A 288,358-nucleotide genomic window follows, 5' to 3' on the forward strand; every position below is an offset into this window, starting at 1 on the left:
ACTAAACTTGAATTTTTCTTTGAGGCACTTATTCATACCTACTTAATATGTGTATAGCTTATAATGGTGTTTAATTATATTTTCTATATTTTCGAGGTTAGTTGGCTAGTTAACTAAACTAACATTAAAATCCTAGCTTTGCAAGATTCAGCAGAAAAGCTATGATTACTGCCTCTACCTGACTTGTCTGGTCAGTCATGAATCTTTTGAAAATGTCTGTGGTTTCTTAAAAGTATTAGTTAGGAGTCAGCTCCATGTCACACATCGTATTATTAATGATCTTATCACTACTCATTCTGCAGAGGAAAATTGAATCATAGAGCTGAAGGACCAAAGAGGCATGTGTATGTTGACTTGAAAGCAAATCTCAAAGAACTTAGCTGCCTTTCTTTTATGACACATCTCTTGGCCTTATTAAGAGACAACATACTGAATTTGTTTGACTATGACAGCTTTCAGCCATGTTGTCTTGGGACTTACTCAACCAGGTAAGAAATGGTGATGTTGTAATACCTGGGAGCTTGACTGTGCTGCAGTTCCAACATCTTTTGCAAATTCTCATTCTTGCTCTAAAAATGCAATATTTTTGTATTTATTTTTTATTTGTATTTATTTATTTATTATTATTTATTATTATTAAATTTATATGCTGCCCATCTCCCCCAGAGGGTGACTCTGGGCGGCTTGTATTCAATATGCTGTATTCAATATACAGTGAATATTGGACAAGTGACATTGATTTATTTTGCAGCTTAAGCAAATCAGCACCATTTGTATTCCAAGCTGAACACAAGATTATAAGGGACATCTAGTAATTCAACTAGAATTTGATAAACATGTTTTTGCTTCCTGAATAGGAAAAACAAAGGTTGCACAGTAAATGGCCATTAGCCTCCATTCAATTTGGTATGAATGTAGGCCTGTTTTTGTGCCTCTCAAATGAAGTCATTAGAAATTTTCCTCTATGTGGGGGCATCCATGGGAGGGAGGTCAACAGTCAAAATGGCAGACATTACTGTGTGATTGAGCCCTACCCCTTTATAACATGCATCACATATATATAAAAAGAGGCAGGGTTATAATCACCTTAGTCACATCTACCATTTTGACATTGTTGAACACCCCATTGTTGCCCTTGTCTTCATACCTGAAATATGAAGCCCATTATTAGCAACACTGCTGAGCAGTACATATTACTGGTTGAGAAATTTAAATAAAAAAAACGTCACAAAGCACATATTTTACTCTTTGAAACTTTATTGAACGCAGTTTATTACTAGTTTCAAGAATGCGCTTAAGTCCCTTATCTAACCTCTTCCGCATTAGATTAAAGCATGAATTCTAAACTGATTGCATTTTGCTTCTTTCAGCTTTTAAAACAGATTCTAGATACTAATTTAGAGGTGTAGGTCCATTCTTGTAGAACACAACATCAAGATGATCTCTAGACAAAACAGTTGCATCTGGTGCAAATAATATATTATGCGGCCAATAAGAGAACAGAAAGTTACTATTAAAATTTTACTGAATGCAACAGACTGAAGCATTTCATTTACAGTGCAATCCTACACTTGTCTGCTCAGAAAGGTCAATAAAAGAGCATAGAAAATTTGTCATCCAATTAGTGCTTACTTGCTATTCTTTTGAGCTGGCCAATGAACTGAGTCCTAGTCCCATCCCCTCAAATTCCATGGGTCCATGCCAAAAAAGAAACGTTAGGGAAAGCTTGCAGAACATGGCTTCTGGAATTCTTTCTAATCTTTTTACTAACAATGGCCATTGGAGGGGGTCTATACCTCCTTTTTTGCAATGAAGTACGACATTGTGCCTCTGTGTGTGCTTATTTTTACTTCATGTTGCAACTGTGTGTGGGGGGGGGGTGTTTATATGTGCCCTGGGAAATAGGCTGCAAACACTCCTTTTTGGGTCTTGTGACTAGAGGAAATAGGAGACAGGGCGTAGAATGGAGCAATGGGCAACATTTAGAATCGTTGCCCAATTGCCTCTCCCATAGGGATGCATTGGGTTTTTTTTTTCCCTGAATGCTTTTCAGAAAACATTCAGAAGCTGACAAAAGAAAGACTGAGATCAAACATGTAGCCTCAAGAAATATCTGGTCCATGTTTGAACTCAATCTTTCTTTTGTCAGCTTCTTCCAGCATAACCAATTTGGTCTTGTTCCATTCCGATTTGGAAAGTTATTCTGATGGATGTCTGAAGGCTGTCAGAATCTGGATGGAACAAAATATGCTTGAATTAAATCCTTTCAAGACTGAGTTGCCTTTTGTTATTAAACATTGAGACAATCCATTAGCAATGATCCTGGTAATTAGTTTGGATGGGGTTGTGCTCCACCTGAAGGAGGTCTGCTCTGCAACTTGGCAGTGCTTTTCAATTCAAGCTCTTGCTTAGACCACAGGTGGAAATAGTAGGCCAGGAGAGTTTTTGCCCAGTTTCAGTTGGCGCACCAGCTGCAGCTCACCCTTGACTAGGATGCCTTGGCAACTGTAATTCATGCCTTGGTCATCACATGGTTGGACTATGTACACAAGGTGGGACAGCTTTTGAAGACCATCTGGTAGCTTCAATTAATGCAGAATGTAGTGGCCAGACTGCTGGTGGCACAGTCTCTCCATTGCAGAGCAACACTGATTTCAAGGTTGCTGTTCTGCCCTCCTATTTGCTTCTGGGCCCAGTTCAGAATCCTACTTATTATTTATAAAGCCTTTTTAAGCACAGCACTAGATTATATCAGGCACTGCCTTGCCAAGTTGACTGTATCTATGTGCTATAGTTATCTCACGAAGCCTGCTGGGAGCGCCTCCTTTTGAGATTCATGGGACCTGGATGAGGTGGCACGACTTCTCTATGGTGGCCTGTATTATGGCAGATGTTCCTCTAGAGTAGCATCCTCTATTCTTATATTTAGGAAGATTGTTAAAGCTTTCCTAATCTTTGCGCTCCAATTCACTGGTTATGGGCATGCATCTGAATATTTGTTTGCAATTTGTGGTATGTTATGTTGGTTTAAATAATTTTTGTCTTTTTTTTTTTTTAACTTTGTGATATACTACCCAGAGTGATATAACTGGATCAGTTAACAAAAAAGACAAATAAATACATTAAATTAAATTAAATGGAGAGATGGCATGGGATAGACAGAGTCTCAAGCCCATTTACATATTTTTTTTCAATGTACACTTGACTTGGAAAGAATAATATTTTAAAAATCCACCTTGTTCTTCACAAATTAAAAGGAAAAAAATCTTAGTATTCCCCCTCTTCTATGTTACATTAAAACATTAGTTTGTGAACATTTTTCATTGCTTGGAGAAAAAAATTCATATACAGGTAGTCCTTGACTTACAACCACTCATTTAGCGACCATTTAAAGTTATGACAGCACTGAAAAAAGTGACCTATGACTGAGCCTCACACTTACACCCATTGCAATGTCCTCGTGGTCACATGATCACTTGGCAAGTAGCATGTATTTGCGACAGTTGCGGTGTCCTGGGGTCAAGTGATCACCATTTGCAACCTTCCCTGCAGGCTTCCGACAAGCAAAATCAATGGGGAACTGCATGATTCACTTAATGACCGCTGCAAAAAAATTCATAAAATTGGATGTGGTCACGTGATACTTTGCCTAACAATCACACCACTTAACAACAATTTTTCCGGTCCCTATTGTGGTCGTAAGTTGAGGACTATCTGTACAGTTTGTTGGAAAGCAATGCAAGAAAAAGACATCATTAAAAAGTATAAAGATATGTACTAAAGACCCACAGAAACTTCCCACTCACTGTGCTAGCAAATCTGCATTGCCTTTCAGGCCCGTGACCCATAATGCCAGCATTTCCTTGTAATGAAGCCCAGGAGCTGGGAGCTGGGATGAGGCAAGAATCCCTTAAACCTACCTTCCCACCCATGGAAGCACAAACTGCCCCTTGAAGGCCAGGGAAGCAATACTTTACCATTTCTAAAGTAACATTTGCTAGGCTGACGAAATACTTCTTCATTCAGTGATAAAACAGCTTGACACAAGAATGCAACACAACTGCAAAGGCCAGTGATGATGCTATGCAAGTAGCTGAAAGTGCCTTGTCATCTGGAAGGCCCCTTTTTTGAAGCGAAAAGCATTTTAAGACTATACTTAATTGCACTCTCATTCCAATTACTCAGTTCCATAATGTGGGCTTTCATCAAAAATAATTTAAAACACTGAACTCTGAGAAACTGATGGCAGGACTCCAGCTGACTCTGCACAGTCACATTCACATTGAACCACCACTAAATTTGCCTTCAGTTTCTTTCATATTATCCCATCTTCTCCCTGTAACTTTGAGGTCCAGTTCTTTCTTTGTTTAAATGGAACAAGTTACTAGACATCATTATTGTTTAAAGCATCACTCAGGAAATGAGACAATCTGGGAAAGTTTCCAGCTATTGACTGAGGCATTTCACTCTTCACAACTCTGTGTTCCTTCCTTTCGTCTCTATTTCCCAATATTGCTTCTTCTTGATCACCCTGTTTAGCAGTTAAGATAGATGAAACAAACTACTCTGGGTGGAATTTTCTTACCAAAGTTGTTTTCACCACCGCTAATACTGATGCTTGTTTGTGCCCCATGGCCAATGTAGCGCTACAGTAAGGACTCTTGCAGAAATATCAAGATATGAAGAATATTGTAGCGCCCTTATAGAAATCCAGCTGTAGCACCTTTGGAATACAGATTTGACATGGTTGCCCCAGATTAAATGACAGAGGTTATACGGCGAGAACAACAAAACTTTACATTATCCAAGATACATAGAAAAAGGACAGAAAAAGGTTCTCCTCCTCCTTCATAATTCCAGGGCTGTTTCTAAGCAAGATTTTTAACATAAAATTGCCTTGCTTTGTTCAAAGCATTTTACACAGAATCCAGATAATATCTCCCATTGATGAGTCTCTCATGTTTTCCTACTGCTTCTTCCATCCTTTTTTCTTACCACAGAATAATCCATTAAGGAGAAAAAAATGGAATAGCCACACAATGCCGTTTGATTGGTAGCATTAGGAATCCTCCTCTTGAAAGGGTCAATAAAATTGATTGGCAGATTCAGGATAGATAAAAGAAAGCCATTATTTGGACAATGCATGAACCAAAAGACACAGTGATTGCGACTCATTTAGATGCCTTTAAGAGAGGATTAGTATAGCTTTGGAGGACAGCTCTATTAAAGGATATTTATGGATACATGAAACCTCCCAATTTGAAAGCCAAATATCATTTGCTAGAGAAAAACGAAGATCTTACTGTCTTTGTGCTGTATTGTGACTTTCACAGAGACATCTAACTGGCCACTCTGGGAAGCTGGGTATTGGTCTGATCCAGCAAGGCTATCATCTTTTTTTTTTTTTAATCAACCTAGTGGTTATCTAATTAGGATATTTTCTCCTTCTTGTGGTAAATTGTGGCCTTCAGGCAGAGAGGAAAAGGGGAGCACGGCTAAAAACGTATAATTTGCTTTTATTTTGAATTTGAAATTCACTTTGCTTTACTAGATTGTTCCAGGTTATTTGAAATTTGTGGGAATAAACTAATGGAAGAGGAGCTAAATTGGTTCTTCAATTTTTCACCTGGACACATTTACATGGATGGATATGAGGTTACCTTCAAGTGTGCATCAGTTTTTAAAAACATTCTAATCTAATTTTCCATATCAGGTACTTAAAGATAAACATAAAATGCTAATAGTCTTTGACCAAATGATCAGTGCAATACAAAGTGTATTGCCATGAAGTGTAACACAAACTTTCTGTAAGCAGAGACATCTTTAAGATCAAATGCTTTAATTAAAACAATGAAAGTAGTGTTGCACATCTTGATGCAAGCTCTGCCCTTTTGTACCTGACTGGGACATCACAATGTACATACAAGAGGGGTGAAACTTGCATCACAAGAGTGTAATAGTCATTTGGTCATTTGCATCCCCATGCCCCCTCCTGCCCCTGAAAACACCTCTGTCTATCAGTGACCTATAGTAGTAAGGAGAGAGAAGGAAAACAGAATATCTAGGTCATTCTTATACTTATTTGTATGGTTCAGTAAGCTCTGGGGATATAGCCAATTTTATTCTGTTGAAGCTAATAAATGGTCAGTGATGAAAGTCATATAATCATTCAGTGACTGATATGCAAAATTTCCAAGAAGGCATCAGGATGGTACCATAATTTATTTTCTGAAGGTGGGAAAAGCAGACATAGCAAACAGGTGTACTGTAGTATGAGAGAGCCCATGAGCACAATCACAAGAAATACTAAATATGGCTTAATGGTACCATGATAAAAGCACTCACCCAGTGAATACACCCCCCGCCCCATAAAGCAAAACACAGCCACCTTCAATTTGCTTGCTCCCTCAGTGTTGATTCGTCTCCAGAATTTTCTGTTTTATTTTTGTTTGCAAATAACCACAAAAAGCCTTTGGTGACCCAATCAGAGATAAATCAGGGCATAAAGTCCCTGAAGGCTAATGATCTTCCCACCCCATTTTTAAAATAAATTTCCATGTATCACAAGGAATAAGAAACAAAAGCAGAGCACCAGAGAGTAACTCCACTTTGCAGCTATGCAAAGCCATGCTGTGGTTAGGGCTTGCACCTAACCTCAAAATGACCATGCTTCTATGTTTGGATGATACAGTAAGTAAAACCTCAAAATAGCGTGATCTGTCATGTGAATGTGATCTATGTCTGGGATCAAGCCCTACTTAACCATCATGCTCATTAGATAATTGGGTGACTCACATCTTCTTGTCCTAATCTTGCTCAAAGAGAGTTTTTAAGAATAAAATGGAGGGGTGGGCGGCACGGTATAAACACCAATACTCTTTAATGATGCGAAGATGCAGCAATTGCATTTTCTGCCCAACATGCAGATTTTATATGCACAGAAATGTGACTGGGGGAAAAGGACAACCTGTAACCCTAATATGGTGATATACTGTGCCAGATTCAGTGGAACTTTACAGCAGATTAAAAAGTGGCCTCTCACACTTCCAAAGTGTTCTCCAGAAAAAGGTGATTAAGGGACAGAAAAGTCTGTTTAGCAAAACATTGGAAAAAATGTAAGGTTGCATCCCATTAGGTTTCTGTTAATAAAACAAGTGTATTCTGGAAGGCCAGATTTGGATGTTACCTGTTATGTAAAAGTATGTTTTTCATCATATACTTTATTTGCCTCTATAGGGCTTTTTATGAGCCTGTGCAACTACATAACAAAAAAACAACTGTTAATTAAAAAAAAATTGCTACTCATGAGAACATCACTAAAGCTGGTTTTTATTTTAATGTCTCCATTTTACCAGCTATAGGGAGAAGGTCATTGAAGACTTCTGAGGGAACAGACCTCCTGAACCAACAGGAATTATTCTGGTTTATATTATTTGCAAGGGTCGGCCAGGATTCTCCTGCATCTCAGCGGGGCTGGTGTGTAAATAGCAACTGACAGCACTAGTGGAATAACAATTCTGCCAGCACAATCCTAACAGACGACCAGTTGAGTCTAACTTATCAAGAAGCTGGTGGTTTAAAGAACAGGTGCTTTTTTGCCTAATATCGGCAGTTACATTTTCTTTTCTCAGGATTCTGGATTCTTTTCTAAAGTTACTGGACTTTCCGGCGAGGGGAGGGGAGAGAGGATGGTCGCGTAATTCCTTGTGTAATAGGTTTTGGGCAAACGGTGATTCAGAATGACCACCGCCTAGACAAAGTATAAATATAACAGGATAAATAACCGGTGATTATGTTACTTCCCTTAGCATGCAAATACTTTAAAAAAAATACTGTACAGGCCATTTTTTTTTACAAACGTTTAAGTTGTATGTATAATTAGTTAAAAACCAGTAAATAATATTCCCCCACCCCCACCAGGAACGGGCCATTGCGGAGTGATCCATGATCATTGTTTGCAACACACCTATATTGGGCAATACCTTCGTCTGTACGCACTCAGTTCCCAGAAAAACCAGCAGCGAGACAGTAGCGTAATAACAATAGCACGTGAATAGAAGCCTGGTATCTGTAAGTGAAGGGCTGGTGCAATCTCGGGGGGAGCCAAGGAGGGATGGGTGTGCGCGCATCCGTGGATCCCTCCTATGGTCTTCCCGGCACAAGCCCCCAAAGGTCGACTTTCCATTATAATCTAAAAGGCTGGGTGTTGGAGTTTTATTTATTTTTTTAAAAGAATCAACCTGAACTGAATGAGCGGGATGGGAAAGGGGAAAAAAATCCCAGCCTAAACAAATCCAGCCTTATTCCCCCTGTGATTTTCCTCGTCTGAGCCCCTGCTTTTTAAATCTCCGCCCCCCGCCGCTGCCCAAGGCATCCCCCCTCCCGCCTCTCCCCCCGAAGCGGATCGCTGGAGGGCAGAAAAGCTTCTGCGGGCCGCCCGCTGTTGCATTGGCTCGCTTGGCCTCCTCCCCCGCTGTAGCCGCCGCCATATCTGCGGGGCAACCCAAACTTGTTACACACTGGCACCAACTCCTCCTCTTCTCGTTGCAGCTGGGTTCGTTTTTACCCCCATCCATTGACGTGCACGCGGCGAGGCCCGGCTGAGCGGTCCCTACGGATGGGGGGGGTGTTCTTCACGAAAACGTGAATAAAGAAGTTGGAGGGCAGTAGCAGGTAAGCGCCTTTCCAACGTATCCCATGCGTGCCGCTGACCGCAGCTTCCCTGTTTCAGCCTGCTGCAGCGGAGCGCGGGGGCGGGGAGGGAGGAGGAGAAAAGAGGCAGCAGGGAACAACTCTCCGTCTTTGCAAGCCTCTTCAGCCACTGGAGGATCTCGTGAGCGGCGATCCTTTGCCAGGTTCGTATTTGCAGAACGCTGGAGCTCGGGGTTCGTGGAGAGAGAAAAAAAGACGATTCTTTTGAAAGACCAGGGCGATGTTGGCATTTGAAGCGAGCTGGTGGAGAGTAATCTGTGCGCAGTCGGTTGTAGCTACGGGAGAGGCGGGGTGTCTGCATTGGAAATGTATCTCCCGCCAGGCGTGTAATAAACAGTAGAAACCTGGTTTAGCAAGAGGAACAAATCAGACCCGAGAACGCAAAAGGTTGCCAGATTACACGATCGGAAAAGATCCTTGGAAAAGGGTAGTGTTTTTTCGATCTAGTTTGCAGGGAGTGGCGGTCGCTTGGCAGTCGCGGGCGAGAACTGTATAAAGGAAATGTGGAGTTGCGGCGGCTGGCCGCCCTAGTTTTCTGCTGTGGAGCGGCTTGTAGACCGTGATACTCTGAAACACATCCCTTACCTTCCATATGCGCATCGCCTTACACGGATACCGAAACGTTTCCGCTACCTAATGGATTAGGCTTGCGGGGGAAAACAAGAGCGCGGCGCTGCATTCGCGCGTGGGGGCCGGGGGGACACTCCTTGGGGGGACTGATCGGTTTGGGGTCTGCGTTTCGTATTCAGTTTATTTCGCTCTCTTCGCTAGGATGGTTGACGCCCCCTCTCGTTGCTTTTGCCCAGAAATGTCTGGAGACGTGACCTTTGGCTACATAGGCACGTTTTCTCCTTCGGTGTTCATACGTTCACCTGCCTCCAGTAATCTTCAGCCGCCCCCTCCCCCCGCTCTTTTTACAGTCTGAATCATGCAGCCCCCTTTGTGTCTAGGGTTCAGTGGAAGAGGTGGATTTCCACTGTTGCTCTGTCATGATTTACGGGCGGCGCAACCTTACACTGTTAGGTTCCTGGCCATTTGAAAGACCTTTCTGTTGCCCCAGTGACACTTCCATAAGTAGAAGGCTGAAAGGAAAGGGCCCTTTGTAAAGATGGAGATAGTATGGGAAAAAAAGACAAATAAAGGAGGGGAGGAGAGAACAATCAATATGAAATCCTGTAGTATTAGCTTTACGTTTTAATTTGAGTTATACCAGGCTGCGGTCGTAAGTTTCTTATGTTGATATTTGTATCTTTCCATTTATGGGCTCAAGAGTGAAATCCTGCTTCTAAACAGGGTGGGGAACATCTGGTCCTCCAGATGTTTGCTGAACTAGAAGCCCCAGCAGCCATGGCAAGCATGACTAATATGAAGGATGCTGGAAGGTGCAGTTCAGCCATTTCTGGAGGGCCAGATTCCCACTGCTGTGCCCAGAGACCGGTAGCCTCAAACTTCACTAGATCTGTTGATTTTCTTGGTGGAACTAATCAATAAGGTATTGGCTGGTCTATAGATAGATTTTTTTTTTTTTTAAGAAAGAGTTCAGTCTGAGCAGTATTCCTGTCTAGAGTACAGTAGCTATTCTTCTCTTATAATGCTGCTTTACTAAAGAGAGTAAAAGGAGAACCTTCCCTGACCTGGGACTTTGGCACATTTTGTCCAGTGGGATTCGGTATTATTTGGAGTTGTAATAATATCCTCAGGAAGCTGGATGGATAAAGCAAAGAGCGCCTTCTCAGCCTGTGTTTCTTCAGGTCATGAATAGAGTGTTTTGGAATTTGCTATTTCAAACAGAGAAGGGGATGTGGAATGGAGCTGGGCTGCACCTGTTGTGAGCATATGTCTATCCTCCAGTGAGCTCTTACTTATTGGCAGAAGCAGCATGCAATACATGAGCTTGTTTTTCCCCCTCCTCATAGTCTGAAAGAACGTTACTAATTCTCATGCTCAACTACATTCTACCGGTATGTTTCTTCATAGCATTTATTCAAATAAAACTTGGCTATTATTTTTAATATAATAGCGATCTCTTGGTGTGATCGGATTTTGAACCAAACTCTCTGCAGTGATTCTGACATTCAGGCATTGAAGACATGGCATCAGATGCCATGATTGTTCTAAATGTATTTTGTTCATTGATTTTTATATGTTAGGCTTATATCCCATCTCCTGGAAAGCTTCCATGGCTGTGGCTGGACTTGAACCTTAGTCTCCCTGATTCTAATCAGCACCTTAGAAGTTGCTCCACATTGGCTCTCTATCTCAAAGTAGATATAAGTGGAAAGCTTTGCTGATAGCTATCCTTTATTTGGGAGTGATCTAATGATGCTGTGTAACTCCCACAGGGAGATTTTGCATCTTGTCAAGAAGTATGTACAACTTTTATACCACAAGGAATTAATACATAATTAAAAGGCTTTGTCACATGGGTGGTGCTGTAGTGTAAATACTCTTGTGCCCTTGTGGAAGGGATCTTTTTGGCACTGCATATGAAATTTGGTCATAAGTGCATGCATTTGTCAGAAAATGATTTTTTAAAATATCGTCATATTTGTGAACAGTCGCTAAACGAGATAGCTGTTAAACGAGGAATGGCTGGTAGTTGTAAAGCTGGCGGCGAAGATGTACTACTTTCATGATTTAGTTTTTCCACTGATACAATATGAACATATCGCTGCCTATCCATCAGATGATGTGCGGTGAGGGATTATGAAGAAATCTGTGCAAAAATTTATTGCATGACAGGGATAAATCATGCATGCAAATAATGTAACAAAGCTCTGAAAGGGGCTACAAATGGAGCAAACATGATATTTAAGGTCGAACAAAGGGAAGAAGATATAAAAGGCATTCCTTGCTTGGTTTGGCTGTAGCCTAACCTCCCTGTCTATTTCAATAAAATAATAAATTATAGTCTAATGGCCTTCGACATTTCCAAATGTAACACTAATGTTCTACCCTAACTAATACCATAATTATCTGCAGGTTTTGCCCTTTTTTGCTTTCTCTCTTTCCTTTCTTTCAAAGGTTTGGGAAACCTTTGAGGTATTGAGTTGGGAGCTACATGTACATGTTTGTACAAGTTCACACCCAGTAGAATTTAAAGTAATAAGAGGTTAAAAAAGATACAAGGAACTTGTATGAAAAAGATACTCAACTGTATCTGGTATATCTCTTTTGTTAAAAAGAAATTCTCAACAAAAACTTGGTAAAGTTTCCCCGCCCCGCCACCCCCTCCCCAGCATCACTGAGGAGGGGTCTAACTTGCTAGACAACAGTATTAAAAATAGGAGCACAGAAGTTACTAGACTGTGAAAGTTTTATTTTAGCTCTTGGAGCTGGCAAAGAAGATAGGAAGAGCTTTGTCCATCCTCTAGTATTTACTGCATACATTCATTTCTGAATGAGATTTTTTTCTCTCTCAGTGATGTCCCTTGCTGCATATGGAACAGTGAACCAGTTTTATAGACAAGGCTAGTGGACTCAAGTCTATTGGTTGAAGACCAATATATGAAGTAGCCTTCCCCAAACTGGTGCCCTCAGTATGTATTACTCCATAATTTCTAGCTTCTCCATATGGCAGAATGTAATCTGTGCAGAACATTCCTTTTTGCAAAATTCTGTTGTCTTGGGCTTTCTCACAAATTAAGTTATTCTGTTTTGGCTCCAGTTCCTTTCTTTTACTACTGAAAACATACCAGAACTGATTTTCCAGATTAAAGAATAAAATGGCTTGGGATCTCCAAGCCTGGAAGGCAGGTACTGTAACTTCCAGGATGTTCAGTTCTCTAATGAAATAATTTGCTTCTAGCAGTTTGCTTACTCATGACATTTACATGAACAAGATTAATCTAGTTCAATTTAGGACTTAGATCCCTCCACTAGTCTTCTACTACCTGGTACATGCTAGACATCTAGTCTTATAATATCCTGAGGCACCTGGTTGGGAAAGACTTGTGTACTGTTTTGCCTCCTGTTCTGTAGGGCAGCTCAGCCTGATAGCGGACTGGTGTAGATCTTTCTGTTTATGTAATTCAGTTTCAGACCACTTAAGAAATTATAGGTGGGCACATGCAGTTCTCCAGTGTGGCTTTCCCACTGTTTTCATATCTCAATTTCCCAGTAACGTTTTGTTCTGATACTTTTTTGTATTATATCCCATGAGAAAGTTTTTCTCCTTAACAAGCTAAAAGATCCAATGCATAATTGGAAACTGCATTTGATACTGAATTTTAGGGGAACAAACATTGTCGTAGAGTTTATCTGTAGAAAAACAAAGCCTATTATCTCTAAAAATTATTTTCTTGAGTTTTAGTTAGGATATCCTAAATTGGTCATGTGGGAACATTTTATTTACATTTTCATTATATTTCATTCTCTTCATCGGTTTCATTGTTGTGTTTTTACTTATTGTTTTTAGTTTTAATAATGTCATGTCAACTACCCACAGGCTGTTGAGTAGGCCAGAGTACAAATGGTATAATAAAGAAAAAGTGCATAATAGAGATGATGGATTAAAGCTGTGCTCTTAATAAAAAGGAAATTTTCTTCATTTGATTTGAATTCTGCCTCTGTTCTAAACTTTCTTCTCTGCTGCTGCCTTGTTCTTGCAATCATTGAGTGTGGGAGCTTAATCATGTGAGAAAGGCTAGCATACAACTAATTCTGTTGCTGCAGAGGTGGCCCAAATGAATGCCTTCAGATACTTTTCTAGATAAGAATAACTTTCCACTATAGGAGAAACTGAAAGACACAAACATTATACTGCATTCCATGACATTAAAAAAGAGAAAGTTTCTTTCTGATCAAGAAATAACATTTACTTGGATTCTGAAAGGGATTATTTGTCCACTATTTAATCAGAAAGAATGCCTCATGCCCTGATAATATTTTGTGAAAAACAGAAGATGTTGCAATACCATACTAAAATTTCTGTAGTTGTTAGCCCAGAACATTGTATTCCACTTTCTTTATCTGTTCTCTGTGCTTTTCAGAAATAAACCTTGACACAGCACTTTAAAAGAAGACTGTTCCACCCACTATCATGTTTAAAATAGCACTATACTCATAGGTAAATAATAAAACATTTAATCATGTTATCTAACTTTGCTGAGAAATCGTGTAATAAACCCAGTAAGTACAAACATTCTCTTTTTAAGTATGGTCCCATTTCCAAGGTTTTATATTTAACTTCTGTCTTCATTGTATATCTTAGTTGAATATATGGTTTTGAATATAGGCATTTTACATCATTGACCTGTTACACGTCAGTAATAGCTTGTACAGACAGTCCCTTACTTGCAAACTTTCATGTTGCGAACTTTCACCAATACGAACAAGATGGATCTGGAAGTCGGGTGGGAAAGGATTAGTTTGCAGTGCGGTGCAAACTAACCCTTTCCTGCCTTTTCCTGCATTCTGTCTGCATTTGAGATTTGCATTGGAGTTGGAGTTCGCAGAAAGGGTTAGTTTACATGGCGCGCTCCATTGTCAGGTGAGGCAGGAGAGAGGGTGGTGCCAGATGACTGGGGAGAGAGGCGGAGGTCATAAGTGTGAGCTGGTTGCCAAGCACCCAGATCATGATCACATGGCTGTGGGAGTGCTGGGACGGCTGGAACTCCGAGGACCAGTCATAACCACCATTCGTTCAGCGCTGTCGTAACTTTGAACAGCTGCTGAACAAATGGTTGTAAGTCGAGGAATAGCTGTAAGATTTTAGAGGTAAAATCAGCGCTTTGAAATTTACTTGGAAACATTGGGAACCATGCAACCACCACAGTTTAGATGTTACAATGCTGAAACAGTTGTTGCCTGTCATCCTGTGGGTTCCTGCATTTTGCAGCAATTGAAATGTCCAGGTAGTCTTTAAAGGCAGCCCCAAGAAGAGTACATTGCAGTAATCCAGTCTCAAGGTGGTGAGGATATGAGTGATTGTCACCAAAGGCTCCCATTTCAGAAAGGATTGCAAGTAGTGCATCAGTCAAAACTTTGCAAATGTTCCCCTGACCAAGATCTCCACCTGCTGATCAAGTAGAAGCTGTGAATCTAAGATAACCCCCAAGTCATGAACCCATTTCTTCAAGCAGAGTGCTGTCCAGAGCCAGCATAGGAGCCACTGCCACATCTCAGTTCTGTCTTGCTAGATTCAATTGCAGTTGTTTTTTCCCATCTAGTCACTAACTACCTCCAGGCATCATGTAAAATTGTTCACAGTATTTCCTGTCTGACCCAGGGTGGAGATACATAACTGATGATATACAGGTAGTCCTCGTTTAACAACCACAATTAGGAATGGCAACTCAATCATTAAGGAAAGTGGTTGCTAAATGAAACTGACTGTACTTATGATCTTACTTCAGCTTTTCTTTGCTTTACAGACCTGTGAAGGTCATAAATGCAAGGATTGGTTGTAAAGTTACTTTTTCATCACTGCGTAACTATGAATGCTTGCTAAACAAGGCAGTTGCTAAACGAGGACTACCTGTATATTGATGATACTTCATCCCAAATGAATGAATAAACTCACCAAGCAATTTCATGTAGATGTTAAAGAACAGGGGAAGAGAACTGAGACCTGTGGCATCCCATACAGGAGCGGCCAGGGGATTGATTGCTAATCTCCCATTATCACCACCTGGAGCGAATTAGTCAGTGGGTGTCAGGCCCAGTAGGTAGACCAGATCAGGAAATTAATTCCACAGGAAGGGTAAAACTACTTTTACTGATATTGGCTATAATAACAGAATCTTGCAAAACTGATTGTGCAGTAGCTCCTCCCCTTTCTTATACTCTAGTGAATCAGGGCAGCGTCTGCTTGAACCGCTTCTGAATGTTGTCTTATTTCTCTGGACTTCAATAGTTGAAGTTTCAGACAAATGTTTCAGCCTCTTTTGTCTAAGGAAAGTCCTTCCATATTTCCATCAAGGCCATCTTCCTTACTCTCTACAGCTAGGAGTGGAACCACTGGACAACAGTGCCCCCAACACCAAACCTTCTGAGGCAATCCAGAAAGATACCAGGGTAAATTATCTCAAATAGTGCTGAGAGAGCCAAGAGGAATGTATTCCCTGTATCCAGGTCTTGGCAGAGTTAATCTGCATACCAGGGTCTGAAACTATATTAAAAGGTAATCTAGATAACTTCCTTTCATCCAGGATTCTTTCCAGCTGCAGCTCTGCCATCTTCTCCAAAACTTAGTCAACTAGAGTTTGATCAAGAGATAGTCTCTTCAGAAGGAGTTACACCACCTCCTCCTTCAAGGCAAGAAGCACAATCTCTCTCTCAATGACCATTTTGGTCTAGGGCAGTGTTGTCCAAACTTGGCCGCTTTAAGATGAGTGGACTTCAACTCCCAGAATTCCCCAGCCAGCATGGCGGCTGGCTGGGGAATTCTGGGAGTTGAAGTCCACTCATCTTAAAGCGGCCAAGTTTGGACAACACTGGTCTAGGGGTTAAGGCACTAGGCTAGAAAGCAGGAGACTGTGAGTTCTAGGCCCACCTTGGGCATGAAAGCCAACTCTCTCTCAGCCCAACTCACCTCACAGAGTGGTTGTGGGGAAAATAGGAGGAGGAAGGAGTATTAGATACTCCTTTGCCACCTTGAGTTATTTATAAAAATAATAAAGATGGGATAAAAAGATCTATTTAAAAAAATCACTTTTCATACCCAATTGCACCCCTCTAACTGGCGGAACCAGGCCAGACATGGATCTAAACCCACAGGTGGATCTTGGCTCGTGCTACCAAAACTGTCTACTTCCTTGATTTCACAAGGTCAGAAGAAGCCCAGCTTCCTCACAAAACGTGATCCCATTACCTTGCTTCTTCCAGTTGTTCATATTGGTAGTCACTGGAGCATGCATTTAGGCTGTACAGCTTATATACTTTTATGAAACATCTAATATGTAAGTATTGAAAATTAAGGTTTGAATGAAAACTAAAAATCTTCCTTACATTGAGTTTAGTTTCTGGTGATTTCATGGACACATCCAGGTAATTTTCTGGGAGTAACAGTACGAAGTGGTTTGCTTTGCTGCTTTGTGGGATATTGTTTTTTACTTCCCAGCTTAGCCTAAAGTTCTGGTGGTCTCCTGTAAAAGTCCAACTGGGCCTGATCCTGCTTATATTCTGAAGTCAGATGCCAGCCATTTCCTGAGGCAATGATTCTTTGGGTGGTATTCATTTCGGAAGAGAAAATGTTACTCAGTATCCCTGCAGTTATCAAGCAACTGGTTTCAACTGCATGTGATTGCACAGATTGTCCTGCTCCCCTCCTCCCCATAGTATTTATACTCTGTTCTTGATTGCTAAATTGTTGAACAGTTTTATCTTCTTGCTCTGTGTTATTAATTGTCCAGAGTTTTTATGGATTGGGGAGGTCAATAAATATTGTAAAATGAACAAATAATAGGCAATGTGTAAATGTGGTGCTTGGACATCACACTTTATTTTAAAGTTTATCTTACTGTTTATCTTACTATTGTTTATTGAACACAGCTCAGTCTTGCAGACTTGCTAATATAAGACTTGTTAATAACAGAGACCCTTAATTTTGCCTGGCTGCAGCGTTAAAGATGTTCTTAAGAAATTATCCCATGGAACATTGTTGAATTTACTTCTGGGTAAATATGCTTAGCTGTACAGTATACTCAAAACATTTTTGTGAAGACTGATATGGAGTAAGAATGGTTAGCGTAAGCATGTATTCTGCTCTGAAGAGATATGTATCATTTCTGCTTTTTCCAGTATGCTTACTGTCTTAATGGAAACTGGCACACAGTTATTTTCTAGGACACAGGTTTTCAAACTTTTGAGGCCCCAGAGCCTATTCATTAAAAAAAAAAAAATCTGGAACCCCTGATCAAGAGAGGTGGGGCTTCTGAATGTCACCTGACAAGCCCCACCCTTTCTGTTGTACCTTAGAAAAATTGCCATGGGCATCCCTGAAACAGTGTCCAGGTGGAAGCGGATGGCTGAGTGGAGTGCGGGTTTTTTCCGCACTTACTGCCTTGTGGAGAGTTTAATACTGTCACAAGGGACTAAGGGGGAAAAGAATCTCAAATATACTCAGTCACCTGCTCTTGCCTCAACACTGCTTTTCAGGGGTGTCCATAGCAATTGTTCTAAGAGGCTAAGGGAAAAAAACTACCCTCTCTACAAGGGGCTAAAAGAAGGGATCTTTTTTCCCCTATTCCTGTGCAACTGATTCTGGGGAACCCAGTTTGAAAAAAAAAGTTCTAGAACATAATCTGATGGTATGTCATGCTTGCTACAGTTAAATGCATCTAGATTGGGTGGAAGAAAAGTGGAGAAAATGCAATCCAAATTTGGATTTTAGGGAGTGTAAAATTGAAGCTTCCTTATTCTTTTAGAATTGAACATTTTTGCTTATTTTTTCCAATAGTAATAAACAACATATAACCATATTATTAGACACTAGTGTATCTCTCCTGTGTAATTTAAGAATTATTTACCTTGGGTGTGGACAAGTGAGTGTGTCAATTTTCCTAATTGTACTGATTGCAATGATAAATATATTTTGAAAAGCTGATGGAAGTCTGGGAGTGTTTTATTATGTCTGGTGAGTATGTATGCTTATGTGAGAGAGTTACAGGTAGTCCTCACTTATCAGCCACAATTGGGACTGGCAACACTGTTGAAAAGCGACAGGGTTGTAAAATGAAATGTCACATGACCACACCCAACTTATGACATCAGTTCAGGCTGCAGTCGTGAAGCGAATCACTGGGTGGTTAAGCGCAATGTCACATGACTCTGACTTGTGACTTCCTGCCAGCTTCCATATTGACTTTGCTTGTCTGAAGCTGGCTGCGAAGGTCACAAATGGCAATCATGTGACTGAGAGACCATCATAAGTGCATGCCGATTGCCAAGTGCCAGAATCATGATCATGTGACCGCAGGGATACTGCAGTGGCTTCAACTTCAAAGACTGGTTGTAAGCCTCCTTTTTCAGCACCATTGTAACTTTGAACGATTGCCGAACAAGTAGTCAATAAAGAATTGAAAGATCTTTGACTGTTTGCATCCTTTGTATCTAGACATCTGCAATAGATCCTGAATTCTGACTGACTAAATTTTTAGGAATATTTAATACTTGTACAGATCTTCCTGGGGCTATGTGTATCAAGAATACATTTTGAACTTTTAATGGGTACAATTTAAAATCTTTGTAAGGCTCTGCTTCATCATGTTTTGTAGATAGAGAATATTCAGTATAACATTATTAGGAACAAAGAGATCACTATTTGGGGGAAACAAGCCTAGAAAGTTGGTTATGAAAGTGAGCCTGAGCTCTGTGCAACACTTGCAGCTGCTTGTAGTAGTAGTAGTGGTTGAAATTTTATTTATCCGACAGCTATAACTAACATCGAACAGACATAGACATAGAATAAAATAACAATACTAAGTCAGTGATAGCATCTTAATGTATAATAAGGACCCTCACATCTGCTCTTTTCATCCTCTTTCCCTCTTCCTTTAGTGCTGTTCACCTGCTGTCTATCTCTCTACATGAGTGTAATGTCTGCCATTACCAAATCCATATCTCAGTTGGTGTCAGTAACCTTTTTTAATGTTTTTCATCTCTCTCCCGCCCCCCCCCCCCATTATTTGGGACTTAGGAGAGGTCATTCTGTGATAAAATTAAGCTGTTGGGGACAAAAGAATGATTAAGATACTGCAGAAGTTACTGCTACAAGATTCTTCTTTCCTTCGGAGGTGTTGATTTTAACCCTTTTTAAACAACTAAACAAGGATTTATCTCCTTTTTCCCCTTCCCTGTCCAGGTACCTGGTGTGAGCAATGTGGATTTGACTGAGAGTAGGGAAGGGAATGTCAGATCATTACAGAAAAGATATTTGAGTCCTGGAAAAGTAGAAAGCATGAGAAAGAAACAAAACAACTCCCCCTTAATTGGTTTACTTGTCAGTTGAAGTAGAGAAGGGCTTTGACAGGTTTAATAAATTATTATTATGCATTAAAGTTCATTCCAAGACTCCTAATGACTCTTGCCTGTCTCCAAGGGCTGACACCTATTCTTCATACTGTTTTTCTCTCACTTGTTTTACTGTTTTTGTTTTTTATTGTTTTTCTGTTTAGTGTTCTTGCTGCAGGGTGGGGAATGTGCATAGAGTATGCTTTGGGGTGTGAGAGTGGTTTGCAGAGAGAATGCTTAATATATGCAGGTGGGGGTCAATTCATCTTGTAAATGTGGTACCTTATTTTCCAGGCAATTAATTTTAATTAGTAGTTATTAACACTGAATATTCAGGTAATATAATTTTTTGTCCTTGCCTTGGCTTCTGGCAAAGGTGTATGTGTATGTGTGTATAAATACCCTTGCATACACATTAACACACACACACAAACACATAAGTGTGTCACATTAATTGAATGGAGCAGAGGAAGTCTCTGGGATTGGCTTCAACTGGAAATGGCAACTGAGGTGTCAAAATGGGAAAGCCGGCCATTGCATATTCTTCTGTCTATTTTTTCTGAGGACTTAAATTCGGGATCATATTTCATTCAGGAAAATGATGGGGAGGATTTACAAGGAATTGATTTTTTTCATTTGCACAGAAAGCTTTCTAGAGAAGCTTGTGCACCCCTAAATGTTTCATAGAAAGTACTGGGGTAAAAGGAACTGAAAACCTTAAAAATGTAGTCCTGGGATAAGGAATTATCCAGAGCACAATTTGAATTTCAGTTTGCATTGAAAAATATTCAGTCTCTCACATAGGTTCAACCCAGTCAGCTGAAAAACATTCATTTAAGTTTAAAATTGCCAAACTCATCCAATGCAGAATAAACAGTATCCATTCCTTATTATCAATGAATGAGCATGTGAAACTGGGTTTGTGTGTGTATGTGTGTAGAAATTAACTATTGGGTTTTTTGTAGAAAAAAATTGTTCTGATTAACTTTCTACTGAAAAACTCTTAGCTCCTCAAGATAAGGTTAAAGTAGGGAAAGGCCTTATCCAATTCCTTCCTTAATGCAGCAATTCAGAAACTACAGCAGGTTTCCAGGGATTACCCATTTTTCATGTGTTGATTTTGCAAACAGATTTTACACTTTGGCTATGAGGAAGTGCTTTCCGTGTAGAAAGCACATTATAATGGTTGAAGTAATGAAGTATGCGATCATCTTCTAGTGATTTTCCAATTTTTTAAAAAAATAATTTGCTGATATTTTGAGTCATGCTGGGAAAATGCTTATACAGTTAGAGATAAGAATATAGTTACAGAGCTTTAGTGTTATTTTGGTGAGTATATTTAATGCTTTGGGACTACGTCAGACTATTTTTTAAAAGCCTTAAAAGTAAGTGGACTATGAAGAGAGTACCCCGTGTTGATGTGTGCGATCAAATCTCCTCTTGGATGACAGCAACACGGCTATTTTGGGGAAGGTTTTCTGATAGCCGTTACTCTGCCACTTCCTGTGGAGCTGAAAATGACAGGTGAGGACAGGAGTTACTGGGTTTTGGTGTCTGTTGTAGGAAAGATAGTTTCTCTTTCTGTTAGAGAATACTGGATATGAATAGCTTTAGTAATTTGTTAGATTATGTTCAAGCATGGTGAAGTTGGAGTGCATTCTAAAGCATTTATTTTCAGGGCAGAGAATGTTTTTGAAATCACTTCCACAAAACCTTCAGGTTGGGACACAGTTGTGCCACACAAGCACACATCGCTCCTGGTGATGTAATTATTGGCAGTACAGTAATGGTTAGAATTACTTCTTTGAATAATTGGAATGAATCTTTCTGGTGTTCACGTTCTCTCACAGCTCTCTTTGTCTCTGAGAAAAGAGTGATTTGTGACCTTTCAGGAATAACAAGAAATATCCAGAACTACTTCTGTTCAAAGTGTTTTGTAAATACTACAACAGGGGTTCCCAACCTGGGGGGCCCGCACCCCCAGGTGGTGTGAGATGGAATCTCAGGGGGGTGCAACAATTTTATGCACGGAGTTAAAAGCTAATTTTTTAAGTTCAATTTGTTCACCTGCATTAGAAATTAGATTTCTTCATCTTCAAATGTGATATTACTTTTGTAGGGGGTGCGAACATTAATCAGAGATTTTCCTAGAGGCATAGGGCATAGAAAAGGTTTGGAACTACTGTACTGTGGACAGTAGGACTATGGTGATACAGGCAGATGAAACATTAGGTATCTTAATGATTGTAACAACTTTTCAGGATTTATTTGTTATATGTTTTACATGAAAGTTCTTCTGCCAATTGTTGTTTAATTAAGTTTAGATGTAGTTAGTTGCAGATAGCTCACTATCACTAGATAGTCTAATAAATATATAACCTGTAGAGGTCTAAGTGCTGGCTATGAAGGTGAGAACACATGGGAAAATCCAAGACTGGTGATTTCTAAGCTATGATTTGCTGAACGGTCCCCAACTGGTTCAGTTCACAGAATATTCTAAACCATTGTTTCTCAACCTCAGCAACTTTAAGATGTATGGACTTCAGTTCCCAGAATTCCCCAGCTAGTACTGGCTAGGGAATTCTGGGAGTTGAAGTCCACACATCTTAGTTGTTAAGGTTGAGAAACATTGCTCCAAACCATAAACTATACAAATTTATACTATGAGTAGACAACCTGTGATCCATTTGGTCATCATTTCAGAGATATTTCCTTACCTAAACAGAGAAACAGAATGACCAAGGGCAAAAAAGCTGTGGGAGCAGGAGCAACTTCTGACTTCCTGCTGGCTTCCCCATTGACTTTGCTTGTGGGAAGATGGCAAAGAGTGTTGTAAATGATGTTCACGTAACTCTGGCTGACCATGGCAGCCCATTGGATCATCATTTCAGAGATATTTCCTTACCTAAACAGAGTTATCATGAAAATTAGGGGCCTTAATGCTTTTAATTATTCATTTATCATTATAAAGAGTATGCTTAAATTATTAGCATTTTTTGTACTTTGGATTTTTTTTTTTTAATGGAAAAATGGATTTGACCTTTGTAAACTAAATGACAATTTGATTTTAAACTTCATATAGTGTTACAGTTTCATTATAGCTATCTCCTCTTCTGCTTTCTTGGATTATATCCGAAATATTTCACATTCAGCTTTTGACTTGTCTTTTCTGCACATCTGATCGTCTCTTCTACTGTACATACAGAGGTACAAAGTGGTATGGGTATATGATCTGAATTCATCAAGGCCTCACAATCCAGAATATTTGATCAAGCAAAACTTTAAATATAATACTGAAGTGAGAGGAAGAGACTGAGGTAGCAGGTGTGGACCCACACATAGACATTTGTATGTTAAATTGTTTTTAAAATATTACTTGTTTTATCCACTGGCATTAAAATTAAATGTGTACATTAAAAATAAGAAACCAGGAAGCTAAAGGTAGTAATTTGTCTAATGTTTCTAATTAAATTCTATTTTAGAATTGGAACTTAAAAAAAAATAAATCCTGCTTTATTCATCCAAAAGAAAGAGTTGTTGAGTGACTTATATATAATAGCCAGTTCAATGAAGAAAAAAATATATTAAATTTGCAGATTGGAATGTAGGATTTTTGGCACAGTGTTAGTGACATATTTGAAAACTATGTTCATTATACTTACAGTTTAAATCCTGAATAGCAGAAATAAACTGCTAGAATTCATACAAACTGTTCCTACAAACACTGTATGTCTATGTGATCTAATGAACCTGTAATCACTTTTCTTTACATTCCATCAAATTCAGTGAAATCCAGTGCTGAATATTTATTTGTCTTGCTTATTTAAAACATTTTTATAATTTGTGCTAATTTTTACAGAATTCCTGGAATGGCTTAATCCACACACCCCCTTTTAAAGAAAAATATTTTGATTTCTGCCTTGTTCAGCTCTTCTGACTGAAAAAACAGTTGCTATTTACAGTAGAGCAATTTAAAAATATGAAGGCTAAAACACTAATTTTCCAGTTTTAATATTTCTGTTTTATTAATCATTGTTATAAATATGTGGTATATGCTATTAACTGCCATTCCTTTTCTCTCTGCCGTGCACACTCACTTGTGTTGTAAATCATATTTGTATTTTGCCCTTGATTTTGGCTTGGTGTGATATGCAGATACCTCTGCTGTGGGGGGTGGGAGGAGGGGGGAAGCAGCGGAAGTCCCAGATAAGAGTGCAGGGCTACTGCAGGAGGTTGGGGGAGGCCCTGGCAGGCCGCGTGCGAGTTGGCGGAGGAGAGTGCTGCAGTGCATACGGAGAAAGAGTGTGGGGTGTGTGCAAGCACAGAAAGGCCAGCAAAGAAGGTGCTTTGTGTGTGTGTGTGCGCGAGCGTGAGCATTGGAAGGCCTGGGAAGGAGGGTGCTGGTAGATGTGTGCATGTATGTGTGGGAGTGCAGGAAGGCTGGGGAAAGAGGGCACAGGGTGTGTGCGAGTGCAGAGAGGCCCGGAAAGGAGGGTGCTGATGGGTGTGTGCATGTTTGCGAGCGCAGGGAGGCCCAGGGAAGGAGGTGCACCCTTCCCTGCAGGTTTCCGCATTGACTTGTGGGAAGCTGTCAAGGAGCATTGGAAATGAGAATAACGTGGCTGTGGCAGTGTGGTACCACTGAAGCAGCAACAGCACAGCGGCGCTGAAGTGGCCACAATTTTCCCAAATTTCATTCCCATAGGAATAATGGGTCCTCACATTCTGTTAAGTTAGCTCTTTTGAGATATCTTGCTTCAAAAATTGTTGGCCTATGAGCACCCACACACCCATCATGTCACCCAGTTGAAGGTTACAGACAGACACAAGAGTTTTAGCCGGCTGTAGATTTAGAAGTAACGTTAGCTGTGACTAATTTGCTATAGAAATTCAAGTAGAGAGACTAAAGGCTGCTAACATTTTCAGTAATACAGATACAAACATGCTTTCATGTAATATCCATAATCTGGATTTGGGAAGTTTGCATATAGTATGATAATACTGATTTACCTTCAGAATGATAGAATCAGGCATATCAGACTACCTTCAAAGCCACAAGGGCAAGTGTTTGAAAGAAAAATTTTAGGTGGTGCGAATTCTGTGACATTGACCTCAAAGTTTATTTTTATGTGTCATCAGATAATACATGTTGGTGTTAAGTACTCCTTTGAGGCTTTTTGTCACACTTGCCTTCTGCCAAAACTTTTTACAGGATATGGGGGGTGGGGGAAGAAGTTTTCAGATAGCAATGCTTTCTATTCTTTAAACACTAACTTTATTTGCATCGCTTTGGCTGCATGGTTTTGTCTACTTCCTTTTCTGGCAAAGCTGATATATTTTACAGTGGAATACTAGTTGTAACAGCTGCTTGGTGAAAAAAAAAATAGAATATGAAATGAATTACTACTGTAAAGTCTTTATTTTGTACAAAACAGTTTTGCTGAATACAATTTGGGGCTGTCCTTGGTAGTTCTGGGTCAGTAAATGACTCAAGTATTTTATTGGGAACTTTACGTGCAAGTCCAGATGTATTTGTACATCGCTTTATCAAGATGAGCATAATGTCACTTCAAGGATCCAACGGTGTTTACAAAGACTTAGGAATTGCTATTTTTTTTCCTTTCTCTTGCCTATCATTTTCTCTCCTTAGACTACTGTACATAAACCACAAAGTTGTCTCCTATTGGTTATGCTGTACAGTTCATGTGTTCCATGCTGAGCCATATTGTGATTTGCTTGGTTTGGGCTTCATGTATTGAATCCCATCGCTGTTCTGTCCATTTCTGAAATGGTCTGAACTCAGAACTGCCTGTTTCAAGCTCAAAATATTAGAAGACTGGCCAGAATATCATTGGGGCACTACTGTTAGTTTGGAACAACCCATCTTGAAATTGAAACATTTGTTCTGGGCTCAAAACTTCTTGTACATCTCTACATTTTAAGCACTCAAAATCCTATTTCAGTGATGGCTTTAATATTTTGAGAGGAGGAGAAAACTTGCTGGTTTAGATCTAGATTTTCTGTTTTATTCTTAAGATTTTAAAACATTAGGATGTTGAGGAAAACAAAGACAAAAGAAAAAGATTATTAAAATTAACTTTGATTTTTCAGTGCAATTGAATGATTTTTATTACAATTTTAATTCCTAAAGGAGCTTGGGTGATTGACAGACAGACAGATCAGTTCCCACTTTTCCTTTCAACTGCTCTGTTAGTTAAGACTAGGCTAAAAATGTATATCTGTACCAAGATCGTCCAGTGAATGAGAGCTGAAACTTCATCTTCTCTCATGTCCCCTTGGTAATAATCTCTCTCAAGTAGAGATGAGTAATATCCCCTTCCTCACACTGCATTGGCTTAGAAGGGAAACCTTGTTAATTGCAAAAATATGAGATGATCACAAGTTCAATCCTTGCTATCTCCTGTTAGAAAGATCTACATCAAAGCTGGGCTAGATGGACAGATATTAAGAAGTTTCTGAAATAGCATCATAAGCAGTTAAAATTCTTGGGTTTGTTAGTATATATATATATTCCTCAGTTCTGTCTCTCATTTCTTAACTTTATTTGTGATTTGAAAGGAAACTCATTTTTAAAGCAGGACGACAGCTTTTTCTATTTTGTTGCCAAATTCATGATAAATTGTTCTTGGTCACTTGCCCAATTTTGATGTATTTAACTGCCTTGACTGAAACTTAACTTACATAAAATTCCTATGAATTCATCTTAACTTTTGGAGTAAAATGTATACCGTGTATTTTCACAGTCACTATTCTGATAGTGTTTGTACTTTCTTGTCCCTTTTCTTCACTCTATTCTGATCCATAATTTCAGTCAAATGCTGCCAAGTACTCAAGGAATACTAAGAATTAAGTAGAATGCTTTATTGGATCGAGTCAGTATTACAAATAGTTGAACAAATACTAGACATTAAAATTATCAAGGAATATTTTGAAGAGAATTAGATAGGATTGATAACTTCATAGTCATGTCAATCTCTTAACAATTCCTGGTTGAATTTTCCCCTATAATTTTTCTGGTAAGCTGGGTTCACACTTCAATATATGCCATAGTTTATTATATCCAAGGCTTGTTGAATAAGTAGCTTGGTTCACAATAAAACTAAACTAAGGATCCCTAATCTTTTTGGGCCAGTGATCATATTTGGAATTTTGGAAATATGTTATAGGCATTACTACTCAAAGACATCAGTTTATCAGCAGGTAACATGGTTAGCTTGCTCTGTGCAATTTCTTATAGCATTTCTGCAGGTGCTTTCTACAATTCAACCTTTTTTTTTTTTGCATTTTCTACACAAATGTATATATTTCCAAAAGTCCACCAGTTTGGAGTCACCTATTGTTTTTATTTTCTAAGAATATGTTTGTGGTATATGCAAAATGCAGAATTCTTACTGGAATGACTTATATCTGAGATTCCATCTTCCTATAGACAGTGATTTACAAGAACTGTTATCTAGGCAAAAGGGGCTGATTTCTGGTCTGGTCTACCAAGTGGGACTGATAACATGAGAGACTTAACCTCTTCACAGAATGGCTGCCACAGTAAGTGTGGTCCATCACAAAAGATTCATAGGATGTGAATGTGCTTTCTCTATAAGGCCTTGTCTTGGATGTGTCCACCTGCAGTATATTACCTTGTTTTTGTTAGTTGTTCAGTCACTTCTGATTCCTTGTGGCCCAATGGACATCATGTCACCAAAATTGTCTATCAGTAATTACTTCTTTGAATTCTTGTAAGTTCATGTTTGTGTCATCAGTGACAGTATCTAGTCACTTTTTCCAATGTTATCTTAAACTCCTAATTTAAGAGCCAAGGAAAAAAATACCAGTTTTGATAAAAAATTGATTGAATGAATGAATGCATGCATGCATATACTACACACTACAGTACGATAGTCCTCATTTAGTGACTGCCTTTGGCAACCATTTGCAGTTATGACGGTGATGAAAAAGTAACTTTACAACCAATCCTCGCATTTACGACCTTCTCAGGTCTGTAAAGCAAAGGAAAACTAAAGTAAGATCAGAAGCACAGTCGCGGTTTCACTTAGCAACCGCTTTGCTTAACAGCTGAGTTGCCAGTCTCAATTGTGGTTGCTAAACAAGGACTGCCTATATTGGCAGAATCCAGCCCATATTGGGATTGTGTATGAAAACAGGAAACTCAACAATAGATTGGCTGCCAAAGCTTGGGTTCATGTGTTTCCATTAATTTACAACATATTTTGTGGGAAGTTTCATGATAATGAATTAAAAGAAATTTCTCATCTGATAATATGAAACCTTGTTTATCAAGAGGACTTGATTGCCTAAAATCTGACACTGGTCCTACTATTTTGAAATGATTCCATCTAAAGGTTGATACAAGGAACTGAGCATGTTCATTATTTTTTTTCTTATAAAATAAATATATTTATATTAGAGATACCAGATCTGGACTACAAATACATAAATGACCTCTAAATGGTATCAGAGAATTGAGGTCCATATCTCTTTGCTGCCATCTGGTCATCACCCTGATTTTTGTAGCCTAGGACCAATAGTCTTTTATACACAATTATCCAGACCCTTATATATATTTCAGGTGGGAAACATATGCTGTGTTAGGCCATTTTTTTCTCTCTAATTGGACAGTCTCACTAGCTTTAAAATAGTGCTGTGAATGTGTTGATCAGCATTCATTTAAGTTCTAGATGAAAAGTGTAATATTTTGGAGCCAGTGTACTTACTGAAGAGAAAAAAAGAAATGTGCTTCTAATTGCTCCTTTTCTGGCAACTGATTAGAGACTGACATTGACTACTTCCAGTGGGAATCCTACAGAATCATTTGCAGCCAGAGAGATATAATTATGGTATGCAGCCTAAAAGAGGAGAAAATGAAGACCAATTACATTTTTGTTTCTGTCCTGATCCAAATACATTAAATCCCACAAACAGTGCATTGCTTGATGGTTAATTCCCTCTGCAAGGTTTAGATAACAATCCAACATATGCTTATTTTGTATATTAAACTTAAAGAGACGAAGCTCTTTGTTAATAGGCTTGAGCTCAGCCATTAGGTCAATGATCCAGTTATAGTCCATTAGAATTCAGTGAGGCTTTTTTTTTTTAATCATAAATGTATGATTTTTGGGTTAGCAAGCTTCAGCATACATATTTTTGTTAACTTTAACTGATTAATGTAATATAAAATGGTTCATGTGATCTCCCATCATAATTTGAACAGTATTGCCAGGTACAGTCACAATGAATGTTTGCCCTTTCTCTTCAATATTGGATTTGTTTTGCTTTAAAGAAAGTAGTATTGATGTGAAATGCAGTTTGGATTGCAAGGGATTTAAAATGCAGTAGGTTTTAGAATCTTGTCATTCTCAGGAGTTTTCTCAGGAGCTTTCCACTTGATAGCAAATCTCAGTTGCCTGGATTCAAGTAGTCTTTCTCTTCAAACTGTCCAAACAATAACATGAAACCGTACAGTTTCTTGCTGTATAAGAAACTGAAAGCATTGGTATTTGCATAATTCTGCTTGAGTAGAAAAATTACAAGGAACCAGGCTAAGAAACATGCAAATAAAGGTTATAATTAGTTGCAATCTAGTGCACAGTTACCCCAATGTGAATACTTTTCAAACATTTAATTTGCATTCTTGAATTAAATATTTTTGTTCATTTAAGCTGCATGAGAATCAGCTTTTAAAGACTACAATTCTATTAAGTTACCAAGAACTGCACTTCATTAAACACAGTGGCTTTATTGGGGAAATATATAGAGAGTTATGGTGTAGGTTTATATATCAAAAACATTACTATAAAATGGGATAGGGTAGACTAAACGTTTGGTAACATATTGATATTTAAATCTTTTCAGAGTGAATTAAAAATCTGTTTCCTTTATGCACAGATCTTTCAGTAGGGCAAATCATGATGAAATGATCTAGGCTTAGTACTAAGCTTGCAGATTTTTCCCCTGATGGGATCTGAGAAGACTGAAAACTTTTAATTCCTTTCTAAATTGACCACCATTTAGAATGAAAAAAGTAATTAATTTTAGCTATATTGACTTGATTCAAAAACTATAATAGAGATTTAGCTGAATTTCCACATTGTTCTAAGCTGTTGTTTGTTTTAATCATGTCTTGTTAAATCATGTGTAGTCTTAATAGCCTGGTTTACACATTGTGCAAAGCTGTACATGGGGCAAATAAACCACAGTGCCTAGCTCTCTCATCACATTAAGCCAAATCCAAATTACATTAGTATGGCCTCTACTACCTTGTTCTTTCACAGTTCCCAACTGGCATGGTCGTCAGTCTTGTGGGCTGGGAATTATGTGAATTAGCATGTCTAGAAAAAGTCAGGTGGAAGAAAGTAGGCTTAGAATAGTGGGTAAATCCAGGTAGTGTGTGAAGCTTAAGTTTCTCTTAAATGTATGCCATCTAGAAAATTCACCCCATGGTGGCCCTAATCATATGGAAGAAAGTTGCAAATACTTTTTCATAAGGCTGTAGACAAGATTTTACAAATGAGAATTAAAGCATTTTTAAAAGTTTTCAGATTTCAGTTCAGTTAAAGAGGGTGGAGAGAAAGATTAATATTTCTCTCTCCCTTTTTTTTTCTCATTAAGGCAAGATTGCCGTGTATTAAGCTTTGAAGGCCCACAGGTCTTGGTAAAGTAGGTCTGCATGAAGCGTTTCTATAAATTCATATGTTAGTTCATGCAGAGTATGTGGATATTACTCAGTAATGAGAATATGTCTTGTCTATTTTTAAAAGTGTTAAATTTAGGATACCTTGGTTTAAATATGTGCTGCTCACATATCTCTTAGCTTACTTAGCTATGACATGAACTGCCCAGGTGGAACTATTATAATTCATTCTCTCCTTTTGAGTGCGATAGGAGAAAGGAGTATCTTTAATATGCTTAAAAAACTATTCTAACTTTTGCATAATTACATTTCTGGGAGTGCTTGAAAGCAAATCTATAGATTATAAAGTTGGGAAAGAAAGTACTGTATATTCATTTTGCAATACAGCTTACTATTGGTTAAAGTAATTTTAATAATTGTTTTGTTTATTAAGCTCAGTACTTAAAGTTGGTATCCAGTGCATCATAAAGTGGTTCATTTCTCTTTTATTTCTCTTTTTTATTTTCTTCTTTATGGTTAATAGTTTCATACCAGGCAGAACTTTCCTTGGCTATGAGTATATAGTGATGTATTATTTTGTTGAATTCCTCCTTGTCAACTTCTGAGACATATGTTGTGAAAAGAAGGTAGAAGATGTCAGATCTTTGGTTCCTGGGTCTAGTAGAGGAGATCAAGACACTTCAGAGTATCCTAAAGATCTACAAAAGTTTACAGCAGCCTTTCCTGGTATGGTGCCCTCCTGAAGTTAAACTGGGACCAACTTCCAGGTTTCCCACCTAACAAGGACAAATGTTGGCTGGAAATTTTGGAAGGAGCAGTCCCAGCATCCCTATGGGGCACTGGATTGGCAATGCAGTGCATTAATGTATATGCCTTACCCACGTATATACTGTATATTTAATACCTAATTGGCTTGTTAAGGGGAGGGGGAAAAAAGTCATTAACTTCATGACCCTTGTTCTCTAACCTCAACATTGCAAATTTCCTGGGATATTCAGAATAAATTGGCACTTTATCTTGTAGCAACAGGGTTCTGCTTTCAGTGTTTCCAGTAAGCAGGTCAGAAATCTGTTATGAATTTTCAAGGCGTGTCTGTGAGATATATATATATATATGGATATAAATATAGATATAGATATATAAATATGATTAACTTATTGGAAGGAGGTAAAGGAAAGAACTTGAACTTAATGGCATTCTGATATTCCCAGCCTCACCCTTGCTGTTTTCCTTAGCTGGTGGAGAGAAATCTTCAAATTGCCATGGAAATCAATTAGAGTCATCCCTTTATATAACCCAAGGCTAGTGAATCATCAGCACGTACTCATTGTCACATACCACATTATTAAGAAAGCATTTCACCAATAAACAAACTCAAGCTTTATTTAAAAACTCATTGATTGATTACTTTAATTTAAAACAAGTAGATTTTTAAAAATTCTTAGTACATTACACAATTACTTCTTCACAATGAAATGTTAAATATCATTACTTCTGTCTCTTAATATTAAATATTAAATTTGTAATCCTGTCAAACACACTGAATGAAAATGTGTAAAAAAGAAAAGAATAAAGGGAGAAATATTGATCACATTTCTGGAGTTGGGCATTATAAGCAAGCTCATAAGTATTTGTTCATTTGGAAAATGATGAATATTTGATCCTGAAAGTGCATACACTGTATATTTGCTGACTTTATATTCTTTTACTTTACATATCATGAAGTAACATTATGATGCTTATTTATTATTATATCTGCGCTGCCTTGCTTATCTGTTTCCATTGTAAGGTGGTTACCTGTTTGGTATTCCTCTGTTCCCTTAGAGCAGTAGTCCGCAAACTCTTCCGCTCACTGACCTCTTCATGAAGTTTCAGATTGCTCTTTTTTTTTTTTTTTAATCTGCGCTCAGTCGTTACCGACTCTGCAGTAACTGTTTGGACGAGTCCTTTTGCAGTTTTCAAGGCAAGGTGTTTCGGAAGTGGTTTGCCACAGCCTCCTTCCTAGGGCAGAGCCCAGCTGGCGAGCGCAGGAGGCCGGGTTTTCGTTGCTTCGTGCCCGTTTCGGGCATGCGTGATTTTTCGCGCTTACCGGCAACTGCTCCCGACTCCTTTTTTGCAAGGCGCCGCCAGCATTTTTCCTCCCACCGGAGTGAGAGTCCCCATTTATCTAGTCACGTGAGTTTTCGAACTGTTGGGTTTACAGGAACTGGGGAGGAAACAGGAGCTCACCCTGCTAACGCGAAGGCTGGACTCGAACCGCTGAAGCATTGACCATTTCTGGCCGGCAACTTTCAGTGTCATTAAGCCGCTGCGCCACCACGTCCCCCTTCAGATTGCTCATCGACCCCCAAATACTTATTATATGAAAATAATTTAATAAATACTACTTTAACTAATAGTACTACAAACAATAGTAATATTAATAACAATAATAATAAATTATCCCATCAATATCGACCACTTTGGGGAACCCTGCCCTAGAGGAAGAGCTGCCTAGGTTTCAATGTGTCAAATGTATATTTCTGCATATTCAAATTCATCTGATATTCCTATATTGCTGTTCCATGGTTTGCTTTTAAGTGTGATATTATTATTATTATTATTACTACTACTACTACTACTATTATTATTACAGTATTGCATTCAAAAGTGTGGTAAGGTGAAGAGAGCACCTGTCTTCAAAATGTTAATGATGCTACATCTTTTTTGAGGCTTGCAAGACTACTTCAGAGGCTGTCCCTGGTTGTCTGTTTGTACACATGCAGATAGTACTTCTGTTTGGACCCCCAGTGAAATTTCTCTGTGTGCCCACACTGGTACAGGGAGCCTTTGCCCTGCATGAGCTTTGCCAATGAACATGACTGCTTCAGTGATGTGAAGAAGTGTTTTGTTTGTGTTACCACACTGTATGAAGCACCTTTGTAAAATGCTTTGCACAGTCCTGATGAGGACTCTCCTTACTTCAGGAAAGTTGTATATGCTTGATTCCATGATCCTATGCTTAAATAAGTGAGTTTGCTCAGTATCTTTGTAAGTGCACAAGTAGCCAGTAGCAAATCTATTATTTTAACAATTCCCCTTCTCCTGCTTTAAGAGATATATGGACTGCAGGATTGGAGTTTAGTTATATTCCTAGATGGTATGAAGTTTGTGTTTACATATAAACAGTATGTTTGAGTTATAATAGCAATCAAACAATTTGTACTCCTGCTCAGGAAGAATGTGGATTTTGGTTTTAAACAAATCCACTTTGATTGTAAACAGATTTGGATTCTTGGAGGGTGGGAGGGTATTTGATATTTCCTGTTAACAATAGGACAAAAAAGAAGATCTCGATTTTGTGACACATATTGCAAAATTATGGATTACTCTAAACAATAGGGTAAACTATACCCTAATCAAGGAACTACCAAGAAACCCCCCCCCCACCCCTACCCACATAGGCAGGGCAAGCTACTGTATATAACCAGAGAGCAAACCTCACTCCATTCTAGCACTGAAGATGTTACCTAGCTAGGTAACGAAATGTTTGCAAGAAAACAGCCAAGCTCAGAGAACCCCAAGGACTCCACATTTCAACACTGAGCTACATATATTCTCTTCTGTTGGATTACTCTAGTTATTATCAACTTACTAGGTAAACTAGAACTTTGATCTTCAGTGAATAACTTTTGGCTAAGTCAATATATAGAAAGTTATCAAAAGCTCCATTGAAATATTCATGGTCTGGACATATTGGCTGCTAGTTACACTTGGACATACAAACATAGGCTTTGTGTGAGTCAGGACCCTCTCATGTGGAGACCAACATACCCTTACTGATGCAAATATTTCTGCTGAATGTGTTAATGTTGAGTGTCAACAACGATGGGATGGAGCCAATGAGTATTTTGGATAAAATATGTCTGAATAGGACTAAGGAGCCATTAGTATGTGAACTGAATTTGTTTGATAAGTTGAGAATACTGTTAGGCCTGTTCACTCATTCAGTATGCAATTACAGTGGTACCTCTACTTACGAACGCCCCTACTTAGGAATTTTTCAAGATACGACCAGCTCCGGCCCCAAAAATTTACCTCTACTTACGAACTCGCCTCGACTTACAAACCGGATCCGTGGCCATTTTCCGCCCATTCCACGTGTTCCGTGGCCATTTTCAGCCCGTTCCACGTGGTCCGTGGCCATTTTCCATCCGTGTCACGTGGTCCGCGGCCATTTTTCCACCCGTGCCACGTGGTCCACAGCCATTTTTCTGCCCGTTCCACGTGGTCCGCGGCCATTTTCCGCCCATTCCACGTGGTCCGCGGCCATTTTCCCGCCCCTGACACGTGGTCCGCGGCCATTTTTCTGCCCTGCTGCGTGGTCAGCGGCCGTTTTTCCGCCCCTGACACGTGGCCCGCGGATGCCGGAACGGATTAACGGTAATTACATTGAACCTTATGGGAAAATTTACTTCGACTTGTGACCAACTCGACTTGCGATCAGAGTCACAGAACAGATTAAATTCATAAGTAGAGGTACCACTGTATACTGAAACTCTGGAGAAAGAAGTGAATGTACAATGATTGGGCTGTTACAACGCTGTCCCAGGTTCTGCTTATGGTCACTCACTCACACACTCACAGCCTGTTGAAGCACACGGATCTTGTCAGCCCCCCTTGCTTTTTACCTGGGTTTTCCAGATAGGTGCGGCTGGAGCAGACAGACACACAGCCCTGATCAACAGCCGGGAAATAACTGGGGATACACACAAATCACTTCCAACCGAACACTGAGGCACAAGAGGTTCTTTGTAATACACAGAGACCCAGTGAATTTAAAGTAACAGCAAAACTTTACTGGTTGCAAGGTATATTTGCTCTTCCTCATACACACACACACACACACACTTACCCACATCCTTCCCAACTAGGCTGCCAGGCACTAGCTAGAGGGCCGGAAGCCGCCAAGTCTGGATGACTCAGATGACCAAGACGACTCCCAGTGGTCAGGCTTTGGGACCCCTTTTATCCCCAAAAGGACAAGTTGATGGGATTGGGGTGAGGGCCTCCATGTGCTCAGGCCCAACTTCCTCTTTCTGGTTCAGGTCCTTTGTTTTTTCCTTAATTTTCCTTAACGACTTGCTTCCTTCTTATCTACCTCCCTGAAGGGATCTCATAGATAAGATTCCTGGCTTTTGTCCTCTCTGCTTACGTGCCTGCTTCATCTTTAGGTTATGGCAGCTTCAGCCTAGTGTCACAGGGCCACAGTTGGAAGGGGAAATTTACGCCATGAAATTCAACCATCTGCCTGCTTGGGGTAGGAATCCAAATTAAAGCAGCCTTGACAGATGGCTGTGTAGCCTCAGCTTGAACAAATCAAGCAAGACAACTCACCATCTCTCTTAAATAATTGGTTGCTCTGTTGAACTGCTTTTACCACCTTTAACCTACATCCAGTTTGTCTGAACTCTTCTTCAGGCACAATGCCCAGGACTGGACACAATATCCAGGATAGAGTCTGGGTAACACAGAATAAAGTAAAATGGTTTCTTTTTGTGATTTGGAAATTATTTCACTTGATGCATCATAAAATTGCATTTGCCTTATTTTGGAATTATATTACAGTGTTTGCTCATACTCGCCTTGTAATTGACTACTATTCTAAGACATTAGGTCAATATGTAGATGGCTGTCAAAAGCTTCAATCAAATATTCATGAACTGGAGATATTGGCTGCTAGATACACTTGGGCATACAGGTGGTCCTCGAGTTACAATGGCAATTACAATGGAATTTCCATCGCTAACCGGTGTGGTCATAAAGCACGATGTCATGTGACCGCATCGCTTAGCAGTGGTGATCCCTGCTGTACCCATCGCTGTCATTAAGCAAGGATTGTAAGTCATTAAGTGAGCAGCTCCTCACAACTTCCTGCTGGCTTCCAACAACCAAAGATAGGAAGTTGCAAGTCCTGGGTGCTTTGCAAGCAGGCCAGCAGGCAGGTAAGTGGCTGCTGCCAGGTGGGAGAGGGAGCGAGGGAGTGCGTGGGTGACTGCTGAGGCATGGCATGAGTGCAGTGAGTGAATGCAGTGGGGCTTGGGGTGGCTGCTGCTGGGAAGGGGAGGGTGGATGAGTGGCCAAGGATGTGCTGCAGAAGGACAATGAGGCTCAGGGAGGGTGTGTGGGTTGGGGAGGCTTACCCGAGTAACTTTCCCTGCTAATTTCCCTGTTGACTTTGCTTGTGGGAAGCCAGCAGGGAAGGTCGCAAATCATGACCCCATGACTGCAGGCATGGTAGTGTGGCTGGAGCTTAGGACCAGTCATAACCGCCACTCATTCAGTGCCATCATAACTTCGAATGGTCCCTGAGCAAGTGGTCGTTAACGAAGGACTACCTGTACACACGTCGGTTTAGGTACCATCCACCAAAATATTTCCTTTTGATTTGTTCCATCCAGGTGCACAACTTTCCTTTAGCCTCTGTTAAATTTATTAATAAATTTATTTTCAGGTCATCTCTCTAAACTGTCAAGTTCATTTTGAATTTTATTTTTTTTGTATAGGGTATTAACCTTCACAGTTAATTTTGTGTTAGCTGCAAATTTGCTAATCATTCATCCTACCTCTTCATCAAAATCATTAAAAAAAAGCATTGAATAGGCCAGACTGAATATTCTTCATGATCCAGTTCCCACCCCCATGTTTTCAGGTAAGCAGTCTAATGCCCTCTTAATTTTTTGGATTGCATTTCTCCCAGAATATCTTTCTGCTGGTCATTCAGGCAGACTGGAGTTGATGGAAGTTGAAGCCATTGAGACTGGAGGCACTGGGTTGCCTACCCGTGACATATTCTAATCAGAGCTACAGCCAAGCAAAATCCAGGGGACAGCATCAGACAAAACAGTAAGAAATATATTAGTCAAGTAAGAACCTTCTTTGCAGAAATTTAACAAAATGCATCATTGGAAGAAAAAAGCCCCCCCCATAAGTTCAAAAGGGCTGCTGGCTTTCATTTTGGCTTTTGTTCAAGAGCTTTACTATTTAGCATTACAAGAGGGCATGAGTAGCAGGAAATGCCATTATCTGTAGGAGATAAGTTGTTGTCTGTTCTTTGTCATGTTGCTTAGTCACACAATATTACCTGACAAGAAGGTGAAGACGTTAATTTACCCCAGAGGACTGTTGCAACAAAAAGTTTCATGCGGTAACTTGAAGGCTTACAAATTGCAAAGTATAGCTAATACAGTAATGAATTAGTCAGCCTTTAACTAAAATACCATTAGAGTCTTTCTTGTTTTGATTTAAAAAGCTGATATAGCCTGGGGACTGGCAATGCTTATAGGCATGCAGATGATTTGATAGCTCAGCCATAAGAAGTTGATTTTTATTTTAATGCCGTGCCCCCCCACAGTAATTTAAATATTCTACCTCTTCTGATGAATACATCAGAATGACCATTTATCTTTCTGCCTAAAAGGTATGGGTATGGTTGGAAAAAATGTGGGCTTCAGCATGGGATCAAATGTTTATAATCCATTTGATTTGAATTACAGGTTTGTGCTATAGTGTTGTTTATAGGTATGATAAATACTTCTTGTTACTACCTTTATGGTTACATAAAAAAAAAAGTAGATGGGTATCAAGGCTAAGAGATTGGATTAATCTGCCTACAAGAAATGCCTGTGTCCAAATCCACCCATCTGTACCCAAAGAAATGTATACATTCTCATTTGAGATAAATGTTAAGTTGCAGATTAATAACAGTATTTTAAATGTATATGCTGCCTGACTCCCAGTGATTCTGGGCAGTTTACAAATTGTTAAAAACATTTAAAAACAAGCAACAATACAAAAAACACAAAAACCCACAAAACAAAGGCTAATGCATCAGTGCCTTTCTATCTTGTTCGTTTGCAACAAAATAAGGACATGTTCTACAAATACGGTGCTTTTTCCAGTATGAAAAAGGAATGATGTTGTGACGGTGGTGCGTATAGAGGTAGAGGTAGATGATATTCCAGATTCTAGCCTAGCTGTATTTGGAGTTGTGACATGCGAGGACAAAAGGACAACTACTCTTAGTAGCACAGTCCAGTTTCCTATTTGGCAAATTGGCTGAGCAAGGAAACACCTGTGTGAACCCAGCAATAACCCATTTGTGTGTAATTTCAAATAATTAAAAAAGAAACAGCTATTTAAAGATATTAGAAACTCAAACAAGAGATTAAGCAGCAGATCAAATTAAGTTAAGCATCATTCAATTAACTGGGGGTAGGGGTGGTACTGCAGAACTTTAAATCAGTAAAATTATACAAAAGCAATACATTAGCTACAGAAGCAACATGATTGCATACCTGATAGGAGCTGGAGAGGAAAGCAGGACTCTCTTGTCAAACATCCATGGAGAAGCTACCTGCTGTTTTTTTTCCTCAACAGCAGCCACCCTTCCAATACAGTACCTGGTTTGCTTCTGTCCCTGCTACACGTGATAAGACATTTAAAACTGATAATTGACTTTGTTTTACTCTTCCTCCCTTCCCAGTTAATTATTTTGGGTTACGCCTTTTAGACTGCTCTGCATTCATAAGTTCAGGAGTTACAGGTGAGCCTCTGCTTGAAGCCTTAAAGGTACAAGGAAGGCCTTTGGTCAGGAGGAGAGCTTTGGAGACTGCTCAACCAGGGAGTGCAGCTGCAGACACAGAGACACGCAGTCCCCATTACTGGTAGCAACCTGCTTTACCTTGAGACATGGTAATGGAAATCCCTCTGTGGAAATTATTGGTTTATTGAGCCCTTATCTGAATGAATCCTGGCTGAGAATTTAATTCCAGTGTATGAAGTTTTTTTTGGTCAACTCTCTTTCTCCCCCAGGTTTATTGAAGGTGTTTTCTAGCATCAGTGGGATAAATAGCAGTGTTGTGATTATTTTCAGTTTGCTCATTAGAATTGTGTGTGTGTGTATATGTATTTATGTATGTATGTATGAAAGCCAGTTTGGTGTACTGGTTAAAGCAACAGACTAGACGCTGGGAGTCTCTGAATTCTAGTCTCGCCTGAGACATAAAGTCAGCTTGGTGACCTTGGGCCAGTCATACCCTCTCAGCCCTAGGAAGAAGGCAATGGCAAACCACTTCTGAAAAACCTTGCAAAGAAAACTGCAGGAACTTGTCCAAGCAGTCGCCAGGAGTCAACACAGACTCAGAGGCACCTCCCCTCCCCAAAAAAGTATGTATGTGTATACTTTTCTGTACAAACACACACACACACACTTTTTTGTGGGGGAGTTGTCTCTGATATATATAATGGTCACCAAGGAGGAAAATTACTATTTTCAACATGTAAATGATTTAGACAATTCGTTGTTATTTTAGACAAGGTAGCCGTTGTTCTTTCCATCATGTTTCTGTTGTCTCAGCCTACATGAAAGAATGTTCACAGAAACATTGAGAAAATAATGATTCTCCCTTAGCAAGAAGCTCAGTTGTTATGCCATCATATGGGTTTCAACAGGAGCAGATGGAGTTGTAAAGCACAGCATACAAGAGCAGGATCCAATTGTATATGCTGGCTTTAATTGTTAAATGTCTTATAAAATACTGCTTGTATTCTCATCCTGTCGTATTGGCTTCCAGAGCTGCAAAATCTTAGCAATTTATGAGGTTCATCAAAAGGGATGGGTGTATTTTATTTAGCTTTGTATATTTGGGAAGTGCTGCTTGCCAAAATAAGATTATATATCCTCCCAGAATTTATATGTGGATGTACATATACATTTTCATAAATAAATAAATGCCCTTATTTTCTGCTCTGGTGAACATTCAAAGCCACTAACAAAACTTAAAAATGAAATCAGAGTTCAAAAAGTTAAAAATAAAAATTACAAATAGTGCTAAGGTAATTATTAAAATCTTCTAATAAATGCCTGTGAAAGAAATGAATTTTTATAGATTTCCTAAACGCAGAGAAAAGGGGCCAAAGCAACCTCTGGAGAAGAGTGTTCCATGAAAATTAACACGAGTTTCCTAGAAACTGTCTTCAAATATTTTTTAATGTTTTTCATTACCTTTCTAGTTCTAGAATGCAGAAAATAAAAATAAAGGTGTGCCATTTGCCTGTTGGGGACATTGTAATCTAAACCTCAAAATGATTTTCCCAAGCAGTTTCACATGCATGTTAAATAACATGAAGTATAACAATCAGCAATCTTAATCAGATTCAAATAACTTTAAGTATAACAATCAGCAATCTTAATATCCATTGGGTGTTATTGTGCAATCTTGTGTGATCCCCCCCCCCCCCGGAAATCATGGTATGAGCACAGCAGCATAGTGCAGTTTGGCAGACTGCAAAATTCAAATGGGTTTTCCCCCTCTTAAAAATGTTTCTTAAATCTGGACTTCCAGAGGAGTATTCTGTGAAGGTTGCAGAATGAAATGGAATTCTGCAGTACCCCATTTAGGCTATGTTAATTCCTCCAGTCCTTGAATCAGCAGAGAAGTATGCTGGGATAAATTGCTCTGCCCTGTTCTACCTTAGCATTGAGGCCTGCAATTGAAGCTGTCCTTTCAGTCTTAACATAGGAAAAGTTAAGGAAAGTGGTTGGTGGATTTTCCTGTCCTTGTTTCCCTTCCCACAAGGCATCATCTGTCAATATATTTAAAAGTAAATGGTTTTAGCATAAAATCTGGTTGTATTTATGATCACACTTGGGAAGTTAATGAGAGACCTGCTGTGGTATAGTCAATCAGATTTCGGATTAGATCCACTCCAAGTCAGACCTCAGCCATGGAAATCCACTGATTTTGGACTTTACCTTTCTCCTTCTCCTCACCCTATTTTACAAGGGATGTTGTAATGGGGATAAAATGAAGGGTAATCTCAATGTAAGATGTCTTGAGTTCTTAGAGAAAAGGTGGGATATTGATATAACAAATTCATTAAATAAGCTGAAACCCCCCCCTAGTTAGGGGATTGCAAGGGATTCTGTAATTACCATTCAGTTTATGATTTTTGGTAACTTGGCACTGACTTCTTTGTTGTGATACTTATGCATTGATAGTATGCAGCTTTTTTACCATGAAAGCACTTTGCTTTGGGGATCTGTAACATTAACTGGACATCTGTCTTTCTATTATCATTGGCTGCTTTGGATTTAAAGTTCAACAATCTTCATCTAGCATTAAAAAATAAAGCTAGAGAAAAAGACTTAAGTTCTCCCATCTTCCCCTCTCTTCCTGTGGTGGAAAATTTTGGAAATTTGTCTTGGGTTGTTGTTATTTTTAATCCTAAGTATGACTTGCTATGTACAAATCCCAGCATAGTTCATCTTAAATATAGTTAATTGAAACAAGTCAGCTTCAAACAATGGTTTATTTCCATTAATAATTAAAAAGTTGGGCACATGCTGTGACAGTATTGCACCAATGATGTGATTGTAATAATGGTGTCATGACATCTAATGCAAGTATATCAGTTGCATCTTCTGATGATATCATTGCACATTTATTTATAATTTCCACCTGCCCTTGGATGACTAGGAATCAAGCAGTCTTTACTTGCAGGGCCAAGGTTTCCTTTTGGCAGGGTTTTCAAACAGAAAGGAGTTAGCTAACTGTTGAGCCTAAAATATTAAACTGGTTTTGTGATCTAGATGGGGTACATTAAGTTGTGACATCCATACATCCATTGATTTTACCCTGTCCTGCTCTACCTTTCAGCAGTTCATTTTACCCTCCTTGAGTGCTTGCTGTGCAATCTAGCAGCCTGTCCTTGATCATGTAGTCTTCCTCCAGAACTTTCTGACCTTTCTTTGGTTGAAGCAGAACCAGACCTTCAGTTGTGGCCTGGTTTGAAGCTTGGTCAAAGGTGGACATATGTATACATACCAAAATTGACATCTGAAGAGCAAGGCTCAGTCAAACAACCTAGCATTCTTTGGCTAGAGTGGTCAACCAGATTTCTATGAGAAGACCATAGTTAGCTTCTTCATAGCTGTTAATGCTTTTCTCAAAAAACTCAGCTCTTCTATTGGCTTGTATTTTTTTCAGAATCCAGAAATGATTAAATGTTTTGCATGCAAAAGGTGAATCTTTGCAAAAACACTAGAGTATCTTTTTTCTGATAAATATAGCCTTTGCCTGTTAATTTTTCTCTTTTTCTTCTGATGGTCTTTATTTAATTCTTCAAGGTGCCTTATGTTATATTCTTGGAAACCTGAAAGCTTACTATGATATAAAACTTGAGTTGGTCTAATAAATGGATTTTGTATTTCTGCTTTTTAATATAACTACTTTACAGATAAAATGAAATTAATAATTAAAACTGTTAGAAAATTAATCACAGCTTTTTTTGAATGCTGCGTGAGGGAAGGTAAAAAGCCCCCCCCCCCAATTCCATTGCCATTGCCTGCCATTTCCTAACCAGCTTTACAACATTTAAGCATTGAGATCTGAGTTTCATTTCAGCAGATTTGTTCTAGATTGTAACCCTGAAAATATACTAATTCTTGTGTTATAAAGAAAATTTGGCTTTTGGAAACAGTTTTTTTCCAAATAAAATACTGAACTTCCTAATATTTATTATTAGTAGCTATACTAATTAATTAGTACAGACTCTTTTTCATGAGTAAGATAGGTACACATTTCTGTGTTCCCAAAGTTATTATCAATAAGCTGCAAAATTAAGATGTTTCCTTTCTCATTTATTGTAAAAATGCCCTATGGTCACTTTTGTCCTAATGAAAAAAGCAACAAGCCCTCAGCACAGTGAATTTCAGTGATGAACCTCAGGAGACATTTGCATTCTAAAGCATTTCCTTTCACAGGGGTTTTGTCAAATACATTTAGATATTTCAGTTAAGTAAAATTTACCTTGACAATTGCTAGAGCAAGTAATGCATTGAAAAGGAAATTTATCCATTTTGTTGTAAGTTTCTCAAAAGAAAGGAGTTCAACTGCTCAGTAGATAGCTTATATCTATAGCTCAGTAAGACATGCTGATGTTGTCAGAGAATGACAGGAGAGATTCTTAATATATTTTCTTAGCATTAGTCTTCTCTTCTGGGAAATAATGCTGAAATGAAACATTTACCCTTATGGATAAAAAAAAATATAAAGCTGTAACCTCAGCACTCCTCAGCTGTAGTCCAGAAGGTTAAGACCTACTTTGCAAAAGTATATAACCCTGAGCAAATGATGCAGTGAAATATCAAATTTTAAAAAACCAACCAACACAGGATACTGAGGCTTTTTTAAAAATAGGTGTTCCCTCAGCATTGTGGATTATTTCTACTTACTTCCAAATATAGTGTTTTTAAAAATCAGTTGCTTTAGGTTTGTGCAATTTTGGGCTTTTCTCATTTGTACATACCTAATTTACGTAGTAGTATAACCCTTTTTGCAGATTATAATATCTTTGTAAACATCTGTATTAGTTTAAGTGAGTAGTAAATTCTTTTCCTGTGTGACTCATTTTTAGACTTTCTAACAGCTAGTCTAAGCTATCACCTGGAATTGGTGTGTCCATTCCAGATACCCTTCAGGAACATGTTTCTGCTTGTCAGATTTCCTGACAGATGAGAAATCAACATTATTCCGAGAAGTTTCCAGTGAACACATTGGAACAGTAAAGGGCATGCAGCTTTATTGAATGGGATCCTGAGATGCTGTCATTCATGCATAAAGCTGTCTGTTGGGAATTGAAGATTGCAGTTTCCATCTTTCATGCTTTCTCTTGCTGTTGTGACTACCTTGCAAACTTCCAAGTTTACAGAGAACGGAAGGATGAGAAAATGCCATGGGAACTGGTGGTGAAAGGATGTTTCAGAGAGATGGGAGTCAAGAAGGAGTTTGACATGGGGCAGGATGGGGTAGTCCTAGAAGCCCCCTCTGTTGTAGGACATTGCTTAAGGCATTGTGAAAGTCCATTTCCAAATGGTGTGGTGTCTCAACGCCTGCTCTATCTGCCGCTTGGAATTTTGAAAATTTCCATTAGCCTGGGAAGTTTGGCTTCAGTTATTTTTCTGCTCTGCTGCTTTTGTGGAGTTATTAAAGTCACATTGAGCAGAACAAAACTCATTTCTTTTGCTTTCTTTCTTGCTAGGATATTTCTACTGAAATGAGAGCCAGTTTGATGTAGAGGTTAAGGTGTTGGCTTAGAAACCAGGAGACTGAGTTCTAGGCCTCCCTTACGCATGAAAAACATATATATTGTAGAATAGGAACTGTGTTTTTGACATGCTGTGGAAATATTTGGTTACCAGTTAAGTTTTTTTTCTGTTTTTGTACAAATAGCTGAGGAGGAGAAATAAATACCCTAATCAAGGAACTACCAAGAAAAAAATTAAAGAATCCTTACAAAGCTTAGTAGTATTTCAAAATGTCTTTAGAAGCAGTAATACCATTTAGATTTAAAGAGTTTTGGGGTATGTACACAGATGCTTTGCTATCATATTTGGGTAATTTCAAAAATGAATGGGTGGTTCCACAATAGCTGTTTTATATGGATTTCTGACATACATGAGAGCAGATAAATATCTGCGGGTTAAACACTTTGCATTGCATTGCAGCACAAATGGCACTGTGCAACAGCAAGTTTTCCTCCTTATTTTGTGGTGAGAGGCTGTTGCGGACATGATGAGGCTTGACTGTACAAAGTAAGAAATGCTTAAGTGAAGAAGATGAATGCACTTGGGCTAACTATGTGACGATGCAACATTTTCAACATTTGAAGTGTTGTGACCTGTGGAATAAAAGGAGGTCTAAAAGATGAATGGTGTTTCAACTTGCAGAAAACAGATTGTCAGTTTAAAGTGTTCAAACTTGCAGTTTTGTGACAGCTGATCAGAGGCTGATAATTTAGATTTGATTCTGTGCCAAATTTTAGGGGGGCTTGGTATCCTTGCAAATCTACTCTGAATCTTCTATACTAACATTTGGACAGTGGCAAAAAGAGAATTGCTTATTAAATCAATTAAGCTTTCCAGTTTCAGCAGGAACACCTCTAAGCCAATCAGATTTGAAGCAAATATAAACAAGAATAGTAATAAAACTATCCAATAAGTCATTGGATAGGCTTGCATTTTTTTATTTGTTAGTATTCTAAGAATGTTATAAGTTCAAGAAAACAAGTATACTGGTTACACTCTTAACATGATCTGAATCAACAATTAGTATTTGTATAACACTAAAAAAGTTTTTTTTTTAAATTTTTTTACTTGCTTCATTATTTTGTTATGGTTACTATTTGTTTAACTTTAAAAATGGCTGATTTTTAATGTTCGTTTAAATCAACTTTCTCTAAACTGGTGCCCTTCAGAGGCATTGGGAACTGTAACTCCAAAATTTCTGCCTAGCTTGGAGAATTCTAGCAAATGAGTCCCAACATATCTGGGGGTGCCAGGTTTACAGAAACCAACAGGAGGAGTTTCTGTTCCCACTTTTACTTAATAATGGTACATCTAGACTGTATGGTATGAGAAGCTGTAGGTAGTATTACCTGAAATTAGTTTAAAAGCAGGAGTGTGCATGGAATGGAAAATATGCTTTGTTTCAATCTGGAACAAACTATTGTGTTTGAAAAATCCTGCTAAACAGTTTCACTACTGCCATGTTTGGCAGAACTGAAACTTAGAATGTTTTGATTGTTCTGGGTTCCAGATGAAGCAATGTTTGGCCAGAGGAATAGAATAAAGCTGGTGCATGGGACACTGCTCCTCTCCTCTCCTCAGCAGCTCCCACCCCACCTGCTCCTCCTTCTGCAGTCTTTTCAACGTGTTCCTTCCCTGCTCCCTTCAGCTACTTACAGTGTGACATGAAGGTGCTTTGTCTTCTGCAGAAGCACCTGGGTAGCCTTTGATTGCAACTCCTTCAAGCAGCTGCATCTTTTCCTCCAATCACTTGTCCACCCTTTGTAGCTTCAGCGTGATTCCAGGAGAAGATGCATTTGCAGAGGAGTTGCACTCTCTGAAGCACCTTTTTACTCTCAAATACAAAGTGATGCACAGCTCTAAAAGATACCTTGTTGCTTATAGTGCCATAACAAACCCTTCTTTGGCAAGCCTTTTGTGCAAGCATTCACAAGATGCTCTTAACATTGTAGTGTACCAGAAGTCCAAACAGTTGCCTACTTTTCATGTAACTAACATTATTTACCTTGTTAGTGAGGGTCTGAGATGTACTTCTCTTTGGCTGCCAGGAAATACAGAATCCTAACTCACACATTTTCACTTGCTCTGCAATTGACAAGAATTAATTAACACTCTTCCTTGGTGGGTTTGTTTTTAACAGGGTGTCTTTGGGTATGGGAGCTACCAAGCTGATAAAGGGGTTGGGGTGGGGAAAGCCTGCCTGCACTGTATGAAAGCAGGTGAGCCAATCCACTATCATTTCTAGCCCTGAAAGAGCAAAAGAGAGAAGGGCTCATTGTCCTTTTTCGAACCCTGTGGATCCAGAGACAGTCTAATAGCATTTCTGAACAGCGTTCTTTTATAAATGCTGTGTGCTTTATTTATATGTACAGAGAATTAGATCCTTAATCAATGTATCACGTGTTCAGTTTGAGATGTTTCTTAGGGCTCATATTGATTTGCACTGTGAAATGGCAAAGAAGGCAATTGTTGAAAGGATTAATAGTTCTTTATTATAGATGAACAGAGAAGAATTATTTGTTGAACAGCAGTTTATCAGCCAAAGTAGCAGTGACAGGACTGTAGAGTTTTTTCCTACAAAATGTAAGTTAAAGGGCCGGTTTTTAGATGAGTTACTGTATAGAATATCATTTTAGACATTTTTTAAAATGTCCCATAATGTGAAACAATTTATATGCTTTTAAACATAAATAGCATAGTTTTTCAAAGTTGGCATAATCTTTAACCTTCAAAAAAATTATTCTACTTTGGTTTATTACTTGTTAATTATAACTTGCCATCATTTCAGGTAAACCATAGTAAACAGAAAAGTAGAGTGCTGTCGAATAGGCTGTACAGATGGTAAGGGAGGTGATATTTTTGTTCTTTCTTTAGTTCAGATGTCAACAGAACATTTAAAGATTGCCCTTTACTTGAAGGTCAACACTCCCACCATAGATTGCTCTTTTTTAATCTAATGGGTCAAATTATATTACTTTCAAGTGCGCCAGAACTCTCTGTCCTTACGTAAATAGCCGTACATTACTGAACTTAATTATGATGAGCTGCAGTGTTTTGTGGAAGCATCATAAAAGATGCTTTTCATGAGAACTACAATGAAAAGGGAGTCTGAGTAAGTTTTTATCTTTGGACTTTAGGCCATAGATTTAATTGCTCATAATAAGCTCATCTGTAGAACGTAAATATCCTGGGTACCTTCAGGTACAGTAATGCAGTATTGACCTTGTCCTGGGCTTGTGGGAGGGAAGAGATGAATCTTCTATCCTGATGCAGTGCCCAGTGAGTGTTGGCCAAGGAGAGAAGAGAAAAACATCAAACTAGGAAGTACAAATACTATATACTACACAAACACAGTACTAACACAAATATGCAATGCCAGTGAATTTAGCACAATAGCCCAGTTTGTGAATTGGGGCTTCTTTTCACTGTGCCCAGATAATATGTGGGCATCAAGGGTGCCAGTTGGCTGGCTGAACTGGAAGTGATCTGTCATGCTGTCTTCAGGCTTCACACTTCAGACACAAACAACTAAGCAGCAGCCTCCGCAGGCAAGGGTATTGTGTCTCAGCCTGTCAAGTTAGTGGCAAACGCTCAAGAGATCTTTGACTTGACTTTGTCTCACAAGAAGTATATTTTACTGCCACATTTCACAGTATGGGAAGAAGACATAAAACCCCTAATCAACATGTAAGGGCGTTTGTGGTATAAACTGTAATGGTGGAACTGATTCAGTTTTTGATTACAAAGCAGGATATGAAATCAAAGTTCTGAAATGGGAGGTTTCATGAATACAACTCATTTTACACATTGCTTCCTTAGCAGTTTCTTTAAGAAAAATTCTCTTGAGAAATAGAGGAATGAACTTACAGTAGATGTAGGTGAAAGTCATAAGTGATATATTACTAGAGACTTTTGTTTTTGTGATTGTTGTTGTAGTTTTTATTAATGGTATAGGAACAGTATGCTTGGCATATCTTGAAACCAGTCTCTTTGAGAAGGCATTTTCACAACTGGAATGCCATTATTAACAAGATCTTCTCTCTGTCTCTCTTTCTCTCTCTTTCACAGAACCTGTTGTAGGATTGCTTTCTTCAACGTGGGATCTGTGGATAGCATATGGGGAGATTTCTTCAGCAGCTACAAGGCTTTTGTCACCAGTAAGTTAAATTAAAAATATATCAGAACCCATGGGAATAAAGTATATTGCTAGCATCCTCTATCATTGTTCTGCGGAGAGGGAAGGGCAATTATGATTCTGAAAAAACAAATGTGAAGGAGCAAGAAAAGTAAAAGGAAATTAATACAATAGAAGATGGATGAATAAATTCAATCTCTGTTCTTTATTTAATATAATTGAGAACAAAGGAAAAATACTAGTTTATACAAAGACTGTTTTCATTTGAATTGGAAAAACATAAAGCTTTTAAAGTGGCAATAAACTTCATTGAGGCTTGTCACCACCTATAGTTAAATAGCTTTAATTAAACAAAATGAGTATCCTTAGGCTCTTCAAGCAATCACATTTTAAGAATTTTTGTTACCTTCCTCTTCCATTATTTTATATCCTTTCTGTTTTTGGAGAAGAGCAAAAAAAAAAAAAAAAAAAGTTATCTGAATACCTTCTTTAACCAATAAACACTACCACTGCGGGTTTTCCTTTTTGCAAGATTTCTAGAGAATAAGGACAAAAATCTGAGACTGTAATATGCTTAGCTGAAATGTAACTATAAACTATAGATTTAAACTACTTTCGCATGTAAAGATTGAAATGTAATTCTCCAGGCTATCTACAGCTAGTGTGACTACACAGCAACCAAGAAGTCTTGCTTGTTGTTAATCATCTGATATTCTACATGGGCCACAACCTGAATTTATATATCTGATGGAGCACTAAGAGCAAGATGAATAGCCTTTTTGTTTTTACTCAATTCCATTATGTGGGCTGCCTGTAAATTGTTGTTATTGATCTAATACCTTGCTCAGCCATAATGTGGTTTTATTTTTAGCTTGGCATGGTGGGTAAATAAGCTATGGTTTGATTTAGGGTAATAACCACAATATTGTTGACTTTGTGATTGCAAGTGTGGCTTAGTGTGATCTGTAAAGGGGGAGCATGGTTTGTAGTTTCCTTGGTTATTCTTATTCCTGTTTTGTTTCATGTCATATTCGAATCTGATTACACTCTTACGGTAAGAGCATCTCAAAAAGAAATGAAAATAGCCAACAGTGGCCAGGAAACCACATGTAAACTGTGCAAACTATATAAACGTTGTGTTTCTGCAAGGTTCACTGTACTTTGTTCAACAAACCATGATTAAAATGTACCATAGCATGGAGTTTGATATGTTTCAAATCCTTGTTTAAGACTTTCTATTTTTGGCCTGTAGGTAATCTGTATTTTGGTTATTCCATCCTTTCTCAGAAAAGGAAGATTAATCAAACTGTGCTAAAATATAGCTTGGAAAAAAATTAAGTTATGCTGTGGAAAAATATCTTTAATCCCAGCCATCTTCCATTTGGTGTATTTAATGGCCATGCTGGCTGAGAATCCTGGGAGATGAAGTTCCGACATACATGGATGGGCAGCAATTTGGGAAAAGCACCTCCATAAATTTCATAGGCAGCCAGTGAGATGGTTTGCCAGTGACAGCTTCATGGAACTAGAAGGAGATGAGAAATGTGGGCCTTTAATTTTTGGCAGCGCTGTTGGCACTGGCCTCATTGGGCAAGCAGTCCACTCTACAGTTTTGCATTAACACAGTACTGGTTGTATGGCACCTAGCACATTTTCTTACTACCACTACCTACAACATGTTAAATGCAATACTCATGTTAAGGTGTAGCATTTCCCTAACATTAGTTTTTAGTGATAAACTCAGTTAATAATATGCACTTTGAAAAATATTTCAGAAAGTGTCTGTGTGCACATTAAATGTCATTTAGGGATACAGTTTGAAAAGTAAAGATCTGCTTTTTAAAAGGATGAATTTGCAGTGTGTACATACATTCTAGAAATCCTTTGACTCAGACATTGCATTAACTTCTGTAACTGCAGGAGTCTGTGCTTAATTAGAATCAATAAAATGGGCAATATGAGCAGGAAAAAATGTCCTTGTATTTGAAGGGTATACTGTGACCTCTATTACAAAATGATCCCTTCATCATCCAGTTGAAGTTGGCTGCCCAGACTTTGATAGCTGTCATCCTTTACTAGTGCTGAGAATTGAACAAATTTAAAATATTTCAAACTATTCACTTACATTTAATGCCTACTATTGTTGACTTGGTATTTTAGACACAATTTCTTTTCCAAATTGAATTAATCTATAATTGTTGGATTCTTGAACAAATATATTATCTTGTGATAAAAGCAACTTCATGATGTTAGGATTGTTACAGTAATTTCAATTAACCTTACTTAAGGCCAGTTTACACTTACAGACAGCCTATATGGCAACACATCCTTATGGCAGGTTATTAAGTTTTAAGCAGTTTCCTTTGTAATTTGGAGATGTAGTTGCTGCGAATAATTGGACTTTATTTGTACTGTGTGGGAAATACATCATATACAAATTGTCTGCTATATGGAGGAGAAATCTGCATGGTGAAATTTCCTGTGTCTATTCAGATATTGTTACAGATGCAGAACCTACTTGCAAGTACAGGTAGTCCTCGTTTAGCAACTGCAATTGGGAGTAGCAACTTGGTTGTTAAGCAAAGCGGTTGCTAAGTGAAAAATCATTGGAGAGGAAGGGATTACAAGAGAGTAAGCAGGCACACAATGGGGAATACACATTGAAAGATATGCGTTAGTGCTGGCTGTTTGTGAGCCACTTAGGCAAACAAAAGCCTTTAGTGTAAAACTGATTAGGGTCTTGTCAGTTTCAGGCAGCAGCTGCTAACTGGCTAAGTAAGGTCACAGAGCTGAGCTTGTTAACTTGCCTTTAGCACTTTTTAGAGGTGTGCTGTGGAGAAAAGCAGCTCAGGAAGAGATAGCCTGTTTAGACAATCTCTCTGCTCTGCAAGGTGGGGGAGAAAAAAATGGGTCAGGCACAGCTTGTGTATTAACTGACTGTAATGGCAAACACATGACTGAGAGAGAGAGGCGCTGCAAAGGTTGTAAATGCAGACATTGGTCACAAAGTTACTTTTTCATCACTGTCATAACTGCGAATGGTCACTGTCCGAGGCAGTCGCTAAACAAGGACTACCTGTATGTTCATATCTGATAGTTTGTATTAAATCTCCATTAATCATGTTTCTCATTTTAGCCAAACATTGTATCTCTTCTGCAGTAAGCAGGTAAAAATGTCAGTCTGTCTTTTTCAGACCACTATCTGAAAATTGAACATTGCCCCTACTTCCCTGAAAAACCTCAGAAGAAGACAGTCTTTCAAAACCAGTTTGAAAGGCTAGGAAGCAAAGTCTTTCCTCTCCCCTAAGTGAATGTTGAATGTGGAGCTGGAGAGTAGAGCTGAACAAAGGGAGAGTTGGCCACCACTGCCACTTGATCTTCCAGGAGCAGTGGCAGATCCAAGAGCCTCATATCATCTTTTAGAAGGAATGTTGTAGCTTCCAGAACAGATTGAAATCTCAATCCTGGGCTGGATATTTACTGGAGTGAGCTGCAGTTTACTCACACATGACCTAGTTTCTCACTACATTCATCCATAGTTTCATTAGTATCAGCTGAAAAGTAAAAATAAAGTTCTGTATTATTAGCCTGGTCATTTGATCTAACCCCTCCTTCTAAATTCAGTGATCTCCTATGGCTCATAAATATGTTGGAAGGGCATAGGGAACAAGATAGAGAACCAAATGCAAAGGCCATTTCCCAGTACAAAACAGATTCAGAACTGTATTAAGTGATGTTCCCAGCCTTTCTCTGTTTTCCTAATCTTTGGTTTTCTTTTGCCTCTCTTCATTTACCAGGTATCTTGATTTAATTTTTCAAGAAAATTTCTCACTAATAAATGAACATATTTTTGTTTATATATTGTATTCAAACATGTTTTGTTGAATAAACTACAGTAGATTGGACTCATGTATTCTGCTAATCCATAAATTGTGGTTGACGTACAATGGTTGTATTTCCACAAGATGCTGAATCAAAACTAAGTGAAGCTAAATGGCTTAATATAATGTGTGAATCCCATCCGTGTGTATTCATATGAAGATACTCTTTCTTTGAAAAAGTATGTTTCTAACAGATGGAAAATTCCATATTTGTTTCTGGCGTCCTTCTTTAGTAAAGAGTCTACTATGAGTCTAGGCAAAAGAGATTCAAGAGATAGGAAAGGTGGTATGTTTATACTCTAAACGTCTGAAAGAAGATACCTTCTTTTCCTCACAACAACTGTGGTAGATTATGATTCACACATGGCTATGTAGTGAATATGAATCTTCCTGGTCCAAAGCTAATTTTCAAGTTGTTTCAGAGCTCTAGAATCTATATACAGAAGCATTTTGTACATGTGGTATCTGCTTGCTTTGAATCTCCATCATCCTCTGTGGATCAGAGAAAGAGGACTGTTAGTGTTGGATAGAGGAATTGGAAAGATTTCAGTGCAAGGTTTAGACCACATTAGCTGTCTGGTATTTAGTTTAAACAGATAGCTTTGCCAGTGTATGTAGCTGAATTTCTTCAGTAAGCTTTGCAGGTCCTGTATGTTTTGTTTTTAAAATCGATGTCAAGTCCCATTAAGAAATGGCCTTCCTGTCCTACCAAGGACATACTAGAAATCATGAAAATGAGGTCATTTTCAGTGCAGGTGCATAATGGTTCATAATCAGTTTATCCTGGAGCTCCGAGTGGGATGCTGAGGTTTCAAGTGATGTAGCCTAAAATTAAAAGCTTTCCCTCTGTAGCAAGAAGTAGAGCATTAGCAAAGTCCATTCCAGAAAAAAACTGAATGTTAATTATAACAAATACTTGCATTGTGTACAAAGTATGCAGTGCCCAATAGCCTTCTGAAAAGAATGTTTCATCACTACAGGAACAATAATGCAAACATTTCTTAACATGCCCTGAAGGTGAACTTGTAATTAATGGTGAAAAAAAAGTATGAGTGAGTGTGTGTATGTATGTATATGCTCACTTGGTGCAAAAAACTAAATGAAGCTTGTCTTTTAAAATGATTTAAACATGTGCCTAATAAATGATAATCAACAAAATGACCCTCAGGATGAAAGGTTTCCTAGCAACAAGTGCTAGGATAAATTAAAGTCTGAATTTAGCTGCTTTTTGTTTGGCTTGGTTGGATTAGTGTCATAGCCCAGTTTATGTGGGAAGCAGACTTGTTCACAATTAGGACAGAAAAAAATATTGTTTCTTTAGGCATACCCCTCCCCCCTTATTTTTTAAAAGGGTATTTTATGTGATTACCAATTAGGTTGGTGAATTCCAGTAAATTTGAAAATTATAGAAGAAAATTTGTAAATTATAATTTATTATGGTAGTGCACATTTTCTGTTCTTGAGGCTGCCTGCATTAAAGATTTGATACTGAGGAAAATAGCATTTTCAATCTGTTTGGGAAACCTGTTTTAGTAAGGAAATAATACCTCTGAAAGATGGAATCATGAATTTTAAATTGTTGGGAATAAGTGTAGCATTTTGAAGTTAGTGAAATTAGTCAAACTATTTTGAAAGCAGTGATTTTGCCTTTACCAAAAAAATGCTTAGATAGAATTTGTAAAAAAACAAACAAACAAAAAACAAATCCTCCATATTTTGATTTTGAAGAGCATCTTGACCTTGTAGGATAGGTATGCTTTTCCAATTTTCATTCCCAGATACAGCAATTTCTCTAACAAGAAAGTGGGTTTCAGGGGCATGGCGGGGTGTCAATGCCCTGCCTCAATATTATTTATTTATTGTATTGTATTGGAATAATAATATTGTTTTCTGTTTATAATCTGCCTGTATTTTTACACCCCTTCTTCTATCTTTTCCTTCCTGCAGAAAAACTGGGTAGCATTTTGTATTAGAATCTCTAATGTCATTAATAAACTTAATTACGTGCATTTTATCTGATGCCCAAGGCTAGTTAATTATACAGTTCCCAGCACAATTTCCATTGCCAGTGCTTGCCTATAAAGCTATTTGTTCAACTTGAGACCAGGTTACTCAACGGAAAGTCTGCTTCCAGATCAGCCTTTTTGTGTATTGGATCATCACCAGAGTCCCTCCTCAGTAGTGTAGTAGGCCTCTCCCAGTAGTGCCCTCACTTCCTATTTTTTAGATTTCTTGCTCCAGGAAGGCTCATCTAGTGCTTGCTTTGCTGTTGTTTCAGTGCCAGGCCAAGACCTTATTTTCCTAGGTTTTCAAAGTTTAAAACCAAGATAAAATACGAAGTTTCTAATCTATGCCAGAAATATGTAACATGCCCTTAAGATTTGACTCTGTGCCAGAGTGTATGGAGGAAAGAGGAATCTGAATCATTTCCTATGAAAAAAGATTGTAGTATTTGGGATTTTTTTTTTAGTTGAAAGAAAAGGTGAATGGTATGGCAATGATGATGGGGAGAAAATGACCAGGGGGAATCTCTCTCCTAAAACTGGAAGCCAGAGTCATCCAGTCAAGCTAAATTATGGGGTATTCATTGCAGACCAAAGACAGCATTTTTTTTTCATACATTGTATAGTTAAACAATGTAATAAGGGAATGACACACATTCATATAAGATAAAGCTGTCTGTGGCTACTTGTTATGATGACTATATATTATTACTAGTATCAGAGGTAATCACTCTTTCCTGGTAGTTGTTGAGACTCACAAAAAGGGTATGAGCGTGTTCCTGTGGACTTCTGGTAAACATCTGATTGATCATGGCAGAAACAGAATGCTGGACTGCAGGGCTGTTCTCTTGTACTCAAATAATTGAGACTTTTATTTAGTGCCAGGTGTTTTTCCCTTTATATATCTTTAAGATTAGATACGTGTGACCCATTGCTCCACAGTATAGTCCTGTACTGCTCATACACTTCGGTGGTCCTCTTTATAGTTACTTTCTTGAATGCTAAATCCATCTTCTTTGCTTAAAAGCTTTGTGAAATAATATTGAGCAAAAGCGCAAGTTCTATGAATTTCAGTCTGTTTGCTTGCAGTGTGTATCTCACAAGTCTACTCACCTTTTATAGTGTTAGAACAGTCTTTTGTGCCTTATCAACCTCCCCCCCCTTCTGTTCTGTGGCATTAAGATGGATTTTTCCAGGCACTTTGCACTGTTGGCTTGGTGCAAAGAACTGAACAGCCAGGCATTTAACTTTCCAACCATATTGTCAGGCCCTGCCCAAGAAACAATGGTGAAAGTGTCCAGTTGAATTAAGTTCCTTTATTTGCTTACACCATATGGACAGAATCTTGCCAGGTTAAATCTATACTACTACAACTAGTGGATATACCCTGGGAGATTCTAGGGAGCAGCTACCCTGAACCTCTTATGCTTCCCACGCTCCCCCTGCGGACTCTTGTCTTTTGCCTCCTTTCCCTTCCTTGCTCTCTTTGCTATCCCCCACATCCTCCTCTTCTTCATAGACACTTTCCATCACACATACAGTCCAAACTATTTTTAAAAAATCTTCCTGCAAGGTCTTGTTAATTAAACACACACACACACACACACACACAGTAAATTAAACACCAGAGAATCATAGAGTTTGTAGGGACCTTTGAGGTTATTTAGCCCAACACCCTTGTTCAGTCCAGGATTCACTAGAGCATCTCTGACAGACAATCATCCAACCTATGTTTGGAAAGTTCCAGTGAAGGAGAACTCAGCTCATTGTAAGGTAGCCTCTTCCACTAGCTGATAGCTTATACAGTCAGGAAGTTCCTCCTGATGTCTAGTCCAAACTTGTTTCCTTCTAGTGTTAACTCATTGGCTCTGATCATGCCCTCAGTCATTTTATTGTGGTCTCAGACCAGTATAAGAAATGATCATATAGGTGAACTGTAAGCATCTATAAAACAGTCTAGCTTAAGAAACCAGTAAATAAAAATTTAAGACAGAATTAAAGTATGCCTATAAAACAGCCTGACTGGGACCCATGAGTGAAATCCAAAACAATCTATGTTTAGGCTACAAATGAGATAATATAATATCTAAAATTAGAATGGACAATAGAGAGCAAGTCCATTGTCTCTTCTGTGTGACAACCCTTAGATATTTGAAGACTGCTATCATGTTTTGCCTCAGTTGTCTTTTCTGAACACTAAACATACTCAGATCCTTTAACTGTTTCTCATAGGGCTTCATTTCCAGACCCTAAGTAGCCCATCTCTTAACTTGTTCCAGTTTGTCTTTTTTTTACTGTGATACCGAGACCTGGACACAATATTCAAAATGGAGTCTGAGCAGAGTAGAATAGAAAGTAGCAGTTTGTTGCCATGATCTGACTCTGTGCTCCTGTTAGTGCTGCTCAAGATAGCATTTGACTTTTGAGCAGCTGAATTACACCACTGATCATGTTTAACTTGTGATCAACATGGATGCCCAGATCCTTTTCCCATGTATAACTGCCAAGTCAGGTCTCCCCCATCCTATACTTGTGTGTTATATTTTACTTGCCTAGATGCAGGACTTTGCATTTCTTCTTGTTAAATTCCATCTTGTTTGTTTCAGCCTGCTGCTCAAGCCTCACTAGATCTTTCTGAAACTTCTCTGTTTCATCTAATGTTAGCCACTCCTCCCAGTTTTGTATCCTCTGCAAACTTTATATGTGTCCCCTCAACTCCCTTGGCCAAGCTATTGATAAAGATATTGAGCAGCATAGTTCCTAGGACAGAATCCACTCAATACTTCCATCCAAGCTGCTTGTCAGTATTTTCATCCAAGATGAGATGGAACCATTAATTAGTACTCTTTAGATGCAGTTGTTCAGCCCATTATGAGTCTATCTAACAGTACTGTTATCTCATCCATATTTTAACATTTTAAGGATAATATTACATGGCATTCTGTAGAAGGCTTTGTTGCAGTCCAGTCTACAGTATTCCCCTGATCTTCTAAGCTAGTAACTCAATCAAAGATGGAGATAAGGTTAGCCTGGCATGATATGCTTGCGACTGGCCTATTCTAGCTCCTGTTAATTGTTGCATGCCAATCCAAGTTCTCACAGAGAGATGCTTGATAATCTGTTCAAAGTACTTGCTCGGTTGAGACATCAAGCTGACAGGCCTGTGGCTTCCTGAATCCTCCTCCTCCTTTTTGAAAATCAGTTCATGAAGAGGCAATATCTAGTTCTGTGTGGGTGGATTTTGCACTAATATAAGATGAAGCGGGGGGGGGGTAAACTAGCAGACTTTAGCTAATGTCACAATATATTTGTTCATGATTAACATCCCGTCAGATTTTAAAATGTGTATAAATCAGATACAGAAATGCGAAGGGGAGGGATGGAGAAAATTCAAATGAACTGTACAGCTATGCATAGCATAAGAATTCCATGCTTCAGGATCCTTAAATGTTTTAAATTCCATAACTTAAATGGCTAGATAACAAACTATACTTAAAGGTTTTTATTTTTCCATGTTTAAATCCTTTCTATAATTGCATAATCCAGCCTGGTGGTTTAGTACAGATGGAGTCTTGCCAAAAATTTTACAAGCTTCCTAGGTTTGTTGCTTGACTGAAATTTGCAAATGCATGGGAGCTGCCAAGAACCTTCCAGGTGTCAGTACATCTGTGTCAGGCATTATTCAGTATAGTGGGTAACAAGATGTACAAGACTATCCTGATTGAAAAAAAAATAGAGAATTCCACTAATGGTATATAATGGCAAAGCATTATTAAGTGGGAAGGTCAGAGTGATTGATATGGTTGAATGAGAATCACCAAGTTATTGTGGTGCTTTTTTTCCCAGGCTGGTTCTTAAGAAAATGGACTACTATACCTTGCAATGTGAGGCTGTACTAGTAACTTAATCTGTGCAGTTTCTGGTTTTGTATATTCATGTGGAATGCAGAAGTTGATGTAGGTCAGAAGAATAGACTTGGTATTTCCCCTGACTGGTAGATCCTTCAGTCCAAACGATCAATATTCTTCTGGGGTAATCCTAATTTTATTTTACTTTTTGCTTGCCATATTGGTTTACTAATTTACAAGATGACTGTTACAGTTCCGTCAGAAACAGACATGAAAATGCTTTGTATCTTTTAAAAAATGTGCTAGTTAATCATCAGCTTGTAATAATGGTTCCACTCACTCTTATTCAACATTGCTGGGTGATGGTGGAGGAGAGGTCATTTTATGCTTGGCAGAACTTGAACGTAATGCCACTGGGAAATTTCTGCAGGGAGAGTTCTATTACTGTAATTCTCACACAGAGATGTCCCATAATTTGATATGAAATCTGAAGTGCATGTTATGAAAGATCTGCACCTGGATTTCTGAATGGCAGAGAGAAAGAAATGGAAGTAGCATGGCATAAAAAGCAATAGATTTCTTATACCCACTTATTAACATAAAGGCCAAAGTGATCTGTATTTAATCCCTGTACAATGGTTTGTATAAAGGAGCAAATAGTTTGTTTCTGAAGTATTATGATTAATATCACTTCTTAGTTTGAATAGGTGACATTAATTCATGAAGGAACACTGGTCCTATGAATAGCTAGCTTGTACAGCTATAAAGAATTCTAGATTGTTGCTTAGGCACGTTATCCCCTGCTCAACTACATCTACTTTATATTCTGCAAGATAACTTGTTATTTCTGTACTACATGATTCTGCATCTGAACTTCTCATAACTAAACCACCAGTATTTTCTGAGAATAGAACCTTGGCGTATTTTTTTGCAGAACATTTGAAGAGCTTAAGCCAATGTACCTGACTGCTTGCTTGCTGTTTCAATATTAAGAAATTGGTCCCAAATGCGTAAAAATAATTTGCAGCTCAGTGGTGAGAAAGACCAAGTTTGTGCGTGATGTGTGTGCATGTACGTATTCAAATGCTAAGATATTAGTTGAAGAACAGTTAGTAAGGACAAAAATTTCTCACCCTTAGTTCTGCTCAAGGCTCTCTTTTAAAGCTTAAGTGAAGTCTCAACAACATTTTGCATCTTGGGTGAGTGACTTCAACCAATGCAAATGGATGAATATTTGTAAAAGGGTTTCACATCAATAAAATGTTTTATTTTCTCTTCCTTAATATTAACTACCAACAAAACCCACACTTGTACATTTACACACTTGCTCTGTTGTATTATTGTTTAATATGCTTAATACTATATGGCAAATATGGAATGAAAAAATGAACAACAGAAACTAATTAGGATGAGTAGTGAAGAAAAGGCAATGATTCAGAAGTAATGTTGTCTTAGTCTAGTAGTAAAAGGATATCAGAATGACAGTAGTAAATTAGTTTAGTTTAGTTTATTATTACTGATTAGCCATTAAGCTATATCAAGATACAGAGTATAAAACATATGAAACATAAGACATTATTAAGACCATATATTAAAAATAGGATAAGAAGACAGTAGTAAATAGGAAGTGAAAATGTGGAGCCCTCTTCCATCTGATGTTTATTTTACACACGCAGGTGCTTAAAAGTTTGTGAACACTTTTGAATTTTCAATGTTTATGCATAAATATGACCTAAAATGCAATCTGTTCTCCACACAAGTCCTAAAACTAGATGAAGAGAACCCAGTTAAACAAATGAGTCAAAACATTATACTTGTTCATTGATTTATTGAGGAAAATGATCCAAAGCTACATATTTGTGTGTGGCAAAGTATGTGAACCTCTAGGATTATCAGCTCATTTGAAGGGGAAATTAGAGTCAGGTGTTTCAATCAACAGGATAATAAGTGTGAATGTGGGGGTCCTGTCTTATTTAAAGAACAGAATTCTGGGTATTCACTGTCTTCACAACACATGTGTGAGAGTGTATCAAGGGTTGAATAGAGGAGATTTCTGAGGACCTCTGAAAAACAGTTGATGCTAAGTGGGCTGGAAAAGGTTACAAAAGTATTTCCAAAGTGTTTGGACTCTACCACTCCACTGTCAGGCAGATAGTGTACAAATAGAAACAATTCATCATGATTGTTACCCTTCCCAAGAGTGGTCAATCAACCAAGATCCCACCAAGAGCAAGGCATGTAATACTCTGGGAAGTCTCAAAGAATGCCAGGGTGATGTCTAAGGAACTAAAGGCCTCTTGCGCATTGGCAAATGTCAGTGTTCATGAGACTACCATCAGGAGAACACTGAATAACAACAGTGTCTATGGCAGGGTTGCAAGCCACTATTCTCCAAAAAGAACATTGCTGCCTGTCTACAGTTTATGAAAGACTATGTGGATAAGCCAGAAGGTTATTGGAAGAATGTTTTGTGGACAGATGAGACCAAACTAGAACTTTTGGGCTTGAATGAAAAGTGTTGTTTGGCAAAAGGCAACCACTGCATTCCAGCATAAGAACCTTATCCCATCTGTGAACCATGGTGTTGGCAATATCATGGTTTGGACCTTCTTTGCTACCTCTTGACCAGGATGGCTTGCCACCATTGTTGGAACAATAAATTCTGAATTGTACCAGCAATTCTACAGGAAAATGTCAGGGTATTTGTCCATGAACTGAAGCTCAAGAGAAAATGGGTTATGCAGCAAGACAACAACCCAAAACACACAAGTTGTACAACCAAAGAATGGTTAAAGCAGAAGAAAGTTAATGTTTTGGGATGACCAAGTCAAAGTCCTGACCTTAATCCTATAGAAATGTTGTGGAAGGACCTGAAATGAGCAGTTCATCTGAAGAAGCCCACCAACCTCTCTAAATTGAAGCTGTTCTGTAAGGATGAATGGGCTAAAATTCCTCAAGCCGATGTGCAGGACTGATCGACGGTTATCAGAAACATTTAGTTGCAGTTATGGCTACCCAAGTGGGACACACCAGTTACTGAAAGTCAAGGTTCATGTACTTTGTCACACACAAATATGTAGCTTTGGGCCATTTTCCTCAGTAAATCAATGAGGAATTCATTGGGTTCTGTTTATCTAGTGTTAGGACTTGTGTGAAGAACAGATAATATTTTAGGTCATATTTATGCAGAAATATTGAAAATTCAAAAGGGTTTACAAACATTTAAACTTTGTATGCATATGTATAAAATTTCTTGCTAAGTTGCACTATCAAACACTGAACGTTTCCCAGAACTTTTAATTTGGCAGTGATTTCAAATTCAAAAGCAGTGCATTGAATAGGATTTAGCTTTTGGGTGTATGCCTGTGCCATTCCAGTGAAGAGGCATCAACAGGAAGCAAAGTGTGCGCGAGAGGTTTATAAATGCTTTAATTGTCACTTGGAATTGAATTTACTTGGATGTTTTTAGACTTACTGAACATTGCACAGTAAAGGTGTAATAATTCCTGCCTTTATAATGATCCTAGAGCTTTTGTTTTAATCCTTGTAATGGAACCTTGAGAAAACAAAGTTTCTTTTGAAGACAGTCACTATGCTATTCCATTTAAGTAGTTCCAGGCTTTCAGTCATTCATATTCAAATGGATTTTCCCTTGAATCCTTGTGGGTATGCAGTTGCCAAAATAATTAGCAGTTTTTCTTTCTTCATCAGTGGTAATATGCAGATTATTTATGTGACTGTGTAAATGTGTGAATAAATAAGATACTGATAACAACTATAAGTATTTGATTCTTTTGGTCTTCTACATTCCTAGCTCCTGATCAACAATATCACAGGTTGTTGTGATGTTGGTTTTATGCAGTGCATAGCTGTATGCATAAATAGTCTTGTCCATCATGGGGATCCACCACCATTAGGGGGCGGTCCTTACATTCCCAGAGAATATGCCCAATTTGGCTGAAAATTCTGGAAGTTCTAGTCCAGATTTCTGTAAAGCAGCAGGTTAGAAACAAATTCATTATTTTGAAAACAGCGCAGAGTAGGACAAGAATGCATAAAAAAATTCCTGCACCTCTTGTTTGGCACTTACCATATATACTTGCCAATAAGCCAACTCTCAATTTTTTAATTAAAATACCATGAAAATGTGCCACCCTTGGATAAGCCAACCCTTTAAATTTTTGTATGTTTTAATTTTCATAGTTGGCTTATCCGAATCTATGGATTATCTATTTTTCGTGGTATTTTGGTTAAAAATTCGAGGGTCAGTTTATCTGCAGATGGGCTTTTCTGCAAATATATATGGGATATATGGGTACTTTTAAAAAGTATTACTCTATATACTCCCGGATAAGCCGAACACAATTTTTGGATGTATTTTGGCACATAAAATTCTCAGTTTATTCATGAGTATATATGTTATATCAAGTTTACTATGGGTAAAACTCTACTCAGTTGAAATACAAATTAAGCCACTGGGATTTATCCTGTTGTGAAAAAGATTGCATTCCATTTGAAAACTCAACCTCAGAGTTTGGATGTACTCCTGGGTTGGCCCCTGAAATACCCGGGAAATTTTGTCCCTCTCCTTCAGAGTTGAACTACTCTCAACCCTGTTTGGTCTGTGATTCCTTCAATATAGTTGTATCTGTAGGTTAGTGGGTATAGTAGCTGAATGCAAATGGCTTTTTTGTACATTTTAAAAGCAGCTCCTAATTACTTCATATATATGATAGGGCTGTGCAAAACATTTGGAAAAGGTGCTTCACAAAGTGTTTTAACACTAACAAGGCACCTGTCTTTGAAGTGTTAAAGCAGCCACATCCTTTGGAAGCCTTACGTGGCTGCTTTGAATGAAAAGTTAGTTCATAGTTGTATTAAGGTCTGACAAATTGAGGTTACATTATATAACAGTATTAATAATATTCCCACTAATTACTTTTAGGTATAATTTTATTTCCTAAGCTGGTGCCTTGTTGAATATATTAGGTTAACAACAACTAGAATTCCCTATCTGCTCCACCCCACATGGCTGCTACTCAAAAAGCACTTCTGTTTTGTGGAGGATTCATTTTGTTCAAGACTACATACCCCTGAAGGAGCACACACACGCACAGACAAAATAGCATAAGCATAGGGTAAACTGCCATTGCAGTTAATTAATTATGACTAAAAATAACTTGTTTGTCTATATAAGATTTTTTCCCCTTGAAACCTGTTAAAAAATCAGTTGCATTCTATGCATTAAAATAGCTTCTTCCCTCCCTCTAGAATAAACTCCCCTCAAAGGCTTACTTGGCACTATCTTTATTACCTTTTTGGCAGTAGGCAGTCATTTTTATCTTCTCGGGCCTCTTAATCGTTTGTCTATTTATGATTTTAATTTTATTTCTGCTGTCTATCAACTGCTTTAAAGGTTTAATTGCTTTAAATTATTCTTTCTCCATGAATATAGTGCTTTTGCGGTTTACATTTTTAGTTATTGGCTTTAATGTGTACTCAGCTGCTTTAGGTAATTTTGTATTTTGAATGGATAAATATAATTAAAAATAATGATCCATGAACAAATGCATCAAATGGGAAGGACTTCAGATGAAAATACATAGCCTGCTCACGTAGAAAACTAAGTTGCCTCTGCAGTTTTTTAAGTTAGTTATACCATACTTAAAATATGAAATTTGAAATTTGTGCAGTTCCCAACTAAGTATTTATGCAAGTAAGCACAGTGGCTACCAGAGTAGTAGTTTTGTGGATGATCACTGCATTGCATTATAGTGGGAAATGCTTGTTTCATGTCCATACTAGCTATAGAGAAGAATACTGTGAGGTTTTTCTGTTCTGTCAGTGCAGACATACAGGTATTTCAAATCTATGATAGTAGGAACTAACAAATGATAAATATCCTATTATTACGGCAGAGGGTTAGAATGTGATCTTGTGTAAGCTATTCATTTCACAACGAAAGAATTGCCAAGTTTAGGTCATGTTGACTCTTGCCTTTTTTTATTGTTCACATTTCATTAGTGCAGCAGTTTGGTCAGTGTAGGAAGAAAAAAGAAAAATAGCCTGATCTAGGAGAAAAAGCACATGTATACATGTACACACAAAGACTTCTCCAGCTTATGTTCATTAATTGAAAGTGAAGCATCTTCTCTTACTTTTTAACTTAATGATGGTATCCAAAATTATAGGTTGTAAAATAAATCAGAACAAAATCTCTTAGCAAGTACATTTATCTTCTGAAAAGCAATAGCTTGCTTTAATTTAGTCATCTCCTATATAGTCATGCTGTAAAGTTCAGTTCTCTTTCAACAGCTGTTTCATGCCATTTATGATCAATCCTGTCACGAATTACTGCAATCTGATATTGTTGTAGATATTCAGTAGGCCTTAAAATACTTAATGGTGCAATTATTTAAAAAGCTCTATTACCTGTGTAATACCCATAAAAATGCTTTGATTTAAAAAAAAATATGAACCACCTTGGATGGGGAACATTAACTGCAGACATAATTGCAAATTAAACAGCTACTAACTTGAAAGTAGTGAACAATAACTGCTTTTACTTCATTCTGAAAATGGGCTTTGCTGTTTAGTTCATAGTGGCAGCTGATGTTTCAGCTTTGCTTGGCTTCTAGAATTGAAGGCATAGCAAAGTATGAACAGAGTTAAGTGGAAACTTGTCCCGCTGAATGGAACTTCCTATTAAAATGAATTTAACTCCGGATGCATCTGGTTTATGAAAATTTTTCTTGCCCTGTCTATTCAGTAGATACATGTATATATGCTATGAGACACTAAACCTGTGGGCAAGAATCCATCCAATCTTACCAACAGTAGTTAGAGATTAAAGAGGAAGAGCATTTCTATGCAACAAGTATATTACAGCTTCATTTATATCTGCAAGTGGAAAGAAGTTAGGGAAATATGGCATCTGTGTGACATCATGGCATAGGGCCTCGTTATTGAGTGACTGCCTGCCTCCCATAGTATCTGCCTGGGCAGTTCAGTCTTGCAAGATTGGCGCTCTGGGTTCCATCAATTAAACAATGCCATTTGTCTGGTCCCCAGAACTGTGTCTTCTCTGTAGCAGTGCCTGGAATGAGGTTCCCCCTGAACGTCGAACTGCTGCCACCCTACTAGTATTTCAAAGAGTCCTAAAGACCAGGCATTTGGCAAGGATGACTGATGTCCCTTTTTTCCTTTTGTTCCCATTTTGTCAGGTTTAGCCCAAAGAACTCCAAGAGACAATGCAAATTCAGTTCTACTGTGTTTATTAGCTACAACCTCTAGACAGAAAATCTCCCCAGACTGAAACCTATCTCCCAAGCCAGCCAGCCACAACACCGTGAATTCCTCAGGGAGGTGCCAGCCTCATCCTCTTGAACTTCCCACGCTCCTCCGGTGAACTAAGAACACGCTTATCTCCCTGAGCCTGGCCTCCATAATTCCATTCCATCACACATCTGGGCTTGTTTTCTTTGCCATCATTGTTCTTTTCTCTTGTGCTGTTTTTGTGTTTTTTGTATTGTTCTTTGTTTTTAGATGTTTTTAACAATTGTAAACCACTCAGAATCATTGGGAGTTGGCAGCAGCATATACATTTAATAAGCCAAATGTTTAGACTAGATTTGGCATTTTTATCCATCTATCAAGTCCTTCCCAAGGATCTGGGATAGGCAGATGTTGTCGTTTGATGATGTTAAAGGTATCATCGCAGGATATAAGTTGATCCAAGTAAAGCTGCCTTTTGCAATTGTCTGATGGTGATTTTGTCAATGCTGATGGTCTTCAAGTGCTGCTTCAGATGTTTTGGGATTGCTTATAGGTGCTTATAACTATTGGTATAATAGTTGTTTTCTTTTGCCATAGTCGTTCTACTTCTATTTGCAGGTCTTTATATTTTGTGATTTTCTCCAGTTCTTTCTCTTCTCTTCTCTTCTGCTGTCTCCAGGTATTGCAATGTCCACTATCCAGACTTCTTTGTCTTTCTTATCAACAGTTGTTAAGTTTGGGGTGTTATGTGGCAGGTGCTTGTCTGTTTGAATTCTAAAGTCCCAGAGCACTTTAGCTTCTTCATTTTCTGTTACTTTATCTGTTTTGTGGTCCCACCAGTTCTTGCTTGCAGGCAAATTATATTTTTTGTAGATATTCCAGTGCACCATTGTTGCTACTTTGTCATGCCGTTGTTTGTAGTCAGTCTGTGCGATCTTCTTACAGCAGCTAACTAGGTGGTCCACTGTTTCTTCAGCTTCTTTGCAGAAGCGGCATTTGCTGTCTGTTGCTGTCTTCTCAATTCAGGCTTTGTATGCATTTGTTCTTAAGGTTTGGTCTTATGCAGCCAGGATTAGCCCCTCTGTCTCTTCAACTTTCCTACTGTTACCCATTGCCAGGTCTTGTTGTTATCTGCTTTGCCTGCTAGATGTGTGTGTGAGTGTGTGTACACTGTTCATGTAATATTTTGCCTTGCCATGTCTCTTTTCTATTCTTCATTTGGTCTTCTTATAGGCCAGTTTGGATTCTTTGGTATTCAGTAAGCCTTCATGGTATACTAGCTTCAGTGCATCTTCTTCACTGTCCTTCAGATATTCTTCCAATACCCTTTTTTCTTCTACAGCTACAGTCTGCATGTGATTCATTGTCATTTTTCTGGTTTTCCTATCTAGGGCTCTTAGTTCAGCTTGAGTCCAGTCCACTATTCCAGCTGTATATCTACTGACTGGAATTGCCCAGCTGTTAATCACCTTAATGGTATTTCTGTCACTGAGTTTGGACTTTCAGATCTTCTTCACTCTTCTGATACATTCACTACTAACCTTCTTCTTGACTTCAGTGTGCTTAATGTTGTCAGCCTGAAGGATGCTCAGGTATTTGTAGTGATCCTCTTCGTCCAGACTCTTGATGTTATTTCCATTGGGCATCTTGGTTCCTTCAGTTTTCACTATTTTTCCCTTGTTAATTATAAGGGTGGCACATTTATCCAATCCAAACTCCATTGCAATATCATGGCTGTATATTTGGACAGTGATGAGCAGCAATTCCATTTCAGATGGTGTTTTCCCATACAGCTTCAGATTGCACATTTAAGGAAGTGGGATAACCTAGCTGATGTTTTTGATGTTTGATAACCATGTCTTGACTTGCTCAGTAATTGTTGACAGAGGAATCAATGCAATGACAAATAGTAGTGATGATAGTGAGTCCCCTTGAAAGATTCCTCTCTTGATGTTAACTCTTCTAGTCTATCACCAGTGACCAGCAACTGTGTCTTCCATTGTACCATTGATCTTTGCACAAAGCTTGTGATTTTTCTACTGACTCCTGTTATTTCTAGGCACTTGATTATCCAGTCATGTGGCAGGGAGTCGAATGCCTTCTTGTAATCAATACAAGCTACATTTAAGTTGGTTTTCCTTCTCTTACAGTTTTCCAAAATCGTTTTGTCAGTTAGAAGCTGATCTTTTGTCCCTCTGCTGTTTGGGCAGTTTCCTTTCTGCTCAGATGGAAAGAACTTGTTTTCAACTAGGTGCTGTTGGACAGCATCAGAATATATTGTTGTTGTTGTTGTTGTTGTTGTTGTTCCTCAAATGCTATGGCTATGTACTTGCATCAGATGTCAGGACTTAGGTACGTAAAGTTGCATTTGCGTGATAACATCACTTTATAGGTGTCATCATTTTGGTTGGCATCGTTACAGATTGCTGCCCAGCTTCTTGATTTCACATGTTTAGAATCAACCAATCACAAATCAAACAACATAGGGGTTGGTATTGTCAGACTAAATCTTGAAATTTGCTTATTTTTAGGGCCAAGTTAATTGCTTTGGCACACATCAAGAAACTTCTATAGTGATTTACCATTGGAAGTATGTTCAGGACTTTATTCTGTTGACCATCTCAAATAAAAAGGATGGAGATTGGAAATGGCAAACTGAAGCAGAGCCTACAACCGTGGCAAAAGGAAGAGCTGGCGAGTAGATCGCTCTTCCCATTTCCTCTCTGGACAAGGAGAGGACTTGAGATAACCCACAAGTGCTTCAGACAGTTGCTCCTCATGAGGAGACCTCAAGACAGCCGTTTTCAGCAGGTTTAGAGCTCTGGGAGATGAGGGAATAGCTATCTTTGCTCAAATTGTGGTCGGTGCCTTTGTGGTCCCTGGGTTCTCATACTTCCTTTTCTAATCACTTTCGGAAATTGCTTATTAATTGTTTTTTAGCTATTAGGAACCTTTGAAACAACAAGTTTTACAGCACCAGGTGACTTTACTTCAATCCTTAGCGAAATAAGTTTTAAATACAAGTTTAAGGACTTAAAAAAAATTGGGAGGGGGGAATAAATAGCAAAAGGATGATTAGAACATTGATTTTGGAAAGTTACAAATGGATTAAGGGTCCATATGGATTTGAAATGAAAGTTTGGAATTAATTATAAGAATCCTTCCCATAGGAAAATGCTTTTGTTTAGAACACTTTAGGAAAATTTTTTTTTAATATGATAGGATGGACTTTGAAGGTTGGACACTAGAGGGAACCAGAAGGAACTAAATAATACAATTAAAGGAGAACATTTAAATTTGACTTACAATTATAGAATGGAGTAAAATACTTTAACATTGGACTTATTGAAGGAACAATGTACAATTGTGAACAGTGGACCCAGAAGTTAATTTTAAGAGTGTCTGCCATTATAGCTAGACTGTGTTTAAAAGATGTTATGGAAGAGGAACAAGTTATACCAGAGAAGACTGAGACTGATCTGAAAGTGGATTTAAAATGACAGGCTACAAGAATGATATGGCAAAAGATGCTACACTGGATATACAGATGAAACCAGCTGATGTCTTAATAATTAAAAGGGTTATATAAATAACAAACCAAAAGAGTGACCTAGATAACTTTCCTGTATTGGATTTACAAAAGAGACTTGTTAAAGCTTGGAAGAATTTTGTGAGAAGGGACAAAGACAAAATAAAGAGAAATCAAGTTCTATGACATTATTTGAAAGGACTAAAGATCAAGATAGTTAAAAGTAAAAGGAAGGACTATAAAGTTGGTTTATTTGATCAAGGTTAAAATAGATATGTTGTTATCTCCATTAACCCTTAATGGACTTTTGCTGACTAGGACTGAATGATGAGGCTTTAAGGATTTGTTTATAGATTAGAGATGAGATATGGGAAGAAGAGATAATTTGTTGTATTTTAAGAGAAGGTGATTAGTTAATAAAATTGTTTATATTTGTCGTGATGAATGGGGAAGTCATTTCTTTATATATTTCTTTTCTTTTTCTTTGCTATATTCTTATTTTTTTTCTATTTTTCTTTTCTTTTTTGCACTTTCTATTTTTCTATTTTATTTTTTTTAGTTTGTATTAGTTTTTATATTTTTAATTATACTGTTTAATAAAATTACTATTAGAAAAAAAAGGAAACACCAAATGAGGCACAGGTTATTTGGGAGTATTATGGCACTAAGCAGTGCAACTGCATCCGTATAATTTTAGGTGAATTTTCCTGCCTTGAGCTTCCATAAAACAAGGATGTGATCTATCCAGATATTTATTAAACCCTACAAGATTGATTTTGCTTCTGCAGATATAGAAGAGAAGGTTCTGGCCCATTAGGTTGCTGGTCCATACCTTAGAGAAGAGTTTCTCAAACTCGGCCCATAGGCGTACACATTTTTGGGCGAATGTGTTGATGAGTATGATTATATTTATGTATTACTTCCCATCTCCATTTTTTGGTATATAATTTTTATTAAGGATTTTTATTGCAATAGTAAAAACTAATACAAACTAAGCTTAAAGAAGGAAAAAGAATTGTAAGAAAGAATCAAAAGTGCAATAAAAAAGAAAGAAAAGAAAAGAATATGATAAAGAAAAAGAAATATATAAAGAAGTGACTTTCAACCTTCATCACAACAAATATAGACACATTTAGTAACTCTTTACCCCATATAAGGTTACAAACACATATCTCTTCATCCCATATCCCATCCCTTATCTACAAACAAATCTATAAAATGTCGATTTTATTTTCGATCCTGGTGTCAGCAAAAAGTCTGTAAAGGGTTGTCAGAACTTTGCAAATAAATGCCTTATTTTAATGTTGATCAAATAAACTAACTTTATATTCCTTCCTTTTACTTCTAGCAGTCTTAATCTTTAGTTTATTCAAATATTGTCATAGGATTTGATTTCTCTTTCATTCTTCTTTATCCCATGACACAGACTTCTTCAGACAAGCTTCTTTTGTAGATCCAATAAGAAAACATTTTCTAAGTTATTCTCTCGGTTTGTCATTTGTATTTTCCCCTTGTAATTTTTAAAACTTCAGCCAATTTCTTTTGTATATCCACTAATACATTCTTTTCCAAATCATTCTCTTGGCCTGTCATTTGTAGTTCTGCTTTCAGTACTTTCTCTGTCGTGTCAGATAAAATTATCTCCACATCTGTCATTCCCTCATTAGCATCTTTGAACATAATCTATTCATAGAATCAGACATTATTACTGATACTGTTGATACTGTAGCTATCAATTTCTGGCTCCATTCTTAAAGATCTCCTTTAATATTTCCAATGTTATGATGTTTTGTGTCATTTTGTAAGTCCCATTTAACGAGCACCAAAAGTTGGCTTGCATTTTTTTCCCTTCTACTTAGAATCTTTAGTACCCTCTAATGTCTAGTTTCTAAAATCATGAAGTTGCTTATCTTTGTTATGAACCAAGATAGCCAAAATAATTCTGATTCCCACAAGAAGCTATTTATTTTTTATAGTTAATTCCAAAATCTTACAATAAAAGTCAGTGTTCCAAATTTAACTGGACCCTTAATCCATTAGTTAACTTTCTTAGATCAAAATCTGTTTGCTGTTTATTTTAAATATTTTAAGTTCTTAAGCTTGCAATTATTTTTCTCTCATTCAGAGTTGAAGTTAAACTCACCCGGAGGCTTTTCAGACTTGTCCAAAGTTCTCTAATAGCTATAGAATGGCTAATAGGCAATTTCCAAAAGTGATTAGAAAGTGAGGCTTGCGAATTTAGTGCCCTTTAAAAGGCTCCACCATGGTTGCAAGCAAAATGGCTAATCCCTTCATCTCCCAGTGCTCAAATCCAAGGAAGACCACTGTCCTGTGGTCTCCTCACGAGGAGCCGCTGTCCGGAGCACATGCTGGCAATCTCCCATCCTCTCTTTATCTGGAGAGTTTACAAAGAACTGGTCTACTCTACTTCTTTAGTCTTTGCCACAGTCATTGGCTCCGCTTTTGCAAAAATGTCTTCAGTTCTCTGTGCCTCCCCTGGAAGTCACCATCTCCATTTTTAATGGCTGTTTAAAACTAAATTCTGTACCCAGACTATCCAAAATTAAGTATTTTGTTACTTGAATTATTGTACGTTCGCTCATACCATAATAATAGCAATTCTTAAGAACAAATTGGCTGGTGAAGAATGCTCTTCAATAAAAACCTAACAGTGCTAGAAGGTGAGGAATGAATGGATCTGCAGCCCAAATTTAGTTTATAGATACTGATCACACATTTCTTTTTGGCTTGCTTGTCTAAAGTCACAGTTCTACTTAGCACAGCTCATGTGGACTCATAGTTGGTAACCATACTTGAAACCTGTTCACTGTTGTGAAGTTTTAGTACTGTAGTCACATTGCTACTTGTGTTATTACTTGTGTGCTTCAATAAACCAGGCTTCATTCTTGCAAACCAGTGACTGTTGAGACAGATGGTTAGGTAGGAACTAATGTGATAAGGGTATTCTTGCCAGCTGACCATCATTACATGCAGAGAGGCAGCAAGTTGACTCTGGCCTGTGAAAGTGGGGAAACTTTAGTGGACCATCTGGTAGGTCTTGTAGCTCAGTTTGAGAATCACTGTCCTTGAGGCACTGTTAAGTCATATCCCAGTGTTGAGAAATGCCCTCAAGGAAGGTCATCAGAAACTGGATACTTCTTGTCCGTGAATTTTAGTTCTTTATTTTTCTGGAAAGAATTCCACTCGCCTCATCCATGTGCAGTTTGTTCAAATGGGAACTTTTCAGCTTGTAACCATAAATGTACAGGAGGTAGATTTAAAAAACCCCCACAACAAAAGGATAAGGAAAAACTGAAATGGTTTACGCAATGGGTAGGGAAGGAAAATGAATCATGACTCATTTTCCTTCCCTACCCAAGGCATGCAGCATTTCAGTTTTTCCTTATCCTTTTGTTGTGGGTTTTTTTTGGGGGGGGGGGATTAGCACTGGATTAGAGTAAGTAATTGTGGGTTCCCTGAGAATTTCAGTTCATGAGGAGAGAAGGGTGGCTTATTATTAGAAAATAATTGGCTATGGCAGTGCTGGCAAATTCCAGAGGCAGACCATTTCTAGTACTAAGGCTCACAGAAAATAGAAATTCACATAAAATCCTGTTTTCCTTCACACTGTGGTGCTTATGGCAGAAATGCCTTGTATGTGTTGTCAAGGAGAAAACAATCCAATTACTGACATGATTATATCATAATAGATGTTTGGTGTCATTGAATCTTGCCTCTTCCAGAACTGGAACCTTGCAAATCCTATATTAAGTGGGATTATCATATGGGAGTTTCGTAGGAGATAAGGCATACATTGAGCATTGAACTCATGCTAGCTTCTGACAGTTCATAGTAGAGGGAGAATATAATGGAGGCAATTCTGCTTGATGAATTTTCCTATGAATCCTTTATTACTCAGGATTCATTTTCAGTATAGGCTCTCAAATATAGAAAGTAGAGATTTTGCAATTTTATAGTACTCAACTTTTTAAATAGATAGTGGCAAACCAGTTTTTCCTTTATTGCATATCCTTTCCATCTCTTAAGTTATCATGTAGCTCTCGGGATTTGAAAGCAAGGCTTTTGTGTCAGGAGGGTGAGGCTTCCAGGCTTGTTTGAACTTTGGAATGTTTCACTTTAATGTTAAAGTACTGCAGTAAAAGAAGCCCCCCAAACCAAAACACGCGATGAGTCGCTCTGCAGTGAGATAGGGGGTGATAAATTTGAAATAAAAATAAATAAATAAAAATAACTAAATAAATAAATAATTAAAACTGAGTAATAAAATAGCGCCTACTTTCTATCAAGGGAAGTGACTAGGAGATTTGTTTAGTTCTAAACTGAAATTCCATCACTTTTCTTCTCATATTTTACCAAAAGTGCAATAATAACTTTATTTAGAAAAATAAAAATAAAATATATAATACAACTTTTCTCTTTTAATTTCATTTTAATTTAATTTAATACCCATTTTACTTTTAATAACAGCACTGAAGAATTCTGGGCTATAGTGTTGGACTTCATTTACTATATTATACAGAAAACAGATGCTTAAAGTCGTTAATTCATGAGGGAGAAACTGACAAGTTCCAAATGGTGACAGGTACTGTATTTCCTTCCTTCCTTCCTTCCTTCCTTCCTTCCTTCCTTCCTTCCTTCCTTCCTTCCTTCCTTCCTTCCTTCCTTCCTTCCTTCCTTCTGCATTTTCAGTCTTTAAATCCATTTTGTCACTTTTAATATTACATGTGATGTAATATTTAAAGTGATGGTGTTTTTGATGGGCCTTTATATTAGAATATCTAAGTATACAACATATAAGTCTTGCATCCTATAATAGCATTGCATTATAACCTGGATAAAATAATCATAAAGTTATTTTTTCATGTAATGATTTTTGCCCAGTATTGTAGAAAGAAACTTTAATTCAGATTCTCCCAAGAGCTTGACTCTTAGACTTGAAGAATCCGTGAGGCTAATTTGCTGCTAGCTCTACTAATATAGAGAGTAGTTTCTTCTTTATCCTTAATCTTTCACCTGGTGATTTTTCTCCTTTACCTTTCTGATCTTATTTCCCCCTTTTCCTTACCTATGTTAAAATAATTTTTAAAAAGATGTGACACATGATTGCATGTTGTTGTAAAAATACAGTATTAAAACATGTCTGTCATGAACTTATATTTATAAAAAATCTTTATCTAGTTAGAATTTTTAACATGATTTTATCCTAGCTGTATAGGCTGATACTACCGTAAGTATCTTCCTGGCATCTGTAGTGCCACAAAGATCAACCACATAAATTGTCAAGTGGCTTTCTGATAAACCTTTTCCTGCTTTAAAAAAAATAGTTTTATGTGCTTGTCCAGTTTAGCATGGAAAACTACAAAGGCCTTTTGGAGGAGAAAATGGAAATATTTGGACAAAAGGCAGTTTTATCCTTAATCTATTTTTTTAATAGGAAATCTTGAGAAAAGGTTGGGGTAAGGAAAAGGAGTGGGGTCATTTTTCAAACTGAACAGTGGACTTTGTGTTATTGACATTATAATACAATATTTTTTCAGGCATTTCTGAAATTATATTCTTAAGCAGAGATAATAGAATCTGCTTTCCTTATTTCTTTATGTTGGAGTGCTCTATTTTGGCTTTTATTTATTTTCTTCCTATGTCTCTGCTGGTTAAAAAACTGGCATTTAAGAGATTGCTCCAACAATGAAAGTGGCAATTGTGCAACCTTGCTAAAATTTGTGAGTCCTGGCCCACCCGTTAGTTACAATTTGTTTGGATCTTCCAAGCAGTAGGGAGTCTCATCACATATTTGTTTATGCATGTCATTTCTTTCTTTTCCCATGTTGTTCAAATCCACTCAGGCTCTTATGCTTGCCCCTTTGCCGTCGCACTGTGAAAAGTTGTGAGTGTATTTAAAATAGTCTAGCAAGTCCAGTAAAAAGCTTACTAGAATCTATAGTAACCTAATATACTTATTTAACTAAAACTAACTAAAACAAAAACTAAAACAAAAGTAGCTAAAATATATTATTTAAAAATATAAAATTGAAAAGGGCAGGAGCATGGAAAAATGTGTGTTGCTGGCTGCTGTGTTGGCTCTGAATTAAGAAAAATCTTGTATATGCATACATCCAGGCTCCATACTGTTCAGCCTTTTATTTATTGTTTGGCCAAGGTTTGAGAATCATTATCTGACAGATTTGCAGGCACTTTGGCCAACATGCTGAGTTTATCAAAAATAAGGGAGGGAAAGGAGGGGAGATAGAAGTTTCCCAAACAAATCAGCAGTAATTTCATCTGACTGTTGAAAAATACAGCTTCAATCTCTGCCATTAGAAGTCGTTCCACTGAAACCATCATGAAAACCTGTCTGCCTGTGTGTGTTGAACTTGTGGTTTTGACAACCATATAATTAAACAATTACCGGTTCTTGAATTGTATTTGGTGAAATAGCTTGCTGTATTCGCTTGTCTGAAAAGACTGCCATTCTTGCATGGGAATGAAGGATGACAAGTATTTCATGGCAACTAATGTCTGACAGATAGTTAACTTTAAGCCCCTTAACTGATCTTGACAGACAAAAACACCGAAGGCCTTGTGGCCAAACATTCAACAGTGTAAATCAGTTGCATTTTGCTTTCTCCACAAACTTCTCCTCCTCCAGCCGCATGTAAGAATCCTGCTGCCTGAGGAATCCTTGTTGAAATATTCTGTTAACTCTTAGGAAGGCAAAGGACTTCAGGCTTTGTTTTCATGACTGGCTGCTTTTGAATTCAAACTGCCAATCCCCTACCCCCCACTCCAGCCTGGCTCTCAACTACTGCTGGATAATCCCACAGTATTGCGTGGAGTACAGATTTCAGAGTCTGTTCCCTTAAAGCCCAACAATAAAATGCATCCTTTTTATAGTATTCAGATAGTCTAGGGTATTGGTGAGCATCCTCTTTTCTCTTGGAAGTATGCACTAAGGGGAGGTAGATTTTTCTAAAAGAAAATGATGGGCGGGGAGAAAAATTAAGCTTCTTTCCCAATCACCCCAACCGAAATCAGTTCCCTTCAAAATTATAACTATAAATAAATAAATAAAAACCAAAATGGAGTAGGCTTCCATGCATTGCAGATGGTGACTGATTGTCCCCAAGAGGCAAGAATAACACATCTTGCACAGGAATGCTTCCTTCTAACATAGGAAGTCTGTGTCTGACCTGTGTTCAGCCTGTAGAGGAAGGTTTATTTTTTTATATATTTGTATGATTTATATAGGTTCATATAAGAGGGTGTTCCTCCATATACTAATAAAGCAGCAGTGCTTGTTTATGAAGAGAAGCTTTAGCTATTCAGTATTATCAGTCAGCTATCTGAAGCAGTCTGGCCCAGATAGTGAGAACTAACCTATATACACATATCTGTTCCTGAAGAAAAATAATGTTGCTTTTGAAACATACATTCTTGCTGAGTTACCTAGTTTTCATAATCGTCAGTCAGGATCAGTCCTTTTTGTCTGGAGAAAATTATACTGTAGTGTAAAAACTTATATTAAATTATAGTATCTGCCAGGAGTAATATATCTGTTTTAGAGGATAATTAAAAGTCCTGGGTTTGGTCTCTAAACTCTTCAGTGGTCACAGACCAGGATATTGGAAAGACCACCTCCTCCTGGATTATAGTAATGTGCTTGTCTTTTAAGAGGTAAAATGGGTTCCTACCAGAAGGAAAGACTGGAGAACTTCCTTTGTGAAAGTTCCTTTCTACAGCCATGTGGTCTGATCATTTTAGAAATTTTTATAATTGGAGCTTATTTATTTGTAAGACAGGGTTTATAGACAGTGACATAGTTACAACTTATATATTCAGGAAAAAAAGAAATAACTTAGAGTGATAACTGTCATCATTTCAAGAGTAATTGTCAATCAGTTATGGGTGGAAGAAGAATAGATTTATATGGAATTCAGCATGCGATGTCCTTCAGAATTATCAGTTGTATTGAAGCAGGTCACAGTTTTATACATTTAAACATTCAGATATGATGTAATTTTAAAATATGTTTATGTATTCTGCATACCTAGATTTTTAAATATTTTGGTTATACATATTTATTTAACACTTTCTAAACAGTAGCTTTTAATAGTGTAATGGATTGTCTCTTACAATTTTTCATACAAATCAAGTATGCTTTGTTTTGTACTTGAATATAAGGCATTCAGTATGTTGCTACTTAATTGGAAAGCACTACAAATGGGTTACATATCAAGATTCTCCCATTTTTACAAAAGATCCTTTCAACAAAATTATTACCATGTGTTTAAGATGTGATGGAAGCATTCCAAAGTGTAACTGTCGCAATCTTAAGCTTTTTCTTTCGTAGCCAAGATTATGGATACAAAGCCCATTATTTTGCCTTTCTGCCCTAGATCACTTTAGCAGCGCTTGATATGCATACTTGAGAAAAGGTATTGTACACCCAAGGGGCACATTAAACAAGCTCTTGGCTGGGAGAAGATTTGTCAGACAGATTTTACTAAGCAGCAGCCAATTGGCAGATAGTTCACCAATAACATGGTATGGCTATACTGTAGATGTGCAGCTGCTTTACAAGCAAAGGATAGGCTTGCTATAACGATGTATTGTTCATCGATTGACAAGCTACAAATGCTGCATAAACATATTTCTCATAGCCACACTACATCTTCATCAAAAACATATGTTGGGCCACAGCAGTTAAAACAACACATGGTAAAAGCATTTTCTTTGTTAATGCTACTTATGTCTAGTATTTGCTATACATGTGGAGAAGAAGACAAGAAGATCTCCTTCTTTCAGTTTGCTTGGACCAAGAATTCTTACCATATGAGAAACATTGGAGCATATCACTTGCAAGCCCCAAGAAGACTGCAGTGTAGGACATTCTATCTATTAGCAAACTTACTGTTTCCATCAAGGAAATGCGTTATCTCTTCTTGTTGGAGGGTCATTGTTGGAGACTGTACTGTTTTGGGTACTGCTAAGGGCACTACTGCAGCCATAAGAAATTAGAACTTCAACACAGAGATATCTTTATCAGCTGGTGGATCATGGATGAATATTCTTTTGTGCTGATGTTATCTCTCCCCTCATCTTTGAGGTTATTAACTCTGGTTGGCATTTGAATTCAAAGGCATCAAAAAACCATTGCTGATGATACCATTTGTTTGCAAACTTCCCAGAACCACTTCTTCTACCCTTATATAAACAGGTAGTATTTTACTTTAATCAGGCTGGACATTCCCATTCCCAACATTTGTTTGTCTGCATACTTGGTCTGTGCTAGCCTGAAACAGATACAAGCACCCCCAGTTTATGGTTATTTGGATCACTACCACGTATTTGAAATCTTTATTATTTAATTCAAGTTATAGGATGGTATATGTTGACTACATATGTAATAAAATTATTGTCTCAAACCAGCACCTTGAAATAATTTTGTTTTAGGGGGATTTATGGAGGCTTTGAAAATGAATAGATCATTTGCAGTGCATAACGCTGCTTAGCTGTACCAGCTGTTTCCCTGGGTGACACATACTAATTTATCCCGACACAAAGATTATTACTTCTGCCATTAAACTACTTCACAATAAAAAAAGATAAACATATTTTAAAGGAAGAGGCAGCAGATTCTATATCCATTTGCCTGGCTTCCAATTATGTGTGGCACAAGATTATATAGTAACACAGATCTCCTGTCATAAAACTGGGAGACAGTTGGATTTCATTCTAAATGTTTCTCTGTTATTTAAATGTCTTTGCTTGTTGCATGTAGAACTTTGGATAATGCAACTCTTTTGTTCTTTCTGGTTTCATTTCTCATTTTTATTACCCAGTATTAGGCAGGCTTAACCACATGCATGCTTTCTTTATGTTGAGATTCTCAAAACTTTGGGCCTGTGAGACTTCAGTGGTCCAAGGCAGTCTAGCAGGTGACATGCCACAGTCCCCCACATTCATCAGTCAGACTTGGTTTATCCCCTCAGCCCCAGTGTTCAGTGCTACTGAGCTGGCCAATCTTTCTGAGAGGAAAGTCTTAGTGTTCAGAGATTTCTATTGAATATTCTTGTTGAGCAGATTCATGCTAGAGTTATTTATAAGATATGGTGTACATAAACTAATTTAAGAAGTAAAAATACTTAATTTTGGATTAATATTTTGATCCAGAGTTTAGTTGTAAAAGCCCTTAAAAATGGGAGGGGAGATGGGAAGTTATTCAGTAATCATTACCTTATTCACCAAAAATTGTGAACTTCTCTGCTCTTAAAGACAGAAACATAGGCATGGGGGGTTTGTTTAATTGGATAGTACTCACATTTTCTGAACATTTATTAGTGGTCACTAAGAAAGTTTGACAGTCAATGTTTTATATGTTATTTTATGTATTTGTCTAACACCAGCAGTTCCTTTTAGAACTTACTGATATAAATCAATGCAAGTGACCAAAATATTTTTATCATTTTATCCCAGTTTTCAACATAAAGCATTAATATGGTTGCCAGTGATCATGAAAATAAACAAAACAGCAGAAAAGGAAGTAAAATAGTAGATCAGAATTTTTAGTCATTTCAAAGAAGAGTTAGAACTAAAACATATTATTCAAAGCTTATAAACTACTTCAGAGGAAGTCCTAATTCCAGCAAATCATCAGGTTCTTCAGAGATTTAAAAAAAAAAAAAAAAACCTAGATGATTGAGGTGGTAACAGTAACATTTGATTTCTGTCGTCTTCCTTGTATCCCAAGATTTTGTTCCACGTTCACCCAGAGGCTTATTCTAGAAATAAAACACAAAGACATTTGTTTGTAAGCTGTTTCATAACTGAATTTGCCACTGAGTTGCTTGTTAGTTTACCTTGGTTTTGTGGATGAGGTAAATAGGACTTCTCTCCTCGTTCCCCTCATGATTTTGAGGAATTGTAAACTTTTCTAGGTTATTGCATAAGAAATTGGTTATCTGTGAAATCCTATCTATGTAACAAAAATATATAATAATTATCTGAGAGAAGCATCAAAATATATTGTCTTCATTGTTAGGAGTAAAGGGATAGCACTGAAAGCCATAGGCTGTTATACTGTATTAAAATTTATTTCAAAATAATTTCTTGTCTCCACCAACAAAAAACTCTAAACAACCCTCCCAGAATTCTGTGAAGCAGGGAAGTAGGACAGGGGTTTTCAAACAATTTCAGACCACAAAACCTGTTAGTTTTTTTGCTTTTTTTTTTTAATCTTGCAACCCCTGATCAAGAGGCAAAGCTCTAGAGATAGAAAACTGGCAATAAAATGAAAAGTAAAGTCTTTATGGTAAATATGAAATTAACATTTCCAATGTACCAGAAAGCAAAAAGAAAACTTGAATTTCACAGTTATTTGATGGGTTACTGTTTTAGCAAACAAACCAGGGTTCAGTGTCTGGGATATGATTGTATTCTTTGGATAAAAGTTCAGTATTTGGAGCAATTGATGTTAGCTGTAAATAGATATTATTTTCTGTATTTAGCCTATTTCTTTTTTTTTTTTTTTGTTGCTGCATATAAAGAGGAGTTTCTCTGACAAAGAACATTTCAGTAGTTGACTGGCAATTTCAGAATATTCTTTTAAAAACTTTATCCAGATATCCGTAAGCTCAACATGAGGAAATGTTTGTGGTGTGAAATTAGATGAATTTAATTTTAGTTTCTCAAAACTTGTGTCATAGCAGCATTGAAATTAATTTTGCTTGTTTGGTATCATCTGCAATTATACCAGTTTGTAGCCAGTGATCCATATCTGGAAAATGTTCACATTACATAAATATTTAGGAGGCCTAATCAAAAAACAAAACAGAAATAATACAGGTAGTCCCTAGTTTAAGAATGAGTTCTGTTCCCAAGGACTGTCCTTAAGTCGAATTTGTATATAAGCTGGAACAGTATTATTGTATAATACTGTATAAGTAGTATTATGTAATGAACTTGAACCATTGTGTATTTAACTCGAATCATTGTGTATTTAACTTGAATCATTGTGTATTTAACTTGAATTTAGCTACAGTAGGCTCCATTCTTAACTGTGGGTCATCCATAACCCCAGGGTAACCCAGGGACTACCCTGTATGTATATGTAGAGGGGTATATATCTTGAATGAATGTTGATGGCATGGATTGTTTTCCCTTGTAAATGCCAGGCTGAAGCGACTTAAGCACCCTTCTTCCTCCTGTCTGCCTGCTTTTGTTAACGTGATCCTCATGTATGTTTATTTCCAGGGAAGTCCCACTTCAAAAGGGGGAACTGCAGCTGAGTGGTGCAATCCTATGTTTCTTTATTAATTTCCACACAACTCAGTAGAGCTTACTCCTAATATGAGTGCACAGTTTGATGATTAAGTAGATCTTTTGGGGACACATATATGCATGCATACAAATACTGTTTGCAACATGGAAAATGAAGAGGGAGGTAGTCTGGTTTTGCACATTGCATGTGGCAAGGGAAAGGAACCAGCTGTCTTCTGTGTGGACCACAGCTGTTGTTGATGACAAATACTGGTGATGTACAGTCAGCGAGCGGGGAAGAACAGCGCCAAGGAGGGGGCAGATGGCCAAACGTGCATCTGAGATCAGTGCATTTGTGGTTTCCGCCTCCAAGTATTAAATTTAAATATTTAATAAAATATTCCAATATGGTTTTTCAGTTTTATTAATTGTACTTAATCTCCTTATTCATGCACTGCAAATTATTCTTTCGTTAGCTGTTATTTTTTACTATGTTAAATTGTAAATAATGAAGTGTCAGTGTCTCTGTCTTGTTCCTTTCTTTTCTCCTTACTTCTCCTGCAGTATCATTCAGTCCACTATTGGCCTTAGTGAGAGATTAGAAGGTGGGGTGTAGTTAAATTGTTCTGGCAAAGGATTATTTGGACCTTCCAGTGGTCTGAGCACATTGTTATTAAAGTTGAAGTGCAATATACCTTGAAATCTCTGTACCAATTTCTATAAAGCTTGGGTCACCTCCTCAAGAGTTTAACTTTCCTGCAGATTTTGTTCCCTTTATGATGGGAAGTAGAGCTCTGGATTTTTTTTTTCCAGTTGATGTTCCAGAATTGGCAACAAGTCACGCTGGGCATCCATAAGGCAGATTGTGTTATTTGCTAATGGAAAGCTAGATTGGGCGGTTTTTGTATTACCTTAGTACATATAATAGTGGTGATAATAACAATAATAGTAATAATAATATATTAAAGTTGTATACCACCTGACTCTCAGTGACTCATCATATCCATTGTATGCCAAAATACAGTAGTGCTTTTTAGTTACTATGGTTACTTCTGGTACGCCTTTTATAGAAGTATAAAAAGAAAAATGAACAGAATACCCAAAACAAGGAAGAATATGCTTTTGCCTACACACATAATTATAATTGAGTAACTTATTAAGGCAATGATTCTGTACTTGTTTAGTTGAGATCTCATTAAATTTCCTGAGATTATTTCTGAATATGACATGCATGATGTTGAAATGGATAGAAAACACTTTTGTGTAGAAAATAGATTGGTCACACAAATATTAAAACCCATTGTTGTAAGTTCTTTTGGGGGATGATGGTTAGGTCTTTCAGTACAGATTATATCATGTTTATTTTAACACTTACATATATATCTTATGAACTGCAACATTGACCCTTGTGAAAAGAGGAATAACTTCACGTGGCTTTCTTGTTTAATAGACTTATCTCCCATAGAAGCAATTACTGCTTTTACCTCATTTAATCCCAGTCTGCCCAGTCATTTGATGAAGTTGGAATCTTAATACTATATGTCCTTGATTCAGTTTAAATGGTCACAAAAGTAGCCCTTAATATGCATGTGGCAGACAGAGGTTTAATTTTAAACTTTGTGTCCCCTGCATGGAGCCCAGGGATGATAAATTGTCCACCATCATATTCCCTAGTGCCCACCATGTTTTCTACTCTTGGTTGTTTGTTTGTTTGTTTATTTATTTATAATGGAAACTAGCATGTTGTAACACAAAGCACCAGCTTCAGGCAAAATTTGTATTTCCCACAATACCCCTGGATCCCAGAGAAGTGGCATTATTAGATTAAAAGTTGGGCCCTTGCAACCCAGTGGATTTTTTATGGATATTGTATGGTACACTCACAAACACCCCATGGCAATCATTTTGTGAGAATGCCCATAACATGGCCATGTTCAAACTTTAGTAGTTTAGAAGCCATTTCATGACACATTTTCACAGACTTCGAAAAAATACCTCAAGCTTCCTGTACCTCAGACATCTGTGTGAGTATTTATGATTTATTCTATTTTGGTATTTTGCTAAAATATTAAACCACATCTTTTTCCTCTGTGCAGATGTGTCTCTAAATATATTGCACTTCTAACCAGATATAAATTACAAGACCACATGGAAAATATTAATGTCAGTTTCTTCCTCTGAGTATTTTTAAAAATGAACTAGTCTTTCCTTTTGTAAGATCAGAGTCTTCTGCTATACTACAAAGAACGGAGTAGTTTGGAAATCATTTGTGAAAACCTTTGCCCACTTCATTCCTTCCTTTCTTTTCTTCTCTTTCTGCAGTTTTATATTCCAGCCCAACTAATCAGAAGCATGTGCTTAAGAAGCGGAAGAGTTACTGAGGCTCATTCTGGAGGATTCTTCTGTTCACCACTGTGGCAAATATATGTTTGTTCGAAGAAGTGATCCAATAATAGATATTTGCAAACACCTTGGCAAGAAATCAGCAGCACATTTAACTGGATTTCTATATTTGCACAAGCTTTCTGAGTTAAAAGGCATTTTTCTGCCAAATGAACTTTTTGTTGCTGCATTTACCCATCTACAGCTGTAAAACAAAAACCTTTGCCATGGCTCTTGTCCTATATGGGATTGTGAGCTTGTGTCTTGGAGTGTCAGTGGCATTAGGTCCGGTGCCCCGAATCACCTGGGAACACAAAGGTAAGAAATCGCTTTAGGTTATGATAATGATATATAAGATAACTGCATTCTAATTATGTTGCTTGCCTTTACAATTTATGGAAATAATCAAAAACTCTAGGTAAATTTTATTTGCAAGTACTGTGTAATACATTGAACTGATACCATTAAACTGTTGTAATATGACAGTTGCATAAATAAGTGGGAATTTAATTTAGGCCATTTGTGTATCTTGTTTTACCCTCTTCTCTTTGTTATAAGAGACAATACTGGAAATAACGTTCTTCTTTCAGGAAAGAATGCAAACTTGGCTGGGCAAGAAGCTTAATGACTGATGTTTCATTCTTAAACTCACTACTTGGAGCTTATTTTCATATAATTGTTTTGACAGAGAGAAGTAATGTATGTATAGAAGTAAGCAGATATAAAGCATGCTGCTTGTGAGTTCTCATAATGTAATGAGAAGAGTTAAATGCTTCAGAAAAGCAAACAATTTCCACTTAATAAGACCTAGAATTTAGTTTATTCTTCTTCCCTCCCCAAAATATTCAATATGAATAGGAAAAATAGACCAGTCCATTCATTGGTTAAAGAGAAATCATCAAGTGATAAGTTATATTGACTGATAAACTTAACCCAATTGGTAGATATCCATTTGAGGGATGATAAAAGTTCAACCCATTGCCTGGTTCTTAAGGAAATGTTTCATTATTTAGTTGTCCACTTGAAGGATTGGCTTCATAAGCCATTGTAAAGGAATAGAAAATTCAGAACTTGATAGACTATTCAACCCACTGCAGTTCTATTAAGAAATAGAAAAGAAAGCCAAAGAGTGTCACATTTTGTACATTACGTCCATTGACAAACAGCTGCTCTTAAATAGTTGTTATTCAAAAGACCTTGTAAGCTGAAGGATTCGGTAATGTAGTCCTCAGCTGGCTTTCTTACTACTTGTCTAATTGGTCATTCATTGTTTCTGCAAGGAAAGCTGTTCCAACAATTTCTGTCATGGTCCCTCAGAGCTACATTCTCAACCCTTTGCTCTTCCTTTCTATATGCTGTACCTGGGTGGCCTCATTAAACTGCATGGCTGTCAGCACCATGTTCATGGTGCCCAGCTGTACTTCTCTGTCCTAGAGTCTCCCTCTCAGTATATCTGTATCTCAAAATGTCAATGCAGGTTTTATTTCTTTGAAATTCATTACATCCAAGATTGAATGTCTTACACTGTCTGCAAAGGAAGCCATTCCCTATGCCCTGGTTTGGGCTAACATACCCTTAAATCTATATGCTGGGTCAGTTTTTTGTAAAGCCCTCTCAAATTACTTGCTTTCAAATCAAATTGATAAATAACTTTCTTTAAAAAAAAAACTGAAATGCAGCTGGTTTGAACAAATCAAGGTTTTTTAAATTATTTTCATCCATACTTTCATTCATTGTGGAAGAGGGGAGTTAAATGTGCTGAGACAAGGCAGTACTGTATTTATATATCCATAGAACTTGGCACAAAACCAAAGTGAAATCAATGGGAATGTGAGTTCCATTCAGAAGTTTCTAACAAGACTTGGAACTGTGACAGTGTATAGAAAGCAACATTATATTGCTGCCATTTTATCTTTGCCTTTGGTTATTCCTCAGTGTTTTCAGAGGCAACCTTGAAAGGCAACTCATTGTTACTTATGACTTTTCATTTCCCCTATTCTTTCTCAATACTCCCTACAGTTAATATTGCTATTCAGGAACATGATGAAATGACAAAATATGAAGAGAGTTTCAAAAATGAGAGGATAATTAAAGTTCTTGATTATTCAAATCAACTATTTGTATAGAAGATCTAAGAAAAGAGTAAGAAAATTGGTTAAAGCAAACTAAATCTGATTAATTCCTCTCCCTAACAAAAATCAGACTTATTTAAAAGAGTGGCTGCACCATTTAAAGTAAATTAGAATTTATTTATTTAGATTAGTCTTCCACCTAATGTAGGTGGCCCTTGTTATCCCATGGGGGTTTTATTCCAGCCTTGAAGCTGCATATCATAAAACTGTCATTAAGTCCTTGAAAATATATTTTATGGTGAGGTAAAGGGTTGTTCTCCATTTTGCTTCTGTGTTAAGTAACAAAAAACAATCTAAAAAATGTGGGTGTATGAAAACCTACACTGCAGGTTACAAGATCTGGTCTCTTTAGCAAGTGCAGAATGTGAAAAATGGCTGGTAATGGAACTGTAGATGGTGATGACTATTTGAATAAAATCTAATTCTCTTTACGTTTGCTCTTTGACTTGTGAAGAATAAGTACGGTCAGAGAACCAGATAACTGTTGTATGTTATACTTTAACGAAACAATTGCTGCTTTGTCCCAGTGGCATTCGAAAGTCTGTTTCAAATGATTTTGACCTTTAGATTGATCCTAATATACGTGCTAATATTTGCACTTCAGTATTTCTAGTTCATTCTTCAGTATTGGACCCCCATTTTCCTCATGCTTGCTTTTCAGTAAGAGCCCCAATCTCAAACATCATGTCTCTTCATATAGTTCTGAGCTACAAATTTCACTTAAACATTTGGATTACTTTTTGCCTCTTAGTTTTCCCTAAATCCTGGATAGTAGGTTGCACTGTTGTAATAGAACATTGCATGACCCAAAATGAAGAGTCTAACAAATCTTTGTTTTGAATAATGTTTGCCTTAAGATTGCTACGTTTTGAATTAAAATTTCCTCTGAAATCATTGTTTATTAACAGAAGTTCATCTGGTACATTTTCAAGAGCCAGAAATATCTAACTACTCAACCTTGCTACTAGATGAAGACAGAGATATTTTGTATGTGGGGGCTAGAGAAGTTATATTTGCCTTGAACTCATTCAACATTGCAGAAAAAAAGAAAGAGGTAGGTGTGCAGATTTGTGTTTCTCAGATTCTTCTGCCCATGACTAATGATGCAGTCATATGTATGCTTACTCAGAGATGATACGCACTGAATTTAATAGCATTTGCTTCCTAGTACCATGTTTAGAGCTACATTAAGATTTCTGTGGTTATAAAGATGTTCTGAATAGAAGCACACTGCCGGTGATATTCTACTAGCACAATAATTCTGGCATGGGAATACGAAAAGCTTAAAACGTAATCTGGTTGCTTTTATTGGATGGAACTGGTCAGCTATTTTCCAGCTGCACAGTCTTTAATTCACAATAGCCTTTTATATTATTGTTTTCCTGCTGCTTATATTGCCCGTTCACTTTAGGAAGTTCTCCAAGCAGGGAGAAGGACCTTTTAGTCTTCAGGGTATAGTGACTCCTCACAGAAATTCATTCAATATAGAATAGAATACATAATATATAATAATGTTGCCTTTTTGTGTTATTGCTTAAGCTTAGTTTGTGCTGATATAGCTCCAGAATGGCAGGTGTATTTGAGAAAGTCTTTCCCAAGAAAGTGCCTAGTGTCTTGAATTGTCACTTACGTTTGTCTTGGAACACTGTCCCCCCACACTCACACCCCCGGCTTTAGTATTAATTGTTCTGAGCAATAGCACCAGGAAAGCCTTTTGATTTGTTCGGCTTTCCCCCAGGTGTTTTGGAAGGTAACGGAAGACAAGAAAACTAAATGTGCGGAAAAGGGCAAATCAAAACAGGTGAGTGAATGTCATCGTTTGTCACATATCCATTTGACTTTGAAGAAAGGGTTACTAGTCATATTGAGAAATCATTATTTTGTGTGGTCCTTTAATGAAAGCTGCAATAGAGTTACTTAGTTTTCCACAGTAAGTCACGTTGCTAAAGGTGCCATATTTTTGTGTGTGTATATGACAGTAGTTAATCATTTTTTTACCACAAAGCACTGATTAAAAAAAGCATACTCCTGTATGTTCTTACTTTTTCTTTAAATGTGGCAGAAGCAGTATGAACCCAGGACAGCCCCTCCCTAAACCAGCTGCTGCTTCAGTCTCTTGTCTTCACCCTCCAATATGCATACAGGCTTGGCTTTGTGCTGCAATACTTTGGAAAGACTGGTGTTGAAGGAGTGGTATCCTATTGAAAAAAATAAGTTATTTGCTTTGCACCTTCTTTGCTGCTGTCTTGGAAGCAAGGAGGTGTGAATTTTTTCCCCCCTACTGGGGCAATAAAATTATCTCCTTTGCCTGTTAACATCAGTTTTGATTAACAGCACAAATATGGAATCCATCATTTGGCAAGTCTCCTTCCTTCCTTTGCTTTTGTTGAAATGAATGTTTCCAACTGCATGCTGCGAGGCTGTGTTTCATGTTGAGAGTGTGGATGCCTGAGGAAATAGCCTCAAAACTAGAGAAGGAACAAATAATCATTTTTTTCACATATAATCTCTTTCATAGGCTCATGCAGAGTATATTTAGATGTAGGATAAAAAAAAAAATTGCCAAATGTTTATGGTCTGAGCTGTGAAAAAGTTGCTGGATATCAGTGTTACTTTGATAATCTTTTACTATTTTCCAAAAGTTTTTTTAAAGATGGAAAGAAGGCAACTGAATTCTGAACTTTTGTAGCATCCTGCCATTGTTAGAAATAATATTTAGATCAGAGTGCTCACTAAAAAAATACAAGTAAACCATATTAAAGTAAAATAATGAAACAATAGGTTTCTGTCCTATACTTATAGTGATAAACTGCTGAAATCAGTAGTGCACACTTACACGTCAACATGCATAAGATTATTTGGAAAATACTCAAGCTAGGAGAATTATTAGAGAAAGGGTTTTAGATACTGAATAGCAGACAGAGATTAGCTGTATTTCAGCCTACTTTAGAGCTCATATAGTGTATCCCAAATGGGAATTTGGCAGATACTAACTGTGCTAGTTTCTCTTGCCCAATAAAGAACCTTATTTAGGGCTAAATTTGATGTCTTGTCTTCCACAGTCCTCAGTGGGAGACTACTAAAGCCCCATGTTTAACAAATCTTGCCTTGCATTGAGACTTTCCAACATCTGCTACAGAGAGTCCTTGCTTAACGTCCACAGGGGTTAGCAACCATTAGCAACCATTTGAAGTTACGATGGCGCTGAACAAGGGGTACTTAGAACAGGTCCTCGTAGTTGTGGCTGTCACAGTGTCTCCACAGTCATGTGATCGTGATTTAGGTGTTTGGCAACCAGCTCACAATTACAACGTTGGCAGCATCCTGCAGTCACATGATCTCTGTTTGTGACCTTCACTGCTAGATTCTAACAGGCAAAGTCAATGGGGAAGCCGGCAGGAGGTCACAAATGGCATCATGTGACCACAGTATGCTGCAACTGCATGAGATTTGCCTAATGACAGCAACTGGGACTGCCGAACTGCTGTCATAAATCAGTGCAGTCATGTGACATCATGCTTCAGGACCGCATCACTTAGCAATGGAGTTCCCGGTCCCAATTACCGTTGGTACTCTAATGGCCCTGTTACCAGTTTTTTTTTTTTAATTACCAGGTTTTTCTTTTAGCCAGTGTATTTGATTGGCTATTGTTTTAACCCCTGGTCAACCCTTTTAAACTTACGTTTAATATTGGCTATTTGGCCCAGTTATTGATGAAACATATTTTCTGCCCTTTTTAATTGGATTTTTACTGACTTTATGAAATCCTAATAGTCCATTACAAAATTCTCTGAGAGAGCATTGTTTATTGAATAGGTCACTGGCTTAGTGATCTAGCATCTAAGTAACTGTACTTCCTAGCAGCAGTTTATTACTAATACAGTATTTTAGCTCTTGTATTTTTCTTAGTATCCTGTTGATTGCATACATATTCTTCTTTAGTCCATTTTATTTGTAATTTTTTGAACTGATCTAGCACTTTTTTTCTTTCTGTTCTTCATTCTTTTATGCATTTTTAATCCTTGATACAAATTGTACAGAATAATGGTCAGTGATCATAATAAAGGTTCTTATTCAGAATCTATCAAAAAAAAAAACATGTATAAGATTGCACAGTTGGTGTTTTATAATTCAGGATGGATATGTTAACTGTGGTATCTACCAGTTATGCTGTCTATTGGTAGCATAATCTGGTTTATTTAAAAATGTGTACTCTCTTTCATCGTGAAAAGCTCCCAGAGCCACAAAATAATAAAAAGACTGTTTGTGTTTTTAGACTTGCAGTCTAAAAAGTCAATACACAAAAGGAAAGGAGGATAGAAAGGGAAAGGAGGAAATAGGGTTGCTAATGCTTTTAGTAGCCAGCTGAAATAGCAGTAGGATGCTCAGAATGGTTCAGATGAAGTGTGCACAAGGTTGAAGCCATTTGTGTTATTAATTTGGGTTTTTTTCAAAACATTGTGGTATCTTCTGTCATTTTTTTTTTCCATTTACAGACAGAGTGCCTTAACTATGTTCGTGTCTTACAACATTTGAATGATACTTTGCTCTATGTGTGTGGAACAAATGCATTTCAGCCTATCTGTGATCACCTGGTAAGTGTGAGAATAAAGTTTATTTAGGGACAACTGGAAAAGTATGTCCAGCTCTGTTGCTCAGCTAGTGCAGTGGAGAGAGCAAAACACATATGTTGTATGGTATTTTTTTTTCCCATACATCAGTTGTCTTTTGGAGTTAAGTTAAAATTTCTTAGCAATTGTGTGTCATAAAGACATTATTTCTATCCTAAATTATGAATATTGTTTTCATTTTTAAAAAACATTTAAAGTTTTAAAAAGCAAAAAGATAAAAACTGACAAGAACTAATAATCAAGAAGAGAAGCAAGCTAGCAAGCAAAAGTGGTTGAAAATAGAGAAGAAAAAGAGGAATGAATATTGTTTTCATACTGGACACAAAGTGTTCAAATATGTAAACATCCTGCATGCCTGATACTCCTTTTGTTTCTTTACCTTAATACTTCTTGCCTCTTCGTTGATCCCTGTCAGCTCCTGACTCAATCATTATTTTTAAGTTCTGAATCCTTCAGAATGACATCCTTCCTTTTAGCAAAAACACCCCTGCCTGCCTTCCATACATCTGATTCTATATTATTATTCTCCTTTACTTGGATCTTACTTTGTTCCCAAGGACAGAATTCTTGTGAACTTTCTTCTCTGTAGGTTTATCTATCATCACATCAAAACAATGCCAAGATTTTATCTTTTTTAAGCTATATCTTTCCCACTTCTAAATTACATTGCTGCAATTTCTTCACTTTAATGGATTTCTTTATTATTAGAAGTATTCTTTAACATTCTGGATCATGTATGACATTCTGGCTTCTTCTCACTTCTACTCTTTTGTCTCTTAAATTTCTTCATAATTTTATCCATCTAGCTCATAAGAGTTAGAATGCTAATTTCTTGTACTGCATATTAAAAATTGAATTTGCGTAGTTATTTTTTCCCATATGTGCTGTCATTCGTTTCTCAACGTGATTTACACTTAATCCAGGAGGTCTCTAAACACTTCTTACTTTATCGAAATTGAGAAAGTGTTGCTATACCTTTAGAACAAGCCAGGATGTTAAAATACCTTTAAACTATATTTTAATGGCCAAGTTTGTTTCAAACTACTGATCAGTTTTCTCATTTGGATGACAACAAAGCTATGGTAATGAAAGGCTTCCTACATGTGCAGGCAAAAGATTTGTACATATTTCCATCTGATAAACTTGAGACATGATTGCCCAAATATAGCCAACAGTCTCCATAGCATATCTACGTTATTTCTGTTGCATACCTCAGTTGTCCATGTCATTCTTTCCTGGATGTTTGCTCACATCCTGTCTTATTGCTCTTAATTTTGTTCTAACTGCAACCTTTCTTTTTCATTCATTTGGCTTCTAAATGAGAGCTCAACCCCTCTTTGGTTATTGCAAATAAATGTAGACTCTGACACAATGGGGAAGCAAGGCAGATGCAAGCACCATCATTTGCAACACCCTCCACAAATAGAGGACAACTGTCTACAGAAAAGATTGTCCACAGACAGTGGAGTTTCTCTATAGTTTTATGGGTCCAAAATTCAGCATGGTGTAGAATACGTTCACAGAGAATAGTCTGTCTGCAGCAGCATTCCCTATCTTTATAGGGGAGAAGTAGAATGCGAATGAAGGAGGGGCAGAGGTGTCATGCAATTCCAGGTCTTTGCTGGGAGACTGAGCTGGAGCCTAGTGGTTTGTTTATTTGTTTTTCCACAGGCTTTCAGTAGCATGATATCCCCATGTGTTGTTTCCAGAGACAACCTCCTTACGCACATGCCTGTATATGTAGTGAAAAGTAACAGAGCTAATTTATTTTAAAGGCAAGCACTTTACAATTCAGAGCACACTCCTAACTTTGTTTTTGATTCATTTGCTCATTAATACAGAAGTGTTGTGGGGCTGATAAGATTCACTGATTTCATACAGTATTAAAATATTGTGTATAGTCCTGCTAAAGTTAAACAATTCTGCATTTTGTTCATTTTTAAGTACATGGCTTTTACTTTCATTGAAATAATTACAGGTATTCTGAAATTTTGAAACTGCTTATTTAAGACAAAGTGATTTTCTTAATAAATGTAAAATTATTTCTTACATTGTTGAGATAATAGATGGGGAAAGAGCCGTATTATTTTAGCATTTAAGGTAGCATCTCATTGGTTGCTTAAGTTAGGTTTTGGGATACTTACGAGGATATAGTAAACTGAAATCCCTTAATTAGTTGAAACAGTTATGAATATTTCAATGGATTGATTTCACCATATCAAAAATTAAGTATAAATGATTGCATGAGTTTGGTCTCTGTATATCTCCAGTCCCACTTTTATTTATTTTATTGTGGTTGTTTGCCACTTTTAGTTACCTTTAGCAGGAATTAAAACAGGAATAAAAATATTTAAATAAATTGAATAATAATCATGAAAGCATGCTTCTAGGTAGTGTCTGACCCCAAAATTAAATTTTTATGACTCTGTATGTGTGTCTATGTGCATTCCAAATGATGATGTCTTCCATTTTTAAATTCCACGCGCCCCCCACTCCCCCCAAATGGTCCCTACTATATCTTTTTTTCTTATTATAGAGATGGAATAGAAATATGCCCCAATGTGATATAGTAGTTAAGGTATTGGACTAGGATTGTGCCCTCAGACACAGAAACTCACTGGTGACTTGGAACCAGTCATCCTCTCTCAACCCAATCCTATCTCATAAGATTATTGGAGGGAAAAGTGGAAGGAGGAAGCACTACTTATACTACTTTGAAGGAAATCTAACAATTACATTAAAAGAATGCCCTTTTAATTGGTAGAACTGAGAAATACTCCACATGTTCACAACTGTAAGGTGGAATGTAGTTATTTGTATGTCGGATAGAAAATTTAAAAAATAAGATTAAACTGTTTTGTAGAATCTGGCAACATTTAAACTTATGGGGAGAAATGAAGATGGTAAAGGAAGATGCCCATTTGATCCTGCACAAAGTTATACTTCAGTCATGGTTGGTAAGTATATAATTCAAGTAATGTTATTCTTTAAACAAAATCCAGAAGATATACATGTTCGTTTAGCACTAGTACTCAAGTATCATTTGAGCAATTTTTTTAGGAGGTGAACATAGAAACTCAAAAACTGAACTTCTCTGAGTTAAAAAAGTAATTTGGTGCAAATTATTCTTGCTAAATTTTGTTTTCCTCATAATTTTTTTAAAAGTCTCTCTCTCCTCATGTTAGCCTTTATGTTTGCATGAGATTTGAAATGGCAACTATTAAATCATCTCTAAATCCCTTTGCAGAAATTAAACAGCTGCCACCTAAATTAAATTTAAGGTAACACTTTAGATTAGCGTTCAATAATTAAAACACAGAATTTAGTAGGGGACTATTAAATATTGTCTAGAATAGAGAAGTGACTGGACGTGTACACCAAAGAACTGAACCAACCACTGCAAAGCTTATATAGAAATAGAGAAGAGGTGAATAGGAGTTTGGCAGGTGAAAAGAAAGCAGTTTAAGCTTTGTACAGTTTTACTCAATAGGGTGAAAAAGCATAATAGAAATATAGCGTATGATATAATGTTTCAAGGAAATACTGCTGGAATACATCGTGTTTTTATTGTTTTTTGTTGTTGTTGTACAGATGGGGATCTTTACTCTGGAACATCTTACAACTTCTTAGGAAGTGAACCTATTATTTCTAGGAACTCACTGCAAAATCCACTAAGGACAGAATATGCAATTCCTTGGCTTAATGGTAAGGAAATTTAGAGGGGGATTGATCCTAGATAAATAAAAAAAATCTACAGTAAAATGTTCCTCAACAAACTGTCAAGTGATTTTATCCCATGTAGATTTTTTTCTATTTTCTAAAAAAAATAAGTGTCTCTTTCTAACCCACATCCTCAGAAAATCACAATATTTTTCAGTCTTTCATTTGTGTTTGAAAGAGATGCCAAAATTCTGAGTATTGATTTCATGAATGAAATCTGTTAAGGCAGTATTTAGACCCTTTGGCTAAATGCTGGATTTGGGTTAGCCAGTTTGGTTTTGATTACGAATGACCAGGAGACATTTGAACCAGCCTTCAAACAGCAGGGGAACTAACCTGCTCAACTTGTTATTTACAATCTGTTTCTGCAAGTCTGTGCCCCATGGAACATTTCATTGGGTTGCATCAAATGTTATTTAATCAAAACAGTCTTCATGTTTTGGGAACTATGTATAGATTTACAGCTTACTTTAAGGAACACAAGGAATTGCAGATTGGAATCACTAATTCAATCCTGCACTTAAATCTTGATCTCTTTGAGTTTAGTCCATGAAAAGAGTTTGCAGTGTCTCAAAGCTTTTCCTGTTAGATTTGTAAAATGTGGAAATGATAAAAAGTGTCCAATTAATCATTAACAGAAAAGGTTGGAAGTCACAGGAGGATAATTAAAATGGTAAAGTCAATTATGTTGTCTATGTTTTATTTATATAGAACCAAATTTTATTTTTGCTGATGTGATAAGAGCTGATCCAGAAAGCCTTCATGAGGATGACGACAAAGTGTACTTCTTTTTCACTGAGGTGTCGGTGGAATACGAATTCTTTAACAAACTGATGATTCCAAGGATAGCTAGAGTTTGTAAGGTGGGTCACAGTAGAACCATTTTCAATTCCTTTCTGGGGTGGAGAAAGGAGCCAGTTGAAACAAGAATTTGTTTTGTCAGTCCAGACATGCCTCTTCCAGCCTATCCCCAAGGGCAGCACTGTTAGTCTATTTGTCCTTTCTGCTTAGGAGCCAAACTTGCCATTCTTTAAACTAGATCTGCCGTGCTTCTAACAGAGCACTATAACACTAAATTGGACTATTCCTAGATAGCCATAATTTTCATGGCTCTCCAAATGTTGCTGTAGGTTAACTCCTGGCAGCCCCAGCCATCATGGCCTATAGTGAGGGATTTTAGGAGCGATAGTTCATCAGCCTCTTGAAGGCATCTGGTACAGTTCTCCATAAGAAGGAAACATTAAAAGCATTCCAAATTACTTTCAGCAATTAATAATCGGTAGGTCTTTTTGCTGAGAGAACAGGATTACTCACTATGCTAAATGTCTATGAAAATCAGAAAAGAAAAAAGACCAAGGGTTTGGTATGGTGCCCTATAAAACCAAGGACTTTTATGGGACTGTCACACGTCTCTCTCCTTATATATGCTTATAAGTTGTAGTAACCCCAAGGGAATCAGGAAATAGTGGACACTTGGCGTCAAAAATATCAAACTTGTTTGGCTGGAATATGTCCTTCTGTGCCAAGAGAAAACTGCACAGTTTTGAAAAATGAATCTGCTTCTGCCACTCTTTATGCGAGTATAGCAAAAAAGTTCCTTTTATTGGGGACCTGTTTACCATGAAAGAATGTGATTTTTTTCCCCATGAACAGTTAATGGTCCTGTTGCCTTGTACTCTTTCTTGTGGGTGGAAGAGTGGGGGAGTTCCTAAAATCTTAGGCTCTGTTTTTAATTTGCAACATATAATTAAGCAATACAAACTGATGAAGTCGACAAGATCTGTGATATCCCAGCAGTTCTAAGCAATGCACTTTGGCGTGGCAGTGATGCTCCTCTGCCCACTGACAGCTTGTCATTGCTTTGAAGTGGTAGCACAGCAAATACAGTATATGATCTGGATTCCCATTCTTTTGCATAGAACTATAGAGGTAGGGATAAGGAAATATGAGAGCCAGTTTGCTGTCGTGGTTAAGGTACCAGGCTAGAAACTGGGAGACCAGGAGTTCTAGTCCCACCTTAGGCATGGAGTCAGCTGGGTGGTCTTGGGGCAGTCACTCTCTCTCAACCCTACGAAGGAGGCAATGGCAAACCTCTTCTGAAATCTTGCCAAGAAAACTGCAGTCTTGTCCAGGCAGTTGCCAGGATTCAACAATAACTCAAAAGAAGGAAGGAAGGGAAGGGAAGGGAAGGGAAGGGAAGGGAAGGGAAGGGAAGGGAAGGGAGGAAATATACACATACTTTTGCATTGCTGCTGGTTCTTAGGAAAAGATGTTTTCTTAAAAAGTGTAGCCACAGCAAAAGCTGGAGAGCAGGGATATTTAAAATTTTAGTTCTTTCAATAGTACAGATTTCTCCTTCAGAAGCTCTGGCTTAAAATTCATTATTTGCAGGCTGAGACACTCCTGTTATTTTGCAGCCCAGGAGCTTTTAAGCACTATTCTTCCTGTGTCACAAAGGCAGAGGGAAATGGAATTATAAAATTATATCTTCAACTGCTCCCAATTTGATGTCAATTAAGTTTCACAGGGAGAAGTTAGTTGCAGTTCTTCTTAATGTCAACGTTTTTTGTGGTGTGGGAAAGAGTTGTATTTACCACAGCAGCCCTCAACCACTAACATTATAGAGACCTTGAGTGGCCTTTATTAGTATATAATAATGTGAAAGCAGAGGCTGCGTACAGAGTCTTATTCATTTACTTGAAAAGTTTTGTTGTGGTGGTTGTGTGTGTCTTTGTCTGTGTACATATAGAAGTACCCAATATGTTCTGAAGTCAAAACATTCCAATTCTGAAATATCCTATACTGACTATTATATCATGCTGAAGCTTTCTCAAAGATATATTCCAGAATTGTTCCAACCTCAAAACAGACCATTCAGACCTCCATGTTGCAGCTGAAATGTCCATATCATAATCAGAACATTTCTAGTAAGGTTGGAAGTGGTTGTTTTAAGACTGGAACTTTTCCTCCTCAGTGTTTGGCACTTTTTAAATATATGCCTAAAATGTAAAAATGGCCTGGCAGAATTCTGTATTTTAATATGTTGTGATGCTTTAACTTAGTGCAAAACTGTTTCAAACAAATACTGATTTGAATGGAGAAAATGCTTACTTTTCTTTCTTTTCTTTCAAGGGGGACCAAGGGGGACATCGAACTTTACAAAAAAAATGGACTTCCTACCTCAAAGCCCGGTTGTTTTGCTCAGTCCCAGATAAAAACTTATTTTTCAACATTGTCAACGATATTTTCATTCTAAAGACTCCAAATTTAAAAGAACCAGTGATTTATGGGGTTTTTACCCCTCAGTTGTAAGTAATAGCTTTTTGTTTTAGAAACCCATTTGTTACCACAGGAGGGTAAAAAGGTGAATAAGTTTCCATCTTCTTCTTTTTTTCCTTTAAGGAACAATGTTGGCCTATCAGCAGTGTGTGCCTACAATATCTCTACAGTAGAAGATGTTTTTGCCAAAGGAAAGTACATGCAAAGCACCACAGTTGAACAATCCCACACAAAATGGTTGCGATACAATGGAGAGATTCCTAAACCACGGCCTGGAGCAGTAAGTCTGCATAACCTGCAAACTGGTTACTGTTCCTTCACCTCGATTTCTAAAAAACAATTGTATGGACATTTTTTATTCAAATTTCAGATGCACTTGTACTTGGTCTCTGACTTTAATAGTGATAATCCCCTAACAATGGTAGCACCAGTCTCGATAGTGAGTTGTTTCTTACCATACCACTTCCCCCACCTCTGACAAAGTGAATAAAACTACTTGGCCTGCTGCTAGTGTCACCTTTATTTAAACAGCAGGAACAGCATCACTAATATGTGCCAAATTGTATCTCTGGAGAGCACAAGGGAAATTTTTAAGAGAACCACAGTCTTGGTCTTAACATTGGAATCTCACTAACAGATTGCTCTAAGCATTTATTAGGTTAGTCTTAAATGAAAGGGACATCCTTTTCCCCCTTTGGCTTAATTTAGGAGAATTTAGCTAGTTTAAGATTATTATAATGGTATACTTTGGGTTTGCTTGTCCAGTATTAAGAGCTTGCCATATATGGAAAATAAGAAAATTGAGGAGGGAAAATGCTTATCAATTTGATAAGAACATTTATATAACTGCCCAGCTCACACAATGTAACTCTAGCTGGGATAGAAGGAATCAGCAAACAAAAAATACAAAAGAAAATGGCACATATTAAAACCGTGATAGATTCATTTTTATTGTTGATCATACCTTATAATAATTTTTCTATCTTTGAGATTCCTAATGTGCTATTCCATTTCCAAAGAATCTCTTTTAAGAGAAATTAAAAGGCATGTGAGATGATGCCCCCATAGTTTAACTTAATTTCATCCAGTCTGGAAAAGTTATACCTCTACCATTACTTCATACAGCTAGGTAATGTTTGAAACACAGAGACTTTATTTTAAAGCTTTGATTACTCCTTTTTAAGTGTTACTAATCATGTTGCATGTGTTTTGTTTGTTCTTCATGGAACAGTGTATAAACAAGGGGGCCAAAGCAGAAAATTTCAAGAGTACACTCAACTTACCTGATAAAACCTTACAGTTTGTCAAAGACCATCCTTTGATGGATGATTCTGTGACCCCAATTGGACATAGACCGAGACTGATCAAGCGTGATGTGAAATATACCCAGATTGTGGTGGACCAAGTCCGTGCATTGAATGGCACGTTATATGATGTCATGTTCATCAGTACAGGTGAGTTTTCCATGGTTTCACAATCACATTGTATTGGTCAATCCAGTCTTGTGAATTTCAGTGAATTGAAACTGGGAGTAAAATGGGCCCAGGATTAATTAGTTTAAGAACTGCCTCCTTGTATATATGCATCTTCAGAAGTTCTCCTTCATGTCCTTGAACTCCTTATCTGAAATTCAGCAATTAGGTAAAAGAGAGACGATCTTTTCAGTTGGGGAATTCTTGCGCATTATCCTGGGCATGTCATTGCCAGCTTTTATCATAGGGTAAAGTTTTAGCTTTTTCTTTTTGGGGATGACAGTTGCTGCTGATACTGTATTATTGCATGTTTGTTTGATAGAGGTAGTAGAGTTGTTTTGTATAATTAATTCTGCCTTTCAAGTGCTGCATATATAAGTCACTGCAGTTTATGTAAAACAAAGATTAACAGAATAGAGATGAATAGCTAAGGATGAGATAAAAGTTGGATCAGAGGTGCAACTGCAGTTATATAGCAAAAAGCACCATGTAAAATATTGGAAAAGGAGAGGAAGCTAGAAGGTTTTGAAACCTTGTGAAGAAGGAATCTGTTAGATTTCAAGCATGGGCAGTGTGTGTTTATTTTAACACAGGTGTCAAAAAGGTTGCCTTCTGTCGTTTCAGATCAAGGTGCTCTTCACAAAGCAATCAGCTATGAAAATGGAATGCATATTATTGAAGAAACGCAGCTCTTCCCAAAATTTGATTCTATTCAGACTCTCTTGCTTTCTTCAAAAAAGGTAAGGCTAAATGAGTTTAAGGAGATTGTAGTAATCCTGTATTCATTCAGTCTTTTGGAGATTTCAAGTAGTCCTCAGTTAACAACCACTCATTCAGTGACCATTCAAAGTTATGACAGTGTTGAATGAGTGGTGGTTACGAACAAAGTTCCAACCATCCCAGCACCTCTGCGGTCACGTGATCATAATCTGGGTACTTGGCAACTGGCTCGCACTTATGACAATTGTAGTGTCTCGTGGTCACATGATTGCGATTTGGAACCTTCCCTGCCAACTTCCCCAAGTCAATGGGGAAGCTGGCAGGGACAATCACAAGTTGCTCAGGTAAGTCTTCCCCATCTGCACACCCTCCCCCAGTTCCTTTGCACTGGCACAGTGCCCTGCCAGCCACCCACACACCCTTGTGCACGTTCCCTGAGTCTTGCTGCACTTGCACCATACCTCCCCGCCACTCTTGCACCTCCCCAGCCATTAGTGCACCCTTCCCCACCAGGCAGCAGCCATCCCAAGCCCTACTGAGCTTGTACCATGCCTCTCTGCCACTCATGCACCCTCCTCCACCACTTGCACACCCTCTCCCATCACTTGCGCACCCCCACACACCCTCCCCCACCCAGCAGCAGTCACTGCAAACCCTGATGTGCTCGCACTGCACCTCCCTTGCCATTTGCACACCCTCCCCACCTGGCAGCAGCCACTTACCTGCCTGCCAGCCTGCTTGCATGTCACCTGGGACTTACAACTTCCTGCTGGCTTCCCCACTGACTTTGGTTGTTAGGAGCTGGCGGGAGGTTGTAAGGAGGTACTCGCTTAATGACCCACAATCCTTGCTTAATGATGGCAAGGGGGACTGCAGGGATTGGCATCAGTAAGCAATGCAGTCACATGACATTGCGCTCTATGACCGCATCACTTAGCGACAGAAACTCTGGTCCCAATTGCCATCATAAATCAAGGACTACCAGTATAGCTTTCTGAATTGGGACTGTAGGTAGGAGGGAATATGATGTCTCAGAGATAAGCATATATTTGCATGAAGATTGAAAAGTCTACAATACCTTAATCTTCTTGGCTAATAGCCTGGAGAGCTAGTGTCAGGGTGAAGATTTACTGGGCTAGATGGACAAATAATTTGACATAACTCAGCTTCCTGTGACCAGGTTCACACTTAGTACTATGCCACAATTTGTTTAACATGCTTTGCTTTGTTGAATAAACCATGGTTGGCAACCTGAAATTCAGCAGCAAATTTCAGCAACATGAATTTTTCTTATTTTGTTTTTCAAAAATGATGCTAGGAATGGGAGTAGACAGCTTCTGGAACACAAGCCATTCCCATTTCCATCCACACCTCCAAATCTTCCCAAAACAATTTGAAATCAAGCCACCTTAGTGTGACAATTTTGCTACTGCACTTAAACAGCAAATTGATTGGGACTGGGCTTAAGAGTGGGCCTCCCAGAGACTTCCTGACACGTAAAAACAATTGGTCCCCATCTGTGACCACTGTGTTCCTACAGTTTGTTGGGAGAGCAGGTTGCATTCAGAGCTCAGAAAAAGATTGCCCATCCCTGCCATTACCTATGACTTACAAACCACAATGGCTGAGATCACACAACAAGCCAGGCTATAAACAAGCAAACCACATTATGGCTTAGCAGGCATGATGGATGAGTCCTGCTTATGGAAGATGTTACAGGCTCATTCCCATTGCTTATCTGCCTGCTTCTTTTAAACCAAGTGGTGCATATCTTAAAATAATGATGAGCTATTTTAGCTCTCTCTTCTAAAAAGACTAGGACTGGGGGCTTGTTTTAACATTACAGTCATCTCTTTAATGGAGTAAAGAATGTTGTAGCATCACCAGCTGGAGGAATAATAGTAAAGTCTACAATTGTCTTCTTAATACTCCTTCCAGAAGACACCACAGATGCTGGGTGCTTCTATTGCTTTTCCAGTTTATAGTAAAAAAAAAATCCACAGTTAAGTCCTTGGAGTCATTATAGATTGGAAGTTTGAAGTCCTGTTCATCAGTTCAGCTTCATAGCAGCCCAATATTGTTAGTTTTGACAGTGGTTTTGTTTCTTGGCTTACACAGGCTGATAGTTCTCAACAGTGCTGTTTTCTTTTGAGAAGTAGCCCAATTTTTTTTATGAAGCTTCCTGCTTGCTTGAGGCGGGAAGGGAAATATGGCCTCTTCTACTAATTACCCTTGTACTTTCTGCAGGGAAAGCAGTATCTCTATGCAGGATCCAATACAGGAGTAGTCCAGTCACCTGTTGCGTTTTGTGAGAAGTATGGTACCTGTGTAGACTGTGTCCTGGCAAGAGATCCATATTGTGCTTGGAATCCCCATAAATCCCTTTGTATTGGTATCTTCAAGGAAAGTGAGACTAGCAGGTAAAAGTACTGAGATGCATCTACATTATACATTACAAGGAAGATCAGATATTCTTATGTGGGTCAACTAATGAAGGAAATGTCATTCAATAAGCAATTCCAAATACACACATTGCACAAGATGCAACATCCTGAGCGTCCTATATTTTTTTATTCTTTTGAAACTGTATTTCTCGTTCTAATGCCTATTGCCCCTTCTTTCTCACCTGGAAAAAATCTTTGAGCATGTGGGCAGTTAGTGAAATCTGAAAAATAACAAGGATGGGATGGAAGAGAAAAGATTTGTGAAAAACTCTTCTTTTTTTTTTTTTAGTGTTTTTGTAAAGTGTTTTTGTAAAAATACTTTAGAAAAGAGAAAAAACGTACAGCCTTCCAGTGAACAATGGGATGCACAACACTTTACCCCTTAATACATAGTTCTGTGTATATTTACTTGGAACTAGGGCCAACTGAATTCACTCATAAGAAAAAAAATAATATAAATTGCACTCAGCATGTTTGGTAGAAGCAGAGAAAATAATATGAATTGAAGACCATAACTTAACAGGAACTTCATTCTAAACCAAATGTTATAAAACATAGTGCAGAATATATAAAACACAAAGTAAAAGATACCTTGAATATTTTGCTTTTACAAATTCAGGTCATCATGAGAATTCCAGTTATGTTCCCCAGGGCTCACATGCTTGTCTTCTTGCGTATATGTGAACTTCTGATTTTAGTAATGTTTTAGTATTGCATCTAAATTCTAATATGCGATTAAACTAGACTATATTTTATGGAAATAAGCCAGCTTCATAAACCATGCTTTTGAGTAAGCCCTATTTCAGATTAATCATAGTTTGCCAGACTTGGATGATATGGCAAACTGTCATAAATGAAAAACACAATTTCTAATTGTACCAAAGAGGAAAGGGGAAGCCCAGAAAAAGCAAGCTAGGATTGTTTTTTTCTAAATATTGTAATTATTATTTTGTCATCCAAATGCAGCTGATTGTTCTGCCGTTTTTACATATTTACTTCCATGTATAAGCAAGTTAGGCTGTAAGAGAACAAGTTGCTTGAATCAGCACTGAGATCTGTCTTAGATCTCTTCAACTTCAGACCACACTAACCTGCCTTACTGTTCTTTCCAAATCAACTGGAACTTTTATATTCATTTGCATTTCATAGCAGTATTGCAAGATATATTATCTACATAATTATTGTTTACCATATATTTTCTAGAGGAAAAAGGCAGATTTTCTTATTTTAGATTGGGATCACCCATTTGTGCCTGCTGACAGTGGTAGGAGAATAGGGAATTGATGAAAATGGCAGGGTTTCTGTCTGTCCTGGACACTCATGGCCTATTTTGCCTTGGCCACTTGCTGCCTCTCCCTACTCCCCCCACCCCAAGAAAAGGGATTTGCTGTTTTTGTTTACTATGGGTTGTGCTGACTTGCTGGCTGATAGAACCAGGAAAGAATTCTTCCAAGCCCTCCAGGTTGACATACCAAGCGACTGTACACAGACACACAAACACTCACGTTGGCTTCAAATGTTACATTTTTTCCTGTATGCTTTTCTGTACTTAATGTCACCCTAGTGCATGAAGAGTCTTCTGTTTGTTGGAAGGCAGCCTACAGATCTCCCCTTGCTATGGAGATGGATAATAGATCCCAAGATTAAGTGACAACAGAGTTTTGGCAGAAATGCTAAGATAGCCAAAAGCTGGTGGTTGAAAACAGTGAGCAGAGCACACCATCTTCTCTTATTGAGAAATCAGAGAGAAAGAGTAGCTGATCTAGCCAGTTATGTCAGCTTCCCATGATAGACAAGATATCAGTAGCATCACATGCTATTTTTTTTCTACATGAATTTGTTTGCTGCAGGGAGCAGCTGTTTATTAAAAAGTAGTATTACCTTCTGCAAATATGTCTCCCCCCCCCCCAATATTTGTTTGGATATTATTAACTATTATTAGTGGTACGTTTATGTGATTTTTAAAAGGATGATTTTGTAGTAGGGCAAAACATATAGAATATGACAAATTTATTGTATCTCATGCTATCTATTTACTGTTTGTAGGGACTGGATTCAGAATATAGGTGGAGATGCCTCTTCTTGCTCAGGTAAGCATTTGTTTTCATAAGTGATTGAAAAACAACACAGAATAAATGTTTGATACCTATGTTTGGTTCATTATAATTACTGTAGACAGTACTTTATATCTGCATGTAATATACAGGCTATGGTCACATTGCTTATATTTTTAACATGCTCCATTTCCCATTCTGCAACCATCCTTAAAAATCTTAGAAGCAAAGGGGGCTGTGGTCATCATAACCAAGTATTAACTCCATCATCGAATTGCCAAATTGCACAAACCACGAATAGCCCTCACATGAAGTCATGGGGTCTTATAAACGGAAACTCTTGAGAAGTACCAAAGAACAGCCTCACACAAGGGGATTATGTGAACCTGCCTACATATGGACCCATAAGTAGACTATTTTTGTCTAGCATGGCTTCAGTGTTCTTATTTAGTTATCCTTAATTATGAGATACGTTACAGCCTTTAGATTCCTGTTCCTCATCCACTGAGAAAGAGTTTCCAAAGCTGACAAAAAATAAAGCTAATTACTTGAGAGAGCTTGCCTTCCAAAATCAAATTTTGTATGTCCAGGGATGATGCACTAAATGAGTAAAAAACAGCAGAGATTATTTATTGGTCATAACAGCTGTTCCGTGGTACTTCTGTAACTGTAATCTATATTGAAATTCTGGTCAAACTTCCAAGCAATTTTTTTGCAGTGTGGGCTTTTTCCAAAATCCCATCAACTCCAGTTCGTGCTCAAGCCTGCTTTGTAGTCAAAGATAGGTGTTAGCATCAGTAAAAGCTCTCTGCATGCCATATGGATTCTGTTTGGAAAATCTACATTTGACATATTATCTGGCTTTCAGAACAAAGGACATTCCTTAATTAGACCGGGCTCTGAACACTGAAAGCCTGTCTATATGTTGATGCTGTTTCTGGTTTAGTTTGCATATTTACTAATCTGTCAAAGGACCAAGAATCATAAGAGCTGTTTTAGAAGCATTAGCTGTTTTAAAATGCAAGTTTTTCTGTGCAAGAGTATTTAATCACAAAGGTGCATTTCAAAGATTATATTCAAATATTTCTTAGGGATGTTTCTATCTTTTGAGATCATTATCTTTCCACATTTGTGTTATTGTTGTTTGTTTGTTTGTTTTTAGGATAAGCCTGTATACCATATTTGTTCCTGTGATAACAGTGCTCATTATAAAACTTATATTTGTTAGTCTTTTTTCTCTGATCTGATATGATCATTCACACATTTTTCTCCATGCTTCCTTCCACTTCCAAATATAACAGCGGAGAAGTTCTACGCCTATATGTTTAGCTGAACTTAGGTATAATTTATGACACCTTTGTAAGTTGTACCTTATGTCACACTAATAATGGTCATATCCATTTTGAAGTCTTCTGATGGAGGCATTCATCAACAGAATAAACAGGGTGATTTTTCAGTGAGACCATATCACTCTGCAGGCCCTGTGCCATCTTCCAAACTTGTCTACGAATGCCTGCCATTTGAAGGGCACCATTGCATCACCCTGATTGATGCTTTCTGTCAGCAGAAGGACGCCAATTGGATACTACCATAAGTGTGGTGTGATAGGCTAACTGCACTCACATTATGAGCATTTGATTTTCCAACATGGGCTGACTTGGTCTCCCCTTCTCTTCAAAAAATCCTTTCTGATGTCGTTCACATTTATTTTGCTATTTCAGATAAAGTCAGAGAGCATTCTCTGCAGCACACTTTCAAGCACGGGAGCACTGCAGAGTTAAAATGTTCTCAGAAATCCAACCTTGCACAGGTGGTTTGGAAATTCAAGGATGATGTGCTAAAGGTGGAAAGCCCTAAGTACCGTCTTCTGGAGAAAGCATTGCTCATCTTCAATTTATCGGAGGGTGACAGTGGTGTTTATCAGTGCCTGTCAGAAGAAAAAGTGAAGAATCAGAAGTTTTCACAGGTGTTGGCTAAACATGTTTTGGAACTGAAAAAAATCCAGCATACCACTCTGAGCCCAAACCAGCCTGTTCCACAAACAGAAGGTAATAAAGAGGCATCCAGAGTGGCCTCTTTTCCTACCGAAGGGTCAGCTGCTCACATTTCAACTATTCCAGTTGTACCTATCACGACAGCCAGGATAGAAACAAATCCTGTTGTCCCAGTGCTAGTGAGCACTGCCTCCCACATTGAACGCTCCAAGTCGCTTCTTGAGGTCCCCGAAAAGACCATGTTTCTGAAGTCAAATGATAGTTCCCTTTTGATGTTTCTCTTTTTGTTCTTTTTTGTGCTGTTTCTGAGTCTGTTTGTCTACAATTGTTACAAAGGATATTTACCAGACCAGTGTCTGAAGTTCCGCTCTGCTATGTTACTTGGGAAGAAGAAGCCCAAGGCGGATTTTTCTGATTGTGAGCAAAGTGTGAAAGAGACATTGGTGGAGCCAGGCAGTCTCCTGACCCAAAGTGGAGAACATCCAAAGCCGGCACATGACACAGGCTATGAAACCGAAGCAGACTATGGAAATGGCCACATTCAGCATGATGAAGACCATTCACAGTCTTACAAAGATGTCAAGGACAAACCTTTTGATGTTAAGTGTGAACTGAAATTTGCTGACTCAGATGCTGAGGCTGATTAAAGGCAACAGGTCCCGGTTTTTCTGATGAAAGTTTGATTGTTCTAAGTTGTTTCTTTTTGAATACACTGCATTTTAAATGTGATAACTGGGCCACAAAGGGCTATCTATATGTCAGATTTATCCATGATGCTTCGTCATTTCATATCTGGATTGAACAAAGAACCATCTGGTGTTTTCTAAAAACCATTTTGTTCCATGTTAATTTCTCATGTGTTTGTTGAATTTTTACTTTAAATGGCCAGTTGTAAATTTCAACTTTTTTTCTTTAAGGATGATTTAACATTTGCACATACTATTTTATTTCCTGTTTTCATAGAAAGTAAAATTAACTCTTTTTGCAGATCCATGCCAAAAAGGATTTAAGTAGCTACCGTTTGCATATATTTAACTGCCATTAAAATCTAATTTCATTTTAATTCCAAATTGGAAATAATATTTAGTTTATCAGATTGGTAAATTATAGGCTTTTTGTCCAGTTTGGGACATTTCTTTGCAACTAGTGATTTATAATGCTTAATGAACTGCAGTCATCGTATTTTGTCTGTTAACTATAGTTGATGAAAGAAGCATTTAAGTTTTCCCAAATAGTTTGTGTACCTTTTGTAGAATATGATGTATATTGGGACAGGTCTGGATAGATTTGCATAAGGTTCTCAGGGATAAGTTTTGGTTAAATGATTTTGTTTTATTATTTTTAGAGATACTACTATGGTAATCACTATAAGTGCTCAATTTTGGATTCTGGGGAAATGTAGCTTTAGAAAAGAGATATTTTTAAAAAGGTGTCAGACATTGCCACATTAACTGCATTTTGTGGATTTTTTTTTAAGTGGATGATGGGAGGCACTGTCACTAAACTACACAAGTTCTGAGAGCCTTGTGTATTGTGTACACAATGCAGAATTTGACAAATATTTGATGGATGTCCCTCAAGAGATGGTAGAGGATACTTGTTTATCAACTTTTTTCACAGTTGGAAAGCAATCAGATTACACGTCCCATAGCCAATTTTGCCAAATAATTTCACACTTTTGTCACATCATCCATCAACATTTGAAAAAGCAACTGAAGAAAAAAACCAGACAAAAACTGCCCAAAATTTCAACCGTTTATCTCTCCATGGACTAAAATAAATGTGGTTCACAGTGGCACTATTTGTATGTAAAATTCTTTTGTGCTGTACAGTTTTAATACCAGTATCTTGTTGTCTTTTGTGTGTCTCCTTTGTGTTACGTAAGAAACAGGGAGGTTAGGAATAGCAAGAAATCTCCTTACTCTGTAGGCCAAGTTGTCTCCAAACTTTTTTTGTTAACTGTGGAAACCCTCCCCAACCTCTCTTAGATGGTATTACTGTGAATAGTTTTATATTTTGTATGATTCATTTTGCTTTTATTTTTCTATTTTAACTATGTATATGTGAAAGGTCATGGAATAAATATTGAAATTAATTGTATTCCATCTTTATTATTCAGCCTTAAATTGATTTTGTCACAGTAAAATACACAAAGATTTGGTTCCATATTTGGTTGACACAGAATGGAAAGAAGAGGGAACACACGTCTTTCCTTTGTATTTCTGCTTGCTATTTTTTCTCTTTTTTTTCCTTTCCTATGCACATTCTTTCTTCGGCATGTGAAGTGTTTCTTGCAAACTTTTTTCCTTAGTGCCCTTTTCTTCTTCTTTTTTTTTCCTTTTCTGCCCTCTTCTGCCACAGCTTCAGCTTCTGTAGCTTTTCTTCCTACTGCTACCTCTTTGTCCTGTGTTGGAGGTGATTTCCCTTCACCCAGCAATCCCCAGCCCGAAGTTTGGTCTATCACGGATCTTGCTCCAGTTACACTGCTACCACCTTTCTTAAGTGACCAGATCCTGCATGTTAATGCCCATAGCACCTTCCTTCTCTTCTGTCAAGCCACTGGTAAGTCAGAATATCCTTTCAGCTTAGTTGTCAGTTTGATCACCAGAGTGCCTTTGTTTACATTTTTGTAGCATGCCATCTTAAGGGCTTCAGTGAGACAGGAAAGTTGGGGCATTAACCAAGGTTTTTAAATGAGCTACCCTATTAATATCTTACAGGTGAGTCAGTATTGCTCAGCACTTGGTTGTAAGTCTCTCTGAACATATAAATGTAACTTAAGGGATATTTTAAAAACATTTTCCTGAGCAGTATGTATTCTGTAATCTTGATTGCTTGTGTTCATGTTCTCTTTCTCTCTCTCTCTCTCCCCCTCCCCCTCCCTCCTTCCCTCTCTCACATGCACATTTACACATACACATCTGGATGTACAGATGTGATCCTTATTGCTGCTTTAATAAAATACTTTTATGTCAGTTTCGGTATTTTAATTGTATTGAGGTTCAATTGGTTTTCATGACTGAAAATTATTTTCAGTTGATGTTTAATCAGTAAGAACCCTGATCTGAATTAAAGATACTTGATTATATCTGATAGAATTACTAAATTAGCTTTTAGTGGGGTGTTAATCCTATGTTTTATTATGAGATAAATCACACATTTCAGAATATGTATAGAGCTATTTTTATTAATGGATTGAGGATTTCATAGAATCATAGAACGTAAGGGCTGGAAGGGACCTTGGAGATCATCTAGGACAGTGTTTCTCAACCTTGGCAATTTTAAGGTGAGTGGGCTTCAATTTCCAGAATTTCCCAGCCACCATGCTTTGGGGGGTTGAAGTCCACCCATCTTAAAGCAGCCAAGGTTGAGAAACACTGATCTAGGCCAGTGCTTTCCAATATAGGCAACTTCCAGATGTATAGAGTTCAACTCCCAGAATTCTCAAAAATGGCCACTGTAACTGGGTAATTCTGGACTGGAGAAATCCAGCCCCCTGCTCAGTGCAAGAATCCACTACTACAGCATCCCCAGCAGATAATTATCCAGCGTCTGCTAATCTTCTGCAAAGGAGAGTCTACCATATCCCAAGAGATTCTATTCCATTGTTTAGGGAATTCTTCCTGATGCTCAGCTGAAATTTGCTTCCTGGTCATGTAAATTGATAGTTTCTTCTCTTGTCTTCTGGAACAACATACAGTCAGGTCCAGAAATATTGGGACATCGACACAATTCTAACATCTTTGGCTCTGTACACCACCACAATGGATTTGGAATGAAACAAACACAATGTGCTTTAACTGCAGACTGTCAGCTTTAATTTGAGGGTATGTACATCCAACTCAGGTGAACGGTATAGGAAGTACAACAGTTTGCATATGTGCCTCCCACTTGTTAAGGGACCAAAAGTAATGGGACAGAATAATAATCATAAATCAAACTCTCCCTTTTTAATACTTGGTTGCACATCCATTGCAGTCATTCACAGCCTGAAGCCTGGAACGCATAGACGTCACCAGACGCTGGGTTTCATCCCTGGTGATGCTCTGCCAGGCCTCTACTGCAACTGTCTTCAGTTCCTGCTTGTTCTTGGGGCATTTTCCCTTCAGTTTTGTCTTCAGCAAGTGAAATGCATGCTCAATGGGATTCAGGTCAGGTGATTGACTTGGCCATTGCATAACATTCCACTTCTGTCCCTTCAAAAACTCTTTGGTTGCTTTTGCAGTATGCTTTGGGTCATTGTCCATCTATCCTGTGAAGCGCCGTCCAATGAGTTCTGCAGCATTTGGCTGAATGTGAGCAGATAATATTGCCCGAAACACTGCAGAATTCATCCTGCTGCTTTGGTCAGCAGTCACATCATCAATAAATACAAGAGAACCAGTGCCATTGGCAGCCATACATGCCCACGCCATGACACTACCACCACCATGCTTCACTGATGAGGTGGTATGCTTAGGATCATGAGCAGTTCCTTTCCTTCTCCATACTCTTCTCTTCCCATCACTCTGGTACAAGTTGATCTTGGTCTCATCTGTCCATAGGATGTTGTTCCAGAACTGTGAAGGCTTTTTTAGATGTCGTTTGGCAAACTCTAATCTGGCCTTCCTGTTTTTGAGGCTCACCAATGGTTTACATCTTGTGGTGAACCCTCTGTATTCACTCTGGTGACGTCGTCTTTTGATTGTTGACTTTGACACACATACACCTACCTCCTGGAGAGTGTTCTTGATCTGGCCAACTGTTGTGAAGGGTGTTTTCTTCACCAGGGAAAGGATTCTTCGGTCATCCACCACAGTTGTTTTCCGTTGTCTCCCGGGTCTTTTGGTGTTGCTGAGCTCACCGGTGCGTTCCTTCTTTTTGAGAATGTTCCAAACAATTGTTTTGGCCACGCCTAATGTTCTTGCTATCTCTCTGATGGGTTTGTTTTGTTTCTTCAGCCTAATGATGGCTTGCTTCACTGATAGTGACAGCTCTTTGGATCTCATCTTGAGAGTTGACAGCAACAGATTCCAAATGCACATAGCACACTTGAAATGAACTCTGGGCCTTTTATCTGCACATTGTAATTGGGGTACTCAGGGAATATCACACACCTGGCCATGGAACAGCTGAGAAGCCAATTGTCCCATTACTTTTGGTCCCTTCACAAGTGGGAGGCACATATGCAAACTGTTGTCATTGCTACACCGTTCACCTGAGTTGGATGTACATACCCTCAAATTAAAGCTGACAGTCTGCAGTTAAGGCACATTGTGTTTGTTTCATTCCAAATCCATTGTGGTGGTGTATAGAGCCAAAGATATTAGAATTGTGTTGATGTCCCAATATTTCTGGACCTGACTGTATGTTCCTATAGTCTTCTCTCAGGCTAAACGTACCCAATGTCTACAAATGTTCCTCTGCTTGCTGTACTCTGTATACTCCAGTTTGTCAATGTCCTTCCTAAAATATGTATCCAGAACTGGGCACACTTTTATCTAGATATTGTGTGATCAACACCAAATACAAGAAAAATATGACTTCATCTTGACAGTATACTTCTGTTGATGCAATCTATGATTGCATTTGTTTTTTCTGCAAATGCATCACACTGTTGGGTCTTACTTAACTTGTAATCCACCAAGACACCCAGATCTCTTTCTCATGCACTGCTGGCCAGTATAGTCTCCCACATCCCATACTCATGCCTTTGATTTTTTCTATTCGAATGAAGGGCTTTGCACTTTCACATTAATGCTTTCTGCTCATTGTTGAAGTTTGTCAAGGTTCTGAATTTTGATATGGAGGTAGGAGTTGTCAAACAGTGAGATCCTGACCCCCCCAGGAAGTCTCCAGCAACTTGAGATGGAGACTCAGAATTTCTTAAAGCTGATCAGGCTCACACAGGCAAAGCAGAGAGCAAAACTCCAAGTGAATGTTGGAGATAACCAAATCTGTGGGCAAAGCGACCTGTCAAAAACATCCACAATCACGGCAGCTTATTTGGTTTTATTCATGAACCAGATTGCACAAATTCATTTATCACATCAGGAAGTTCATGGTATCTGTTGTAGGTTCTTTTTTTCAGAAGGAATGATGACAATCAGGTAGCAATACAACTTTGAAACTTTTTCTATATTTAATTTTTTCTTTGCTAAAATACTAAACAACTCCCTTCACACCTCCTGTTCTCTCTCCTCCCTGATCATGTACCTCTGTTAATACTTCATTGACTCATCGTTTTATAAATTAACATTTAGTCTTTTCTTGATTTTTTATCTTTTGGCCTCTCCCCCCCCCCCCCGCCACCCCCATTTCCCCAGAATAATTTGTTCTGCTTCTTCCAGCTTCTGACTTCAACCATTTGTGTTGGTTAATTTAGGTTGGCAGTCATCCTTGTGTCCAGAAGGGCATTATCTACGTCTTCTACCTGGCTTGACAAACTGTAGCACATGGTCCCAATAATATCTTGGTTCTTTCCCCTTCCTTGTATTACCAAGATGCTTTTTGAACCTTTGTGTACAGATTCCTGGATCTCAATGCATGCTTGTACTTCCCTCACATATAATGCCATTCCTTCCCTTTTGTCTGGTCTGTTCCTTTTGAATAAGTTGCATCCTACAATTCTTGCATTCTGTTCATGATTTTCATCCCACCAGGTTTCCATAATGCCTACTAAAACATGTTCACCTTCCTGCATTGAGGGTTCTAGTTCTTCCTGTTCCATGTATTCTGTGTATTTCTATCAAAATAGTGGAATTTTTGGATCATGTAATGACCTATCCTTGTTTTTACATGCTCACTTTTGGGTGCCATTGCATCCTACATACTCCCAGTCCCATCCCTAGTACTTGGCATGGCACAGTTTTCTGGGCTCTTCTCTCCTCTCCCACTGGATTAAGTTTAAAGCCCTCCAGATCAGATTTGCAAAGGCTCTTCCAAAGACATTCCCAGTTCTCACGAGGTGCAGCCCATCTCTTGCTAGGGATTCCACATCTCAGAAACTTATCCCACTATTGAAGAATCCAAGCCATCCCAATCAGGGCCATCTGCATAGCCAGCTGTTCATTTCTAGACTTTGTTCCCCAACAGAAAAACAGGCTTTGCTGAAAAAGAGTCAGCATGGTTTTTGCAGGGAGAAGGCCTTCCTCATATTTTTGAGGATTTTGTAAAATAAAAAATCAGAAGGGATTATATATTTGAGCTTTTAACGACAAGGTAAAGAGTAGTGTTTCCCCTGGTTCTATGGGTGGTGGGATGCAGCCTCATCAGTTTGCCTCCTTGTAAATAGTTATTTTGGAACTGGCCACATTCCCATGGCAGGATTTTGTAAATAAGCCCCCACAGTAGCCATTTGGGAGATAACCTGTAATGTTTTTTTAAAATTGTTAATGCATCCAGCGGCCCAAAAGTTGGCGTATCCTGTCACTGGAAGATGCTGTGGCTACACATTTGTGTAGCTTATATGTTTCACAATCAACATTTGTTCGTAGCATTGCTTATGTTGATACCTTTATCTCTGTTTCTTGTTTTTAAAATTAATTACCAACTGGCAAATAAAAGCCCATTGTGCAAAATCTGTTACTTAAAAAAAAAATGTGGAACTATGTTTGCAACATAACCAGCATACAATTAGGCATCTCCTTTTGGGAAAGCTGTCAGCATTGCTGATAAAAATGTAGCTTACATTTGCATATTATGAATCATTTTAAAATTAGTCAGCTTTCCCTTAGCAGCTACCTAATCTTGCATATTTTTTTTTGCTTCCAGTGCCATAAAAGACACTTTCCCAATCTTTTGCTTATCAGCAGGTGCAGGCAACAGTATTCACATCAAACCTCACTTGGCTTTGCAGATTTTGCAGAAAGATTTTATCTACAGTTTTTATAATCATTAGTTATCCCAAATCAGAATATTTTGACATGCTTCAACCACTGGATGTCTGTTGGTTTGTATTAAGTGATTATTTTTATTTTTATGAGTGTCATGATTGGATTATTTTATGAGTGTCATGGATGTGTGATTCATTATGCAAAGAATATTATAAGCCAAGATGGCAGAATCTTGGCTCTTGGAAGCTCTCTGGGCTGCTCAGTGTTAAATAGCATAGGATTCATCCACTGCTTGTCAAATCAATACTTCTTCAGCCCTTTAGAACCATCAACTATTTCAGTATCTCCCATTTTATCTAATTTGGTACTTTCTTTCTCCAGAACCCTTTGACAATGAGTTAAGAGATATCAGTTCATCATTAGACATCCTGGTTTATAGATCAGGACATCAAAACCACTTGTAAGTCAGTTTGAATACCAGAGGTTCTGGACATGTTTCTCTTTCAATTAATTAGAAGTACAATTATGCAAGAGTTGCTTGGAGAGTGGGCAGCCATCTAAATCAAATTCATTTTTAAAAAGTACTTAATTTCTCACATTGTGCATAATAGAACAATAAACAATCAGTTTTCAGAGCTTTATTAGTCCTAGAATTGAAGTCGAGTTAAGGAAGTCTGTGCTTTCCGACACCTTGCACTGCAACCTTTTTTGTCTTGAATTCTTAAAGTGAAGCACTGAATTCTTCTCACCTGCCATAACTATTTCTGTAAATGCCTCTAGACTCTGGACCCAAAACACTTCATTCTTAAAGTAAGGAACAGATCTCTGTTGAGATACGTGTGAGATTTGCCCCGTTCGACAGAGAAACTCTCGTGACACGTGTGGTTCACAAAGAAGGTTTACTCATGCGTAACGTAGTAGTCACAAGCAAAGCCAGGACTGGCTTGGTACAATTGCATCACTTGTTATATTCCCCCCTTCCCGCACTTTTTTCCCGCCCCGCGATCACGTTGCTGCTGCGGATTATTGGCCCCCCCAATAATCCCCCTTGATTGTCCATGATGGCAGGTTCGGTCAGGGTCCATTGTCCTTGATGGGCAGTCCCCCCCGGCTTGGGTTGGTCCCTCCCCGTTACGTGCAAGCCCGCGGGTTCTGTGCTGCGCGCGATCTTGTTTCGCTGCCTGCGGCCCCGTTCATTGTTGGCTCGCGCCGTTATCAGTTTATAGTTAAAAGCTTCCGCTGCGGTTTTCCTGTTTGGCTGGGCGCAGGTGGCCCATTAATTAGCGGCACTTTCAGTTCCTCTTTCCCTCGCTAGCTGCCGCCGGTGGAGTTCGCTGGCTACGAGCTTCCCCGAAGCCCCGTGCTGACCGAACCTGACATACCGCCCCCGTTAAGACAAGTCCCCTTCTTAATTGGGCTACTAGGGTGTTGCCCCCCCCCATCTGCCATAACGGTGTGCCTTTCCTTGGCTAAGTCACTTATAGGATGGGTCCCCGAAGGTTCTCCTTCCCCTCCTTCGCCGCTGCGCACGTCGAGCAGCTGGCCACGTACTCCCTCGTATCCCTCCGGAGAGACGGCCACCAGAACTGTTCACGCAGGAGGTGGAAAGTCCTAACAAACCCACAGTGTCCCGTAGTGTCCTCGGCGTGCCCTCTCCGGAGCACATCCACCCGGCAAGCTTCTGGAACGTAGAGCCTCCCCTTGTGCTCCCAGCAGGTCCCTTGTTTCTTCAGGGAGTCCTTGTTGTTTACTAACCAGGGGTCTCCCTCGCTCGCCTCTGCACAGCGCCGCCTCAGCTCCGGCTCGGCTCCCTTCCCCTGCTTCTCCCTTGGGGGTTGGGCTCCGCCTTTCGCCTCCAGCTGGGTCGTCCTTGTTGGGTCCCTGGATTCGAGCGGCGGCTCCCTCAGTGTCCTACAACCTTCCAGGTTCCCCTGGCCGCGGCCAGGTCCCGGTCTATCGCCGGTTGCTTCACTCACGCTTGGCGCGGACCAGTCGGCTCCCGGCGCCGCTCCTGCCCCCGCTCTTGATGCCAGTGTGATCGCCGCCTGCTTTGCCACGGGGCCCTCGGGTCCCGCTGCCACCGTCTCTGCTGTAGCCGACCCCTGCGTTGCTGCGGGGCCCTTCGTCGTCGATGCCACCGCCACCTCGGCGGTCTCTGACCCCTCTCGTTTGTTGGTCGCCCTCGGCGCCGTCCTCGTATTCGCCTGACGGGCGGTTGGTCGCCCGGGCCCCGCTGCTGTCGCTGCTGCGGCTTGCCGGCCCTCGGCTCTCTGTCGCGCAGTCGCCACCTCGCCTAGCTCCGTGGGGTCCTCAGCTCCCGCGCCGCCTCCGCGGCTCAACCTGGCTTCCCCGGTGGTGCCGTCGAATCGCACCGTCTCTGCTGCCACGCTCTCTCGTGCGCTTGCCGCCTCGGCTCCTCTGCCGGTCTCCCTCGGCGCCGCCCTCGCCGCGTGTGCAGTTGGTTTCCCGGGCTCTATTGCCGCCGCTGCCGCAGCTCGCTGGCCCTCGGCTCGCCGTCGCCCAGCCGCCACCTCGCCGGGTTCTGTGGGGCCCCCTGTTCTCGTGCCACCTCCGCAGCTCGACCCCGTCTGCTCGGTGGTGCCGCCGAACCGCACCGTCTTGGCCACCCAATCGATGTGCGGGTTCTGGCGCGTAAGCCATGCCAGCCCCAGCACTAGTGCATGGCCGGCCCCCGGGGCAACTACTAAGCCTAGCTCCTCCCGGCTTGTCCCCACTGTCAAACCGACCGGCTCAGTGCGATACTGCGCCGGTTCCCCCCCTGCCGTCGATCCATCCAACTGGCTAAGTGCGAGGGGCTTCCTGAGTCTCCTCACGCTGAGCCCCAGTGCGGATGCCAGTACCGGGTGGATCAGGCAGTGGGTGCATCCCGAATCCAGCAAGGCATCGACTTTCGCCTCTGCTTCTGATCTCACCCCCTTGAGGTGGACCCTGATCCTCATGGGCGAGTAGCTTCTTCTGTCCCGCCCTTCCTCATGCTGCCACTCCGTTGGCTGCTCTGGGGTGCGCCTCAGCGTCGCCGGCCATCGCCTCCCGCTGGCTCGCTCTCCCCTCCTCGCAGAGCCGGGCTTCCTCGTGAGCCAGCCGGCTCCGCTGCACACCGCTCCACTAGCTGCTGTCTCCTCCCAGGATCGGTCGGGGTCCCTTATAGCCGGGAATCGCCGGCCCCCGTCCTTTGTGCAGCTCGCCAAGACCCCTGCCTCGAGGGGCACTGCACCATCCGATGCCCCTTGCCTCCACACCGGTAGCAGGTCCCTGCAGTCTGCCGGGCGTTTCCAACCTCGATCCTCTGCCGTCGGCTCCTGCGTCTCGCCTCCAGTGCCGCCTCACTTTGGTCCGCTGTGGCTGGTATCGGGGCTCGCGCCTCTCGCTTCCCCGGGTCTCCGGCATCCCCCGCCGTCTCCACCAGCCAGCTCCACTTCACTAGAGCCTCCAGGTCGTCCCTACTGGGTGCTCCCCCCTGGATCTCTGAGTGGAGCCTGTCCTGCACAGGGAGATAGGTTAGTGGCTTGGGGCGCCCCAAGAGCTCGCTCCTTGAGCTCCTGAATCGGGGCGCTTCTGCTGGCCGCCGACCTCCCTTCGCGCTCCCCGTCAGGCTGACCACTTCTGCTAGCCTGGTCTCCACGCCGCCCTCTGCGGCTGCCCCAGCCGGGGCCCTGGGTCCGCCACTCCATGCCTCCCGCATGCCCGGTACAGCTGTCGTCTGCTGCTGGAGGTCGCCCTCCAGCCCGTCCAGCCTCTCCTCCGGCTCCTGGCTCCTGGACCCTGCGCCGCTGCTCCCGGGAACCGCACGTCCCATCAAGCCCTCTGGCTCCGTCCCGCTGCTGAGCGCCCGCTTGGCGCCCCGCGAACTGGCCGTGGTTGTGGGTCCCCTCTTCCTCACGCTAGGGACTGGAGTCATCTGCGCAACCTCTGGTCTAGGCTCCGTGCAGTTTCTTGAGGTCGTATCCTCACTGCTGCCGGTATCGCCCGATTCCTTCTTCGCCTGCGACTCTGCCCCTGGGGCCTTGCCCCGCCGGAAGATGGCCTGCAACATCACTTGGACAGCATCCATCCGCTGCTCGATCTTGGCCTCCAGTCGGGTGAATCGTTCCTCACGCTCTCGGGCCTCGGGTTCCGAGTCACTACTCGTCGCGACCCCCCATGCTGGCGACCCGTTGGGGCTCCTGCCCCCGCCGAACGACCACCCGTCCTCTGGCGCCCTCTTGGCTGTGTCCGTGCGCCATTCGCCCCGGACTGGTCCCGCCATCACGCCTTCGGATCTGGGCTCCTGGTAGCCCAGCTGGCACGCGGTTTCCCCATCGCTTGCCATCTCCTGGTGCCGTTAATCAATTCCTCTCCGGTCTTGGCTGCAGGGAAAGAAAGGTGAGCGCTCCTCGGTGTGTACCGGGTAGCACTCAATGTGAGTCCTGGCTTTATGTGAGATTTGCCCCGTTCGACAGAGAAACTCTCGTGACACGTGTGGTTCACAAAGAAGGTTTACTCATGCGTAACGTAGTAGTCACAAGCAAAGCCAGGACTGGCTTGGTACAATTGCATCACTTGTTATATTCCCCCTTCCCGCACTTTTTCCCGCCCCGCGATCACGTTGCTGCTGCGGATTATTGGCCCCCCAATAATCCCCCTTGATTGTCCATGATGGCAGGTTCGGTCAGGGTCCATTGTCCTTGATGGGCAGTCCCCCCCGGCTTGGGTTGGTCCCTCCCCGTTACGTGCAAGCCCGCGGGTTCTGTGCTGCGCGCGATCTTGTTTCGCTGCCTGCGGCCCCGTTCATTGTTGGCTCGCGCCGTTATCAGTTTATAGTTAAAAGCTTCCGCTGCGGTTTTCCTGTTTGGCTGGGCGCAGGTGGCCCATTAATTAGCGGCACTTTCAGTTCCTCTTTCCCTCGCTAGCTGCCGCCGGTGGAGTTCGCTGGCTACGAGCTTCCCCGAAGCCCCGTGCTGACCGAACCTGACAATACGGAGGCTAGAGGAACTGGTGGATGATGAGGAGTGACCTAAAGGAAGAGAGAGGAGAAAGTGAGGAGTCTAATGTTTGGGAGTGAGGATTGGAGATTGATCAAACATGAATGGATGAAGCAGGGATGGCACAGGGACCAATAAGCAAGATTTGAAAAGCTTTGGGGAAAGCCCAGGGGAGGAAGGGGAGGAGGGATGTGTGTGTATGTGTGTGTGTGGGGGGGGGGGGGAGAGAGAGATGCAGGAGCATCTCTTAAAGCAAGAAAAAAATGGTGATATTACAGGGATGTTGAAGAATGCACTGTGGGTTCAAAAGTATGTCTTTGTGTTTCGATGCTCAATTTCCACTTTTCTATTCAAGTTCTTGTTCCTTAGCTTCATCAGTTTGGCATTTGAGGAGATAGGAGTCTTACACTTGACTGCACCCATCATTCTGTGAATGAGCGTTTCCATGCCACATTTTGTGACAGTGCCCGTGGTGTTTTTTAATATTTCAAACATGTCATTTGGCCCAGCGTGATTCTGACTCAGAATTATGATGTCAAATTGCACAACTGCAAACTGGGAATCATATTTCTAGTTAGACTTGATTCCCAGAAAATTGAACTGTTGATTGTAGCCCATCTTCTATTCCAGGATGGTGGGAGTTGACATTGCAAAGATTGCTAAATGCTTCTTGGTTATCTCAAATTAATGCTGGGCGTAGAGCCTCCTGCTATGATTAATTTTCAGATGATGCTTTGTTGTATGGGTGGCTTCCCTACAATCATCAGATGTGCTGAATCAGAGATTGCTGTTTTGCCTCCATCTGCCATTCATTTGCATCAGGGGGTTTCTAAGGCTGAGAGGCTCAGGGGTAGGACATTTGTGGGAAGTTTCCTGCCTCAACCTCATTCTCTTCTCACTCCAGCGTATGTCAGAGGATCTCAAGGAACAGGTCCTCTCTTCTGTCCCAGCCTGTGCTCTTTGATCCTCTTTAGAGCCTCACTTCCCACCAAGCAGAGTGGTAAATAATTACAAGGGAGAAAGATTCTTCATTGTGGCATCCTGCTTATGGAATGGCTTGCATGCCTGGCCCTAGGTTGAGGGCTTTACGGCCCCAGTTTAAAGCAGTCTTTTCCTCCTAGTTTGAAGACTGATTGTAAGGACTAATTCTACACTGGGTCATGGATTTTAAATTATTATCTTTCCTGTGCTGTTCATTAGTGATATTTGTTCTATTTTTTGTTTCTTTAAAACAAATATTTGAAACTAATTTTCCACCCAGATCTCTTGTTTCATAGGCATGTCAGAAAACGACAGACACGGGTTCGGTTGTCCAGTAGACAGAAGTTTTTATTGGGCACGTTTGCAAAGGTGGGTCCCTCCCGCAGCAATGGAGGAACCCCGAAGCAAGGTCTGACAGGTTTTTATACCCCCTATCTGTCCTCCCCCTCCTACGAGGGCTTGGCTCACAATCTCACCTTTTTTACCGCCCCGGAGCGCCGCTAATTAACCGCAAAACCGCAGACATTCCACTTTCCGAATCCAATCAGCGCAATACACATTCCAATCCCCACTTGACCCGACAGCCGCCCCCTGCCGTTTCTCTTCACTCTGGTGCGAACGTGCCTCTTGCCTGCAGTCTTTCCTCCCTCCTGCCGTCCCTCTCCACTCTGGTGCGAGTGTGCCTTCTGCCCATCCTCCCTCCTGCCATCCCCCCAAGGCTGCCCCATGGTGCACAGCGCTCTCCCCTAGCAAACATGGTTCGTTTGAAGCCCTCACTTCTCCCTGCCTTCTCACAATCCCCCCTTTTTCTTTTCACGCCTCTGTTGGGCCTCAAACCTGGCTAACAGGATTGCTCCCTCGTCCCGGACCCGGGGCTTCACACACTGGGACAGGTAATTCCCACAAGCAGGGAGGCATTGCATTAAGCAACATACTAGGACCAGTAAGGCAATGAAGCCAATGGCTAGTACAGAAAGTTGTTTTAACCAAGCAAAGTTAGGTAACCAACTAGTGAGCCATGACCAATTCCATCCCTCTGGATCCTCGGATATGCGAGAGGCTAAGGTCTTCAACTTGGCTAGTTTTGCTTCAATATAATTCTCATTGTTGGTTAGGTTAAAGCAACAAAGACCTTGAAAAGATTCACAGCCTTGTCCTGCCCTTAATAGGAGATAGTCTATAGCTATCCGATTTTGAATGACCGCCCTCCTGATCTCAGTGACTTCTTCAGTGAGGGCTGCAATGAGAGAGGATGTAAGGTTGACACTTTTAGCCAGGAGGCAGGCCACCTTCCTTAGGTCCAGATAAGTTCTTCCGCTTAGTGCAGGAACCCCTACTAAGGAGAGGGCCAGAGCCATGGCTTCTGTTTCGGACAAGAGTGTCACATCACTCTCACAATCAGATGGCAGCTCCCTTTTTCTTTTTTCTTTTGATGGGTGCGCTTGCATTGGAGGCAGGGCATATAGAGAGGTCAGGCGCCCTATGGCACAAGGGCCCCCTGAACTATAGGCTGGAACATAGGTGTAAGCTTCATGTCCACATAACAAAAAGAAACCTTTAGGTAGGTATAGAGGGGTTGAGGCGTAAGGGATATTATAGACCCCTCCACAAGTGAAAGCAGGACCTTTTGAGGGCAATGGGGGGTATGGTTCTGGGTATTGTTGAAATATACACATTGAGTTGCATTGGTTATCCCCAAGAGATTTAGAGCCATTTGCCTTTGATTAGTCCAGGGTCTTGGTATGGGAGAAGACCCAAAATGATAGAACATCCCCCCCCCACGGGGATCATCCCCAGTGATCAAAGCTGTCTGTGCCAATTCTACGCCTTTATGTTGGTCATCTCCTCCCCTGCCTTAGTTCAGTTCCTTTTAAGTTTTACTTTGAGTCCGTCTCCCGGTTGGGCAGTCCATGGTCGGGGGTCGGGAGCTCGCTTAACCCGATGGTAGTGGGTCCAACCCCCCTGTCAGGTCCGAACTGCTGATTCAGTTGTCAGGAGAACTTGGTATGGTCCCTCCCAAGATGGTTTCAGCTTCTCATCCTTCCACGTCTTTATCAGGACCCAATCCTCTGGCTTGTGGGGGTGTTGGTCTTTCAGCAAGGGGGCCGTTGAGCGAGGAGTCCCTGTTTTCTTAGAGACAAGAGAGATTGTGACAGTACCAAGAGATACTTTCTCAGGAAGGCATCCTTTAGCTCGGGGATAGGCTCTCCCATTGGAGCCAGGAAAGGTCTTCCCATCATCAGCTCGAATGGGGAGACCCCCACATCCTTGCGAGGGGCTGTCCGCATTCGAAGCAGGGCAACCGGAAGTGTCTTTGTCCAAGGTAGCCCTGTTTCCAATCCCAGTTTGGTGAGATGTTGCTTCAACACCCCGTTGGCCCTTTCCACTTTCCCACTGGAGTCAGGATGCCAAGGGGTGTGGAGTTCCCATCGAACCCCCAGGCTCCAGTACCACGGCTTTACAGTGTCTACCAAAGCCTGCACCCCCCGTGAGACCCTTCGTGCAGTTTCTCCACCATCCCCCTCATGTCAGCACGGCTCACTACTGGGTCCCCTCAATTGTAACCCAATGACCTGCTTCCTCCCTGCAACCTTCCCTTTCCAGCAGCTGTGAGTAAACCCCGTTCCAGCCAAATTTTCCCGAAAGTGTGCACTACTCCCCAGGCGTATCGCAAGTCTGTGTAGACGGTGAGGGACACTCCCTTTCCCAACTCTAGTGCCCGTTTCAAAGCGTGCACTTCACACAGCTGAGCCGACCAGTCCGCTGGTAGTGCCCCCTTCTCTATTGTCTCTCCCTCCGCAGTCACTATCGCGTACCCTGACTTCCTTTGTCCCTGCTCTACTCGGCTAGACCCATCCACAAACCAGACCTCACCCTCCTCCAGCGGGACCTCCTGCAGGTCCTCCCGGGTCTTTGTTTGCAGCTGCAACAGGGTGGAGCACTTGTGCTCCGCCGGCTCCCATTCTTTCCGCTCCCCCGCAAGAAACTCCGCTGGGTTCAAATTCCTGTCTGTTCCTACCACCACATCAGGACTTATCCGGAGAACTGTCTCATATTTCAACATCCTTCCTTCTGTCATCCAAGCAGCCGCCTGCTGACTAAGCACACTTAAGATCTGATGGGTTGAATGGACAATCACGGGGCTCCCAAAAGTGAGTTTTTCCCTTCTGTCACTAGCACAGCAGCGGCAGCCACTGCCTGCACACAAGTCGGCCATCCCCTCACCACTGGTTCTAGGGCTTTGCTCAGGAAGGCCACTGGTTGATATTTCCCAGCCCGTCTCTGAGTCAGCACTCCAATGGCAGTTCCCCCATGGGCTGTAACGTATAGGTGAAAGGGGGCCAAGTTCGGTAGAGCCAGAGCCGGGGCCGTCACCAGGCTCCTTCGTAATTCTCCCCACTTCTCTGTGTCCCCGTCTGTCCATTCTACCCTGTCAGATGATCCTTTCAACTTCTCATACAGAAACTGAGCCTTGCTCATGTACTCATCTATCCATAGCCGGCAATATCCTACTAGACCCAGAAACCGCCGCACCTCCGTTTTAGTATGAGGGGCTTCAACTGCATTATCCCCTGTATCCGAGAAGGATCAATCAACTTCTCGCCCTTCCGGAGTACATGTTCTAAATACTTGACCTCCCTTTCCACAAATTGGACCTTCCCTTTTGACACCTTCAATCCTTCCTCAGCCAACCAGTTCAATAAAGCCACTGAGTCTTCTCTCACCTTTACTTCCTTCTCTCCAGACACCAACAAATCATCCACATACTGCAGCACCTGAGAACCCCCAGGGGCCCGGAACCCCTGGAGTTTCTCTTCCAATGCCTGTCCAAACAAGAGGGGGCTCTCGGTGTACCCCTGGGGCAGCACCGTCCATCTCAGTTGTTGCTTCAGCCCGCGCCTCCCATCCCAGGACAGCGGGTATTGGGCTTGCCGCAAACCCGTCACCCCTGGTTTCAAGGGGATGCTAATTGGGGCGATGCGAAACCGACCCGCCCCCCCCTCCCCTGCCCATACCTCAGGGTTCACAACCTCCACGTCCGCCTCTCGCAACAAACACATCCTTTCTGCCTGTTCCACATTCCGCAGCTCCACTACTAGACTACCCATTAGATCCCTTCCCAGCAAGTTCACTCTCGCCTGTGGGATCAGTAACACATCTGCAGTTACCTCCTTCCCATTCCACTCCAGTCTCACTCCCTCCAGTACGTCTGCCTTGACCGGAGAGCCTCCCACCCCCATCACCGATACCGACGTGCCCCGGGATTTCGCAATCCCTGGGATCGGTTGGCACAGCGATGTTCGAGAGGCTCCGGTGTCCACGAGGAACTGCTGTTCCTCGCCAGTGGGACCCACCGTGATGTTTACCAAGGGTTCCCCGTGGGTCCCGGTTGGGGAACCATGACCCCCCTAGTCATACAGGGGGAAACTCCTCTCATGTTCTCCCGATGTTCAGCATTATTGGGATCCCAATTTGGGTCTGCCAGAGGGAATTTAGTATTCGCGGCCGGGGCATTTGGGACATTTGCATTCCTTCGCTCCCAAGCCCCGAGCGCAGCTCGCCGAATCTGGCCCCTCTCTTCTGGCGTATAGAGGTGGGCTAAAATGTAATTCAGTTCCCCCAGGAGTATTCCACCGGGCCGAGAAAAAGTTCCAATTGTTCGGCGGCGGTATGGGCGTTCTCTTGCATACGAGGGAGGGTCTTTTTTAATTCCCTCAACTCACTGGGTTTGATGGGAACTGTTACGTAACTGGTGACGGTCACCCCCTGTGCGTTCGTTCCGTTCGGGACTTCCCGGACGGGGAAGGCACTGGACCTTAGACTAAAGGGCAAGTTCTGAATGTCTTGGTTCAGCTGGTCCAGCTCTTTCCGCAGCCCGGGATAGGGTGGGGGCGCCAGAGGGGGAGCGGTAGGAAGAGGAGGAGGAGGAGGAGGTGGCGGCCCCCATTGAGGTCCAGTCAGCCAGAGGTCCTCCTCATCTTCCTGTTCTTTTTGGACAAAAATTTTGGCTAACTTGGGTCGAGGCCCCTCCCAATGAACATGGAACCAGACTTCCACATAGGGTTCCTGTGTTAACATTTTATGCTCCACGATGTAGTTTTTTTTTAGTTGGGTCACCCAGTAATTACTGGGGATTCCAAGAGTATCCCAATGGTAGGGGAATTCGGGGTCCACTAGTGGATATTTTGGCCATTCTTTAGTGCACAAAGTTATCATGGTCGGTTTTTCCAGACCCCTGGTGAATGGACACAACCAGGGTGTCTCCCATTGTTGCAACAATTGTCCTAATGGAGAATCCGTGGGGATTCCCCCTACTGCGTTTTTCCCACTGGCCCCTGGCCTTACACTCTTACTCTGCGCCTTACCCATCCTTCCTGACTACGTTTCCCACCTTACAGAAGGTCCCGGACTCTTCTGTCCCCTTGCGGCGTCCAACGCCTCGTAACCACGCTAATCTCCCCGAGATTATGGGTAGGTTGTACTCACCAGACCTCCCGGAGGTCCCCTCGTCGGCCGACTTCCTCTTTACTTCTGTCTGACTGGCGATTGGAGTCCCGTCCCGGACCCGACTCCGGGGAAAACGGGAGACACCTCAACGGGGTGTTACGGCCGATTACTCACCGGTTCCCCACAGTCCGGTCCACGTCGAGGACTCCTGGCTGGCTCGCCAATTTTGTCAGAAAACGACAGACACGGGTTTGGTTGTCCAGTAGACAGAAGTTTTTATTGGGCACGTTTGCAAAGGTGGGTCCCTCCCGCAGCAATGGAGGAACCCCGAAGCAAGGTCTGACAGGTTTTTATACCCCCTATCTGTCCTCCCCCTCCTACGAGGGCTTGGCTCACAATCTCACCTTTTTTACCGCCCCGGAGCACCGCTAATTAACCGCAAAACCGCAGACATTCCACTTTCCGAATCCAATCAGCGCAATACACATTCCAATCCCCACTTGACCCGACAGCCGCCCCCTGCCGTTTCTCTTCACTCTGGTGCGAACGTGCCTCTTGCCTGCAGTCTTTCCTCCCTCCTGCCGTCCCTCTCCACTCTGGTGCGAGTGTGCCTTCTGCCCATCCTCCCTCCTGCCGTCCCCCCAAGGCTGCCCCATGGTGCACAGCGCTCTCCCCTAGCAAACATGGTTCGTTTGAGGCCCTCACTTCTCCCTGCCTTCTCACAGGCAGATTGAAAGTAAAATGAGATAATGTGATTTTCTTTCCACTGTGTTTTATCCACTGAAAACTGAAGTATGTGGGGAACCCAAAATAGTGAAATAATTACTGGAATGTTACTTTAACCGATGTAGTGTCTTCAAGGAAATAGATTAATCCATTTTATTATTTTAAATATTTAACCATACTCTGGATGAGGCCCATTCCATATGTGGGGCCCAAGGCAATTTCCTTTACTGCATCGTCTCCTAAAAAAAGACCCAGCTTGTATGGCTTTTTATTCCTAAACTACTCCTGGAGCATACTTTTCTAATTATTGTCTTCTGGACCAATTAAGCAGTTACAATTCCTGAATTATGCCAGTTTTAAACTCCATGTGCATCTTGTGAGGTAATAGGAAGAGAAAACCCTTTCTATCTATCTAGGGTTCAAGAATTGCGGGACATGGTCACACATTAAAGCAGGTGGATCACACTGTCATGGCCACCATCTTGACTTTTTCTGTCAGTCCCTGTGAAGAATTGCTTGCCCATTTCCCTCATGCCCAGACTAGAATAAGCCATAGCAAATGGTCCTTTTGTGTGAAAAGATTCAAATTTACAGGGTTACAGCATTCTTGTTTCTCTCACAATGGTTCAGCTCAGAGCAAAATGTCAGTGGACTCCTTCAGATGCAATTTTCATTTCTCAGCTTAAATTTTATTATGGTCAAGCATATCCTTTAGATCCTATTTTCCATTGTGTCTCTCCTTCTAAAGCCATTTTACTCTGAGAATTTTTGTTTTTGTTTTTTTTGTTCTGTCAATCTGTTTGGGGATGAGGTACTCCTAAATGTATTTTCTAGAAAGTGTTGCTTGCTGCATCTGTATTACTAACAGGTGATATATATATTGAGAAGTTAAGGCTCAAATATTCTCCCAATGAAAAATCCTAGGCTATTCTTCATTCAATTTTCAGTCAAATGTTACATTTCCATGTTGGGATGAGGATTCTTCCATCAGGGCCACTGAATTTGCACACAAAGCATGACTTAAGGGCTCAGGCTTAATCACTTAATCTCTTTATTCTTGGCATTTTACCTTGTGCTTCTGCCATCTCTCATGTTGATTTCCATCCTCAATAATCTTGTTTTCTTGACCTTCAGGGAGACCTCATCTAACTGAAACTAGATTAACTCCAGCAATATGTTTTGCTGTAAATTAAACTGAATAACAATAGGCCTGCATCTCAATCATTTTAGTTCGGGGGAGGGATTCACTACTTTAATTTTTCTGGACAAAACATTATGAACTTATAACAGAAGATAGTTGGTATATCATCATTCCAATTTGTGTCCTAAAGCGAATGGTGTTTTAAAGTGTGCTTCTAAATCTGTAACTTAGTTGCACGTTCTTTCTTCATCGTTCCAGAACAGCACAGAAATTTAGCGTTCTGTTTGTAATAGAAGGCACATTATTGTCTCTGTAAACAGCTTTGCAACGTGTCATTTGTACTGATAGTTCATCATCAGTAGTGGGACTGTGGACTTGCAGAACATAACCATTGGATTGAAAACTATGAGGAAAATGGCAGACAGCGCTTAGTGCTTATTCAACAATAACCTCATGGAAATATGGATAGATCTGCAGCCCTAAAAAGTGAAATGCTGGTTTCTGCATTAATGACATGGAGGGCACTTTAAATCGTATCTGCACCAGAATTCCTCTGGTGTGGAAAGCTGTACGTGGCTCAGGTGCTGGTGTGCAGTGCTGGAACCCTAACAGAATTTTAGGTACAATCAGCTTTGTATTTAAGTTCAGCACTGATTTAATGCAGAAAGAACTACAATGTGCCTGTTTTATATTGGAAGTGTGTGCCTCCATATTCTGCAGTTATCACCCTCAGATCAGAAGCTTTTTCCCCCCTTCTGCTTTCTATTATTTCAGGCAGCCCGTGCACATGCAAAGGAAATGTGGGGTATACATGTCAGTAAACTTTAGGAGAAATATATTGATAAGCTTTCCTTTTGCTGGAAGTCATTGAGCAGTATCTAGATGGCCTGCAGGTCGCTCCAGGCATATGATTCTAGGTCTCACTTTAATGGGTATTTTAATCGACATGTGATTCCTGTATTAATTAATAATTAACCATTGACTTCTTCTTTTTTAATTCTATAAGCATCCCTGAGATGTGAACAAAAATGAAAGTAAGTACATTGACTTTCCCTTAGTGAAACATACAAGTATTCAGAGCCATCTAAATGGCTTCAGCTTAATAGCTCATTGCAATGATGTAAGCTATAAATTTAAAGAAAATCATTCCTGCTTATAGTATCCAACAAGGTGAATTTAATTATACAAACATAACAGATTCAAACGCAATACCAGATTATATATCAACTGCGTGGGAGTGATTTTAATTTGCCAAAATATTTATTGCAGGTAGAAATGTAAATACAAAATATTTTAGGAATTTTAAATCTAGCCAATATGGCTTAGAGATCTGACTATGCTCAACTCTGCACCAATATTTCTTCTGCATGCAGTTGGAGGTACCTGCAATGGTAAAGCTTTGCAATGTAAAAATATAATAATAAATAGCTCACGTTGCACTTTTCCTTTTCAACATAGTATTTACAGACCACAAAACTCACGGCCTTTGCCTATGGCAGTGTTTCTCAACCTTGACAACTTTAAGATCGGTGAACTTCAACTTCCAGAATTCCCCAGCCACCATGGCTAGCTGGGGAATTCTGGGAGTTGAAGTCCACCCATCTTAAAATTGCCAAGGTTGAGAAACACTGGCATATGGTGTTTTAGAAAAATGGAAACTTGCAGTCTAATGTATCCGGAATACATCAGGTTGCAGTAGAGAATTGGAGTCATTGGAGCTCTCACCTATAATTAATGGTTCAAAGTGTCGGTAGAATCAAAATATTTTTTTAGGCATTAGTTGTGCTCAGTTTATAGTCATTGTTGGGGGCAGTGTATTACGTAATCAAAAATTAGGTATTTATTAGCACTTCATCTAAAGTCAAAAGAAAAAAAAAATTCACTCCTCCATGACATGAAATGAGGGCGTATTATTGCCACTGAGAAAATAAAAGTTGGTTTGTGCTGAAACAGGGGAAAATCCTGTTTCCTGGACTCTGCCTCTGAAGCCTTCATGGGAAAATGTGGAAAGTTGCCTGATTAGCACTTCTTGAGTCACACCCCGTGATACCGTTTGGGAAGCTGCTAGAAGGGTGTCAGCTGCTGAAGTTATCTGCAGGCTGGATCGGAAGACGTTTGTTTCTTTGGGGTAGCCTGTTTGAAAAAGATGTTGTAGGAATGCAATGTTTTTGAATGGCTTCCAAGAGCACCAACGGTTTGGGAAAATAACCTTTGATTGTAGTGTGTTTGGGATTGCAATGCAATGGCCTGCATCCAATGTGAATTCCTTTCTTACACTCCGCTTCTCAAGTTTAGGTGCAAACCTCTCCCAAAATGGGAAATGATCTCAGTTTGATCCCACTATTATTACAGTGTTTGTATTTTGTCTAGGTATTCAATGCTCTGCTAAGAACATTATCTCAATGCCTTTGATTACACACTCTAAGGACAACCAGTTTAATATTACTCCATATCATAAATTGGGAGGGACTCATTATCCAACTTAAATACAATTTTGGACAAGAATTTGTAATTTTTTATCGCCAAGGGCCACTGTGTTTTTTTTTTTTTAGTAAATGAGGGCTCATATTTACCAAAACAAGTAAATATGACAAAAACCTAAAGATAAATAAAATTAAATATACTAAAAGTATGGTTTTGGTAGCAGTTTTTGGAACAGTTGTGAGGTTCCAACCTGTCATTGGCAGCTTTGGGCTTTGTGCTCATTCTAATACATCCTCAGTATGTCTTTGTTCTCCCCCTTTATCCTTGCACCTTTGGAGAAAGGCTAGACTAAAAGTATGCTTACCTCTATGGATTCATGTTATGTGGTGATCCTGTTGTTTGGAGGATTACAAACTTCTGCCTGTTCTCTCAGAAATTTATAGAATAGGGAAGCATGTCTTTCTGGTGGTAAAAGGCCACACGTAGTCTTTACATGGTATGCCAGGAGACAAACTCCAAAAAGAAGATGGGACTGAGGGAGGAGGATAGACCCTTACATTTAACTTAATTGAAAGTATCATTAATATTATTTCTATGTATTTAATAATCCCCCCTTCTGCCACATTTAAAATTACAAGCTCAGTAGTCAAAGTTTCTTGAGGCCACATGGCTTTGGATCCTTGGTTGTGCAACTTTGCTAGAGAAAATGTTAGGGGACAACAGAACTTTCAAATCACGTGCATTTTAAAACCTCCAAGCAGAGATAGCATGCTGGTTGTCATTCAAGAGATCTTTGCAGTGCAGTGTTTAAGGCGATTTTATCCAAATCAAGGAAGCTCAGGTGCAAGTTGACTCTTGGCCATGGAAACTTATTGGGTAGTGATCTTAGGCCATTATAATCTCTCAGCTCAATTTACATCATGGGAAGGTTGTTGATGGGCACACTTGGAGGAGGGAGTAGTACGGATGCCATTTTGAGCTCTTGGATTAAAGGTGGGATATACATCTACTAAATTATCTCAATTGAAGGACTCAAGCCATAGAAAAAAAGAGAATGCTTACAGCTAAACTGAAGGCTTCAAATGAAGAAGGTGTTATTCAAGTGTTGGGGGAAGCACCATTGCATTCTGTCCTTTTGATGGTGGATCCTGCCAATTTATGAAGGAGATAGATTGGTTTCCAGGGGGGAAAAAAGGCTTTCCAGTTATAGTTTGGCTAATGAAATGGTTTTGTGCACTGAAGAACTTGCACAACTAATGTTGGTTCTACCTTTTAAACCTGTTTTTAAGAAATCTAGCAAAGAGTGCAGAAGGCAGGGCAATGAGATCATGGTATCATGTAGGTAGGTGGGGGTGAGGGGCATTTCCATTGGATGTTAAATTAATCACCAAAGCTTCGGGAAATTGTGTTTCTCTTTGCCAGTTTGTCTCTACACTTTGGTTGGGAGATTTCAGGGACCTCTAGAAGATGCAAAAATGCACTATGGAGTGCCCTCCCTGCTCCAGGGAGACTTTGGAATGACCTGGTGTTTGCACTTGTCCTATTTGTGACTGACTGCTTTTCCACAGGGCCCAGAGACGCACATTTTGTTTGGAAAAAAAATGGGCACAAAATGGCAAACTGTGTGAATGAGCGGACCCATGCGCTGTCCAATGGGCGCATGCATCTCTTAAGCTGGGTGAAAGATGCTATAGCACAAGATTCAGAATACTGCTGCCTACTGATCTCAGAATCGGGGAACAAAGCATCTACCTCTTCTATTACTGTAGAAGGTAAAGGGACTCTGTTGGGAAGTGATGCTATTTTCAGATTTCAAGGTGGCACCCAGAGCTCTAAAACCAACCCTACTCACAAAGAACCATATGGAGAGCCGAGGCCTCAGAGACAAGAAGTTCTGAGCTGAGAAAACCTACTGTGCCAGCGTAAGCTGCTCATTTCAAGTAAATAAAAGGGGACATAGTGGGAATATATAGATTCATGGTACCAAGAATGCTGACTTGTTCTGACATGAGCAAATCGGCACCTATGCAAAATTATCTGTTGCGGTTGAAGCCACTTTATTGCTGAGAGAAGAAAACTTGGCAGCCTCTCAATGGGCAATTTTACACAAACAATGTGGAAAGGAGCAAGTGTGGGAGCTTGCGTTCTAGCTGTGAATAGCTAGAAATATTTTCTATCAATGCTCCTGCACAATATACTAAGCTGCTTTTATGTAACTCCCATTTATCTAAGTGAAGCTTACAAAACAAGAATAAATAATGTCCTTGGTGGTCAATTATTTGAACTGCCATATAAATGCTAAATATTCTCATAGCTGTGCTTGCCTCTAGACCTTTGTAACAGAATATATAATTTTAAAAAGATAATATTTGAATATTTAATTAGCACCTAACTCAAATTCTCTTCCCCCCCCCGCCCCGCCCCATTGCTTACTGTTTTCAGGTAGCAACTATCAAGACACCTGGTCAAGAGAGTTTGCTAGCTGGAGAAGTGTTATTGGTGAGCATGAGAAAATGTTGGAAAATTGGAAAAACACATTGGTAGGTGTTATATATGGGCCAGGTAGAGCCGCATTTTGTTTAGATGAATGCAGGACATTTCAATTTGGCAGGTTACCTAGAAGAAATAGGCAGAACTGTGTTAGTTTGTACAGAACTGTTAGCATTTTAGCAATGAAACAAAAACATTACAATGCCACAAAGTTCTTTACAATATTTGGGTGGGTCAGCTACCACTTCTAAATTCATATTAGTTGGTTTGAAACCTGGCAAACCAACCTGTAACTTTTCTCAGTTGCCACATTTGCTTCTAGCAACCTTGAATTGAGCCAAGATTTTGGATGTTTTTCCACATCCAGATGATCTTTTTTGTGCTCCCATGATTCACACCTAGACAGTCCACTGCATTCATATTGACAAAAGCAGCAAATGCACTGAAGAAACCCCACCTTAAATTAGCTCAATTTTGTCATATACTCCTTATTCCAGAATGCACACAGAATTAATTCAAACATAGCAGTCTAATGACTCTAGTAATTCAAGGTGCGGTTTATGAATTGCCTGATTCTCTCAGTTCATTGAGAAGTTGAGGTGAGCATGCAAACTCTTATTTCCATGTAGAAAGTAAAATTTATTATTAGTAAGCTCAGGGACAAACTTTTAAGTTTAATATTGTATATTGACACAACAGAATTAAAAGGCCTTTTCTGGTTTATATTTATTTAGGACAGTTGCAACAAAAATGGCACAGTGTGAGATGCTAAAAGTGTTTGTTGAAAAGGAAAGGATACTAGCTCAGGTATGACCCTCTGCATCAGTCACTCTAGAGCAGAAGACAGCAGTGAAACTAGCCTCTGTTGCTTTACCAGCTGATACAAACAATGCACACTGAAGTGCTGCCATCTGGTACTCTGTAAATATCCCCATGTCAAGAAAAAAAAAAGATATTACAAGATGTGTATGACTGGATTACCTGATATTCACAAATCCCATGACCAATGACTTTGGCCTTTGCCTATTCAACAGAACAATTCCAGCTGGGCTAGCTGTAAAGTACATGGAATCTCACTATACTATTAAACACATTTATTACGGTAGTATAATTCAGTCAAGGTAGGTTCTTTCTCTTTTTAGCTGGTTACTTGCTGTGGTACCCTTTGAGAAAAATGGATTATGCATGCAAATAACTTTTGATAAATTCAGTTATTTCTTCATATGGATTTTTGTAGCTATAATGTAGTGATTCTGAAGCCTAAAATGGTTGACCTGCTGTATATATCTATAAATCATGTCATACAAAGCAGTTCTCTTTAAAAGCTAAAAGGTATTCTGATATGCAGACTAAAGTAAGTGAAAACTCTTTAACTGCTACAACTATACTATACTTAAAGATGGGCTATGACTAGCTAAAGTTGCACGGTTATCTTGCTCAGAGCTAGGTTATGCCAATTCATATGCAAAATAGTTTCCTTCAGTTTACAGACATCACTTGAAGTCTAATAGGAGAGTTGTTGAAAGGAAACATATTGTACAATCGGTCTTCTATGAATGTGTGGAATATAACCATATATTTAAACCAATTCATCCATTCAGTTCAAACAAGATGGAATCTGCTTCCCTATATTTTAAATTTCTACTAGTAGAATTCACAGAATTCTTACAGAACATGCAGAAATTCATAGCGCTACTGCAAGGTAAATTACGATATTTCCAATTATCAGTGAACTTACCAAATCATTGAGGCACACATGCTAGGCCCATGTTGGATTCCCTAGATTAAGGTTATATATTCTTCCATTCCATTTTTAAAACTACATTACTTCAATTCATAGTGAACCCATGGAAAATTCACAATTTTCTGCTATAGAATGGAGAATTACAATAAATCTGGGCCAGAAATGATTACTTTCATTTGCTAGGTAATGTAGAAACCTGTTGACCAGAAATATAATAAAAAGAACCACAGCTCTAGGCTATCTTATGTTATCTTCAGTGTCATAACACACAGCAGTGCACCAAAACATGTTTATTCTGACTTTATTTTATTATAGATCAGAGGTAGCTAACCCATGGTCTCCAAATCTTTTTTTGCATCCACTAGAGCCTCTTCCAACCACAATTGTTGAAAATTAGTGGTGCAATTTCCTGGCACATTACAACATAAAAACTGTTACTAAAACCCTGACACTTTTTTAAATAATAAAAATATATTTTCAAAAGCTTGATGAACAATGGGGGGGGGGGAGGAAAGACCACAATTCTTTAAAAGTGTTAAGTGCTTTCCTTGGCAAAAGGCTATGTGTCCCTAGCACTGATATTAAAGAAATGAAATTTTAATTGTATCAACTTTTGTTGAACCACACATATGTCTGAATTTTATGCAGTTAAATGCACAGGATGACATAAAAACTTTAACCAAATTCCCTTCCCAGTACTTATCTGATATAATCACTAATTAAGGAAAGGAGCGAATAGGAAATATACCAAAGTTACTAAATCACAAGCATGGCTGGAATGTTAAGAAAATTACATGGAAAATGTCCATCCTTTTTAAGAGGCACACACATAAGAAAAGCAGCATTTTTCCTCTGAAACTGCCCAGTAATCATATCAATAAAATACCTGATGCTGTTTTAGTGCAAATATTTTTTGCAATATAAGAGGCATACTGCAAACAAATTTGTTTTATAGTTGTACAATAATTCAATTCTCTTGAGACACAGAAATGTTGGGAGGCATATTATAAAATGGTCCAAATAATTCTCCAAGTCCCTCTAGCAAGAATGGCTCGACATGCCTGAGCGAGGGGTGCCAAACTCCCACACAACAGTTGGTCCTCCTGGCTGAAATCAGACCTCCTGCTGATAGATCAGACTAACCTTCTCCCTCCAGCTTCTTCTAGGTTTACTTGTGGTCAGGAAAGTTATTACGAAGGACTGGACTTTTTTTTTACATCCTAGGACACAATGATCCTCCATTTTTTTTTTCTCTGCTAGGTTAAACTGTGCCTTTATCATGGATATATGAGCAAAACTGTACTAAAGAATTTTTAGTAAACTCAGTCATTCCCCACTCCATGCTTCTCCTCTTGCACTGCTGCCCATTTTCTACATGAGAGAATCCTGCTGTCTTTCTAAAGATAGCCATCAACCACTGCAGCAGAGAAATTACTTGATACATGAAAGGTGAGCTATTTTATGATGAACATCTTCCATATCTATGACTATAACCCAGTGTTTCTCAACCTCAGCTACTTTAAGATGTGTGGACTTCAACTCCACACATTCTGGGAGTTGAAGTCCACACATCTTAAAGTTGCTGAGGTTGAGAAACACTGCTATAACCTACAACCAATATTTAATAAACACTTGAAGGTTCACTTTACAGTTGAGAGAATCCCATCTGGGGGGTTTTGCAACAAAAATATCTATTAGTTTCAAGGCTGCACACAGCCCTTCAAAAGTTAATACCAAATTGTAATATTTAATAGGACAGAATAGGAAAATACAGTACCAATAAATTATTATTCTCTATTTAATAATTCCACTTTCTACCATTTCTTTTCATTATACACTCATGACCTACACCAAATTGCTCTATCACATACTAAATTGGGTGACAGTATTGCATTTCTGTTTTGCTAATTTGCATATATCCAATATAGAATCCATTATTATATATTAGTATATTTTATATATAATATATATTTACAAAAATGTCAGGGAGAAAATCAATGGTTTTCCCTTCTCTTCTCTTCTCTTCTTTCATTTCATATTAATATTTTTATGCACAGATGTATATTCTATTACACAGAGAAAAAACAGCCACTTACAAGTGTAATGCAGTTCATTTGTATCAATCCAAATTCAGTGATGTAATTATAGGAAATTATGAGAACGGTGATTTGGAGACTCTGTGCTTATATGAAGCAGAGACTAGCAGCATGGCATTAGGCCAAAGGTGATTTCCCTATTGCTGTATGAAAATACAAACAAACCAGATTCATTTCCTGTCTCATTCTGTATTCCATTTGGATGTGTCAAGCACTTTCACTGAATCCAGTCTAGAATGGAAGTTGTTTACAACTCTGAATTCTTTGGCATTAAATTATCTCAGAATTTCAGCTACAGGTTATATATCCTCTATTCCAGATAATTAATTTAGATAATTTACTATTTACATATCTATATCTCTATATACACACAGACACACACACATAAAGTAAAAAAAGTCAATAATGCCAAAGAAGGTAGTGTTGATTTACTGAGGCTCCTCAACACCCAAGGGCAACATGTCAGTGGTTGACTGTTTTTCCAGCTTCAGGATGTAGGGATTATACTCCTCTTCAAGCTTTCGCTTCCAGATCTTAACTAGAGGTGCAAAAAAACCAAAACAAAACAAAAAAGACAAATATATATAATAATAGTTATAGACTACAGTTCTTACAAAGGCCATAACATAAAAGATAGGAATGCAATATAGTTTTACTACACCTGTGAGAATGCTAAGTTGGAAAAATAGTTACCCATTTCCCACTCAAATCTTGCAACTCTTGTATCAAGTCCTGGGATCACAAAATACACATAATCATTCATGAACACAATGATAACTAATGAAGGAAACTATAGATAATATCCATTATAACATGGCTATTTTTTTTTAAGGAAAGGAAAGAGTTTTCATTTATTAAGAACATGGATCAACTTAATGCTAGATAACAGTTCGGCTAAAATCATTAATATTTTTATTTATCACTTTAAAATCTATGTAAGAAAGCTAGCAGGCCATCCATGTTCTGAATAAAACTCTAATGAATAGACCATTTGAGAGAATTTATCAGATAAAGTGCCCAAATGGGTGGCAGCATTTAGCCCACCTTGGATGTTCTCAAAAACCTAAGCAGGGTTGGATCAGTTTGTCTGAATAAGATCACCTGGACTAGAATGGGAAGACAAGAAACAAATCACAAACCACTTCCATATTGTTGCCATGAAAACTACATTAATACTTCCATAAAATCATCAAAAGTTGAACTTGACACAAAGAAGACTTGACTTAATCAGCTAAAGTAGAAGAGAATATCACACAAATATCATCAAAAGCTGCTGATGGCTCCAATATTAATTTTATAATATGGAAGAGAATCAAAACTAGAAAATACTTTTTGCCAGCATTCACACATTAGTAGAATAGCTCAGTACTTTAGGCACAAGAACTGTTGAAGGAAGTGAAGAGCAACACATAATTCATCCTATAAAATGATAGTTGCTAGTCTGTCCTATCCACATTTTAATGGATCTCTTGATCAGCACAGCACAATGCAGCCTGCATCAGAAGAATCACTGCTACCAGAAGTGAAGAAATAATACAAGTACATGGTGGTACAAGAATCCTAGAGCAATGATTCAAACTCATCTTATAATTGGCACCAAAAATAACACAGAAACTCTACAGCTCTGAGAATGTTTACTAACTTCAAATACATATTCTACCACAAATGAGATCAACATAGTAATGGTGGTTTTGCTTATCTCATTTGGCTTCTGCTAAAGAGGCAGTATCTGTTCTGTGTATTTTTAGTATTTATGTTTGGGTATTGCACTACTTTAGTTATTCTGCTACAGAGGCCTGAAGACAAGACTGGTTCAAGGCAGTCACTCACATCACTCTAAAGACTGAAGCGCAAACTGCAGCAAGGATTAGCAAACCAAGACTAGCATCATCAGGATTTGAAGAATGAAATGACATATTCAGCTACAACAGAGTAATGTGCAACATCTGGCAACTGAAGAATATTCCAGAATTTTCTGTTCCCCCTCTGGAACAGTCTGGATCTTAGTTTGGAACTCAATGTCTGGGACACTGCTTCTAGTTTAAGAAATTTACTTTTGGAAATTGAACTACCCTAAGAATGGCATGGTTGTAGTGGGGGAACAGAACATTCTCTGGAGCATTCTGTAATCACTGAATTGTGGTATCTCTACCATCATAAATGCAGCTTACCTTAAATATGAAAATACACAGATGAACAGAAAAGAATTTCCATATTTTAAACAAAGACCCTGAAAACTCACTGTAATTTGGGACATCGTCTTCAGGCTCTTGAAGGGGCACTATTGTGGTATCTAGTGCACAATTCTCTTTCTGATGGGTTTGGAGCACACAGTCACTTTGTTTTACTTCTTCACTTGACTCCCTTTCTAAAGCTGAAATCATCTCCTTGTAGGCCAGCCTTGCTTCCATTGTCAATTCCACCATTTTGTGAAAATAGTCCTAATTTATAAGAATGGGGAAAAGAAATGTATTTTGAATTAGCATTAATTTTAGGACTTTCTCACTAAAATATAACTTTGATTATCCAAAAACAGCACAGCTAATGTTCAGAGATTATATAGTTCAACAATATCAAATAGTCATATATTCCCAAGTACTGTGGCATGTGGAAATCAAGGTAAGTTTAAAAAAAAAGGCTAAAGCACCAAACACTAAGAAAATGACCCTGGAAAATAGCATTTAATAAAATAATAAAACCCACAGAAAATCAAGGAGCCTGAACTGGCTACTGAAAATTTTGCAATAGAGAATATCTGGTAGCTCTAAATAAAATCCACCAGCAGTCGGAATCTGCAAGCACAACACATTGAAACCAAAAAACTGTTGTATAAAAAATGGTAGTGATGATACCTATGTAAAAGTTCATATTATAGTGTCTCTGCATGTCTCTGTGGTGAAGATCCTAACTGCATGTGAAAACAAACACTATTTACATGAACTGGGCCTGCTACAATTAAAACTGCACAGATAAGACCAGTTTGCTTGTCTTGTTTCAGGGAAAGTCCATCTTGGGAATTTTGAAGCCATGAAGCTTCTTGATTCATCAGTAACATACATAGTATTTACATTTTTGTTGTTGTTCAGTCATTAAGCCGTGTCCGACTCTTCGTGACCTCATGAACCATATCGCGCCAGGCCTTCCTGCCTCCCTGAGTTTGCTCAGTTTCATGCTCAAGTATTTACATACAGGGTCTTATTTATAAGAACATAGGGCATATGTACTCATGGTTTCCATACTCATGGTTTCCATACTCATGGTTTTAATATGTTGCTCATCTAGGAATCTAAGATTAAACTAGACGGCAACAGACTTTGCCATTTGGACAAACAGTCCTAGATGCTGCATTAATATAAGGGAACAGACTGATGCTAATAAACCAACAGCTGCAACCATTGTTGGATACTGCAAAAAAAAAAAAAGATGCATGATAGGAACACAGTTAGCATAGCCCTTGAGATGATTTACCTAGGTTACTTGATAATTTAGCCTCACCAAAGATGCACAAATTAAGTAGGCATTTGAACATGTGAATGCTGGGAAGATGATACTAAAATTAAACTGAAAATCAGGGTTTTCTTCTGTCTTTGGGGAATTGGGGGCAGCTGGGAAATATGGATATTTTCTCTTGTAAGGGGCCTTGGATCAATCAGTTATCCGTTTTTAAAGAAATTTTACACAGTACATCTTGTTTACACTTGCAATATACTGTGTTCTGAATTATATGGAGTAACTTGGGCATGGGGAAAGTCCACTGATTCCTTTCTTCGAACAACTTAGAAATAATACTCTGCTACAGCCAAAGAGATGTTTGTGTAGGAGTGTGCAGGAAAGCAGAGAAAGTAACTTGCTGAAGTTTCAAACATAAGCATAATTTTTTCATGTTACTCAAGAATTATTATAATAGGAGTCTTTGACATATACACACTTGAGGTAAAACCACCTTCTCACTCAAATGATGCCTGCCTCCTAAGCGATTCATGCACTCAGTGCAGGATCTTGACTCAATGAAAGCCAACTTGCCTGTAGCCACGAGTGCAAAAACTTTCCTATTGCAGACCCCTGCACTGAACATACAGGTAACTGCACAAAAATGAGAAATCTATGGGAGCAACAGGGTTACTAGAACTAATCATGAACCATTCTGCATTGCTTTAATACTAGAACAGCACCCAAGTTACCTAAGAGTGTAGAAGAATTCCAGACAACTAGGGATTAGCATCTTTTAAAATGCTGGCAGTAGCTGTCATAATACTAATAATTAAGACTTTTTAAAACTGAAATTCAAATCCATATTAACAGAAGAGGGCAAACAGTAGCTAGAGCACAACTCACCTGAGCACCATCATAGCTGAATATTCCCACCACACTGACAGGCACTAATTTGTTCACACAGTGCCCTAGAGCTTTGCGATTGAGAGCAAAAACAAATGGAATATTCTGTTCACAAGCAGAATCGATTATGAGATGCAGAGTCTCATCCAACCCACCTGTGATAAAATAAAAACCAAATTAAGAGAATGAGCCATTAAAACAAATTTGCTGACAAAGTATCTCATTTCATTTATATGAATAGAAAGTAAGTCCTGAGGCATCTCCCAATCTCCCACCATACTCCATCATAAAAGTGATCTGTTTGTTTTAGGTAAACACATTTTTAATGTAAAAGCTCACCTTTTGATTGAATTTTTTCACAATTTGGAGAAATGATGACACATTTCAACTTTTTCAGCTTCAAGTGTTTCAACACTTCTCTGAGTCCCATAACGAGCCTGCGTTTTGTCTTGGCCTTGACAGGGTCTTTCTGATACAGGCGGTCTTGGAAACGAACCAGCTCTTTCAAGAGATCTGTAACGCAGCTGTCAACCTCTTTACTAAGCACTTGGGTACAGTAGCTAAAGAAAGAGTCAATTGTTTCAGTATTTTAGTAAATACCTGATTCCCTTCTATCTCTTTCTCATCCATTCTAACCAAAGATATATACAAATAAACAAGCAGGCTATGTTCAGAACAAATAAAAAAGTCTATGTAACAAATATGGTTCAAAATCTTGAAATAAAGTATCAAAACACTGGATAAAAATGCCTTAGAAAAAAAAATTGGAGGATTCAAAGCCTTGAACTGGCAACAGGACCTCTTTCTATTTGTATAAGCTGCTACCTATAGTCATTGGCACAAAGGTTAAAGACAGTCCTCCATAAGGAGAAACTTATTACATTTCTCAGAAAAGAGAAATTTCTGAAAAGCCTCAAGTTCCAATATGATCTAAAACAGGATAAAGAACAATATTAAGCTACCCTAGCCCTCCTAGAAGGAGACAGCACTTAGCCAATCTTGTCTGGACCCAGAAACTAAAAACAGGGTCAGATCTGGTTACCACCAGGGAATTCCTAGGTTATGGACTAGATTAGAAGGCTACAGTAAACCTCATTCATACTACAGGTAGTCCAAAGTTAAGCACCACTCATTCAGTGACCATTCAAAGTTATGATGGCGCTGAATGAGTGATACTTAAGATCACTTGAAGTCCCAGCCTTCCCAGCACCCCAGTGGTTACATAATTGCGATCTGGGTGTTTCCCAACCGGTTTGCACTTATGATGGTTGCAGCGTCCCACGGTCACAATTGCCATTTGCAACCTTCCCTGCTGGCTTCCCTCAAGCAAAGTCAATGGGGAATAAGCAGGGAAGGTCACAAGTTGCTTGGGTAAGTCTCCCCCACCTGTGCATCCTCCCCCAGCCCCTCTGTGCTGGCGTTGCACCTTGCTGGCCCTCACACACCCTCATGCACCCCCTTGAGCCTCTTTGTGCTCATGCCATGCCTCTCTGGCCACCCGCAGACCCTCTCTCACCCAGCAGCAGCCACCCCAAGCCCTGCTGTGCTCGCACCACACCTCCCTGCCACCCACACAGACCCTGCCTGAGCTTCCCTGGCCACTCACACGCTGTCCCCCACCCAGCAAGAGCCACTACAAGCCCCTTTGAGCTCATGCCTCTCCACCACCTGTCACCCTCACACACTCTCCCTGAGCCTCCCTGAGCTTGCGCTGAGCCTCCCCAACCACTCACACCTTCTCCAACCTGGCAGCAGCCATGCTTGTGCCATGCCTCCCTGGCCACCCGCGCACCCTCCTGCTCCCTCTCCCACCCAGCAGCAGCCAGTTACCTGCCTGCCAGCCTGCTTGCAAGCCATCTGGAACTTACAACTTCCTGCCAGCTTCCCCACTGACTGACTTCCTGCGGCTTCCACCTGACTGGTTGGTGGAAGCTGGCAAGAAGTTGCAAGGAGGTGCTTGCTTAATGACCCACAATCCTTGCTTAATGACAACTTAACAATGGTAATGGGGAGTGCTGGGATTGCCTCTGCTAAGCAATGCGGTCATGTGACATCATGCTTTTCAACTGCATCACTTAAGTGATGGAAATTCCAGTCCCAATTGCCGTTGTAACTAAAGGACTAACTGTACACTTAAGACACTTCATGAATGTGTCGTGTGATTAACATGAGCTGAGCTCAACTCAAGTGTGTCTTAGCCTTTTCTTTATTCTACACAGCCTTGCGTGCCAAAGGACCTAACAATTAGCACTTACAATCAAAAATGGGTATTGAGCGGGTGAAGGTGAAAATACACTTCTCTGGTTCCTTAGCATTGGGAGTGTGGAGAAAATCCATCATAGGAAATAAGAGTAAATGCTGTTTTTTTTATCAGGACAAGTTTGCAAAGCTGAAGCCAAGTTAGGAGGATTCTTTTCAATTCCTAATTTTAGGGGCCTTTTTTGCATCAATAAATACTCTTGTGCAAAATATTAGAGTAATTCTAAATCTTCAGTCTCTGGATCAATAGTAAGATGATTTTATTTATTTATTAAATATATTTGTATGCTGCCACAATCAAGAACAACTCCTGATAGCTCACGCTGCACTGTGTTTTAGATCATGGAAAGAATGACATTTACTGCAGAAAGATAGAGGAGGAGACAGATTCCCCTTTCAGTTATAGAATTCTGGCCTATGCCTTAAGTGAACACACAGAGATTTGTTTTGGTTTGTCTTTGCTAGAGAATAAACTATGTTCACCTAAAACTAAAAGTGGACCACTTACATACAAAAGAACTGACAACTGTCCTCATTTAAAATTTTCCTTATGTAATCACAGCCACATCCTGCTGTAGTTAGACTTTTGGCATTCAATATTTGTAATAGTAAACCAATGTACTATATTTTATCTGGTATTCTAAGCAATGACAATCACATAAGAACTGCCTCTGGCTAGGGAAAAAAGGGGTGGATTAGCTTATGAGGCAAGCAGATGAAAATGGGGACATTTCTTTATACCTTGACTCCTCATGTGTAAACTTACATTTCACCAAGTCTGTCACTCTCCATCTTACATGGTACTCATAAAAAGAGAACAAGTCCTATCACTATTCTTGTCTTTATGTAGGTCTGAATTTAATGGGAAGAGACTTCCTAAAACAATGTTTTCTTCTTTATTTCAGCTTATCTTTTGACAGCACTATCAGAATAATTAAAAATACCATATAGTATAAGCCAGGAGATCACACTATGACTTTAGCATGCCACTCACATTTTCTCAATCTGAGCCAATTCAGCTCCGCTATAACAGATGATAGGCTAGAATTAGTCGATATCCAGTGAACATCAATATTATACAAATGTATAAACCTACTATAGGTCCAATGGTGAAACATACTGAGGAATTCCATGGTAAATTGCAAGAGGTGCTAAATACAACAACTACAGGACACTGTAGTACATAGTACTATGAGTGATTGGATTGCAGGAAGATTTGGATAATACAGGTTAACAAAGTTTTGCAAAAAGAATTATTTTTAAGACAACATATGCATAAAGTGTATTCATATGGCAACGTAAGCAAAGACTCTACAAATGGACATCACTGAATGTACAACATCAGAATAAAATCTCCTTCATAATAGGAAACAGAAGATGAAAAAAGTATAATTTGTTCAGCCAGGACACTTCCAGGTGAAGATTGTGGAACAGATCATGAATCATTGGTGTCAAATGTACAGGTTAAACTTTAGAAGTTAAAGTTAAGTAAAGTTTGACCAGGAGGAATACATTCAGAATTTAAGCTCAGTTAGGGAATAGATGCAGTACACGTACGTGAAAGAGAACCTAAAGAGACATGAGAAGAGATAAGAGACCTAGTAAAAATCAAACATTTCAAGGAAGAGATGATTCAAGTGACTTGTAGATCAAGCATCACGATAGCTGAGAAAAGACAAAGGATGAAGGCCAAAGCCTCTGGCAATGGGAAAGCCTTATGATGACTCAGCACAGACTTTCAACATCAAGCAGAAAAGGATGAGATAGTTCAATAACGTCAAAAAACAGCAAATGATAAGAAAATGCAGATATCTTTATGAAGATCACAAAAATCATGGGAGAAGTTTCAACCAAATTAGGGCTTCTTAGGAATAAACATGGAAGAAATTGAATAGAAGCAAATGAGGTTAATGGAAGATAACCATTAGAAGATGGAAGATGGAAAAATAATACTCAAATCTTTTACAAATAAGACTGTAGAATGAGAAACATTTATTTCAGGGGAATATATTCAGGAACTGACTTCCCTAGAAAGGGAGGGACAAGAGGCACTAAACCAAGTGTCAAATAGAATAGCACCAAGTGTAGATGAAATAGTTGGCTGGTGTGGGTCTTCCGGGCTGTGTGGCCATGTTCTTGAAGTTCTGTTTCCTAACGTTTCGCCAGTACCTGTGACCGGCATCTTCAGAGTGCAGGAGCACAGACAGGAGCAGTTCTCTCTGTGCCCAGGGTGATGTGACCCTTTTGTGGGTATTTACAGAGATCTGAGGGGGGAATTGGGGGTATGTGGTGGGGGGGTTGGGGGGTAGGGGGAGTGGGGGGTTTGGGTTAACGAGTGGCTGCTTGTTTTGGTGTCAGAATGTGTGTGTATCTTCCTGGGGATTAGGCAGGGTTTTTTCTTCTATTGAGATGTTAATGAGTGGCTGCTGGGGGTGATTAGTATGTTCATTGTGTGAACTGTTCACACGTCCTGGTCACATCATCCTGGGCACAGAGAGAACTGCTCCTGTCTGTGCTCCTGCTCTCTGAAGATGCCGGTCACAGATGCTGGCAGATGCTGGCGAAACGTTAGGAAACAAAACTTCAAGAACACGGCCACACAGCCCGGAAGACCCACACCAGCCATCGTATGCCGGCCGTGAAAGCCTTCGACAATACAACGTAGATGAAATACCTACTAAACTGTTTAAACCTGCAGAAGAAACAGATAAGGTACTAAGAACTTTACTTCAATAAATGGAGAACAAGACTATGAGGCCTAGAGATTGGAAAACATAACTGTATAGAAATAATGAATCACTGCCTTAATTCCTCACACAAGCAAAATTTTGCTTAAGATGTTACGAAGAAGAATAAAGTTCCATATGGAGAGAGAAATGCCAAATCAACAGGCAATTTCAGAAAAGGCAGAGAGACATGAGATCAGATAGCTAAAATAGGATGGATAGTAAAGCTAACTAGAGAATTTAAGGTGTCTTACCTCTGCTTTATTGATTACAACACAGCTTTGACTATATGAAACATGCCAGAATGTGAAATATATTAAAACTAATGGTTGTACCAGAACATCCAATTATTCTTCAGACGAACCTTTACAATGACAAAGAAGCTATTGTAAGAACTAAATCTGGAAAAAAAGTTGTTCAGAATTGGGAAGTGAGTAAGAAAAGGATGCACACTGCTCCCATATCAGTTTAAACTATACAGAGAATCTACTATAAGAATAGGAAAGGAAGGCAGTGGGATGATCATGTGGCGGGCAGGCTGATGGAAGAGAGGGAAGAGCGGACACAACACACATCAGCCTTGTCCTACTCACCCATTCAGATTTTGTTTTGTTTGAAGCCTGGAATAACCAAATCATTTCTCATTTCAGTTCTGCTGAATTATGACTGGCCTAAAATTATTTAGCGGAACATCCAGAATGTGATGGCTTGTTCTGGATTCAAAACAACATTTTTTCTCTATTGGGCACACCCCTATCATTGAAATAAAAATGAGACGTGAAAAAAAATATGGGTTAATATGAAATACTAAGAAAACAAAGGCCATGTCAATTGTGTACATATAGCTGAAAGCTGAAAGAACTGAAGGGGGTAGATAATTTTGGAGTTTGGAGTCAAGAATAAAGATGGACAGTGTACTACAGAAGTAAAGAGTAGATTAATCCTAGCAGGAAGGCAATGACAAACTTTGACAACATCATGAAAGATAAAGATATGAGCAATGTTTTTTTCAGCAGTAATGTACAACAGTGAATGCTGGACATTAAGGAAGAGTGAAAGAAGATAGATGAGGATTATGGATTTGGAGACAGTTTTTAAGAGTACCGTCTTAAAAACAGTACAGTTAAAAAGAAAAATGATCAGCACAGAATACTTTGGGCATATGGTATGAGTGGATGATGGACCATGGGAGGGGGAACTTGATTTGGCAACATTGAAGAAAGTAGAAAAAGGGGAAAATATCAATTAAGTGGATAGATGGCATTAAGGAGGTAAATGAAATGTCTTTGGAAGAGCTACGGGTTACTACTTGGTTCAAAAGTAAGATGGTTCAAAGACCTCAATTTATTCTTCTGTCAAAAAATTTTCCAGTAGTCAAATTTATCTAAAAAAATTGCAAATCCATCATTTCACCCTCAAATGTAATTTGCTTATCAATTAAGGTAATTCCAGAATTATTTACTAATCCAGCATATAGATGAATGTATGGAGGGCATCAAATTGGGTAGAGAACAGGGCCTTACAGGCAGCTCCATCCTTTTCTGATCTTCAGCAGTTCAGCTGGAAAACTCAAGTCAAAGTTACTTGTTTGAACATGAGTGAATAAACCATAATCCTGCACTGCATGGAAAGCTGTACTAACACTCAGGTCAGTGTGAGCACTGCTCCCCTTCAGATATTCATGTTACAGAAACTGGGGAGAGTAAGAGAGTATGTTCATACCATACTCTATCCAGTTTGAAAGCTTTTATGTATTCAGCTGAACACTTGAACAGCTGAAGGATTCTAGCACAATTGTAGTTTTGTGCAAGAACTACCATCAGGCATCCCACTTCACAGAGCTCTCAGGCTCATACACTGAGATATATATACAAGCAATACACTGCCACTGAGTGACTGATACCAATGTACTTACTCTCTAAATCTTCGGCTATGGATTTTGGGAAAGCTGGGTTTCAACTGTGATGGAGCAACGGAGTTTTGCATGGAGCCACTGAATTCTGTACATTTCAAGTCCACTTCTGAACTACCCTGGGTCAAAATTACTGGATCCACTGTGGCTTCCTTTTCATTTTCTAAGTTAAATGGAAGTTGGATACACAAATGGTTATTTTTTTTAATTGATCAGAAGCCTCAGAGCTATTATTGTAGCTAATTTAACTCAGTTCAAATCTACTAAGTAATTATTAAAGTGAAACTGGCATAAAATTTACATGCCACATAATGAGGAGACATTACAGAAAGGATAGCCATTCATTCCCAGAGCAGGACATTTTACATGTTTCTACTTAAAGTTTAAGCAATCTTTGTATCTAGAACAAATAGTTAACACTTAAAATAATTGTATCACCACAATCCTTCAAAGGCAATATGCTTCATACTTATAACTAGTGAGTTTAAATAGAGAGCAGATCAATCCCAAGTAGGAGGGCACTCAACCCTATAGGCCTGAAAGCCAAACTGAACAATAACCATGCTATTTTCCAAGCACCATTACTAACAATGTTGTTTTTCTTACTTTATTCTATGTTCTCATTGCATTTTACATTGTATTTAATTTATTGTTAAACTTTGTATACTGCTTGAGAATGGTCCAAATAATAAGTGACACATATATATTAAACGTATATTAATATATATATTAAGTGTGTGTGTGTGTATAGTTAATAGTTATATTTAAAATTAAAGCATAAATACAAATAAAGTAATAACTCTTCCTCATAATTCCAAGCTCTTTATGTTACAAGAGGAGCTAATTCTTTTCATTTCCTGTTTTAAGCTGAAGAGTGCCTCTTGCATGTAGAAAACCTGGCAATCCTAGATGCCAAGTAAGATGTAAGCATGGTGAAATGAAGACCAAACCTTGTCCACTGCAGTTTTTAACTATCTGATTTCTCACAAATATACTAAAGCCTCAGAAGTGGCAATTATATCTGCAAAAGGAAGATGAGAATTTTTAAACAAGATTTTTTGTGCAAACTGTAGGAAAAAGTAGCTGTCTAGGCTTATATGCAGTAGCAGCTGTGTCACAAGCAATGCCACACTAATTATTCATTAGCACAATTTAAAAAAAAATCATGCCCTACAAACACCTGGAACTGATTGGTTTCAGATGCCCACTGTACCTTCTCTGGAGGTTTTACAATGTGCCTCATCATCAAGAATAGATTCTGCACTCTGCTCAACAGTATCGGTATTCTTTGGCGTAGCCATCTGTTCTAAAACGAGTTGCTGTTTCCGCTGTTCTCTCTCTTTCAAAATAATCTTAAAAGGAAAATACTTGCATTATTCCTTTCCCCTAATAAAGTTAACTGGTCCCTGAAATATTAGCCGACAAAATTTAACTACTTTATAATCCTTTTTGCCTGAATTTCCATTAAAAGTGGTAGGGCAAGTGGGTAGATTTTAAAAATGTGGGGATATTGAATTCCTGTTCAACTTGTTCAATGGGATGGGTTGTAATGGATGCTTTTAGTAATGCAAGCTTCTAGAGATTCCCATTAGATCAGAATTTATTCATGTTGACCCACCATTGGCCAAAAATCTAGAGGGGCAGTTGTCCAAATCCCTGAGATAGAACAACGGCTCTCTTGGCAGTTCAAGAGCAAAGGAGGAGTTGGCTGGAGGCTTTTTCTTTCTCCTTTTCTGGGGGAGAGAGGAAGAGAGGAAGAGGAGAGGAAGAAGGAAAAGGGAGGGAGGGAGATGTCTGATGCTCTCTGACAGCTTCCTACAAGCAAAGTCAATGGGGAAGCTGGCAGCAAGTCGTAAGTTGCTCACATTCCCACTGCTTTTTTGCCCTTGGTCATTCTGTTTCTGTTTAGGTAAGGAAATAGTTCTGAAATGATGACCCAACAGGTCATAGGTTGTCTAGTACTTGAATAAATGGTTAGATGAGTGTACCTTTTTTAGTGATGTTGGCTTCTTTGGCTTCGGGACTTCTCTCTGCTTCCCCTTCTTGACCAATGGAGCACTAGAGTCCAAAGGATTGTGTGGAGTCTTTCCCTGAGTTAACTGTGGAGTTTTTGTTACTATCACAGATTCCTTTGAGGGCAATGTTACTGCACCACCAACTGAAACAATGCAAATATATCATGTGATGGAAACTTAAAATCTGAAATCATTTCTTAGATTGGAGTATAATTCAGATTTAGCATTGAACTCAGCACATGAATGACACATGAACTCAAGAATGTGTAACAGAACACCCTCTTTTCCTTATGTAGCAATACATCTACTACTATGCAATTCACCAGCCTTCTCTTGGGAACATGGTACTTTTAGAAAAATAAGTTGCTGCAATTTCTTTTGGCCATTTCCTACCAATTTTAATTAAAAGTAATTAGTTCTGTTTATATCATTGCTAGTTTTTTAAATGGCAAAATACTATGGTTTGCTACTAAATATATCTGTTTTAGAATCATATCTAGGCAATGTTACTAAATTCTCTTGCACCTTCATCTACCCCACTGCAGATTCTGTCTTGTTCTGGCAAGTGTTTAGGCTTAGTTTTGTCCTTATTACTGCAAATAAACCAGTTTGGTAGTTTAATACTAAATGTTTAAATGGCATTTAAGAAGTCATGCAGCTTTTGTATTAAACCTCAGTGAAGTCATTACCACCTTACTGTACATTTCAGATCTAAGAACAAAGCCTGACCAAATTTATTGTAATACCTTGTATGATATATTCAGACTGTTTCCACAAACCTTTTGCTGATTAAGAGCAGCTTTATCTTTCACATCCATCCAGTTTTTAAATTACCATAGTGACATAAGGCTCACATTATAAGCCTTAAAAAGCCCACAGAAGCCTCATCAAATAACAGAGAAGTGCTATGCTAGCCCAAGGTATGATGCCCTTGTGTATCATTTTTGAAATTGCACAGCTTTAATATAATTATATGAAAACTGAAAAATCCACAATGTCCATATATTACAATTTAAAAAGTACATTACTATAATTTCAGTTACAGTGTTCATAATTTGAAATGTTTTGCACTCCATTAATATTATATTTGTACAAATCTCTGTTAGACTTCAACATTTTAAAAATCCCTATATCCTAGAAACCAGGAGAGTATGAGTTCTAGTCCCGCCATATTCATGAAAGCCAGCTGGGTGACTGGGCCATTCACTCTCTCTCAGCCCAACCCACCTCACAGGGTTATTGTGGGGAAAATAGGAGGCAGGAGTATTAGATATGTTCACTGCCTTGCGGGATAAAATAATAATAATAATAATAATAACAAACAACAACAACAACAACAACAGCAGCAGCAGCAGCAGCAGCAGCAGCAGCGATAGTACCGATAGTTATAGGTGCCTTAGGTGCAATCCCAAAACTTCTGGAGCACCACTTGAACACCATCAGTGTTGCAAAAGGCAGCTTTGCTGGGAACAGCTTACATCCTGCGATAATACCTTTAACATCATCAAACAACATCTGCCTATCCCAAGTCCTTGGGAAGGGCTCGATAGGTGGATAAAAATGCCAAATCCAGACTAAACAACTGGCTCTGTGCAGATCATCATCATCATCATCATCATCATCATCATCATCATCATCATCATCTCCCTTTCTCTGGGATTTTGTTTTGTGAACTATACTGAATTCTTTCAATAATTACATCACCTTAGAAATAATGAACTACAAAATTAAAAAAAAGAGTGATAGATTTGAATGGCATCATCTAGAGAAACAGTGTCAAAAGCATACCTGAAAGCACCACAGGTTTAGGTGACTGCTTTAATTTTTCTGCATGGTGTTTTTCTTCCAAAACAGCCAGCATATCTCCTAAATCAAGCTGCACAGGAATCTGACTCTTTTTTCTATTGCTCTTAGATGGTTCCTGTAGGAAGTAAAAAAAAATAAATTCCCCCATTCCAAATTTTAGCTAAGAAACATTTTTATCCAGCAATATTAATGTTTAGATAAACACTGCTCACAAGCAAGTTAACATAATACAGAAAGGACAACTCCACCTGCATTTTCCTTTTTTCTACTGGAGCTGGTGAATTCTGTTTTCCTATTTTTCTTGTTGAAGATACATCTGGCTTGGGAGTTACTAATTCCTTTGGAGAATGGTCACGAGACTCAAACCTAGAGATCCTTGGGATTACCTTGGAAAACAGAAATACAAAGAAAAAGCTATGTAGGAAAAAGAAAAGCATGGCTCTCAGTTGAGCATTCTAAATAAGGTAGTCCTCATTAAGCAACTGACTCGTTTAATGAACATTCGCAATTACAATAGGGATGAAAAATTAACTTTGTGACCAGTCCTTGCATTTATGACCTTCACAGGCCTATAAAGAAAGGAAAGCTGAAGTAAGAACATAAGCACAGTTGCGGTTTCACTTGGTGACTACTTCAGTTAATGACCAAGTTGCTGGTCGCTAAATGAGGACTACCTGTAGGTTTTAAAATCTACTGATCTAAGTTCTTATGAGCTAACAACCTTCAAATTGTGAGTAAACTCCAAAATTATCATGACAGGTTTGGATTCAAGTGGTATTCCATGGATGCTTTCATTTGTGCATCTATTCCTGCTTCAGTTCTTGAGTCTTATATCTCTCTCTAAGTCATATATGACAGGATTGTCAATCCCATCTTGCATGCATGGGGATGCCTTTTGTTCACACAAAGGACTTTGGGTACCAAAGCTTTTCTAATACATCTAGGATAGCCATTCTTAATGTACTGAAGCCAGGAAGCAATTTTGAGACATAATGTGCACGTCTCACAAAATGTCTTCTACGAGTACTTGCCTATTCACAAAATGGTCACCAATGTAGACATAAAATGTCACAAAACACCCATTTATGAAAATGCAAACCAGCAAGGTTATTTTCCCAAGGTTATTTTCTAATGCTGCAGCTTCCTACTATTTTTATTGTCTAAAAATGCTTATGAGGAATTATGTAGTCTTCAAATATTTTGGTAAATAAAGATGAAACTGGTGCTTTCTATCATATCACCTTCCTGTCTGTTTATTGGATTGCAGGGGAACTGGTGGGGTCAAGGGAAACTTCTGTTAGTATATCTTCCTCTTATTTTTAAACGAATTTCTTTGTTATGACTGAAATAATAAGTCCACTTTTCACTACATTTAATACACTTCAGCAAAGTGCTCAGGACAGATCTGAAATGAAACAAATCCCAGCCAATAAAATAAATAAAAATAATGAATACCCATTTAAAAATGAAGATGGAGACAAATAATAACTCTTACTTTAGTCTTCTCAATAATAGGTGTTACACAAGTGATATTTTCAGTTGCTTGTTTATGTTTTCTATCAAAAGCAGCTGCTAAGTCTGGGAATTCTTCAGCATCCTGAGTAAATCAAAGTAAATTGTTAGAGTAGATATGGGTAGGCAACAATTTATTTATTTACACATACAATTTAGAGACTGCCCAACTCCTGAGGATTCTAAGTGACTTACAATTTAAAAAGGAACAATACAAAAAAACAGAAAAGAAATCATAAGTGGCTCAAAGACAAACATATAAACAAAAGACCTATCCAAAAGAAGCTCAACCACTATCCTACCCCAAGTTCTGGGTAGACAGCTAGGTCTAATAGCTTCCTGAATATCATCAGAGTAGGAGCCACCTGGATCTTCTTTCTGAAGCCAACATAGCCTTTTCTAATCATGCTGCAAATATTGGCTATATGTTTTACCATTTTTATGTGGGAAACACAAACGGTTAGATAAGCCCTAGAACAGGTTTAAGACACAAAAGACAGAAAAAGCCTAGAGTACCACCATTGAAACTCAAACTGAAGATCAAAGGCCTATTCATGTGAATGATACAGTGGCTTTGGCCACCAGATGATTTATCTCTGGTTTAAGCTATACCACACTATCCTGAACAGACACATTTTCCCTAGAACCAGAGTTCCTCTTCCCTCTCTCTCATTATGGAATTATGCCAGGTTCTAAATTTAAGCATTTTCAAAATTTTAAGCAGTTAAGCATTTTCAAAAACTTTTATTTCAGTGAGGGATTTAAGAATGTGCAGCTGAAATCAGTTGGAATAACAAAGTGATCTGCTCTGGTCAATTCATCCTATATATTCTAGTCACATTTTAAGATGAACGTTCCAGTGGATTTTACTAAGGTAAGGGCATCAAGCAAAGCTACTCTCTCTTGTTCTCTATTTTTAGTGTGTGTGTATTTATTTGTTCATTTATTTATTTCTTCACATTCAGAGAGGAAAACAAATGTTGATAAAGATACTTTCAAATCTTTAGTGGAAATAGTACTAATCCAAAAGTTATAAAGAAAAACAATTATATATTAGTTTATCACTTAAACTGTAATTCTACTTAATAGTGCCTTATAATGTGACATTTGTAAGAAGATTGTGATTTTCTCCATTTGCAGCATCACTATTACACACAGCACTAAAAAGTAAAATAAAAAAGGCAGAGCTTTATTTTAAATAGGATCTGGCACTTTAAATGACTAATGGAGAAATCTTACACTAAAACCTAGAACTTAGGGTTAATTTTTATTTTATGTGATCTTGGATTTTTACATGAAGGTTACCCAAGTTGATCCTACTAATTATTCTTAATGGATATATGTTATCATTTCCTATGATGGGAAAATTCTATCTTGTTATAAATCACAATTACTTTTATATTTTTTAAAATTAAAATAGGTTGTAATTCCTTCATAGACACATAAACAAATAATTAGTTGTGTCAGATAATTAGCTTTAGCACCTCAATTCTTGGAGGTTCTTGAACTAAAATGTTCTGGGTGTGAAGCTTGTCTACTTCACTGCATGATCTGGCTTTCTTTTTCTTCTTCTTCTTCTTCTTCTTATCTGCTATTTCTTCAAGGTCACTTGCATTTTCTTTTGTTTCTGATTGCTGTATAAGAAGAAGTAAATAATTTCTTAGGAAAGGAATAAAACAATTTCAAGATTGTACTGTAGAATAAGGCTTCAAGTTTAGTCCATAAGATGAAATTGTAATCACCTACCCTTAAATACAATTCAAAGCTCTTAGTCTCACATAGTGAAAACATGTTTTCCTACCTGGAATCACAGGTAGGAAAATGACTCCCTATGTCATAACCCTGTCCTTCTTCTAGCAACTCTGCTCAGTTTCACAACGTGAATATAAATGTATCTTAGGCCTATACTAAGATATAAAAATCAGGATTTTCTTCAAGATTAATAGGAAGACATTTTAATTAAAAGAATAGAAAACAGTCTAAAAAAAATTAAAAGCGTGCTGTAAGGAATGAAGAGATATAGACAGAAGAAGAGATATGTGGTAGAAATCAAGGAAAGTTGATCAGGAGAGTGATTATGCACAGAAAAAGAATGAAAAAAAACATGGATTATTATTCATTTAAAACACTTTTTATCCACTTCCATTAACAAATATTCTAGAGAAATAGATTTTTTATTATTATTTAAGACAAAAATACTATTCACGTGTTGGGCTCCTTCCTCTTACAAATACATACATTTAAATATTTTATACTCCAGGGTCTGTAAAGTTCTGGTTAATTATAAAACAGTAAAGGAGCTTGGAAACTAATCTTCATACCTTATAGTCTTCAGGAACATTATCTGTTTTTTTACTTCCAGAATGATTGCTTGCAAGAACTGAAGCTGGAACTGAAACAACTTTTTTGGGAGTTTGTGACAGCATAGTGGCCCAAGACAAGGGTGTCTCAGTGAAAAGACCTGAGTGTGCCTGAGGAACTGAGAATAGACAGAATGTACTGTTCAAACTTTCTAAGTAATATCAACCACTAAAGTTCAGCAAGATGCACTTTAATAGGCTGTGACAAGTTTTCTATGGAACCCTTTCCAAAGGAGCCGTTTGGAGATGTATTCCCCCTCCTCCAAAAAAAAGTGTTATTCCATTTGAACAGATAATTCTTTTGCATACAGTTAAGGACAGCCTGACATGTAAATATTAATAAATGCTCTGTTTACATATTGGACTGTAAAATTATATATGAAATCATGATTTGTATTTTATATACAACATGAAAAATGGATATCCTAGATGGTTGTTATATACTTCAAAACAGACTGATCACATTTATGGATATTTTATCCATAGAATGATGGGATTTTAAGCACATTATTGATAAAGTAAGGACTGGAATGTGAATTAGTGCTTTAAATTCTAAAGAAGCAAGATACAGCATCAACTTGAAGCCAGGTATATTATGCTGGATAGTGCTTACCTCCAGGATCTGATGAAGAACTTAAGGGTCTTGCTGGGAAATGCTTTTTCCGAGATACTTCACCCTACAGTAAATATTAACATATTCAGTTGAAAACATGCACAGCATAATTTAAAAATAATTTATTACACGCACCACTACTCAGAATCAATCATTAATTCAGTAACCTCACCACAATAATAAATAAAAGAATAGTTCATAATAAAATAAAAAGCTGGTCCAGAGTAGCTTTAGTTGTTGAAGAAAACACCTTGTTCCAATAAAGGAACTCTTCAAGGTCTAGTGTGCAATTTACGTACAATGGAAAATCCTATTTAGTTACATTTAGTTACCAATTTACAAGAGCCACTGAAAATAAAATACAAAAAATATATTAAAAAAAGTTTTAAAAAACTGCCAGACAGGAATAAAAACCTTATCCCCTTAAATTTGCCAAGAGCTAAACTCATATTTAAAATCTTTAACTCTCATATACAGAATTTGTTGGGAATAGGTGGTTTATATTTTGCAAACTGGTCATTATTACTTATAACTGTGAATTTCCTATCTATTTGTATCTAATAAACGAAGCTAAATTTAAACAAGAGTGAAAAATTTAAAAGGGACTGGAGAAATTCAATCCCTTAACTCAGCTGAGCAAAACTTTTTGAAAAAAAAACCCCTATGGTTGAACTTTAATGTATTAGGCCCATTTAACACAACCACTGTTATGTAAGAGAGTACACCAAAACTCACGTTTGACCAATATATACTGGGCTATCTAATTAAAATATATTTAGCAAGTATGAATTGTTAATATTTACTACCCACTTGATAGTCCAGAGAACGTAAGCTATATTAATGCATTCAATGCATTGCTCCCATTGTGAGACTACAAAAATTACTACAAAAAGGAGGAATGAGCCAACCCATGCAAAAACCATTATATAAATACACAATTAAGTGTAATAAGAAATATTAAATCATTTTTAGTTGCCAACCCAAGTCTTCCTCTTTATAAGTATAAATCAAAATGTCTTTTTGCCTTTTTTTCCCAAAAAGAATCTTTTATAAGTAACATACAAAATAATTTTCAAAATGAAATAGAAATGCCATTTTAGGAAGACTTAGAGGAACATTTTTAGTAGCTAAGAATTCAGTTCCAAATTTTCTCTAACATGCAATGGGAACTGACATTATTGGTGAGACATATTTATATTCCTTTTCCCTTAATAGAAATTGGCAGCTGTACTAATCAGCAAGTAGTTTCACATCAACACTTCAATGTTCAACACTCCAAAGACTATTGAGTAGCTAACCTCTTTTGTTTTGTTTGAAATTGCAAGTTTTCCTGGAGGTGTCAGAGGCAGCTTATCTCCTTCTGCTGAGCCCACTGGTCCCCATGCAGGTTTTTGAAGATTCAGAAGATGGTTACTTTCTAGGTCTTGTAGTTTTGGGAAATCTGACAGGGTCATTTCAAAGGTAGGTTCTGGAAAATGCTCAGTGTTTGGAATTTGCTTGAACTTCCTATTTGTAACTTTAACAGGCCTATCTAATTTAAAACAAAATGCAAATGCTAATGGTTACTGTTTTCAATGACATGTAATCAGTTTATTATATTTAACAGTTATTATATATAGGCCAGGTCCTGCAACAAAATATTTAGTTCAAGATGCTGCGTTCTACCACCCTGCATTCTATCTTGATTTTCATCTTTCCCCAGCCAAGTCAGCTAATGATTACATGTCCACTAAGCATGCTCAGTCCTAATTAGATTTCCCCCCTTCATTTCCCCTCCTTTTTGATTTAGGTGTCTATTTGCAGATGCACACGATTGTGCCCTTTTCCAACGACATGAAAATTCTTATTTCTTTTTCTCAAAAATTTCTGTAGTAACTTCTTTGTTCCATAGAGAGAACATTTTAGAATAGTTTCTCTGTGTGAATGGGAAAGTGCTGCATTTTAACAAAACTTTAAAGGGCCAAAACTATTTGTTGCTCTAAAAAACAAATAGTTTATGATGCCTAAACTTATGTAACAATGACTTAGAAAGAAATCTAAGAACATATATTATCTGAAAGTGATCTCACTATGTATTCTGGCCTCTTTTTTTTTTTCAATCGTGTAAATCAGTGTACCAGATTTAATAGGATTTCTGCTATGCAGAGCAATATAAGATGAATTTTCTGTTGATCTGCTGGTAAAATCACTTCCATTAGGCCTTTTATTCTCCAGTCTAGTTTCATTATTTTCCAGTCGTCTCTGTACAAAATAACAAAGAAAAACAATACATATTCCAATATGATTTTCCTAAATTACTTCCTTGTTTATTCCACTTATATCCTGACTTTACAGTTATTCAAATACTCAACAATCACTAACATAAAACATACAAAACAAAATGAACATTAAAGAAAAACAAAGATTACACCTAAAGGAAAGATATCGCCAAGAGAGCATATTTCTTACTGGGAGTAATGCAGAAGGCGGCCATTGTGCCTATATCTATTAATCAGGCCTTGGAGAGAGAGGGCATACAGTTGAGCCTCTCCTGCAGATCTTAATATTCAGACATGTTCATATCAAATAGTCTTCTAAACATTAAAACCTTTAAAAAGGTTAATACCAACGACTTAACTTCTGCTCCGAAAACAAATTGCAGAAATACAGATCCAGGTATACGATTCAAGTATTGGCTAGCAGCTTAGCTGCTGCGTTTTGTATTAACTCAGGCTTCTGGACTCTTTTCAAGAATAACCCTATGTAATGCTCTTTGCAACAGATGCATTGAAATACAAAGCAAGACTAAGGGTTACCAAATCTGATGGTTTTAGGAATGGTCACAGCTGACATAGTGGACCTAACTGTGCAAACATGCTCTTCATCACAGCCAAAACTTGTGAATCCAATGATAGCTAAGGATTAGAAAGCATGCCAGAATGAGGACTCCTTTTACTCAGTTGGAATGCAAGGTCACCCACTGCAAGCTAAACCTCAGTACCCAGATTGGGGTAGCTATTAACCAGCAGAACATCCATCTGGTTTTCATTTAGCTGATTAGTTGATAATCAGCTTAGGCAATGTTCAACAGTACTGACTGCTTCTTTGGACGTGGAGAGCAAGAACCAATAGAAGGAGAATGCAGAAAGACCGAAATTAGCTGTATAAACTGTAATCACTTACCCTGGGAAAACATGCACCTTCTTTTCTGATGAAAGAAGCCTGTCTGGTGTACCCTGTACCCTGTCTAGTAGAAGTGTTCTGACTCTGGAAACTGGTAACTGCATATATATTTGGTGCGGCACCAAGAGAATAAGGAGAATTGGTGTACTCCTCAAGAGAAGTACATCCTCTATGATTCTGAGATGCACACTGGGAAAGACAGGTGGAGGTATCCCATGGTACATCTTCAATATATAGCTGTTGTCTTAAATAGAATAAACATATTGATTTTTAGTGGAACAAGTTATTCAAACACACCAATATGTTACAGTAGGAAAAGAATCACATTGTAGAAATATGTTTTTATTTGATACCATAATATGTGTGGTATTCAACTGCAACAATTTATGAAACAACTGTTATAATGTAGAAACATAGCATTCTAAAGCTGTAACAAATCACTTGGTTTATTTTGCTAAGTGTCCTTTGAGGAGGAATAAACATAAAATGACACAAAATATGGAATGAAAGCTGATTCACTAAACTCAGAAATACATGTCTTAGGTTACAAGATCCAGAATTTCTTCCATAAATTGTAAGCAGTAATATACTGAGAAAGGGAAGAAGATAGCTGGAAAATATTTCAGTTCTAAATGCTAGCGCTAGAAATTTAGATTTCTGATCAACATATAATGGAACATTATAGTGAACATCACAAGTTGTAAAAGTATCAGCATTTATCCTTAGGTGTTTGTTTTTTGGAGTAACTGACTTTAAATAGAACAGGATTTCCCCTTTAGTGGATAAATGATAAGCTATATTTTTTTCCAATAGTAAAACAATCTAACAATACAAAGGAATTGATATTTCAAAGTTTCTCTCTGTCCTCAACTATCTCCTTTCCATTTAAGCTCTCTTCTGCAATATCATTTTACAATATTCTTTAGACCTGTGGGCATCAGTTTATCCATGAACAATTCAGAGCATGTTTTGAAAGAACATATTTCATTCTTATATATTAAACTTATCATAGTCACTGGTTTACTACTAAGTACTGTACACTACTATAATAAGATTAGTACAAAATATTATTGTAAAATTTCACAAAATCTCTATATAGTAGTACTTATTGCTTCATCCTTTGATTAATAGTAAATACTGTCTTTTCCAAAATAGGTTGATCACACATTTCTGAAAGCCATTCTTTAACACTGGGAATATCACTTTATAAGATAGGGTATTTTTTCTTCTTTCTTTCTTAGTTTGTTTGGTTTTTTTAAAAATTATTTTCTTTTTTTGCTTCTATTAATTGCTTTTTTAAGTTTAAAGATTGTTTTATTAATTGTGTGTGGGGTTTTTTTTAGTGTATTTAGGTGTTAATTTTTTGTGCATAATTTGTAAATAAAACTTTTTTAAAAATCATTCTAATCCAGGAATAAATAGAAACTAATTGGATAATTACACAGTAGAAATGAAACCTGAGAGCCATTTCGGTGTAGGGGTTAAGGCATCAGCCTAGAACCCCAGAGACCATGAGTTTTAGTCCCACCTTAGGCACAAAGCCAGCTGGGTGACCTTGGGCCAGTCACTCTCCCTCAGCTCTAGGAAGCAGGCAATGGCAAACAACTTCTGAAAAACCTTGCCAAGAAAACTGCAGTTGCCAGGAGTCAAAAACTGACTCAAAGGCATGAAAAGAAAAGAAAAGAAAAGAAAAGAAAAGAAAAGAAAAGAAAAGCCTATTAAGAATGCAGTACTATTACTAGGTCTACAAGTGAAAAGGGCCTGTATTGCAATGAACGTGCAGTATGGTTTACAGAGACAATCAGTCCAATTTATAAGATAACAAGACTCAAATGACAGTTTAGTATTTGGCTGCCCTTGTTTGCAGTTGAAATCAATATCCTAATCCAACCTTCAGAGTTAGGGATGAGAAATTAGCCCTAATTTGTACTGTATGAGGAAAATAGCCACATGCCGCTTAGTTGCACGCATTTAAATGTATAAATATTTGTTACTTTGTAATACTAAGATTTTTAATTACCCCCCCAAAATAAAAGAAACTTTCTTTTATTTTGGAGTGGTAAGGAGAATTCACGCAGTAGGGTTAACATAAATCAATGTAGTATAATTTCCCTTACATTCTAATGGGATATTTTTAGTAGCAGATTCATTTATTCATTCATTCATTCAATTTCTATGGCCACCCATTTCAAACAAGTGACTCTGGGTGGCAAACAATCATAAAAATCACGGATTGGCGTAAGGGCTATAAGAGCCTTGGCAGAGCCTCCAGTTGAGGGGGTGGGCTGAAACTGGGAGGGGCTGCCCATCAACAGTAAACCCAGGGCAATTGCTTCTCAATTCTGCCTTGGATCAGGGCATAGATAGAAGAATTCAGGAACAAGAAGCTATTCCACAGATAATAAAAGAAAGACATTTAGGGATGAGAAAAAGCCCTAAGTCACCCATCAATTTTGAAATGTATCATGAGAAATAAATTTAATACTGTAACCTAAAATACTGAAAGAACATATCAATTATGTCACACAGAGTTATTGTGAAAATGGGGAGCCAGATACATTGCTTAAATAAATAAATAACCAAATAACGTAATTTGCCAAACCACTTAGAAAACTGAATTCAAGAACTTGGAAAGTTAATAGTTTCCTCAAAGATGAAATGTAAAAGGATGCATACTTATCCACTGGTGGCTCCTGAACATATGGGTAACATGTAGTATAATATCCAGGAAAGACACATGCTTCTGAGGGCTCTGACCATGCCACTGTTACTGCTGCAAATTTGGGGACAAATGGTTTGACCTCTGCTGATAACTTGATGCCCTGATATATAAAACAGTTTTTTGGTTATATATATGTTGGGATTATCCACAATAAGTGAAAAACCTTGTCTATGTACATGACAGAAAAAATGATTCTTCTGTTCTTCAAACAAATATGAAGAAATTAAAGTGGTAGCTATACATTCAAAACTGCATCAAGAAGTTAATGGCTTAAGCAAATAGGTGCTTTAAAGATATGTACACATACTTATCTAACACTATTTATATTGCATGGAATACAAAAGCTGGTTTTCTATCAATTTCAATTATCTCTTGATAATGAACAGCAGCAGAAAGGACATTATAGCCAGTACAGACACAGTGCCTTTCTATCTTTGCTATTAAATGAAGTTAAAAGACTCTCTGTAGGCTTTAAGTCCATACACTTCCTCCTTTTCCTCAATCTCTCTTCTTCTGCAGGAATCTTCCTAATTTCCTTTTACCCCAGTTAAGATCTTGCACTACAAGTTTAAATGTCAGATGTAATTTAAAGTGAAAGAAAGAGAAGAAGTTTTGAAAGAGGAAATGTGATCTTATTACACACTCCAATACCTTAATCCTAGTATATGTATCTGTGTCTATGTTGTATGCATGTTTGCCTATATATGTGTGTGTAGAGAAAAAGAGAGTCAGCATGGTGTAGCAGTTAAGGTGCTGGACTAGGAGCAGGGAGACCAGGACCTCCCTGAGGCACGGAAGCCAGCTGGGTGACTTTGGGCCAGTCACTGTCTCAGTCCTAGCACAGGAAGTCAAAAAATATCTATCTACCAATCCACACTGGACCACCACAGTAGATTACAGTCCAATGAAAAGGCGTTCATCCTGCAGTGGGTTGATTCGGGCTGAAAACAGTAATACACATAGACACTGTAGTACATCTGCATTGTCCCTATGTTATCTTTCATTTATAAAGGAGAAACCAAACTGAAGCAAGGCACTCAGCTAGCAATCAAATGCACATTCACTGTGCACCCTCTAGTGGTTATTTACACAACTCTAGAGACACTACATGGAACTTAAGATTTCAGTTCAGAATATGAATTATTATTACTACACTTGAACTTTGCCAAAGGCTAAGAAGCGATAAATAATTCCCTTCTGCTCCATCCCATTCCATGAAGAATATATCCTGAATGAAAAAAATAATCGGCATCTTAAAGGCTAACAGGCTTAATCCTGAACGAAATTTGATAAGCAAAACAGTCAAAACACCCTAGGGAGTGCACCAATGGTTGTAAAAACTCATGCCACAATAAAACAACTAACATATGTTTCAAATTTATATAATTAGCATATTATTAGCTTTTTTTAAACTCAAGACACTTTGGGTCAGTAATGTGACTGAGAATGGAAAAGCAGCAAGAGAAAGTTAAACTTTTGGTGTGCTTTGGATCCCTTCAATTAAACCAATCTATCAGGAGCACCTGCCCTCTGGAATGATATTCTCCAGACATTTATGTAGCTCCCACTCAGATAATCTTCTGGAAGTCTTTAAAAAAACTGACTGTTTTCCTAGCCCTGGGGTAGGCTGTTTGTGGACTGTTTGTGGCTGTTTTTTTATGTTTTCTATTTGATGAAGGTGTTTGTCTGGACATATGGGATTTCCTTTCTATTGTTTTCTTTCTATTGTTTCTTATTGTTAGCATAAGCTACCCAGAGTCACTTTGGAGTTGGTTGGCCTCTATATCAAATAAATAAATAAAATAAATAATGTACCCACTTCCCTACCACATATTATATACTATCTTTTCAGCTTCCTGTAGAGCTTTAAAAGCACATATTAATTTAAAATGAGGTTCTATAACCTGATACTATTATATTTCTGAAATATTATTCCCAGTGGTAAATTCTGGTATCTCTGCAAAAAAAAAAACAGGTTCCAGAGACAACTTTTTGTGACTGCTACAAAACAAACTGTTTGTTTAATGTGGTCAATGACAAGTCAATGTTTAGAGGTATATCTTTTGAGACCAGTCATATGTAGCTAGATGCTGCCACCTTCTAGAATGCAATACACCACCTCTTCATTTAACAACTGCAATTTGTTCCTTAAATTGGAAGCGAAATGGTTGCTAAGCGAACATGTGACTGAGAGAGGCTGCAAAGATCACTGGTTGCTGCCATCTTTCAGATAAAGTTCTCTCGTGCAGCATCGCCAGCATTACTCTCACTCCAGCATGCACTGTTGTTGGGCACATGAAATTTGGTTGTGAGCGCACTGGTCAGAAAATGATCTTTTTTAAGTCATATTTGCAAACAGTTGCTAAAAGAGGTAGATGCTAAATAAGGAGTGGTTGTATTATAGATTAAATAGTGAACAGAAAAGCCTCATTCCAGGCAATACTTCCTAAACTAACTACTATCATTCTCTTTCCCTGCCCCTTTAAACAGATGTGCCAATATTTTCAACTAGACTTCTTTTAACGAACAGCAGATGGCAGAACCTAGCCAAAAACAATGGCAAATAATTTGTATATTATTACCAAGAAAATTATATGTTTGCACATTCACATACTTCCTGGGAGTTGTGCTCAGTTTCAGGAAGCTTTTATGCTTATTTTAGTCAGCTTATTTGAAGTCATTTACATTTACAAATGGAATTATAATACCGATTTGTATTGTAAGGTACCTATATTGTCTTCCATACAAGTCTTGAAAGTCAGATAATAAATATATTAACTGAATAAAATAAATAGATTCCTTTTATTGGAAAAAGCACTGGCTACAGAACTTTAGCTTTTTGTGAGAGGTTTTGCCATTAAAATACAGAGCTTCCTTGAAAAACAAAGGAATGGAGAGAAATGGCAGCCTTTTTATGACTGCTTTAGAGAACTGAAATTAGGTGCAAGGCCATTACAGGTATTGAAAAAAAAATAGTTCAAAAGGCAAGATTCATTTTAACTTTAGCCATCTTGGAGGTGGAATGGAATGCATTAATTTACTGTAATGATAATGGCTGCAGTATATTAGTTACGTTCACAGAAAATTTTAACCATAAACCATGGTTTTCGGGCTTTCCACTGCAGTTTCTTAACTATTAGCGTGTTGTGAAAACACACTCAAGATGTGCCTTCCTAAAACGTCACTGGCTGCGCCCACTAGAACTTCACTTCTATTTGCTGCGCGCTCCCTCTTTTCCTTCCGCAGAAAAGAAACGAACCCCCCACTGGAAATTAAAGACAGTCATCTACACCTTCACTTCGAGACACCCGCTACGATGTGTACAAGCGACGTGCTTTACCAGGAAGCAACCTCAGACAGAGGCTTCCTTTTCTTTGTCTTTACCGGGATCGCGGGGGGAGGGTAAGTTCTCACTGCCGGTTACATAACAACGGCTAGGGACACTTAAAGAAAAGCCGGTCTTTATTTTTCGTTCTCCGCAGACCCAGCCTGACCGCCGTTTCCCCGCTTACCTCACTGCCCGCTTCCCGTTCTGAAGCCATGGCGGGGGAAAAAGAAAGGGGCAGTCAAAGGTCAATGCCTCGCTAACGGCGACTTCCACCCTACCCTCCACCACAAACCCAGCTGGCGCGCACAAAAGCCGTCGAGGCAGCGACGCTTGAGTGTCTTGGGCTCATGGCCAATCAGCAGCGCAACTTCCGTCATATGACGGTTGTCATGACGCCAGAGGCAAAGAGAAAATTGTAGACGGAAGTTTTCGAACGTTCTCTCAAGAAAATCGCGCCGGCTCACGGTTGCGCGGGAGCGGACTCACATCCAGCTTCAGAGGGGGACCAGCAGAGCGAACAGTAGTAAAAGAGTCCTTGGAACGCAGTGCTCCGAGGGGAACTAATAAAAGCCTTGGCTTCTGAAACTACATAAAACGCTAGTATCCTATTTCTGGAAGTTTATAACATTACTTCAATAGGCGCCTCTTTTTCCTTCAGAATTACGTCACATAGCACCCTATACATCTGAATTGCCCTGGGAAGCTGCTTTTTCATTTCGCGCTTGATTTTTCTTTCTTTTTTAATCTGTTCAGTCATGCCCGATTCTTGGAGACTTGCCTGGATAAGTCCCTGCCGTTTTCCTGGCAAGGTTTTTCAGAAGTGGTTTGCCATTGCCTCCTTCCCAGGGCTGAGAGAAAGTGACAGGCCCAAGGTCACCCAGCTGGCTTTGTCCCTAGGTGGGACTAGAACTCATGGTCTCCTGGTTTCTAGCCTGATGCCTTAACTACTGCACTAAACATGCGCACTCTCCGCTCCATCCTCAGCATTCATTGGCAAGATTGTGACTCCAGCCTGGAGGTCTTGAATTGTGCAGATTCCACCAGCATTGAGTCCGATTAGCAGAGCCCAGATGTGCTGGGTGGGAACGTCATCAAAATGACAATATGCCTTGCCAGTTGCTCTATAGTGTACTGGAATCTTGGGACTTCGAGGTTGACCATGCAAGCACTACAAAGACCCCACACCACTGTGACATCCAGCCAAGGGAACTAAAAGCTGTGGCTGCTGCCAGAACCCACTGGTGAGCCCTGTGCTATGAAGCCTCCACAGGCTTTGAAGACAGGCGCTGCCAAAAACTGAAAGAAAACCATGAGTGGTGTCACAGAATAACACCCAGTTACACAACAGTGGACTTCCAATGCTCACATTGGGCTAGATTCTGCGCTTCCAGACTGGGACTGCAGATCCACCTCTGTCTGCAGATGAACTGCACAGCAGTGTGTCTTCTTCAAACCCAAGACTACCATATATAATGTATCAGTAATATCTCATCTATAATTAACATTTGAATTTTCTAAAGAGGACATTCTAGGGAGCTGGTTGCCTCATCTAATGCACTACACATATTTTGAGTGTATATTTCAACTTTTTGGGGGGGCTCAGGGGGGCTTTTACATGTAGTCTCTTCTCATTCACCCTCTTCAACAATTCTGTGAGAAGTTGTATTGAATGAGCTCTAGATGAATGGGGATTTGAGCCTGAGGGTTCAAGGTTCAATACCTTTGGGCGCAAATACATTCAATACAGGCACAACACATAAAGGACTTCAGATTAGTTCAGAAAAGAGAATCAGTATACCAAATGCTCACGGAAAACAACACTTTAAAACAATAACACAGAAAATGTGGTAGTACTCCCCTTTTTTTTAGTTCACCCTTTTAGAAAAGGGTGAGTTCCACCAGTAAGCTCTGAAAATGAAGCAGGATTGAATAGAATTGTAAAATTGGAAGGGACCATAAAGATCATCTAAGTCCAGCCCTGCATGATGTGCAGGAAAACCAATTAAACCATCCATGAGGTGACTGTCCAGCTTCTTAAAAATCTCAAGAGGTGGAACACCCACAACCTCCACAAGTAGCCTGTTTCACTGTTGTAAAGATCTGTTAGGAAATTTTCCTTTATAAATATCCAGGTAGCTGCAACATATACCTATTTCTGGTCAGTTTCTGTGGCCATGGAAGTTTTCAACCACCTTCCCTGTGGCTTCCATTTTCACTCCTGAACACAGCTATCATGCCTCCCTTCAGTCTTTTTTTTCTCCAGACAACCCAAGTTCCTTCAGGCCATTTTCATAAAGCATATCCTCACACCTTTGTACAATTTTCACTGTCCTCTAAATCCTCTAACTTGTCAATATCCTTCAGGAAATGTAGAGCCGAGAATTATACATGGAATTCCAGATGTGATCGCACCAGTACCAAAAGGAATGACTTCATGCATCCTTGAGACAATGTTTTTTTTTAATGCAGGCCAGGACTATTAACTTTTCTAGTGGATGTCTCATATTGCTGACTCATGTTCAATGACCACACCCAAGTCCTACTCAGATGTAGTATTTCCAAACTATTAATTCCCCATTTTGTATGCAAGTCCTACATTTTTTCCTCCCTAAATGTAATACCTTAACAGTTACCTGTTAAAGGATATCTTGTTACTCTCAGCTCAGTCTTCCAAACTGTTGAACTCTGAGATTGATAGAAGCATGGTCATGGAATATCTACTTAAGTTTAAATCTCCAGGATCAGATGAATTGCATCCTAGAGGATTTAAGGAATCTGCTATAACCTGACCAAACATTTATCCTTGAGAAAGTGCCAGACTACTGGAACAGGTCATCCCAATTCTTGAAAAGGGGAGAAAGAATTCCCGGAAGAGGAAGACCTTCACTCTAACATCAGCACTGGGGAAGATTCTAGAGATCATAGAGCAATTGATCCATAAGCATCTTGGAAACAAGTCACTACCACAAGTCAATAAGTATCTGTCAAAAAGTTTTGCCCAACTTTTTTTTTTTTTTTTTTGAGAGAGATGGGTAACTTTCTTAGTTTCACAGTAGAGGGTATTTATGACTTTAGCTGATCAATCAGGAAATCTCAGGGCTATAGGCTAGACTGGGAAATAAACAAAAGACCCTAGAAGGAAGCTGTCATTAAAAAATATGGACAGCTTTTCTTATGCAATATGGAAATTGTACTGAGAAAATAAAATTCATGAAACACATACCAAAATCTAATTTTAAAAACAGGTTTATTTAATCAGACCTATTTTAGGAGTTGAAAAGCCACAGGATGAATTGCTCTGTTATAGAAAGATACATTACTAATATAACCCAAAGATAATTGAAGATTTTATAATCAACACGTTACATGTAAGTTGTAAACTTTATTGAACAAAATTGACAAGAGCAAATAGGCACTTGTTAACGATGAGAGTTCAAGATCATAGCAGCCAACTTAGTTTGCATTTTACTGAGCTCTGTTGCTGTGAATAATACAGCTCATGCACAGGTAATGACTTATTTGTACATTTTTCTCAAGTATTCACTGAATACTACCAACATATATACATTTATACATAAAGTTCCAGAAATTTAGAGAAGTTATTTTTGTTGGCCTTTTGGAAGTGGTCTTCTAAAAAGAAGGATATGTGGTTCTGTAAAGAAAAAAACAGAAATTTGTTTATGACTTGTGAAAACTTATGCTTGTCCACTGTGCAGATTAAACCCATTCCTTTATTTATCACTGCCATTGTAACTGAACTGGGAGGGATAATCCCCCTTCAAATATGTAACATGAGCCACCAGTCCAATATGTTAAAAATAAACTGTGAAGTCACAGCATAATTTCACAATATCAAATTTAACTGTAAAATGTTTATTAAAGATATGGGCTGAGGGAGAATAAGAGATAGCATAATGAAACAAAATGTATTCTAAATATTCTGCAGCAGAGTTATAACGTGATTTTACAACCAAAGTTTACTTCTCCAAAGCGAGGACTATAAAATTCAGCTGAACAGAAATGTTTTGACACAAACTTGAGAAATGTGTGGCAATATCCCTTTCAACCTAGGATCGTTTCCATTTGGTTTTTTCCCTTCAATTCTGATATGACAGGAGAGGGAATTGACTACAGATGAATTACACTCTCCATCTAGTAATAGATATACACACATACAATTCAGTTTACACATAGTCCCCTCATTCACATCAGCACAACATGAAGTCTACAGGGAAAATATTTTCTAAAAATGTAGCATTTGCATTTATTGATAATTCCTTTTACCTGGTTCATGAATCATATAGTGGACCCAGCCAAGACTTTGCTGAACACCAAGTCTTCTCCATTCTTCTTCAGTCATTAGATGTGTTTTTGGTACTTGCTTTGAGAGCTCTCTTGGTAGCATCACATGCCTATCAGGATTAAAATGTAGACATCACAGATAACTCACATAAAATGCCTAGTTTTGGCTCAACATGCATTAACCCAGCCATAAGTAACGTAAGGAAATTTTCTATAAAAACTCACTGCCTTTAGGAAGTGATTGAAATTCTTTACAATTGTGCCAATATTTTGCTTAAGCTGAAGTTATATCATCAACAATGGCACTATTATGTTTTTAAAGTAATGTCCAATATTATTTTAAATTTCCAGTTCCACAGAGTAGTCTTCAACATTCACAATCAAACTGCTACTCCAAATCTAGAAGATGCACGAGAAAGCACTAGTGCAGCCAACGCCCACTCAGCCATGAAGTTCTCTGAGGGTTACCCCTTCATCAGCCGTTATTTATTTTTATCTTCCCAGCAATGCTGCGGTCAGGATAAAGAGCTCAGGTGGAAGGAGAGAAAAGGTACTCCCTCAGAGGTCGAACCTATGAAAACGTAGTGCAGCTACAGGCGGTCATTTTAGCAACGCCTCAGCTCTTTTGGCGGCGGCTTCTATAAAACTAGTACCGGGGCAGAGAGAGATAAGAGCTTTCGGGCATTGATACCGCCTTTCCCGGTGCCTCCTCAATAACCCCTGAAGCCCTTCTGCTCACCCTTTTGTTACAAGCTGCTGGAGTGGCCAACCGCTCGCCGTCTCGCTTGTGTGTATCGAGGCAAAGACAAATGAAGAGATCGAAATTCGACTTCAACTATTTCCCTCCCCCGCCCCCCCCCAACGAAGCAACGAGAACTTCCCCGTTTTCGCACCGGTATTCGTAGTTCTCGTCGAAGTATTTATCCGAATAATAGATCTGCTTATGAGCCATTATGAAGGGAATGGCGATGGCGGCGACCGCAGCGCTTCTGCTCCCAGCGAAATCACCGTCCCGCCCCAGAGCTCGCCACTAACCGACTGCCGTGGAGGCAGCTCAGCGCCCGACCCAATTTGAATCCAACATCTCAGCGCTGATTGGAAGGGAGCCCTGGACTAATCGGAGCGCGCGCTGTCACGTGGCTGCGGTCTGTTGCTATTTGATTCTCCCCTACGTTTTTCTGCGTTTCCACCAATCGGAGAGCGCAATCGCTGAGGCGCGGAGGGGGGCCGCTAAATACACTTACTTGCAACGTCCAGACGTCGGCTACTGGGAGCGGGTGAGTTTACTCTATCTCCCTCTTACGAGGAGAAAGGGAATTGCCTATGGGTCGAATATCTCCGGCGGGGTGGTGACCAAAAACCATTAATTATTATTTATTTTTTACTGCTATTATCGTAATGGCTGCTCTTTGCACTACTGTTAATCTTTTGCGTATTTTTTCAGGACAATATTCTGCCCGCGTAGTTTGATTCTTTGGCGTGTTTAATTCAGAATTTAGTAAAACGAATTCCCGAATCCAGAATTATAATCTAAATGGGGAAATTTTTTTTTTAAACACAGCGGACACATTCTAGAACCAGAATACTTTGGCGAGCAATTTCAGCCGCTTCCTAAACCTAGTGAGAGACACATTTGCATATAGAATTTGCAGGGCTTTTTTTTTTTTTTTTTTTCATTTTCTGTCTCCCTCTCCCGCTATTAAATGCACTGAAGGAGGCAAATGATGGGAGTCTTTTGGAAATTGGGAGTGGCTGTAGGGGCCCGGTTTTCACCCTAATATCAATTCCAAAGCATCTGCGACTAGAATGCCTTCAGCTCCGCACCAATGAGAGTTGATATAAATCTTCCTCCTACGGACGGACTTTTCATCTCTGGGAAAAGTTGGCTCAATCAGCTTTCCTCAGTTTAGTGAGCTCTGATGGCCTGCAACACTTCTAATCCCCAACTATCAGTATCTTTGGATGATGGGAGTTGCAGTCAAATACTTTGAGGGCAATGGTTTGGGGAAGTAGTCTGCTGACAAAATTGTGTACTTGTTTTCACTCTCGTTGTTTTATTTAAATGATTGAAAAGTAATTTCCCACTGATTTTTGAACTAATGACTAGTATCTATCTCACCAGAGAACAGGGCAGGCTTCCTACACAGATCAATACAGCTGTTTTAGGAGACTGAAGTTTATTATTCAATAAAAAAATAAATCCCAGCTCTTTTTTTGTTTCTAATTTCTGATTCCTTATCAGTTCAGCTGAATACTATAAGGTTTTTTAATGTTACAAAGTTCATACTTGTGTGTTGTTAATGTGATTAAAAAAAAAACACATACCATTATCTGCTTGCTGGATGTTGCATGTACACAACTTTTAAACTTATCTAGTCTGAATTTTATAACCTTTGACATGTGGTTTTCTTTTGCTACCCACTGTCTCAGCTTTTTAAACTGCTAGAATCTGACTCTTCTCCAGTTCACTGTAATACCTGATCCCATTGCTGCCAAAAATCCCTTTATGTTTCCATTTTTGATGTCTTGCTGTTTCTGATATAGTTGACTGCTGAATCCTGCTTGAATCCTTTCATTCTCTAGCTCACTGTTTCTACTCTGAGGAAGAACAGCTCTTTTGCTGCTCTCTCCCTTTCCAATAGGGTGTCTGAAATGTGTTTGTTATCTGCAGAGTCCCTAGATGACTTCATCACCCTCTCTGAACATGCAGTTTATATCTGTAACCCTAGAAATTGCCATCCAAATTTCCATTCTGTATGTTTGACTGATAGTTGTTTTCAGTATATCTAAAATGAATTATTGTCTCAGCCTCACTAAGGCCAAACTTATTTTTTTAATCTTTTCATGTAATTTTTCTAAGCATGTTGTTTCTCCACTTAGCAGCATTTGAAAATGTGGCTTTTCTCTGTCTCCTTTTCCTCCTGCATTCTACTTGTCTTATCTTCAAAGCTTTCTAGGTCCCTATCTTTCTGTCTTGGGTCTTTACCCCTCTATTCAGACATATGAACTTTCCCTCAGCTGTTCAAAGGGATTCTGCTCAGAAATGATGATTCTTTCTCTCTTTCTGCTCTTTATAGCTGCATGATAGCCTGTGTAAATGTTCACTGAAAAACAAATAAAAATGAAATATTGAAGGAAAACTCCATATTTTGCACTCTCCCACAGCTGTTTACATGACTAACATTTATGGGCGGCTATAGAAATTAAATAAATAAATTTGTGTAGCATATACTTCTCTTTTAGTTGTATTCTTCTTGCAATTTATCTGCATAGCTTTAAAGCATTTTCATGAAATCTTTAGCACAATCCCTACACAACAGAACTTGGAAGTAAGTACAGTGGTACCTCGGGATACGAACACCTCTACTAATGAACTTTTCGGGTTATGATCAGCTCCGGCCGCAAAAATTTACCTCGATGTGCGAACTCCGCCTTGGGGTACGGTCATTTTTCCGCCCTGACACGTGGTCCGCGGCCATTTTTCCGCCCCTGACACGTGGTCCGCGGCTATTTTCCCGCCGTGCGGCGCCCGGCCATTTTCCCGCCCCTGATGCGTGGTCCGCGGATGCCAGAACGGATTAACGGTAATTACATTGAACCTTATGGGAAAATTTGCTTCGGGGTGCGACCAAATTCGGAGGGCGGAACAGATTAACCGGATTTACATTGAACCCTATGAGGAAATTTGCATCAGGTTACGACCAACTCGGGATACGCCCAGAGTCACGGAACAGATTAAGTTCGTATCCCGAGGTACCACTGTACCAGTGAATTCAGCACAGCATACTCCTTGGTAAGTAAATATAAGTCTATAGCCTTATAGCACTTCCATACCATTACTCTTTTTACTCCCAAACACTCAAAAGCTGTTTTTGCTCTCACCAGAGCTGATGCTGAAACACAGAAGAATCCATGAGCTGATCCTGGTGACCAGGAGAGAAGAAAAAAAAAATCTAATCAGACCCTTGCTTCATATCTATGTCCAAGAATTAACAAACGTAATTATGGCATTTGGTACTTTTTAAAATATCTTAGCCTTTGCTATAAAAAAGAGTTAAGATACTTTTCCTCTGCTCAATTTAAGAGCAACCTCCCCCAGCTGCAAAATTGCAAGTGTGAAGTTATTCAAAGGGAGAGTTTGGAGGCAAGATTTCCCATCAATAGAAAGATGGTCTGCTCCCAAGTTCCAGCATTTCTGGTCATAAATTTTATTCACAGTGGTTCTTCCTCAATCCCAATTAAGTAACTAGAAGGAAATTAGCTATCCAATGGAGATGACACCTGAGAATTATGAGTATGATGCTTATTGGAGAGCACAGAAATACTGTGTGGAGTTGCCCATAGTCTTTATCTCCTGCTGAATCTTAAATCTAGCTATATATATATTGTGTTCCATCTTCAGATCTGAATATCTTAATCTGACCAGTAGTCTGAGATTTCAAGAATTCCTACATATAATGTTGTATGGATTAATATAATATTAAACATGACAAGTTTTTTTCAGATAGTGTGATTAACTAATGCCCCATTTCTTTAAATATAAAGAAATGTTTCTTTATATTTAAAATATTCCTTTAAATACACTGCAAAATGATGTCCAGTATAGAAATCTATTCAATTTAAAATTATAATGGAAGTCTACTTAAATACTTCACGTCAAAGTAAGGATTGTGATGAACTCTGGATATCCTAAACTCTCTGAATGGAATAGGCTAGCCAATCTCTAACCACATCAGTGCTGAAAATTGGTTTAGGATGGCTGGAGTAGGAGATGCTTTTTACTGTCTAATCCATAGGAACTAAAGATATACCTAACAAAAATTCAGCATGCATTCCCCGGGGGAAATGCCTCTAAATATCTGACAAAGGGGCAGTCAATAGCCCTAACTCTACAGTATTCCAATGGCTGTAAGGAAACCTAAGTAATTTGGTCACATCTTGCCTAAAACTTGGCAAGAAAGTTATCTGAATAGAAGAGGATCCATTTTTTGTGATGCTGGACTAAGAGATAATTAATCAGAAATGGGATGTCCTGGGATGTACTTGCCCAAGGCAATCTTATCCCAATATGCAGTGCAGTCAAGTTGTTTACCTCCTGTCCTTGCCTGGTATTTACTTACATTAGTTTGCGTAAATCCTTTCAAAGTTAATGGGTAAGTATCTAATCACTGTGTATTGCAACAGATTTACAAGATGTTTGGCAATATTTTAAGAAAGATTTATGTTTAAAAATCTACAATTTTTAAAGAAAAAACTGTGCTTGAACAATATAGTAAATTATATTTTACTCAAAATTGGGATTAAAAGAGAAACACTAAATCTGCTTTATAACCAAAATAAAATGCATGTATAATATAAATAACTTACACATCCCTAATATTATAAACTCCGAATTCCTGTCAACTGGAGGTCTGAAGATCCAGATTTGCTCAGTGACAGTGTTTTGTTTTGTTTCTTAGTTTGGGATTAGTGAGTGGTGTGAATTTGGCCAATTGTAGTTTCTTCAAGAAACCAGGATATCAGTATAATATATAATCCTAGTCAATACTATAATTCAATTTGAAATTTCAATTTTGGATAAAAGAGTGGATTATAAATACTGTATGTATTTAAGATAGAATGGTCATGACATTGTGACCAATTTTTCACCCCCTTACAGAAGAAAGGTACTTCGATGCATCTATGCAATATTCAGACTGGAAATAACATAATAGCTTTATTGCTACTGTACTTATTGGTGTAGTGGATTGCAGTCAGAAAAGGTACAATGCTGTTTATAGCTGAAGTAGTATATTGCTTACTTTTTAACCTACAGGTTGTGTTTTTGTGTTTTTGTTTTTTTATTTAACTCTCAATTTATTCTGATCTCAGAATATACTTAAGTTTTGTTCTCCTTTCTACAAAACTGGACTGTTTCTGGATAAGATTGTCTACTAAATGGAGCATTTAAATAGACAAATATGTCTCAAGTACTTTTCTTGTTTTTAAGGTTCATTTTTTTGTGTAGAAAAAAGAATATTTCCCATCTATGGATAATAGTTGTCAATGCAACTATCTAACTATCTCAGTGCGTTTTCTCCTTAGTCCTTCAAAATACTTTTGAAAATTTGAACTTATTTTTTAATGGGCATTTTTGGGGCAGAGAACATTCTATTATTTTTGCTGGAAGAGTAGAATAGGATTACATCCAGATAGACTATTTTGTACAGTTCATTCTTCACCAAGTTCAGAAACAGTTGTTGGAACAAATTTTAGATTCACATTCTTAACATGTGCCAATAACACATACATCATTTTTGTTATTTATATGGTACTGTACATGTGACAGAGTTCACTCCATTTTTTAAAAAGTAATTTCTTTTTGCCTCAGAAATTTGTAACCAAAAAGTCCATTTTTTCAAAGTCTCCCATTAGTGCTAGTATCAGGAGTGCTAAAATTAGCATCAAGAGTTCAAATGTACAACTTCAGTGTTATATAAATTAATCTAAAAATTTTAAAAAATCACACATACAGTCTCCATTGGTCTTCATTTCCTTCAGTTACACTGCTGCTCAGATTCATTTATGTGTGCTTTGAATTTTCCAGAGCCATGTGTTTATGACAATACTACACAGTTTTACCCATTTGTTGACTAGCTTTATTTATTTACTTTATTCTGTAACTTTCTACTATAGTGAATGCTTAAGGTGGTAATTCTTTTTTACTTGGTGCTTGGGATATCAGATTTTCTGATGTAAAGGCTAGGATAGTACACATGAACCCCTTTACATAGCTAAAACCTCAGCTAATTAGAATCATATGCTAAATATGCAGTTGCATGAACAGAATATGCACACTTTTTACAATTGATCTTCCCTTGCAAATACCCCACCCACAGCAGCCTCGCCTCACCTCACCTTGCCTCACCTTACTGAGAACCTAGGACAGAAAATCTCTGAGAGGGCCAATTTCTTCCTTTGCCCAGCCAGATTTGTTAATACATCTAGTAATGGATGATTTTGTTAATACATCTAGTAGTAGATGAGACAACAGCAGATTGATATCAAAGTCACTGGCAATCTAACCATGAAGGCCCAGAAACAAGGAGTGGAAGTAGGAACCAGAAGCAATTGCAGGTCTCCCTTCCTTTAATGGTTAGCCCAGTGTTCCCACCATACCCTATCTGTCCTGAACACAGTCTGCTCTCCTATCTTCTCCCCATCAGGACCTGTATTTATGTCTCTTGATATCTAGAAGACCAATAGATCCCAATGAATCTCCATTACCCCAAGGCTTTTTTTTTTTTTATCCGCACTCAATCGTTACCGATTCTGCAGTGACTGCCTGGACGAGTCCCTGCAGTTTTCAAGGCAAGGTGTTTCGGAAGTGGTTTGCCATTGCCTCCTTCCTAGAGCAGAGCCCAGCTGGTGAGCGCAGGAGACGGGGTTTCCGTTGCTTTGTGCCTTTTTTGAGCGTGCGCGGCTTCCGCGTTACCAGCAACTTGGTCCAGTCTCCCATGCAAGCACCGCCAGCATTTTTCCTCCCACCGGGGTGAGAGTGCCCATTTATCTACTCACGTAAATTTTTGATCTGCTGGGTTGGCAGGAGCTGGGGAGGAAGCAGGAGCTCACTCTGTTGCATGGAGCTGGGCTCAAACCGCTGAAGTGTCGACCATTTCTGGCCGGCAACTTTCAGCATCATTAAGCCACTGCGCCCTTCAAACCTCACATGCAATCTGGTGCAGTAGCAACTTGGTATAAGCCACTCTAGCTATCTGATTTCCTCACACCAAAACTCGACAACACCTCTATTAATTTCCATCAACTTCTTTATCCCATCAGCATAACCTCACTCCCATCTCCCTCTTACAAAAGCTGGGTCAAGAAGGGACAAGTTCCTTGTTCTCTCATTGCAGGGGAGGCCTCCCAACTACCATCTCTGATTGCCAGATATCCACTGAAGCTTCTGAGCAGCATAATACAAGCTGGGCAACATGCCAGGTGATCTCATGCACATGTCCAAGGCCTGAAGTGGTTGTCTTGCCTTCCCAGAGGGACATGTAGCAGCCACGGTGCAGCCCACAATTCATGACTCCAATGCCAGGAGCCCAACCCAACAACCCAGACTCTGCTGCTGAACACCTGGCCCAAATCTGGGCAGTTCCTCCAATTATGCCTCCCAGATCTAGCAGCCTTTACCTTCCCATACATCCTCTCAGGAAATGTATCTTTCAGGTCTCTGGTTGATAATCTCATTTTGCTCATCTAGTGCTACCTTCATTCCTCATTGCTGACACAACCTTTTCCACTGTCCAGTTCTCTCTCTGGAGGTCTTTGCTTTCCTCCACTTTCTCTACAAAGTCGCCAAGTGTTTAGCTCCCTGAAAAATCCAGGTCCATCTAGTCCACCTTTCCCTCTTTCCTCCCTTCTTCTCCCTTAAACAACAACTCCTTTTCACATTTCCTCCATCTCCCTAATCTTCTCCTTTTTTTCCCACCAGCAATCCTTTCTCCAGTGAGTGCTACTCCAGCCCAATGATGGAGTTTTTGGCCTCTCCACTGGTGAACTTGCATCAGTGATAGTGTTGTAAATATCATTCTGGATCCCTGGTAGTGGCATATTTGCAAGATCTAGCAGCTGTCAGGACATACACCAAATCCAAATACATCTCAGTTGATATAAATTGAGCATAGGATTAACCAATTTAAATTTATTTCCTAAGCTGGTTTAATTTATTTTAGCTTGATTTACTTTCTAACTCAGCAATAAAACTTTTCAAATGTCCTTGCTTTATTAGACTATTGCAAGATATTCCCATGCACGTTATCTTGAGCTGCTTGAAAAAAAAATGGGTTGAATACAAAAATGCTAAATAATGCCAAAAATCAAGCTCAATAACTGGCATTGTTGTTGTTGTAAAATGCTAACTTAGGCACATCTCTAGGGGAAAGGATTTCTCAGCTGCAGGTCATGTTATGAGAATAACCACATGTTTTTTTTCTCTCTGGTCTTGGTGCATAGACAGGTAAATAAAGAAAATATTCTCATTTCATTTATAGTATTAATGACAAGGAAAACCACATTCTCTTTCACTGATCTTCTGCACAAGCTGCTAACTAGTTGGCTATGCTTCACCAAACAGATTCTCTAGGCAACATGGACAACATCATATTCAACTCACCCTCAACCCTTGAAGAAGACAACCTAAAAGTTTTAAGATGATGTTTTAAGATGATATTTTCCAGCCTCTTCCAGCATAAGCTGTGTTGCTTGGTTCATCTAAACTGAAGTTCACCATAGCAAGATAGGGTTAGGGCAGGGACCTGCCCAACTCCTATTGGCCACCTGAGGCTCCTATGGACACATCCTCCCTTCTAGCTTTTGGCTACTGATTGACAGAAGCACAGTCCCACTGTGCCTCTATCCTACTTCTGCCAGTACCAGTGAGGAGAGAAGAAGAGGATGTAGAACTGGGAGGCCAGTTCTGCCAGTACCAAGAAGATCCAGTTGCTCTTATGAAAGGGAGAATGGGGACAAGATAGTATTCTGATGGCAGTGATCACTCAGGTGGATTGGAACAAAGTGGCTGCAATGGAGCAGTTATCCCCAGCTTCTGTCCCCATGTCCTTGGAAGCAGTTCTGCAACTGGCAGTCCTGAAGTAAAGTGGCCCCTGGCATCACTGTGGGGGTACTGGCTTTGCAGCTGACAGTTACACAGTGAAGTTGCAGATCACTTTACTACAAGGCTGTGGGCTGCAGAGCTCTATGTCTCTTCCCTTGTGGGTAGGGAAAGAGAGTCTTCCTCTACCACTGCATAGGGAAGCAGGTCTTGTGGGTGCTTGGAGAAGTGGCACCAAAAAGATTGACTTCCCTGCTTCTCTCCCCCTACTTCTGCCACATTTGAGTAGCATCAGGAGTAAGGGCTCTGTTGCTGCCACTTCTCTGATCCCATGGAGGGATCACAAAGGAGGCATTACTCACCCTGTCTCTCTCCCCTCCCCTCCCCTCCCCTCCCCCACTTCTGCAAACACAGCCCTTGTTCTGCTGAGACACAATAGGGATGGAAGCACAGAGGGAGCTCTTTGAAGGTGGCATACTTTTCTGCTGGCTCCACCACTGGGTAACATTGGATAATCGCTGCTGCTGGGCAGAATAGCCCTGGCTGGTACAGCTATTGCTATGAAGGCAGTACATAAGCTGCAGAGCTAAAGCAGCTCCTGATGACTCATGCCTGTGTTCTCTATGGATTGCAGTGTTTGGATGAACATGCCAAGTTGGTGATACTGTGAGACCACCTGAGGCAGTCAAATGTGATCATCAAATCCAGAGTGGTACCATTTTCTTACTTTTTCTGGCATTAAATGGGGGATGGCTGCCAGTGCAATATCGAAAAAGGCAATGCACTCATCAGGGGCAAATTTGGATTGCTGCGGTCCTCCCAAAGGCTGCTAAACCAAGGAAGCAAGTCAGGTCTCTCTGAAGACAGTACATCTCACCCTTAGCTGTTTCAGAGCAAAAGGCATAGAGTCACACTGACAGCAAACAGCTAGAATTGGAGTTATCTCTACCAGTATCTCCTCTAATAAAGTCACATTTGAACAATTCTTATAACGTATCTGAAGGGGGAAGGATGGGGAACACCTACTTGGTTGGCTGACATCTCCCACCCACAGGTTTGCATTGCTATGGCAACATTCCAACCCACTCATATGATGTCAGCCTCACCTTGGACAAGACAGAGTGTTAAAGGGGCAGGCCATAGTTATTCAGGATTGCAACATGCCATACAGGGGGGTCTTGTGCTCTTCTCATCCAAAATCTCTGTCACAAATATATACAGAGCAAGAACAAAAGAAGCTATAAAGCATATCGGGACTGTCAGGTGATTCAGTCCAGAAGAACATAGTACCACCTGTCATCTCAAGTCCTGGCAGAAAGAGATCCCAAAATTTTCACTGCAGAAAATGAAAATATACTGATCCATGAAATGTTCCTATTAGTAAATAAGGACATTGTAAAGAACAAGTGGATAGATACAGCTTACTATGTTACATATAATGCAGTCCTTATATTTGCTGTATTTCCTGCTTTGCAATTATTTAAGATTCTGGCCTCTTTTTGGAGGCTTAAAAGTAGTACTCAAAGGTAAATTCTTACATAGCATCAATGTGTTTGTGTATCTGTTGGGATTTTGCAGGGATTCATAATGGTAAAGAAGGGGGATGGATGGAGTAAGAGTTGAATTTATTTTATACCTATGCCTGTACCAGAGAAAGTCAGAAGTTACTTTTCTTTTTTGTATTCTTCTCTGTTTTGTTATTTTTTTTCTTGATCTTTTTGAATTTTACTTCTTTCTGAAACTCAATAAAATTTATATAAAAAAAGAAGGAAGATGGAAATGGAAAAGAGAGCTAGGGTAAAGAAGAATCATGCCAATATCATAAAAAATAGGTAACAAAATATTGCTGTATAAATAATATTGACGTTGTGGCTGAGGACAAACTATTAAGGCAACATATATGCATGGCTATGTAAAAACTCACCTATTTTCCACACTGCTAAGGCCAAATCCACTGTTAAGCAAGTATTAACCTGGAGAGAGAACCCCAAAAGTAGAGAAATAATAAGCATCTTTGGCACCAGGAAGTATTCAGTTACACTAGAAGCTAAACTCAGTAGTGATGTCTCCCGGTGACGTCCACTCACTCATACAGCACATGGCGTGTTCTCCAACCTGATCTCCTGAAGATGTATCTTCTATGTTTTATTTTTCCCCATCTCTTTTATGAATATCTTTCTTTTAATGATTAAATTGTCCCATGCTATCCAATCTTTTGGATTCCAGTCTAATTGCCCAGAATCGCTGGGAGCTGAGTGCATACAGATAGATAGATAGATAGACAGATAGATAGATAGATAGATAGATAGATAGATAGATAGATAGAGTCCAAGGCACCATATGTGGGAATTTCTCCTAGGTTTATCTTCATGGCAGCACCTCTGTTGAGTTAAGAGAAAATAATAGCACATGGTCATCCAATGAGCTCCATAACTGGGACTACCCAGTTCATGTCTAATACCTTAATCCTACCTCTCCATAGCTTTTTATTTTGGCAAATCATCCTTGCTTCCACCAGATCCATTCATAGCTTCAACATAGTTCATATGTGGGTTTAATTTTATCATGCCTTGACCCAAGCTGAATGGGGGTGCCATGATGTTTCTGTTTCTGTTTCCTTCAGTAGGAATTTTATTGAATCAGCATTGTTTTATTGTTTGTCTCCCAAAGTCCATTGGAAGTAGAGCAGTCTAGAAATCTACATACATACATAAATTACTTTTTGTTCTTCAAACTTCTCACCTCTCTGTTTCTGTGGATCTCATAAATTCTATCTAGCTACAACTATCAGTTTTTCCCTTCCTCTCAACCTTTTTACTCTTCCTTCATATATTTGTTTTGCAGTTTATTCCTCATCCACCTCAATATACTTCTTTTGCAGTGAATGCTTGTTTTTGTATTCAATCCACATTCATTCAGCACCCATTCATTCTCCACCCGATCTCTTCTTGCTTTGCCACAGGCACTTCTTAAGTTTCGCATTCCTTCTGCATTCATCTTATTTAATGTTCTCTTAACATACCCAACTCCTCCCTCAGTGTAGCAAAGAAGGCAGAAGCACACTCTTATACATAGCCATTTTCACTTCTTTTGACAAACATTATTTATTTCTACATATAGCATGCTGCCTATTAATGTTTCTACCAGTATTTGTACATCTTAAAATTTCTTCATCCATTTTCTCATCTTTAATAAACATTCTAAGACACACAAATTCATCCACTTGCTCTAGTTTTTTGTTATTGATGTATGATTCATTTTTTTCTTGATCACTAACATTTATAGCATTTTTCCAGTTTCGCTATCATTCTCATGCATTAACCTTTTTTATTCAATGCTTGTTATATTTCGATAATTTTTGTATGATGTAAGTGAATATCATCCTCTTTTAGTTTTCTTTTCAGTCATTTTAAAAAGTCAAGAGGATATTATTTAATGTGTATTTTTTCAATGCTTAGTTGTTAACATTACTTAAATTCCAGTTCAACAGCCCTTTACAATTTTTATAATGCATAGTGTAGAAAGTTAATATTTGGGAAAGAGAAGAAAAGGATGACCAGCAGCAAGGTGGATAGACTCAGTTACAGTGGCAATGGGGGCACCAGTGGAAGAGATGAAGGGTCAGGTTAGGGGCAGATCATCATGGAGAAAATCTATGTGGTCACTAAGAGTCAACAATGACTTGATGGCATGTAATCAATCAATGTCTGGGGGAGGGATGTCAAAATCTGCAAGATGGTAGGCATGGCATTATAACTGACATCACTCACATGTACAAAAGGGGCAGGGTTTTTATCACAATGCCATACCCATCATATTGCAGATTTGACAGTCCCATGGATGTCCATGATGAGGTGGAGGCTGCTTCAGGGAATAGAGTTGGTCCAGCAGTTACAAAGAAACAGTTTATTGTAAAGAGTAAAAAGGTTCAAATTAAAAGCAATCACACTGGAAAGCAATTTAGTTGATTCTAGCCTATCACAAAGCACCATAGTTATTTATTGTTGCTTTGTCCCAGACTGGTGTCATGTTACTTTGAAGGATTATTTTTAAAAATCCTTTAAAATTATTATTTTTTTAATCCTTTAAAATTATTTTTAAAAAGAGAAATTCAGATTTACAATTAAATGAATAAATACTATAAGACACTGGTGAAGATGAAAAGAGAAAATAAGATTCCTTTATAAGGAAGAGTAACTCCTTAATCATCACTCTGTATTTTCAAGAGTTTGTATGAGCATAATATCAGCCCTTGGCTCAGAACACATCCAGAATACCCTGTTTTGTAATGTTTGAAGCACCATGCTGTTTACACATAGAATACTTCCCTCTGTATGCAGCTCAGGTCAGCACTGGATCCTGCAATTTCCCATTGTGGTTCAGGTCATGTAGCAGTGAATGAGCCCACTTGCATGAATAATGTGCTCTTTATTTAGCTATATAGCTGAATAAGCTAGATATAGCTAGATTTTCTTTCTTTTTCTTATCTCATATTTCTTTGGCTTACTATTTCTTACATCCTTTCTGTGCTTTGCCTTAGTGTTGCTTACCCAAAAGGGAATAGAGTGATGGATATGTATCTATGTTTTTGCTCTTTATTCAGTGATTGGATGAAAATGAATGCTTTCCACACCTACGTACATGCATTCTCCACTGCTTCCTGCGTACGTGTTCTTCCTGGAGCTTTAATTATTTATCCTCAGAGAGAAATTGACAGTTACAAATAGTCACGACTCACCAGATTAACCCTCCAAGCACATCTCATTTTCATACCGAACAAGCTCAAACATACTTCATGGAATTCATAACCTCACAGCCTAAAGGCAGGCTAGCTTATTAAAAATAAAACAGAGTCCACCTAAATGGTTGTCTACGATCTAATTGCTTGCCTTTGATTGCATCTAAATTAATTTAAACTCTGTTCATTTTAATTGGTAGATATGGGCTGTATTTAATTCATAAGTATTTTGAAAAGTAAACTCAAGTTTGATGCTTTTGTGAAAGCCTGCATTGGTTCAGACTTTGTATTTCTCCAGGGGAAGATTGGCTTGCTCTTCTTTCAGTAAAAAGCAGTGAATGAGGAATAAGGCAGGAGGACCCCAGAACACGTTGTTAGGCAGAAACTGCAGACTTCAAACATAACAACAACAACGACAAAAATATGGCAGACCGTGTTTAAATTTGGTTGTTTTTCATATATTTCTTTATTAGGAGGAACCTCAGGTACGATTTCTTCATTTTGTTAGCTTTTCTGATCTTGCTGGATAAGACCAAAAATTCATCTAATTGGATAATACTTTTCCTTAAACAGTTCAACCAAATTCTACTGGAGTACCTTCAACCAGGGCATGATGATGCTAACAATTCCCAAATGGCATTCAGTGGAAAATTGCCTTTGATTTGAAAATCCCAAATAGATGTCATGACTAGTAGTCATTGCTAGATTTATCATTCCTGAACTTGTGGTGTTGTTTAAAATTCAAAACTGCACTGAGAATCTTGGCAGAAATGGATCATATACATATTTGGTTCAATATACTAGATCATTTTGCTTTCTTAAGCTATTAATGAATATACTATTGCCAATAATCAAGTGAGGAAAAAAAAGTATCAGTGGTTTTGGGAAATTCTAAAAAGCTTCTGAAAAGTTATGCAGGTGATCGCCAATGGCCTGGAAAGCTGAAAAGGTTACCTGATATGACCTCTCTTGCCACATTGGCCCAATACTCCCCATGGTTTACGGAGGAGTTGAGGGTGCTGAAGAGGGTTAAGAGATGTCTAGAGTGCTGCTGGAGGAAGACAAAGACCAAATCTGACCAAACACAGGTTAGAGCTGCTATCAAGGCCTACATTGTGGCAATAAGAGCGGTGAAGCATCAATACTTCTCCTCCCTTATTGCATCCGCAGAGTGCTACCCGGCGGCCCTGTTTGGGATCACTAGATCCCTCCTTGGTAGGGAGGATCTGGGGATTCATTTGCAGGGCCGCATGGAGGAATTTTCAGAGCATCTGCAGGATAAAATCACTCGGATTCATTCCAAGTTAGACTCCGAGCGTGGCACAGGGTCTTGGGAGATACCAGGGGATTGTTATTGCCCAGTTATCTGGGAACAGTTTGATCCTGTTCCTGAGGAAGCAGACAGGATCCTCCAGACTATGAAGGCCACCACTTGTCATCTGGACCCATGCCCCTCCTGGCTGGTGAAAGCAGCTCGGGAGGTGACATGTGGTTGGATCCAGGCGATAGTTAATACATCCTTGTGGGAGGGAGTGTTTCCAGCTGCCTTTAAAGAGGCATTGGAGCACCCCCTCCTCAAGAAATCCTCCCTGTATCCTTCCGTACTGGACAATTTCCGTCCAGTCTCCCACCTCCCCTTTTTGGGGAAGGTGTTTGAGAAAGTGGTGACATCACAGCTGCAAAGGGTTCTGGAGGAAACGGATTATCTGGACCCTTTTCAGTCAGGTTTCAGGCCTAGTTATGGAACAGAAACGGCATTGGTCGCACTTATGGATGATCTCTGGCGGGAGCGGGACGGTGGAAGTGTGACCATCCTTGCTCTCCTTGATCTCTCAGCGGCTTTCAATACTGTCGACCACGGTATCCTGTTGGGACGACTCAGGGAATTGGGGGTGGGCAGCACGGTCTTGTGCAGGTTCACCTCCTTTCTTCTGGGCCGATCCCAATCAGTGGTGATAGGGAGTGAGAGGTCCCATCCTCGGCCCCTCCTTTGTGGGGTGCCGCAGGGTTCGGTTCTCTCTCCACTCCTTTTCAACATCTACATGAAACCGCTGGGTGAGATCATCCACCATCATGGAATGAGGTATCAGTATGCTGATGATACTCAATTATACATCTCCATCCCAGGTGAGGTAAGTGATGCTGTGACTGCCCTCTCGCAGTGCCTGGAGGCTGTAAGGGTCTGGATGGGGAACAACAAGCTTCAGCTGAACCCTGGTAAGACGGAGTGGCTGTGGGTTAATGGCTTCTCTGTATCCAGGACTTTGTCATCTTTGGTGCTGGATGGGATAGCACTGCCCCAAACAGACCCAGTGCATAATCTGGGGGTCCTCCTGGACTCATGGCTCCTGCTCAAAGAGCAGGTGGCAGCGGTGACCAGGAGGGCCTTTGCACAACTTCGGGTTGTGCACCAGTTTCGCCCTTTCCTGGATCGGTATGCCCTTCAAATGGTCACTCTTGCCCTTGTTATCTCTCAGATAGACTACTGCAATGCACTGTACATGGGGCTACCCTTGAAGACTATCTGGAAGCTTCAGCTGGTCCAGAATGCAGCCGCATGAGCTATTTTTGGGGCCTGAAGAAGGACCCACATAACACCATTGCTCCATGAGCTGCATTGGATACCGGTTTGCTTCCGGGTCCAATTCAAGGTGTTGGTTATCACCTTTAAAGCCCTACATGGCATGGGACCAGGTTACCTGAGGGACCGCCTCTGCCCCAAAACTTCAACCCATCCCACCCGATCACACAGAGAGGACATGCTCTGGACCCCCTTGGTAAAAGAGCTCCGACTAGTGGGGCCCAGAAGGTGGGCCTTCTCTGCTATAGCCCCTGCCCTTTGGAATATCTTGCCCCTGGAGATGAGATTGGCCTCCTCACTCCTGGCCTTTCGGATGGATTTGAAGACCTGGCTCTGCCATCTGGCCTGGGGCAGGGAGGGAAGGCATCAAGTGTGGGGTTGGCTAGCCCCTTAGAGGCCTGGCATTGCTGCCCTGAACCATTGGCCTCCTGGACTTTTTCCTTCATCTTTTGTAACTGGGTATATGTGATGGAATGGAATTATGAAGGCCATACTCAGGGAAACACCCTTTTTCGTCTCCTGAGGGGTGAGGAAGAGATAAGAGGATGAGGCTGGCACCTCCCTGAGGAATTCACTCTGTTTTCACTGGCTGACTCTGGGAACTAAGTTTCAGTCTGGGAAGATTCTTGCTAGAGGTCGTAGCTAATAAACATTGCTGAACTGAATCTGCATGTCTCCTGGGGTACCTTGGGCTAGGCCTGACAGTATATAGGCTTTTAATTGTATATTTATTTATTGTTTTTAATGAGTTGTGAGCTGCCCAGAGTCCCCCATTGGGGGGAGATGGGCAGGGACAAATTTAATTAGATAGATAGATAGATAGATAGATAGATAGATAGATAGATAGATAGATAGATAGATAAATACAGCAGTGATTACATATTCTAATAGGACTGGATTAATTCAATTCAGTCTGTGCTGACTTCACATGTGACTAATATCTGTGGACAGAATTCAAGTGAGCATATGCAGATTTAACCCCCATGTCTACAATTATTTTAAATTGTAAAATTGAAGAAGTACATGTCGTATCTTTATTAGATGATCATATATTGCCATTGATCGATATCATTGTAAAATGAGACAAATTATGTAATTTCTGTCCATTGTGTGACATCATGACATTTGTGATATCATCTCCCCTTCTCCTCTCCTGGAATGCCCATGTTGCTATTCAAATGTATTAAACTTCGAACAATACTTTTTTCTAGCAATTTGAAGGTTCTAGAAAGCACAGCAAATGCTTTGTGGGCTGAAATTGGGTAGACAGCACTTTTGGGAGGGAAACTATATAATGTGATAATGTTCCTCAAAAGGGCACCGTATGGAGGAAGGGTAGATGCCCCATGCCAGATAGATAGATAGATAGATAGATAGATAGATAGATAGATAGATAGATAGATAGATATAAAACACACATTCGTATGAAAGATTTTTTATATATAAAACTTGTATACAAGCATTTTGGTTCTTTTCTAGGAGCATTTCTGTCTCCATACAAAATTGTTTGGCAAATCCACAAATCAGGCTGAGAAGCAGAGACCAATTAAATTCTCTGCAGAATACAGATCGTTCTTCAATCAAAGCCTGATTTGCTCCAGCATCTTCCACGCGGAAAAGCCATGGAAGTTGATAGTCTACTGGGTGAGTTTTTTTTCAGTTGTGGACTAATGACAAGAAATGGAATGGAGAAACATAATTCACTTGTGCATCTTGTTTGTATGTTCCTGCCTGACTGGCAATAATGACAATGTGTGTACATTGTCAGTGATTAAGTTAATATCCTGAAATATTAACCTTGGTATACACACACACAGGTTACACTGTGCAGTCATGACAGGAACTTATGCTACCAGGTTTGAAAATCTTGCAATGCCGTTTGCCGCTTTGATGTAATTGCTATGACGTCCTGCTTCTTCAAGAATAACTTCCACATGAAGATAAAACTATAATGTATTTATTGGGTCTACCCTTAGCAACAAGACTGCCATGGAAACAGTGAATATAAATGGGGAGGAGCAAGAATTAAAAATTGAAATACTGAAGTCTGGATTTGCAAATCAGGACAAACCCCCCAAAATGTATTTTTATTGTCTGGTTATTCTTTTTTATGTGGATGGTCAGCAACAGTTTTCTATCTTTTCATGCAGTAAGAAGAGATGTGAATGCCTAGTGTGGGGAAATCAGAGGGCCTGCTCTTGGATTTGTATTAACCAGAATGCTTGTCATTGGAATAACCTTAGAGGAGCAGCTATTCCTTCTGAGGAAGATGGAGGCTGTAATTTGGAAATTCACAGGGCAGGGCATGTGTTTTAGAGAAAGCATACTAGATGTAGGAATAGTCATATTGATGTAAGTAAAGGCCTGGGTTTGCTTGATTTTTTTAAAACAATAGTTTGGATGTAGTTGGAGGTGCCTTTTACCTTCTCTACCCCATGATGGTCTCCCCAGCTGACAAAAAATTCAGCACTGAGGTCTGGGAAATCCTAACAGTGCAGGGAAGAGGAGAGATTCATAGAAGGCATTCATGAGTGGATTGCCATTCACAAATTTTTTTTTCCAGGTGACTCTTGGAGATAACTTTTCTTCTCCAACCACACTGATCCACTCAAACCTCTGTGTAAGGATTTTGCATTGGCCTTCTGCTGCTCTGACTGCATGTTCTAAATCTAGACCCATCTCAAGGCGAATCCACTGCTTTAAAACTTAGAAGTCACTGATAATTATCTAGCATCTGACAGAATTTCCAGAGGTGTGTCTGATCATCCATCCATCCATCCATCCATCCATCCATCCATCCATCCATCCATCCATCCATCTATTTCCTGTGCTAAATACTCGCAAATGAATTTTCTAGCTCTCATTAAAGCATACAGACAAAGAAATCAATTTTTGAAATGTTCAGTAGTTGCCTTTAGTGCCGAGTTACATTTACACACTGGCATTTCTATGGTTATCATGTGTTGCTTAAAGAAAAGGCTCTGCAGTCAGTACATCTCATCTTTCCTACTTTTTTTTTTTTTAAAAACCCTATTTTAAATTTGCAAGGTGCTTTATAATTTGTGTTGTGCCCACAACAATCCCATGAGGTAGCGCACATTTTAGAAGTGGAGTTTGCCAGTGTTTTTATGCTGGTGGGCCTATGCTTACTTTAAATAAAAATAAAATAAATAATTCTGCCAACATTCTTGGGCTCAGTGGAACTTTATGCTTACTGCCCCCCCCCAAAAAAAATTAGGGGAAATGTCACCTGCTAAATTTCTGCCTGTTTGATGAAGTGTTATAATAAGGATCACCAAGAAAAAGGGGCGTGTATCTGAACTGTTGGCAAAGCTAGTTTTTTCTTTCAAGGCCCTATAAAGGATGCTGTTTCAAACCACGCTGCCTGTCAGATGTTTCCATTTTCCTCCCTTATTGGCTTAAAAGAAATGAAGGGCTGCTCATTATTATGCTACAGAGGCACAGTGTACCCCCAAATAGAGTTCCCAGTTTGATTTGCCCTCCCCCATGGGATTTTCAAACACCCTGCTTTATTTCCCCATCTGTGAGTGAACGTTAGCTTGTTCTTTTAAGTAGGAGAAAGTAAATTGCATGAAATTGTTGCCTTGTTGGCCTAAGTATCAACTAATTTCTCCTCTCCTAGTTGTATCCCTGCTGACCTCCATGCCCTCTGTACTACAGAATTCAATAGGCACCACTTGAACAGAGTCAGTTGCTGTCTGATCCTCACAGCTGCCGAGAGGACTTCCCAAGACTGTTGCGAAGCTGATTGCATTGCCAGCTCACTTACATTGATTTCAGTGATGGAGAAACATCTACTGTACCACCGCCCTTAAGGGCAGCAGAGGAGATCAAGACAGAGCCTGTGCAAATGCAGTGTGACCACCCACATTTTCAGACCTCTGCTTCTCTTTTGGTAGGCATACCTCACACTATTCTATCAACCGTGAGCTGGACATCATGGAGATGGCAGTGTGGATCTTTTCCTTTTTTTTTTTTACCACACCAATGTTCAGTTCATTCTTTTTCTCTGTTCCTCACTTCGAAGTTTTGAAGCTCTTAAATTTGCTAGCTTTAAGTTTTCCTTTGTGTGTTCCTAATACAAATGTACAGAAGGACTTTTTTTAATTTAAATGATAATTTGCACTAATAGTAGGTTTACTATTTGGAACGTATGTTTAATTTTCAAAAAGTGCCTGCAGAACAGAGCCAGAGGATTGCAATTGTAGTTGTATTTATGGACAAATACAAATACAAACTGCATTAGAATTTGCCTTGTTCCATTCCTTGGAAATGATGGTTCTCTAGTCAATTTTACAGTCTACTTAATAATAACTTCTAGGCAGCTTCGCAGTACCATAGAAAAATCACCTTGCTTATATTAATAACATTTACCTTTCTCTATTTTTATTTCTTTTCCACAGGTAACTATGTGCTGTCCCAATCAAAATAAAGTCTACCTACCATACAAGCTTTGGGGATGTATTGCTCCAGGAATTCTCTCACTGATACTTTCCCTCTAAATAATTGGGGGGGGGGGAATTCTCTGTTGGTCCTTTTTCTTCTTTTAAATCATGCATGTGGAGGGGGGGAGTGCCCACTGGCTCAAACTCTGTTTTTACAGAAAGCCAGTGCTCCCTCCTTGCTACCAAACTCATAGTACAAAACAGGAAGAACAAAAACAAAACCACTCTCCAATATTTTTATTTTGTTAGCTAAGGAGCATACGTATGGTCAGACAGGAGGAAAGGAAAAAAATGGCAAGGAAACCTCCCCCATAGACAGCCCTTCCTGTTGTGCTCCAGCCAGGCATTTTCTTTCCCTTATCTATAACATTTCCAAGTTTACCCTTACTCTGGTAAGGAAAAGTATGATGGAAGTGGTAGAAATGAGTACTTGGGAAGATTGCAATTGTAAAATAGTATCATGTAGACCCCCTAACCTCTAAAATATGATTAATCAGAGCTTTTTAAAAGGGAAAACAGTTGCTCTGGACCCTTACTGGAGGGGGGGGGGCATTCATCATGTAATCCAGGATTTTAAATGATTGCATGGATCAATATTTTTGGTCAAAGCAGCAGAACAGTCACCTAACATACAACATTTTAGGTTCCCCCAAACACTCCCAGGCCCTGGGTTTTCGGTTGAAAAGAAGAAAAAACAGTGGGGAAAAATTCACTGGTGGAGGAAGCAGTGGGAAAAAAACATGAATGGAGCCTCAGGCCCTTCAGCATCTTTAAAAGGCCTTATGAATAAGGCACTGGGTGTGTTAAAGCAGAAACTTCATCTGATACTCTGAGAGATGTTGACTGAACAGATTCAAAGAGAGAGAGCATGTACACACTGAAGATATGAAAGCGTGGGAGAGTAGGAATTTTAGCATGAGATCCAGTAAAGAGAACTGAGAGAATCACCTATTGTGAAGAAAAGGGATCTTAGAAGTGGAACTGTGGGAATTTCTTTTCCCTGTACATACGTACGCACACATACATACAAACCTGTCAGCTTTATCCTTTATCCTTCCAGGGTAAGCATTATGAAAAACAGAGAAAAGGAACAGGAAATGCTAGACCAAATAAATTAACGCATGGGATCAGAAAAAGAGAAGGAAATACAGCTAAATGTTGTTTATACCAAACATTTCATTATACCTCTCCAGAGCTTTTTATTCTTGGAAAACATACTTACTTCCACCATATCCATTGCTTCATACATTGCCTTTTGCTCTTCAAACTTTTCACCTCTTGGTTTTTAAAGAGCTCATCAACTTCATCTCACTAAGGCTTTCTTGTCTTCCGCTTCCTCTCAACCCATTTACTTTTCCTTCACATATTAGTTTTGTGATTCAGTCCTCATTCATTCTCTCTATACGAATAAGCCACCCTAACCTGGTTCTTTCATACTGCTCACTTTTTACATGCAATCCATATTCATTCAGCACCCACTTATTTTTTATCTGATCTCTTCTGATTCATCATCTTCTGACATACCCAGTTCTCACTTCTATATAACAAGGTGCGAAGAAGTAATTTCTTATATGAAGCCCTGTTCACTTTGTGAAATATCCATACCGCATGACACACCACATACCACCCACCACTTTTCTATTAGTATTTGTATGTCTAAAAAGTTTGACATCCATTTCCCTATTTTTAGTAAACATTCTCCCAAGGTATATTCTAGTTTTTATCCATTTATGTGTAACTCGCAATTGTTCACTCCATTTTCCCTGTCAAGTACTTTGGTTTTTGATACATTAGTTTTCAGATCCATACTCTTATTGCAGCATTCACTTTATCTGACATGCACTGAAAATCATTTCACTTCTTAGCCAGCAATACAGCATTGTCTGCGTACAAAAGGACACACAGATTCATGTCCCTGACAATGGCACCTCAGTAACATTACCACAAGCATTCAGCTGTTCCATAGGCAAACCACATTCATATTTTAACAGTTCTCCTGTTATACCATCCATTCATGCAGCCTTAGCCATTTTTAATATTCTCACATCATGTATGATTTCCTTTTCATCATTTTTCCTTTATAGCATTTATAAAGCATAGCATTACATGTATAGCATTTACATTTATAGCATTCCCCATACAAATCTCTAATATACTCCTCCTGTATTCCTTCACTTCCATTCCATCCCAGATAATTCCATCATTTTTATTTTATATTTCTGTCAACATTGCTCTGTGCTTTCTCTCCCTCTTTTAATTTTATCTATTCCTCAATCCCTTTGACTACATTCTTTGCAACTTTTTTTTCTCTATATACACATTATACAATAGCTTTCTTTTATCCTCAATTTTTGCAGCAATCATTCTCTGACGTGCATTTTCCACAGCCTCTTTTACTTCATAATTACATCAAAATTCCTTTTTCGTACTTCATATAGTGTCACATTTGTCAAGCCCCATGCATCTGGCAAACCAAGAAAGCAAAAACAAGGATTTTAGGAAGGCATCTTTAATGTTAGTCTGGAATAAAAACAAGTTCTCAAAAACTGTAAGAGTAAATTCCCAGCCAGAGTTATACCAAGTTAAATGAAAAGATTCAAATGAATCTTTGAAAAACCCAAAGATTAAAAAAAAAATGTTTCTCCAAAATTCAGTCAGACAGCTATTGAGAAAAATGTAGCATTATCCTCCCCACCATGGAAAGCAATACCACCTAGTACTCTAAATTCTGAGAACAAGTAGAGCCTCAAGTCTAGTGAACTGCTGTTTGATAGTATCCTCCAAGTTGTGATAAATGTTTATATCTCTTAGCATATTGATTTGAAAATACCAAATAATAGTCATTGTCCTTAATATAATTATATAAATGTCCATGCCAGTCTGAACTACGGTGCCAGGAGAAGTTCCATACTGCCTCAAGTAACTGTTCTTTGCTGCTTCAATATAGCAGAAACAAAACTGCTAGGTGAATCTGCCTGGGCCCATAGAAGTAGCACATATGTTGAAGTGTCATGGCATGCCAAGCGCACATGCAGTGCATTAAGAAGATATAAACAGTCCTTTCCAATCAGCTCGTAGGTGCTTCCACTTCAGCCTCCTATTTTTTTATGACCAGATTATTCTTGGAACATTTATAGGAAGGCCATGAAGGGCACAGATCTTTCACTGCAATCAGTATTGGGAGAGATGGTGCTTTTCAAGCTACCGGTAGGTTATGGCCATCTTGATTAATAGCTATTTTACCCCTAACCCTCATTAATTTGTCTAATTCCTTTTTAAAGCCACTTAAGGTTATTTGCTGTCACCATTTTGTGACACTGAATGCAGTATCATGAAATGTCTATGCATTGCGTGAAGTATAATCTGTGCTGATTGATCTGGGTTTTAGTATTAAGGAGAAAAGCTATTTACTTCTCCACCTCATGCATAATTGTATACATTTCCACATCCCCTTTTTACTCACCTTTACCATAACTTCAAAGACCCAATAATCTTTCTGCCCAGGTAAGGGGCTCTATGCAAGGCTTGGATCATGCCCCACATCCAGTGTACCTTGCAATGTGAATTCATAAGCATCAAGATATGTATGGATTTCTTTTAGTGTTCAGTAAACATAAACCAACTAAATGAGTTTTGAGGAACACACACACACACACACACACACACACACACGAAAAGAAATATTGCAGTATTCATTATTTATTTGGAGATATGTATTGATTCCTAGCAGTGGATTGTATACATATAGAAATATCTTACCTGTGTGTGAAATGGAATCTTCCACTATTTAGCAAGCCTTTGTTGAATGAGTCATCCTGGCTGCATCTTATTGGTTCATATAGTTAGCATCTAAGGAATTGCAGCCTGGTAGAGCCTGCCAGGCCCTGCTTCATTCACAGAAATGCTGGTATGCTAGCCAGCTCTTTCATTCACATATATAGAAATCCATTCATATTTTCCAGGTTTTTAAAAAATCTACTTTTCATGAAGGAAATAATTTCCGAATGACAGAGATTGCGGCTTATTGCAGAACACAAGATCAGAAATGATCTATACCATGTATATTTGCTGTTGCTAGGGTAGCAGGAGGAAGGGAAAAAATGAATGCAGTGTGGAAGCTGTAGCAGGTTTGCAGTGTGATGAAAGGCTATTCTGCAGATCACTAGAAATTTGCTTTTTACAATGAATGGGACATTTTCATTCATCACTACTGGGATCAGAGGTGCTGCCTTCATTTATGTATCATCAACTCGTCTCATTAAATACTTGCATTGAAAGATGCTATTGTGGATTGCTTTTTCTGTAATCAGCCTTTACTCTGAGAAAACTGTCATATCCTCTCTGGATAATTTATTAAGTTGTATGCTGCAGTTCTCTTTTCTGCTTTTTGTTTAAGTTGCAGTAGGATTATTCTGAAATTTGCCTTTTCAGTATAATTATTCAAAATCATAGTTTAAAGTATAAATACATTAATTTAATGAATCATTAACAAGATTAGCTTTCCATAGTAATGTTACATTTTGCATGTTTACAATAAATATATTACATATGTTTTAAATGTTGGTGTGTTGCTTATCTCTTCATATGAGGAATTTTATACATCTTTTATAATTATTGATGAGAATCAAAATGCTTATTAATGGATTTATTTTCATTTTGGAAGGGAGGCATTACTATTTTGTCTTAAATAGTTTTCAATTGTCCTTTAGCATTTCTGAAATTTCAGGTTAAAGTAAATATGCATGTATGTGTGTATGTCTGTGTGTGTGCAAATTATTTAAGCCATATGTTTTTCATATAGCATAACTTTTAATAAAACCATTGGCATTAAAAATATCAGAATCAGAACATCATGATTTTGAAAGAAAGACTGCAGTTTGGTGATTATGGTGATGAACATATGGTTATTTTAGTTGATAGTCAGCTTTCCTGAAAGAGAGAGAGAGAGGGAGATTCAGTACTATATAGAATTTGCAGCATTGCTTTGTGTTTTGGATAGTTGTATGCTGGGACATATTTTACAAATCATTGGAATAGGATAGTACTTCGCATAGGGAAAAAAGTTAATGCAATTGCTTTGAGCCATTGCAGGCATCTACCAGGAAGGAAGGAAGGAAGGAAGGAAGGAAGGACGGACGGAAGGAAGGAAGGAAGGAAGGAAGGAAGGAAGGAAGGAAGGAAGGAAGGAAGGAAGGATATATATCTGTTTCAAATAGGGAAAGGAAATGTGAAAATTGATTGGAGGTAGTGTGCTGTAAGTGGGTGGATTTTTTTTCCTTACAGGAAGTGCTTTGCAGCATTCACTGAGCCTTTTGTTGAAAAGGGTCCTTCTCATTTGTGTGAGTCATGCTTTTGCTGTGAGAGACTTGGCAGCTCTGAGCTGGACTGGGATCTTTCTCTTGCACAGAAAATTACCGCTTTGCCTAGCCTTACCATGGAACCTTAAACAAAATTCCTTTCATTTTTTCTTTAAAAAACTCAAGCTCCTCCCCATGGCCACATTTTTACTGACCATCTTTGATACTCGGAATCATCTGCTATGTTAGTAGAGGAGTTTTCTGGTTTGCCGGAACATACACAAGATTTCAGATAGAAGGGCATGCTTCAACGTTCCAAGTATAACCGCTTCAGGAATGATTCGGTGACATCAGTTGATGATATTGTCCACAACTGGTCCATAAACAGCAAGGTCTCATCAACAGATACCACTTCAGCGTCTTCGCCATATCTGGCCTCACCTGAGAATCTTCAGAAGGAGCATGATGGACCCACCACCCTTTCCACTCTTGTGCCTAAAGTGTCCCACTTAAAACTCTCCTCCACAGGCAGCCTTTGGGGTGTCAAGAACCTCTCTTCTGCAGTGAAAGAGCTTGCTGTCTCCAAGTTGCAGAGTAGCTCGGCAGCAGAGACTTCAGACAACACATGTAGCCTTGCTTCTGCCACTCTGTCTTCTCAGCAGGAGAAGAGCAAGATGAATACAGGGAAAAAACCATGGTCGGAGGAAATGTACCTGGGAGGTGAGGACTGGAATCAACGTGGCAGCACTGCCAACAAAGTACCCCAAGGATGGCTGCATTCAAACGAGAAGATCCTCGGACCTGGAGTGATGTACATTGTGAAGGTTGGTCTTCTTTCTTTCCATGCTCTATTTTCTTTGTATCTGTTTAATAAATGGGGGAAAAAAAATCTATCCACCAGCCAAATAGGCTGGAAGATTTTTAATACTAACATTTCATTTCTGGGAGTCTATTGAAGACTCTTAAGTGCAAAAAGACTTTATTGTGAAAAACCTATGTTAATTTGCTTTCATTAAGAGAGCATTCAAGCTGACTCCTTGGCAGTTTACGTGATTTAAAGCAGTGGGAAAGAGCATTTCCCAGATTAAAGGGATTATATATCCAGCTTTTCAGAGCACTCCATGTATTTGTATATATTCATTAATATTGTGTCTAGTGCAATCTGTAATAGGTGAGGTAAGAGTAACATCTTTCTGTATGATAAATCTGGGTTCAAACATCAAATATCTCAAATGGAATGTGTATGTGTGTGTGCGTGCGCATGTGTGCATATGTACACGCATCTGTTTTATTTGCATGTGAATGCTGAAAAGCAAGAGCAACAGCTTGTAGAATCTGTCTTATTTGCAAACACAAATACTCTTTCTTCAAGTGGTGCATTCAAAATGCAGTCTTGTTTTACATAACAGTCTTTAACAGGACTCTTTTTTTCCTGTTCACGGATAGTTTTTGGGTAGGACAAAAAATCCTTGTGCATTTCTAGGTCAGTATGGTTATTCAGTGTAGTTAAGGTCTCATCTGACCAGGTGAAATCTAGGATTTAAAGGCAAAATTAATGATTTATTTTGTGGCTGTATGCCAATAGTTACTTAGTTCTAAAATGGCACTGTTGAGAATAAATATTTATTGTAACAGAGCAGATTTTCATGAAAATTAAATTGATGCATCATAAGAATTAAGCAGAAGCAGTATTATTTATATTTTATTTATTAAAAATAGGAATGATGATTTAAAGGGAAAAATTATGATGTACCGTATAGTACAACAGAGTGCAGACTTTTAATTTCCCATTAGTCAAGATTCCACACTGACTGTACTTTTATTTCAAATAACTTCTTAAATATCTGTTTTAAAAATTTGCTTTTACAAAAATAGGAAATTTATTATTGCTTATAATTGTAATTGTTTATAAGTATAGCTAGATTACTTAAGAACCATATTTAATGAACAAATTGATCATTGCATGTAGAGTAAAATGATTCTCATTGCTATATTTCAGAATATAGTACTCATTGCTTGATAATGAAGAAAATATATAATATGGTGTCAGATTTTAGAATAGCTGTTCAATATCATTTGCTTATTAATATTCTGATAAAGCAGTGTCAGTTGCAAATTTCAACCAACTTTAAAAACTTGACGAATGAGGCACTATTATTAGTGGATAAATAATAATATACTTGATAGAATTATTTTTATTTTCATTATTTATTATTATTGCTTCTAAGCATTCATACTGACTTTTGGTGGATAGATAAATCGAAAACAAAGTGTATGTAAGAGCATTTGTGATCTGAGTATAAGCAAAAAGTATCAGCAAAAAGATTATAATTTTATTGGACATTGTTTTTGCTCTCTGGTTATGAACTTTTTCAGAATGGAATGGCAAGATGGACCAATATTATTCTGTGTGGCCAAAGTTTAATGTTGCATTTAAAAACTGAACTGATATTTGTATTTTAATAAGTTTTGTTTGCCTTGTATTTGTTTTTCTTTTTTATATTCCTTTTTTCTATTTCCTGTTTTTTGATTATTAAACCAATTTTTAAAAAAGTTTATTGTTATTAACAGTTGGGAATAATGGACTGTAATTTCATATATTTCAGATTCTACTGTGTAAATTGAATTCTTCACTTGTTTCCAGAGTCTACGGGTTTATTATTGATAATTATTTTTATAATATTTTATTGTTTTGACTTTTTAATGTTTCTGTTAGTCCTCCTGGTGTATATAAGGACCTACATATATACACAGAATTAAGAAATTTTCTTCCCTCCAAAAAGAAAGTGAGGAAAAAAACCTGAAATTTATCTTATGTCTGGAAATTTTCATAAACTCGTAAAAAGTCCTCTTCCTTTTCCCTTTGTTGTTATTGTTGTTGTTTTTAAAGCTTATTTAAATGATGACAGCAAACACATATCAACAGTCTTTTGCTGTAAGTCAGAAGTAGATTTGTCCTTCCAATGTTGTATAATAATTCTGGCCATCTTCTGTGCACAAAAATCCTTAGTTCTCTTTTTAACAAAAAGATCAATATCTTTTTCTAAAGGTGATTGATTGGCACTTTTGATGGGATTGTCTAATGATCTTACAGTTCTGAACATTTGTTGATAGGGAAATAAATAAGATCTGTTCATCCTCCATCCTTGTAATACCAGAACAATGCTTTTTAATATTGCTGGAGGGAGAAAAATAAGGATTTGATCAAGTTTATGCTGGTGACAGGAAGGATGGCTATAGCTTATAAATGGAAGGAGATGAGTATTTCAAATGTAGCCCTTTGGTGCTCCAAATTATTAGAAACAGTCGTAAGGGAAAAAATCTAGGATACAATACATTAAATGCAGAACATTATGGCATAACACCTCTTATATCTAACTTGGAAAGACTTTATTTATCTTGATAAAACATTCAGAACCCATTAAGAGACATCTGTCCTCAACAATGTTGTAGATATTGTGGGACAACATGAATGATCATTTTGAAGAAGAGGATTTAATGAGGAAGTCATGAATTAGTAATGCATTCAGCAAACGTATACTTTCCATATAATATCTCTTAGTTAATTATCTGAAATTTTGAGTATTTTTAATCTAACCTGCTAATGGTTAGTGATGTAATTTAAAGTCTGCGTTATCTATAATACTATACACAATAAATAAATAAATGAAAGCAACTCATTATTTAGCATTTTAGTTCCTTTGAAGTTCAATATTTTGGTATGCTATATTTTAATAACTTACATGCTTAGTTCTCTGACAATTTAATAATTTAACACTGAAGTATTTTAGATTTTCTCTAGTATTTTAAATACTAAAAGTATTTTCATATTCTATATTCTGTTTTAGTTTGATTTGTCTTAATTTGGGTGATCTGATTAGAAATTTCCTTCTGTAATTTTCTTTCTCTCTGTAACTTGTACAAAACAAAAGTACAGTTTAATAAAAATATATATTACACTGCTTGATTTTTGAGAGCATCTAAATGTGGGAATGAAGCCAAGTAGAACTATATGTAATTTTAAACTTCAGTGATTATTTTTCAGTCATGTTAACAATCCTGTGAATTTCAGCCAAAATGTGGCAATAGGACAAGTTCAGACCATGAGAATTAATTTTCCAATTTCTGAATATTGATCATTATTCCAAAGTTCCCTTGAATACTTAGTATAAATTCTGTAAGCTTTGTTAAATTTCTTGCAAAAGTAGGTTACCAGTCTAGGAAATCACAACTTATTCCACCAAAATCTCTAACCACTGTAGAAATCACCAAGAAAACTCATACAAAGTTCTACAGAAGTTTTAAAAATAGCTTCATCAGAATAATTGGTTGAAGCAATTATGTTTTGAAAGGCCTAATTTACCTCCAAATCAGCTATTTTTAAATTGAGATAATATCATTCTATGAGCTTTGTATGGGTAAAACATGAGGTTATGTTTGTGCCCTAATATTTTTCATTCTTGAAATAGAATAGCATAGGAAAGCTTCTTATGATATAAATAAATCTTGGAGCTAGATTCATTCCAGTAACATTTACCTTACCACAAATACTTAAAAAAACACCATCAAATAGGCCATCTGTTTCATTTGTATCAAAATTAGGCATGATTTCATATTTGCGAAAGCTTCCTAGGAATCCTTAAATCAAAGGAAATAAAGAAGGCAGAATACAGTACACTTAAAAAGCCCAGCCACTATAAATATTAAAATGATTTATGACTCCCAATGGCATTAAGTGTGATTTGTTTGAATTTATAGATTGATAACCAGGCAGAACCCCCAACTCATGTCTAAGTGAAATGTGATTAGGAATGGGAGTTTCTTATTAATCTGTAAAACCTACCCATTATTGTGTAGAAATGAAGGTGCTGGACAAGGACTGAGGAGTTCCAAATCCCATCCCCTCATCCATGGAAGCTCACTGGGAGACTTTGGATGAACCTGTCTCTTTCAGCCCAAACTGCCTCACAATGTTGTAGAAAAAAAAAAAAATTGGGAAGGGCATATTCTGTATGCCACTTTGATCTCCTATGGGAAAATCAGAATATAACCAGTCAAATAAATAAGAATAAATAACATATAATGCACAGGCAGCAGAATCTTATACTTTTACTCCCCTAATGTGGTCTCTTACATATTCTCTGAATTTCTAACAATAGAAAAAGAGGTCCTAAGCCTAAACTGAAAATAAAATGATGAAGAGTGCATTATTGATGGCATAATTTTAACCAAGGAGATGACGCACCATTGACAATCATGCATGACTACAAGTTCAATAAATCAGGTCAATCCAAAATATAACATTTTGGGGAAACTCAAGGAAAGTTAGCATCTGCTTCAGAAACACTGAGAAAATTACATCAAAAGCTTTATTAGCATCTAAAGAAATAAGAACTGCTGGATCCTATGTGTTTTGCATTAATTAAACATTTAATATCATCAGAACCTTTATGACAACACAGAAATCTAACCTAAATGGTTAAATTAGGAAGAACAGACAGTAATCTATGGGCCAAGGTAGATGATAAAATCTTAATATCCACATTTATTAAAGAAATAGCTTCATAACTGGAACTTTAAGACTTGGGAAGGACTGTGACATTTGCATTATCGAAACTGAGAAATAGGAGGTAGTTTGCAAAATCTTTGATATATATTTCCAATTAAATAGGAGAGAAGAAACTGACAAACATTTTGCACTGATTACCTGGGAAAGCACCAAGATCAGCAGACTTCTACAAAGTAATAGATTTAATTATATTCACAATTTCTTGAAGACAGGGTTAGAAAAATAGTCCTGCAATAATCTCATGGTCTATTGATGAAAAATTGGAACTGCTGAGTTTGGAGTAAAAATTTTAAAACTGTTGAATAATTGGTTTAGAATTATATACACTTCACAAGTATACAATGGTAAAGATAAAGTACTACATTACTGAATTTGTTTAAATCTAAAAGCCAATAGCTTCCTAGATTTTTCTCTCTCCTTCCCTAGCATCTATGCCTGGTACAATGTAATAAAAATTCTGGTTTGGCAATGTACCACTTGTTAAATTCATATTTAATAGAAGCCAGAGATCTATATAACCTCTAATAAATGATTTTGCTGCATTCCATACTAAAGCAGTTAAATTAATACGAACGATGTCTAGCCATCTCTTCTTCTATCTGGTTAATACACCTTTATCGTTCAACATATACAGATACAAAGACTATCTGAAAAAAAGGAAATAAATTATTGTCAGATGAGTCTTTTAACTAACAGGAATATGGTCTTAAATATTTTAGCACCTATGTGAGATGCCAACTTAAGATACCCAGGAATTAGCTAAAGAAAAACATTTTCATTAAATGAAAAGTAAATTCATGTTGGTAAGGATTAATCAACTGTCAGATAGGCACCAGGTTAATTTGTAAGTATTCATCCTGCTGCATATTATAAATCCTGAAGTATAGTTTGGATTATAGCAGTTGCTGTGATCTAATTAGGGTTCTAGAGTACGTTAGGCTCCTTTCTACTAAATGCTACTAAATGAAGGTGGGATAATAAATAAATCTAACAGATACATGGGAATTGCTTTAAAATATAAAGTAAGATAACTCCTGGAATGTATTGGAGACTCACAATGCTGTATTTCAGTATTTCTTTTATCAGGCATTCAGAATTCTTAGTGCAATGCAGGATACTAGTTCAGATGATGTATGGAAAAAATGCCTTAAGCCAGGAAGGGAAAACTAATGGCAGAAGCAACAGTCAATGTGGCAGTTGCCTATTTGGATATAGATTGAGTCAAGCTTGCACAACAGAATCTCTGAAATCAGCAGAATGAATGTACACCCCAGGCAGGTAGGAAAATACTGAAAAGCTTCTTTACCTGCTTGTATCAAGTAAGAGAACAACAGCAGAAACACAGGGACATATGTCAACTCTGTGGGTGTGGTATTTTCATGAAAATTAGAAGTTGCCTTTCTGTCCAAGACTATCAGTTGTTAGATGGGACCAGGGGACTATATTTATATATGAACGAGGACAAAGACTTCTATACTTCCATACTGCATACATATACCACACCCACAGAGTTGCCATATGTCCCTGTGTTTCTGCTGTTGTTCTCTTACTTGATACAAGCAGGTAAAGAAGCTTTTCAGTATTTTCCTACCTGCCTGGGGTGTACATTCATCCTGCTGATTTCAGAGATTCTGTTGTGCAAGCTGATTTTAAGGTTCAACAGTGGACAGATACCATGTAACTTTATATAGCTTGCAGTGCACTTATACCTAACAGTTCATAACCATGAGTGTAAACCAAAGATGCAGTGGCTGAAGAGAGTTAAGATGTCTATTGTTTTGTAAACTGTTGTGAGTCTGTATCGATTTGGTGGTTTAAATAAAAAAATTAACGTGCAGGTGGTGCTTACAGCTTTTCCCACCCACTCGCGACAAGTCATGACTATTGTAAAGCAGCAGAAATTAGGATGGGAGGCAACTTCAAACAGCCTAATGTCTATCAGCTAGCCATGTTGGCCTTAGGACAGTCTGAAGTGAAGTTGAGTATCTCTCACAATCATTTTCTCTCATAAAGACAAATATTTTTTGAAAACCGATATAGATTTATAGTCAACGGCTATATATGTCTGTTTAACGATACTCATCCCCATCACTGGAAATACTTACATGAATATCTTCATATAGTTTCGGATTTTGCACTAGCTGTTAGCATGTTTACCTGAAAGGATGACTATGCTTCTCCAATTACACTAATGTGCCTTTAAAAAGGGGAGGTGAACCTACATTTGCTGGAAATAAAATGAAGCCGACATTTTTTTTTAGCCTAATGTGCCATCTTAAACTCAGGATCCTTTTCAAAGAAGTATGGACAGAGGTAGTCTTATAATTAGCAGTACAGTACACATTATGGGGCTACATCCAACATACATTAGTCCTGCGCAATGGGACTTCTTCTGTTTTTTCCATTTGTGCACCACAGAAATCTATTCTACTTTTGGGGAGTTCTAACTTCTATTAGCAGCTGTTGGGCTCCATGTTATATTATTCAGAAGTACTATACAATTATGTTGGCCAAGAAATTTTGCTGTCTGAAATAGAACAGGAAATGATGTTTTCCAACTTTCTTACACCAACAGTTACCAACAAATCAAGGTGAGTAATACCTAAAGTTATACAGCTTGTTTTTCAACTGATAGAAAATCCAATCAGCACCTTTTCCTGCACATAAAAATATAACTAGATTTAAAGTAACTACTAGCTATCCTTTCAAAACCAACCATCTGACTCATCCAAGTTGGATATAGGTGACTGTAGAGGGAGGAAAATTTCTTTCTATTAGCACCCTTATTATCAAATTAAACAAGACAAATCAACCTTGTGTTAATATATTCACAACTAACATACTTGTCTGATATCACTATGCATATGCAGTAAGATTTTATTGTTCAAATATTGCTCAAATTTTTTAAAAAACAAATCATTTGTCTTTGTTCAAAAGTTTTTTTTCCTTTTGATTTATTTACTGTGAAATCTCAAGAACTTTGTGAAGTACAAAACTTCATTTTACAGCCCAGACATTGATCAGGAAATTAACAACAAATAATTTAAAACTGTTTAAAGATGAGCATAAAATAAAATGTGCTGATTCAGTCACACAGTGGAATTCTAAAAAGCATCATGATCTCTGAAGGATCTATGCACAACATATGAAACAAACATGTTTCTCAATGTTTTGGTATGGGAAGTTGATATTTGTATTTAAGATAAGTGAAAAAATATATTTAGGTGGGGATTTTAAAGTTTTCTTTAAAAAATTCTCCTTCATTGGTATAATGCTTAATCAATTAATCCTTTCTCCCCTGGTAATCTAGTCCAGAGGTTCAAAAGTTTCTCCTTTTCCAGAAAGGCTTTAGTTGTCCTATTGTGGCATAGGCATCTTGTCTTAACCATTGTGATGCCAAAATGGTGAAACGTGTTGTGATATTACAATATAAGTTCCACCCTCTTCTACTTTTGTCGTCATGTCACATGCAAGTACATAAGGTCACAACATCATACAGGCTTTTTAATGGTTCCCTTTTGCTCACACCTTCTAGGCTACTTTGTGCAAGGCTGCCTAGTGAATCTGTGACTCAGTGGAAATTCGATGTGTTACCTTCTGGACCATAAATTAAGAGTCACAATCAGCAGTGATCTGAACAGTGATCCAATTAGCTAAAAGGGATGTTGTTCAAAAGGAACAAAACTCTGATACAATTTGGCTTTCTTGCTTAGTTTAAAGTGGCTCTCTGTGCAGCAAAGGAGTAGCACGCTATAAAATATTTCAGATTGGGTCTAGGAGAAACTGGATCCTGGCTTAGAAATGTTCAGGGAAGACAGTGGCTTGTTCCAGTAACTAGAGGGGAAACCCATAGCAGCTTAAACTGACCAACAAATAATAGGGTAAATCCCTGCTCTTGACTTCATCACCAATAACAGAAGGCATGCCAGTGACAGAAATTGTGCTGAGTGAAGAGGGAAAAGGCAACTTGAAAACTGGAACAACTGAAGATGATTTTAACCTGCCTCAGCTCTGGGCTGGGGGTGAAATAAAGTCAACTTCACCAGGGCAGTTACTGGGAGACATTTATGCTGCAGATAGAGGGATGTGAGCATGGATCCCAACTCTCAATCTGGCAAAATAAAACCTCTGTTTGATACTTTGCTGCTTCTGTGTGGCATTTGATTCCAAAGAAACGAAGCAGCTAGGGCTTTGCCAATAACTTGCCTCTTCTCTGCCATGCTGGAGTTTGCATGATGTTGGTTTACCTTAGAGCAGGGTTCCTCAACCTTAGCAACTTTAAGATGGGTGGACTTCAACTCCCAGAATACCCCAGCCAGCCATGAAGTTGAAGTGCACGCATTTTAAAGTTGCTGAGGTTGAGGAACCCTGCCTTAGAGTGCCAGGAAGTCATATACATCAAGCACAGGGATTAACAATCCACCTGCTAAAGAAACATTTGGGCATTTTGATATTACATCGCCATTGAAACCACTGTGACTGATCCTTGGATTCATCAGGGACAGAACCATGATCTGGCAATTCGATGTAATTAAAAGGGCTATAGGAAAATATTAAAAAAATATTATAGTGACAATTACTTTAATTTATACAGTAATATTTTTTATTTATGGCCAAACACATGAATAATAAAGTACAGATATAATTTTAAAAATTGGCATAAGATAAAATAGTTTAATTTGAAAACACTATGCTCCTGTATGATTGGGTTTCAGCTGAGTTTACAACTAAAGCATAGCATGATTCTTTTTTGGTCTGTGAGGAATTTGTGAGCAATAAAACACAATTTTGATTAGTTCAAAGGGGATTTATGGAAAATTTCTCCTTCTGGAATGTGCTCTGGGTGTTTAGATTTTCTAAACCATTTATTTTCAAACTATATTTGCTTTCCATAATTTTTAACTGGGAAGAAAAACATATTCACTACATTCTTTAATGACAAATGGTCAGAAAGTATTAATATTTGCAAGCAGACATTTAGTAAGATTCTATATCTGTACAAACGCTATTAAGAATCAAGGAATCCTAGCTGCTTTTTTCTTTATTTTCAGAATACAGTGGCTAACATATCTGGACACCCCCAGTTCTATTTCATTAAATTTGCATCAATAATGAACAGGAAAATTGGAGTAATAAAATTAAAAGTGTAAAATAGTTATTTTCTAATAATGAAAATAGCCCCAAATGACACTGTATAATATAATATAAAATTAAAATATAATATAAAATTAAGAATAATAAAAACATGTTTATTGGAATGGGATCTAAGTAAACAGACAGATCAGGGAAATAAAGACTTAGGAGGAAAAGAGATAAACTTTAATATGTCTTGTGTTCTATTCATCAAAATATTAACATGAATAGACTATTATGTTTTATGCTACTCTTCCTAGAAGGATCTCAGGACAGTATAGACATTTCTTAGCTCTTATAATGACTCTGTAAAAGCTCAAGTGCACAATTTTTAGTAAATGAAGGGTTTGCTTGTTTTTTTAAATTCAATGACCAGAGGCCAAAGCATCTGGGTGGGGTGGGATGTTGCAAAAGTCAAGATGACAGCTGCTCCTGCACAGTCAAAGCCTTGACATGCATGGTGAGAATTTTTTGACCTCTTCCTGTGGATACCTCTGCAGAGCAGAGGAGTTATATCATGATATCACATCAGTGGGTATAGCCTTCTCCCCACTGTTTTTCATTTTTAGTTTAATTTTATTTCTGTGTTTTAGAAAATAGGAAATCCAACTGTGACCCTGATTTGCATAGCTTCTATCTACCTCTGTCCTCTATTATTACTTTCCCAAATGGGTAAGAGCTATTATATATTTTCAATAATTTAATTAATTTCTTCTGTTTATGTTTATATTTTAATATATAAAAATAAAAAAAATATGTTTAGTTCTTCTATTTAAGTAGTTTAATTTTATCTATTCATATTGTAGTTTGATTTTAAAGTCTAAGAATAATAAAATACAATCATACAGAATTCCACTATCTTTATCATAAATTTCAATCAAATGTAACAGAACATTTATAGAGCCTGTGCATTGATGCTTCACACATAAAATACCTGAAACAAAACATATTCATAGACCTCACTCATATGCAATAAACACCTTGGATTTTTTTTTATGAAGCCACTTTTGTTTTCTGACATTATTATACACATTATCAGTTCAACATGAATAACTGTTGGCAAATTTTCAAAGACAGACTTATTTTTCCCTGCTAAAAGTATTATAATGCAGTAGTGAGACAGATTGCATTCAGACAGCCATGAATTCAAATGTGCCTATATAAGAAATGTCTAATTTTGCAATCTTATTTTTAGAATATTGGCTGACTGGCAAACTACCAAACCTTCTGGGGTTTTTGGTGCTAGCATTAAAAGCAGCTCTGAAAATGCTATTTTCTTGATCAAAAATGCAATAATAGTGCCTTTACATACTGTACTTTGTTCAGGCTGCCATCTCAGATTTGGGGGTATGGTGAATTTCTTACAGAATCTAATGCCTGCTCTTTGCAAGTTTTTTTCTATCTCAGTCATCATTTTTACAGAATTCTGTATAATGGAGAAGGAGTGAGTCAGGCTAGTAATTGAACTGCACAGGTTGACGACAGAAGAGAAAGAAGTCTGAACTGAGAGAGGAAGGAAGTGATGAAAGCTCTCCAAATTTCATTGTAACCCATAGGAGGCCCATTACATCAAGACATGCAAAGCGAGCCTTTTAGACAAAGAAAGAAGATAAAAGTGCTGAGTCCCTCTGCCAATTATGTCTGCATCTATTGGCCCCAATAGTCAATAGATTTATTGGTGCAGGAAAGTGGTGCACACAAAGTTGAATTCCAACCACTTTCCCTCTATATTCAGAATCCCAGCAACTGGCCCAAGGTGGTTTACTGACTGAAATACCTGGACTGGGCAAAAGATGTTTGTGGCCAGGAAATTCATAGCTGCCCTCTTTTTCTTTTCCAACAGAGACAGGAGAGGCTGGTCAGACCTTATTATGATCAGTTAGTCTAATTGAAATGCATCTACAGAGCTGCACATTGTGAATAACCAGGTAGCCTTTTTACTGTTAAACCTACATACCTGTGTTGGTGTACAAGCACTTATGAAAAGAACCTGAAGCAGTCTGCATGGCCTCGAATGCCTTTCATAATTTCAGGGTCATAAATGTGGCACACGGCATATTTTCTCACAGTATACACAAATGATACCGTGCATGTGAATTTTCTAACTCATTCTATTCTTGCACAGTTATTATGCATTTATGTGTAGCATCTGATCGTATTATAAGCACAAGGGACTTTCTGCAGCATTAACTGAATATGCAACCTAGACTAATAATAATACGCTTAAAAATGTGCCAACATACCAGTGCTTTGACAGCTAAAGGACCTTCTATGTACATTTTAACCTAATAGGAGAAAACAAAGGGAGGGCTCCAATTGAACCCCAGATTTTTTTTAGAAGGATGGCTGCTGTATGTGTAAGTGAAAAAAAACCAAATTAATAAGAATGGTTATGGAGGTGGGTGTTGGGATTTATTTTACTGTACCTGCTTAGCAAGCCATTTTGATGGACTATTTGTCAGACAAGAGACGTAAATAAAATCTCAACCTCCATCTGTCAAAGTATGAGTGTAGAAATCAACCAATTTTGCCAATATTGAAACTTTTGCTGTACAAAGTTTCTTTCAGTTATACTTATATGCACACTTTTTTCTATTTGCAGTATTTGGGATGTATAGAGGTCTTACGCTCCATGAAATCCCTGGATTTTAATACTAGAACACAGATAACAAGGTAAGATGATATATTCTGTATACATTCCCATCACTGTCTTTTGTACCTTCCACCCAGGGTAGGCACATGTTACCTGAAGGAGAAAAATAAGAGCAATGGTTGTGTGCAATCCATGTTGCTGGTGATGATAATGATCTGTAAGTTCATACACATAACACAAATTTTTAGAGTTCTGCTGTGCCTTAAAATACTGGAAATAAACATTTTGTATAGATATATAGTGTATAAATGATTGGCATGTTCCTGGGCAGGGTCCTCAAGGGGCATTCTGCTTTGGCTAGTGGGAAGTCCAGTTCTTTTCAATCAAACCTTGCTCCCACTGTACCCACCTGGTCTATGAGTTGATCTCCAACTCAGAGACTTAGAAGTTGAGCAACTGTGGCTGTGGGGTTTTGGCGGGGGGTGGGGAAGACGAACGATGAAGCATGCCATTTCATAGCATAACCTGACGTCCGCTATATCTGCTGTTGTTTGGGATGCTTTTGAACACGGGTCTTGCACTAAACTCATATTCAAAAGCAGCCTAAGAACAACTGAGAGGCAGGAGGAGTTGTGCTGCTCTGTGCAATGAAGCAGCAGAGAGAGAGTGGGAGAGAGAGAGAGAGAGATGGCTTGAGTGACCTCCTTCACTTGGGCTTGTCTGCTGTTGTTATGACAGATGACTAAACCTGCAGGTCTAACCATCTGCCCAAACCATCAAGCAATGCTGTGATTGGTAGATAGTTTTCCAGCCACCTGGAGATATTGAGAAGAGTGTGAAGGGCAGCCTTTTCTGAGTGGGACACCAGTCTCTGGCTTTGAGCTAGAATACAAGCAACTGAGGCTGGCCATGGGGAGAACAAACTCTGTGCTGCTTTACTTTTCTGCTGACTCACAGGGGAGATATAATAGGAGGGGAGCTGGGTTAGTCTATGGTGGCAAGAAGTCAGGAGCCTAGTGGGACCTTTTCTGACTAAAAAATTTATTAAAAGGTATAAGCTTTTGTGAAACGCAGCTCAGTGTTTTACCTGAGCCATGGGGAAATGTCCTAAGTTGGAAAAGGCTACTTTATGTATGAAATTCCAAATAAATAACACAGTATGTCAAGTTAAGATTTCTAAGCTTGTTTTATGTGTCTCTGTTTTGTTCTGTGAAATGTTTCTGAAGACAGGAAATATTGTAACTACTGTATTGCTTGAGTCTAAAACATACTGCTTTAACATTTGGATCAATGTTTTCAATGTGAAATATATTTACACAGTTTCTCAGAAGAACTTTCAATACAATTTCTGTATAGTTTCAAATCTGAGATTCTATAAATCCACAAGAGTAGCTATATTTGAAAGTGAGGATGTGCTGTCATAAACCTGGAGAATATAATCATTTCTGTGGAAAAGTCTTGTGTCTGTCAGTTGGAAAAACAGTAGGTTTGCTAAATGGTAAGGACAAGCTATGGTAATATTGAATACCAGACACTGTGTCCATTGCAAATATATGCATTGAAAAGTACACAATGCTGCCTAGGTAAGTCAGTTTTAAGAATTATTTGTCATAATAGCTTATTAATAAATTCTGATTTAGTAATTTTAAACCCATTTTCTGAGGGCAGTAAGTTAGGTTTGAGCTTGTCTTAAAAATCAGCATTATATGTGTGTATAAACGGCTGGACATATGCCATAATATATAAGGGATAGAAAAAGAGGAGAGAGAGAAAGAAGGAGATACCTTATTTACAGTGTATACTGTTCTAACCCTTTTCTGCCCCAATAGCCCTATTAGTAATTGGTTGGAAATCCTTTTCTGGCCCAGTAGTTGGTCCTGATCAAGAAAGCAAGATATGCCATAAACACTTATCCATGAAAGAATTGAAGCCTTCTTTTCTCCAACAGATGCTCTTCTGGGAATCTTATCAACTGGAGAATTCAGGAAGTAGAGGTCCAATGCTTCTGGTCTTCATATGAAGAGATCACCTAGTTGGAGAAGGCTTGTCCATTGTTTCAAATCCTAATCTCCATGGAGAGATACTGGAGGATTAACAAATGCAAGCCAGCATTTAACCCCATTTTTGCCATGCTTTTTTTTCAAAGCACTTGATAATTCTGGTAATACAAAGTGTTTCCAGATAAGGGTTTTATTGTGCAGTCACCCTATTGCATTCAGGGAATGTGAATAAGATGCCATTTTCTTCTATTTATAACTGCCCAATCTTTCCCACTTTTTCTTTTGCCATTTTTTAAAATATAAAATAGTATACTTCTGCTAGGGTAGTCTTGCTTTTAATCATCTGCTTTGTTGCCATAGGTAGAAAAAACAAGAGGCACCAATTGTCCCTTCTGCTATTTTTCTATGCTGGGTATAAAGAAGGCACCCTGTTTTTGCTCCACCCAGCAAACAAACAAACAAACAAAACCCCCAGCATGCAATGTTCTTTCATTCCTGTAGAAGTCCTTGCAGTTCCAGGCCCAGCACAGGGAGCAGCTAGCAGAGAAAAGAATGCTAGCAATTATTTATGTCATGTCCTAAGAAACAATAATTCTGCAGCTGCTAAAATAGAATCCAGTTTAGGGAATCTGCCTCATGTATCATCTTCACAGCCTCCTGGTCTATTCTTGAGTCTTCTTCCAAGCACTAATTATTTTTAAAGCCCTAAATAGTTTAGGGTCAAGTTTCCAAAAGGACCATTTCTTCTATATTATTTATCTTGGTATTATTGCCTTTCAACAATCAGAGAGACTCCCAGAGAGTTCCTGGTAATAAAAGATACATACATAAAAGTCTTGGCATCATAATACTGTGGATGAAAAGCAAAAAAAAGCAACTGTACTTCTGAAAAGGATTTGGATACATCACGCATTAGAGAAGCATCCTTTCTATACTGGATATGTGCAGTTGTCCTGAAATCTCTCTGAACCATGCTAAGCAAAATGGTTTGTGGGGGAGGCAGGGGAGAGTTCCTGATTCTTGTATGTGGTCATTCTGCATCATGGATCATGGATCATTCTGCATCAATCCTAGTCTTTCTTTTCTGTATAGCACATTATCTATAATCCCTTTTAGCTATGGAACTATGAAGGCTATTGGACACTAAATACTTATTTTATTTTATTTTATTTTATTTTATTTTATTTATTTCAGTCACTGACCAGCATAAAACTAATAACAGTCACTCTAAAATAGAAGTAAATATTAAGGCTGGGAAATCTTTTTCTGTAACAAAACACTCAAATGACCCTGTCATGATGTTCAATAAGAATTTATTTGACCTGATTTGACTGTGAAGGATTGTGGTCTCTGTGTGTGTATGTGTGTGTACATGTATGCATGTTTGCACTTAAAGCAAAAACTCCAAGAAAATGAAGATTAAGAGTTGGCAGAGTTAGCCATGTATTTATTCAGACTGTTTGCATTGTAAATGTTCATATACTCTCTTCTGTATTGAAGTGACTGTTACATCTAATCTGAAATCAATCTTGTTGACTTCAGGAATCCAAAGAATATCTGTTCAGATAGAAGGAAAATCCATGCATTAAAAATCTATTCAGCTATTAACTCACATCTCTCTAGGAAAATTAGCTGTTTCGGTCATCCAGATGTTTCTATTAGCACAATTAATTCAAGCTATGAAATTGTCAACACATACAATATTTCAACTGCCTAATATATAATGCTACTCTAACTTCAGATTTTTCTGCAAATTCTTGTATAGATGTCATAAGGGACCAATTTAGATTTTCAAGCACCGTTCATAAAAATAAATGAAGGAAAATAGCATAACCATTTGCTTTTGACATCCTATTTTGTCTTTCTAGAGAAGCGATTGGCATTGTTTGTGAAGCTGTGCCAGGAACCAAAGGAGCTTTTAAAAGAAGAAAGGTAGTAATCTTACTTACTTACTTACTTACTTACTTACTTACTTACTTACTTACTTACTTACCATGACACTGCTGCCCAACTATCATCCAGGAGCAAAAGGTAGCATACATAGCATGTCCTTCTCCAATTTTATCTCCACAAAAAAAGGGCCCAAAGTCAACCAGTGAGCTTCTGTGCATAAGGTAGATATGAACCTGAGTCTTCTCAGTCCTAGAACATTTTAACCATCAGACAAAAGTGGCTGTCTTGTTTCTTTATTAACTTGTACTGCTTCCACTCAAGTTCAAGGTAATGTGATACGAATGATTGACAAGCACTGGGTATTGTGTCCTGGGAAAGAGAATTAACCTTTTATTCATATTTAGATTTTGACTTCTGGTGACTACTGTACATGGATAAGTTCATTCAGTTTTCTTGGCAACATTTTTGGAAGTGGCTTGCTGTTGCCTTCTTCCTAAGGCTGAAAGAGAATAACTGGCCCAAAGCACACAGATAGCTTCTGTGCCTAAGGCAGGACTAGAACTTGCTTCTCGTCCAGGACCTTAACACTAGATCAAACTGGTGTTCAGTCCAGATGACCACTAGATGACAGCAAAGAGACCCAGAAAATTTAAAGTCTTTGCTGCTGTTTAGCTACCTAGTGGCTGTCTGGTGGCATCCCACATTTGGTAGCCCTAACCTGCATACCATAAAAACACCCATCCCAAAGCTACTATTGACCCCATTTAACAGATTAATATTAGGTTACACTCTAGAGAGAATATCATTTCAACATGTAAGGTGGAGAACACACTTTTTTTTTTTTTATCAAATGCTCCACTGCAGATTGAAAACTGCTACCATGTTAGGAAAAAGACTAAACCAGAATATCCTTCTCTGTAATTTTTAGTTTTCCACAGGCATGACATTTTCGTATCAAGAAGCATTGCGCTAGGGAAAATTCAATGTGAGCTACCTACCTCAGCATTCCAACATGGTAGAGCTCTGTGCAGTTTTCTTTGCACGGGTAAATTAACCCCTGGGTAGTTCAGTTCAAACATGGCTGTTAATTTACATGTACCTATGTAATTATTTATCTAGTTCGTATTCAGATTGTTTAAACACAATGGGTTTGAGGCAGTGTTAAGAATATTAAACACATATGAGACTTATGTTTGCATGTGGTGATTCAAAAACATCTGTGAACTCAACTTCACTGAAGCAGCCTATTTTGACCCAGTGTGTCCTATGTGGCTTATAGGTATAGACAACTTATCAAGACAATTGCCATTTTTATATTTTTAAGTTACTTATTTATTATACTTGCTACAAAGACTGTGCTTATATGTACATTTCATTTTTTTTTTTTGTTGCTACAAAGCTGCTAAAGTGGTAAGTACCATCTGTGAAACAGACGTGTGGGCAGCTCTATTCCCCTTTCAGCTTATGTATCTGTTCAAACTTCCCTGGGCACAGCATTTTCCCCATAGGTGTATTTTCTCTTATATTTTTAGTTTCAGGCCTCAAATCCAGGCAGCCTTATTTTTGACTTCATTTATTGGAATAGAAATACTTCTATTGGAAGATGATTGCAGAAAGAGACTGAGAATGGGACCTCAGGGCACTTCCATGCAGCCACTGTTGTTATTCTCCAAAATTCTCAAAACCCTCAGACCCAGATTTGCAGTGGCCTATGATTATCCTCCACTCAGTCATAGCAAGAACTCAACTCCCTCCAGTCAGGACTTTGGTCTCCATCCATGACCTTGCCTTACACCTCATATGTTTTGACAATGAAAACGTTTTTTTTTTTAAAATCAGGTCACTAGCCCTGATGCCTAGTATGAAGATTGTGGATGGCATGGTGGCTTAGCAGCTGTGAGGAGAAGACAGAACCAAAGAGCTGGGAATTGGTGGTGGTTCCCATCAAAGGAAATTGGCCATTCCCGATCTCTGTGTTGCAACATCAAAAACAAGAAAATGAAAGGGTACAATTTGATCTGTGCCACAGCTGACCTGGCAGAAAATTGGCTGGAAAGTCATGAGATTACAGAACCATAATGTTAAACTGAGAGCAGCACTAAAGCCCTGTGTAGAAATAGAAATAGAAATTGTCAAAGCTTGTGTTAAGTTCCCTCTTTATAAAATACAATGTTCTTCCATTGATTTATGTTTTATATTAAGGTTTAATCTCCAGCATTTTAGACTTCTCCATGTTTAATATCTTGACAAAGATGGTTCAATATATTTGTTAACATTCTTATTATTGTTAGTATTCACTTTATTAAATTTGCTTTCTAACAAAACCCAACCTTTTTCATTGTCCTTTCATTCACAGTGAAGTGTTTGTGAGTTTCTGAGCTAGGCTTAAGGCAACTACAATGTAGGACAGAACATTATTCCAGTTTAGTGATAAATACAGATGGGTGACAAGTGACTAGTTCCTACAGTTTCAAATAATATGGTAGCTGCTATGTTGTCCTTAACTAATAAAAGACATTTCTTATAACTTCTACAATCTAGGCTGTTGACTGTAAGTAGTGATTGAGAGTTCTCTTAAATCACTACTTACAGTCAACAGCCTAGATAGTAGAAGTCATCACATAAGTGGTCCCCCACCCACTCAAAGCCCTAGTCCTGGGGGAAGAGCCAGATTTAAAGGGCTAGTTTAAATAACGCCAGGGTGGAGACCATATGAATCTCTGAGGTGATGATGTTCCAAACGGCTGACACAGAGACAAAGAAGGCCCATTTCAGGGACCCCCTCAGTTGACACTGTTTAAATGATGGAACCCAGAGCATGCCAACTGTGCCCAATCGTACAGGATGGGCACAAACTACAGGAGACAGGTGGTCCCTTAAATAACTAGGCTGTAAGGACTTCATAGGTGATAACCAGCACTTTAAATTGCATCAAAAAGCCTACTGCTCACCAGTGCAGCTCACAAAGCAGAGGTGTTACACAGATATACTTATGGCATGCCCATAACTGCCCATGCTGCTGCATTCTGGACCAGCTGCAGCTTCTGAGTGGTCTTCAAGGGCAGTCCCATATAGAGCCCATTGCAGTAGCCCAGTGTAAGGTGACCAAAGCTTGGAAACAAAACTTCAGTATAGGTTACACAACATAAGACAGAAGGAATCCTGGTATTCTGCAGAGAAAGATTCATTACCTCTTCTGAAGTCCAAGTTTTCTACTTTTATCCTGGCAGCCTTTGGAAACCATAATGGATAAGAATACAGGAAGCATAATAATGGGTTGGAAATATTTGTGTGTATTTTTATGGGTGCATATGTGTTTATGTGCATTTTAATGTGCATAGTGTGTATATATTTGTATGGTCACTGACCCACCGTGCAGCCATTAGGATCGTAAAAAATGCAGTGCCTATTCAGAAACCTACGTAATTGTCTTCAGTCACCAAAAGTGCTCTTTCTACCTTAAAATAAAGGCTTTTTGAAAACAAAACATCCAAAATCTTAAGCAAGATTTAAGATTTGCAATCCTGCAAATTCTCAGCAGCAACTGGGGGAGCTGGGTACCAGCCATTCACACGGTGGTTCCTGATCAGAAAAGGTTGCTAATTCCAGCTTTAAAACTATTTTCTCCATTCCTCAGTTATACAAAATGACCTCCATTTTTCTTCCTTATAGTATTTTCTCTTTCCTTGAAATCAATATTTCTTACTAACACTAGACAAAAACATCTGTGCATTGTTGATTGAAAGGTCACAGTCATGACTTATTAAATTTTAGAGGTGTTGATTTATCCAGTGTGGATTCTGATGGCATCAAATGTGAATAGAGCACTGAAAGGCGTGCATTTTCCTTTTTCAGCCACCAAGTAAAGCTCTCTCTAATATTCTGGGGAAGAGCAACCTTCAGTTTGCAGGAATGAATATCACTCTGAATATATCTACTACCAGCTTAAACCTGATGACACCCGATTGCAAGCAGGTTTGTATATGGTCATTCCTGTCCTCTCTTTTTAAAGTCCTGTGATTGTTGTGGCTTGCTGAGCAAGCCATTTCTGTTCTTAATTCTGATAATTATTTTTAAAAATGTTCACGTTTGAATAGTCCAACTCATTTCAATAAAAATATAGGTACATTAATACATGTGCATTAATATAAAAGCCAGTTTCTTCCATTTGAATTCACCGCTAACTGAGATCATTTTCCAGTTCCCACCACCACAACTTCAAATGCTCCCCCCAGGTGTAAGGTGGGTAATGAGCAGGGACCGAGCACTTTTTTCTATAGCCCTCTAGCTGCACAGTCACTTTCTCAGAGATGCAAAAAATGTTTTATTTTACCTAGCATTTGATTAAGACATTATTATTTTCTTTCTATAGCTATTGTTATGGCTATTTTCAGGCTGTGAATTTGCTTTGCATGCTGTTAGATTAATTGTTTTAGATATTTTTATTTTTAGCTAGAAAAGAGAAATGTAAATGTTTTAAAGAAATGAATACATACGCCTTTTCTGGATCTTGATCTTAAAGCCATAAAGATAAAATAGCTCATTTTGGAATGAAAGAAGAGATTTATTTAGCTTTTTAGTATTCCTAAAACTTCCCTCCCCTTTTTTGAGCATTGCCTTTTAAAAACACATGCAGAGAAAATGTTGTAATTACTGGGTTCATATTCCTAAATAGAATTTGTAATGGTTTCGGTAAAAAGGCCACAAATAAAACTGAAACACAAAGTATGCAGATTAGTATTTTATGTTCCCAAGCTTGCATTCCTTCAGTGTTTCTGAATTACAGCTTCCATCCTGCCTGATGGCATGGGGCCAGGCTATTTGAGGGACTGCCTTACTCCCACCGCTTCTACCTGTCCGTTAGGTTGGGCAGGAGGGTGTGCTCTGGGTCCTATCTATGAGGGATTGTCATCTAGTGGGACCCAAGAAGTGTGCCCTCTCCATAGCTGTGCCTGCCCTTCTGGAACACCATGCTACCCAAGGTTTGGCTGGCCCCAACTCTGCTTGTCTTTCAGAAAGCCTTGAAGACCTGGCTGTTTTCCCAGGCATGGGGCCCAGGAGGACCCATACTATTGGTGAATGGTATTTTCAGGAACTACTTTGTGTTGGTTGGGAACAGTATTTTGGTTTGATTTTTAATATACAGTATATTGTATTTATCTTGCATTTTAATTACTGTTAGCCAACCAGAATTGCACTGGTGAGATGGGCGGCCATATAAATAGATAAAAAAAATACATTGGGTTATCTTGGCTGGGGCTGATAGGAGCTGTAGTCCACAACATCTGAAGGCCTCAGGCGGGTGAAGACTAGTGTAGGTAGGGGTTTTCAAACTTTTTCAGGCCACAGAACCTATTAGTTAAAAAAAAATTCCCAGAACCCCTCATCAAAACTAATGACAAAAAATGGGCTGCATTTGAGTGAACTTTTTTTTGTCCTTAATCTCTCACACAACCCCATCAGGTTCCCATGGAACCCTAGAGTTCTGCAGAACACAGTTTAGAAAACCTTGGTGTGGGCAGTACTGTGCTAGATGGCCCCATTGTTAATTTCAGTATAAGACGTGGACCTTTTTATCCTTCCTTGTCGTTTATTTCAGCACTAGGAAAATATGCAGCTTTCTTTCATTACATTTTGACTCTGCTTTTGCATGGGAGATAATGGAAGGGAATCCATTGCCTACTACAGTACTTCACATTGTCTACATTTGAGCAAAAATGCAAGTTGTATTTCTACTTGTCTTTGCCTATCCAAACTTTTAATATCAGAAAATCTGGGTTATAGAGTCTGATGCTTTCCACATTAATAAACTTGGCAGAAGCCAGCCCTGGCTGTGACAATATAATGACCTGAATGGATATGTAACAATGCATTGTCCTGATTCTTACTTCTGTCATGTTCGTTCAGTGTCCGTCTTATGAAATGTGCTGCCTGCATGAGGAAACAGATGAATATGTTGCAGAAAGTGATTGATTGAGGAATGACCAGTGGTATGTCTATTGCAGACTCACTCCAGACGTATGGGTGCTTCCCTCATGTCAATATCACCTGAGTGCAGTAATTTACCAATGAAAATCAAAGCTGGTCTGGTCACATGAACATAATTCCCCAAAGGAGAGGGAAAGTGTTACAAATTTTACACATCACAATGCCTGGTGTGGCTCTGGAGGCTTACGGAGAAAAGACTGGATGTTTGTCAGTATAGAAAACAGGACGGTAGGGCTATGTAAACCATAGCCAGGGGATGAGACAAGGATAGTGTCATGGGGATAGGATGTAAAACTGGGGTTGTTAGGCCTTTGCACTGATATTGGAAATATCTAATAAAGAGAGGGTCTCTGTATATTAGGAATCATACTGGAGTAGCAAAAAGAAAAAGGAAAAAAGGGGGCGGGGAGGAGGCAAGGCAAGGCAAGGCATTGGCTTTCAATGCCAAATTCCAGTTCCACATCTGAATGTCTCTTGAAGGTCTTACAGAGTTTCATCTGAATGTACTCTCAATGGAGGTTCAGGAATGCATGACATTTGTCACTGATATCCTTGTACTTCTATTTTTGGTTTCTGATTTTGCATACTTAAGAACACAGCTGGAAAAGAAAAGAAAGCTAGACAGGCTGTGTATCTCACTCGTTATGTTTTCCTAACTCTACAGATTATAGCAAACCATCATATGCAATCTATTTCTTTTGCATCTGGAGTAGATGTGGTAAGTCTCTTTCTTTCTTCCATTTGCTATTGATGCAAGAGGTTATTGTGCCAAATTTATCACTTATCTTTCTTGGGAAAAATTGCTCATTGTTATGCCCTTGTAGCTTAGCTGTAAGGGAGAAAGGCAAAGCAAAATTCAGTTTATTTGAACATGCTTGTGATACATGAATATACTTCCAGTGGGGCTTACAGTATGGATGAAGTTTAGTCAAGTTTTACTGATAATAATTTCATAATTGAAAAAAGAAGATTATTGGTGGCAGAGTGGCCTGAACAATTGCCTGATGGTCAAAGAAAAACAGAGATTCAATCTCTGCAATTTTATGCAGCTATGTTGCAGCCCTACATCTACTTGGAAACAGATCCCACTGAAATAACTGGGACATTTTCAAGTAGGCAAAGGTAGGTTCCTTCTATCACATCTGAAATGGACAACTGTTTTCAGCTTTTTGTGTTTGTGCCCTGTCTGTGGCTGGCTGGTGATTGTCACATGTGTGCAAACTGAATGTTTGGACTAATTTTTAACGTTTATGGGGAGGTGTGAAGGTTTTAATGGGTGAAATGGATGTCTTATGTGATAAAAGCTCTAAATTTCCTCCACAGATTTAGAATATCAGACTGATTGATCAGGGGAAAGATTAAAGAAGTGAAACAGCACATAGTCTAACCCCCCATTTTGCTCTTTAAAACTACCAGGCTCTCTAAGCACACACACACACACACACACCTCCAAAAATGTCAGGCCCATCTTCTCTACCGGAAACAGACCACAGACCACAGGAAAACCACAGGCAGCTAATCGCCATTCCACCTTACAGCATATGGCACCTTTTGATACCCCTCAATAGCTGCTAAATACTGGCATTGCTGAATAGTGGTAGGGTCACTTTCCATTGGTTTACAGTGGAAGTCAGATAAAATAGATGTACTAAGCTGTACACGTTTAAAATTATGCATATGTTGATAAACACACTGAAAAAGAAAACAGTAGGAAAGGAATATCAGAGTCTAAACCTTGTTCCTCTCCCCCAGTAACATCATTACATAATTGCCTCTGTGATCCTAAAACTGTCAAAATAGTAACAGTAATAATATGAATATGATAAAATAATAACAACAACATGAACACAATATACCAGACATCACAGTAGTTGAAAAAAACAAATTTCATTTATTGATGTGGCAAGACAAAATGATAGCAGAATAGTTCAAAAGGAATAAAGGAAAAGACTATAAAATTTCAGGACTAAATTGAAGTACAGAGATAATGGAATAAAGTGGCAAAAGTTTTCCCCATAACTTGAGGCATTAGGAGCTATATCAAGAGAATGATCAAAACAACTAAAAAATTGAATTATTTGATCTTAAAACATTAGGTTTACAAAACAGCTTTACTTGGAACTACATATATATCAAAGCAGTGTTTTTTGGACAACTCTTAGGCTTTGGGATAAAGTGTGAAGTGACCCTAAATTACCAGCATATTCTTCAGAAAAGAAATCATCATCATCATCATCATCATCATCATCACCACCATCACCACCACCACCACCAGTCAATTGCAAAAGGCAGCTTTACTTGGAACAACTTATACCCTGTGATGATACCTTTAACATCATCAAACAACATCTGCCTATCCCAGGTCCCTGGGAAGGACACGATAGGTGGATAAAGATGCCAAATCCAGTCTAAACATCTGGCTGACTCTGCAACCAACCACAATAATAATATGAGGAGGAGGATGACACAATAAGAGTTTTCTATACTTTCATATATGCTTTCTAGGATGCAAGTCTACTTTAATACTGTTGGACATATTTGTCAATAAGGGATAGAGCTGCAGAAAAGAAGAAATTTCTCTTAAAATAGGGCTAAAAATAATTGCTTTAATGGAATTTGGAACATCTTCATTCAATAGATATTGAAAACTACAGCCCAGTTTTTCAAAATACTATCTTAAGCTTTCAGTTGATTTTCTAACCTTAAGGTTTGCTAGATTGCCCGCTTGATTGATTTATCTGCTCTAAAATCTAATTCAATTGATATTTATAGTATACTTGTCACCAGCTGCAAAGATTCAGATGAAAAGCGATTGACCTCTGATTGAGCACAAAAGGAAACTTTCATATTCATGATAGATGCTTCACTTTTTTATTCTCTATCCTACCCCAACAGGATACAACGGACTATGTTGCATATGTAGCTAAGGATCCTGTTAATCGCAGAGGTAAAGTATGGCTTATCATTCAGTGTCTTCTTCCTTTTGAAAGTGTAAGTTCAGATTCTCATCAAGGTGCCACATCTTCTGTTTCTAATGGCTTTCTGCAAGTGTTTGGCTATCCATTTGCTTGTATTTATTTGTTCTAATATTTATTTCATTCATAACATGCCTTGCCTTCAAAATGAAGGGCCAAACTAATTAAATAATCGAAGATCTGAGACTGCCTTTCCTACCTTTTTATATGGTAGGAAATAACAGCTGCAAGGGGAGAAGAATGATTGTATTAGCAGCCAATCCAGTAGAGGCCATTGGCTTTGCTTGACAGATTAGCTTACTTTTATAACTTGGCTCCCTCAAGAGATTTTAATAAGAACTTTGTTGAGGATACTTCCATATGTAGCATGTGCAATGTACCTGGATTGGCTCCATGTCCTTTGCAAAGCTATCCTGCTTAACTGCTGTCCAACAGGAAGTACAGTATTCTCAATATTTTACAGATGAAATGGCAGAGTTCTGTAAAGGTTGAGGTGGGCTAGTTTTCTTTGGTGAGAACCTTCACTTCTGGATCTCCCCATCTCAGTATAAGAGACTAAGGTGCTAAGAAGCAGGGTTTTTTTTTCTTCATGTTTTGACTTCATTAGTTCTATCATGCCCATAATAAAGAAAAGCCCAGGAGGTCATACAGTAAGAGACTGGTGCCAGGCTTCTTCTCTCTAATACAAACCAATGTATCCACTCCAGTTGCAAAATTCTGTGCAGGTACAGTAAGAACCCACAAAAAGATAACATGGATGAATTCAAATGTTAATTGTATTATAGTTTATATTTTATGTTTTAATTGTATCTGATTTATGATCATAAATAAGTAGAGTAGATGAGAACTGTTGCCATACTTCTATGAATTCACTGTAGTTTAATTATTTTGCTATGGTATTATTCTACTTTATATTCTATTTTTACTTTTTAATTTATAATCATAGTGCCAAAGTTAAGAACTTTCATAAAAAGATCTTGGTATTTTAATCTGATAATATCACACTGGTAATGCTAACTTTTAGGTATCTTTTATATCTCATAGCTTTCACTGTTATTACCGAAAGGGTTGTAATTCTTAGTATTGTCATTTTATACTGGCCTAAGTGGAAGTTAATATTTGAAAGAGACTAGATTACTGTACTTCACATTGGCATATCACAGTTGATGCCAGGGAGGATAGCAGCTCCCCCTTCAACAATGGAATGGATTGAAGTAAAGATGCTGAGTAGAATACTTTTTTGTGCTTCTCCAAATGATCATCTGGATTGCTTCACATGGGGTTCACAGCACTTTAAGTCATAGGCATCCACAGAGTTGGGGCAAATGATAAAAGCAGCCTTGTGTTATCATACTGCAAGCTCTGCCCCTTTTGTACACGTATCATGACGTTATGCCATTTTGTGTGGAACTCTATAGATGTTTCTACTTTAAGATGGCACTGAGAATGCGTGTTATTCAGGTTTAAACTATTTCACAATATTTGAGAGGGTAAAAATGATGGCCTTGTGGAGGTGCCTAAGTTTAAGAATTGCAGTCTAAATTTGCGTTTTCTTTTCTTCCTCTCTGCTCCTGTCAGCCTTCCTGAGTAGATCAGACAGGAAACACAATCAGATGACCTAATTCTACTTTATTGTATGGGTACATTAATAGAATCTTGTAAATCTCCCGCCGTCTCCTTTACGGCCTGAGAAGCTAGGGAAGGTCCCTTCTGAGCCTCTTTCTCCATCCATTATGCAGCTGCAGGCTATGCCCTCTCTTATCTGACTATTCCCTAGGCAGCATCTTTTCACCTTGTCTCTCAAGGTCTTTCTCACATAGCATTACAGCTCCCTAGACCATTTTTTTTTCTTTTGTGTGTGAATGTTTGGTTAATCAGACTGGGAAGAGGAACTTTTATTGGTGTATAAGCCACTTTGGAAGCTCTTTTGGCTAAGGAACAGATAGATATGCTTTAAAAAAACAGTCTTGAGATGCCTTGAAGACTAATAGATGTATCAAACTTTATTAAGGAAATGAAATGCATTAATCACTTACATCAGGAGTAGAAAACCTGTGGTTCCAGTCAGGTCCTCAAGCTCCTTTTTTGCTTTCCTTTCCAGGGATGGTTTGGTGACTAGATAAGTTTTTATATGTCTTTAGTACTGCTTAGAATTTTTTTCTTATCAATATATAAAAATCAGAGAATAAAATTGGAAAACTATACTGCAGATTTCTTCTGGGATATATACTTGAATACTTTTCTTGTTTTCCCATCATTTCCAGCATGTCATATCCTTGAATGTTGTGATGGTCTTGCCCAGGATATAATAAGTACCATAGGGCAAGCATTTGAACTTCGTTTTAAGCAATATTTGCAGTGCCCCTCTAAGATTCCAGCACTTCAAGACAGGTGAGTAGTATTACAGGGATTTTTTTTATACACGTATGTACTTGTTTCTTCGCTTAGGTGGAATAACAAAGGAAGAATTATTTTGTTCAAGAGTTCTAATAGTAGATCTAGCTGCAAATGTTTTAACTAGTCTTCAGACATGATAACTGAGTAGCATGCCAGAAGAAATCCCCTTTTTGATACATTACATTATGCAGTATATTTGTATAATATCATATCATATCATATCTCCTGATGTTCTTTTGATTATTCTTCTGCATCTAAGAGAGTGAAGGGGCAATAAAATTTATTTGGATGCCTTTTAATGGGACAAGTGTGCCCATAAGAGAGGAAAAAGAGCAAATGTCCTCATGCTGAAGATCTTAGAGAGCCAAATTGTCCTGCTTGTGTACTGAGAATCACACGGGACAATGTAGTACTGTGTATATCCTTGAGTTCTGATTAGGTGATTTTATAAATTGAATAAATTATATTGTTGTTATTATTATTATTAACCTTTGAATAAATGTTATAAAATAGACTTCAAAGTGGATCTAGAGGTTGGGCTGAAATGTCTGGGAGCAGAAGCAATTTTTGGTAAAAGTGAAGAAGTTCTCAATATATTTGCATTGTATTTCAGGGGATGAGGACTCACATTGCACCATAGTAGAGCTTTCAGTCCTAATGCACAAAACCCTGATTCCAATAAAGAACATGCCATCTGTAACACACTATTGAAGATAAAAAGAGAGTGTCCTTTTTCACATTTCATATTTGCCCTTTGGAGGGCAATATGAACTCAGAGGAAAAAAAGTACCCCAATAAAATAGTCCTGATTGCTTAATAACTAAAATAATAAGTATGACTTTTACAGTAAACATGTGCCCACATTTCCTCAAACTTTAGGATCTACAGATACATTCTACAGTTGATATAAAAACAAACTCAATTGTTAACAAACCATTCCCATATTAAAATGTTCTTTCATTTATGATAACAAATGAAGAAAAATCAAGAAACAAATTAGCTGAGCATCTCTCTGCAGGATGCAAAGTTTGGATGAACTGTGGATAGAAGAAGACAGTGAAGTGGCAGAACATCCCTACTACAATAGTTTTCCAAATAAAGTGCATCCTACCGGGGGCCTCATGGATGAAAGAGTCAAGGTCAAAATCTCCCCTATTTCAGATCCTGCTCAGGTAAGCAAAGCAATCCCCGTGAAGGTCACTTAGTTTATTTAAGGTGAAGATGGATTGAAAATAGCTGCCTAAAAGATACAGAGAAGTAAAGGATAGGGAGGAACTTTGCTAATGCATTCCTAGCCAATCCGTGTAACTGCATGGCCCAAAGTTTTGATATCATAACATACTTGTATTGTAGGAAAATACTTGTTCCTACATTATTCACTTTATCTATGCCAAGTATGATGGTATAAATATATAATTGTATAAGTCTATCACAGGCCTTCCTTGCCATATTTTTATTTAACCTATAAAAGCTGCCCGTTGTCCTTATTGGTTTCTTGTAACTTTTTATTACCCCACCCAGCTCTGCAACATCCTTTCAAAGTGGCAATAGAATTGTGTGCAGAAGAGTAGCCCCATCATAAATCTCTATTTCTGTACTGATAGAAATCTTGGTAATGCCACTGCTTTTGCTCATGGGAACAAGTTCTCCACTAGGGTCCCCTTTTACATCTAAGGGAACTTTGGGCTGTTCCCCCCGCCCCCAAATGCCATTCCTACTTGTTGGGCACATATTAATGAATGTAATATCTATGTTTAAAATGCAATAGGTAGCACAAGGACACGGCATAATTTAGGGGGAGAATGGTATGTTATGTTGTTTCCATAAGTGACCCATACGTCAGAATATGATGATGGTGCAGTAGACTCAGGGTCAGTAACATGACCTGAAGATTTCCTTCCTGCTTGCTGATATTTGAAATTAAGTTTTGTTCGGTTTTGTTTTTCCCCAGTGGGCATTAATTGAGTTTCTAAATGTTCTTGTATCTCTGCATGTAATAATAGAGTGAAAGAAATATCTAAAACTGGATTCTTAAGCATGTTTGCCTTATACCTAGCATTTAGGAAATCATTCAATTAATAATTGTTTACAAGGATGTGAGGGAGGGCACTGTTCTGGTGACTTTTGTTCTTTGCTACAATGCACTCTCCCAATTTAACTAAAGTAGTTAATTGCATTGGGAAGCAAAGGGAAAAGTCATACTAAAGGACACCAAATCTTACATTGGTATGAATTTAGAATTATTGTGAAGATAATATCTTCTCTTTCCTCTGCTCTCCTCTGCTCTCCTCTCCTGCCTTCCCCTCCCCTCCCCTCCCCTCTCCTCCCCTCCCTTCTCTTTTCCCTCCCTCCCTCCCTCCCTCCCTCCCTCCCTCCCTCCCTCCCTTTCTTTCTTTCTTTCTTTCTTTCTTTCTTTCTTTCTTTCTTTCTTTCTTTCTTTCTTTCTTTCTTTCTTTCTAAAATTTTTACTATTAGGAGAGGGTGATTCAACTGGAGGAGTTCCTTTTATAGATGTAATACACCAACTTTGTCATTTAGAATTACAGGGGTTAATAAAACAGGAAAGGAGTGCAGTTTTCCAGAAGGTCAACATTACTCTCATCCTCCTATGCAAACTCATTCATGCTCAGGCATAGTGTCGTACATGATGAATGAACGAAGACTGGGTTTGGGTAGAATTGCACCTGGACCAATCATAAAAAAAAGACCTACTGAAAATGCATTACAGTTTTTAAAGGTAACGTTTGCATGAAGAATATTTTTACTACCACCTTAGTCTGATTCAGCAATGGGAAAGCAGCAAATATACTACCAGAGCCAGCACATTAGAGACCTATGTGGTGAAGACCGGCAACAGGCACCCAGCAGGCAAGGTAAGCCATACCCTTCTATTTTGCATGGATGCTCAAGGTACAGGACTGCCTGCTTCCAATTACTTCTGTCCATCCAATGAGATCTGATGGAGGATGGGCATGCTCCAGGTTCTCACTAGTTTATCTGGTAGGACTCAGGAGATATGCCTTCTCCATCGTTGGACCTGCCATATGAAATAACATTCCCTTTCCCCACTCCAAAATGTGGATGGCTCTGTCCCTACTTACCTTTTGGAAAGCACGCAAGATAATAATGCAGATCTGACTCCCCAGATTTGGCTTTTGTCCCATATTGGCTGTTTCTGGTTGGGTGGAGTTGCTTCTGGTGTGATATGTGTTATGAATTCTTTATTTATTTGATTCTGCATTGCTTTTATTTGTGTACGCCACTCTCAGGCATGTGTCAATTGGCTGGCTACATAGATTGGTTTAAAAAAATAAAATAATAAAATAAAGTAATAAAATATGCATGGTTGGTGGCATCATGTAATGGATTTAAAACTGCACGAACATGCTTTGCAGTGTTTCTTCCAGTTAGAGAGCAGTAGAAGCATATGAGTGTTTAGAAGAAAGGAATTATGCATTGTATATAAAGAAACTTAAAAGTATTTTTAAAAATTCTTTCCTTCTATTACATATTTAGATATATACACACACTGGAAGAACTAGCTATAAAAGTTTATCTAATACATTCTTACAACCCATTTATTTAATAAAAAAGAAATCCCCTAAGACTGTAAGATATATCTGAACGTTCACATTACTGAAGAGTGACCTCAGGGAGAGGCAATGGCGGGTGGGCAGAAGGGCAGGGAAATAATGACAAAAGTATGTTGGCTTCATCACCATAATTTACATAGTTGCATCAGACGTTAGGCTGTGAGAAAGGAATAGACATATTTGTGTGATGATGTCAGTGTGCGGGTCTGTGTGTGTGTTGACATTTTGGCATCATCACCGTTTGCTGCAGATGCTGTAGCTATTACCATACACATTAGCTTTGGAGTCCTGAAATCAAAGATATACATTGTGCTCCGTCATTGTGTAATAGTTAGGGTGCTGGCCAGAAATCAGGGGACTGTAAATCCTAGGTCTCCCTAAGGCATGAAAGCTGGTTGGGTGACTTTGGGCCAGTCACTTTAAGCCCAACCCACCTCACAGTGTTGTTGTAGGGAAAATAGGAGGTAGTATTAGAAGTATTAGGTATGTTTACCACCTTGAGTTATATATAAAAAGGTGGGATTCAATAATAATAATAATAATAATAATAATAGTAATAATGATAATAATAATCTGGATAGTGGACATTTCAATACCTGGAGACAGCAGAATAGAAGAGAAAGAACTGGAGAAAATCACAAAATACAAAGACCTGCAAATAGAAAAAGAATGACTGTGGCAAAAGAAAGCAAAGATAGTACCAGTAGTAATAGGCACCTTGGGTTCAATCTCAAAACATATGGAGCACCACTTGAACACCATCGGCATTGACAAAGTTACCATTAGTCAATTGCAAAAGGCAGCTGTACTTGGAATAACTTACAACCTGAGACAATATCTTTAATATTATTAAACAACATCTGCCTGTCCCAGGTCCTTGGGAAGGACTCAATAGGTGGACAAAAATGCCATTCTCTTGATGTTAACCTCTCCCAATCTATCACCATTGACCAGCAACTGTGTCTTCCATTGTGCCATTGATCTTTGCACAATGTTTCTGATGTTTCTGCTGACTCCTGTTATTTCTAGGCATTTGATTATCCAGTCATGTGGCAGGGAGTTGAATGCCTTCTTGTAATCCATCCAAACTACATTCAAGTTGGTCTTCCTTTTCTTGCAGTTTTCCCAAATCATCTTGTCTAGGAGCTGATCTTTTGTCCCTCTGCTGTTTGGGCGGTTTCCTTTCTGCTCAGATGGAAAGAGTTTGTTTTCAACTAGGTGCTGTGGGACTGATCAGCTGCAACACCAGTTAGCAATCTGATAGTTGTTGGTAAGCAGGTAATTGGCCTGTAGTTGCCTGGTGCTGCCCCTTTGTTGGATCTTTCATTATCAGGTAAGTTTTGCCAGATGTTAATCGATATTCAATTTCACCTCCTTGCTGAATGTTGTGAAACTGCTTGGCCATGAGTGGGTACAGACCAGTCAGATGTTTCAACCAAAAACCATGCAGTTGATCTTCACATGGTGCTGATGAATTCTTGATCTTCCTTCCCCATTTCTTCCCCATTTCTACTGTTATTACAAGTTCTTTAATTTCAGCTTCTTCTTTTTTTTCCTTCTCACTTTCTTTATCCGAGCTGCATTCTTGTATTTCTTTGGGTTGTCCCATAGCTACTCCCAGAACTGTACTGTTTCTTCTTTGACAGGTGTTGGCTGATTCATTGCAGTCTTTTCATTAATGGATTAGTAGAAATGTTTACAATTCAACTGAAATTGGAGATTCTGCTTGTAGTGTGCAATTCAAGCTTTGTATCTGCTGATTTTCTTCGCTATGGCTGTTATTTGCCGCTATATTATTTCCAGTGCTTCCTTGATCTTCCTTGTCTCTAGGTGATATTTCTTGATCAGATATTCTTTGGTCTACTTGTTCTTCAGCTTCTTTTCTTTCATCTGTTCTAGCTTGCTTGCATCTGATCTTAGCATGCTGTTCTTATTTTCTAACCTGATCTTCCCTTTTGGTGATGCACTGTTTGGCTTTCTTTCTTGTTTGTTGATTTTGCATCCAAGGCATTCAGTTATAACTGCAGCTGTGCTGTACATCAGTTGGTTTGTTTCTTGCAGTGAGCTGGTGCTTATATTTGATATTACAGTATTGGCATCTTTTAATACTTGTGCTAGCTGTTTCTTTGTAACAAGCTTCAATGCAGGTAACCTTGTTCTGTTGTTTTTGTGCTGTTCGAGATGCTCATTTATTCTTTGTTTCAGTTCCTCTTGTTTTTCAGTTACAGTACTTTGTTCTTTCTGAGGAGAAGGTAGAGGAGAGGATGCCTGGTTTGGGAATGAAAATGGTTCTATAGTGATGCTGGCTTTCTCTACTACTGACTCCCCCTGGTTTGTCTTTACTGTCTGAGCAACTTCTGGCAAGGCTTCAGTTTCTTTGCCCTGGGTAGACCTTTGCAGTTTTATATCGTATTATAAATCAACATTGATCTACTAGCCTCTGTTCTGTTATTTCTGGTTCTGGATGTTGTTCTTTCCAGAACTGGTGCATTCTTTTCAGATATCCACTTCTCGTTGGACTTGATTTGTAATAGCAAATCATTATTTTTTTGTTTTAGTCTTTTTATATTTGCAACGAGTAAGCAACTTTTCTTCCAATAGTCCTACAGCTGCTGGGCCTGGTTGCTCAGCCAACAGTCCAGGAACTAGAACACCTAGCACGGTCCTTGTTGTCCCAGGTGACAACCAATCCTGTATCAGTTTCAGTAAGTTACATCTCACCCTATTGTTTATGGGAGAGATACTCTTTGTCTGGCTCCTCTGATGAGACCTATCCAGTATGGTTGAACCTCTGGCATAGCTCTCATCTTCCTCAGAGCATGCAAGCCCCACAACCACATCAAGGTAGTGCCTCATTGGGAGTAAGAAATTATTATTATTATTGTTGGTTGCACAGTCAGCCAGATGTTTAGATTGGATTTGGCATTTTTATCCACCTATTGAGTCCTTCCCAGGGATGTGGGATAGGCAGATGATGATGACGATGACGATGATGATGATGATGATCCTTCCTGCTAAGCTTATTGTCTTCATCTTTCACTGAATGAATACTTAGAAAATCTTATGTTAGTGGAGCTTTCTATTTTTATCCTGGCCAAATCTTGTTTTCACACTATGATTCTTTAGCTATTAATCTTATGCAGCAGAGTTCTTCTCTATTGCAAAAATCCCCCTCTAAGCTTACTTGAAGTCAGCCTTATTCAGCAACGAACCTTTCCAAATTAATTAAAAACTTCCTGTCTCTGTAACTTTTATTGTATTTTTCTAAAGGTAGCAGTGGTATTTCAAATGAATGGCTATTTACTGACTTTTAAAGTTATTTCTAATAATTCGATTTAGCTGTTCCTGTAGATAAGAAATATTAATATTTTATTGCCTCCCATTTATTTTATTGTATTTTGTCCCCAGATAATGCTATTTTAATATATGAAAATGAGAAAAACAAGGTTAAAAAATCAATATTGAAACAAACAAAAATTTTAAAAACTCCACAAGTCTGATTGTTCACAGAAAGATAGAAAAGAAAATACTTGAATGATGCAGTGGGTCAACAGTGATGCAGATTGAATTCTACATAATGGACAAAGAATGGCAATTGAATTTCTAGAACTGAAGCAAAATGAATTCAAGATATATTGATTTTCACAGGGCTTATTGATTTCACAGGGTCTTTGGACATCTACAGTATGCCAGAAGGAAAATCTAATGTTAACCCATCAAAAGAGATGCCAATGTATGTGAATACCCAACATATAAATATGGAAACTCTGCATGCTCTTCAGACAGATGCTGAAAATTTGTTTACTGAAAAAATAGAAAGTACCAAAGACAGCAGACCAGGAAAAGATCTTTTTGACATGAGTAAGTTCATCTTAAATTCTTTTAAAAATTCTCATTTGAAGTAGATGATCTTTTTTTTGCTTTTTAGAATTTATTAAATTCAGTAATTATCAATATATTGGTTGAAAAATTCAATCCTGGAGAGAGATTAAAATGGACACTTATTGGCTAATAAGATTATGACATGATTCAACTTCCCCAACAATTGCTAAAAATTATCTAGTTTTGAACTTAGTTTTCACATTCCTTCTGCCTTTTTTTTTTTTTTGGATAGTCAACAGTATTTTTAATAATCTTATTAATTTTTTTAAAAAAGAACACTAAAGTGAAAACTAACAAGAACTAATATTAAGAAAAAGAATGAGAAGAAGAAAAGAGAAATTAGAAAAAAAGATAGTAAAAAGCAAAAGTGAAAAAAAAAGGACAAAGAAAAAAAATTGACTTCCGACCCTCCTTGCAACAGATATAAGTAACAATATACATCAAACTCTTGCTCTAAATATGCAACATAACTTCCATTATTTCTATTAACCCATATTATTTCTAATCATCAGATCCATACAACATTTCATTTTTTTCTATTTCCCGCAAAAGTCCAAAAAAGGTTTCCAGTTAGCATAAAAATTATGCAATATCTTATCTCAAATCAAAGTTGTCAGTTTTGCCATTGCAGCCAACTCCATCAGCTTCACCATCCATTCTGCCATTGTGGGTAGTATCTTATCTTTCCGCCTCTTTGCTTATAAAAGCCTTGCTACTGTTATCAGATAGTCAACTGTTTTTGACTATCTGTGCTTTTAGAAAAGCAAGTGAGAGCTAAGCAGGAGGGCTGCCATTTCTTATGCAGAGAGGAGATGATGGATGAATTGAACTTCCACTCATTTGCTGCCTTAACCTGCTGCGGAAGGTGACAATCTTCATTTCAGGACTCACAGAAATAATCAGTGAGCAATTTCCATTACTGTTTTAATTTAATTTCATATTCCAATTTTGATTGAACTTCATCACAGAGAAAGCAGGAGAACCACTGTGAAACAGTGCCTCCCACTCCCAGACCTGAAGCTGGTCCAAAAGGGTACCATGGTCAACGCTGCTGAGAGATCAAGGAGCATCAAGATGGATGCACTTCCCCAATCCTGGCTGTGCCACAGGTCATCAACAAGCATGACCAATGCTATCTCCATGCTGAACCCCAGCCTGAAGCCTGACTCTAACAAGTCTAGATAATCCCTTTCCTCCAGGGTCCTCTGGAGCTGAAGCCTGACCCTCCTCTCCACCACCTTTCCTAAAAAAGAAAGGTTGGAGTCTGGATGGAAATTGTCCAGGATAGTTGGGTCCAAGAAAGCCCTGTTAAGGAGAGGGTGTAGCGCAACCCTCCTTCAAGAAGCAGACACCACTACATGGGCCTAGCCACAGGTCACCTCCCAGGTGGTTTTAACCAGTCAGGAGAGACTTGGACTTACAAACAGGTGATTGAGCTCACAGACTGGAGGATCCTCAGGAGTCACATGGTCAAACTCACTCCAGATAATCCAAGATGTACCTCAGGTGCCTCATTTGGACCCATCCACTCAAAGTCCAACTCTGAGCAGATCTGAGTGACTTTATTTGCCAAATAACAAGAATATTCCATACAGTGGCTCCGCAGATAGTCTTGCGACTCATCTCTCCCCAACAGGCCCAGGTGACCTTAAACAGGGCTGTTGGGCAGCTTTTGGCAGGTGTAATAAGGGCAAAGAAATTTTTGCAGCCCTGATCACCTCAATATAATCCCTAATATGGGTTCTTACTTGGATTTGCTTGTATTTGCTTTTTGTCTTTTTCCAATGGTGCTCCGTGCATCTCTTCTTGTGCTTTATCTCCTGGAGCCCCTCAGAAAGCCAAGGGGCACCCTGGGATCAGTGCAAGAAGACAGCTGCATAGGAGTGATACAGTCTAAGGCCTCTGCCAGTTAATTGGATCCATCTCATCTTGGATTCTAATGTCAGTGCAGGTCTTAGGAATGTAACCTTGGCAACTGCTTATCCTCTTTCTTTTTCTTTCTTTCTTTCTTTCTTTCTTTCTTTCTTTCTTTCTTTCTTTCTTTCTTTCTTTCTTTCTTTCTTCCTTCCTTCCTTCCTTCCTTCCTTCCTTCCTTCCTTCCTTCCTTCCTTCCTTCCTTCCTTCCTTCCTTCCTTCCTTCCTTCCTTCCTTCCTTCCTTCCTTCCTCCCTCCCCTTCCCTTCCCTCCCCTTCCCTTCCCTCCCCTTCCCTTCCCTTCCCTTCCCTTCCCTTCCCTTCCCTTCCCTTCCCTTCCCTTCCCTTCCCTTCCCTTCCCTTCCCTTCCCTGTCCTGTCCTGTCCTGTCCTGTCCTGCCCTGCCCTGCCCTGCCCTGCCCTGTAGATCTTGGGAATAGTGTGTGTGAAGAGATGGATCACTTCTTGCTTTCCTACTCATTGCCCCTCCTGGATGATTAAATTGCCTTGGGGAATGACTTGTGCTGGAAAATGGATAGGGATGTGTGTGGTTAGTTCTCATGGATCTCTTCATCGCTTTGGATACCAAAAATCATGAGATCCTTCTGAATTGCTGGTTGAGATTGGACCTTGGTTCTTGTCCTTCCTGTCAGAAAGTGGTGCTTGAAATCATCTGGGAATGTCTTGCTAATTTTTATTTATTCTTTTATTACATATCATTCCATCACGCTGCAGCCTCTCTTTTGCCCAAGTTTTTAATCTGAAAAACCCCTTGATCACTTTACAACTAAATTAGTACAGAAATACTCCATGCTGTTCCTGACAATGATATTGAAATGTATTTGATTTTGGAAAAAAAGTTAAATGCAATTTCTTTTCTATCCAACTGAATTAGTAAAAAAAAAAAAAATGGAGAGGTTTTTGACATACAGTAGAACAACTCAGTTCAAGAAGCTGGTTTAAGACCCTTGGTTTCAGTGGAAGAGAACAGTAGTTGCAACTTATCCAGATGTCTTTCCTGAGTACAGTACAGGAAAATTAATGAATTGGGACTGCAAACAATGACTGCTGGGCTATTCATGTTGCTAATTACTCTCTGTTATTTCCTCACTTTACCAGGCCCTTTTGAAGATGCTCTCAAGAATCAAATGCCTGGGTCTGTTTTGAATAAGGCTACCTCAGTTGAATGTACCAGTCCTCTCCTTTTCAGAGCAAGCGGGGCAGCTATAGCTGAAGAACTGAGCACTGAACCATGGTATCAAGGAGAGATGACCAGGAAGGAAGCAGAACAGCTCTTAAAAAAATGTGGAGACTTTCTGGTTAGGAAAAGTACCTCCAATCCAGGATCCTATGTACTCACTGGACTACAGAATGGACAGGCCAAACATCTTCTGTTGGTAGATCCTGAAGGAGCTGTAAGTATTTGACCTTAAGGATAGAGAAGACCTCTTTTATTTCAGGCTGTAGGTCAGATTGCATCACTAAAGCATACTGATTCACACTTACTTTTGCTGGTACAATAGGATATTCAGGGCAATAGAGAATCTTATCTTAGAGACCAGGGGAATTTTGAAGAGATGCTTCAGCTTGACAAAACCCACTGTGTAGAAGTCCTGCTTCTTGAAGGATGCCACTTCACAAACCCCAGCCTTGTAAGAATTCAGAGTGTGCAAATCAGCCCTGATTCAATTCAGATTGAAAACCTGAGATTCAGTGGTGGCATGTTTTGATTCAGTTTTGCACTTTGAAATTCAGAGGCAATATGATTCAGTACAGCTGGATATGAGTCAATAAAAGTTTCAACCATAATAGATAAGCATCAAAATGCCTGCAGCTGCTTCATGGGATGGGGGGGGGCAGGGAGGGAATGGGATTAAAATCAAATGGGTGATAGATCTTTAGAGGAGAGTGACCCTACAGAGGTTCAGCTTAATAACCTCAAGGACTTCACTGCAGTAAAGTTTTGAGATATTATCCCTGCACTTTTTTTCAGGTAAGATAGCAGGAGAAGGATAGGGCAGCACAATAACCCCCAAACTGCCCCGCAAAAAGCCAATGCAGTTATGTGGAACCACTGCAAAAAAAAATATTATATTCCAATTTTTAAATAAAAAATTTGAAAGCAGTGCTTTACTTGGCTGGCAGGCTTGTTGGCATAGTTTATTGGCAAGGGAAGCATCCTCTGGGAAGGATATGAAATAGCCAAGATCTTAAAAGTTGTGAAGAGTCCACTCTTCCTCTGATTACCTCTTTGCATCAACTGAAGTATAATTTCCAAATCATAGGAAATAATTCTTCCATAATCTGCTTTGGTGAGATACAGCCTTAAAAACTTTCTCCAGTTCTGGGTTACATGCTTTAAGATCGATTGAGGCTTAGAGAAGGGAACAATTAGGGTACTAAAAACTAAGTCCTATGATGTTAACCCTCTTCAAATACTCAAGAAGATGGTGCAAAGAAGAAGGTCAAGACCTATTCTCTCTTGTTCCAGATTTGGACTCCTGCCCTGAGCTTAGGGTTGAACCTGATGGCCTAAATATCATTTTCTGCCTGCTAAAAGTATTCCCATGCAAAGCAACCTGCATGCTTTTTGGTTGAAGGTCCAGCACTTGCCTTCTTCACATCCTCATCCCCACTGCAAGCCTCAGGCTCAACAGAAGAAAGGCACTGCTCACTGTTTGAAGAGCAGAGCTTGGAGTGCATGGATGATGGAATCCCCCATCCCAGTAATGTCCTTCTTCCTATAGAGAAAACCTTGGCCTATCTCTTCATCCCAACCAACAACAGTAACAGAACAACAAGAGAATGGTTTCTCTTTGTCTGTGGACTCTCACTCCACGGGGACTTTCTAGGAGAAGAGAGAGACAGCAAAGCACAGACACAAATAGCAGATTGTCCTTTTCCCAAGTCTGAAGGCAAAGTTTGTGAAGATGTTCACCAGTTGGTCATGTCAGTATCCAAGAGCTCAGCACAACACTCTACCCATGTGCCCCATGACAGCTTTATTCATATATGGAAGAAAAAATGCAGCCTTATTTAAGACCCCATTAAAGCCAGAAAGCTCAGGTAGTTGAACCTCTCCAAAGCAAATTTGGGGTAACTAATCTGATGTGATGCTTTGGATCAGTTTGGCAATTCAGTGTATCAAATGACATGATTTTGACATATGCGTCAAATTCACTTCCAGTGGCCAGCATGGCTAACTTGCTTAGATACAGAACCATTTTCCTTCTGAAAGGGGAAGAGCTCTGCCGGCATTGTGGAATCAGTTATTTATTTACAAATGAGTCTCTGTTCCAAGAATGCAGCAGCAGCTCTTCTTCTGGTTCTCAGGCAATTTCTTCCAAAGTTGAGTAACTCCCCATGTGAGTCTTTTGAACCACATTCTCTTGAAGGTGTCTATGACTCTGAGATGGTTTGGGTCAACCTTAATTTGGGAGTGAACTGCTTTCCCATCAGAAAAGAGAAGGAAAAAAAAAATCATCATATTTTTTTCCTGATAAGAATTTATAGTCTTGATATGACTTGAGGTAAAACAGATAATTCTGTATCATCACCAGTGCCAACAAAACTTTGATAGGATGCATCAGCCTTTTTATGGGCCCCTAAATTTCAGTATTACTTTATAGGCTGGTTTCTGGTTCTTGATAAAGAACTAAGAAATAATAGGTGTAACTCTCATGTTTGAACAGTAGAGGACAGTCAAAGATAATTTTCATAACATCCAATGAGGCTAAACTAATCTGAGTTTGCAAAGCAGGGAAATTCTTCATAGAGAAAGAAAACATAGCTCATTTCAGAAGTATGATTCTGATTGCCTTTCTGCTCAAGAAAGCTGCCAGTCTGTTAAAAGTTACAGTTCCTAAACATTGGGTCCGAGTTCTTAAAGGGTATCCTAGCACTCCAATTTAGCTTTAGTCTCCTCATTCACAATGTGGTTCGTGTACTCATTTATTTATATCAGTAATTTGGACATTAAAAATATGCAAAGGACTATACAAATGGGGAAAAGTAGCCTTTTTTCCACATCTGTAGTATAATTTTACACACACAGACACACACACAGACACACACATCGTTTTAAATCAGTAGAGTCATTCAAGCATAGAAGTTGAAGAAGCGGGCATAGACCAAAGAAACAGGTTCATTTTTAAGTTGATCCCTCACTGATCTTGTTGACCTTCTTCCAGCCTGACCTTCTACACCTTACAGTTTGCCAGACTGCCATACCTATCAAATCTATATGGTTGTCTTGTCACATCTGGCTGTGGCCTTAAGTTAAGCATCAAAACTGTCTTCTCTGGCAAATGAATATGACTCCATGGCCTTTCTTATTTTCAGGTTCGTACAAAGGATCGTACCTTTGACAGCATTAGCCACCTGATCAAGCACCATCTTGAGCACAATTTGCCCATTGTCTCTTCTGGAAGTGAACTCTGCCTCCAGCAGCCTGCCGAAAAAAAACAGTGACTGGCTCTCTGGCTGGTGAGATGTGCAACAATCCACAATCAGAAATAAAGTGAAATAAAGGTCCATAGAAAAAGAACATCACCTTTTAAGGTTTCTGTAGGCTAAAGAAATACCATACTGCAGAACACTAACAGAATTAATGTTCTTAGGACTGTGGAATAGGGACGCATTTTAAAAATAGTGCTTAGAAGACTTTCAGACAAGTGACTTTAATCAAAGTGTTCTCATTCCTTAACAGGAACACTGCTTGTGTACATACACACGTCCCATTCTATATAGATTTGGTAGATAGTTATATTTTTGAAGTCAATCTGCTGAAGATAAGGATCATTTTTCTACTCTTCAGTGCAGTTTTAACTGAAGAAAAGATCTGAATTGTGTATGATTGTGAAGTTAGAATGTAAGTATCACAAGTGTTGTTTCCTTTAGAAAATTAAAGCTGGAAATTGTAAGGGTAGATTTGTAATATAATAAGCACAATAGTAGAAAGCAAACAGAGAAAATGCTATGAGTAAACATCAGATAAAGGAAAATGAGTCTGTGACGTAGTATTCCAACAAGAAATGTTATCCTGAATCAACTTTTTAACACATTCTTGTTTCTCAAGTAAATGATCATTTCCCTACATTTCAGATGTCTCGTTTCAATTCTTATATAACGCTATTCCAAATTGTTTGCAATTTGTTTTGACTTTGACTTGATGTGATCTGTGTATGAGGTACATGCATTGAATTTTCTAATAATATGCTGTATGAAATTACTTTGATTTAATAAAATAGTGTTCAATATCAAGTCTTTATTATACATGTAATTCTTCTTTTGCAGCCAAGACTATAATTATGTGCCCATCTTTTTCTAGAAAAATGCCGGGTTGGGGGGGTGGGGAGGGTTGGGAGGGAAGCATATACAGGAGAGGGGGGACTGTCTTGCTGGAAACATTTTTTACAGCCAAAGACTATACTTTAAAAAAAATGGTCAGGTGGTGGTGGTGGTAATGTTATAACATTACAAGGTGGAATAGGGTTTCCCATTTTTCATCCTTTACTGATTTGGGGGTGGGGGTGAAGTGCTGAGATTATCTATTTAATAGCTGCATGAAGCCTGCTGGAAACTATTTTAATTCATAGTCTATGAATTTAATTAAACGTATTAATTAAATTAAGTAAATCTCTATTTTTCTTTCCAGCTGAATGTTGATGTACAGTATTACACCATAGTTATTCGGTAGTTTTGTATCTAATTTTGGAGGAATAATCTTGGGAAGCTCTAGGGCAGGGTTTCTCAACCTTGGCAATTTTAAGATGGGTGGACTTCAACTCCCAGAATTCCCCAGCCAGCCTTGCTGGAAGTTGAAGTCCGCCAGTCTTAAAGTTGCCAAGGTTGAGGAATCCTGCTCTAGGGAATCCGTATGGTCTAAGTGGTTAAGGTGTTGGACTAGGACTGGGGAGACCTGGGTTTTAGTCCACCTTCAGCCCTGGGTGACTTTGGGCCAGTCACTGTCAGCCCAAAGGATGTTGTGGGGAAAAAAATAGGAGGACAGAGTCCAATGTAAGCTTCCTTGAGCTTCTGGAAGAAGAAGGAGATACAACTCTAACAAATAAATGAATATTTTTTAAATGTTGGGAAGTGGGGAGCCTATACTGTATATTGGTTCCTGCTGGTTCAGGTTATTTTCTCTTGTCATGAGCTAATGGGCAGACCAGTTCTCATGAAGATAGTTCCAAAAGGCTGAGCACTGCTATGTAAATAGAAGTATATATCCAGATGTTCAACTTCTAGCATCAGCACAAATGAAAAGCAGTATGTGGATACAAATACCGTCAGGTTGACATCATCCAGGATGCACAGGGTACCTCAAACATTAAAGCCCCATTCATTCATTCATTCATTCATTCAAAAAAAAAAAAATTTAGAGGATGATGCTAATAAACTGTAGCCCCTCTTTCACACGATGACAGAGAAGTTCTGCAGATAACCATGTTCAATTGAATTTCATAGAATTGATGCTATCATAGGAAAGTATACCCCAACTCAACTGAATTTGGTTACAATCTTTGTATGTCAACATGGCAGTGGCAAATCAGTTGGAATCCCTATAACTGTCTATGTACAAGACAGAAATTGAAACTAAAATCAAAGTCTTCTAATGCAAATCCCACTATTTTTAAGAAACATAATAGTTTTTTTAAAAGATTAAGATTAATGCCATATTGTGAAAGGAAAGAGTAAAGAGCATTATTATCCTATTCTCATAAGAATTTGGGTTACTCAAATACACATTTATTTTATAAATAATTACATTTATACATATATTATACATATATTATAGATGTAAAAGAGAGCCAAAAAACCCACCACACCCCAAATTATGAAATTCGTTGCTCTGAAACTTTAAACAAAAAACGTTGGGTTGATTCATCAATTTATGAAGGATAAGCCTATTGACAGCTATAAAAATATAAAGTCTCTCTTGAGCCAACATACCCGCAATTAGATTTTGGTTTTGGCAACAATGCAGAAGTGGTTTGCCATTACCATGTTCTGGATTTTGTTTGAAACTTCCCAGCCTAGTCTATAGTTGAGGCTGTAGATTCCTGTCTACAGCCTAGAGATTTCTTGGTGGTTTCTCATCCAAGGGCCAACCCATTTAGCTATTTCAAAATCTGCTGCCACCTGCTTTGACATTTAGATCTATAAATTACATTAATTAACAACACTTTCTTTAACGGAGGCAATATTAAATCTCTAAATAAAAGATTTGGGAAAGGGAGACAATAAGGCATGCGAGTCTTCTAGAAGCATTTGTTTGTTACTGGTTGTGAGTCCCAACCTAGATGGACTCAGGTGGATTGAATAAGACAGCTTGTAATTCATCTTCACGAAGCTAAGACTAAAGCTTCTTTCAGGTATACACAACAAAGAATCTTCTGGCATCTTAAAAGCATACACTTCAAGGATTAGATTCTACTCTATCAGCTACCTGAAATATTAGCCTGGGAAGAAATATGTCAATTAAATTCAGGTGGATTAATCAGCTAACCAATGCAGCAATATCTGTGTCACAACCAATCACTATCTTATGAATAGCTGCCATTAAGAAGATAATTATAGCTGCCTGCTGTATCTTTCACATTTCAGTTCCCTTAGACTTCATGCATTTCAAACAAATGCAATTCTCTCTATAACTCTAGCTACTTTGGCATTGTCTGTATCTGTCCCATCGTTCCAGGAGCCACGGAACCTGTGGTCCAAGACACTGAAGAGCACCAGATTCAGGATGGTGAAGAGCTTCTCAGGTTTTACTTTCTATGATATCAACATTTATCTTTTAATGTTATATATTTGTAGCAAGGTCACATTCAATAAATAATGCAGAAAGCAATTTCTAGTTTGGAAAACTAACATCTGGAGAAGATAACCAAACAGTCCTCCTTGCTAGCAGCCCAGCAGGCAGAAAGTGATCTCTTCATGAATATATTACCATTTGAACAATGGTATTTTGTTTCCAACTTATTTCAGAAAAAAGCATAATATCTTACAGAGTTTTTAAATTAGAGACTGATGAAACATCGCTTATGATTCAAGTCACATCACAAAGAACAGCTGCTAACAACCATCCTAGGCAGTTGCTAAAAAAGAAAGAAAGAAGAAAATAAAGAAAACATGACTGTTGGCTGCCTTTGAACTGGAGAAAGTTAAATATAGAAAACATTATTTTCCTGCCCACAATTTCAGCAAACTGCAAATCTGAGAGATTCAATTTTTGATTAAAAATAAAAATCATATCTGTTTTTATGTAGACTATATTCTTTCTTAGTAATTAGTTTTGTCCTGATGACATATCAAATGTGTGCTTAGAATTGTGTGTGCAAATACAATATTTGCTTATTGCAGCATTCCCCAACTTTATACTTTCCTTATGTGTAATATTATGGCTCTATCATCTAAGATAAAGCACTTGGCTGAACAGGATGGGAAGATACCTATTTGGGAACCCTTATATGTTCACATAAGGGCTCACAAATTGAAATCATTAATAGGAATTCTGGAGATCTGCTTCAAAATGGATGATCGGGAAGACTGAATCTTTCAAGTAAATATAATTCCAAGGACTATAATGGATCTGTTTCTAGTTACCTGATCCAAACATGATACAAATGTATTGTATTAGGTCATTGTCAGCTAGCAACTGTTCCCTCCCACTTCCCAAAATATGTATTTTTCGGTCCAAAATGAACAGTTCCAAACCTTTGATATGCTGGAGACATTTGACAAACAAGTTGTAAAAAGTGATTTTAAAAGTATCACATCCAGAACTAAAAAATTCAAAACAAACTTAGAATACTGATTTATAATATAAACTTTATCAGAAATTCAGCATTGCAAATCAAATAATGATCTCAAATTGGAATTTGCTAGGTGACTTATTAGAATTTCAAAGTATGGTTTTTATATTCTTAAGTTTTAACTTAGGCTAGAACATAGCTATAGAACAAGAAAGGCAACTTGATGCCCTCCATATATTTTGATCCCAGGATCCTTGACCATTGGCTGTGCTTGCTGAGAATTATGAAATTAATCCCAAACATCTAGAGGACATCAGATTCTTTAAGTCAGCTCTAGAACTGGGAGAAAACCAATGGTTAGTTCTAAACCCTTTTTAGTCACTGTGGTGTAGTAGCTAAGGTGTTGGAGGAAGATCCAGGTTCAAGATTATCCTCAACCATGGAAGTTTATTTAGTGATTTAGTGCCAGTTACCATATCTCACACTACTAATGAAGTTGTGGAGAAACAAAACGGGGAAAGGGAACATAATATATACTGCCTTGAGTTTGCAGAGAAAAGGTGTGATATAAATCTAATTAATCAAATGGTAAATAAATAAAGCAAAAGCTTCTTTGTAAAGGTCACAGTGTGCTTGGATGCTGTACTGCAGTGGAGATGTTCAAGATGGCTTCATGAAATGACAAAATCATCCAATCTGCTGCTCAATAAGGAACCACTGAGAAAGATTTTTCTTGGTAAATTTGGCCTGGGTAGTGATGGCATCCAATCAGGGCAGGGTTCTTCATTTTTTCTCAGTCATAATCAATCAATCAATCAATCAATCAATGCACTGCACCTTAGCATCTTTATATGTTTGCTCCTTCTGCTTTTGCTGTTATTGTTGCTATTTTTTCTTCTGCCACATTAAACATGACAATTTGATGAGAACTTTTGGAATGGCACTGGGGACATTCCTGGGACCTCAATATTCTGCCTTGAATTATGGGTGCTCCTACTGCCACACCATTAGCATTTCCCTCCCGCATCTCTGTACTTTCCAAGGATTTTCCTGGAAGATTTAGGAATAAACATCAAAAGTGGGGCTCTTATTCATTAGTCCATGTACAGATTGGGATATGTATTTCATCCGTGGAGAAACAGTGACACACCCATTTTCCTCAAGCTTCTCAGTCTAAACTATTGTCAGCACAGCTGTGGTGGTTCTGTTTTTTAAATTCCCTAATGACACTCACTGTTTTCTCCTGCCAGTATGTTCTTAAAATGAACCTATGTCATGATGAATCCTTTTCTGAGGGGGTTTCTGAAGAGTATCTACTTACCTATCATCTGTCTATTTATCATCTATCTATCTATCATCTATCATCAAAAAACCCTGCTCTTTCTCTGTCCAAACTACACCTTCAGAGTACACTATATCAGATACACACTGGATGCATGAGGGCTTGAAAGTGAATAGAGGATGGGGTATACATGCTGGGCCTGTCCCTGTGATGCTTTCTCGAGCCCCCTGCTCCACAAGTTCATCCAGGAGATCTGAAGAAGAGCTGAACTCAGGTTCACTTCAACACAGTGACTGGACAGCCCCTGGTCTGATCAGCACCCTGTTTTATTAGGATCTCAGATCACAAATTCAAGTCAACCTGAGGACAACTTCACTTCAAACCTCCCAGTTCAACTAATGAGTTAGTGGAGATTAGTAACTAATGGAGATTAGGGATGGAGCAGTGCCCTTTCAAGCCCATGTGCATTCTGATGAATCTCTACAGAAAATTATAATTTAATAAGGGGCATTCTGGAGGAAGAAAATGACTATTGCTTCAACAATCTCTTTTACATTATATGCAAGAAAATGAAACATGAATTTTAAAACAAATGATGGGGCAGAGAAACACTGTCCCAGGATATAATGGTTCCTTGGTATTTGCTAGATTACTGTATTTGGAGTTGGAAATCTAAAGGAATTCTCCCTCCTTCATGTTAGAAAATCAGTTGATTATGAGGTTTGTCTTGCATCTCGTCTGTCATTGCAGCCTTGGCTTGACTGCAGAAAGCCCGAGCCATTTTCCCTGCGATCTGTTCCCCGCAGGGTGGCTGTTGCTCATGACATTTTGTGGACTGTGCAGATTGATGGGTGGACATGCTTGGCTTTAGGAAAAGGACTGACTCAGACAGCCTCCTGTTCCTTGCCAGCATTCCAAGATGTACTTGACAGTCTTAACTGCTCTCCTCTTCTTGTCTCTCTTTTGTCATCATTTAGAAATAGAGGGGCTTGTTTCCTGTCCTTCCATTTTGATTTGCATGCATGACTGTTTATTTATTTCCAAAAGTGCTCACCAAAAGAAGAGATTTGGAAGGAATAGCACCCAGATCTCCCTCCTGGCAAGCAAATAGTACGAAATACTTGCACAGTGGAAGCAATTTCTATGCTCTGTAGTGGTCACCAGGCATGGCCAGGATGTGGTACATTGTAGATTGTGTGATACAATATGCATTGCTGTGGTTCAGATTCCAGGCTGCCCCATATGCAAAAAAAGAAAATGTGATGCCTGAATTCTTATACAAGACCAAAGAATTCAGGCATCACATTTTCTTTTTAAAGACTGTCCTGGTACAAACTTTTGAGACAGGCGCCCTGAAATCAACTGATTCTACCAGTCCTTGGCATTTCTCTCAAAAAGATGTGTATTTGCCAGGTGGATTGTGGAACAGCAATTCATTATGGCATATATTTAAGAAAAGCTCTAAGTTTCATGGACAACTGTACAAGTGTAGAGAGTAAGGAACTTGACCTTGACAGAGATAGCAATAGAAGAGAATATGTGTAGCTCAAGGTTGAACTGTGGAGTCCTTGGGGTTCTCTGAGCTTGGTTGTTTTCTTGCAAATGTTTCGTTATCCAGGTAGCTAACATCTTCAGTGTTGGTGTGGCTGATTATTTTTTTTTACTGGTAGTTCTTTGATGAGGGTATCATTTACTGCTTGATTGTATGTCTGTGATAATCTTGGTGTCAATCTCTGCTTATCTGGGTGATGATGGCTGGTGAGAAGATGCTCTGGTCTTTTGTTTCTTTTTTATTGTCTCTTTTGAATTATTGTCTCTTTTGAAGAAAAAAAAAAACAACCCACTCCCACCACTGATTATAAACAGAGCAAACCCCACTCCATTCTAGCACTGAAGATGTTACCTAGCCAGGTAACAGAACGTTTGCAAGAAAACAACCAAGCTCAGAGAACCCCAAAGACTTGAAAGAGATAGGCCAGACCTGTTAACAAAGCAATGAGGAGAAAAACATGGCTTAAGTCCAAAACAAGCAGCAGTTACTGTATATGTAAGTGACTCAGACAGGTGAGCTTGGGAATAAGAAGGGGAGGAGGCACAGCAGAATCAGACTTTCAAGATTCTGTTACAGTCATTCTCAATAAAGTAGCCTTAACCTTCCCATGGAGTTGATTCATGGTATGGTCTACCTCGGTGTTTTTCAAATTTGGCAACTTTAAGATGTGTGGACTCTAACTCCCAGAATTCCCTAGCCAGTATGCTGGTTGAAGAATTCTGGGAGTTGAAGTCCACATATCTTAAAGTTGCCAAGTTTGAAAAACACTGGTCTGCCTGGTGGGGCTGACAACAAGCTAAATTCTTGTTCCACCAGGCTTTCTGCTATTAACTATATTTCAGTGCCTCAGTTTTGTGGTAAACTGTCTTTTGAGAAGGTTATAAATCACCTTGAGTTGCTGAAAGGCAGGGTACCATATTTAAAAATTAATATATATGTTTGCAGTTGAGAGTATTAATACATCCTGCTGCATCCTTCTTTGGGAGTAAGATCCATTTTAATCAGTGGATTCAAAACTTAATTTACACATGAGAACAGCAATAAGAATCATGAGGCAGAGCAATTCCAGGCCTTAATGCCCCATATACAAAAAAACACTTCCACAAATAATTACCCATTCAGGGAAGAAGAGATCCAGTTCAGTTGTGGTTGCTTCCATGCAGGGGGATGATTACACATGTGGAACAATTCCCTCTATCTGATGGGGTACAGTTCAAGCCGCTCCATCGTCTTATTCTGAGAGCTTACATTCTGAAATCTACTTTTACTCCTGAAATTGTCTTGCCTCCATCACAGAATTGTACAGGGGCTCCCGACAATAATGTCACTGGGAGTGGTTGCTAAGGGAGAATACTATTATGGTTTTAATGGAATAGTCTTGTATTCAGTTTATGGTTTTTACAGATATACACTTTAAGGTTATGTCTAGACAGGTGGGAGTTCATATGGAGTCAGCAGTATAGAGGCAATGTAGTAAGTAAATAATAAAATAGATATCCTCTTTCATTTGAACCTTTCTATCTTTGTTCACCTCTTCTCTTGTTTGTTCTTACCCAGAAAATCTATTAAGGAGGTGGGGAAATATGAACTGGCTGCACAACAACCTCTTAAATGACAGCTCTAGAAGGTCTCCATCTGGAAATATCCAAAATGGTTGTTTGCTAGTATAGTAAAGCATCCAGAACAGTGGATGAGTTGCTCTGAAGTGTTAAGTAGTACTTCATTCAAATCATTTTTGATTCTTTACAACTTAGGGACATGAAATTATCTACTGGCTTCTTTAATCAAGCCTTCCAGGCCCGTCAAGAAAATTTGTCCCCCTCACCAGTTTGTAGGTGAACTTCAGATTTCCTTTTTTCTTCCAATGTTCATTGCTTTCTATTACCTAATAGAACCTTTCTAGGCATACAGAAATGTGCATTGATGACTGATCTGCGATCTTCTGATTAAGCGTTCCCATCCAAATAATTAGTTCAGAACTACCATTGCAGCAAAATAGAGAAAGAAGGTCTCACAGATTTAGATATTTTTATTCACCATGTCAGTTTATACTGTCTAGTAACTTTCACAGTTTCAGTATACACTCTTGAAGTCTGCACATGAATTGACTTTTCCGTAAGTTTTAACTCTGAATAATAACAAAAGATACGCAGGTCATCTCTTAAAATGTTTGCCTATGGGCAAAGAATAGGTAACCGGAGATTCAGCAGAATCCCAGATGCATGTAAGAGACTTGGGTCATGACCTTACATACCAACCATTCCCATATATTTTAAGGGAATGTATTCCACTGCTGTGGTGCCTGCAAGGACATCTATTGGGGGGGATGGGGGTGTTTAAAAAAATGCAACACACATAAAAAGGGAGCAAGTCTTCAATCATGTAATTGCAGCCACCATCTTGACTTGATTTCCCAGCAGATACCCTTATTTGCTAAAGATCTTGTCCTAAGATACAAACTGCCATAAATGCAGCCTGAAGCATCATTGGAAATGTCTCTTTTAAAAAGCTATTGCACAAAGCATTTCCACAAGTGTTAGTTCTGAAAAGAATGATGAACTAATTACTCTTCCACGCACATTTTACACACTAGAACAAAATCCTATTCTGCAATGTCAAAAATGGATAAGGTATTTCTGAGTTGCTGAAAGAAATGAACAGGAATGTGAAAAATGAAAGAAATGAAAAGTTGAAAATTTTCAGAATATTTAGGTTTATGGGAAGGGTTGTCCCAAACAAAAGGGTTTGTTCTTTTCCTTAGGTAGAATTTCATCCCAGTGGAAAAAAAGGTTCAATAACTTTTTCTATTTCACCACATCAAAAGTATTTTTCTTCCCATTTATTACCTGCTCCCTTCCATCCAAACAAGTCATATGGAGAAAGAATATATTAATTATAGGAAGACCTCCAACACGTAGGATTTCAATTTTGGAGTGAAGAGATTTCAATTTGAGCTAGATATAACTGCCAATCAGTGTCAACAGTGAAACATGATTTGTGATCTGTAAAACTTTGTCTAAGTACTAATAATTTTCTTGAGTTTTGTCTTTCCATGATATTGAGGAAGATGGCATCATTTCCAATGGGCTATTTATCTGGTTCTGTTTTGAACATCAGTAATACAGACTGATTCCTCAATCTTTAACATTCTTTCCAAATAGCAAAAAACCAAAAACCACTTGATTAAAAATATATATGTGAAATATATATGAAACTCCAAGTCAGATGTTTTAGTTTTATCATTACACTACATTAAATAATAATAAAAAAACCTGTCTCAGTGAAAAACAATGATTATGATTTTTTTAAAAAACAACAACACAGAAATGGCTTCTAGTCACAACTGCTGTATTTGCATTGGACATTTGCATTGATAAATGCAAGACTGATTATTGGGTTAGTTCAACATCTAATTTCTGTCTCACAAAACTTACATAAAGGTGTTTTCTTCATTTGCTTAAAAAAATATTTGAAGATTACATGTTCACAGTACTTGTTACATTACAGAGTTATGTTATACAGAGTAGCATATTATAATGCCAGATAATGTAAACCCTTGCCACACAGCAGGCATAATAAAAGAAGAGAATACAAGGAAAATATAGGCTGGTTCCTCAACTTTAAACCCTTTTTCTTTCTAAGATGCCTTGATGAGTGTATGTCAACACAGCCAATGCTACGCCTTCCTATTGTCTGTGACTGTTTATCAGGCCTGGCAGAGTGACCCCCTCATAGCCTAAACACTGATTTGTTGATTTAACGAATCTCAAAATCTGTGAATAAATATTTGTGAATATCCTAACAGAAAATTAATAGTGCAGCATGGATAGACTATCCTTATATTATTCACTTTAAACTGCAGCATAGAGGATGAACAGTTTTGTTGAATGTCTCCCATGGTCAATGAACAGTAACAGTTTATAAGGGTATTTTGTATACATATACAGCAGACTAAATAGCCATCACCATGAGTTTCTTTGGCCCTTTCCCCACACTGCTTGCTGAATAACTGGGATATCACAGAATGTTTATAAGTATTTCAATTGCTGAAGATGAAGCCAGTCATATAATGTTACATTGTCCAGCCGGTTGAAGAAAATGAAAGATCATCTGGCGTGAGAAAAAACTCACCCTTAAATCTTAAATGTTGAATCTAGATGGAGGTCAGAAAGATGGGATATTTGAAGAATGTGGGCTGAGGAAGACTCTGCAGGGGTCCTGAAAGGGCAAGACTTCCATATTTGCATTTTGAAATATACAGAGTGGATTTCACGTAGTGCTTTAGAATAATCAGCGACCATTTCTACATTATTTCTCTAGCAAGTACACTTTTTCAGCTGAATTGCATCAAGAAAACCCACGTCAGGTGTAGCACATTTTTCTTTACACAACCCTTAAGAGAACTTGCAGAGGCAGCCAAACCTTTCCTGAATCACTCAGGAACTAAAACTCAGTGCTCAAAATAGGCACTTAGAATTAAGTAGCCATCTCAAGTTTTCCCCTCCTATGAGTTAAGTGCAGGAAAACGCCACTAAAAAACCCATTCGCTTTGGCTGTATAAAAGCCCCAGGAAAAGGATCCTCGAAGTGCCCAGTCAGCAGGCTTCATTTGCAGATATTTCCATTAGAAAACGGAGGTTTATTCTTTTCGGTGATGCATGACAAACCTTTCGTTTGCAGGTACTCTTCATTCAGTTTTGGTGTGTTGCTGCTGCTGGATTTGCTTCGACTCTGATCCGGGGTAGGCTGGATAGGCAAAGACATGGCGACATCGTTCTTCACCAGGCACCCGCACACCAGGCGGAAGAAGGCCCGGCGCATTTCTTTGCTTGCCAGCGTATAGATGATGGGGTTCATGGCTGAATTGAGGACCGCTAAGGCTATGAAGCCATCTTCTTGATACAAAATCGAGCACTCTTTCACTCTGCAGGCCACGTCAATTAGCAACAAAATGAACAGGGGAGACCAGCAGGCAATGAAAACCCCAACCACAATGACAACAGTCCTGAGCAATGCCATGGACCTCTCGGAGTTATTGTGATTGGTGACATTCCGACTGCTTGACTTCACCAAGATGTAAATGCGGGCATAGAGGATTACAATGGCCACTAGGATGGCTATAAAGATGATGATGCAAAATGCCACATATTTCTTGGAGTATAGTGGTAAAATGGTGGAGCAGTCTTTTAAATTGCCAATACAGTTCCAACCAAGGATGGGTAAAGCTCCCAGAGAAACAGAGATAAGCCAGCATGTTCCAATAAGCAGGAAAACCCTGTACTTTTTATTTGCATCATAGGGCCTCATTTTGATCATGGTCAAATGCCGTTCAATGGCAATAGCTAATAAGCTGAATGTAGAAGCACCCAGAGCCACAAACATGCTGCCTTCCCGAACAAACCAGATCCTGGAAGACAAAGTCAAGGTCTTGTTTCCTGACATCAGAATGTTCACTTTGTAAACTATTCCCGCCAACAGGTCACAGAGAGCCAGGTTGCCAATAAAAAAATACATGCGGTTGTGAAATCTGTTATTCTTCCAAATGGCAATCAACACCATTAGGTTCTCCAGGATGATAAAGCCACAGATAATGAGAAGTGCAATGATAGTCAATTTTTTTTCTTTTCCACGGCTGAGCTTTCCAGTGTAATTGTAATGAAGAACTATCACTGGATCCACAGCTTCATTTTCCGGAAAGAAAAAGAAACTAGGGGATGTTGTGCTGACAATAGCCATGGCTTAACTTGAGAGAGATGCACTTCGAAAATCAAGAAACCTTTGTTCCAATTGCTTTCCACCAGGGGGAGCCCACACCACACGCTTTAGAGTGCAGTCCTTTAAAGATGTCTCCAAGCTGGTTGCATCTCAGCATCTTCAGCATTGATATCAAGGCCTTTAAAAAGCAAGTAAAAGACATGGTTAGTCAATAGCCTTAACCTTCCAAACCTCGTGTTGTACAAAGTAGAAACAGGAAACTCTCTTAAAATAGTAGAGAGCAAGCAGATTCTCAAGGCAAAGCAGATAATATCGAACAGGTGGGGCTACCATTAAAAAGGACTTTCCCTGTCAAATCCATTGCCTCTGTGCCAAAAAAGCTAACAACATTTGTATCATCACATAGGACTGGGGAACTGGGGCAAAAGCTATTACATGTTAAGGAGAAAGGACAGAATTAGTATAGGAATGAACAATTAATAGCAAACCTTACAAGCACTGAGTTTCATTGCAAACAACAACTGTGCTGGTGATGCTACAAGATAAAATATAGGTATGTGTTCATAGACACATGCAGCATTACTTTGATATTTATTGCCTGAAGTGCAGCATTAGATTATATTGCCCTCATTTCTTCCCCCTGCCACAATCCAAAGTCATGCAAATACAACCCAAAGCCTGTTAAATTAACTGAGCACGAGAGAGAGGCAACCCCACAAGCACATCTCACTTCTGGCAGTAAAAATGCATTAATGGTAAATTCAGTAACCCATCCGTTTTTGCCCTTTCATAACACCCAAAATGTGCTGCCTGAACTTGTCAGGCTCTGCCTAATTATAGAACTCATCCTGACTGCAACCTTCTGAAATGACTTCTTAAACATGCAACTTGGAATGAAATTGCAATCCAATACAAACCTTGCCTGGGAAAATGTTGCATAGAACTTGAAACAGAATTCCTTCATCTCATAGGAAAAAATGCTTCCTGGGGAACTAACCAATTTGTCTCCCTTCCATTTCTCCCTTTTGTATCTCCCCCTCCTCTGCACACTCCCTATCTGAACTCTTCTTCTACCTTTTATTAGACAACGGCACTTATAGTAGACTTTTTTTAAAAAAAATGTGCAGCATCACATGTGAGCATCCTCTGGACAGTGTTGCTATAAATCCCTGCCCAGTGATTCAGCTTTGACAGCATCACTGACTGTAATTAGAAGATGCATCTACTTCAAGGCCATCTTGTTAGTTTTTCTGTTGTATATTTTAGTCATAAGTATAGATAACAGACTGAAAGTTGTACTGTAGTTAGATTACTAAGAAAGCAGTTCAGACATACCAGATGTAGCATCTGAAGATGCCCGGTCAACAGACACCCTTCCAAGGCCTGTATTGATTCATGTCATCCAAAGAGATAGTTTACTATTTGATCACCCTACCTTTTTCACAGAGCTTTTATGGGTGGTCAGGATATAATTGTCATCTCCCATGGTTCCTTATGTTTTCAGTCTGCCCAACAACAATACTTATCTGAGCCAATTACACTAAAGCAAAGAATGAAAACACAGTAAATAAATACATTACTGAATGTGTGCAGTGGCCATGCTTTGCCTTGATGTGGTGCTTCATGCCACGGAAGCAGCACTATTGTTCTTCCTTGGCTCAGCAGTGTACTTTGCATCCAGCGCTAGAAGAAGCAGAACTATAGGAAGCTCTCACTTTGCTCTGTAGAGCAGAGGGTCATGTTGCTATGTGAAGTAACTATACTTCTTCAAACTTTGCACAGCCCGGAGAAGATGAAAGAGAGAGATGGACTATTAGGCAAGCCATTTCACTCTATGGTCATTTAAAAACTACAGCTCTACATTCTCACATTTGAAATGATTGGAGAAGAGGACGGTCTTCATCAAAAAGACAATCCTATAGCAGGTGACCTCCTTGAAGAGGACTCCATGGGCAGACCCTCCAGCTGTTCCTTCTTCTTGAAGCATTGTGGTCAACCAAGAGTGTCCAAAGGACCTGATCATGTGAGGTGGAACAGCTGTGGTGACTTCTTTAGTAGCTGTGAAAGTTTTTGACCTGGGAGCACTTCTCCCTGGTCAAAAACTCTAGTTGCTAGTGAATCAGGTCTAAAATGCTGAACCCCCAATGACATGCTTGGGAACTGATAAAGTATGCCAGGAGCCATGCTGACACAAAGTTGAGATTTTGCATTTGGAGCAGGCACTTTCCTAAGCAGTCTGACAACTTAGTCTATCCTTCTCTTGCACTGAAGGGCTTGGCAATGCCCTGTATGTTTCTAAAAGCTCTTTTCACATCATGTATTAGCTTGTTAAATAATTGAAATTAAATATGGTTATTATCTAGGTATTCTCTGCTATTATATTAGAAATTATAATTTGATGGCAGCTTGTAGAAAAGTTCTGGGATTGACTTGGGGACAACATGCAGCCCTGGCAGGGAAGTTGTCTGGCCAGCAACATGGTTGTCTGTATACAAACATCAGGGTTAAGGCCAAAAGGAGAGTGTTCACCCAATGCCAGCAAGCATGAGTCTGTCATTTTATACGTGCAGTTATTGATACTGTATTGACATTTATAATATCAAGGCAATATCAGCTGACACTATCACTGTGGCTTACCATTGCACCCTGTACAAAAGCCATGAACCAGCATCTTCCTGCTGCAATCAGGCTTCTAGCAAACACACACATTCACTTTTAAATGCTGCAAAAGCAGCAATTTCCAGTGTTTCTTGCACAGGAGGATCTGTGCGTCCACTGAGGGGGTGCCTGGCTCCCCTCCTCCCCCTCTTGGTATCCTGCTCTACGGTAGTGAGAAGATGGCCTAATTGGGCAAAGAGATCAAAAGGAGGAACTCTCCAGCTGGAGAATGTGCCAAGATGATGAGCAGAAAAGAGTCTTGCCATTTTCTTTCTTTTACCATTGCCTGAGACATCTTTATTGGGGGTGAAGAGCCAACTGTTAGAAGTGCTATAAACATACAGCACAGCAAACATCTCTGCTCCCTTGGCCTCTTAATAACCTCAAATAATTAGAACTGGCCAGTCAAGCCTTGCTTCATTTATACTGTGCATTCAGAAGATGCGGGCAACCGCAAGACTAGTCCTCTGGAAGCACAAAGGTTGGTTGCTGATAGGGAACAAGAGAAACAGTTTGAAATGGAGCAAGCAAGGCTTTTATCTCTCTCTTTCAGTCAAGTCCTGAATAAATTTTATATTCAGGATTGGCAACTGGCAGCCCTAGGATGCTATTTGCAAACTCAGAGTTGGGGGAGGGAGGGAAAGAGAACTTCAGAGAAAATGGTAAGTATGGGAAAAAAGGGACTTGCCAACAAACTACTTTGGCATGTAGATGGAAATTTTGTTTACCAGTTTGCCTCTCTTCTATGTAGTTTTTGGGGGCAGTGGAAACTCCCACCAAGGTCTTAGCTAAAAGCTTCGGTTTCCTGGATTCCAACTTGCTTTTTTCCAAGTAGCTCTTATAAGGAGACATGAGTTACTGGCTAAATCACTAGTTAACAAGTGCAACACACTTTGCTGCTATTCTTATATTTAGGCAAAGATAGCAATTTAAAATCAGAAAACTAAAGGTAGCATTATTTTTATATACAAACTATGACCAAAACTTTATAAATGCCAATTAATTGGATATAAGCCATAATAAAGACATACTTCTTTCAAGGATGTTATATATTAATTATACACAGAAGTATCTGATTCAGTAATGTATTGAAAACTATTGAAGTAAATAACACATCTGGTGATCATTGGTAACTGTGTTAAACTTTGATACATGAGTGCAAATCAGCATGTCCTATAAAGGAATTCAGTCTGAACTATTTCTTAAACCTATCCTTCTATTTCCTAAAATACAATTTCTGTACATGACTGTCAATTTAAAACAAACATTATGTGATTATTGAAAACTTTTCAATTGTTTAGGAACGTAATTAAAAGTAGTTTGTTCATTGGATTGATATCCTGGTTTTCCTCCAGTAGTCATAAGGCAGCATATATAGTGCTTCTCCTTCCAACTTTTCCCACAATTGGTTGGTAGGTAGAGCTGAGACAGTGATGGCAAATCTATGACACCTGTGTCAAAGGTGACACTCCAGCATTCACCAACACCCAACAACAACTATTCTCCCTGTTTGAGTTACCAAAGAAACTGAGTTTTATTCATATTTCATGTTTGTAATTATTTGGTGTTTCTTTATATAATACATAGCATCGCACATTATTGGACTGTATTTTTTAAAAATAGATGAATATGTAAAGAATTGTTTCTCTTTTGTTCGGGGGGGGCGGGATGACATGCCAGCAGAGTCAAGTTAGGCATTTTCCGAATTTTTGACAAGCCAAGCCCAAAAGGTTTGCCGTCACTGGGCTGAGAGAATCTGCCAGGTCCCACGTCCTTCAGGGAGCTTCTATGGCTGAGGGCTTCCCTGAACGTAGTTCAACACTAATCTCTAAGGATTTTCTGCAGGGAAATTCTGTCTCCCTCTCTGACCATCTGAGGTCAGAGAAAAATGGAAACAAATGTTACAGCTTGAAAACGCTTATAGTGGTCAGAGCGATAATACTGTTGGATTGAAGCACACACAGAAACTGGAAAGACCCCAAAAGCTATCAACACCAGAAAAACCAGTTACGGAGTACATCAGGTGCTTCACATATAGGTAAGGGAGATATCAGAATACTGGAGGATAAAGCTAATGTGGAATATTCTTTAATTTTAAAATAAAATGCCCTTCTTGGTAGCCCATGGTTTCCATGTATTGGGAGGTGGGGAATTTTGCTTGAGGTTGACCTGGAATCCATTCAATTGTCCAAGCAAAATAGAGGTTTAATACATAAAACCTCTCCACCAGTTTTCCGCAATCTGGGGCCCTCCGGATATGCTCGGATTACATTTCCAAGTATTTCCAGCCAGCAAGGAGGGCTTCAAGTTGAAGAAGCAAGGCTGATTGTTAGACCCCGACAGAATTATGGGAGAGCCTCTTATTTAAATCCTCAGTCATATAAGAACAGTTGAATATATCAGCAAAAAGAGCATATACATTATTTCACTGTGAAACGTAATCTGACTCAGTGGACTAAGGCCAAGAAAGTAACTGAGAGCCAGCGTTTCATTGTGGATAAGAGGGTTAGGTTAGATTAGGTAGACCTTGGAAAATCTCACCATCCTGCAAACTCGCTGGCTGATCTTAAGACAATCATTATCTCTGATACCAACTTATTTCACAAGGATATTGTGAAGATAAGATATGGGTTGGGAAACCATGTATGGTACTGTGAATGCTTCTGAGAAACAATAAGACCAGATAATAAGATAATCTCCATATAAAATACTAAGTGTGTACTTCCATGGCAGAACAAATCTTCATCAGATAATTGCTAAGCTATACAGTTCCATTTATACATTGATTCCCTCCTTCCTTTTTTTCTTGATAAATTCAACCGTGGAAAACCTCTCATCCAACTGCCTCTAAACTACTCCACATGGCAACATGAAAAAGTAAATAATACAAAGAGCACCAGAAAGACTGAGACCCACAAATGACATGTTTTAGACAAGAAAAAAAGCACATACGTTTCAAGTGAATATCACATATATTATATGTATTTAGTGCCAGAGTTCTTCTTTGATGCAGCCACCGGATCCAGAAAAAGGGGCAATTCTAGAATATACAAGCATGCTAGACAGATAGTGGCAGATCATACCAAGTCAGAACTTTCACATTACATCATATCAGCATGTTGGCTCCACTTTAGCTGTTATTTATTAATTTGTTGACTAATCTGTGAAAAATAATTTCATTTCTATCAAAGGAGAGTCAATTGTCCAACACCTTCAATCCTTGTCCCTGAGTGTATGGATGATCAACCTGCAGCTCTAGAGCAATGTATAAACCTAAATATTAATTTCACAATCCTTCTGTAAGAGATCTGCCACTTGAGAGAAAGTAAGAGATATTGGAAAGAAGAAAAAAATGGGATCTGAGAGGGAATAAATATCCTTACCCACTTTAGGCTATAACCAAAATTTGCTGCTTACTTCAGCCCTGTCCATCATATGTGCTTCACCAAGGCATTGTCCATTCCAGACTTGTCTTTCCCAGAAATTGGATGGGTGGGCAAAAGCTATCTTAATACTTTTTTACAGATACTCATGCCACAAGGGCCCAAGACAATAAAGCATTTCATGTAAACTTTGTGTCAAAAACAAATAGGAGGTGGATATAAGAGGAACTTGTTTCACCCTTTAAAACTTTCACACACTCACACACACAAATATCCTGGCTCTGCCTACATTTGGAGTGTAGTTCTTGAAGAAATATTGTAAAAAGCCTGCTGCACACCTTTGAGCCAATGGAACTTGGGCATTCCTGGCCGCCTCCTCCTCCTCCTCCTCCTTTATTAAACTTTTATGTTGCCCAACTCTCAACAGCTCTGATGGAAATGATTTACTGATTACTGATGGGAATAGTTAATTCAAAGGAAAGACTGTCAGGCAAAGGAGATACTCCTACTACTTTGAATATGAACCTAAGAGAGATGACATCAGTATCAGGTCCTAATCCAGTTCAAAGTCCTAATGTATATGATATGATATATCATATATATCAGAAGAGGGCTTCTAGCCTGGTGATGATGTCATCAAATAAGAGCAGCCCCCATTCCTACAGAAATCGAAAGGCTTGTGCAGACCTGGCTGTTTTGAATGGCCTTCAGGCACTGATTGATTGATCTAATATCTAATCGATATTAGATCAGTTTCAAGAACGTATCAGCATGTCTTCCCTTAGATATGCACGAGCCACATCCACAGCCAATGCATGATTGTCACCATTCTGAAAAAGTATCCCATGCATCTCTGGGTATATGTCTGGAATACTCCACATCCATGCAGTCCTCTCCCTTTGGCTTTCATCAGTAGCCTGACCATGATCAACATGTAGGCAGCATCTAGGTCAGGCTTGCACAACATATGGCCTGCGGGCCACAGGCAGCCCACCAAGCAGCCTTTGTGTGGCCCACTGGCAATTTTTAGAAAGCAATAAATTCACTGCTGCTCTGAAAGACACACCGCTGAGTGCCTCCAAGCCTCACTGCTGCTGCCAGCTCCAGTTCTGTTGCTGCTCCACTAGCTGCAGAGCAGCTGATTGGCACACCAGGTATTCCTTTGTGGCCCGCAATGATTTTTAATTGATCAGTGTGCCCCTGTCTCCTCCACGACTTGTGCAGGCCTGATCTAGGCGATGGGATTAGCAGATGTATTTCAAACCCCATTCACATATTCAATATCCATGGCTACCAAGTGACAGACTGTTAGCTGGCCTGAGGGGAAATCATGTGGGTCAACAAAGAAAATAAATAAAAAAATAAAAAAATAAAAGCAATCTGCCTAATTTCCTTATTGTTTTGCATGGCCAAGAATGGTGAAAATAGACCATGCAGGCGTTGTAAAAAGAATGCAAAATTAACTGCAGCCTCCACATTAAGTTTCATGTTCAAGAAAGCAATGAAATTACATCATCTGTAAGAAGTAAAATTGAAAGCACACCAGACAATTCATATACTGCAGCTCAGTATCACTGGGATATACCAGCAAAATTAGGGTGATTTATTTAGATTATCTGGGGTTTTAGATTTATGTAAATATTTGTGAAGCTGTGCATATGTATGAACTGGCTGTTTAAAGAAACAAGTTCTCATGTTCCTGAAGACTAGCTGAAGTAATATCCTTTCCAGATGGCGGATGCATTGAAATTGGATCCCTACAAGAGCAAGATTGTGGGAAAGTGAGTCAATAAGAGAAGCAGTCCTTTTACCTTTCAACATTATTCCCATAAGTCAGAACACAGAGTCAGTCATGAAATCATGAATGGATGAGGAGTGTCCCTGCCAGGGACTCCAGATGCTGTCCCCTGATGCCTCCCAGATTCTTTCCTTGTCCTTCACTTCAGAGAGAGAGGAAGAGGAAGAGGAAGAGCAAGAGTGAGTGTGAACATGAGAGTGAGTAAGTGAGCTCTGTGCTCACTTTGCAAACGATTTGGAGAAGTGCTTCAGATTTTGCACGAACTCAACACTTCTTCTACTTGTTAAAACCATGATCCCATATGAGCCTGAAAAAAGATACAGCTGCTTTATTTAGTATCAGCAAGGTGCTGTATTTATGTTTATGTGAGATCCAGCTCTGTGTTCATTTTATTTCAGGCTACATCCCTCTGATCTAGCTACAATGCCTGGCAGAGCAGTCCACAAATGAAATAACAGCTAAACATGCTGAATATGATGTAATGTGCATATTCTCACCTTGCGTGAACAGCAACTGTCTGCCCAGCATATTTCTGCTTGTCTGATAAAATACATGACATTTGAGTATGACATGACATTTCAGATTGATGAGTTGATCTTGAAAACAGTAGCAAACCACTTCCTTCCGGTTGCAATTTAGTTTATTATATAACAAGTTTTAGAATGCAAAATCCATTTGTATGATGAGGGAGGGAGGGAGGGTCCTGATGTGGGTGGTCACAGAAATTGTTTAAATAAAATAAATACTTGGATTGTCCTTTCTTCTAGATCAAGAATGCATATTAGATTAAGTCCTCTTGCACAGAGTACATATAAGTGATGTTCACTTGAAATATGCAGGAGTTTTGAATCTTCAGTTTTAATTGCCTGAAAAAAAGTGTGGCTGCTTTAATTAGCAGCCGAGAAGTGCTGTCCTGGTATGAGATCTGAATCACTTCTTCCAAACACTTTTTGGAAGTTCATATATGCAGCTTTATGTCTGAAATGAGAAGAGGACTTAAATGTGGTCTGTCTGGAACAAGAAATAAATTGTGTTTCTTTAGTAATTAATTATGTAAGAAAGGAGTTTAACTGCTTGTATTAGATACTGTAGTTCAATTTTACTTTAAACCTTTTCTAAGGGCTCCACCTTCTTTCTGGACCTGACCTGCCCACTTCTGGAATTCAACTATTGGCTTGACAGAAGTTGCACACTCCTCTGTAAGCAAATGGTATTTGTTTGATTATGGATTGGATGGTTGGTCATATTTTATGACCACACTTTGCTGAATTTACCATTATTTTAGGATTGCATCTCATATTCTAGAGCTCTTATTTTCTTCCATTATATTTTCAATAGAATTTTTTTTGTATTGTCGAAGGCTTTCACGGGCGGAGTACGATGGCTGATGTGGGTCTTCCAGGCTGTGTGGCTGTGTTCTGGAAGTTTTGGCTCCTAACGTTTCACCAGCATCTGTGACCAGTGGTCACAGATGCTGGCGAAACGTTAGGAACCAAAACTCCCAGAACACGGCCACACAGCCTGGAAGACCCACATCACAATTTTTTTTTTGTTTTTTGTTTTTGTTTTTAGAAGCCATGGCTCTGTAGAGATCTCATCATTTCAAAGACTTGGCTATTTCCTAGAAATTGTTTTTCCTTCCTTATATTCCAGATTTTTAAATCTCAGCATTGTCTGTTTCTTTAGAGCTATTTAATATGGCCATTTTAAAATCCTGTTGAAGTTATAATGAATTCCACCCACTTCTGTGAGTTTCTTCAGATCCCACTCCCAGAGGAGGTCCATTAATGTCCTGAAAACACATTAACCTGAAAGCACAGGAAGTGAATACAAAGAGTGTTGGACTAGGACCAGGAGGCTGGGGTTCAAGCCCATCCCTCCTGAGTCGTTTGAGGCCAGTCATACTCTCCCAGTCCAACCTACATACAGAGATATTGGAGGGGATCATGCTAGTTATATTACCTTGAGCTGTCCTGGAGGAAAGGTGGGATATAAATCCAGTAAATAAGAACTTTAAGTAAATAAATGCACAAGCAGACTCCACAATAGTGAAGGAGAAAAATGCCTGCTGGCTTAAAACACAATGCTATAAACCAATTTTCCCCAGTCTGGCACTCTCCCACCATTCCCAGTCTTATCCAACTTTGGGCAGGTGTCAGATTGGGGACGGCTGATCTGAAGTGCAGTGCAACGACCCCACGCTCACCTTCCCTGTGGCTTTGGTTGTTTGTTTGTTTTCCCCAAAGGCCAGCAGCCCGATCGGGTCATCAGCATGTCGGATCATCAGAAGCTGGAGAGACCAAGTGGACCTCCGCTAACCCAGATACCGGCTGGCTCTTTGGTCTCGTCCCGCACAAACGCGCCGCCGAGGAAGCTGCTTCGCATTAAGTCAAGCAGGGCGAGGGTCCCACCACAACTTTTTAAAAAGGGGAGGAGTCTTCAGCCCCCACCCCAATCCCCCAGAACATAACGTGTTTGGAAATCAGTGATGATGAGCTGAGGTTCGCTTAGAATCAGTGTCCAGCACAGCCCAATTGTGCAGGGCCAACACAATAGTGGGTCTACAGAAGTGCAGAAAGAGGACAACGATCGAGGCCAGACGCCTTCGGATCCTCCTTTTGCCGTTTTCTCGACGCCGGGTCTGTAAACCGTCCCACCCCACTCCCGTCTCGAGCCGATCGCTTTCGAGCAAACTAGCGAGCAAATCGCACGGCTATTGCTTTCTGGGCTTCAGGCTTTGCGGATGATTGCCCTGTCCCACTTCGCTCGCCCTCAGTCCCGTTAACCTTAAGATTGCCTCATCCGTCCCATCTGATTCCCAAATGACACGCGCTAATTCGGATTATAGGATGCGAGCCCGAAAACGCCGCCGCAGCGAAGCGCGTCCCAGCCCCCTCGCCCTCAGCCGCGAGTTGCGTGGACTTCGCGCTCACCTCGCATCCGCTCATCGCCCATCTTGCCCGGATTTTGCCGGACGCGCCTCATCCTGGCTCGACGCTGGAGCCACGCGTCCTGCTCTGCCGCGTCCCACTTTCGTGGCCAAAGTTCCCGCTAGCCAAGAGCGCAGCCGCGCTGGATGCTCAGCGGCTCCCGATCGCGCCGTCCCGCCGAAAAGGAGAAAACTCCGCAGGCCGATTGAGAGCAGATGCCTCCACCTCCTCCTCCTCCGCCGCCGCCGCCGCCGCCGCCGCCTCCTCTTGGCCTCGCGGGGCTCCTCCCGCCGAACTCCCCTCGGCGACGAGTCCTGGTTCACACGCGCCGCCACATCCTCCTCTGTTTCCCGCTGGGCTGCCTCTACATTCCTTCTCCGCCGAGCCCGCGGTCCTCCAACGCACCTCCCACGGCCGCCCTCAGCTCCGCGCACTTGCCAACTGCGCCTCTCCAAGCCCGGCTGCCAAGGCCGGATCCACTTAGCGGGAAAGGGGTCCCGCAGTTCTTCGGCGAACAGGGGTCAGGCCTGCAAAGGTGGCCCATTTCTGGCGGATGGGTGCGCCCAGGCACCTTTCGCTGAGGAGGACCTCAGCTGAATCCCTTGAGTCAATGGGCGCAGGGTTGCAAATGAATGGAAGGAGGAAGAGAGTTCTTGCTTTGCTCTCAGTCACTTGGTGGTTTTATTTAAGAGCACGGGGTGGGGGAGGCCTTTGGACATATTTATAAAATAGTTCCCACTCTTGCTTTGGGAAATGAATGTAATAACAAAGGAAACAAACAAATAAATAAACCCCTCCAGAAGAGTGTAATGTTATATCTGCTGAAAGTATTCTCATTCTGTGTATTTTCTGAGAAGTAGTCTTTGGTCTCCCCCTCACTGGCTTTCTCTAGGCTTGTCATCACGTCCTCCAGCTGTGTGTAGCACAAGACTGAGAACCTCTTTGTCACCATGTCACTTTGTCACTGTGGCCTTACTCTTATCTCCACCCCACAGCTAAGGCTGCTTAAGTCACCCTTAACAGTTTTTGGTTTTAAAGTAGTGTCCCCTCTTCTGACACATTTTTTTCCTGGGGACACCATCTAGGCTGCTTCACCAATGCTGAGGTTGCTGATGTTGTCAGGGTGTGAGATCAGTAGCATCCACCACAAACAATGATGATACCCAAATCATGACACAGATGCAATGATGTCATCACACAAATGCTGTGATTACATCCTTGCAACATGATTTCTGACATAAGTATGGAAACTGAAGCATATGTATGATGACATCATCATGCACGTTTCATCATTTGCCTCCAGCAGTGTCCAGGGGGGCAAGGGAAGGTCAGGCTGATGAAAGCAGCATCACAGTCTCACCCCTTTTCTATGTGATTTGTGACATCACACTCATGCCTTAGAGCAGGGTTCCTCAATCTTGGCAACTTTAAGACAGGTGGACTTCAACTTTCAGAATTCCCCAGCCACCTTCTGGGAGTTGAAGTCCACCCGTCTTAAAATTGCCAAGGTTGAGGAACCCTGCCTTAGAGGGTTGAAGTCTGAAGCCTGACACTGCGATGCCATTCTCACAAAATCTGTGAGAGTTTGCAGATACCATTGTTTTCTCCCCCTTGTCCCCCGCAGATCACCATGGTTGGGATCTGATCTGCCCAGTTCCCATTGCCCCTTTCTGTGCACTCTTTCATGGCCATTTTGCCTTGGGCTGCAGGAGAGACTGGATACCAACTTCCACAGAGGCAGCCAGCCGCCTGCATAATGTCTGGCTAAAGCTCCTGTTCGGGTTTCACACACAGTAGACCTGCTTTTTAAAACGTGTGTTGCACAGAAAGGAGATGGTCTCAATCCCTGCTGTGGAAATGGCCAAAGTAAAAAAACAAAACAAAAAGCACAATCACCCTGAATGAGATTTCTCGCTCTCTGAGATCTTGGCCTCTTCTCCAATTCTCCGCCTCATCTGTGATGAAAAGGGACAGTATGTGGGGTGTGGGAAAGGAAAAGGTTGTTGAGAGGACGAATCATGTGTAATCATTTTGTGTACACTACGGTGACGGCAGTTGCATGCATGCATGGATTCATTCATTCATTTCTTTATTTTACTTTTTGTTCTGTGGTTTGGGAGTAGGAGGGGACTCGTTCCAGACAGGCAGCTGATGAGTTGCAGGGGCCAGAGCAAGATCTGAACTCCGGAAGTGGGGAAAGGAAAGAAGCCACAGAAGATTTGTGGTTCAGGGAGAAAAGGCTGGGCATCTCAAGACCCTCCATCCTTGGGAAAATCCCAGGACAGGCTTCTGTTCTGCTTTCCATCTCAGATAGGACCCCTTGAATTGAGGGATCTTCCCTTGTCTCGCTGTCTCTCTCTCCAACAAAGAACAAGAGAGAGGGAGGGAGGGAGGGAGGGAGGGAGAAAAAGAAGTACATGAGCACAAGGAAGAGAATAATGGGCAAGGAGAAGGAAAGTCCCTCATTTATTTCCTCTGAGCTGCTCCAATGATGGCTGAAGAACCTTGAGGCATCTGTCCCTTGGCCAGAAATACACTTTTAGATCAAATTCCAGCTGGGGTTTTGCAGCATTTGTCCTTTAGTTTTCCAGTCTCCTCCACCAACCCTTTCATTTCTCTCCACCTCCCACCACTGAAATCATTTGAGCTACTCTGGTGATTCTCCATTCCATGTGTATGGGTGAGGAGGGGGGGAGCATCTGAGAAAAAGTTGAGGACTCTGGTATGAAATGGAAAGGAATGTTGTAAGTAGGGGCACTGGGAAAGTACCTCCCACTTAACCCCACAGCCCCTCCTCCATATCTGTGATCTGCCAGCTGGGCTATTTTGGACATGGCTTTATTACGCTCATCCAGAACTGTGAAAGTCAGGCAACTTGAAAGGTGGGTAAACCCACAGTTCCAAGCATCTGCGTACATTTACCCAACCAGCCCCACCACATATTAAGGAGCACAACTGGTGGTTGTTTTTCCAGCTGGCAAGTAATGCTCAGTGGGAGGGGAAATAGAACTCCAGGAATCCACAAGTCACTGTCCTACATTAGAACAGTAAAGACAGCAGCAATCATCAGCAGAAGCAGAATGGGGGCTGGCAATGAAGCCAGTGGAATTTGTGCTGGCACGCTTTTCTGCCAATGCAAGGACCGACGGATTGCCCTTTAATGTGGCAGTCTTTACTTTCTCAGCTTTGTTTTCACCCACTCCTCCTTTCTGAATTTCCTATGAACTAATTCCTATGAGCTCAGCCTGGGCCTGGAACCTAAACTTGGTTAGGATGGGAAAAAGACCATATAGGGATTCCAGCACTGTAGACTGAGAAGTTGAAAAGGCCTCCAGGTTGTATCCATGAAGCTATTGATGTCAATTCCACTGTAGGATGGTTACATTTTTTTTACATAAATTTTATGTATGTAACCCAAAGAGCCTCTGTGAAAATGGCCACTGAATTCTAATTTCTTACATAACAAACAGGGGAAATGATTTTATGATTATATCTAATTAAAGATTTAACTGGATTGTGTTTAAATCAGATTTAACATTTGTCCTGGTCCTACCCACTTCTTTGACCGCACTCTACTCATATTTTGGACTGTGCTTTTCCCATCATGTAATCCTCAGCCAGGAAGAGCCAATCACCTTCTTACTATAAACATGTCTCCAGGTCCAGCAGCTGTAATTAGACACGTGTGAATCTGGTTTGGTGGTTGCTCTGCAGGTATGCTATTTTAAATGGCAGTTGGAAAAACATGAGACAAAATTTGGGTCTGAAAATTATCGCACAAACACAAAAAGGATACATATGTCTTAAAACTGTATGGAGGTAGGGATATTTTAAAATAGCCATAATCATTTTGGGTTTTTGTGTGTTTTCCAGATATTGGCATTCCTCTACTTCCTGTCATCATGGCTTGCATTTAGTGAAATGTCTCCAGGGCCCAAAAGGGGCAGCACAGACACTATGTGCGAAACTGTTATTTGATATGTTTGCAACAGATACTTCAGAGAAAAGCAAAAAAAAACCCTGTTAGTTTCTGACCTTTTCCCCACAAGTACAGTCTCAGGAGAGGTCAAGCTGACCAGAGCAGAGATGCTGAATAAGAACATAGAATTCTGGGTAAGTAAGTAAATGAATTCCAGGCACATTGACAATAATACCAGAATAGGCAGTTCAAAAAGATGCACAATTTGTTGGTCTGGCTTCATGGCATTAGTTGCTTTGAAATGCTTGAATAAGTCAAGTGAAGTTGCTTTGGAAGAATGGTAGTAATGTATGGACCTGCTAGGGTATTGAATACACCAATTATGCAGCAAGCCTTTTCATATTCCACCAGCTCCCTGCTAAGTATGAGCATGCTGCATGTTTGTCAACTTTTAACATAGAAGATCTCCATTTCTTCTATCCTTTGGCTGTGTGGTGGGAGTGGAGAAGAATGGCATTGTGGCATTTAATCTATACTGTGGATTAATACAGATTTCATAGTTTCCTAAGCAAATATAGTGAAAATAGCCCTGCTCCTGCCCTGCTCAACATACACGACAGCTTTAACTTAGTGGTGGGCAATTCATTCATGTCTGGGAGATGCATCTAACACTTCCAGGGGTATAGAGAGGCAAGAGCTGAAATCAGCAAGACTAAGATTCAAAGTTTCTGTTAGAGTTTACAGGTTGGATTTTTTTTTTTGTTTTTTTGGTGTTGAAGTCTCAAAATGATTTTTTGGCCCTTAGCCACATGTGGCCTTTGGGGTGAGTGGGGTTTTAGTGGCTTAGTGAGAGTAATGACAATGCATGGAGAGAGAGAGAGAGAGAGAGAGAGAGAGAGAGAGAGAGAGAGAGAGAGAATCTTTCCCACCTCTCAACACCAAGCATGTTGTTAAACAGCACACCATGACACAAGGCCTAGTGGTTCATGAGAAATGTAGTCAGTCCTCTCAGTTTCAACTGGAGGAGAATGGCTCATAGCCAACCCAAGCCAACCCACGACAAACTGGAAACAGGAAAGCTATCCTAACTCTAATTGATTCTATATGGATGCATTTCTCCACATTCCCCTAAAGAGAATTTAGCCTTTGAGGGAGGATTAGTACGTTTTCTTTTTATGCTCCAAGTAGCACATAGCCAATTTCTATTCTGAAGTAGAGTAGCGGGGTTGGGGAATCTGTGGACACCAGATGTTGCTCCGGTTCAACTTTCCAAGGTACATGCCATAGGATTATAAACCCCCTATTCTGACTGTGTAGCATCACACATCAGGATCTAAAAAATCCCCATAGCCTGGTAGTAATTTTCTGAATTTTTACAAACAACAACTCATCCTAGTTGATAGGATATAGGCAACAGTATGTTAGGATGCATGGCAGACTCTGGATGAGAGGTCCTTGCATAGAATAACATTAGTGTACTTGAGGTAAAGGTGGGCTTTGGTTGTGCTTGTGGCATGATGGCTGAAATAGGCCAAAATTGACCAGCACTCTCTATGCTGTTAGCAGGGAAAGTTGCATGTGGCAAGGGTATGGATGAAGCTGGTAACCATCTGCCATGGTGGATAGTGGAAGCCAATATCTGTGGATCCATCTGGTGGTGATTATGGCATATGGAAGGTTATGGCTTGTGGCTTGAAGGAGTAAATGGTAAAGACCATGAGTTAATGAAGTAAAAGAAAGAAAAATAGATTTATGTCACTTTGAAACTAAGGGAATGGTGTAATAGTGGTCTTATGTTGTGGAATGAAGTTGATGAATGCATAGAGGGAAGTAAATTTAATTAAGAATAAAAGAGCTAGGAGGTCATAGGTGCAGAAGAAGGGTAGCAGGTAAGGTTGGAAGGGGGGGAACTAATGTGCTTCACAACTACTCCTTCCTACCTGTGACCTACCAGTAGGGCTATTTCTGAAGACAGAACTATTGCTCTTTTGAAAGAGTCCTAAGCCTGTGCTCAAAGGTAGCTTGGCTGCCAAGTTATAGGCATTAAGGTAGGGTGGGGGTGAAACAGGATGGGGTTCTCCCTGGACATTGATATTTTGTTTCTGTGAAGTTGACTGATCAATTCTTCCTTGCTACAAAGTTTCCTTAGACCTACAGAGGAAGTTAGGAACAAAAGAACAACTTGTTCCTTATTATTTTGATTATTGCAGCATCAGAGCAACTCTAAGGAACTACAAGGGAAAAAAGAAATAAGAAAGGGTTCATGTTAGTGTCAAGGAGACAATGTGAGAAGCGGTGGGTGAATGGAGCTTCCCAGTTTCCCAACAAACTGGGAAAGCAAAGGAAAGGCATGGGGGCTAGTTAGGAGGGTACAATTCCTAAATGGAATTCCTAAAAGGAATAGGCAGGTGCTAGTAGGTCAGTCCACACAGGAGCCAACTAGCTTCCACTGTGTGGAAAGGCAAGAAGCAGAGGAATGACTAATGAGATCTTGCAGAGGCCATAGTCTGGACTGGGCACCAGCCCAGCCTTCTTGTCAACCCACTGCAGTCCAGACTGGATTTTCTGAAGTTGGCTTAAGAACAGTTGAGATCAGCATGGGAGAACAGCTTAGGCTGCAGGGCAGAATTGCCCTAAATTAAATTTCACCTGCAAAGAGGGCTACTTGGGGAACTGGTAGCTTTAATTACATTTCCAGACTAATAGAATCTCAGATTAAAGATCATCACCATCATCATCATCATCATCATCATCATCATCATCATCATCATCATCATCATCATCATCATCCCTTTAATTTCTAGAGTTTGTTCAGGTAGAGATTGTGTTACTTATTCAGCCAAAATGCACAACACACTCAACCACAAATCGTTTGAGAGCTCCAAGGATTGCAAAATTTCATTAGGGGAAATATTCTCTAAAGGGGAAGAGATACCAAAAACTGCGGAAAGGACCAAGAACATTCCTTGCTTAAGGAATGCAGACTGGTTGCTGGAGGAGAGCAGGAGATGGAAAGGCTGGGATCTAGACAGAAAACAGTTTGTAATGCAGGATTCTGTGCAAGTTTTCTGTTCATATTCTGATGCTGATTCAAAAAATAAGGAAAACTGAATTAACCATGCAACTCATCCACATCTACTTGAACAGCCAGTGTGCTGTAATGTTAAGATGTTGGACTAGGAGTGGGGAGACCCAAATTCTAGTCCATCCTCAGCCATTGAAGCTCATTGGGTGCAGCAGGGCCAAAGGCTTTCTCTCAGCCCAACCTACCTTACAGGGCTGCTCGTTGTGGGGAAAAATAGGAGTAGATAGCATTTATGATGTCACCTTGAGCTCCTGTACAAAAGGCAGGATATAAATCTAATAAATAAATAAAAGGAAGATTTAGTTCAATGAGATGTATTACCAAGCCAATTAATATTGGAATGAATTAAATCTTACCTCTCTTTAGTATCTTTGAATTAATTTTTTCACTATAAGATGGTATGGAGTATCAGGGGATTCTCTGTAGGACAACGAGTGAGCAGCCTTGTTCATGCCGGTGCTTATCCAGAGTTCAGTTTATTTGGAAGATCACCAGAGATATATGACATGTTAGCAATATTACATTTATCTACTTTTCTATAGGCTGATAACTTAGTGGTACTACCTAGAGAGTTTTAGGTGATCTAAAAAAGCTAAGCAGGGTCAGACCTGGTTTGTACTTAAATTGGAGACCCCTGTGAAACCCCAGAGCTATAGGCTAGACTGTGAAGTAAGAAAGGAAAAAGACAATGGCAAACAACTTCTTGCCAAGAAAATATAGCATGAACATAACTCAAAGGAGACACGATGATTTTGTACAGACTGAGCAAGCTGAAAGAAGTTCTTCAGAAATTTTTGTTCCCATTTACTTTTGTATAGAAGTATACTGTGCCGTAGGGTTTCCTGGAGAAGTTCTCTGCCCTCCTCTAGCAGGGATTGCCATTCTGCTGTACACATAGATTTAACTCATTCCTTTCCTTTGACTGGAAATTAAAGGGAAGAAGGGAAAATATTCTCTATACCATCATGGCTATCAACTGCTCTTGTGCTTGGCTGGATGAAAGTTGCCTCTGAAATTAAGCATTTTTTTCATAGAAACCTTAGAGTCAAGAATTATAAAAGGGATCTAGCTCACAATCCAGAACAACACTATAATTTAAATAGAAATACAACACATCTAACCAGGGTGGAGAAGACTTTAATCAGGTTATTTGTAACCTGCTGAGGTGACTGCTAGGGACTAAGTGTTGATGATGCCTATTCTTCCCTTTTATGGTTCTTTATTGTTAAAATGGGTTTGGATCAGAAAGTCCTTCAAACAGGGGACATTGTGAAAAAGTAGGACCCTAGAAATATTACAATTCACTTGTAAGCCTTTCATATATATATGTTATTGTGTAATTCCTTTTAAAGGTAATCTGTTTCCCAATCAGTACCAACTGGAGAATTTCAATTATTCTGCTGGGAAATCAATCTCTTTAGATATAAAGATAAGGATTTTGATCTGTTACAGTTACTAAAATGAACTGCTTCTTCAGCTGCTCTGATATGAATGAAAGGATGCCCATGCTCACACATATGCCAGTTAGTGAGTACAATGTTTTCAAAATTAGAAGTGGGATTTAGAAACTGTGTGATCAAAAGAAAAAGGAAATAGCATTTTAAAAGGCAGTCCAAGACATTAAAACAGATTAAGGCACAAGGCTGTGAATGGCAATTAAAATCATGGCACTTTAATCACGTCATGGCATTTGAATACATTTTCCAAGGCCTTCGTGGCTGCTCTACCAAGCCCTAGTCTGTGGCATATTTCTTGACTGCTTGTTCCTTTACTGTTGATAGTTGATTCTAAAAGGCAGAAACTATCCACCACTTCAATATCTTCATTGTCACTTCTAAGGCTGGTTGTTCTACCTCTTGTCATTAGATTGGTCTTCTTTATATTTAATTTTAGTCCCATTTTTTTCACTGTGCTCTTTGACTTTTAGTACTAGGACTTGCGGATCCTTTACATTTTTCACTATCAGGGTAGTGTCATCAGCTTAGCTCAGGTTATTGATGTTTCTTCCTCCCATTTTAAAACCACTCTTGACTTCTTCCAATCCAGCTTCCTTTAATATATATTCAGCATATAGATTGAATAAATAAGAGGAAAGCATGCAGCCTTGTTACACTCCTTTGCCAACCTGGAACCAGTCTGTTTCACCATGTTCTGTCCGTACTGTGTCTTCCTGACCCGTATATAAGTTTCTCATGAGGAAAGTGAGATGTTCTGGGATTCCATTTTTTCTGAACACTTTCTACAACTTAATGTGATCAACTCAATCAAAGGCTTTTCTATAATTGATGAAGCATATACTGACTTCTTTTTGGTATTCTTTGGCTTTCTCAATTATCCAGCTTGCATCAGGAATAATGTCTCATGTTTCTTGGCCTTTTCTAAAGCCAGCTTGAACATCTGGCATCTCTTTTTCCATGTTGGGCTTTAATCTGTGTTGGATGATCCTAAGCATTATTTTGCTAGCATACGGAATTAAGGATATTGTACAATAGTTTGCACATTCTGTTAAGTTTCCTTTTTTTAGTATTGGAATGTATATTGACCCCTTCCAATTGGCTGGCCACTGTGTCATTCTCTAGATTTGCTGGCATAGCTTGGTTAGAATCTTGACTGATTCTTCTTCTGTTGTTTGCCATATTTCAGTGGGTATTCCATCAGTTCCTATAGCCTTTCAGCTTGGTAATGACCAGAGTGCTGATCTAACTATATCTTCTAGGACTAGAGGTTCTTGTAAGTAAGGGATATCTTCTAAGGTATATTGGATGTGTACTGTATAGTGGTTCACTATACTTCTTCCATCTTCCACTGATCTCCTTTGAATTGGTTACTATCTGTCCATTAGTGTCTTTTAGTGTACCAATTCAAGACTGGAACCTCCTTCTGCATTCAGAGATCATTTGAAAGACTTTCCTTGCTTTTCCATGTCTGTTTCCATCCTCAGTGTCGTTACCGATGTCATTGTAATACTGCTTCTTGTCTCTTCTAACAGCTGTCTGAAACTCTTTGTTAAATTCCTTTCTGAGATTTTTGTCTTTTTTGGCCTTGGCTTCTCTTCTCGCCTTGGCAATTTCCATGGTTTGTTCTGACATCCAGTTTGCTTTCTTCTTTTTCTTGGTTTTTAGCAGTCTCTTTTCACATTCATCCTTAATGACTTTTTAAGTTCACTCCATAATTCCTCTGGTTCTCTATCAATGAAGTTCAGGACTTCAAAGTGATTCCTGATGTTCTCCTTGAAAATAGTAAGTATATGTTCAAGATCATATTGTGGAAACTTGACTGACTTTCTTCTTCTTTAGCCTAATTTGGAGCTTGCACATGAGCAGTTCATGATCTGTTCCACAGTTGGCACCTGACCATGTCTTTGATGCTATAATTGAGCTCCTCCACCTCCTTTTAGCAATAATATAGTCAATTTGATTTCTATATACTCCATCTGGTGATGTCCATGTACAGAGGCATTGTTTTGGTTGTTTGAAGACAGCGCTAGCTATGAAGAAATCATTGGAATGGCAGAAATTGATAAGTCAGTCTCCTGCTTCATTTTGGTTTCCTAAGCCGTACAATCCAACTACATTTTCCTCTTTCATGTTTCCAACTTTGCCATTCCAGTCTCCAATCACAAACAGCACATCTTGTATGATGTTCTGTTGATTCCAAATTGAATTTGATCATAGAAGCTCCTCTTCTTCTGCATTGGTGGTTGAAGCATAAACTTGAATGATCACCATATTAAAGGGTTCTCCTTGAAGTCTAATCAATATTATTTGGTCATTGATTGCATTGTAGCAAAGTACTATTCTTACCATAGCCTTTCCAACTATAAAAGCAACATTATTTCTTCTTTGTTTTTCATGTCCTAAGTAATAAACAGTGTGATCTTCTGACTGTAAGTGTCCGATCCCAGTCCATCTCAATTCCCTGAAGCCTAAGATGTCAATTTGTAGCCATTTCATTTCATCTTTCACTGTGTTGTGCTTTCCTGTGTTCATGCTTCTTACATTCCATGTTCCTACTGTAATTTTATCTTTGCAGCTTCAGATTTTCTTTTCCTATATGACAACATCGGCAACTAGACATCCCAAAAGCTTTAATCTAGCCATGTCATAAACACCATTAGTACTTCGAAAGATCCTCAGGTCTTCCTCAGTAGCAAGTTGAGTACCATCTGACCTGAGGGGCCCATCATCCAGTATTATATCATCAGTCATTTTATATTTTCTATCCATGTGGTTTTCTTGATAAAAATACAGGAATGGTTTACCTTTACCTTCTCCTGCACAATATGAATGGATGCCTTTGCCATTGTCATTAAAGTGATCATCTGCCTCTGGCATCTTCCTATATGGCTGCTGTTCAATATAGCTGCCTGCTTGCTTTAGCTGGGAAGCTGGGATGACCTTCACCTGTTGGGTGACCCTGCTGGGAATATATACTCCTGGCATGTGCTCCCGGCATTCTTTGCTCATCCCTTCTAGGACCACCACCACCCTGCTACAATGAGGCTGCATAGCAAGACTTGTTTATGGGGGAGGGGTATTATAACAATAGAGCCTTAAAAACAATGTTTCTCTATGTATTGTGGACTCATCCATTTATGATATAATATTGCATAAACCATGTATTGCAACAAATTTATGGTGTATTCAATGTGCTTAGTTTCCATAACCAAAAAGAAGCAGATATTTAATGAGTAGAAGACATAGAATAAAAACATCTAAATGATTTTGTAATATGGGTTTTGAAAATTTTCTAAAATAACTGTGTACTTCCCCTTGTAGCAATGACTGTAATGGTCCAGTGTCCAGGATCATTACAGATTCTTTGTTAATCCTTGGAGTATTATACTACAAGGAATATGATTTCTTGTCGGGCTTGATTATCATCATTACATACTTGTTGGAGTCTGCTTCTTTCTGTTTTTTGTAAACAGTGCATTCTAAAAACAAACTGCATCCAGCCTGTTGACTGAAATAAATATAACACTTTTTTAGCCGTTATCTTTGTTTCAGAGCTTAAGTGGTTTTAAGAATGTATAGTGGGGCATACTTTTCTTGGTTCATCAGGAATGGATTTAGATATGTTTACCTTCACCTGGATTCAAACACAGTAAAGATCAAAACCAGCTAGGCCTATTCCTAACAATGATTTATAGCATTTTATAGCATCTTCTAACTTATTGTTGTCTTGCTATAACAACAGCAATAACAGGCTTTATATTTCCCCAGCAGTGACTGAGTAACATTAGAAGATGCTCTAAATCAACTCATGAGGAAATAGCTCTAATTCTGCACATTTCATACCTTTGGGAGCAAATTACACACTCTCAGCATGCTCAAATATATTTCACAAAAGTCAGAAAGCTGATATCAGCCACTCCCAGCCTGGGTCTCCCAGATGTCTTGGGAATATAACTCCCAGAATTTCCAGACAGCTTAATCAACCTGGCTATGAATTCTGGAATCATAGTCCCCAAATATCTGGAGGTGATTAGTTTAGGAAACACTGTCCTACTTTGTGAAGAATCAATCATTGAATCTTGCAAAGGTCCCTATAGTATGAAAACTGTACATTTTGCTTCTAAGTCCAGTTAAGTCAATTTGCCATTAGAAAGCCTCTTGGTTTTGCATTTTGTCATATTTTTATTGGCACACATGGAACCCCAAGGATTGGAAAATTATTTTTGTCACCTCAGGATTTCTTATCCAATGGCAACAGTTGATTTCCCTTAGAAACAAAAGATAATGGTAACTCCATGGTTTTGCATACTTGATATGGAGACAAACTCTCTTTCTCCCTCTATGTGTGTGTGCGTGCATACATGACTTTGGGTAAGAAAAAATAGAAGTGGCTGTCACTTCTGGAGGACAGTATTAATGACTTATTGCTGTTTCAAATAATTATTAGTAAATCAACTGAAGGTGTTACAAAGTTGCTTAGACATTCTGGCCCTCTATTCACATGCAATTGAGCCTTGACATGGATGTTTTGTTGACATTACCCTGACACCTTAGCTCAAAAATCTGTTTTGTTTCATGAAGAACAGCAAAGCAGAAGCTTTGCCAAGTGCTAACAACAAGACAAATATCCTAAAGGACACAGAAGGTCAGAGCCTAATCATTTGTGCATTTCTTCCACCACTCAAATTAAAGAGAAATGTTCCCAGAGGATTAGCATTTCATTCAAATGCATCTGTAAATTGGCCAATCCACAATTCTGGTAGGAAAAGAGAAAAAAAAAAAAGACTAAACCTGGAGCATTTCCATCCCCCAAATGGATGAGCTAGTCGGAATATCAGCTGAACAATGAATATGTTGTCTATCAATACTTGCTTAACCTTTGTAGCATAGCTTTGGTCAATCATATCTACATTGGTTAAGACTAAATAAGACCATGCTGATGTTTTCTTTAATTATCAGATCATCTAATTGATACTGTGTTTGACCTGTCCTCACTTGAACGCACCTGCAGTATCTCCATATTTTAACAAAGCACAAACTTTTAATACAGTATATTTTCTTGCCTTTTGAGAATCACTTCTAGATGCTTTAAAATGTAGAAATGCATGCGTCTACTCTTATCCACTGCCACCTGTTCACGATTTCCTACATAAGTACTGATCATAACTTTCATTCTAGCCTGATACTCTCTGGTTCATTTTTGGATCAAGCAGTTCTATAGACACTGTTTATCTCTAAACCAGATTGGACTAAACAGTTCTTCAAATAAAGGACATCTTCAGAGGAAGACAGTTCTTTGTAGAACATGCAAACATCCTACCAAAAGAGAGAACTCTGAATCTGATTGTATTTTACTTCCTGTGAGTCTACCGAGGAGTACAGCTTATTTATCTCTAGAAGTGCAAATATATTCTTAAGGAACATCTAGATGTAATTCTCACTGCATCTAAGCAAACTGCCTCTGCAGAAAAAAAAAACTGCAACTCATCTTTTTAATCTGCCTGTTTGTGATGGGACAGCTGACAAGTACCAGGGAAAATCATTTATCACATGGTATATGGCTGCAATGCGAAGAGAGGACTCTTTGGAAAAGACCCTGATGCTGAGAAAGATTGAAGGCAAAAGGAGAAGAGGACAGCAGAGGATGAGATGGTTAGATAGCATCACTGAAGCAATGAGCATGAAACTGAGCAAACTCAGGGAGGCAGTGAAGGACAGGAAGGCCTGGCGCGATATGGTTCATGGGGTCACGAAGAGTCGGACATGACTTAACGACTGAACAACAAAATATGGCTGCAAAAAAGTAACGTGTTCCCAAGGCCTCACCTAGAGAATCTTTAATGTCTACATGGGCAATACAGACAAAGTCAGTTTCTTTCATGAATGTTCAACTGAAGTTTTGAACCAGCTAGATCAGTTGGAATCTACAATGTCAGTGCAACACTTGTTTGGTGCATCTTAAAAAAAGTCTGCTTAAACCAAATTCCTTGTAACAATCAAATAGAAATTGCGGGGTAGGAGAGAGAGGGAAGAGAAAGATATTTGTTAGACCTGAAGAAAATGAAATTATGCTGTATCCTAAAAGAGCTGTTTAATGTAGCATCCCTCCGGGTATACTCATTTAGCAGCTGTACTGAGATAAATGACCATGAGATGAATGTTGGACTACAGGAATTCGCTGCAATCATTTTACATTTCCATTGAAGGGGAAAGTAAGCAAAATATGCTTTACCCAATCAATGTCATCAGTCCAGATGCTTTAGTATATTTTTAATGGAAAAACTTGTTCCACGCAGTTTTCCGTCACAAGGAGGATGTAGGTACAATTAGTTGTGATTAGCTTTTTGATGCCTCTCCTCCCCATTCCTTCCTTTTCATCAGCGGGACCTGGTTAGTAATTTATTAATTTAGTGGGCTTAAATGGAGTTTCAATCTCTGGATTATTGCTACAGACAGATACAATCATTAGAAAGCAGAATACTGAAACTATGGACTCAGGAAGAACATTTTACCCACATGAAGTACTAGCAAACTGTCAAAAGTCCTGAAAAATAAGTGCAACCTTTTTTTGTCCACCAGTTTCTGTGGAAGTGACAACCTGTGGGGTGTTGGACTATAACTTCCATCATAATTCAAGCAGCCTATCAACCAAATTGCCTGGGGCATGATGAGAATTGCAGTGTGATGCATTATTTATTTATTTATTTGTTTGTTTGTTTATTAAACCAATTAAATAGTATCTGGAGAGCCCCAAGTTAGAACAGGCTGCTGGAAGGCATGGGCTGCTGCCTCAGCCAGTCAGGTTTCATGTTTTCTCATATGCTATGGGTGAAAAACAGTTTTTCTTTTTTAAAACGCAAGTTTCATCAAAGAGCATTTGCCTTTGAGGAAGTCATTAAAAACATAGTGGGTGTTTATTTATTCTCTTTTTGTATCTCCTTTCCTCTTTTGTAATCCTTGTCTCTCCTTTTTTTATCAGTATTGTATCTCATAGACATTTCTCACCTCCAACTCTCTGTATTCCTATGACAATACTAAAATATAAAGGGGAAAAAAAGAGAGAATCCACAGCACGCATCCACCCTAGGGCTATAAAAACTGAATATTAAAAATTAATTGGTGCTGTCCAGATGCATTTGGTAGCACCATGCTCAGATTTCTAGGCCAGTAGAAAGGTTGGCCATGTCTTGCCGGTGGGATCTGAAATGGCTTGGAAATTCAGGGTGTCATGGAAACTAAGAGTTTGTCCCAAGTCATCCCAGCACTGACACACACTGGGGGGTCACCCATTAGATGGATTTTCACCTAAGACCAGTTAGTGACCTGAGCATAGAGGACATTAACTTCGGTCCTCTGTTATGGTCAGATCAGTCTGATCATCTTGACCACCACCAATCTGTTGGGGAGGGGGGGAGAATGGTGCCATTTAAATGGTCTGCCATAGGTGCCTTACGGATCTAACTGGTTTCCAGCAATTGCTGGAGAAATTTCCCAGGGTTATACAGGTAACTGTTGGGCCCCTAATTGTATTATGCAATGAAAAAATAACCAATGTACTTGATATTGTTCCTCTCAAGTGGCTTCTTTTGCTGCACCAATCTGATGGTACCACTTAGTTCAGGAAGAAAGAGAAGAAGCACCTGAGGAATTTTCTGGAGCAATGATGACAAAGAGTAAAGATGACCTGATATAGGCACAAGATCAGGTCTAAGTCTACACTATGGTAGTGAAGGAGTTAGAATCAATAGTTCTCTGCACTTAGTGCATCAGCAGAATGTCATCCAGGGTCCTTACTTATTCCCTTTGGGCTGGCATATCATTCTACAGGTAACTATGACCAGTCTGTTAGGCATTTTGCAGACAGCTACTCATATCCACTTAGAGAAGGTTGTAGAGAAGGTGGTGAAATAGCAACTACAAAAGGCTCTAGATGAAGTGGATTATCTATCTTCCAGTTGAAGTTCATGTATAGGATGGAAGCCATATTGGTGATTCTTGTGGATGACCTGCAGTGGGACCTGAATGAAGGTAATGCATCCCTCTTGGTCCTATTAGATGTCTCAGCAGCATTTGATCCTATTGAACATAGTATCCTTTTGAACTTCTGCAAAGTTTGGCGATTGGGGGCACTGCAGTGATTCTGCTGCAGTTCTGATCTATGTTGGTGGGAGAAAAGTCAAGCGCTCATGCAATGTGGGGTGCCCCTAGAGCTAGGTACCCTAGACTTGACAGGGTTATGCTTCCTATGAAGATGGAACTTTGCAGTGTGGGGGTGTGGGGGTGTTTCTTGGACTCATAGGTTCTGCTACAGCAGTAGATGGAGGCTGTGGTCAGGAGACCCTCTAGTTAGTGTTGGCTGATACACCAGTTGTATCTCATTCTGGACCAGGAGGTGCTGAAGACAGTGATTCAATTCCCTTTCTTCTCCTGGGTCAACTACTACAATTAGCTGTACATGGGGCTGCCTTTTAAGATGACCTAGAAACTATAGTTAGTGTACAATGGAACTGCTCACCTGAGACCAGTACTAATCAGTTTAGCAGAGTGACTTCTATACTGTGAAAGCTACACTGGTTTCTGCTAAGCTTCCTGATCCAATTCAAGTTTGTTACTTGAAAAGCTCTTTATGGCTTGGGCCCTTTGGGAGCATACATGCCACTGGGAAGGGCCAGGGGCCTAGAGGATGGCCTTCTTGATAGCAACCCTCTCACTCTGGAACAGATTGTTTTGTGAGTTCAGGATGTGGCTGCCACCCTCTGGTTAACATTTAGGAAAGCTCTAAAAATAGTATTCATCCACAGGGCTTTGGTGTGAAGAACTCCAGTTAGTCAGGCAACAGTAGGATTTTAATTGTGGTTTTAACTTATTATGTTTTTTTTTTAATTATAAGAAACATAGAGTATGGTGAATAGGCAACACACAAATGACAATATAAACATATAAATAGACTCATCTGAAGGGCACCAAGCAGGGAGAAGTTTGTGTAATGTCAAAGAGCTCCATTCTAGTACTAGATACAATCTATAATATCTCTACTGATTAAAGAAGATGTGAATGGTTAGATCTCAGATCAAAACATTCAATATAATGGTTTTGCTTTTTGCAAATTTCCCAGTTAAAAAAAAAAAACCAAGGGGTACACTTTGTATAAATGGTATGATTCAAATGAACATCCTGTAAAATATTTCTGTGTCATCTCTATGCATCTGGAGGGAATCTGTTTGGAAAAATGGCTTTAAGACCTGGGAAAAACAACCATAATTGTGGTACAGAAGACTTCTTCTTGAGACAGAACTCTGGAGTGTTGGGCTGAACAACAGAAAGATCCCAGAATATTTTCTGCCTGTGATTGTTTTTACCCAAAAGTAATTTGATCCAAGTTGTGTTCTAAGACAATAATAACTGATCCTTTCTGAGAGCATTTCCATTTATATTTAAAGGATTCCTGAAACTATATACTAATAGTGCTTATTTATAGCATGCTTAAAATGATTTCATTAGTTTACAAGGAATGGATAATATCAAAAAGGAAATGAATGAGTACAAGAGAGTTGGTAGTTTCTGGTTGCTATAATACAAAGAGGTCATTGAGGAACCAGAAAGATGGCAAAAAAGAGCAATGAAGATGATAAAGGGCTCAGAGGTTAAATGCTATGAAGAACAGTGAACTGAACTGAGTATGTTTAGGCTATGGAAAGATATGTTGGTAATCTTTAAATACTTCAAATACTGTTACAGTGAAAAGTGTGGATTTATCTACCATAGCTTTCAAGAATAGGACAAGAACCAATGGTTGGAAGCTTTACAGAGGGAGATCCAAACTCAGAATAAGAAGGAATTTCCTGACCACAAGAACTATTAAGCAGTGGGACAGCCTACTTTCTGAAGCTGTGAGCACTCAATTTCTGGAGGTTTTCAAGCAAGGGTTGGACAGCCATTAGTCTGGGATGGGAATTCTTGCTCTGGGCACAGCATTGGACTAGTCCTCCAATGTTCCTTTCAATCTTATGTTTCTAGAAGATTCCTTTTGAGCAGGAAATGTTGACTTATTTTCTGATATCACCAAGCCATGAAAAGGGAAGGTCTGATCTTGAAGCAAAGTGAATCCAAGGTGGAGCAAGATGTTAAAAAACCCATCAAGTTGTAAGAAATACTTGTGCTTTTTGGACAACTGGATAATGTGGTTTGTGTATTTGTAAGAGACAACCATGACAGTACTATTTGTCACCAATAGGGAGAGAAACAACTCCTTGCCTAAGTATTTTGTCTGTCTATTAAAAAAAAAAACTGTGGAAAATGCAGTGTTTAAAAGTATAGGGAGAATTCAAGGCTTGTATTCTCTGCATTAATGCTGCCACAACTCTTCTCCAGATCAGTTTCTAAGAATGCTGTACAATGTAGATTATTAATCTAGATCAGTGTTTCTCAAACTTGGCAACTTTAAGATGTGTGAACTTCAACTCCCAGAATTCCCCAGCCAATTCTGATTATAGGAGGAGAGCTGCGTTAGTTTGTTTTGAGACCAACACATTTTATTAAAAGGCATGCTTCTGATGAAGTGAGCTAGAGTTCACAACAGCTTATGCCTTTCAATCACATTCGTTAGTCTGAAAAGTTGCTACCAGGCTCCTTCTGACAAGTTGCAGTAAATAATGATCATGTAGAGTTTTTTCTAGAGAGGCTCACAGCACATCTCTCACTAGTAGAGGCTTATGATTTCCTGTCTAGACTGACCATAAAGCCACCAGTTTTTTTCCATTTGACTCTTCGTAGCTTCTGTACTGTTGTCCCATATGGTTTCCTTGACATTTACAAAAACATAAAGTGACTGCGTGAGCACATGAAAATACTGCAGTCACCTAGAACTCTCACTTCTATATAGTACTGAACCAGTAAGATCAAATACCTCTCCTTCACTTTTGTGGAATGTCTTGGCCACTACTTCCCCTTTATCTTGAAATGTACCTTTAATAGAGGAGAAATCTACAACCTCAATCACTGCCATTACTTTATTCATTAGTCCTGCCATAACACACCTTCCTAATCTGTTGCATTTATTTAATTTATTTATTTATTGAAAAGATTTATATGGATGCCCATCTTGTGGCACACAATTCTGAGTGGCTAACAACAGTGATAAGATCACATACAATATAAAAAAAAAAATCAAGAAATAACCAGGTGCTCAATCCATCATTGACATCCCTTCAACTATGTGATCTCCAGGCTCCAACCTTATTATCTCAATGCCTGGGGGAAAAACAGCTCTTTAAAGCTTTCTGTAAGGTTAAGAGGGTGGGGACCTGTCGGATCTCAAGAGGAAGAGTGTTCCAAAGGGCAGGGGCTACTATGGAAAAGCCACGCTTCCTAGGTCCCACTAGGTGGCAACATTTAAAGGAAGGGACCTGGAGTGTGCCCATTCTATCCGATCTGGTGGAACAGGCAGATACCCTCAGAGAGAGGTGGTCCCACAAATAACCTGGTTCTGTGCCAAATAGGGCTTTAAAGTTTATAACCAGCACCTTGAATTGCACCCAGAAAGAAACTGGGAGCCAGTGCAGCTCATACAGCAGTGATGTAACATGGGAAAACAAGGGGTGCCCGGTACTATGCAAGCTGCCACGTTCTGGACCAGTTGTAACTTCTGGTCCAGAATGTGGACCAGAACTTCAATAGCAGCCTCATGTAGACTACATTGCTATAGTCCAATTGGGAAGTAACCAAGGCATGAGTGAACACGAGCAAGGCCTCCCAATCCAGGAATGGGCAGAATTGTTGCACAAGACATATCTGTGCATCCATGGCTTCTCCCTACTCTCTGAGTAGGAGTCACAAATCTAGGAGGACCCCCAAATTGCACACCAGCTCTGTCTGAGAAAGTGCTACCCCACTGAAAGCCAAAGATAATATATCACCAGACCCAGGACGGCCAAAAACCCAAAGCCACTCCATCTTGCCAGAGTTAAGCTAGAGCCAATTCTTCCCCATCCAGACCCTCACAGCCTCCAGGCACTGGGTCAGCACTGAAATAGCATCACCTGCCAGGCCCTGGGTAGAAATGCATAATGGCACCCTGTGCTGTTATATATGGCCTCACCCAGGCCTGAGACATCCCACATTGTAGGGGCCTAGAACTGGACCTCTCCCCACATACCAATACCAACTGGTACCAGCTGTGGAAGAAAGAGAAGAATCACTGCAAGACAGTACCTCCCATTCCCAATCCACGCAGCTGATCCAGAAGGATACCAGGATCGATGGTATTGAAAGCTGCTGAAAGATCCAGGAGGGCCAAAACAGTTGCACCACCTCTGTCCCAATCCCCCCATAGGTCATTCACAAGCACACCAATGCCATCTCCATCCTATACTCCTGCCTGAACCCAGACTGAAACGGGTCCAGGTAATCTGCTTCATTCAGGGCCCACTGCAGCTGAAAGCCAACCACTCTCTTAACACCCTTCCTCAGAAAGGGAAGGTTGGATGAAAGTTATCCCACATAGTTGGGTCCATGGATGGCCTCTTGAGAAGGGGGCACACCACTGCCTCCTTCAAAGCCAGCAGAATCACCAAAGAGGCATTAACCCCCACTTGGACCTAACCACATGATATGGCCAACCAGGAGGTGCATGGGCCCAGAACAAAGGTGGCTGAGCCCACAGCTATGAGGACCCTGTCCTCTTCTTCAGAATTGACTGGCTCAAACTCCCCCAGATAACTGATCGCAGATGTGTCTCTGTCACTTCCAAAGGACCTACCAAGCGACCTCGAGCAGCTTTGTGTGACAGATGTTGAGAATATTCTTCATAGTGGCCCTGTGAGGTCTTCCCCATCTCCTTCTTACCCAGGAGGGACCTGGTCACCCAAAACAGGGCCACTGGCTGGCTATCTGCAAAAGTGATAAAGAGCATACAAACTGAGTCCTAATAAAGGCTCTTACCTGTGTTCTGTCAGCTTTGCTCTTCATTCTTTGCCAGTGGTGATCTAGGTGTCTCTTGTGTCACTTCATCTCTCACAGTTCCTCTGTAAACCAAGAAGCTGTACAGGATTTGCAAACACAGAGAATCTGTACAGGAACGATCCGATCTAGGGCCCCATTGCATGTTCACTCCAAGCAGCAACTGAGGCCTCAGCCAAACCCTGGAGCAGAGCTTTCTGAAAAACCCCAAGGTCCATCAGTTGCCTGGGGTGGGTTAATTGAATAGGCCCCACCTCCCGGTATTAGAGGGTTGGCATTTGTCAGGACTTCATGTGCAATGGATAATTAGTGAGGGAAGAGTTGGATGACAGGATGGGAGATTAAAAAATTTGGCCAGCCTTCAAAGTTAGAGATGGTTTGGAAGAACTGGGAGGAAGGGTGTGGGAGTTGTCATAGCTATTTGCACTCTATCAAGTGGTACAGAGAAGGTGATATGATGTGCAGACTATGGCAAATCCCTAATAATAGTATGATCTGCTATCCTCTACTCCACCGTAGCTCATAGGAGAGAGCCAGTAGCTGTCATTGTTTTATGTTTTGCTGCTTCAGTTGATCTAAAGGTACAGTATATATAAGCTCTCTAGGTTTGAATCTAGCATTTCAAAGAGCAAGAGGAAGGCTGCAACTGTAGTGTGCTGGTATGGAATTGAGCTGGACAGGATGCTGAAACTAACTTTGCTATCTAGAGAACTACAGTTCTCCAAGGGAGGGCAGGCCTCTGTGAGAAGGTGTAAATACTTACAAGAGGATGCATGAGATTGTCTTTGACTCCTTGCAACACAACTCTCCCTTGAGATGGACTTGCTCTGAACAGAAAGGAAGTATGGCAGTCTCTACTGCCCACACATGAGATTCCAACTATTTCCTGTCTGAGACAATAGACCATGATCCATGTCCATAGCCTCAGGCATATGGAAGCACCATTATAATGAAGGAGGCTCCAGTGATTTTTTCCCTTGGGTGATTTAGCATGAGAAATAACCCCTAATCTAGAATAAAGCCTAGTGCTAAAACTTGGAAATCTTTAATGCTTGGGATAAAATTCTAATAGTAACAGCATTAACTATTTAACAGCACCCAGAGATCAACATTCAAAGAGTTCAGTACTGCAATGCATTTGGTACACATTTTCTCTCCTAAATTAAACTGTGTCTGCTTCTGACTCATTTTAAATCTGAAAGCACACAATCAAAGAAATAACATTTTTGTGATTTGAAGATCTTGAGATTTAAGGACTGTGTAGCAAGGATGGGAGAACTATCTTGTTCATTGCAAGACATGACATGAGATTTATCCTGTGGCAGCAAATGCCACTGGTTGCACCCCTACCTGATCCATAGAATGGCCTTGCTAGGTTTCTTGTTTTACAACCTAGGCTGATTTTGCTAGTGTGAAACCCCAGATCACCTATCTAAGAAATGTAGATCCATTTCTTTTAAGGGTCTGTACAGAAGGGGAAGGACTTCCACAAACATCAGTTGGCAAAAACACCAAGGCTCAAGATTACTAATGAACAGGGAAGGCGAAAGGTTAGCTGTGATCTGGTAAACAATTTTATTATTTAGTCGCTTCTGAGCCTGTATAGGAACAACTGGTTTTTAAGAGCACTGAATATCAATTTAAATTTCAATCAAGTTCTGATTACACAGGATTGAACAGGAACAAAGTTCTGATTGAGTAGTCAAACCAGTTCTGTCCAATCATGATGGTTAAGAAGCACAGCTCCTGTGTGGCTGCTCAGAACAAAATGGAGTCTATATTACATTATGTTTCCTTTCAGCTGTTTGTAAAAATTAAAAAAAAAAAATCAGGAGGTCTAATTATTTTTGAGTTGAAGATCTTACTTGGCCTTTGAATGACCATCTGGGGGTTATAGTCTAGATCCTTGTGTTTGTGTGTGTGTGTTTTTAAACAGATTTATTGATCTCAAATAAAGTGGAATTCAGTACTGGTGTAAAAGTATTACTCAGGGGTTTCATGCTTATATCAACCCCCATTAAGTGTTGCCAATATTCCAAGAGGTTGATATTCCCATTAAAAAAAATTCCAACAGGAAAAGAGGCTGCACAGCAATCTCTCTTGAAGCTTAAACAAAATGGCAGCAGTGTCCAGGACATGGTTTCAGACCTAGGTGGCCAATAGGAGCTGGGCAGATCACCTCCCCATAACTGCATCATTCCCAGAGTTATCCCTGAGGTGCCTTTAACTGTTCTTACAGCAAGTTTTCTGTCAGAAGAATTTCAAAAATATAATTCCTCCACCAGAGCAGCTATATACAATTCTGGGTAGCTTCTGTAGTGGGCTGGAGAAGAGACAGAAGCAACCACATAGTTATGGAGAGATAGGAGCTATGGAAAGTAAGATGCGACCATGTGGTTTATCCCACCATCCAATAGCAGTCTATGAGTGAGTTATGGAGGACAAGATCTAGTCACATTCACAGTTTTCTAATCAGTTTCTCAGTAGAAAGACATCAGCTTGATTTTGTTTGCTATTTATGTAATAGGCACATACCTTCATGCTTTTATGTTTTAATTCTAGAAAAGTACACAAGGCCCAGTCTGAATAAAGACTACTATGTGGCGATTGGAAAGAATTATTCAGAAGATCTTGATTTTGTTACACAGAAACTTCCAGATTCACTGTCTAGAATTTCCAGTTAAAAGAACCTCAGGGAACTAGGAAGACCTTTGCTAGAGATCTTTATCATGCTAGAGATGTTTATTATGAAATCCTTGATACTATTCTTGAAGAGGCTTTTATTATGAAATCAGTTAGCATTAAATCTGGACTATTCTGAAAATCTAGATGCCCATTATTTTCCATTTGTAACACTGTATATTTTCCCCACTGCATCTTGTCTCTTCTTTCCTTAACCAAAAATCCATTAAGGAGGAAAGATAGAATGCCCTATAGCTTTGATCATGACTGAAACCTTGCATTTAGAAGTACCCGCCATATTACAACACAGAGGTATTCAAAATTTCCATCTTTAGAAAAGCCTTCTCACATCAATTCATTTAAGAATAACTATTGAGGTCTACCACAGAAGGCCAAGGGCAAGACAGACAGTGGCTTTAGGTAAGCAACTGGATAAGATGCACTGCTGCAATTTAGAATACAGCCAATACCAATATCTGAAAAATGGTATTATTTTTTTTAAAGGTGTAAAAATGTGCAAACAAAATAAACAACATCTCTGTGAAAAAATATAATAAGCTTATAAGCTAATTTGTTTGGGGAAAATGTGAGTAAGGAGAAACGTTGAAAGAGATTCAAAAGGTTATGCTAGGTACAGAAAAAAAAAAAAAAGGATACAGAAAAGTAGATGCTCCTTTCTCATAATCATAGAACTTAGGCCATTCAATGAAGCTCAGTAGTTACTATATACAAAAGGAATCTGCTACCACAAACTGTAATCATGGCCACCAAATGTAGATAGCATTAAAAGGACTGGACAGATTCATGGAGGCGAATTTTCTTCATGCTTACTAATCTTAATGATCATATACTACCTCCTGAATCAGTGCTAGTATGTCTCTGAAGAAGAACAGCAGGAAAGGACAATTGCCTTCATGGTCTTTCCATAGGCAGTTGGTTAGCTGCTTTGGAGGAAAGGGTGCTGAATTAAATATATCATTGGGTTGATTAGCAGAGTTCTTCTGTTTTTCTATTTTTAGGTTCAGTTTATATTCCATGACTGCAAGCTGTGAGGGAAAATAGTACAGTATAGACAAGAAATGTTTCACAAAAACTAATATATCTTTATTCCTGTGCATTCTGAGGAAGTTCTGAGACATCTCAGGAACTCATTGTTTCATTCGTTCCAGGTGGATTCACATATATTGTTTCAGCATTATTTAAGGTGGAAAGATCAATATGATTAGATGCCTAACTGAAATAATAAAAGCAATTTTCTTATTTAAAATAGATGGAGCTGCTGTACCTGTCAAGCCATCAGGCCATCTAATAAGACTTTTCTCTGTGTCCATCAAAATGATAATCTGGTTATAAAGTGTGCTTTTCCTAAATGAGATAACTTCTTATATATGTTTTTCTATGCCAAACCTATGATTCTATATATAGAATTAACTTAAGTAGAGGTCATTCTGAGGTCATAAGGCAGAGTATGCATTTAATACCCACTAAGTTATCCAATAAAATGAAATCAAACATACACCAAAACTTCCCATGTATTAAACATTTAACTGCAATAGGCCAACATAAATCAATAAAAAGATCATAGTCATTGACATATACTGTATATATCAAATGTATTGGGAAGTGGTTTCATAGTTGTAGCTGGGTTGCCAATGAAGAACACTTTACTATTCAACCTTTTAATCTGAATTCTTTTACACAATACTGTATGTAGATCAAGACATTCTGATTAGATGAAATGAGAACTTGCTGTTGTACAGAGGGCAGACCTTAACATATAGTATGTAGGCCTAGGACTGCACAATATTTGTAATGGGGAAGGCTCTTCTGGAAGATAATACAGCCAGATTCAAGGTATGCAAGCAAATTAAACCCCATTCTGTTATCTTTTGGGGGGGGGGAAGAAAGAAAATCAGATATTGGATTTGATGAGCACAGTTCACGGCATACTGCACGTGCTTGTATATATCAGAGATCAATTCTCAGTGCATGAATATTTAATAGACCACTAAGTAGGGTTCTATTAAGAAATTAATGCAGCCTTCTAACTCTTCCCTTCTATATCCAGCCAAATGGGTGACACACAGAGGAATTATAAATTGCCAGAGATTGCAAATGGTGGAAATATCAGAAGCATAGTGAAATGTTAGCTTTTATAGTCTGTAAATTGGTAATTGTTCTTTTATGGAAAGGTACTACAGGAAGTTCTTCAAAATGGTCCTGTAAACTTAATAATAGAGAGTATTATGTTAAGAAAATAGCTGTGTGGCAATTTAGAAGGGAGGAAACTGACAAACCACCTCCTTTATCATGCCGCACACTAAAAGAAACATGTTCTATCATCTGCAGTGTATCTAGTCATATACTGACATACTTATGTACTCCAAAATGGTTAACCTGATTTGTACATATATAGCAATTATAACTGGGAAACAACC

The 288,358-nt window shown here is 39.0% G+C and overlaps 5 protein-coding genes and 1 long non-coding RNA gene across 15 annotated transcripts; 3 read left to right on the top strand and 3 right to left on the bottom strand.

Annotated features, from left to right (window-relative positions):
* Window positions 1–8,497: 8,497 nt before the first annotated feature.
* SEMA4D (semaphorin 4D) lies at window positions 8,498–133,099 on the top strand. 7 transcript variants are annotated; one of them, XM_088130235.1, is made up of 19 exons: window positions 8,498–8,673; window positions 48,528–48,616; window positions 83,729–84,106; window positions 86,829–86,974; window positions 87,659–87,721; window positions 90,417–90,515; window positions 93,415–93,508; window positions 94,143–94,256; window positions 94,983–95,134; window positions 97,404–97,579; window positions 97,674–97,830; window positions 98,782–99,004; window positions 99,647–99,762; window positions 101,990–102,162; window positions 104,233–104,276; window positions 108,596–108,796; window positions 131,319–131,522; window positions 132,193–132,290; window positions 132,975–133,099. In XM_088130235.1, the coding sequence occupies exons 3-19, from the start codon at window positions 83,959–83,961 to the stop codon at window positions 133,002–133,004; spliced, it is 2,238 nt and encodes a 745-aa protein (XP_087986361.1). In that variant the 5' UTR covers window positions 8,498–8,673; window positions 48,528–48,616; window positions 83,729–83,958; the 3' UTR covers window positions 133,005–133,099. The 7 variants fall into 7 exon arrangements, with proteins under 7 accessions (XP_087986361.1, XP_087986362.1, XP_087986360.1 ...); XM_088130236.1 differs by having other exon boundaries at window positions 132,193–132,249; XM_088130234.1 differs by lacking the exons at window positions 132,193–132,290; window positions 132,975–133,099 and having other exon boundaries at window positions 131,319–131,726.
* SECISBP2 (SECIS binding protein 2) lies at window positions 132,782–165,163 on the bottom strand. Of its 4 annotated transcripts, none has more exons than XR_015793848.1 (19): window positions 165,015–165,163; window positions 161,457–161,602; window positions 158,781–159,024; window positions 157,688–157,859; window positions 156,917–157,149; window positions 155,619–155,682; window positions 154,967–155,124; window positions 154,130–154,279; window positions 152,629–152,730; window positions 151,382–151,519; window positions 151,116–151,248; window positions 149,301–149,470; window positions 148,526–148,664; window positions 147,316–147,475; window positions 140,755–140,975; window positions 140,416–140,570; window positions 138,323–138,521; window positions 135,600–136,618; window positions 132,782–135,493 (listed from the first exon to the last, which is right to left on the bottom strand). XR_015793848.1 is itself a non-coding variant. In XM_015890730.3 (18 exons), exons 1-18 carry the CDS (start codon window positions 165,042–165,044, stop codon window positions 136,509–136,511), a joined length of 2,724 nt encoding a protein of 907 aa, XP_015746216.2. In that variant the 5' UTR covers window positions 165,045–165,163; the 3' UTR covers window positions 135,530–136,508. The 4 variants fall into 4 exon arrangements, 2 of the variants coding, with proteins under 2 accessions (XP_015746216.2, XP_015746214.1); XR_015793849.1 differs by having other exon boundaries at window positions 135,593–136,618; XM_015890730.3 differs by lacking the exon at window positions 132,782–135,493 and having other exon boundaries at window positions 135,530–136,618.
* Window positions 165,164–168,081: 2,918 nt separating this feature from the next.
* Window positions 168,082–170,180, bottom strand: CKS2 (CDC28 protein kinase regulatory subunit 2). Its single transcript, XM_025175862.2, has 3 exons — window positions 170,026–170,180; window positions 169,115–169,242; window positions 168,082–168,482 (listed from the first exon to the last, which is right to left on the bottom strand). The coding sequence occupies exons 1-3, from the start codon at window positions 170,082–170,084 to the stop codon at window positions 168,430–168,432; spliced, it is 240 nt and encodes a 79-aa protein (XP_025031630.1). The 5' UTR covers window positions 170,085–170,180; the 3' UTR covers window positions 168,082–168,429.
* Window positions 170,181–185,258: 15,078 nt separating this feature from the next.
* LOC148213800 (uncharacterized) lies at window positions 185,259–195,712 on the top strand. Its single transcript, XR_015793736.1, has 4 exons — window positions 185,259–185,685; window positions 187,529–187,693; window positions 189,693–189,965; window positions 190,474–195,712. It is a non-coding gene; the product is annotated as an uncharacterized LOC148213800 (long non-coding RNA).
* A 148-nt stretch (window positions 195,713–195,860) lies between these two features.
* SHC3 (SHC adaptor protein 3) lies at window positions 195,861–239,020 on the top strand. Its single transcript, XM_025172331.2, has 12 exons — window positions 195,861–196,636; window positions 209,117–209,187; window positions 212,976–213,039; window positions 216,856–216,975; window positions 219,653–219,706; window positions 221,884–221,935; window positions 224,228–224,354; window positions 225,379–225,532; window positions 227,137–227,233; window positions 231,620–231,814; window positions 234,867–235,162; window positions 238,089–239,020. Exons 1-12 carry the CDS (start codon window positions 196,115–196,117, stop codon window positions 238,215–238,217), a joined length of 1,881 nt encoding a protein of 626 aa, XP_025028099.1. The 5' UTR covers window positions 195,861–196,114; the 3' UTR covers window positions 238,218–239,020.
* Window positions 239,021–247,257: 8,237 nt separating this feature from the next.
* On the bottom strand, window positions 247,258–262,470 carry S1PR3 (sphingosine-1-phosphate receptor 3). The gene is made up of 2 exons (XM_007436899.3): window positions 261,824–262,470; window positions 247,258–251,229 (listed from the first exon to the last, which is right to left on the bottom strand). The coding sequence occupies exon 2, from the start codon at window positions 251,070–251,072 to the stop codon at window positions 249,942–249,944; it is 1,131 nt and encodes a 376-aa protein (XP_007436961.1). The 5' UTR covers window positions 251,073–251,229; window positions 261,824–262,470; the 3' UTR covers window positions 247,258–249,941.
* Window positions 262,471–288,358: the final 25,888 nt, after the last annotated feature.

Source organism: Python bivittatus, unplaced genomic scaffold, assembly GCF_059951505.1.
Source record: "Python bivittatus isolate LINGU-HERP-01145 unplaced genomic scaffold, Pbiv_v1 ctg000850_np1212, whole genome shotgun sequence".
Lineage (NCBI taxonomy): Eukaryota > Metazoa > Chordata > Lepidosauria > Squamata > Pythonidae > Python > Python bivittatus.

Excerpts from the sequence above, each read along its gene's own strand:
- SHC3 (XM_025172331.2), top strand. The coding sequence starts at position 196,115 with ATGCTTCAACGTTCCAAGTATAACCGCTTCAGGAATGATTCGGTGACA. Across the intron at positions 213,040-216,855 it reads GAGCTTTTAAAAGAAGAAAG|CCACCAAGTAAAGCTCTCTC; the intron begins GTAGTAATCTTA and ends TTCCTTTTTCAG. Across the intron at positions 216,976-219,652 it reads TGACACCCGATTGCAAGCAG|ATTATAGCAAACCATCATAT; the intron begins GTTTGTATATGG and ends CTAACTCTACAG.
- SEMA4D (XM_025163637.2), top strand. The coding sequence starts at position 83,959 with ATGAACTTTTTGTTGCTGCATTTACCCATCTACAGCTGTAAAACAAAA. Across the intron at positions 94,257-94,982 it reads TGCAATTCCTTGGCTTAATG|AACCAAATTTTATTTTTGCT; the intron begins GTAAGGAAATTT and ends TTATTTATATAG. Across the intron at positions 97,580-97,673 it reads GGGGTTTTTACCCCTCAGTT|GAACAATGTTGGCCTATCAG; the intron begins GTAAGTAATAGC and ends TTTTCCTTTAAG.
- SECISBP2 (XM_015890730.3), bottom strand. The coding sequence starts at position 165,044 with ATGGCTTCAGAACGGGAAGCGGGCAGTGAG. Across the intron at positions 151,249-151,381 it reads TAGAAAAAAGGAAAATGCAG|GAACCATCTAAGAGCAATAG; the intron begins GTGGAGTTGTCC and ends TACTTCCTACAG. Across the intron at positions 136,619-138,322 it reads AGACGATGTCCCAAATTACA|TTAAGATCTGGAAGCGAAAG; the intron begins GTGAGTTTTCAG and ends TTGCACCTCTAG.
- CKS2 (XM_025175862.2), bottom strand. The coding sequence starts at position 170,084 with ATGGCTCATAAGCAGATCTATTATTCGGATAAATACTTCGACGAGAAC. Across the intron at positions 169,243-170,025 it reads GACGAGAACTACGAATACCG|GCATGTGATGCTACCAAGAG; the intron begins GTGCGAAAACGG and ends TAATCCTGATAG. Across the intron at positions 168,483-169,114 it reads CTATATGATTCATGAACCAG|AACCACATATCCTTCTTTTT; the intron begins GTAAAAGGAATT and ends TTTTCTTTACAG.
- S1PR3 (XM_007436899.3), bottom strand. The coding sequence starts at position 251,072 with ATGGCTATTGTCAGCACAACATCCCCTAGTTTCTTTTTCTTTCCGGAA.